Below are 252,518 nucleotides of genomic sequence, written 5' to 3'. Positions count from 1 at the left end.
TTTAGTAGACAAAAGCCTAAAGGTTTTGTTTACAGACTCTTTCACAGGAGAATAATCAAGCTCTGTAGAGAGCTGCTACTCCATTTACTTGCTAGCCTTATTTTGACAGCCTTTGCTAGTCTGCCCTACTTTGAAAAGGGTGGGTTGATGTGGAAGCCAAAAAAGTGAATCATATTTACTGTCAAAAAAATAAGTGTGTTTTAAGCTTTCATCTGCCACTAGCAAGTAATCAAAGATGGCAGTGGTAGCAGCCCTTGTAGTTAACCCAGTGCATGTTCATTAAACGGCAGGGGGTACCCAGAGTGTTTATTTCAGTAAAAACAATTAAGCATACATATATATATATATATTCCAGTGTTAATGATTCCCTGTTGACAGAGCTGAAAAGGGAGTGCTTCTTGAGTTTCCAAGAGTGATTATTAAAGAGAAATGACTGTCAGTCTTCTAATTTGGGTGAATGCCAAGCAGACCAAAGGTGACAGAATAGGAGAAAAAAAAAAGAAAAGAAAGAATATGCAGTGCTCATTATCAACATACTCTGTCTGTTTTATTTTTTTACATTGTCACAAATGAGCTTCACAGCTTTCCCTTTGTTATGAAACCGGCGGCCGTAACATGATCTATTTTCCATTACATCACAGTGCTGTTCCACGTAAGCCTGAGATGATTTCTTCCTAATTTCTTTCTTGGAATCATTCATCATTTTCTTTATAAAATATTACCTCTTATACTGCTGTTTCTCAAGCTTGTCCCCCATCTGTGGAGGATTTTGCTTGCACTCCAGCTAGCTGTTTCTGAAAAAAGATAGGAATTTTCAGGCTCTCCAAGGCTGTAGAGAAAGAAAAACTGTCATGGTGCCAGCACACCATATTCTCTGAAATCGTGGTTGTTAGGACCCAGGCTAGGAATTGGTTGCACAAAAGATGAGGGGGAAAAGACCGTGCTCTTAGCATTGTTCTATAAAGGAAAAATATGTGAATGAATAAATGCATGACCCTACAAAGGTGTGGTACAGTTACAGGTTGGCTCATCCTGTTATTCAGAGTTAGTAAATGTTCATACACCACTTTTCATATTGCTGCACACTAAGTTCTGCTGGCTCATCGTGATTGTTATCTCTACTGGAAAGCAAGCAAACCTCTCATCTGTATGAGATTTGATGTGACATTCTGCATTTTAGCCAATTCCAGCTGGCTGCTCCAAAAAGGCAGGCAATGTTTCATAGGTACCACAGCTATTTCTCCTTCTTCAACCCCCTGAAGTAGTAGCCGTGGGGCTGTACGTTAAGCTGTGAGGTAAGGAACCATAAATTCACATTCTACTATATATAGATTTTCTTACCACCTCTTTTACTGGCTTTGTAGTAATCCAACTGCAGTAGATGACCTGACTAAAAGACTCCTTCTCTCTCTGACCTCTTTTCACAGTCTCCTCTCCATATATCCCTGACTACATTGTATCAGTTCTACGGACATTATAATCTGTTTTCAAGCCTAAATTGTCAAAACCCAACCATACAAATGCCATGCCTCTCTGTCTTGTTCATTCCTATCTTAAAAACAAGTTAAAGAGAGTTTGCATATGATCATTTTAGGAAGAAATGGGAAGGCAGTGCAGGATAAAAATCCTCTGCCAGCATAAATTTCAACTGCAATCTGTTTATTTCAGTAGAAATATGGCTAAGAATGAGCTTCTTGTTAGATCATGTTCATTCAGCCCTTCAAGCAAATGTATAAGGCACAAAACTGCTACGATCAGCCTATCATGGCATAACTATGCCATACCCCTTACTAGAACCCAAAATAGATTCAGGAATATAATTTCCATTGACTCCTGTCAAAGAGGAAAGTTGGCGTAAATTTGAAGATAAATGGACATAGGCAGCTATCATGTGAAGTCACAGTATCAAAACAGATTGTTTGGTTACACACAGTCATCAGTTAAATACTAGAAGATTTAGGATTCATAATGAGTTACTGGCCCTTTTAATCATGGATGAAATGTTTTGACTGGTGTGTATCGTTTCTCATCTCTATAATTTAAAAAAGGCTGGGTTGTTCAATTCATACAGAATAAAATATATTTTATAACATGAAATGTTGTAACCTTTATATTAAACTGCTTTCTTAATTAATAAAAATCACTCATTTTTTTTTGCCATTGTCATACATTTTCTGTTGATGCTGATGTTGCCAAATCAGTTCAAGGGACGTTTGTGGTTATAGATATATATGTGAGATCATGTAGAAACAGGGGCAGCCCTGTCCTTCAAAACACCGAGTTTTGCCAGATGGTTTTAGCTGGGAATTTTGCTGTTATCTGAGTCACCAAGAGGTCAAAACTGAGGAGAGTTCAGCTTGATGTTTTTTGGATCAGGAATGACATGTCCAGCTGTTATGTAGCCGTTCTTTACTGAGGATCATAAGAATAATGAATAAACAATTCTGCCTCACTTTATCCTCCTGAAGAGCAAGTAGGCTTCTGTGAGGCTGCTGCACCCATCGGCTGGGGCAGTGCAAACAGGCGAGCCGGGCATCTCGGCAGGTTTCTTCAGCACCATCTCCTGCCATTCCCACTGTTACCTGGTGTACCTCTTCCTAAGTGAAAGCCACGGTGCCATATGGTTTTGTTTTGCCAAAAGGAAATCGGCCAAGCCTACCCCACCTTAAGATAATAATTTCCTCACTGCTAGTCATCATTTCAAGGCTGACACAACAGAGATGTGGAAAGCCATCACCCTGCTGGTGAAAACAGCCTCATTGTGTGCAAATCCCCAGCTGAGCTTGAATTGAGTCATAAAAAGGTGAGGGTCATTCTGTGAATTGGCTGAGAAAAGAATCTGCTAATGCCTTGAACCACTCTAGTAAGGCTTTCAATGCTCTAATACAGTTGTAATTCATTCCAATATTTTCAGTCTGGAAATTGAAATCCGAGTTTTTTACAACGTATTGATTCTTTGAATGCGTGCATTATAGAATGAAGTTTCCCACGCGTAAACTCTGGGCCAAATCCTAATACCACACTGATGTAAATTCATAGTAAATGTATTTATGTCACCAGTGATTTCAGAGTAACAGCTCTATTATAGTTTCTGGACTCTGTAATGATATTTTGATTTAAAAATATATATTTCCGATGTGACAAGGTCAGAAATGTGTGGTAATATTAAAATAACATGGCTGATCTAAATAAAATGTAAACAGAATTTTATTAAACTTTGAAATATACTGGATACAATAGAAACTAAGTTACTCCCATTAAAAAAATAAAAATAAAAAAAATAAAAAAATAAAGCAGAACTGCCCCTCATTGCTTTTCATTTTTACTTTAACATTCTGCATCCAGTACAAAAAATAGTGTTTCCTTGTAAAACAGTAGTGACAGATATGCTTAACAGATTCCATCTCTTTGTATTTTATCTGCTGCAGTACCTATATCCTATATATAATACAGTTTACAAATGCGCTAACTTAATTTGGTATGTAATACAATAGTAAAGAATAATTATTAACAAAGAATGGCCTTTAGCTAAAGCCAGGATTCTTTGCACTGCTGAAACAAGATATATTAAATGCTGTAAACGAGGCAGGCTTGCTCTTTACTATTATTATTTACTTAGGGCTTGGAATAAAATTCCATATACTATGAAGACAGTGGGAGGTTTTCTCTTCTTTTTGATATACTAATATTGGATATTTGATTTCCTATTTAGGATATGGGACATTAGTCATAGGTAATGACTCAGCCTGTTGCTTAATGAATACAATTTTGCCTTCTGCACTGAATGCTTTCCTGAACTGGCCTGCTCTGGGATCTAGAGCAAGTTCAGATGACGCAGCTTTGGCCCAGACTGCATCACGGCAGCCTCTTGGGATGCACCAGCGATAACAATCCCAACTGGGACCTCTGCAGCACACTGTGTTGAAGCTGTTAGTCCTCCACACAAAGCTGCCACCTATGGCTTAGGAAGCTTCTGAGGTACAGCTCTCTAAATTGAAAGAATATTAGGATGTTTTGGCTGTTCATATATTCTTCCCTAGGCATCTGCTGTAGGCTGCTGTCACTGGACACTGTGAAATTTTCATCTGACCTGGTCTGGCCGTTCCTATGTTCTTTTGTACCCTCTGCTTTTACACGAGGCTGTACCTGGCAGTCTGTTGTAGGGTCAGGGCTGTGGTGCCTCTGCAGGGCGGTAATGTCCTTCTGTGATGCTCATTCGCTGCACTCACAAGGAAGGGGGTTATTATTGACCTTATACAATGGGCCTAGGCTCCACTTACAATGTATGCCTATGCCTTCGTATGGGAACACTCTTTATTTAGTCTCGGTTTTCTTTAGAACATGTTCTCAAGTTGTCAAAGTATGTGCAGTCCAAAATGGTAATACAGGGAGTCTCTATTACCAAGGAATTGAGGCTTTGAATTTTCACAACTTTTCACATCCTCTTCAGAGGCTCACAAATGAGAGGAGAGGCATTTGCAGGATATAACCGTATTAACTTATTTATTATTGTGGTAACAAACTTTCGGGATGATAGTTTACGCTATCACATTAGTTTACACTACAACGTAGTGTTCTAGCTCTACTCTCACCTTCTACAGGCCATGTAATTAGGATTGATTTTAAGGAAATCATTTCTTAGCTCCCAGCTAGGCCATGACATTTGGTTATTAGAAAGAGACCTATCTGTAGATAACGATCTTGTGATCTAAGATGCAACTTTGCGCCAGGCCTTAAAGCACCCAGGTTGTCCTACTTCACAGACACCTTGATTTACTGAGTCTCACACTTGCCTAAGGTGTTTTTTTCCTCTTTGCCTTGTTTGGGCCTTTATTCTTTTACATTGTGTCAATCGTAGCACAGTGCCAAAACCTGACCCAAAGATTAAACAAACAGAGAAACTTAAAAATGTTTTGAGTCTGACTGTGGAGCCTCTCCTACACAGGGCTATGCTGCAGTAAGGAAATTCTTCAAAGTGTGTTCTGTTTTCACTCTCTTCTAGTGCTGAGTGTTAAACATTTCTCTTTTTTTTTCTTTTTTTTTTCTCTTTCCCTGTGCTGTATCACTAGTGCCAACTCTGATCCATGACGAGAGCAAATTTCCTACTTCTGCCTACAACGCACTTGAGAACCTTTTTACTAGAGCCAATAAGAGCACTTTTACACCTTTTACACTAAGGATTAAAAAAATGCCTTTTTTTTTTAACATAGTACTTTCATACACAAAATGCAGCGAGCCAAAGCATTATACATACCAGGAGTTACTATGGCAAGCTCCTCCCACTGTTTCCCCAAAGGTCACAGCTCAGAGTTGAAAGCTCTGCGGAACCAAATGCTTAAATGCTGCTGCTGCTTTCTGTGAAGTGGTCTTAAAAGTTGGTCCCTCTGAAGTTGGGCCATCTCTGACAATGTAAGGAATGGTTTGTTTTTTCTCTCTAAGTACTGCTGATTTCACACAAAGAGGAGGGGACATTGGCTTTGTAGATGTGCTCCTTGATTTCAGGATGCAATTCTACTAACTCTACAGCATTTTGGGGGCTCTTACAAAGTATATCCATGACATTTGCGTGCTCAAAGATTGTAGTTGGCTTCTGTCGCACAGTGGTACCTCAGCATTTTCCTTTGCATTTGCTGAGAGTAAAAGTCATCTTCTAGTTTGAAGTACTGTACTGCAGAGGGAAGGACAGGGTAGGTGGGGTCTATCTCATTTAACTTTAGGTGTCCACACCCGAGCTAGTCACTATAATCTTCCTTTAGCATCAGTGAAGGAGTAGAGGTAGTTCTGTTCTGGTTTTGCCACCCAAACCTAGTCAGACCTAACTCAACTACCTGTATAGCACTGCACTGTACAGCACCAGCTTGCCTCTTGTTGTAAAACATGCATAATGCTGCCCATCATTTCACATGTAAAGATTTTATTTTCAATTTTTGCCAAAAACATTAATTGAACTTTAATTAAATTTTCTTGGAAATTTCACCTAACATGAATTCTTCTTTCCCAAGCATGACGTGACACAGTTTCTTTGTTTTTTTCCACGTTAGATATGTCCTTATCCATGTTTCATTGTGAACCTGATGTGTTACAGAGGAGTGTAGCTTAAGTACCTTCCCAGCAACTGTGTGTTTTTTTAGCTGTCAACATCTGCTACCACTGCTGTGATGCTTAATGTTGAAACTAAGAGTAAGGTTTGTCTCTTGAGCTTATCATACCTCTGCGCATCGGGAAACTAACTCAGTGGAGGAAGGTGGTCACTTGATTATATGCAGAGGGTGAGAGACACGGATAGTTAAGAACAAAGAAAACAAAAGATGTGGGGCCAGAAGAAAAAACTCTGAGTGGGTACCGGAAACAGAAATAGGCAGATAACCAGTGGAGATTTAACAGAAAGATAGGTAGCTGAGTGCACAAGCCAGGTAAAAAATGGTCAGGAAAGAAAATAAAAGAAGGGCATGTGCATGTAGTAGACTGGGGCAGGAGGCAGAAAAGAAAGTATGGGTGGCTAGAGAGACGGGGCAGAAGCATCTCGTACCACTAGAGCTACAGAACCTGGCCGTGCCTCTGGCCACCAAGTTTCTTTACTAACAACCCTAATGCTTTTTTAAAGGATTATTCAGGTCTGCAGTAAGACCACACCTATAAATACCATTTATTTAAAACTGGTTATCCGTTGGTAACTTTTCAATCTCAGGTTAATTCTGAATATGCATTTTGCATATAAATCTATTCCCTCAGATTTCCTTTTCCTCACATGTCATTGGATATAGTAGGAGCCAGAAAGCAAAACCCCCGTCAGCACAAAGAGCACATGCAAATGGGTTTTGTCTGTGCACATAAAAACATAGCCATGAGAGAAATTCCCACACGTTAGATGGAAGAGGTGTAGAAACATGTAGAGGGAAACTGAGGTTACACTAAAAATGCAAAGCTATTGATTATTGTATACACTGAGAAGAAATATAGGAAGGTACATTATTTTTGCCTTCCATTCTTTTTGTAAAGTTCCAGTGCAACCCTTCACAAGCCTCACTTGAATGAAATATTCCAGTGAAAGCCAATTCAACTTTACTTCACTGGGCTATAATGTCTTTGAAAATTGTCTCAATCTTTCCATTACATTACCAGCAGAGCCAAATTCTTAATAATATATTGCATGACTCCAGACAATACTTACTTATGGCACAAATGTATAGTTTAGTCATGATTCTTCTCAGGTTGCCAAGACAGAGTGGATAAACACCAAAAAATGTCCATGTTATTCATGGGATAAATCCCAAGTAAATTTTCACATCTACCACTGTTGTTTGCAAATGAGTTAACTTTATGTTGAGTAGTCAGAATGAGGGCATTTGGTTTGAATGTATTCGACTTCAGGAATAAAATACTCTTTGGGTAACGGACATTTGAGTAGTACACAAATCAGATGAATTTTGGGGCAAAGTTTAAAGGGGCTGAGGAGGTGGATATTGAAAGCCTTTAGCCTATTGACCTGTCCTCTGTCCTTCAGCAGGACTTAGAGCTGACCTTTCTTTCAGCAGATAAACCAAGAAAACCAGTCTATAGCCAAATGCACGTGCACTCCAGCTTTAAACTCTAGAAGCTTACAGCTTCCTCTGCTTCTCTTGGAAGTTTTTCCTTTTTCTTAACAATCATGGAGGTGACAAAAGCTCTGCTTAATACCGCTTTTGACCAACATATATTGAGGGAAATGTATTAAGTCACAGTTCACTCTGGTCTACTGCAAGTCTTTATATATTATGACTCCATTTCCAAGCTTTTAAAATAAACTTTTTTTTTTTTAATAACCTATGAATCTTAAGATTCAGTTGGAAACTTTTGAAGCTTTGCAGGATATAAGTGGACCTGATTTATTACTCTTGCTTCTTTAGCCTACGGGTCAACAATCATTACTTTCTGTCTCTTACTCTAATCTTGCGCTGGTCTATTTAGTCTGCCAACTGTCATGTTGGTGGATTGAGGTTTCCTGTAGTTCTACATAACAGAAAGTTAGTCCAAAGGGTAAAACATTTCGGAATGAAAATGCATGATTTGTTAAGAAAGCTATTAATACAAACATTGTTATTTTCTAAATAAACGCAGCAAAGCTACTGTCCAGTCTGATGCTGGTTTCTGCCGTTCTAGCTTATGAAACCTTGAGCAGGCCTAAAATTAAAGAGCCTGATTTCTGTTGGCTTTAAGACAAAGACCAAAAAATGAAACCCATTTGCTCTCTAATCTGGTTTCAGAGATTTTTTTCAAGGTCAGAATAAATCATTAGCTTTTAACGATTAAAGTATGTGATGGTTGTAAATGTGGTCACTTGCATGAAAACATGTGATTTAGTATCTCTGGCAGTTGGAGAAATATGTTTCCCTGCTGAAGTTGTACGGCCTTTTTAGTAGGGGAAGTACTGGATTACCAGGGCAGAATGATGTTTATTGTTTTTTAATCCGCTTTTGTTGCTTGTCTTTTTGGACAACAGCTGGATGAGAAATCGGTGTGAAGTATCAGGTGTCTCTCCTGCTCTTTTTGTGTTATGTCTCCGTCCCTTTTACCCAGTGGGTGCTTTGTTGTGCTGGACAGATGGCCCGAGTCCTGTGGGCTGAAACAGAGTAGATGTCAGGTGCCTCTTAGTGTCAGGTACCTGACAGGTCTTTCTTCCAGCCCTTCCTCCATCTGTTCTCCATGTGTGCGTGCAGGCGTCTGTCACATACATACATATACCTATACTACACATACACACCACATGTGCACGTGCGTGTACACTGAATTTGTGCAAAGCTTGGAAAGCAGCACTCTAAACTGCAAGAGCAGAAAGCAGAGGGTGAAATGCCCATCCTTGAAATGTTTTGTGGCCAGTATGAGAAGTGTGGCTTCCCGGTGGGAGAGCCTCTGCTGTGCGTAGTAGAGAGGAAAGATCAGCAAAAATGAATAGGTAACTGGTGACATGAAGAGTAAGATGAGATAATCACTGAGGAGGAGTGGAAGGCAACGCGGTGTTACTTCTTAGCTTGTTCTCATTTATACTGATTTGTAAATTGCATAGCCCTGAAAGCATGCTGGGAACTTTGCAGAAAAATTTTAGAAAGTATTTGTAGATATTGCATAACCAATAAGATTTACACTGAAGGGATGATGAAGTGAGAATGTAACAGCAAGAGCATGAACCTACTCAGGCTTCTTGTGATCATCGCTCAAGCTTTTTACTCGAGGCAAAATCTTTTCAGGGACAATGCACGAAACATGGATGTTGAAAAGACAGAAGCATGTAAAAGAGGAAGTGGGGCAGAAGTAAAGGATGACCGAAAGTGTCCAGGGCATACAAAATAAGTCTGGGGATAATAAGAAGACAGGCAACTGAACTTACATGAAACCATATTCAAAAAATTTTGTCCAGACTGACAAAGAGAAAAATCTGTAACCAAACAGAGTGGTGCTGTGATGGACCATGTGGCAGAAGACCTTTTCTACAGTGGGGTTGTGTCTCTTCCCACATCTCTTAGCTATATGGGAGAATTAGACTACGTTGAATTAAAGGTCTGCCTGACTGTAGCTGTATAGATTGACTAAGCCAATTCATTCAAACTTTACTCATTTTTAAGACAAAGGAGAACTTGGTGACTGTGTGGTATGAGGTTCACAGAGAAGTGAACAAAAGGCAGGAAAGAAGAAGTTGCTAGAACTAGGAGATAAGCAGGCAGCAATTTTAAGAGCTGAAACAGGTAGTGTATGGTCGAAAGGGAAGTAAATGGGAGAAAGTTTAAAAAACTTTGAAGTAATGATTTCATTGGAAAGAATTATACATCTACTACAACCGCACATGGGGGACAAAGAAGATAGGAAAAATAAAAATACATGAATACGGAGGGGATCTGACATCACATCGCATCTGATCAGACTTGATCAAACCATAGTGGCAGCAAAATGTGAAGACTGACACTTTCAAAGAGACAGAAGTAGGTGGAAAGGGGGAGGGAGAAATGGACTTGTCTGTGATGAGAATGAAGTAAACCACCAGGGTAGGAACTCTAACTTGCTCAGACTGCTTTAAAATGTATTAACCAGTCGTATATGGGACTTCACAGCCATTACATTGTTCCTGTAATATGAAAGGATGAGAAGAAAGGCAGACCTTCCTAACAAGAAGGCTTCCCATCCGGATGAAGGTGTTTATACAAGGCTAGTTACCCCGTCTTTGCTCACTTGTTGGAGACAAAGGTGCTCGTGAATAGGAACAGCCAAAGCACAGGGCACCTGGTCTGCCCTGATTGTCCCCCAGGGATGATTTCAGCCCAGGTGCAAATTAGAGCCGCCGAAAAAAAAGGAGAGTCCCAGAGGAGCAGGTGGGCTTTGCATGTCCAGAAGGGTAAAAGAGGCTGTTAAAATGGCACATCTGGGTCTCTGTCAGGTAGAAGATGATGAGGGAGGGAAGCCCTAATCCCTTTTAAAAGGCAACCACAACCTGGCCTTCGTGAGATCTAAGCAACTCTAGGTATTCAAGTACAGAAAGTAAACAGAGAAAGATGGTATTTATCTGATGATTTGAAGGAAATAAAGCTCAAGGTAATGATGAGATGTATTCAGTTTTAGGCAAATCTCACATCCACTTGAATTACTGGGAGAGTCTTATTGCCTCGAAGGGGATTTAGAATATTAAAAAGCCTCAGTTAGATTGTGAAGACAAAAAAAAGTCACTGGTACAACTTTTTGAACATAACATGAAATGTTAATCCTGGGAATTCTGGAAAGGTTTATCTGATTTTGGTTCCAAAAAGCTGCCGGGGAACCTATCCTGAAGTTTTATTATCCAAACACTATATTTTCTAATTTTTCTGTAGTCAACAATCTCCTCTGAACAAAGGTAAAATTATTTTGCTAGAGCTTCCAGGACTGTTGTTAGATCTTTGTATCTGCCAGATCTCAACTGTGCTTTCTAAAACCACATAGCAGGTTTTTCTGGCCTTTTTTGGCATGCAAGCTCTTTTCAGTACCAATTCAACAGAAATGTGAGCTAAATGCTGTTTCAAATATAGTAGTGCACAACCGTCAGCTCAAATGTACAGTGCTCCTGTAAGAGAGTGTAAACCAAGTGAATAAATTTAAACATATTCAAACGTATTTGAACATATTTTACCCCCAGATTTTACTCCCTTACTACTTGGGGATAAGCATGGGCACCTCATCTCTACGTATTTCTTTTACCTAATCTGTTTTGACTGCTGCCTAAGTGATAGCTACGCAGTAGTGTAAAGTCCTTGAAAGAAGAAGAATGTTAAGCTATTGTTAGAGGAAACAAGTAACTGTTGTATTTCACTTTGGCAGTAACACAAATGCATTTTTAATACCCATTTGTTTCATCTAAAACCATTAAGGGAGTTTTTTTTCCTTTTCTTTTCTGTCTGTTAGAAGCACAATCTGCATTTTCCATCACGATAACAGAAATCCTACAGAAACTTTACAATTAGTGTAGCTCAGCACTGCTACCAAATCCTGCAGGAGCTGACAGTTCTGTTGCTTTGTGTTGATGGATGGCTGAGCAATTCAAAACAGTAAGGGGTTTTAGATTTAAAAATGAAACATGCAATCAACATAAAACAAGTTTAGTGCCTTAAAATATAATGTAGCAAACCCTTTAACATTTTCACAATTTTTTTTCCTGGTTTCCTGGTTTAGCAAGGGCCCGCCACCTGGCAGAAGCAGGCTGCAGAAGTTGCCATTCTCGCTTCACATTCCAGGTGCACGGGCTACAGAAAGCTCCCTTTGTTCATGCCTCAAATGTGAATGAACAGTAGCAGCTTTTATAGCTCTGACACCGAGTGTGAGCCATAACAAGAGAAAACATGAAATGCTGGTGTACTCTGAGGCAAAATTATGCCTTGCATAAAGATAAAAATTTTAAATATATATATGTAGTATCAAAACAAAGCACAGAGATTTAAACACAAAATCGCAGTGACTGGAAATTCGGATTTGCAGGGAAAAGAAGGGAAAGAAGTTCAATGATTGTGAAAGAGGAGAGATAAGATGGGATTAAAAAATAATAATAATATTAGTAATAATAAAATCCTATCTCTTTTAAAGGTTGTACAGAAACACTTTCTGTACTCTTGCATCTTTTAAAATGCTCAGCCTCTCAATTCAGCCGATCATCAGCTCCTATCTCATGCTCTAAACAAATTACCCACATTAAAAATGCAAAGCCAAACCCCATGCTCTGCTGGCTGGCATCGCTCCCCTGGCTTGGGTGGCACCGGTCCAATGGCACCATCTGAAGATCTCGCCAAGAGGCTGAGTGAAAGTGCATTCGCTTGGGGCTGGTGCTGCTGCACGGCTGCTCCCTGCCTCCGAGCCAGCACCAAGAAACATCCCCGCGCCCTGCAGCCTGGCCAGGGGCAGGAGGACAGCAGCCTGAGCTTCCTTATGACGTTCCTTCCCTTCCCTTCCCTTCCCTTCCCTTCCCTTCCCTTCCCTTCCCTTCCCTTCCCTTCCCTTCCCTTCCCTTCCCTTCCCTTCCCTTCCCTTCCCTTCCCTTCCCTTCCCTTCCCTTCCCTTCCCTTCCCTTCCCTTCCCTTCCCTTCCCTTCCCTTCCCTTCCCTTCCCTTCCCTTCCCTTCCCTTCCCTTCCCTTCCCTTCCCTTCCCTTCCCTTCCCCAATAATGATTCCATAAATTGCCCCAAATATGACTTCACAGTTACAGAGCCACCCCTGACTTCTGTGCTTAGAGCAGATCATATTTCACCACTGAGATTTTTTGAAGCAACATTGACAGCATTTACTTTTCTAAATTTCACTTTTCTTTTGAAGTAGGAGTGGATTTCTTTAATCCTTTTTTTTCTTATCAGAAGCCAATTAAACAAAGAGCGATGCTGAACCCCTACACTGAGTAAAGGGAGGGCAAGAGAGAATTGAAAAAAAAATATATAGGAAAAAGTGGATTTTCTCTCCATTGTTTGTGGAGAATCTGTGGTAAATAGTTTGTTGCAATCTCAGTTTCAATACAATCTGGCTCAAACGATAGGCTTTTTCATTATATGGCAGCCTTGCAATCAAGTGTTTATCTTTGTACCCCTATGTATTCTGTACAGATACTGAAGATGAAGCTTTGTTCTGTGCCTATCCAATATTGAATTAAGAGCTGGGGGAAGGCAGGGTGAAGATGCTTACACTCAGTATGTTTTGATGACTCATTTTACACTGAAAAGTTGCCAGATATGCATCATTTCCATTTGCTGGGAAATGCTGTTTCAGTCAACTGAAATTGTTTTTGATCTAGGGTGGGGGTCTTCAACCTACAAGCAAATGGAGGCCACATGGTAATTATCCTCATGTTGATGCCAAAGCCAAAAAGCAGTTGTTTAAAAAAAAAAAAAAAGCTGAACCAAAAGAAGAGAAGCTGTGTAGCTAAAATCTGTGTACATCTGGAGTATAATGAAAGAGATGTCGAAGACCACAAAGTAGATGTGATGAAACAAGAAAAATTAACATTCATCTTCTCTAAGTGATCAAAACCTGAGTCTATAGCACTGGAGTACCTGAACATCAGTAATGCCTTAAGTACAGTAATACAAAAAAAAAAAAAAAAAAGTTGCAAAGGTAATTTAGGTAGCTGGGAAACTGGGGCACATTCTGGTTTGGAAGGAATACATGGATTTTACATAACCTCTGTTCTTCCCACTATCTTGAAGATGAAGATTAGATACTTGTCAGATATCTGATTTCAAAGAATTTCTGAGGCATTTTTATTGCACTACTTTTTAAAGAGGTGGAGCTGCTAGTGGTTTTATAATGGAAACAGTTGCTATTTATGGGCTTTAATTTAATTGCTTAATTGCTGCTTCAAAATGCAAAGGACTAGAACTTGAGCCAAGAGTCATTTTTCTCAAAGAAAATATTTATTAAAAATGAAAGCCAACCTTCACCGTATTATGCAAGCTGGAAACTGTAGCAGAGCTGCTTGGGGAAACCGAGTCAACTGCTCAGCCACAGTGGAAAAAGAGACCAAATAAGAAGATACTTCTTTGAATTTCCCCCCGCCCCCAACAGCCGCACGTAATTTCAGTGACTTTGTAGAAAGAAATCTCAACAGTTTTCTCCCTCTTCAGGAATGTCCATTAATGCAGCCTTTAAGTTCCTTAGGGTAAACATACACTCTCCGAAGGGCTAAGAGCAGGTCAGGTAAAGGATTTACAGTGTTGCCTAAGGTACACATCTGCTTAGTGAAGTTCAGAAGGAAGTGTAAATGGGTGCCGTGCCTAACTTCTTTTGACTGGATTGTCTCGTTAGGTGGCTTGCCTATCGAATATGTATGCCTACGTACACGTGGCAATTCACCATGTGATTGCAGTAGTATTCGGATGGGCATCAGCTAACAAAAATTCATATCCATGGGGTTTTCAATGAAGGATAACCATGTCTAAGGCACAAATGGGACTGCCTGGAAAAAAGTCCTCTCTGTTCAGATGCCTGGTTTGACAGTTTACAGCTGCCTCTACGTATCAGAGATAACGAGAAAAAATAGATGTATGGAAATCAGACACATTATAGAGATAGGAGCTATCTTATTTCACAAGGCTACCTCACGAGATGATCTTTTCTTGGCTCAAAGCTCATGTGGCAGGCACGCGTGTGAGCATCCAGCAATAATGGACTCCATTTTGAATTCCTGGCATCCTCAGCTGGCATCTAGCTGAAGAACCCAGGTGATTCCAGATGGGTTGTTCTCATTGCTTCTCTTCTTTGGAGAGCTTCATTTTCAGAAACTTTCTAGTGGGGGGTTTATCTTCAAGCATGGGAAGCAGAGGTGGTATGCCTACTGATTGTTAAAGAAGTATTTAACACACCAGCACAATCCGTTATGGTAATATATTAAGGAATATCTTGTGCATCTGTGCTATAGTAGATTTTAAGAATGAACACATTGACATCTGAGGAGCCTAATGAGTCATCTAACCCATCCATGCAATATGCAGAATTAATAACTGTGAGCCCTCGGATATTATCCTGAGAGTAAGCTCAGGAACAATAAATAATTTATAGTCCATTTATAGTTGCAAGTCTTTCATTCTTACAGATACATTTGGAGCAGGAGCAGAATTTAACAGTGCAAGAAGCACAACAGGGATGGCAGCAAAAAGCTCCTCTTTGGTGTTATCTTTGGACACAATGGTCTGCGCCGAGCTCTGCATAACTCAGCCAATTCTCACCCTTGCACATTCAGGCATGAAGTTTAAATTCTCAGTAGACCATTATAAGCTCTCGTTGAAGTTGGTGTAAATCCAGAGCAGCTCCGATGAAGTCAGTGGATGAAGTTAACCTGAATTTACTGCCGTGTAACTGGGAGTGGGTTCTGAGCTCATCCACACATTTTGTTCTCTAAATTTCTAGGCCAAATCCTGATAGCCTCACAGAGGCAAAACTCCCGCTTTGTCATCAGCAGAAATTCTGACTGGGCCAACAGTCCTAGGTTTGCCCTTTAGTCTCTTCTTATTTTTGTAGTTTAGCCATGCACTCCTGACAACTCCATCTGTCAGCTCCCCACTCCTTTTGGAGACTGACAACAGGAACTGAGGGCATGGAGTCTGGAGATTACCAGAGGTATTTTCAAACTGTATGTCTACCAGAAAAGCAGAGGTGTTTGGTAGGGCGATGCCTGCTATGCCACCATCCCACCCCTCCCCTCAAGGGCTGGAAAATTTTCTGTTTGATATCTGATCCATCCCCACTTCTGAAAAATTCACCTTTCATTTCTGCTTCCTCGTTATTCTGCCTCCTCGTTCATCTCTTGAAATGTTATTCAGGCGATCTACTTTACTTCTGCTGTGGCAGAGCAATGCAAAGATTGGCAACCTAAAACTCCATTTTTCCAACAGAGCTAATCTGCCACAAGCTGACAGACCACTGCACTTCACCGTGCAGCCTGGGCATCAGGCATCAGTGAGTAGCATGTCCCTTTCCTGCATCCTCAAAGTCCTTTTCCCCTGGGAAGCAAGCTCTAAATTGCACTGCATCTGAAATGAAACTCTCTGGGCTCGTACTCTGAAGAGCTATTACAATTGTAGGTGCTGTAAAATAGATGTTTTATACAACAAAATACTGTTTTTTCATGAGAGTTTTATGTTAATTTCTTCCACTTAATTGCTATCTACAGGGGGATCTCTTTTCATTAATTTTTTAACAATAGCCTTATTACTCCATGTTTTTATTAGATCTAAAATTGGTATAAAGTGACAGATGTTTACAGTTTCACCGTACAGCAAATGGAAAGAAAGACTCGATACAAATACAAAGAAATGATATCAAATCTAGCTAATTACTAAATGCTAAACACGTAGGTTTGGGACAAGAAAGTAGCGCAGGAAATAGTGAATCATAAAGGCAGAGAATAGATATAGTATTGTGAATTGTAAGTCTCTGAGAAATAGACAAATGAAGGACACTGACAATTGTCCACAGTAAAGTGTCTTCTTAATACACTGGAACCAAAATTTTACTTAAAGAAACCGAAAATCCTTCCTAAAGATGGGCCTGCCACTCTGTTCAGACTCTGACAGTATGCTTGAATGAATTAACTGGCCGTAACCCAAACCACCGTGACTGGGAATTTATGGAAACATGGCATATTCCCTCTCTTTCCTTGCCTAAATTGTGATAATTTGGTGTTGAAAAATGCCTCTTGCTGTGTTTTGAAGCCCATTCCTGAAATGATCGACGATTGCAAAATTGCTCGTTGCGACATCTTGAATGTCTTAAGTTCAGTTTTTAAATGTCTCTGATCTCAAGGGCCAAAGAAGGTTTTCTATCGACTCCTGCACAGCCCGAGACCTGTGCTGGGGGGGTCCCAGACCTGCACCGACGCAGGTGCCCGGTGGCGAAGAAGGCCGGGCAGACGGGGGGGCAGTGCCAGCAGGCCGCGTGCACCCCGGCTGTGGGGACCACAAGGCCTTCATCAAAGGGGCTGTCACAGAAATGTTTCGGAGTGACACCACCGCTGTTCAGACACCTGTGACGACATTAGGGTCCAGCGGTGCTAATAATTTTGTACACAGGGTGGGTTGTGGCATGTCCCTACCTCACGTGCTCTGAAGCACACCTGAGGCAGCGGCAGCGCAGTGCAGGCCCCCTGCCGCCCACCTGGGCACACCAAGGGGCAGATGCCAGAGCTGCCAGCACAGCCCCAAGCATCACGGCTTATAGCGAGGACACGGCCACCCTCCGGAGTCCCAGGGATGCTCTTTTAGCATTGCTTTATCCAAAAGAAGCTATTCAGTGCTTCAGAGAAACTTTTGCCATTCTTTCTTCGCTCTTGAAACTTCAGCTGGAGATGATTTTGTTCAACTCTCTTCATCGGTTATTCAGTGATACAGAGGGCAAATGAGTCTAGAAGAGAACTGCAGAATTCTTTCTTTGTCTTCCTACCAAGGCAAGCCCTTTTCCAAAGCAATCCATAAAGGATTGCTGTGCTCTTTTAGATGGTTTTGCAATGCCAGGCCCAAGCTGGTGTCAGCAGCAAATGACAACAGCCTTGCCAAAAAACTCTCCTATTTCGTTTACAAAGTGTCCACTTCTGGAAAAAAGATCTAAGGTTTGCAGTTCAGCTACGATGTTACTTAATCTAAGTGATTTAGCTGAAGTCACAGGGGCTACATTTACATTTGCAGCTTTGAAACAATTGGCTTTTGCCAAGCAGAGATAAAGTTAATGCTCGTCTGCAAGTTTGGAGGTTTTCTCATTGTTTTGCTCATCAATTTAACTATTTTTTATTAACTTTGGATGACTGGAAAGATATAGCTGGCTTTTTAGCACCAATGCTAGAAGAATATACCTCCAGGGTGATGGTCTAATTTTATTTCTTGACATGCATTTTATTTAGGGAATGATATATATCCAGCCCACTCAGCACCTGCTGTCTTCAGACACATCAGCCATTTATGTCAATTATGTAGGGTTCCCCTCTAGACTCAGAAGAGCAGCTCTTTCACTGCAAAGCCGCCTTCTGCCCTCACTTGGTTTTTATCAGATTCTCATCTCAAACTGCTACCACAGCCAGTTGTGCTGGAGAGGTCAATCCACAAGGAAAGGGCATTTTTCGATTTTGAGGTGAGATACCTCAAAGAGCCCTAGCTCTGAAACTTAGACTCTGGAAACGTGTCATTCCTTTCCTTTCATCCCATGTTCCTATTTGCTTAATGCTGTGTTCATAGTTCAGTTTCACCAGCCCACCAACTGGCTTTACTGTACTACGCAAAGCAATGCCCGACTCACTGTAAAGATCTACACAAACCTGCAGCAGAGGCTTTGGAAGTCATGCAAAACTACTTCTGACAAGGTTGCTTAAAAAAAAAAAAAAAAAAAAAAAGACCCGTATCTTTGCTTCTTTATGGAATTTTAGGGGAAAATTCATCCCGTTATAAAATGAGAATTACACAAAATGTTTCAACTGAACAAACGAATGCAAATTTGTAGTAACTAGTATATAAATGAGAACAGCTTTTGCAAAGCACTCCGATGACACGTGGATTCATTAAGAATGACAGGAATAGGGAACGTTTCCTACTTTTCTGCCGTAACGCTCTTAGCTCCCCAATTAAGTGCACGCTAACTCTGCTGTACCACAACTACGTATATGTTTTACATGCTGCTCCTGTGGGCATGTACTTCAGGCTTGCCATTTGGGGCACCAGCGCTCACAGGGGCCTTGGTTTCTGGTTTTGCCTGACATCTTTAGCCCTAGCCCCACTGGTACACAGACAAGGTCAGTGGACAAGAGCAGCATAAATGCATACATTTGGGCACAGAAAGCAATAAACAAAGTAATAAAACAAAGCATTGGCATTGTGTCGACAAGTAATTTAAGAACATAGCTTCAATTTCTTTTTGCAGAGCAGTAAACACTGATAACTGTTTCTAAAATAAATCCTGAAAGATATACATTAATCTTCTGAAAATGTTTCATCACTGTTATTCTACTCGTAGACAAAAATGTCTGTAACCTGCCTCAGAGAAGCAGTAAGGGCAGATCTGCACTAACTGCCTCTGACTGTTGTACTCAGCAGGCATGTACAGCTGCTGGTCCTCAACTAGCTCTGGGTTCTTCTAGCATATTTTTGGATGAGCGGGACGCATAGCTTTAAAAAGAAAACATTTGCCAGACCACACATCATTTCATTTTTGCAGCCCTTATGTTTAATAAACTATTACTTCTTCCACAACACTGTAATATTTTCCACAACACTTCACTTTTCCAGAGCATTGTCCAAACCTCCTCTGGGCTCTGCAGCAGCCAGTACTCAAATTCTCACATGATTTATTTTCCCAGGCACCTTTAGTTCTCTCATGGATATTAAAAGAGCAAGAGTTTTAAATATACACACATATATAACAAAATATTTTTCGACAATTACAGAAAAGTCCTACCATTTGTATTTCTTTCTTAAGTGTGATTCGCTGTCTTTATTTTAGTATGGAGTTAATGTTCTGTGTTTCCTCCTGCAACAACATACCCTGCTTTTCCTTTGATTTGTTACTTAATCCATCCTACAACTAGTGTTTTTTTAAACAATAACAATTAAAAAATAAAAGAAAAAAAAAGCAATTGTGCTTCTTGGAAGACCTGCTGATCAAAGAATGACTGCATTGTATTTTTGTTCTTCTGCTCTGTGAGTATAAGGATACACAAAGCAAAAGTGCGAATACAGATACCAAAACTATTATGCTCTGCCAGCTTTTTGGACTGTAGAATTTCATTTTTAAATATTTCCATAAGTGTATTTTTAGGCAGGAAAAGTTAGTCCTTGTTTTCAACAAAGCATTTTAAATAACTTCAGAAGAAAAACTTAAAACCAGTGTCAAGCATGGCACTTCAAACAAAATATTTTATGACTTGAATGTCCAGAATTCACTTCAATCATTTATTTTTTTTTTAAAATCTCCATTACTAAAGTTTATGAAAACATGTATCCACCGTTCATTTCAGGTATATCTGAAATTATCCAAGTATGAGGAAACTCCACATAAATGTGGAAGAAACTGCTAGCCCTTTGTCGACAAGGTCTGAATTATCTGACTTGTGAATGTGATGTACAGCACTAATTACCTAAGACTAAAACTCATGGAGCTTGTAAACAACAACGAAAAAAATTTAAGTGGCTGTACTCAGAGATTTTTAGACTGACCTGACAGTGCGTATATTTTGAGTAATGCTGAGGAAGCAGAATCAGAGAATCATAAAAACGTTGTTTGTAAGGGACCTCTGGAGGTCATCTGGTCCTGCCTCCCGTTCAGAGCGAGAGGATCGCCAGCGAGCTGCTTCCTTCTCGATGCACACGTTTGATGGAGCTAATTCAGAACTTCCTCCCGAAAAAGGCCTAAGCCGGGACATCTGGAGCGTTGGTTGGGTTGCTACTGCACATGACGGGATAAGATCAGCACCTTTGTGCGAGTTCAGCAAGGCGTCCCAGAAAGCAGGAAACCAGATGAGGGGCCGCCGAGCTCGGCCCGGGGAGCGCACAGATTGCAGTGCTCATTTCTCAGCAAAGGCATTGGCCACAGTCCATACGTCAATAAGTCCAGTATTGTTCCAAAGTCAGGCATTCTTAATTATTTTGGACATTTTTAAAGCCAAAAGATCATCCCATAGAGAGATCAGACTCTCCCCACAGATTCTTACCATAATCTCATAATCCTTTGCTAAGCTAGGATATATTGTAGAGAACACTGTACATCCTGATTAGAAATTTCAAGTTCTGAAGACTCCATTGCACTTTAGTAAGTAGTTTCAGTGACTAATTAATCTCACTACACAAATTTTGCCTATTTTTATTCTATCTTCTTCTAGCTGTAGCTCTCCAGCGCTGCATTTTCCTAAGAATTTGTTTGCTGGAGCAATTTACCATAAAAAATTAATGTTGCTGTCCTGATGGTACCACAGAACAAGATGGTTTTTTACATGATGTATCTTCTGGTCACGGTCCTATTTAAAGCACAGATTTGTCTGATTACGATTTATTAGTATGTTATTTATCCCCTCCACTGGAAAAGTTAACACACAAGTCATACAGGCAGGCACACACACACACACATACACACAGAGGTATTTTGTTTCTCTTTAGCCCTCTTAACCTAGCTAAAATGATTTATAAGGTTCAGAGGCAGACTGCAAGGTATTTTACTATGTCAAATTCCAAGGATTTTATCATTCACAAAAAAAAAATAAAACAACACTATGAAACCATAATGGCATGCACAGCAATCACATATGAGTACTTCTGTTTGAAAAATTATCTTTACATTTTTTTGTCGCTGTGCACAATTACAGAACAGATGTCATGGTGCTGACTCAAGTAATTTTCACCTTAGCTGTCAGGTTATTATCCAAATAATTTAAAGGAATGTTTTGCTAGAGGAGGAGTCAACCAACTTGTTCAGCCCTCACTGAAGGTGCTCTGTGGAGGTGTTAATTTCACAAGCAGGAATTTTTGGTCCTTGTGGCTCTTACCTCTCCCATCATGAGCAGATCTAGTAGGGATGCGGGGAATTTAGGTGAGGAATGGGGTAGTTAACTCACCTGTTGGTATCACCTGTACAGACTATTCTCTATGTTATTGCCACTAACTCTACTTCTTTGAGCAGCCTAACTCCCAGCAGTGAATGAAGTACCACGCTGACTTCCTACTTTTTCTTTAGATGTGTGTGAATGCTAAAGAATAACTTGAATTCTGCGTCATACGCATTAACAACATATTAACTACCATAGCAACTCAACATCTTTTTGCAATGATTGCTCTTCTGAAAGGGTAAATAGCCTACGAGCTGGATCATAACTTGTAAATACTATCCCATATACATCCACAAAAGTAATAATACAAAGGTTAATCTATCCTTAATATATTTGCAGTGAGTTTTTTAAAGGAACGGGCACTTGTCATGCTTTTCACCCTCTGCAGTGTGAAGTGGGAGACTACTCTGTTCTGGGGCACTTGCCCAAGGAGGAATGCTTAAAAACTGACATTGCAAATAAAATTAAATAATCTTGTGCCTCATATATTTGACAGAATTAACTGCAATTTTGTACAGTCGGTTTATTAAATTGAAATGTTCAACTTTCAGACTGGTGATACTCATATGAAATGATATAGCTGTGAAATAAGGGTGACCTGGAACATTATCAAGTGACAATCCTCAAAATAGCAAATAATATTAATGATCTAGGATAATTTCAGTGTTTGACTCAACGTGACATTACCCTGAAGTTTTTTTAGTAATTTTGATCCATTTTAACCAAGATCTGTTTCAACACTAAGAAACAACGACACCTAACAATGAGGAAAGTTTAGTCTGCACTAGTACATATAATAAGTAAATATTTTTCCTTAAATTATAAGAGACAAACAGATTTTATAAATGGGTGAAGAACCAACGGTCAGAACAAGCCTGGCATTCTGAAGTAAGTAAGTTGTGGATTCATTTGAAGTTTGAAATATGCTCTAACACAAAGAAAGCCAAAATAAATAGCTAATGTGATTAGATATTTCAGTTCATTAAACGAATATTTTAGTATGGACAAGTAATGGATTTGTAGTAGAATATTATTGTAGTCTTCATTTAAGTTTACTTATTTTTTTTAATGATTTCAAGAGTAATGATTTGATTCTTGTCATTGTATAACCCTTTACATTAACTGCTTGGTATGATCATTTACATAAACTCAACAAGCAGATAAGAACCAGTGTCGTTCAGTTCATACAGAGATGTTTCTTAGCTAGTTTTGTTGGCTTTTTTGTCTTTATTTCATATGAATATGTAGGCTTTCTTCCATACATGGAAGTCAAATTTGAAATCGTGGCTGGACATACAAGTCTTATAATTTCTTGAGATGCTAAACCATGACGGCAGAATGGAACATTCAGTAGAAAGGTGATGGCGGGAGTTAATCATTTTAATTACATCTTATTCAGAAGTTCCATTTCTCAAACTCCACTTCCCAGTGATTAGATTTTATTACGCCTTTGTGGAAAGGTCAAAAAGCTTACACCAGCAAATAACTGCTCAGTGTGTAAATGTCTATCCATAGTCATCTTCTCTTCTAAACTTGTAAGTTTAATTCCTTGCATGAAATGAGACTTGACTCTCAGTTTTTACATCATTTTATGTGTTTTTATCTTTTTCTCATATTTCTGATTTCATCCTGAAATGCAAGTCTCCTCTCTGAATATAGCATTCTACATGCAGCGTTATGTGTATGGGCACAATCACTTTTTGGCTTGGTACCCAATTTTGTACCTCCAAGATCACAGATATCTCCTGGACAATTTCTTTCTTGCCCATGGCGCTCCTCTGAGTGGTCACTTAGAAGCAATTACCAAATAACTCCCCGTGTGACTGCTTACCAAGACAGTCTCCTGTTCTCAAACCATAACCTGAAATTCTGCTGTGTGCATTTTTTTGTATTTACTTTTATTAAAATGCATCATGTTCATTGTGACAACCTAATTAAGCCATTCAGCTTGCACAGCACAGGTAACCTTCTTCCTTATTTACTACCCTGCCAATTCCTTTGTCATCTGCACACATTATTAGCGCAGATGCTATAGCAGTGTCTAGAATGATTGCTCATCAGATGGAACCACTCTCTAGCAAACCTACCAAAAAGGGCAGATATTTTTATATATTCCTAATAATAACTCCATTTTGGATCTATATGTGACCCAGGTTTCAATTATTTCCGCATTAATTCCATGTCACGCATGCTTTTTAATTAAATCATCCGCAGTTCTAAACTGATATTGCAAGCTCAGATAAAACCTTGTCTTCTGGGAACTAAGCTTTCCCATAAATGCTGTGTAGGTGGGGACTGATGGGGATAAATACTGCCTTACTGCATCTTCCTCCTTCACTCAGTGCTGGGGAAGTCCAGGAGGACTGTCCAGGCTCAGAAACACACCAGGAGTTTCCCACATTGGTCCCTGCATGTCACAACGTTGCCCAGGCTGCAGGGAGCAATCTGAGAAAAAACGCGTTCAGAGGGCTCGCAATACCTCGTTCCTCAATGGGCCTGCTTCGGCAGTATTCAAAAGCAAGTAACTTCTTCCATTAATTTACTAGGATTTACTTCTGTGCTCTAAGATAGATACCAGTTTAAGACGTGGCTAGAAGTTTTGTATAGATACCAGTTTAAGACGTGGCTAGAAGTTTTGTATGTGTGTACGCACTGCATTTTGTTGTCTAAATGGTGAAAACAGATAAATGCTCTGGCCACAGAGCCAGGCCTAAACGTGCTGTGTGTTAATCAAACAGCAATGACAGAGTAGTCCTTGTCCAAAGGGACTGCCATTGCCCTAGAGCCCAGGTATCCATCCTTTTCGAGTGCTGTCAGCTATATGTGAAATCTCCCATTAGTAACCTTGCACTTTAATGCATCGAGGCCATTACACGTGAAACTATCAAACAAAACGCAAGACACCAGCTCTGTTTAATGTGAACACAAAGGGCCTGGTCTTCCACAGTGCCAAACCTGCTCTGGCCAGTTCTGAAAGCCTTCGAGGTACATCATTTCCAGTGTCAACTCGGGACTTCCAGCATTTCTGAAGAAGTGTTTGAATCCTGCCAGGTGGGTTTCAATAAATAGCTAGCAGTATATTAATAAAATCACCCTGACAGTGTGAAAGTTTTGGCACAGCATGAGCAAAAAAGAGCCAAATACTCACCTCAGGTAAATGGCAATATTCCCGTCATATACAGTTATGCCAATTTATACTATTTCCTGAATTTATGCATTTTCCATTGGACTTTAAAAGAGGCCCATGGCTTAGGCATACTTATATTCACACTTTTCAAAAGACTTTATTTAACTTCATAAGAGTATCTTTTCCTGTTTCCATTACACGTCTGAGTAAACTGCAGCCAAAGCAGGAAATGCCTACATCCACAGCGAGGACGGGTGTAAATCAACATTGTCCAAACAGATTCTGACAAATAATAGTCTTGCAGCCTTCTTTTAATTATTGTTTTTTACCTATGACACATCCCACTTATCTTCCCTGTATTTTTGGCTATTCACTTTTGGGGAGAGCTATTATGTTCTGCACTTTGTCTTGCTTTTTTTTTTTTTTTAAGTCGTTCATATCCTGGCTAAAAACCTGAATCCTGTTTCTTCATGCACCTTAAACCATCCTGATTTGCAAGCTAGTCATGTTTAACCTTCTCCTTACATTTCATTTTCTCTGGTCTCTTTCTCTTCCCTTCCTCTATTCCTAGGCAAATACGTCCAAAAGGCCAGATCCAAAATGCATGCTGGAATCCTGAGTTTTATATCTTTTCTTTGTTTTTCTTTTCTTTATTTTCTTTTCATAAAAAAATAAGTCTTTATTGTGGTTGGTTTTGGATTGTTTTTATACACTTAGTTATGATGATTTCTGGCCAAACCAAAGGAACTTCAGTAAATATTTTAAAAGCATTTCCAACAGTTGTGTTAGAGGCTTCTAACATTTTTTCTTCAAACTTTCCCTGCATTTGTCAGCCTGAAGTTAAATTTCCATTCTGACTTAAATGGACAATGTACACCAAGTGCCTGCCAAGAAAACCTATAGATGTATCTACCCCAAGCACCGCAGAGTCATACGAAGCTATCAAAGCCTGTCTAGTCTGGCTGCTGGCAGCAGTAGCGAAGGAATGCCTGTGAAGCAGTTGCTCTGTTTAGCCCTGTGAGAGATTCCACAGCGCACTGCACACAGCAGCACGCACACATATGCCCTTTAGCTGCTTTCAAGTCTATTACTGTGATTTCGAAGAGTTTTCAAGCAAATTTGGGAAACAGTGGCCCAAACTAGAGTTGAAGTGGCCAGTCATAATATTTTTTTTCATATAAAAATTAAGTGAACAGAGTTATACTGTCACTGAAATATTCAGAAGGCAGAAGGCCTGTCAGCTTTACAGAAACAACCCGTCCGAAGTACCTGATCACTGTCTTCTTCTTGGCCAAGTTGTAAATGGTTATAAAATGCCTAATAGTCACAGTGTGAGACAAATCGTAATAATAAAAAAAATATATTTGGCTTAAAGTCTTGAATGTCAAGAGCTTTTCCTGAGGTCCACGTCTTATTAAATGCAGTCAAACTTTGTAGATGAATTGGGAAACAATTTAGTGGAACGAATAGGGGTATCTTTCAGCAATGCCAGAGAAATCAGAAAATTTATGCTATCCTTTACCTCCAACTTGGCGCCCCAATTAGGTGACCTAAGCTACTAGGACATCTATCAAAGGTAACTGCTAAGTGATCTTTTAAAGCACACACCTGTCCAGTTAAATACAGGAACCTTTCATGCTGCGGCTAATATGGCTCTGCGATGTAGCTAGACAGAGATACTGATACCTTTAAAATTGTGCTGTTCTCTTGCTCCTTTAATGTATTTTTACACTGACCGCTCACACAGCAGAGGTGGCACTGGCAGAAACCTCAAAGCCAGTAGAATCTGCTCCAAGGGCTAATGAGGCTGGTGGAGAATCCAGGCTTCGGATGAAATTCTAGAAATGCAATACAATAAAATGTATAATGCAAGGGATTTGGTGGGTAAGGGAAATGTGATCCATGATTAATCTGACCTTCCTTTACCTTGTTGAATCAAGCTCCTTATTTGGTGCGGGCTATAATCAGTTCTGCCATCTGTGGCTCTTTGTTAAACCAGTGCTGTTTATGTTTAGTCAGCTGTGAAAAGGGACTGAGAGAATAGTTTCTCCAGTGCAAGGTGTTAATGTCATTCTCCCACCCACATCCACTTAAAAAGAGAACAGAATTTCCTGTTAGAGGCTCTTCAACTTAAAGGCGAACCATCTGAATCACAGCTCCACACACGGTAGATTTAATTTCTTTTGCCTGGCTTACACGAGGACAACCAAACTCAAATATCACTGCTATCTTTTTTTTTTCTTTTTTTTTTCCTCTTCCTTTTTATTCAAGTTTAAAAGTCATATGGAGGTTTTGTTTTAAGATTGAAGCAAGAGGCTGATTTACGTTAAAACATTTTGCTAGTTTACGTTCAACTGATACAGCTAGCAAAACTCAGATACAGATGCAGTCATTCTAGCAAAATGCATGCTCTTTACCTACACATCTTGGCTTGGAGAGCTGATTTAAATGCATTAAAACAGAACCCTTTCTATGGCACAAGGAACACCTCCAGCTACAGGGTTTGCCATTTTAATTTCATACGTGTGTCTTTTCAAGGTATAGACTAAGTTCTAGTAGCCATTAAGGCATAATGATAAAATAAACCCTAAATGGTGAATAAATCCTGAATGCGCAGGCTTTTTCGGTGGAATGTCACTTTAAACATTAATTAAATGCTATAAAAATATTTTTATTGTGTTTCCATAGACAGTTAAAAAGGGGAAAGCAATGATATAGACAGAAAAAAAAAGCAAAAGTTTAAAAGGTCAAAGTTTCAACTACTCTTAGTGCCATAACTCCACGGACTGCAGGGGATTCATAGCAATGTACACTTGTTGAAAAGCTGGCCTCACTTTAAAATGACAGAATTCATTCAATGGGGACATCATGAGAGCCAAGATGCAGCAGTGTACAGGATGAGTCAACAGAGATATGTGGGGGAGGGGTTTTTTTGTTTGTTCGGTTTGTTTGTTTGTTTGTTTTTTTCCTTTCATTAAAACCCTCCAGGAAAGAAATCTCTCTTGGTTTTACCTAAAGTGCTTAAGCAAGGCTACCCCTCATTGTAAAGTTCATTGCTGGCCTCACTGAGGTACAGTGTAGTAAAAACTGTATTTGACACTACAGGGACTTTAGAGCTGGATAGTAATTCATATTTTCTCCCCTGCTTTAAAAACACATCTTTTTGGTCGTGAAGAAACACCAGTCTCTGTCCCAGCTGAGAGCAAATCCCATAGCAAATGGGACCATTTGTTATGGCTCATGGAAATGTATATCACTCCCTAATGTGGGAAAAAAGCAATAAAAAGATGGATGAATGCCCATCCGTTTCTCTATTTGTTCAGAAATGTAGATTAGAGTGTTTTAAAAGATAAACTATTAATTGGCACATTTCTCAGTAATTTATAAAGAAGGTTAAATGCATGATAAAATGTGTCAGAGGAAGGGATTTTCTTCTTGTTTTTTTAACCTTTAAGCTACCAGGAAGGCTAATTCTCTCATAACTTTGCTTGAGGAGTCATTGGAGACCACACATGCTCGCTTTGAACTTTTCTGCCCTGAAGAAAGAGAGAGAGAGAAATTTTCTCCTGAGTGTTTTTCAATACTTGAGCTAAAATCAAAACCAAACAGTGTGAATAAAACTCACCTTCCTCTCATTACTCAGGATTTATTTGCATAGGTTTTTCTGATGTCATTATTCTCGCCTGATCTCCTTTGTCTAGAAGCCTGGAGACTGCGAGGAATTGCCCAGAAAAGGGTGATATGAGATAAATTTCTACCACAACACAAATGGGAAACTTCCTTCTCTTACTTTTCAGAGATATATACATCATCTGATCTTTATAATTAAAGAGAAGGCAAAAGAACATAAACTTAACCTTCCCCTCCTTCTTTCATAATCCATTATTAGTAACAGTACCGTTTTCTATAGGGTTCTCACATGTGTCCTTCATTATTCTGAAAGAATAGGATAAGATTAGCTTGATTTATCAGTGACATTTTTCCCTGACCTTAAAAAAAATGCTGTCTTTTAATCCTCCCCATAGAAAAAAATGCTGAATGAGTTTCTGAAAGGTGGGTGAAATAGCTGCCATGGCCTCAAGGCAGCAGCAACATAAACGCTAACAAGTTATTCTGGTTTTACATGTCTATTCACCTTTATATAGATTCTACCACCTCTGCTTCTCAGGCTACATGTGTTAATGCTTGGGAAGTTCTTTTGGGCCCTATAAACAGTCCCGTAATATACTTGAATGTAAACTGAAATAGTTTCCTCTAATTCTCTGTTGCCTATTTAATAAGCGTACTCTTGCTCTGCACAACATTTACATAGCGCCCAGTTTTGCCACCCGTACACATTCTCCTATTTTATAACCCTCTTTTTTTTTTTTAATTTAGCACAATAGCTTGGATTGTGACAATTGCTTATTCAGGTTCAGGGAAAGTAAAAAATGCAAGATCTCCTTCTGCAAGGCCAGCCCACATCTTGAATCCATCTGTTTGTGCGTGTAGGAAAGCTGGAGCTGATGCCCCCGCCGTGAGAAAAGTCAGTCAGGAAAGGGTTAGGATAGTGATAGGGAGGGCAAGGAGCGATTGCGGTTGAATCTACAGCCTTGTTCTTTGAAATGGCTGGAAGGAGGCAAAGCACAGGGGAAAGATGCTGTATGTTGTTACGACCCACGGTATAGAAGGTTTTCCTCTTTCCCTAGTCAGAACACGCCAGTTGGAATATTCTTACTGAAGGCTGAAAATTTAATTTCCAATCCAGGACAATATTTGCTTCACTACCCGTTGGAGTAAGAAACTTCCCAGAAGTAAGAAACAATTTCTGTGAGCTGAACTACATTTTTTTTTGCCAAAGCTTATGCAGATCCAGACGGGCCCTTATCAAAGTCAGAGCTACGATGTCTGCTGGTGGCCAGGCGCTTCACCCAGAAGCGAGGAGAAGACCAGCACCAGCCACGTCCCTGAGAGCCCAGCACCAGGCATCCCATCTGTGGCAGTGCTGCTGCCTCTAGCAGCTGCAGGACAATCCAACTCTAAGCGATTTCAGCATCACGATCAATGCGATGTGGTCCTTTATTTCTAATGGGGACACGCTGTTTAGGGAATAAGTATGCAAACGTCAAGGCACCGTAGGAAGAACACAGGAGCAGAAAATAGAATATTAGCAGCAACCGGGGGGGAAAGAGTAAAAAGACAAGCTGGAAGATGGCTAGGAAGTGACAAGTAAACAACAGAGCTCGCACCGTGCCGGGCAAGCTGCACACCTGCAAGCACAGGCTGGGAAGGGACGCCTCGAAAGTTTAACCAGACACTATATTTGGACAGGCAGCTGCAGCCGTGCCAAACCCAAACACCTCAGCAGGAACCCACCTGTACATGACCCTGCGCTAGATTTTAGCATGGGAAGGGGCAGGCTGCAGTTAGGACTGCTGAGCCTGGTCCCGATCTCTCTCGCACAGAGCACACGAACAGCTACGGGCCGGCAAAGGCTGGGCAGCGAGGAGTCAGCAGCGTGAGGGAGGTGGCCATTCCCAGCCCAAGTTTCACAGACGCAGGAATGAAAAATAACAGGCGAAAGAACAGGCTTCACGTTAACAGAGCGGCTGGAATTCAAGCCTGAAACATTTCAGGGTCTTTCTTTTTTTTTTCTATTTATATAAAATTTATAATACAAATACAACTGTATTTTTGTACGCGGTGCTTCTCAGCTCTATTTATAATTCGACCATCATTTTCAAACCTGCCTGATTAATACTAGGCCATTAAAACCATGCTCACATTTCTAAACAAACATTCTCCTTTTCTTATTGTTGTTGGAAGCATTGAACTCCTGCCTTTCCCTAGGACGGTTTTGCCTTTTAGCAGACTCTGAGGGCGAGGTAAAACAAATACTTTGCCATCACGTAAGAATCTCAGAAATGAGGCCTCTGAGGATATCCTGGTTTTGGCAGAGGCGCTGCTCTTGCCCCACCTCCCTTGCTCCGGCAGAGCTGGCGTGTGAATGCAGGGCGACAGGGTCACCCAAAAGTTGGGATGAAAGGGGGTCAGGGGGCCGTCTGCCCAGCCCCTGCCCAAAACCCTCGTACCCCTCTGGCTGCTGCTGCTGGGGCTCACTCCGGCCCCGGGGCAGGGCCTTGCTCCGGCCTGTGCTGGGGATGGGGAGGGTGAATGCATTATTAATACAGAAAGCATTCAGATTCGGGGGGTGCGAAGCACCAGCTCCAATGAATCATCTTATGACTACAGGATAAATTAATCAGCAACTATACGTCCTTCTTACAGAGGAAAGGAGAGTTTTTGGCTTGACTGAGCTGACGGGAAAAAAAATTAAACCCTAAATCGTAAATGTAAACAAAAATGTAAATACAAATGGAAATACTTTCAAACACCTCATTGACAAGATTTGCCCACGTCACGTTTTACTTTAACGGTAACTTTGTGTGCAGACATTTTAGGGAAAACAAAAGAAAAAAAAAAAAACTCTTTTCATGTACGCTCATGCACGTCTAGTTTTACTTTGGTAAATTCATTTATTAAACTATTTTCTTCATTTAATTTCTTTTTTGGTAGAATTAAATCTCATATATTCCCTATGTGCTATTTTTTTCTTTTTAAAAAATAAATTTTGAGATTAAATGTGCGCTGTTACGAAGCCTATGGTCATTTTACTGTGAATTGTAATAAAGCCAGCACTCCACCCCGAAACCTTCAGAAACTGCAGGAAAGTCTGTAGTGAAAAATGTGGAACCCACTGGACTTTATGTTGCTTTTCTGGTTTAAGCTCCCGCTCTTTCAGACCTGTAGAGGCTCGTGGTTTAGCAGACAAGGGCAGTTAGTGTAGAGCAAGTGAGGCCTTTTGGAATTTGGGATTGAAACTTGCTTTTCTTTTCAAACCTTACACAAAGTACAGGGGGAAAAAAAATCCAAACTCTCCAAACACTTTCTTTCTAATTTACTTTGTTAACTGTAGTCTCTCCCACTCATTGGTGTGCTTGAGCAAGGAAATTGTTCTGCCAGATACAAATAAAATGTACTGAAAGTACTTAACCGATCTGTTGATGGGTCATGTAAACACACTCTTTAAAGGGTACTAATTTTAGTGATAATTACAAGCATTTTACCTGACTACTCTTTTTGTTAACAGCATTTCTCAAGCATTAGCAACCCATTTTAGGAATAATACAATCGTGCCATGAGGTACCTATGTTCGCTGAAAAAAAAAAAAAAAAAAGTGCAAAAGTCAATTTAGAGAGGAAATAGCAAATTAGGCAACACCTGCGAGATGACCTTTTCTCTCCTGGTCATTCCTTCACGCTTTGGGAGCATCTCTAGGCAGTACATTAACCTGCAACCTACCCGTGGCTTTGTCATAAACATCTGAAATCTGCTTTGCACATTCTTTTGCAGAAAGAAATTAGGGATGAACCCTTTGGCTACTGTAAATAGGAAGAAGTGCATTGGCTTTAATGGAGCTCTGCTCTACTGCGTGACGTCTGGACGTCTCCCTTCATTTTGGGGCATTTCTGATGCAGAGGAAAATGGAGGGGGTGTACTCCTGTAGCTGGAGAAGAGGGTCTGGAGTGTCATTTGGGTATCTTTTCTCTTTGCTGCCTCTGAGCAGTCACTTCAGATTGAGACACGTTAGGAAAACAAAACAAAACAAAACAAAACACTTTGGTTTAATTACATTCATTAGGAATGTGAATTTTAATATACATAATAATATTTGTTCCTCACCCAGTCACAGGTTATTTTGCTCTCTCGTTGACGGGAAGGCATACCGCTGCAACTACCTCTACACAGCGGAGGTTTCACATAAAATGCCATCTAAAAATGAAACTAAATCTGTAATCATTCTCATATACGCAAGCCCGTCGTTCATCTTTCCCTCAGCTTACCTTTGCGGGATGAGGAGGGCATTACTTCACACGGGAGGGATGTTGGGTGATGGCAGGAACCCACTCGGGTTTGCAGTTGCTGTTCCCAGGTGCACAGAGAGCAGGCACCTGCAGGGACCTCGTGCCGACCGACAGAGAGGGGCATGCATGCAGTGGCACAGCTTTCCACGCTGGTGACCCAGGCCTTCAGGAAACTTGCCCTTTCTGATTCACTCCAGCACATCCACCAAGCTGGAGGGTTCATTCCACTATTTAATCCTCCTTGAGAGCATCCTGGTGGAAACACTTCTTTCTCCGAGGCAAATGTTTATGCGCACACCTCCACTCCTGCTCTTCTCTGTGTCTGGCAAAAAAATGGTATGATCAGCTCTACAAAAATACAGGCTGGAGTGTCTAGCTATATTTCAAGCTCTTTTTTTTTTTTTTTTTGGTCCTTTAAATAAAGTCAGCTGATGACAGTGTGAACTTTGTTTTAGAAATAAAAAGGGGAAATTGCTTTTCTGCAATTCTGTCACTACACCATCTTCTGAGAAGAAAGAAAGAAAGAAAGAAAGAAAGAAAGAAAGAAAGAAAGAAAGAAAGAAAGAAAGAAAGAAAGAAAGAAAGAAAGAAAGAAAGAAAGAAAGAAAAAGAAAGACTATAGCATAAAATTTATTTGCTACCTTCAAAATGAGAGAAAAGCTTCCAGAAATGTTTGTTCATCTGTTCCTGGGTACAGGTAGATCTGGGATTGAACACAGATTAATTCCAAGCTTTGAGCCTTGATTACTACTGAAAAGTAAAGAGTGCATGGCTGTAAACAGGTGGATGTAAATAAGGGCCTGAGTATATAACTGAACAATAGGAATCTTGCAATGCAATGGAACAGCAAAGCCTTTCTTTTTGAACTATGAGGATGCATTAAAGGGCTGTTGGCACATCGGTCCCTCTGATTTCAGCTGTACTCTTTGTGAGGGTAAAGGCTAATGCATTAGGTCCAAGGTGTGTGCTTTCAAATGAAGCCCGGATGCGTACTACGTTTGTTGATAATACATACACATAAATATTCATTTCTGGTTGTGAACCCTCAAATAATATGGAAAAAAATAAGTAATTTCATGGCTCTATTTTCGTTGGTAAATCTGATAATTACTTTGCTGTTTTACAGCAATTTTTAGACTTAGTAAAATAAGATAGCAAGCAAAGTTAGCATACACCCTACCAGAAAGGTTCAGACAATCTGTGTGGTTGCAAGCAATCAGGAAGCTTCCATTGCCGCTCATCCTTATGGAAGGCAAGCTGTTTAGATTCTCGAGGCACTGGGCAAAGGGAAGAAATAAAAAGTAATTATAGTCTGTTTAGTGACCACACTCCAGTTGCACATGTTTGCAAGGCTGTAGCTTGCAGATAAATCTTTCTAGCTGGGCTTCTCATTACTGATACAACAGTAAATATAAACATCGATGAGTGCAAATGTAGACTGTTACTGAAATTGCAGGATATCTGAAAATCTTGCAGCTGCTCTTACTCCCAGCTAAGTCCAAGTTCAACTTGAGGGACAGGGATTTGTAAAACTGAGTCTTGCAGAACTGAGACCTTAAAAAAAAAAACCCACAATTTCTTCTCTGTCTTGAGAGTTACAGAGCAATCAGCTTGAATGATAATACACTCCTATCTTCATCTTGAAGCTGATTCTGTGAACACTTAGTGCTGAAATTAGATGCCATTTTATTTGGTGTGTTTTTAACCTCATAGTATCCCTTTGTTACAAACAGTCTTTGTATTGAATATTTTTGTAAGTATTTTTACCTAGCATGACTTTAGCACCTGGCCCCTTCAAGTTCTAACGGGTAAACAAGTGACTGAACGTACAGATATACCACAGTAAGTATGTAAAGACACTGTCTCTACTCTTATTACGGAGTTCTAAACCTAAATTTGTTAACATGCAAGAATGAAAAACACTGCGATTAGTGTTACAGTAAAACAAGGAGAAAAAATATTCATTAGATTTTGATTTTCCATCTAACTTTTCTTTCAAAAGCGTTTTATTTCTGATAATATATACAATAGCTCTTTTCAATTCAAACTTTTTCTTAAAAAAAAAAAAAAGGCAAGTTTAAACACTATATACCCAAGTGTACTTTCAGTTCCACTTTTGGTATTTTTATGAAAATTCTGGGCTTACCTTGCATATCTCAGTTATGTTTCCTCAGTCTTTCATGGCTGACAGAGTCAGAGAGATAATTTATATTAGTTTGAATTAGATGGTTACCATGCTCTAAAAGAAAAAAAAAAATAGGGCTGAAGAGCTAGTTCTATTCTAAGGGTAAGTATAGAAATCATTTTATAAAGAAGAATTCTATATAAATGGTTCAAAATATTTCAAGTGGACTCACGTATTCTTCATTACAAAATTTTGATTTAATCGAAAAGTTCAAAGTCTTGAAAATAAACTAATACGAGAACTTGGTACAGAAGGTACAAAACAACGTAGTCTGTTTTGTCTTCTTAATATTTCCCCTCTTTATCAAGAAAAGAAAAAAAAAAAGTACCCTACCCAAGCCAATAGAGGAATCATAAGCGACTGCAGCTTGTGAAAATATTGCCAGTCACAAATTTAGCATGACATAATGCAGAGGAAGCTACAGTTCGAAGCCAAAGCTGTCACGTCTGATTTTGGAAGTCTCAAAATGTGTAGTTAAACTTAGCCACATCAGGCAGATATTCAAGGAGGTTGTCTAAGGGGCATACAGGAACTACCTCATTCTGCTGTCTTTCCTAACTGCTGTTCCTAACACCAACATTAAAAGAGATGCTGAAATCAGTGAGAATAAGTCAGCACTGGGGAACTCAGAGACAAACAGAGACTAGAAATAGATTTGGTACCTGAACATCTTCATTTAAATACCCAGTTTTTAAATACAGCTGGACAGAGTGTGGAATTAGGAAGCATGCTTTGAATTTTTAAATAGTCACTAATACTGCATTTCAAAGACAGTAATGCTGTCTTTAAAACATTTACTAGGCTGTATTTTAAACTTAATCATAAAAATGAACTGAGTTCCTTTCTCCCTCTCACGCATTTTTATTCATGTCCGTATAGAGCGCTGGGCCCTGTGAACAGAGGCTGTAACTGTATGAAGTCAGCTACAATCATATGAAAATTAAGACTGAAAAGCAGGTCTGACTCATTAGTCTCGATGTAGTGTGGTTCACTGCTAGAGAGAAGGTTTTTGATATATTTTTCTTTAGATGTCCTTTCTTGGTTCAAAAGTCCTTGAGAAGACTTTTTTGGGAAAAAAATGCTTCAGGAAAAAAAAACATTTGCTTTATACAAAGCTATTTGTATTAAAAATATAAAGACAGCCACTTTTCAAGGACCTGTAGGAATACTGTGTGTGCAAATTCAGAAGGCAGAATAATTTTCTCTGTTGTCGGATATGGAGCTTTAATGGAAATTTGTGTTAAATACACTTAAGGTTAAAGAGTCAGCCAACCAGAAATTCCACTTCTCAGAAGTCTGTATTTGAAGATTTTAAGGGTAGAAAATGCCATTGCCATAGTTGACTCTGAGCATAATACGGGCCATAGGTTTTCTCAGTGCCTTTTGAAACTCAGCAGCTGGGCTTGAGTTAAGATAAAAAGTAAAGAGGATCCACGCCCAGCAAAGAGGATCTATGCCAGTTGTTTCATTGGTTAACTTTACCTTCAAAAACATTGTTTGCTGCTTCGTCTTTAACTTCCAGCTCTGGATTCTCCCTACACCGGTGGGATAGACTGAAGAGTCCTCTCAGCTATTTTTCCACACACTGGTTCTTCTAGATGGCAAAGTTACTTCACCGATAAGTTAAACAGATTGCTATCTTTAAGAAGTAAAATATTTTCCGGTCCTTTAGTCATTATCAGGGCTCTTCTCTGTAGTCTCTCCAATTATCATCACCTTTCTTGAAGTGCAGATAATTGAATGGGATGACTTTAGTAGCAGTCACACCAGTGCCAAACCCAGAGACAGCGTAACCCTGCTCTCCCTCCTTGCATTTCCCGTGTTATTGGGTACCCAATAACCAAGCACAGCAGCTCTTTTGGCCATGGCACCACACGAGGCGCTCCCATTCGGTTAGTTTTCTGTCAGCATGAGCATCACTCACATCGGTTTCTTCAGAATCCTCCACCTCTCTATTCGTTGTCCCTAAAAGCAGCAGTTTGCATCCAGAAATGATGCAGCACACCTTGCGCGCTTAAGTAGCTATAGAGACTGTATAGAAAAAAAATAAAAATAAAATTTTAGACTTCTTGAACCCCAAATTTTGCATTTGGCAAGGGAAGCAATCCATACGTCTTACATTTCACAACAGTGAGTCATGCTTCATATCCTGAGTAATCCCACTGGATTAAGAGGAACCTTTACAAGTGTAAAATATTATAACATCTAATGTCAACAGAAACAGGGAACTGTCGCTGACTTCATCTACAAGAGTTTTAGTTTGACTCAGGAGCGCACTTTTGAGATGAATCTCCTGACTCCCCCCGCTTGCTTTACTTGGGCTCACGCGGCAGAGCAGTTTCTGAGCAGGAGAACTTGTTTTCCTCTGGGTGAAACGAGACCAGCCGACGCATCCCAGGAGCATGTCCAAGGTGCTCTGGCTGACGATGCTCACTCAGGCAGTCTGTGGGGCCGGGAGGTGCACCTGGAGGAACGAACAAGCCCGCAGAGTACCCGAGCAGCTCAGGGGGATGGTGCGTGGCTAGCATCTCTCACAGCCCTAACACCACCTCTGCGTAAGGCTGGCTTCCCTGCGGGAGACCTGATCCTGATAATTCTTGCAGTTTTTCACTCTCTGCAGCCAGCTCCTGCTTAGAACTGCTTTCTCTTCTCGAAACCTTTCATGGGAAGAAAAAAGGCTTGAAATCATAAGCTGTCCCACCTCCCACACATTAATTCAGCACAGCTGGGGACATGCAACACTGCATGGATGCGGGAGGGCAAGGGAAGAGACGATCACCTCTCTGTTCTGTCTGCCCCAGACTGGCAGGAGGCCAAGATGTCTCTGAGAGTAAATTAGAGCAACATAAAAAATATCTGTTCCATCTGAGGATCCTAAGGGACCCATATAGCTAGCTCAGCCCATCGTGTCAGCCCACTAAATAGATCAGAGGAGCACAGAGTACATGCATCAAAGTTTCTGATTTATTTCTCCTTAAGTAATAACAATTATACATGTCCCACATACTAAACGATATGCCCCATACAGTAAGGAAGAACGTTTCCCTAACCTATTTAGCAATTGTGCCTTGGAAGAGTCATTGAATATGTTCTTATCATCTTCTATATGGAAGCAAAAATACACTTGGCTTAGCACTTAAACAACATGCAGCACCCCTGAGCAGCGGAAGGTGCGCGCTGATCATATAATGGCACGGGCAAGGAACTATGAATAGTGCATCCCAGTGTGAGACTTCTGCAGCACAGTAATAGCATCAGAATCGCTGTCAGAAATGATTAGATTCCTATCAGGTTAGATCTAATTCCTGTCCAAAGAATTTAGATCTCCACATCTCAGAAAGGTGGATGAAAAAGTATCAGAAGAAAGTGCAGGTGTTACAAGCCACATGAAGCAAACTACGGACAGAAAAAGGGTAGGAAGAAAGGATGGGACCATCCTTTCCCTGCTGAATCAAAAAAATGTTTTGACATTTTCGACTTCCCAAAACTTTCAGACTAGGTCTCCCACTTTGCTTTTTGGTTTCTTTTCCTCTTCGGACTGGAGAAATGCAAGGATTACAGAACACTTTTGCTCATGTCCGTGAGCATTTGGTCTCACAAATAATGTTGTTCTACTCAAGAGGCCTGCTTGCGTAAGTGCTCGTCAATTAAGCAAAAGCTTTCAGTCTGGTCCAAAGATAACAATTAAGTAATATGTGAGGAAAAAAATACCAACGATGGTCTCAATTCCTGAAAATATCTTAGTCAATCAGAGTTTCCTTTTAAAATTGAAACTCTTGGTGTTAACAAACAGCTAAATGAGAAACCCTTTGATGCTGTGGCGCAGTTGCTCACGTGACTGACTCTATGAGAGCGTTTATCTGAAAAATATCAAAATATCAAAAATATCAAATACTGCAAAGGTGCTCACAAAATAGGAATCAAAGCTTGTCACTGCTGACGTGCTAAATTATATTATTATTATTATTATTAATAATAATAATAATAATAATAATAATAATAATGTGCTAAGAGTCTTTGGTTTCCCAACACAAGCTGTCTGACGGGACAACTCATAACAAGAAAGGTCAGCATAAGCGTTACAAGACTAGTGCCTGATGTGCCACCTTTCAGTTTACAGAATATCTGAATATTACAACATAAGAGTTACATATTGCAGCTGTATCCAAACAGTAAAAGCATCTATTCAAGTTAAAGCTCCAGTTCAGTTTTCACTGTCATATCAACAGTTTTTATACCAATTCTCTTAAAAACGTCACGAGTTCACATTTTTTTTACAGTTCATAACAGAAGCAAATAATTAATCTGTATTTCTGGCATTTTTGTGAGCAGAATTTTTTACCAATGCCTACATAAAAGTAGAACCACTCATTTATTGTTAAATGGTTTGTTCATTCAAGAGAACTTACTTTCATTTGTATAGTCAGAGAACGGAAAACCATGGTGTGGGGAGAAACACAGAAACAGTTAAAAACACAGTACGTCCTGACGAAGCACTAGAAAAACAACAAAGACTTTAATCTTTTAAAACGCAAAATATTTTGTCGTATGATCCCATTATCTCCACAGTAGGCCAGCACGGCTAGACCTTGACTTTGATTGTTTCAGGTTTAGGTTTCCATTTTAACGAGGGTAAGAAACCACAGCTCTGGCTTCCTTCACTCTGGGTTGCGGGAGCGCAGCACTGCTGCCCGTCACCGTGCCTGTGTCACAAGTTATGAAACAGAAAAAAAACAAGACTCTGAAAAACCTGGGGACTTCTTTTACAGCTGGCCGTTTCGGGATCTTCCCTCGCACAACAGCCAAAGTGATCGGAGCAGCTGTGGCAGTGATTCACTCTTTTATCTTTTACTATACCGTCCCTTTACAGGGTTGTGTTGTTTTTTGTTGTTGTTATTGGTTTTTGTTTTTTTTTTCATTTTAGTAGCAAAGAGCAGGTCCTTCTCACCGGCTCTGTGCTGCTCCTCTTTGCCAAGCACAGCTTGAAAAACACGGGTTCCTTCACAGACTCCATTTTAAGCTCTAGGCAAGCCTTATGTCAGGGTTTAACCTCTTCTCACTAGGGGCTAGCTGTAACCTGCCAGGCTTCCCAGGGCCGCTGCGACCATTGCTGGCACTGCTCTCGCTCGGGCACAGCGATGTAAAGGCAATTCAGACCAGCCTGGTATCGCTGCGGTGCCCGGGCGGCCTGGTGAGGCCAAGTGGCAAGGACAGGGTGAAATGGGGCGCGTGAGGGTTTCACCGTGGGCTACCACGGACACACTGAGTGTAGGAGTGGGGGCACACCCGTGTCCCTGCTGGGCCACCAAGGCCTGGGCCCGCCGGCGTGTTGGCTGGGGAGCACTGGGCGGCACGTTGGGCTCTCGTGTCACCCATGGGGGCTGGAGTGGAGACAACGTCCTTCTGTGGGGTAACGGGGCCATGCGAGAAAAGAGTTCGCCTTTCAGAAGATTAAAGCCTGTCGTTTTGCTAGTGCTCGGTCAGGGCGCGCTGCGTTTTGTTTGTTTACATCGCTGGGCGGCAAAACCCATATAAACCCGGGGGGCTTCCGCGGGCACCTCAGGGCTTTCCGTACGTGCCCGGGGCACGCAGCTCCGCGCACCCCGCTGCCTTCGGGGACGCCGGGTGTCCCAGGGGTGGCACATTCACGGCCGCTGGGCGTGCCGTGCCGTACCGGCTGGCAGCAGGGCACACCCCGGGGGCAGCGGGCCCCGAGCACGGCCCGGGCCCAGGGGCACCCCCGCGGCCCTCAGGGACCGTTGGGGGTGCGCAGCTACTCGGCGCCGGGCGGTAGCGGCGCGGCGGTGACGTCAGCGTGTTGTTGGGTCTCGGCGCGGGGTGGCCGGGCAGGCCGAAGGGAGCCCACGTGACCCGCCCGGCGGAAAGGAGCCGGCGGGGCGGGGGGGGGAGGGGAGGGGGGGGAGGGGGCAGCGGGCAGGGCCGTGCCCGAGCCCGGCCGCGTGCACGTCAGTACATACATACATACACACATACATAAATAAATATCCGCATTATGTACACATACACATATAGGTGCGTGTGTGTGCGTACGTGTGGACGCGGAGGCCGGGCCGGCCCCGCCGCTAACGGCCGCCGGCGGGCGGTTGGCGGTTAACGGGCGGCCGGTGTGTGTGTGTGTGAGGGGGGGAGGGGAGCCGGGTGGGGGAGGGGGCAGCCCGTTTAACTTAATTTAATTTAATTAATTCAATGTAATTAATTAATTTATTTCTGGTCGGGGGGCGGCAGCGGTCCCCTGAGCGCCCCCCCCCCCCGCCGGGCGGGGTATCCCCGCTGCCTGCCGGCGGGGACACGCGGACACGGTGTGCGGGGGGCGGCTGCTGCCGGCGGGGTCTGCCCGCTGCCCGCTGCCCCCGCCGGGCTCCGCCGCCGCCCCGCGCCCCGCCGGCCGCCGTTCCGCCCCCAAACTTTCCTCGCTCCCCTGCCCGCCCGCCGGGACTTCCTCGTGTGCCGGCCGTGTGCGCCGGGGCGGGGGGGAGGAGGAGGAGGAGGAGGAGGAGGAGGAGGAGGAGGCGGCGGCGGCGGCGGAGGGGGGGCAGCAGCCTCCCGGCAGGCCGGCCGGGACCCGGGAGTTGCACCATGCGCGGCAAGTGAGGGCAGCCGCCGCCCGCCCCCGGCACGCTGCCCCCGGCAGCCCTGCCCGCAGCGCCAGGTGAGTCCGCGAGGCGGGTCGGGCCCCGCGCGCCGCGCCCCCACCCCCTCCCTTTATTATTTATACACGTTTTGGCACGCCGAGGAGGTGACAAATGCCCTCCTCCTCCTCCTCCTCCTCTCCTCCCCGGGGCCCGCCGCGCCCCTCGGCCGTGCGGCGGCTCCGCGCCCCCCGCAGCCCCAGCCAACTTTGGGGACCCGGCCGCGCGGCGCGCTCCTAATTCGTTTCGTTTCTTTATTTTTATTGCGGCAAAACGTGCGAGCGTGGGGAGTGCCTCCTGCCAGGCGGGGGCTGCGGTGCGGCTCAGCCTGCCCCCCTCCCCCCCAACCCCCCCCCCCCTCCCCCCGCCGCCCAGACCCCGGCCCCGGCCGTGCGTTCACCCCCTCGCCCACCCCTCCCCGGTACGGCCCGGCCCGGCCCGGCCGGGGGGAAGAAAGGCGAAGCGCCGAAAGGGAGGAAAAACGCGAGGCTGCTCGCCGCCGAGCGTGGAGTTAGCAGAGCCCGCGTGGGGGAGGGGAGCCCATTCATCGCCAGGGCTCGGATCAGCGGCAGGCAGCGCAGCCCGGCTCCGGCGACGCGAAGTTTACTTCCAAGTAGGTAAACGAGCGGCACCCCCCCCCCTCCCCCGGGCCGGGGCTCCTGCCGCCGACGGCCCCCCCCGGGAGGGCTGCGGGGGGACCGGGGGGCAGCGCTGGGCGGAGCGGGGGCGCGGACCCGGACCTGTTGCGCGGCGCGCCAAGTGCACGGCCGAGGGGGAGAGGGGGGCTCGGGGCCGGGAGAGGGGAGCCGGGGGGGGGCCCCCCTCCGCCCTGCCCCGCCGGGGTAGCCCCGCGGCCGGCCTGCTGCCTCGGTGCTGCGCGGGGGCGGTGACCCCTGACCCGTTTAATCGCACGTTCCCGCATAGACGGCCTGCCCGGCGCTGGGGGGGGGGGGGGGAAACACACACAACGAGACACCAAACACACAGCGACGACAAAGCCACACCCCAAAAGTTAGGCTCGGTTATGAATTTCTCGAGGCGGGCGTCCGGCTGCCCTCGCGCCCTCGCCGTAACGTGCCTCCCGCGCTGCGCCACGAGGGCCCGGGGCTGTGGGAGTGCGAGGCTGGGGGCGAGCGGCCGCTCCGGTGCGCCTCAGGGCGTGTGGCACGGCAAGGGAGAGTCCCCGGGTGGTGTGCAGGGAGCCCGGCTGCTCTGGTGGAAGGAGCACCTCGCCAGGGAGAAGTGAAGTGAAACGGGAGCGCCAGGTTAAAATCTGGGGTCTGACGTTGTAGGCTGGTGGTATGGAAATAAATGTATTGTGCCGGAGGGGACTCCGACTGTAGGTAACAAATACAGGGTCTTTGCTGGTGACTGATGTGCCGCATGTTTCTTCCTTAGCGGTCCTCTAACAGGGCTTGGCTGTGTGGCGAGTACAGGATTCAGCGTAATACACCTTGCTCACCGTGTGGCTGCACGTGCTGGGCTCGGGCCTCCCGCTGTCCCGCGGTTAGCGTACCGTCCGACACGCAGGCACCCGGCGGGGTTTGGAGTGAATGCGTTCCTCCTGCCATAGCTGGTACGGTTGGCAACAGAGTGGGGTTGTCTTGGTGTGCTTTGGCGGTGTTTGTTTATGTTTTTAACAATTACAGACCATAATTGCAACGCCTCAACGACAGTAGTAGTAAAGGAGGGAAGCTTTCCCACAGAAGGTTTGGGGAGGGGGTGGGAGGATAAAAAGGAGCACTAGAGGAGGAGGATGCTCTCACCTTAAAAGTGCATTAAGCCTTTCTTGGGCTACATGCAACAACAGTAAAACAGTATGGATTTGAGCAGAACTACTGTTATTGTCCCTGTTTAACATCTTCAGTGACCTAGGGAACAACCAAGGTTGGTTTTTCACCCGTCAGCATCTGTTTTGGAAGGGAAAGGTGTTAAGAACTTTGTGTGCATGTGAACACTGGCAACTACACAACTATCCAAGTCTCATAGGATGCTCCCTCCTTCCCCCCGCAAATAAGTTGTACCTGGATACATCCTTTGCCCTCCCGCTCCTGATGAAGTAAGACAACTTCGATGTCCGATGCCTGTCATAGCACAGGCAGTGAATTGCGTGCACTGCTCACTGTTACGGTCAGTGAATTACGCCCCTTGTTCTTTTCAGCAGGTGGTGAGTATCCTCCGTGCTCAACGGGAAGAGTATCAAAGAGCAAAAGTAAATTAAATTATTGCTAGAGATGGGATCGTGTCTGCACTTAAAATCATAAGGCTTCTGCTCTGCCAGTTTTCCCAGTGTGGGCCCTCGCGTTTCCTTGCGGATAGGCCTTTCCCATTCCCACGGCAGCAGGGCTGGAAGTGGACCTGTTGGCCACTTGGCAAACGTGATGTGCCAGCCCCCCGGGAGAGCTCGCCAACTGAGTGAGACCCCTCCAGTAGCAGCAGTTATGAAAGGCCTCCGTCCTTGAGCACGGAAGGTATCGATGAGAACATCCTCGAGTGCGGACGGGCTGTCGTTTGTTGGTAGGTGCTACAAGCCTGTCGTGAGATGCGCTCAGGACTTGGTGATATTCTGAGCTGGGTTCGTCTCGGAGATCAGGCTGGGAAACCTGTCCCAGGGCTATAGCTGGCGTGCTTCGGTGTCTTCTTGCTGTTTTCTGTTGACAGCTTTTAAAGTTCAGTGCTAGAATTTGTGCTGTAGTTTGTTCTGAACTGATGTTGTTTATATTTTAGTAGTGCCAAGGGGCCCCCATTCAAGTCAGGGCCGTGCTGGGAATATCCTAGATGACAGTTGTTATGTTGGAAAGGTTGTAATTGGAGTAAGTGAGAGAGACAGAAAACCGGGAAGGTAAATGGTGGAAAAAACTGGCTCAGGGGAACAGCAGCTGATCGTGGTGCCGTATCTGCTGGACAACAGCCTAGGACCTCGTCTGGAAGGAGAGAGGAGAGTTGTTTGCACGTGGAGGCGAAGAATCAGACTGCTCCGTGCAGCCGGGCTGCGGCCACCTCTCACCTTTGCAACACGCGGGCCTGACCCTGCAGTCCCTTCACCGCTACTCTTTGGGTTCGTAGTATTAGTTCAGGTTATGTGCACCAGCCTGCCTGTAAAACCAGCAAGGTTTTGTAACTCTTGAGGGCAGATTCTTTTTCATAATCTTCATTATGAGGCAAGATGGAAGTAATTTTGTAAACTCCTTTTCAGCTGCTAAATTAAACTCCATTCCCTCTTTCCCTCCCTCCTCTTGCCTATTTTTAGTTAGGAGGAAATAGCTGACCTCTTTACAGCAAGAACCCAGACCCCCTGGGTGCCATTTATAGGTTTCTACCAAATGGCCTACTTGGACAAGTTGGTAGAAATTAAACAAAAACATTGGAACTGCAGCTCCACATAGGAATAGCAGCCTTCCTTAAACATGAAACCTGTCATTTTAACAATAGTGAAACAAATGTCCAAAGGTGAGAAACAGGTTTTAGGTTATTTTTCTTTTCTTTGTTAGACAGGGAATATTTTATTCATTTATTTGTTTATTTTTGTGGCAGTCTGGCCATCAATACTGTGGAATTTCATTTAAGAATGACTGATTGTATTTTGTTTGAAAAACAACACAAGAAGCCTCCCCCAGTTAGGACTGGGTAAAAGCTAGGTGGAATCAGAGAAGGATGTTTGATTTCGTAAGGAAAGGTCATCCTTTCTTACCAGTTTTCTTCTTGTATAGGCATCTTATCCTACACAGAGAATAATAAATTATGGCTACTAATATTTATTAATTACATAGAAATACGTAAAATATATTCTGCAAGCTTGACTGAACGCACGTTGAACTGTGGTTATACGACTTTTTGACTGTTAAGGGGCACGGGCATTTTGCACTGCTGTTCTTGTGCGTGTTTGTGTTTTGTTGAAGTGGTATCGATGACTTCAAGCATTGTGCTCCAGCAGGAAGTGACGGATTTCTTCACTTGTTGCTTAAGGAGAAAAGAGTATATGGTTGTGTGTGCAGCCCGTGTGTGACCTCGATAATGCCTTGTCCAGCTCCCAGCCACCAAACCCTTTTTTATGTTTGGTTACTGCTATGGCTGCGGTAGGAAGAGAGGCTTGGGCTTAGGCACAGCTGGTGGTTTGACTTCCATTTTTATCATTTTGTTGACTTTATACAGTAAAAGGGGCATCACAGTGTTTAACCCCATTTCTTGACTATCTCTGTTTGCCGTATAGGTGATCAATACGTGTCTGCTTGTCCTATTTAAATTGGAGAGCGTGCAGAGATTCATTAATTTGTGTAAAGTTAGTGTAGAATTTTATGCCCCAAACCCTACGGTAGCAGCGCAGTGTAAAATCACGCCGGTAGTACCGTAGTGTGAAGAAGCAATTATTTCAATTCTTAAGTGCATTGCATAGATACACTTCGGCTTGGGTGTTGAGTCTTAGTCAGTTGTTACGAGAAGTTACTCAGCACGCTGAGTACGTGGACAAAACTGCGCCTCTTGATCCTGAGGCGGTAAGACTTGTGGCTGCTTCTGAGCAAACGGGTAGCGCTAATAATGCACAGTAATTATGTATGTATGCTTATCACAATACCTTTGTCTAATTAAGTGCAGAGTTTTATTGACTGCCATTGGAGGGTGAAACGAGGCTTTTTAAAAAGCAATATTCTCTGCTGATAGTAGCAGTTAGTCTGTATGTCAGTCTGCTGCCATTCAAAACACGGCTGCATTTACTTGACCTAAATTTCATTTGATCCCCTAATTCTTGGTTACCATTAAACTTCTTACTGTTACGTACCGGGTTCAGAATGTGTCTTATCACATGAAACCATAATTTTCTTAGGTGGAAAGATGTGGTAACATCAAATGCGATTTTACTTTATTTTTTTTCCTACTGTAACACAACTTTTCCATACCTACAATAAATTATTGATACAGCAAAGAAGCAACTTTTTTTCCCTTAGGCATTAAAATACTTGGAAAATATCCTTTGACATTGTCTTTGTGAAAACAAAGAGGATTTTCTTCTGGTGGATAGATTCCCTTTGTCGTTCTGCAGAATAATGCGTTTGTTGTGCTTCTTTTTGAAGGCAGCAAACTGCACTGGGCATGCAACTCTGGCTTCTGGGGCACTTTGCTGTGCAGCACCGTTGGCTCCTCATTAATCCTGTACCGCTGAGCACAGGCTGCAGGGTGTGCTCCCCAGTTCAAGAGTGAAGCCAGCTACTTACGACTGATATTTTTGAGCAGAAAAACCACGTGCTATAGGAGCGCTAGTGGAAGGATGCTGTTGCGTTATGATTTACGTGGATACAGCTGCTAGTGTGTGTTTCATGCTTTAAAGTGTCCGCTGACGAGCCTCTGCTGATTTGACCATGGTCCAGTAGTCAACAGCAAAATCACTGGGAAGAAGTTCTTCCAAAAGAACTGGCCTTCACGCTGCGTGGTTGGCAGATGTTAAGTCAAAGAATGGAGCTTTTGCAAATCCGTACGTGTTGGTAACTTGCACTTAGGAATTGCTACGGCCATCTGATAGTTTTGGTGTTGTTCAGCAGCTACAGGTCGCTTGTTGTCTCCAGCCCAGTCGCTGCTGGCAGGGCACGAGTGCGTCCAGAGACCCGTTAGGGTTCAGGCTTGTGTTAGCGCACAGTCTCAGCTGGGATTGTTAACCGGTTTCACAAATACTAATTGTTTAACATGAACTGAACTAATTGTCCTCTCTGCGTGTGCGTGCTTACATACCCACAGCCTTAAGGTAGTCAAAAAACCCCAGCTTTAGAGAAAAAAGGAACCGTCCTGAGGCTGAAGAAGCGTGCTGTGGTGCGATGGTTGTGCTCTCAGGCCCTTAACCAGGGTGTGCTCTGGCCTCAAGGCCCAGCAGCAGCGCCTGGGGCGGTGCGGAGGCAGTGAAATGAGTGCGGGACGGGGCCAGGCTGGCCATCAGGCCTGCGGAGAAGGTGGGTGCGAGGCACGGCGGCGTGCTGTGCTCGACGTGCCCGCTGGAAGGCAGCCAGCCTGGGCACGGCCGCTGTGCTCCTGCGCCCACGGAGCCAGGGCAGGCGGGGAGGCCGCGGCTGGGGTGCCATCACGGTCATCATCTCCTCATTTCTTCCTCCTTGTTTTATTTATTTATTTGTTTTAAGCCACTATTTGGTTTTTGGCTGCTCTTAGAAGTAAAGTACAAACCCTGATCTCAACAGAGATGGAGGCAAAACTCCCCTCTTTCCTAGCATTCCTCGCAGATAGGGCTGAGCTTTGCTGACGGGGTAGGACAGGGAATCCTAGCACAGGCGGTGCCTATTCATATGGTGGGGATTAGTTTCCAAGGATATATCTATCTGGTGCTTTTTACAGTTACAAAACAAACTTAACTCTTCTGGTACCCCTTTACATGCACGTAGGAATTAGACCTCTAGGAAAGCAATGTGATTGTAGACTTGATTGGAGCACACCAAATCTCTTCGATTTTTTTTCAGAAGGTATTGGCAATCGTATGTGCACAACTCTCTTTCGTTTTGGCTTAACTTTTTTTACTTTTTGGATTGAATTTTGTTGTCCTTTTCGATCGTTTTAAAGAGCTTCTATAGTTCTGTGTAGTTAATATAGTTTACTTCATTTATTTTTACTTTTAAAATAATGTAACCTGGAAGGCACAGATAAAAGGCAGGCATGGGAATTATTCTAATGAGGAGCATATCTTCTTTCCTATCCATCCAGTTCTCAGAAATGAAAGAAAAGAACAGGAGCAGGTGAATTTTTAATAATGTTGCATGGTGTTCACAGGACACACATTTTGTCATTCTGTGTGAAAGGTATTGAAGGTCTCTTTAATTTCATTTTGATTAGTACTTCCTATTTTGGACTGCTGGTATTATGTAACTCATTAAGAATTTGTGGGAATCTGTTTTTATATTAAAAAAAAGCAAACCCTAGGCTCTGATGCTTCTGCTTGTATCAATAAGCGTCTTAAATAACCAGTTAATTTAAATGAGCCAATTAATTTGAAAGCAGAGCATGACAGTGTATCATAAAAATTCATCCAGCTTCATTCTCACAGGATTTTATGTGCTTAGAAAAAAAAATAAGGCGAGCTGAAAAAGATGGCCCTAAATACAATACTGGAGAAGAAGAAAATAGTGAATCTGAGCTCTGTATAATGCGTAGACTGGAACATTCATGTAATGATTACTTTTGCTGCTGATGAACCAAGTCAGCTTGTCTAGGGGACCGCTTCATGTATTTGCTACGTAGTCTGGTAGTGCTGGGTAGAGGTTAGGTAAAAAATAGGATGCAGTTTAGGCCATGACGGGCAGTTTACAAGGAAGGAGGAAGAAGAGTGGGAGGAGGTTACCTCAAAAGCCAGGCTCCACTGGTTTTAACTTGCTGACTGTCAAGCAGCCAACAAAAAATTTTTAGGAATGTTTTGAACTGTATTTTTTTTCTTGGCTAAGATGACACATCCTCAGAACACTTATTCCAGTGCATTTCTTCAGTGTTATGATGGTAGCATATAAACTATGTGGGTATTTTCTAACATGTCGATGTTATTTTGTGGTTACAGCACTGGCTTTTTGTGTCCGTTTTTTCTTTGTTTTTTAACGCTTTATGTGTATATATGCATATGTGATCACTGCTGTGTATATATACACATTTTTTTCATTTAAATTTTGCTTAGAGTAAGCAGTATATTGTTCATGGTGTCTATGACATTACCAGCAGCATATATTTTGGGTTAAAAAAAAGAAACTTGACACCTGGAAGGGTTCTGTGTTCTCTCATGTCTACGTGTTTAATGCCATTATACACCGTCAGCTTGATCATACTCAGTGAATGGTGGCTTTGTAGATAAGCTGTGTTGTGCCTAGCAGGTGTATATGTACATGTATATGTACACCTGCTGTACGTCATATGGCATGAAATAAATTAATTTTTCGTATTAAAAAAATGTAGCATGTCTTCTGTACTGTACATATTTTAAAATACATACTTTTGTAGTTGCTTACTACTATCTTCGTTTCACCATTGGATTATTTGGAAGTACGACATTATTCCTTGATTTATTTTATTTTTTTGTAAATTGGGATATGTATCTATTAAAAGAAAAATATGTTACTTAATATCTTTACAAGACAATTGATAGGGCACTCCTTTCTGCAGTTAGATAATTTCAGTGGAATGCGATGATTTATCTGCCTGACATCGTACAGAACTACTATGAAGATTCTATCCATGTTTTCTTAGAAATTTTAAAGATAAAAACACACTGACAATTTATTTTACAACTAGGTTATTAAGAAGTGTGAATGTCAAGTTCTGCTTACTATAGTACAATCTTACTTTCCATCAAATTATAAATAAATTAGGATAGCAAAGTATCAAAAGGAAATTATGAAAAGTTTTCTTTCTTTAGTTGAGTTCAGGGTTAGAAGTAATGATTGCTTTAATTTGTTAATCTGTAAATTATCTTCTTGGCTAGCAGAGTTGAGTTTAGGGTATTAGACTGCTGCTGAACAAACCTCTGTTGACTTTTTTCAACCTTTTTGTAACAGCTTTTAAACTTTTAAAACTTTTTTTAAACTTTTTTTCTCTTTTGTTCTTTTTTTCTCCTCTGCTAAAGACTATTGGAGTTTCCAGTGGTGTTTAAGAGATTTCATTTCACTGGAGGCTTTTAATGTTTCACAGTTTTTCTTTCTGTTAGCTCCACAATGCATGGGTATTGCCAGCAAGGAGGACCACATTGATTATACATTTGTGTTCCGAGCATGCAACAAATCCAGTTATAGATACGGCCCGAAACTGCAAAAACTTCCTTGGCAACGTGCAGAAGACTTTTAGGATCAAGCCTTACGTGATGACAGTACAGATTCTTGACTGATTAAGTCAAGGTATTTCAGTCTCTTTTAACGTGCCTAACTAATGGTGTGCGTGATTTTAGCTTTCGTACTGAAAGTCAGCATTCTGGTAATGAAATAGACAATGCAGTGTCCCTTCCTGCTCTTGTAGCCTATGTAACTAGTCTTTTTCATAGACTATAACTTCTGTTATCTATTTTGAATACCATTCTTATCTGAGTCCTCACTGTGTTCTTTGAAGTTTGTGTGGCTAACAAACATGAAGTCCAGATTCGGAGCCCAGTTTCTTTAAAACAGTCAACAGAGCTTTTGCACATCTCAGCATTTTCATAGGCGTAGTATTTTGCAGTAGAAAGTGTGAAACTTAGCAGCTTTGAGGTTCCAAGTACGTATTTTGGAAAATGTCCAACTTCGGTCAGTGATTAGAGCCCGTGGCTTTTCTCAGACAAGTGCCCGTAGTTTTTCAGGGCAGCCCACATCAAAAGGTCTCAGAAACTAGCGGCAGCCACCCATCAAGCACCTTGCGAGCCGTGGCAGGATGCTCTTGTTGTTGTCCATCCGTATCGTGTGCAGTCTCAACGCTCTTCTGCCGGCCGTGACCTGTTAAAACAGAAGCCCACCACACAGCCCAGCACCTGATGCACGTCTTTGCCTAAGTGTTACCTGCATCATACCCTCTGGGAGGACCCCAAGCCAGGCTTCCCCTCTGGCAGTAGGGCTCCCTGCATCTTTTGCATCTGCTCGGAAACAGAAGCGGTGCCTTCTGTCACCTGTGCTGCTGCCAGTCTCAGCAGCCTGGCTCTCACGGCTCTGTGCAGACTGCAGCCTGAGACGCACTGCAGCCCACTCGCCCAGGCCATCACAGCAAAGCCTTCCTGGGCTCCCAGTCCTGCCCATGGCTTGGGCAGCACCAGCCGGGCTGTGCTTGAAGGCAGAAACCTGACAGCACACAGCACCGTGCTTTGTCTGTCATGGGAGGTGGTGGCCGTAGAAATAAACGTGAAGGATTCGCTGCTCCTAAGTGAAGGCAAAAAAAAAAAAAAAGCCTAGAATGAGTATGGCAGTGTGTTGGCAATGTGGTGTGTGTGGGTTTTTTTTACTTACTGGTTTGCTCCGGGGTAGCTGCTCTATGTATGTCGACAATGGAAAACTGGGTGGAAAGAGCATTATATTCTCTAGTTTTAGAAGTAAATTTTCTGACTTAGACATTTTTGATGACTTGGGCATTCTACAAATAGTTCTTTTTTACATAAATATATAATTGTTTGCGCGTTAAGGATTGTCTTAATTGTTCTTTTTGTCTTTGGAAATACATATGGTTGCTTCTCTGGTGTCTCAAGCAGAGAGAATGTCTTGCCAGCCTATTTAACGTGCTAACGTATGTGAGAAAGCATGCCCTGTGGCCTGAAACATCATTTATGTATTTGCCAGTTGCCACAGTCTTTTAATTTGTTTGTATGCATTGCATTTGGTTAGGTTGAATTTATTATTGATTTCAACAGTTTGCAAATATTATACTGACAGACCGTTTGCTTCTGTCTCCTTTGAGCCAGCATTTCACCCTCATTAGTCTATGGATGTGTTCTTTTGAATGTTAGCCAAATGCCTTCATACAAATGGCAAAGTTAGAGAGCTGTTTGACCTATTACTGGTAAACAACATTGTCAAACTGTATTTCAGTGTTATACTCTACACCATGCTATCTATAAATAGGTGTATATTATTTTTCCCAAGTTTTCCCTTTTCATTTTCTCCAGTTTTCTGAGCTCCCCATCGTATGCAGCCATTTGCTCAGATGTTATAGTTGCCTTTTTGTATTTTTGTGCATTCTTGGTTAGTTTTTGAAGACTAAAGCTACTAGGTAAATAACAGCAGTAATATTTATCAGTTCTCTAAATCTGTAGTTTCAAACCACAGCTTACAAGCTGCTAGGGGACACAGACTTTTTTTTAAGAGATCTGTGGGGGAAAAAAAGGAAGTCTATTGTCCTTCCGTTCAAATTCACTATTCAAGGTATCTTTACAGGTCCGCAAATTTTAAGAGATTAAAAACCACTGATTTAATTATATTGTAAACTTCTTAAGGATGTGATGATATCTTATTTTTATGACTTACTATTTTGTGGGTGTATATATCATTACACAAGTAATAACCTTTGTTTTTGCAGATGGTAATTTATACCAACGTTAATTTTGGTGTCAGTTTTGTTACATCGTGTAGATTTTTTTTTGAAAATAACCCTTCTATTTTGTAGGGCTGTGATCTGTATTCTCTGACAGCACAGATCTATCTGGCTGATCTTTAGTTGCACAAAGAGTGATCAGTGACAGGAGCATTTGGATTCCTTTAGTTTGTGTTTACCAGGTCTGTCATGTAGCAACAACTGCTGCTCAACTGATTTTTCTTCTTTTCTTTCTTTTTTTTTTGTATCATGCAGCATTGTTTTTGTTTTAGTCTCGAGCCATTTGTGTGGTACCATCACACTGCAGAAAATCCAAACCCTTGCATCTCAGAATGTCAGGAATTTTGTTATTTGATGTTACCACCTTTCTGTTCTCTCCTCGGCTTGATGGCAGCTCTCGTGTTGACGTTGGGAGGTTACGTAGAGGAGGTGAGAGTGGGGGTGGGAAGTAAAGCAGGCTCTGGCTGTTTACACATTCCAGGCAACCATAGATCTGCTCTCTTTGAGGCCAGAAATATTTTCCTTTTCACTATCAGCCTTGCAGATCTGGGGTGTTTGGGCACACTGCCAATAAAAATAAATAGTAATGTGTTAATCTCTTAGGCTGAAATGTAATAAACTGTATTTTACATTTTTGAGCGTGTGCATAAGAATAAAGATTAACATCACTGTAATTAGAATGACATTTTTGGAAATACTGAGGATTATGACAATTGTTACACTTTCTTCAAGAATTGCCTGTAAAAGGACAAAGTCAAATTTGACTCCTTCCTTCTTGCTAGCTTGTTCCAAAGAGAAAGCCACATAATCAGAATATTTTTACTAATTAGATTCTCTATTTTCACCACGTTAACATTTGGCTCAGGGAGCTGACAATGAGACCCTTTTTCTGATTGCTATGTCATGTGCATGTTACGTGCATTTTTCATCTAATTTGGGGTGGGTTTAGTCTGCTTTGTAGTTTTTCATTTGGTTACTCCGGTTCCCAGCACTTACGTTTCTGAGTTCTGATGAAATCAGATACACAGTCACCCACCTGCATGCCTATTTTTTGAACATGGGAAGGTATTTCCTGCAGTCTACACTAAAATCCAGACTGAGCAGGTAGGCAGATGAATAATGATTTCTTCCAGGTTCTGCATAATGTAATGAACAGACCTTCTGTTTATTATTATTTATTATCAGTGTTTGTATACATGTGATTTCCTTCCCTGAAGCTTGCTTTCTTGGGTTTCTTAAAGCTGTATGCTACGTATGCCGTCACCGGCTTTCCCAAGTGGGGCAGTAATGCCACTTTGTCACTCCAGCAGTTGACGTGGCTCAACTTATCATTTCTGCTTCCAAAACAAGAGTTTTTGCCCTCCAGAAATACTAGTGTATAATTATGTCACAAAAAACCAAGACAGTCCCACTGAGATAACAGCCGCTACCTTCAGTCTTAAGACCTTCCTAGAACATGCAGTGCAAAAGACAGTTCAGGCCGCGTTTTTTTGTTCCAAAGGCAATTGATTGCTTAAAACTCTGCTTAGCTGTGACTGTCATCAAACCGGAGTATCAAAATACTAAACCATTTTCTGAAAAACTGTAGACAACTTTAGCTGGACCACCAGCAAGTTGGATAAGTGCATGGTAGCATCTCTTTCTTGAGAACACTTTTAGGAGCAGAGCAGGTGCTTTAACAGGCTGGCACTTTTATATATAGGTACCTAAATAGGGGGCCTGGTGTTCGGAAGCTTTGAGGGCACACAGCTCCCATTGAAATCAGGAGAATTAGTGGCTGCTTAGCACCTGAGTAAGTAATAAGTAATTACCATTGCTCAGAAGTCTAAATATAGGGGTGTATCATTAAATTCTGACAACAGGAGATCATCTCCCTCTTTTTCACTTAGTTGCATTTAAAGGTATTTTAAACATCCAAGTGATTACTGCCAGTCCGTGTATAGGTGTTCCTATCTTCATACATTTCTTAAAAGATCAAAATCTGGTCATGATCCTCGGAAGCAGCACATCACGTTTTGCCGATTTAAAATACAGGTAACACGTTGAAGGTGGTGCATGGTCTGTGTTGAAGTTAGGGGGCCTTTACAGTAGGCGGGCAACAATGTCTGTTCCCAGTATACGTTCAGTTTTATGTAATGTGTCATTCAGCTTAATGGGAGGGAGGGTGTGCTACCACTGTAATGGTGGCTTGTTTTAGTAGTTGTTACAAGTATTTTCTACCATAAAAACATGAAGACGTGTTTTGTGATTTAAGTAGTAGCAACTGGAAGTCTTGTTCTATATTAAACAAACAAAAACCCTAAAGAAACAAGAATATGAGGTAAAGCGACCTAACTCAAAAACAAACAAGCAAGCAAAACAAACAAAAAAAACCCAACAAAATCATGCTTCTCAAAATGAAACATCTGCGTGTTAGTTATGCACACAAAATATCTGAAAATGTTTAGGGTCAAATAACGAGCTTTGCTATATAAGAATTGTATGCAAATTACACAGGCTTGGAGGTGTGTTTTTTTTTCTTGCCTGAGTAGTTTAGAAATGTCAGAATGCTGGTTAAGGCCAGATAATATAAAGACCTTTACTAAAATAAATTTGATGTGAAGAACAATATGGGATGAACTGTTCCTGTCTACAGAGGACTTTGAAAATAGTAACTTTCCTCTTTATTTCTTTCTCGTTTTAAGTTGAGAATGTGGACATGTATGAGGCATATTCTAGGTGGGCTTAAGTAGCAACAATTAATTTCAAGCCACAGAAACTGAAATGAAATCGTAGATGTGCATTTAAAGTTTCGATTATCACCTTTTTTTGTTAGTAACAGCAGTCTTTTACAGCAGATCACAATATAGCTAGCTTGCGTTGTTGGCCAACCTGAAAAAAGTCTGGGATTAATTGTACAGTAGTACAGGTATTGCTAAATTACTTTAAAATTGCTAATTAGTACTCTTTTTCTAATTCACAATTTTTCCTAAGAATCTTAGTTACTAATCTGGCTGATGTAGTATAAAAAAAAAAGAAAGTAGGGCCCTGCCAAAAGGGCATGCAACCTGTAATGAAAAGAGGCCATTTTAATGGTTGATTTATTTCTCCAACCCAAGTCGATCAATGAGTAATATGGGCATTTACGTACTTATACCAGCATCTAACTGTGCATCTTCATGGGTCTATGCTCAAATTAGGGAAAAACACAAAAACGTAATGACGGTTTGTAGTATATCGGCAAGCTACTGCTTCGACAGACCTTCATGGTTAAAAATAAGCTAAAGAAAAGGAATGCAATTTGGCTCTTGCAGGAGGAACACCTCATCCAACTGACAGATTTTTGTTACTTTTTCGCAATTGCTGTTTAGAACAGGTTTCTCTCATGATTGGTTTCACAGTTTTTGAACCTGATAGTTTCAAAGCCTATTCTAGGCTGGTCTGCTTCCTGTGAAGAGTAATGCTGAGTGAGATATGACTGGATGCCACATCACACTGGTAAGAAATCAATTGTGAAGTGTTTTGGTCCTGCAGATCGTGCTTCACTTACTAGATTGTATATTCCTTTTGGGGGGGGTGCAGCTGATGGTGACATGGGGCCGTTTTACTGGGGGGAGAGGCATTTATGCCAGCTTTCCCACACATGTTGTCTTTTCAGGGCGTCCTTATCAGTGGTAGATCTCATTGAGGCTGGTGGCAACAAGGTAGCTTAAGGAGACTGTGAGCGTTTGCAGAGTGCAAGTTGTCAACCCTTAGTTGAGAGGTGGCCTTTCCAAAAGAGGAAGTTGCTTCTGCAAGTGTTAGTAAATTGCTACAAATTGTCACCACAATGAATCTTTAAAAAACAAACAAACAAATGGAAGTGGAAAAAAAAAAACAACCCTCCACATCCCTCACCAAACTGAATTCAAGCAGGTGACAGACCTGTTACTGAGCACTGGAGGTTGTCTTAGGACCTTACAATTTGAATTGATCCTCGGTTATCAACTTGGTGTGTGGGAGGTAAAGTGAACTTTTCATGAAAAACACATTCTTATAGGAACAGTTGCTATTCATGGCTAATCTGGTGCATTTTTCATGTATGTTTGGGGGGAAGGGAAATGACGTTAGTGTTTTCTAGTCTTCAAGATCAAAGAATTACCTCTTCTATTTATTTTTTTCCAAATAACACATCTTTAGATCACATCCTATTGTTTGGCTGCTGGAAAGATATACTTAATTTTTCAGTAAATACAGTTTTCTCATTTTACAAAACTGTAATTTTTCCATTATAATTTAAAGCATTTTAATTAAAATGCTGATGATAAAAATAGTATTTACATAAAGGAGTCGGTTTAGCCTGCTAATACAAGATCAAAATTAGGCCAAAATTTTGATATTCTTCATTGTGCTTGTATAGGCACGTGTATACTTTTATTCCAGTTGTTCCTGTAATAGGTTGCAGACCATTTCGGGTGCTGTATGATAGCTGGCACTGTACAGGTTGACACTGGAAAAAAAAGGGGCTGTGTTGAGAGCCAAGAGCTGATCTTTCTACCAGTTACAAAAATGTCTCTCCTCTCCTTGAGTGTACCTCAATTTAGAATTAAACTTCAAGGCCTTTCCTCCCTGCTATCTAGCTTTCCGTATTATAAGCATTAAAACCAAGGTGCTGTTAGCTTTGCTTTGATGAATATGTCTTAAGCTGAATATTCAAGTGCCTCACTTGAGAGAGAGACTTTCTTTCTAAATGTATTTATATTCTTAAAGAATATTTCTGTGAAATGTCTGTCTTTATTATAGGCCAGACATTTCCTTCATATAGCATATGGCCATAGGTATTAAATATTTATGCCTGTGCTTAATTGCACGCATAGTCATTTCAGTGAAGGGAACAGTTGTACTTGCATGCAGGAAGTTTGGTGTGTGTGTTTATGTTTAAGACTTGGGCATTAATTGCTAGTTTATAAGAATTTACTGTCTGGAGTATAAATGTTTTAAAATACGTCTTAAAGATTAAAAAAAAAAGTTATTAAAAGCTTTCAACGTGTAGAGAAAAACTAGTTGGTAGGCCTTCTGGTTAGTCTTCGTGATTCATGTTTTATCTTTCGTGCAGGTACCTTAGATCTCCTTTCAGTGAAGCCCAGGTAGAGATTTCTGCCCGCTGTCTGCAGCGCCCCGAGAACAAACGAGTCTGGGAGGCTTCTGTGTAAATAAAATGGCATCTAGTAATGAGAAAGTTAGCAACTCTGTTAATTGCTCAGGAGAAATACCTATTTAGACTTGTGCTTTGAAGGTTTTTTCCAAGTAATCTCCATATCTAGCAGTCTGAATTTTATATCCACTGGCAACGCAGACTCACTCTGCAAGTAAAAGCAAAAAATGTGTATTCTAAACATTGTCTAGTCACAGTTGATTTCCCCTGCTTTCGTCCTTAGCGAAATTAATGCTCCCCTTCTGAGATGAAGGAGGCCTGTCACCAAAGGAATGAGATAAATTATAGTGGTATTCAAGGAATAAAATGAGAAGACAAGGTGTAGATCACAGATGAAAGTTCAGTTAGATGAAGGAACCACTTGTAAATAGTCAGTCTAGCTCATAACGTAGGAAGAAGGGAACTCGGGTAGTCCACAGACAGTGCATAGATAGAGTTGATGGGCGATTTGTAAGTATTTGGGGTGCTTGTTACCTCATTACTTCATACAGCGAACACAGCCTTTCCTAGAGGCTTTCTGTCCAAGGTACGTACCGGACTTGGTTTACCAGCCTGCCTTTGGAGGCAGTGCTGATCCTTTTGCTGACCCTTTTCCTAGTGTGAGGTGCAGTCGATGCTTGCCCTGTTTTCCGGACCGTTTGTTGGACACTGCCTTGTGTGTTAGTGTGCCTGTGCCTGGCTGCAGCCTGCCCGCCCCTCTGTGAGCCGCATTGGTGAGCTGCTCGGCCTTGCAGGCCGCTTCCTGGTGTCAGCCTTGGAAATACACGTGCCTGGTGGTAGCCACGGGTCTCCTCTGGCTTAGGCGAAGCACGTGGTGGGACCTCAGTATGCTCTGGTGGAGCCTCTGTACCTCTCCCAGGTGGAAGAGCATGGCCAAGCATGTTTTCCGCAGGGGAGTTCCCTGTGGCAAAAGGGATCCGTCCGCTGATGCTGGGGAAGCCAGCGAGGTGGCCAACAGCGAGTTGGGTGGCACGGCCCCGCGGTGGCTGGAGCACCATGGCCGGGTGGCACGCTGCCGCTGCGGGCAGCGGGTGGCAGGGGCTGCGCCTCAGGGTGCCTCCGCCACGGCCTGCGTTTGATGCAATTAGCTTTTATCGACTAGGACGGCCTTAATAGGTTTCACTTACGTACCTTGGTTTTATTGCAGTATAGCCCTCTAAATACCCAGGAGGCTCCTAAAATAACAAAGATACTATTAATTAGAAGTTAAATGGCATTTAAGCTTTAGAACAGTGCTTTCTTTTCATTTTCTCATCTTATTATGTGTGTTCGTATTGATACCTTCAGTCTTGGCGTCATACAACAGCTAAACTGTTCTGACAAGTGATACCTGAGGTTACTGTAAAAAAAAGAAATCTATGTAATTCTTTTTTTTCCTCTTCCTCTTTTATTTATTTTGCATATTTGAGACACTGTTGTCACAGTCGGCTTCATTGCAGTCCTCTAAGGCCACTGTTTTTCTCATCTAGTCTGTTGGCTGTTTTACCCAATAGCAAGGGATGTTTTTTAAATAGTAAAAATAACACGCAATGTGTTTTCAAATCCATAAAAGCACACGTAAGAATTGGGACTGATTTAACCTCTCAAACTATTTTGCCTCACTTGTTTGAACAGATTTCACATTGGTGGTATCACTTAAAATGGGGGAAAAGGAAGAGAAGAAAGACTAGCAATAGTTAAATAAAAGATGTTGTAGCTAAAAGCCGTAATAGAATGCGTTTCTGCGATTTGTTCTATCAGAAACAAAAGAATAAAACCAGTGTAGTCCAATGTACATTGGACTACAAGCTAGACTCTTCTGTTGTGAGATGAAAATTTATCTGGGTTATTGTACTTTCAAAAATATATTTGTTTTCTGCTAATGAGTGCATGCCAGATGAGTTGCCATTCTAGTCCAAATCTGAATTGAAGTTGGCACAACATAAAGGAAATTTCAAGACAGCTCAATTTTGTAGTCCAGAGCTTCATTTACTGTATGTTTTCTTAGTTCAAAATTACAATAGATCAGGGAACAGGCAAATTTGGGTCACCAGCACGATGTGGTGTTCAGTTCAAATAATTCATATTTTTATGGATTCTTCCTATTTAAGCGTTGATTAAAATCAGTATTAGTGCCTTTATAAAATAAAAACCAATTGACTATTTAAAATGGAGCTGTTCAGAGTGGAATGCTAGCACAGACTTGTTTCTTGCCCGTGGGTTTGACTGTAGTATTTCCATAAAAGCTGTACACAACCAGCAGTGGAAACTGAACAACCTAAGATAAAGTCTGGAGGCCAATGACCATTACTTACCATCAGTGAGGAACTACAAATAAAGCACCGTGCTTTTTCCTCATGGGATGGCCTGATTGGCTCTGGTGGTACAAAATTTTAAGTTGTTAGGTGTTTTGCTCGGCTGACAATTAGAGCCATTTTTCTGGATCTTAATTTGAACTGCCTGACTGTAAGAGCGCGAAAAGGCTGAGAGGAAAAAGAAACCAAAATCATCAATCTGTGTGCGCTGGACATACCCTATCAAGGGCTACAGCCAGAACTGACTTCAGCCTGATTTCAGCACTTAGCAATAGACGCCACGGTTTGTGTGGTAAAAGCTAAATGTTGGGCTGGTTCAGAAACTTGCCTGGGGCAGTGCTCGTGAGCATGGGGGCTGCTCGTGAGTTGGTGTGCGTTGCATATCTTACTGGTCCCGAGGTTTTCCTAAGAGGCAACGCTTGAGTGGTTTGCATTGTCTCTGTCCATCCCTATGTCTGTTAAGCTGTATCAGCCATCACTGACAGTGTTAATGCTCTCAGAGATGCAGAATTCCTACAGGTTTTGTGAAAATCAGTGGATGAGGAGATGGAGACCAAAGCAATGCCACTCCCCCCCAGTATAGGAAGAACACAGCTCTTGGTTCATTCTCTCAGGTAGCAACCAACTTGGCGATTGAGTATGTGCGTGGCTAGACAGTGCATGGCATAAACATACGGGTTAGAGCAAACGTTTGTGAGGCAGAAGTGGGATATGAAAGTGTAAAAAACCAACCAACCAGAAAAGCAGATTTCATTACTCCTGTTCATAAAACAACATATTTATTCGTTATGTGGGCTGCAGTCTGTATAAACTTAATTCAGATGCTGTTGCAAGTGCCTGTTTGCAGAAGGGGTACGAACTTACTCTTTCTAAAGTATGCTTTTTTGACTACAGTTGTGAAACATGGATTAAAAAAAAAGTTATAAATCCATCAGTGAACTGACTATTTTAAGCCTTTCTACTCAGTTTCCAGAGATTAGATTTTTACAAATGAGATATTTTTAGATGGATGAGATGAGCATGTACCACATGCTAGAGTATGAAACAGCTTTTTAAGTTGTAAGTTTAAAGCCTTCTGTTTACAATATGATGTTTTGAAATCTAATGGTGTACAGTGTTTGTCGTGTAGCGTATCATTACAGAAATATAACGCTTTTCTAAATATGTGCAGAATAATCCATTTCTATGTTGGTTTGAAGAATCATCACATAAATTTTCTGTTTGTCAAGCAACCAGAAAATTTATAATGATAATTAACACTTCTTACATAGCTAATTTCTGTAACTGTTGCATTAAGACTTTGTTACTAAGCTATGTACGGGAACATGTATAAATTTCTTTGAGATACTGGTGTGTGATACGCAATACGCAAAGACTCACTGGTGTGTAGACCATAGTTTGATCCTAAGCCACAGAACGACTGTGGATTTGCTTTGTTTTTATTTTGTTCTCTACAATGGTGCAGCTGGCATTTCCCAATACATCCTGTATATAACAAAATGCCCACCTCCATCAGTACTTGCTATACGGTTCTCATCCGGGTTGGTCCTTTAGCTGTGGACCTCCTGTAAATTTTGTTACTAGACCTGTAGAGCTTAGTATGTCCATAGAGCAGGCTGAACATATGTCCTTTAACCATGCGAATCATAGAAGAAAAGCAAACGAAAATACTCAGGTGTTCCTTTAGACTGGGACTTAATAGAAAGTGTGCTCATAGCGTGGGGACGTGGCAGCTCAGGCATTTTGGAACATCCATGCGTGGCAGCAAAGTCGAGGAGTTTGTTACAGCCTGCTCTCGGTGTCTGTTTTTCCAAGCATAAGAAGCTTTATGGACCAGTAATGAAAACAGCCTGAAAACACTCCGTATATGTGATATCCCTGCATCACTTGCATAGATGGACTTTTTTGTTAGAGGTGCTGAGGTGTTTTTTTTTTTTTTTCTGGCTTTATTTAGTCTAAGTCTTGGTTCATTTACCTGTCCTCTAGCTGTAAGCCAGCCGGTATGAAGTGGTTTAAACAGCGTTACGTTTGGATTACGAAACATTTCTGTAGTAATTAGGTGCTTATTATTAGCTGCAATTACAGCAAATGTAATACTCATAAATACATGAGTCTCCATACGGCTCTAGAGCAGGGAAAACTGGCTTGTGAAATGACAATGTAATGGCCTATTGAGCAGCGATTTTTGCTCCATTGCAAGTTTAACAAACAGTGCATACTGAAAGCGTGCAAGTCTTTCAGCAAAAAAAAAAAAATCCGAACTTGTATTTTTGAGACAAGGTTATAATGGTAACTGGAAGAGAGCCCAAGAGAGAAATCAGTTGTGTGGTGGTAAGTTCATCTATGATGATGATTTTTCTTGGACTGCCACATCCAACGTATGACCAGGTCTTGCTTTTCTTTCGTTTCTTTTCATGTTCAGATTTAATTATCTATATTTGGAGTGAAATCCCTTAAAACAGGAAAAAAAAAAAAAACATTTACGTTACTTTCCACCCTTTTTGAAATGATGCACCCACTGCAAGTCATTTTCCCTCTTGCTGGAAAAAGCAGTGATGAAATGGCACCTTCAGTGACCATACCAAGTAGTCGGACGGGCTGTGATCCACGGATGGAATGGTTAAAACTCAAAAGCCTCCCTTCACCTGCTTTTGCTCTCTATCCATTTCTCTGAGGAATTATTAACAGGTGCCGAAGGCACAAGCGCTGCATGGCCCTGAACTCTGAATGTACAAAGAAAGATCAAACATACTTTGAAAAAAGTGTGTGTGGGGAACCACTGGAGTTGGAGTTCATTGTGTCTACGGAATAGTCTGACAATACTTACCGTGTTTGAAGTGAGAGTGAAACACAACTGTTAACAATCACATCAACTGTTGTTTTCCAATCTGTTTTTTACCTCCTACCACAGGGAGGGCACTAGCAAAACTAGGAGGGACCAGGAAACTACTTTAATCAAATGTTAAAAACTTGAGACAGGTATGACTGGGGGTGCTGCACTCTGAGGGAGATACAGACACTCTTCAAAAATAAGTAATAGTATTTTCCCCTCCCTTTTTTCCTTACATCAGTGTTTATCCCATCCTCCACATCATGTTTGTAAGGCTGAAGATTTTGGAAAGATAACATTTCCTTTCTCCCCATATCAAGATCTCAATCCCATCTGCGTTGACATTTTAGTTTTTATAGGAGAGAATGCATTATGTAAAGTTTCCATTAGCCTGCGAAATATTAAATTAAGTGTTGAAAACATGAGTTGTTTTGGTGAGTTAAGCTGAGAAAGCCGCCGAGAGGATTTTTCCTTGTCAGAAAGAGACAAAGTTTTTTTAGGCTAAGTGGAAAACTGAGCTTCCCTAACGCTCACTTTCCTTCCCCTTTCCTTACCTTTGTTCAGAGAATGAAATGCACTGAACAGAGGCCAAGTTCTTAGTAACACAAGTGAAAGCATAACTATAATTTGTAGTTGGGAATACTCTGAGTAGCATATGTGGCCGTACATTCCTTTGGCAAGATGTTATTCGCACATTCTCCTTGAACATATAATTATGTGTCATTGCTTAATAAGGAGAGAACTTCTTTATCAAACATTTCTCTGTAGTATTAAGCTTTCAAGCTGTATATTGTAATGCTATGTTTTGGAAGGTATCAGAAAATCCAACCGCTTCTTTTTTTCTGATTGGAGATAACATTACTACATCATTATCTGTAGCCTAAAATAGGTAAAAGTGTAATATGCTGTGGTGTATTTGTGCATAGTGAGTGCAGGAATATAAATGAAATCTGTCTTGACATGCACTCATGGTAACATTTTGCCTGCTTGTTTACAAAATGAAGGAATATCTGTCTCTGGTAGAAAATTCTATGTTTAAAGCAGTCTCCCACTATCCTTTGAAGTGTTAAATCCTCCTAGGTTTCATTTTTTTTGGCACAAGAGTAGTGGATGTTTAAGAAGCCAACAACATTAGCTTGCACAGGAGCATTCCTGTCTTATTTTTGTTTCTAGGTCTGTTTCCTGTGTTGGGGGAAGGGGAGTGAGAGCACAGCTGCTCCCAAAGTTCAAGATGCTTCTTTACTGTGTGTTTTAAGCCTTAGTCACAGTTTCTTACTGGAAGTCTTTAAATGAGCTTTAGTCTGATCTTCAATTGCTCCTTTATAGGCATGAAGCCTCCCTCCTTCTCCCCTCTCTTCCCTCACCCCTCATCTCAGTCCCCAGCAGCTAAACCCTCTCACTAATAAAACAAACCTCCTGATTATCTGCAAAGCAAATATCCAGGAGAACCCTCAGAAGCAGAGCATTTCAACATGCGTGTTTCTGAGATCCCTCCGGGTAATTGGTTCAGCGTCAGCTTGACAGAGTGATCGATCAATATTTGGTCTGAGATTTTTTTCCCTCTTTTTTTTTTTTCAGTTGCGATGCTTGCCAGCACAATAGATTGGTTACTTTGGATCCCAAAGCTGGTCCGTTCGAACCTTTATTTCTCAGATAAGCTGAATGTCGTAAAGAAGGGGAGATTAATTTTCTGCCTGGTTATTTATGGTACCTTCCGTAATTCAGATTGAAAAGTCTCTGCCTATTCCTTTCTCACACCTCCTTATAAATATCTTAAATGAAGTTGTTAGTCTAAATTCTGGCACGCATGTTCCCCAATCAGAAACATTTCTAGTCTTTCAAAGTTTTACGAACAAATTAAAACAGTCCCTTCTGCTTGCCAACGTAACATTTTTATTGGTCTGTGTTGCAGTCAGGTAGAAAAGGAATAGGCCAAGCCTGCAGCGGGAAGAATGTGGGTGTAGTACCATCTTCTTTTGTGCACTGGTAGGACTATCTGTTGAGGTGCCTTTGCTTATACAGAATAAAATGTTTGGGTCAGAAGGAGAAGCACTTTCTGTTGGTTGTGTGCGGTTTCCTACCTGAGAGCACGTTGAGTGTTGGCATAAGAAGGGTATGTTTTGTTTAAATTGTAGAATAATGGGAATTAAAACTGTTGCTACCTCTCCAGAGGCATGTAGCCCAGTCCAATGGATATGTAGATGGACATAGAGTTTTCAGCTTAGTTATTTTAAAACCTGCAGGTAGTTTCACCCCAGAAGAGCTGACAAAGGAGTTAATGTTAGGCTCTCAATGTTGATATTTAAAAAAAAAAAAAAAATGTGTTGGAATACCAGGAAGGTAGCAGAAAGCTGGGTGAGAGCCAGTGCTGTAGATCTGGTAAATGAGGTGGTTGTAAGCCCAGATACTGACCAGGTGAAATAATCGAATAGCAGGTTATTATTGGATTTTGTTAGGGAAGGACAGAGGAGAGTCATGGGACATAACTAGTGCTTATCAACACAAAGTTGTTAATTCTAAGTCTTGCTAAACTGCTGGTACCATTACTGTGTTTTGGAGGTGCTTATACCTGGGGTTGTTGATAAAGGAGTAGTGTGAAAGTGCATATTTAGATTTCTGTAAGGGCGCTCCTTTGGGTGCTGCTCACCGTTGTGATGAAGAAACAAGAACAATACGAGGTGCGATGGACGCTCAGTGACGGAACTAGACTTGCATGGAAGGTGATTCTGTTTGCAGTTGCATCTGAGGTCTGTGTGTACCTGTGGGTCCCACTCCTCCACACTTCAACTTTTTCTGTCTGTGCCATTGTAAACCTTGTTACCGCTCAGAAAGATTATAGATGATTCAAATATTGAGGGAGTAATAATGAACGGAGCAAATTGCTGAATGACTGTACTTGTCAAACTGGACAAAATAAGGTCATCGCTTTAACAGAGCGAAAGTAACCAAGAAACAAAGACATAGGACTTCACTTTGGAGTCATAGACTCCATCCTGTGGAAGGCATCTGTGGCCAAAGAGCTGATGTGATCTCTGGGTAGATAAGCTAGGAAGTTTGGGAAGGGAGATGATCCATCTGGCATGGAGGGGACTAAGGCTGGATTGTTCTGTCTAGTTCTAGGGTCTGTAGGTAAAGAAGGAAATAGGCAAAGGCTCAAAGAAGAGTCACGGGAATGATTATAGGGCTGGAAACAAGTCTTAGGCGAAAACATTCTTTTGAGTTTGAGGTATTGAGCTTAACAAAAAGCTGAAAGGTATTCTCTGCAAGCCTTTGTAATATATAAATCTCTGAACTTCTGATGTTTAATTTTTACTGGGAGAATAATGGAGTCCCTCTATTCTGTTTCCAGAACAGAAAAGCTGTCCTGACAGCTTTAAAAGCACTACAGATTTTATATACAATCAGGGCTTTAGACTGTTCTGTTAACTTTTGAAAATGCATCCTCTTATTTGTAATGAAAACATTATATCAACCAGTGTATATATATCTAAATATATTTATTTCTGTAGAATTTTGGTGGAAATTAAATGTTTTTTTTATTAAGCGCCATATGCTAATGTTGGAGAAAAGTTTTTTATTGTATTTTCTTACCATTAAAATATATATTAAAGAAGAAGTAACACAACACCTAAATTATCAACTATGTTGTAGATTTTGCATAAGTATTCATTATGCGCTGACTTTTCCTATTTAAGAAGTAGGAGGCAAATAATGAACTAAATAATTAATGCAGTACACAATACAGTATTTTCAAGCAAAGTGCTTATGGTTACATAAAGCCGGAAAAATAAAAATATAACTAAAACCCAGAAATGCAGAGTGGAGTGGGGGAAGGACTGGAACCAATGGGATTAGACATGTAAACTTTCAGATCTTATTTCCATGTAAGCAATTTTCATATTGGTACATAAATATATATATTTATCAAAACAGAGCTTGCCTAATCATCCCCTGTTTGAATTTTCTCAGGCATGTCTGAGTACTTGCTATCCTATGTCAAACCAATTATTTTTCAGGTATAAACTTGTCAGCAGATGTTCCAAGGATCCAGTCTGCTTCCACCCTCATGATACGATGGGGTGTGGTGCTCCAAAACTTGGCTACTCTGTGCCTGGGAAGAGTGAATCAACCTTAATTAGGTCAGTCTTTTAATGCCAAAACCCTCAAGACTTCCACTGTCCCAACAGATGCATGACAAGAAATTAAACCCACCGGCCCCAGTGCTGTGTGCATGCACATGAACTCCTGGAACTTCAGTGTTAGGGGGGTTGTAGGCCCAAGATTATTTATGGTACCAACAGATAGCAAAGGGCCTGCCTTCAGCCTCTTCTCAACTCGACAACCGAGCAAAAATGTTCCAAGCAACTTCTGAGTGGTAATAGTCTTTCAAATTACAAGAATATTGAAAACACGTGTTTGTAGAAAGTATTAGGCAGATAATCCAGTTCAGTGCTGAAGTCTGTGGGCTCAACCCTGCAGTCTGCCATAGAAGTTGTGGCTGATTAAACCTGAGCTCACTTAGTTACTGTGTCAGAATTACGCCATTGCTCGGAGCCTTTCTAACTCGTTCCAGGTGAAACAAGGCTCCCTCTTCTAGCTGGTGTTAATTCAAAAAGCAAACCCAAGTTATGAAGGTTACAGCAGTCTTGTTGACTGATGTGATCAACAGGGAAGATGACTTCTCACTCGTGTAGATGGTGGGTGCCTGGGTGCACAGGAGATCTTTAGGACTTGCCTGAATTTTGTTCTAAATGTTGTGTGTCTGTAGGTCAATGTTCGTTACTGTTGCAGATAAGATGTGGAACATGCAAATGCGTTTATAGCAGTGGTTGCACAAGTCTGTTCTAAAATGCCATATTCTGTTGCCTAATACTTCTGAATTAATGTGTTTTCTTCACTCGAGTATATTATTTCACCCGAACAATATGAGCAAAAATCGCAGGCTTTGGAATAGTGATACCAGGGAGGTTCCATATAGTTTGTGTGATTGTTTGAAAGGGAGGGGGAACCTGGAGAGGAATCTTGTTTACAAACATCTCCTCCCCCCTTCCTTTTCTAGTATTTTAAGACCACAGCAGGATTTTCTGTGTAAATGATTCATTTGACATGGCATGTGAGAAATTCTGTTTTTAAAATACATACGGACGGATTTTAATGTTGACTGTTTTGCTTCACTCCTGCTTGTGTTCAGCACCAGCCTGTTTGAGCCAGCATCCTTTTGTGAGATGTGCGCCTGGGGGAAGGGAGGGCGACGTGCCTTCTGAACTCTCCTGTGATTTATAGCAGCATATGAAGAAAATGGCAGGGCCCAATGATACTGCATCATACGTCGTCATCGTTGTCTTTGCTCTGGGTATACTTTCTCTTCCATTTTTCTTCCTACTGTTTTCTAGGTCAAAATTTAGGTGTTTGTCTGATTTTGCCCCTGTCAGCTGGCTATCCCTGTAGATGAAATGAATCCTATTTTAACTGCATTATTTTCTTGAAGAGCTTTGCCCTAAATTTCAAGGTGCTTGGAGATGGAATCATGATTTATTACACAGTGTTATCCAGTGAATTGCTTCACATTCTTACTTTTTTGGATGAGCAGTGATGGAGCCAGGGACAGTAATGCTTTCCACCCAGCCTTCATTTTAAAACTTTTTTTTAAACCAACTTCATTCAGACACTGACCACAGGGAATGCTAACATTTTCTTTAGTTTTCTTCTTTTATTATCACAAATTGAAATGAAAAGATGTTAATTTCAAATTCAACAGTAAAAATAAGACCAAAAAAATGCCTCATTTTCATGCAAGTTATCAGTCCCAATTATCAAGTTGATTACTTTGCTCGGACCATTTCTACAACATTGAGCATGTATAATATTCATTTAAAGTAAATTATTAAAAATACAGTATACTCTAATATTTATATTTTATCCTAATTTGCATTGTATCTTTAATTATTTTTGCATTTCTTCCATCAAATTTCCACAGGATATGTTCTTCCTTGGTGTGTTACAAAAATATTTATTTTCCTTTTTATTGATGGATTCATGGAAAATGCTCTTCTGTGAAAAATCCTAACCAGATGTACTTAGAATTAATTGTTTTACCAGCAAAATGATTTCTCATTCTGTGGGCACTGAATAACTACTTTGTGTTCATACCAAAAATGAAAATAAAATATTCTTGGCAAGCAGAAGGTACCACACCCTGTCCATCATTATACCTTTTCCTAAAACCCATCTGCTTTCATTGTGGACTGAGATGCCATGGAGCTTCTTGGTATGTTTACAAGTGCCGTATATAAGTTTTCACGAGGAAATAAAGCTGTTTTGTGATTTCCACGTCTCCTGCATTTTAAAGTGCACTACAGAGAAAAATAGATCGTTCTGTATTATATATGCTTAGCTTTCACACAGCTGTGGATGTTACTGCTGTAGGCAGCACTTAAAAAAGAAATCTGATTTCAAATTTTGTTTGTCTAGTCTCATACACACTATTATCTGTGCCCAGTGGATTGAACAGTGAACTGTACTACTTCTGGAAGAGGTTTTAAGCCATTCATCTCTCTGCTGGCTGTATAGGTGCAGTTCACTTGTCCGGAATCACAAGGAAAATTACTCCTGGTTATTCACAAATTTGTCTGCTTTTTCTAGCAGGTGGTCCTGTTACAGCACAGAGCTAATGTAGCAAGAGAACTTATTAAAAAATAACATTATGATGCGTTGCCATTGCCACATTAAGTGCTTGCTACAGTTTTGTCTGTCCCCTTAGTCCAAAATAAAGTCTTTCAAACATATCCTTGCTCCAGAATACATCCGTGATATACAACTGAATGTGAAGTCATATTCTGTAATGCACTGATTGCTTCCTTAGGAAGTCATTTGACATATCATAAAATCAATATGATCACAGTAACATGTAGAATTTACATAATTGGCATACAAAGCTCTTTTTTAACACTTTCAAGTTTAGGCCATCAAAGCTGAACTATTACAGAAACCTAAAGCTTCTTCTACTTCAGATCCATTCATCCCAAAAGGGAGAATGATGTGTCATGTGTGTATCTTTGTGTGGTGGTAACAATCATAGAATCATGGAATTGGTTTCGGTCAGAAGGCACCTTAAAGACCATCCAGTTCCACCCCCCGCCATGGGCAGGGACACCTCCCACCAGACCAGGCTGCCCAAAGCCCCACCCAGCCTGGCCTTGAACACCTCCAGGGATGGGGCATTCACAGCTTCTCTGGGCAGCCTGTGCCAGGGCCTCACCACCCTCTGAATGAAGGATTTCTTCCAAATGTCTAATCTAAAGCTATGTGTTTTTTTAGCTTAAAGCCATTGGACCTTGTCCTATCACTCCACTCCCCAACAGAGTCCCTCTCCTGCTTTTTTGTAGGCAGTAACAATAATGGCTCAACTGGAGGCAGTTTCAACACTACAGCATCCTCTGAGTGCTGAAGTGTCACTGATAGAACAGGTTCAAGCACTCATGAAGAACTTGATCTTTCCAATCTTGCGATTTAAGTGTAAAAGGCGACCATATGCAGTAGTCTGAAGCTACCTGGGACATCTTTCTGCAATCTTTTCACAAATGAGTTTTTGCATGAAGATGAACAACCACACCAAGAAAGCAATATGCTTATATCAAGTTGTTTTCAATCCCTGAGTGCAGAAATGAGCTGAGTAAAATGCTAAGTATGCTGAAGCATTGCGCATGGAAATCAGTCTTACCATCTTGGCGAAGTACACAGTTTTACTTTGCAGAAGCCAGCAACATTGCCATGATACATAAAGCTCCAGGCTTCAAGTGAATTTCGGCCAACTCCGCAGATGGAGCAAGAAGGGTGAAGGTGCCTCACTTTGAGCTGTTACATCCCATTTGTCTACTGACTAGAGGAAGAACAGCCAGTCTAAGCTACTGGGGAAAATGGAGTTCTCTCTTTCTCATAGGAAAAATAAGCTTCTTTGTTTCTGGTTGTTACCTCCTCAGGCCTGACGGCAGGTATAGGAGGGGAGGTAGCCTTAGACCTGTATTGTGCCTCACCTCTATCTTCCAAATCTGGAAAGAAGAAGAGGTTGGCCTTACTTCATCTGTCCTTGGCCTGAAAAAATGGGCTTGGGTAGACTTTGCTATAGCAGGAAGAGCAGACATTGTTTAAGAGGAAGAAACACATGTGAGCACAGCTAATTGCTGATCCAGGGTAGAGGCAAGCATAAGGTTGTCAAAATGGATACCTAATGAGAAGTTTGGGGAATAGCTGCAAATGATGCTGCATTGTTACGTAGCCAGGGAGTACAGCTGCAGCAGGAAGCAAGATTACTGTACTCTGTAAAATGGCAGCCGTGTAGCTGCCGTGTGTATTATACAACCTCAGGAGGAGTTCAAAAGTCAAAGAATGTTAGAAGAAAACTAAAGCGTATTCTTAACAACAACAAAAAAAGGGTTAACTTTTAAGTCAAGTGTTTCTGATTTTTAAATAGAGTTACCGTTACAAGTGAAACACTTGGGCTCATGCTTAATGGTGAACACATCTGACAGTGTTTTAACAAATCTGACCCCAAGTCTTATTTTTACATACGGTTTGTTTGCTGCTGATGAGAATTGCATTTCACTTGGGTTTAGATAGAAGAGACACTTGATCTGCTTTGGCAACATCATACTGTTAACAAACTGCTCCTACCCTTACAGTGATCAGTCAGTTAATTTTCTGATTAAGAAAATTGTAGTTTGGGTGGGGTTTTCAGCTGTAGACGAATAAAGATAGGTATGACCAAAAAAACCCACCACAAACAACTGGAAAAAGAAATAGCTAATAATATTTGTGCCTTGATCTTTGAAAATCCAGTCATAGTTGGAGACAAAGGCAAAAAAAACCATGTAATTTAAAATCTCTAGGCAGCTGGACCAGTGTTGGCTGTTTTAGCCAAATAAATTTAAATTCATACAAGCTGCTGAAATTTATAAAATCTGTCAGTCCAATAGAAAACCCTTTTTTATCCTATCCATTGGACCAAAACTATGATCCTTTGATAAGACAGATCTCTTGTTTCTTGTCCAACTTGATATTACAACATCTCTGAGCCTTCCCTTCCTCAGCTTCTCCCAGTTAAAACCTCATTGTGAAAGGTAAATAAAGTAACCTTTTGGGAGAAACCCTGTGTGCCAAACTCTAGGGGAAAAAGAAGTATCTAGGGTCTACTATATGATGACAATGAAAATCTGCATAATGATGGAAAGGATTTTCACAGCAGTCATAATACAGCAGTGGTAATTAAGCCACTTAAAAAAAGAAAACGCTTGTATGAGGATGAAGTTTTGCAACTGCTGTTGCTGTTCTGCAGTCTTAACAATTGTGCAAAGATGTGTGAAAGACTAAACCAAAAACTACTGTTGATTTTTTTTTGTTTTAAGTAAAATCAGCAAGACTTACATTCAATCAGTCATGCTTGCGAGCATTCTGATTCTGCTGTCTGTGGGCCTAGTACTGCAAATTCGTAATGTGTGCCTTTGTGCTAAATGAGATTTGTCGTGTGTGGAAACATGTCATAGGCCATGCTGGTACAACGTGTGGTGAAACTTTCACGAAGCCTTTGACGTGGCTGTCAAGAAATTCCCAAGCATGTATCTGGAATGGCAGGAACCACAGAGGTGATCTTAGAAATTACAGACTTTGTTAGAATATTATGCAAGATGTTTTGTAAATCCTACTTAAATGTTTGCAGAGGTAATTCTACGAGTTGTATTGCACAGTGCTACCACTATTAAATGCTGAACAGCACATTGCATTCACTACTAATAGTGAATGTAAAAGTCACTTAAAATAAAAAATCCTTACCACTCTGGGCTCTGGAAACCCACGCTAGCTTTAGCTTCTTCCTGTAGCTAAAATACTCAGCAACCTGTTGAATCTGGAGCTGTGTTTCATGAGGGAGGCAAGATCAAACTTTCCAGCTCCAGTAGAATTGGAGGCAAAACATGTTTCTTCTGTCTGTTGAGAAGATAGGGATCATGTTTTAATAACAAAAACAAACAAAAAAAAATAGCAGGATGATTCAGATAAACTATTTTCCTGCCTTGGGAGGCCAGTTACTCAAGTCAAGGTCTAGTTACGTGTCACTGAAGTCATCCTCTTAACTCCATTTCCCTTATTTGGATAATTTAGCAACAAGATATCTCAGTGAAAATAGGACAAAACAAACAAAAAAATCTCTTAATGAAAACAGGAATGAAGACGCTTTCCAAACACTACACAATAGTCTTAGCTATTGTCAGGACTACAAAGGATTTTTTTAATGCTCTTCTTCAATAGGAAGTGCTGTGAGACCAGGCAGTAGCTCCCTAACTGCTAATGCAGTTTTGCTTCAGCGCTCTATTCATTCTGTAAGGTTTTCCTTCTGCTCTAGTAGAACAGATTTGCAGGCATGGAGAAATAGATGGACAGTATATTTTTTTCCTTGCTACTCTAAAATTTAATGTCTCCCATAGTTAAAACTTTTCATCCAGAAAAAAAATGCCCAATCAACTTCCCAGAAGAAAATACAAAAATAGGGAAATTCTTGACTTTGAAGTGAATTCAAGAAAGTTTCTGATATGTCACTAAAATAGACTAATGATAAACAGATCCCAGAGGAGGCCTCCCTTAGCAGAAGCCTTCTGACCAAACTCAGCAATTAATTGATCTACATCTAAGCTAAAGATGTAATTAATTTTTGATGTAATTATATTGTCAAGGGTTACCAAATCAGTACTCAAGGATCTGCATGTGACTTTTTACAACTAAATCAATAGTCCCTACTCTTTTTTCAGAGATAAAGTTGAGAGTATAATTTAGTCATTAATACTGTTTTATACCAATTAGAAGATTAATTAGAGCATTTCCTTTTGTCCAGATAAAATGGTCAGGTCCGTTCCCTTGTAGGTGTTGTACCTCCTAAAAATTTTGTTACTTGTCCCTCACAAATTTGCTCTACATACCTTGTGTAAATGGTGAGGCTGTTTTTGCTGTTGGGGCGAAGGGCTACTTGTCCCCAAGGAGTGACCTGAAAAGCTCACCTACGGCAGAAGAAGCCACCTTGAACCAGGCAGTGGGAGGCACTGAGCCACAGAAGGGTTGATCCACGGTCTTGGGCTGAAGGTGTCTCTGCAAACCTATCTGCACACGCTTAGGCGTGCTGTGTAAATACAGGCAGTGTTTATGGGCTGAAGATGTGCCTCAGATTAAGTAGTTGGAGTTTGGGTAACCCAGATTGCTTTCCTGGGGCTGAGGGTTAGGTAGCTGTAATCCATTCAAATCCTGTGTTACGTGCTGTTGTGGGTCTTGTCTTTCTGCGCATTGGACGGGGGAAGGAAACCTAACGCTGGCTGGCCTGGGGAGGTGAATGGAGCAAACAGCGATAGCGATCACCACGTCTTCCTTCCGCCAGCCCTGCCCTTTGCTGTGCATCACCAGCGGCTGGTAGGCTTTGAGGTGCTCGCACGTTTTAGAAACATGACTGATTACCCTACAAGGCTGGGAAGTTGAGTGCGAGTTCCTCCCTCCTTTATCTGGGACTGTGAGGGAATTGCCATCCTTTCCGGGTCAGGAGGGGAATCGCTCGAGTCCGTTCTGCACGTGCTAATCCTCAGCCAGCTCCAAAGCACATAGCGCTTTGGCTTGGCTTTTGGAGAGGGACAAGGGGTGGTGTGTACTCGCTTTGCCACTTCACATTATGCCTAACCCCTACCCTAAAGCTGCCATCTGGATGGCTTTAGCATGCAAGTCCTGGAGACTGCGGAGAGCCTGGTTAGAGGAGTTACAACACAAGGGAGTGCAGTATGCGTGTGGCAGGGGGTAGCTTTCAGCTCACTGGGTTGATCTGCCCTGCGCTGCTCCTCGCCTCCCCTCCTTGCTCCTGGCTTGTAGCTGTGGGATCGCAAGGTCCCCTGCCAGCGCGGGACAGCCCAGCAACCAGAGGAGCACTGGGATGGCCTCAGCGGTGGCAGGCCCCTGCTCGTTCAGATGCAGAACGAAAATCGCCTGCTTTCCCGTCCTTAAACCCCACAGCCACACCTTGTCTCTATTTCCTGTGCGTTTGAGGTGGTCAGTTAACGCAGCCGAACCAGCCGTGAGGTACATACGCTGTAGAGCGTTTGTTCAGCTTCAGCTTTTGGATTTTGTAGTAGTTTGGGTTTGGGCTGCTGGCTGGAAATGCACTGTTACATTTCCAGTCTTCTCACCTGAGCAAGTCATGTTAGGTGAGGCAGCCTCGCTCCATCCTCTTCTCTCCTCTGCCTTCATCTCCATCCTAGGCCGAGGGCTTTCCCCGCGGACGGCAGGGCAGAGGGGTCAGCCCCCAGCTCTCCGGGGCAGCTCCTCAAACCCCACAGCCGCAGCTGCCCTCCTGCAGAAAGCCACGGGACCGGTGACGTGGGGCCCCCCAGTTCCACCCAGCTGCCCGCCTGGAAGGCTGGGCCGCGTGCCCAGCACCCCTCGCACATGGTGACGTTTCGGATATTTATTTTTCTGTGGTCTCTGAAGCAAAGTCTACTGTATTTGGTATACTGTGTTAGCCTGAATTTTGTCTACTAGGGAAGTTTATTATGTATTTTTTCCAAATATACTGCGAATACTTGATCTTTGCTTGTTCCTTCTGCCTTTTTTAGTGTGCTAGGGAGAGTGGGAGCACGCAGGCTTTGCTTCTACACAGTACTTTTGAGCAGCTCTTCTCTTTCCTGATCTTCAAAGTATGTATTTTTTACAGCAGAAGGATTTTATTTTTTCTGCGAGCTATTTTAACTGATTAGCCAGTGGTGTTTTCTGTACACACACACAGATGACTGTGCGGACACATGTATGTGCATACATGCATACAGACATGTACATGTAAACAAAGATATATAAAGAACCTAGACTAAACTCTTATAAATTGTGTTCTCCTCCTGTTTTACTTCCTAAAAAGTAATTGCATCAAAGGTTTTAATGCAGCTGTATCCATTTTCTGCGTTCTCATCCAACACAACATTTCCCGAAGTGCTAAGATACCAGTCTGGCCTAATTCTTCACAGAAGTATTCTTGACGCTTACAGCACTATTCTGTTTTTCATACCAGAAAAATCTGCAGCAATCTTAAACCTTTGCCAAGTCACTGTTTACCCATGTCTTTTTATCACCGTATTCACAGTGTGGTTCTCTTTTTTTTTAATATAAAATGCCAACATTTATATTGGGACAGTTCAGGTATTTGGCGAAAGTCGTGACACAGCTTAAAGAAGGGCTAGGCCTTCTGCTGAGAGTGATGTTTAATGTAATCCTTACCTGCTACCATTATGCTGGAAGTAATTTTTTGCAGCTTGTTATACTGAAAATAGTTCGTCGAAAAGAATTGATGATCATCTCTGATAAAGGGAGGAATCTCACCATGTGAAAATCTTAGCATGTGTTTTGTTTTTTCTTTTGCGACTGATAAATATTGCGATAATGATAAGTCTGATGCTCCAAACAAGAAGTTGAGGAGGGGTGTATTAACTAATATAATGCATTTGGATTTTTGTATATGCAGTAATGTGTGCAGCTTTTTTGCCTCTTAAATACTTGGTAAATAATATTTATGTTCAGTGTCACTTTAAGTCACCAGATCATATTTCAGCTAGCTATATGCAGGGAACTCCTGGATGGGTCCTCCACCTGAAGGACAGTTGAAGAAGCTGTCCAATATAGAGATACCTGCTTTGGTCTGGCAACTCACACAGATTGCGTGGTAGTGGTACGCAGAATCTCTGAGTTTGTAATACCTCATTGTTTCTGACAAAGTTGTGGTGGTGTCGAATAAGGTAGAAAATGCTGAATGTATAATCTTCATTTGTAATCACGCCGGGCTTATCACCATACATTTCTAGTTTTTTCCCTCTTTTTTTGGTATGAATTGATGGTTTTCCCCTTTTGCTGACTAATTTTTACTGCGTCTTTCTCAAATTCCCTTCTTTTCATCTCCTTTGATCATGAGACCATGTTCATCTTTGAGAGAAACTGTGTTTCAGATTCTTAATCTTTGACTTCTTCATCCTTAGGCATTAGAGGGTGTTACTGAATGACAAAGTGAGTTAGTAAATGTGATAGCCACTATGTGCTATTCTTGTGATGGCTAAGCATACTGAAAGAAAGACCTCTGAATCTGCGTAATTTGTTGGTAACTTGCTAGTCTTGTTGAATTTTGCCCTTCCAGTCACAGAGGAATAGTTTGTTACACTTCACGTTTGAAAGGGAGTGAAGAGTGGCTAGCACATGAGCTGCAGCCGCTGAAGGCGCCTTGGGAGAAGGGGTGGCCGGAGGATGGTTTGTTTCAGGGGTCCTCAGATAAAGGACAGGCGCCTTTGGCAGCCGTTAGCAGCAGCAACTTCATCTAAGACTCTCTGGCCTTGTTGCTCTCCCAAAAAGAAAGAAAGAAAGTACAACAGGCTCACAAATCATTTCATTAATAATAAATGTATATGATGCTCCTGGTTTGCTTGGCATGTCTAGTACAGAAAATACTGCCCTTATCTGACGAGGAAGGCGTACCTAATTTTGAGCTACAGGAAAGCTATATTGTCATCCCTTGCTAGCAAGTAAGCTTGTGTTCACAGCAAGTACTGCGTTTGCTAATTGCACGTTATGTAAAGTCTCCTTTGAACTTGGTATGTGTGATATTTCACAGGAACGTGGGAATATTGCTATTTTTCAGAATGCACTGTCAGGCAATGCAAATAATACCAGTTCGCAAAATCCCAGGTTATAGGAACATAGTATTTTCTGAAATACGCTATTCTAAAAACGATGATGAAGCGATGACACAAATCAATAAAGCTAGGGGATTTTCTAAGTGGAGACAAGTCTGAAACATCTCTCCTTCAGTCTTCCTGTTGTGCACTGGTGCTAGCTTCTGCTTAAGCTGTAGTTGTAGTGTCAGTTCTAATTCTTCTGAATTTATCTGTCAGATTTATCTCTGTCAACCGTAGTATTCGTGTGCCATCTCATGCTTCAGTTTCTAATGTCTGTACTTACCTGATTTGTTTCCTATCTGCCTAGTCCATCTTTTCATTTTTTTGTGAAATGGATTTATCTTGTTTTTATGATTAAATGGAAGGAGTTGCTAAGGAATCAGATCTGGATCCTTTATTGCATTTTAGCATCGTTCCTTGGAAACCTGATTATATCTTGCAAAGCAGAGTAACATCTCAAAGGTAATAAATCCTACACAGCTTGTTAAATATCCCACTTTTTTACTTCTAGGTTCTTACTGAAGCAGAATTACATTATTCCAAACTGTGCTGTGTGTGAAGTGTTCTGCTGTTGCTCTACGCGTTTGCTAGCAACTAAGCATTTGCCATGCTAGGACAGAATTACTTTGTCTCAGAGGCTGGATGTTCAGAGTATGATTTCATAACTGTCAGCTAAATGACTTTTTACTAATGATATTTAAATATTTATCACCTCTCAAAAAAACAACCTGTTGTGAAAAAGCAGGGGAAAGACTTCTGTAGACAAGGTCAAAGCCATGTCTATCAACTACATGGCCGATACTTGGTTTTTTTATTACTCAGTGGGCTATAAAATTCACTTTTGTGTCTGATGCATTGAAAATGTGCAACATAAATGTGTATTTTGGTATTGCTGATAACTGGATTGGAGTTTTGCCAGTAACAGCTTGCTTCTGAGAGTTTACGATACAGATCCATTTCCATTCATGAAATAATTTTAATTGGTGTTTCTGACTGAGAGGTGTTCCGAGTATGTACGTGTGTTTTCTGCTTCTGTCCTGGCTTCTGGATACCTTATAGCTTCATTCATGTGGGCAACCTTCATTAATAAAGAGCTCTTTTGGCGGTTGCAGTTTTAAGGAATTTCTTAACGTTTCTCTGTATTTTTCTCTGGTGAAGTTCTTGTTGCTGCTGACAGTGAGACACCGAAACGGAACCAGTGCGGAGAGCTCATAATACCAGATGCCTCTGAACACAATGCATTTTCAGTCATCTCTAGATGAAAATCTTGAAAATAAAAGTGTTGGTTTTTTTAATTAAAAAATCCCCCACGAGTTTCAGATTTTGATTTCTTATGATTGATAATGATTCAAATGAATAATCAGTTCAGGAAAATAAATATATGATGTGGTTGCCTCTGACAGCAGAACTTGAACTTGGTGACCTAAAAGGAACCAGGGAGAGTATTTCTTCAGCAAATCAAGTGTATTTCAGTAACGCTTACATCAAAATCAGGATTGTGATGAGGGCTAAAAGTTCTGGGCAGCAAGAATGATTCTCGCTGGCAAGGAAATCCAGAGGATTAACTAAGATGGCTTAGAAGTAAGACACAGAAAAGATGCGTATATAGGTAGAAAACAGAACTGAAAATAGAAGCGAGCAGAGCATGCGAGCACTGACTGAGGGAAAGACATTCCTGCAGTAGGTAGGTGGATCCAGGAGTATTTCCCAGCCAGGAGGTGGCACCGGGGTCATCTACCAGCTGCCTGCTGACCCGAGTGCGAGGGGGACCAAACCTGCCCCAGCCCTTTCACCTCGGCTTCCGCAGCAGGGAGGCTGGTGAGTGTGCTGGGGCTTTCGGGAGCGTGGTCGGCCCCCGCTGTCAGCGCCATGGGCAAGCGCCCACCTTCTGCTGCTCGCTGGCAGGGGCCTGGCGGCTCTTCGCCCTGCCCCAGGTGGTGGGCAGCGTGCTGCTGCCCGCCTGCTCGCCCTGGCTGCTGTGGGCCGCGGGCCCTGAGGCTCAGGGCTGCCGGCGGTGAGAGCCAGTGTGGGCAGAACGTCCCCAGACCGGCAAGTGCTAGCAGAGCGAAGTTCGGAGAAGTACAAAGAAGCACTGAAATGAAGAATTATTTCTGCTCTGCTGAGGGATCTAAGATAGGCTGCCCTCTGCATACAGGCAAGCTTCTAGCAGTTACTGAAGACAGATTTGACAGCAGCATTTTTTACAACTCAGCCAGAACTTCCAAGGGTAATGTAGTGAAACTGGAGTTTAAAACTGGGAGGCATCCTATTTCTTCACTTGTTGAGCTTCCTAAAAAGAAATGTGGCTTTATTTTATTTTTTAAAGGCTTATTACCTTTATTTTTAATGTAAATGTCAGTGTTTTCAATACAGATCTTCAAACCAATAGTAGTCCATAATAAGCAGCATTCTTTAAGTATTTTTTTTGTGTCTTATTTCCTCTTTAAAGTAAGTGTGGGTTGCCTAAGCTTCTTCCCTGCTGTCGACGTCTGCTTGGATAGGGGAGCAGATGCACTGCATGGAGAGGCAGGACTGCAGTCAGCAAACTCCCGTTGTGCAGTTTCTTTAGGAATCGTAACTCACAGCATGCTAAGGTTTACTCTAATTTATACCCCTAGGACACGTTTCTTAGTTAGTGCAACGCAGTGAAAGGTTCGTGGCGCGGGAGATCTCTGCCCCGGCTTCCACATACCCCTGTCTGCTGCTGGCGAATGGCCGGGCTGGGAAGGAGAAGGGTGCTTTGCCGGTTCTGCGCGGGATGAGCGGTGCTGGGCTTCAGCACGGCTGCCTCACAGCTCAGAGAGGTTTCGGCTGCCTCCTTGCTGTAGGAGTCTGTCCGTTACCTGTTACAGAAACTGTGCGCCGGGATCAGGTCATGTTCCAGTTCTGCTCTGGAGGGCTGGCAACTTTGGTATCCCTACTTTGTGCCGGCGTATCGTGTGTATACTGAAGGCTCTCACCATTCTGGAATGGTATGCTGCTGATCCACCAAGAGTTGCCAGCTAGAGGAGATCAGTGGAAGACCTCATGTGTGTATTTTAATTTCCAAGATTCCCTGAACTCTTGGCCTATAATTCATTACCCAAACAATTGAGAACCCACACTTCAAATGGGATATAATATTATACTGCTTTGTCAAGACTTACGTGAGGCAAAGAGGAAGCAAAGGATTAAATGACTGTTAGAGGAAAACTGCTCCCCTCCCCCACCAGTGCTACTTTTGCTCTATTTTTCATTTTAAGGTCAAGAAAATTACTGTTTTATAGACTTAACATCTAGCACTTCATTTAATGCCTAGTGCACAGGATGGCTAAATAGAGGAAAGCACATGCAATATTTATGTTGCTGTGAGAAAGCATTATGCTCTCAACTCGACCTGATCTGAAAATAAAACCTTTTGTGTCAGGATAGCTCTGTTGGCGAGGATCACTATTGTTTTTTTAAAGTCTGTAATCATTTTTCTGCAGCCTCTAGTATTAACAGTATTTACAAGTACATCATATTTCCATTTGGGATTAAAGTGGTCCCATGAAAACACCTACTGCGTCTGATAAACAGCGGTTCTGTAGAGCAGTGCACATTTCATATACAACGTTCAGAATGTCACTTCTTTTCCTGGGAGGTTGCCTTTTTGGGAAACTGTTGATTCATGGCCACTGACAGATTCTGCATTTTCTTTTCAAACGCGTTCCCCGGCTGTACGTCTGTGCTGAAGGGCTCAGCTCCCTGCTGCCAGACTAGGTCACTGGAGAAGCTGTGGCTGTTTGTGGGAGCGTCCTGTATAAATCTGGGCCACGGGAGGAAAAGGTGAAACCTGAAGTCAGTTCTGCAGCAGCTCTTGAGAATGATTTAGCTGACGCAGACTGTGATGCAATCCTGATAAAAATGTGTGCAGTGCTGAGCAGCAGAGACCGCGGGGAATTCTCCATTTCTGCTTGCCCTCTGAAATCTTAACCACAATACATGTAGTCTTTGAGGTGAAGAAGATCCCCTTGTTATTTTCAAGCTATACGTGCAACTGTAATGTCACAGGGTAACGCCATCACTTTGACAAGAGGATTTCTTTCTTTGGTTTGTTTTTTAGCAGGCACGGCTCGGGTCTCTGCTTGCGTGTTACACGAGTAAACCCACCCGTTCTTTCCTGCAAACAGGACAGGGTCGATGTGACTGGTAGATGGCAAATATTTTGGTACGGGTTATTTTCACAACATGCAAAAATACTGCCTGCAAAAGATAAAAGAGCTGAAGATAGAAAAACAAACTAATTTCTTCGGGAATAAATAGAATAGAAATTTTAAGCCCTTAAAACTCTGTTTTTAAGCATTTTGCTTACTTCCTCTTTTCTCTGTTTCTTTGAGAGGAGAGAACTTAGAAGACGGGAACACAAAATGGAAAAAAGATTATAAAAATTAAAACACCAAAATATTCAAATGTTTTAAATGAACTAATTTTAATGGAAAACCCGCCATTTCATTGGTAATTGCTTTTACTTCAGTAAGTTTCCCTTGAAAAATGGCAGTGTTCTCCGTATGTGGAAAGGAGTGTGCATATCCTGCAGAGAAGTATTCTGGAGTGGAATCTTTCTGTTCTTTTTTCACATTTGCCTCTCCCGATCTTAACAGGATTTATCAGAAAACAATACATTGACTTTGTTAGCAATGTAACTTTGGCTTAATATCTGACATTGGGTGTAAGTGACTTAATGCAGCGTCTAGCCAGGAGTCACAAGTGCAGGTGACATTTCAGGAAAACTAGAAATTGCTCCTATTTTTAGCTCTTCTGCATGTAAGCATCTTATATTCACCCCTGTTTTCAGGGAACCTAATGTGTGTGAAAGATGCTTTACTGTCATTTGCACTGAAGCGTAACTCTTGCAGATGGCATCGAGTGTTTTATCGTTATATTCATATTTGGGATAATTGTGATGTAGACTGCCATGAGCATGCTTGGTCATCATAAAGGCGTAGAGGTATTGAGGTAAATAAGTAGTATCTGGTGTCCTTTTTCTGTCGCTGTAACTAGACAACATTGCCCTTAGAGGCCAGCATTTTTTTGAATAGATGTTTGACCCATATTTCGTCTAACCACAAACCAAAAGCCTAATCCTGCAAACACCAAAGCAAGTGTGAAACTTGCTCAAATAAGCGTTTTTTACTGACTTGGAGATTGCTGAGGTGACTTATTTGCATGTAGTAAGAAATCCAGAAATGGAATCATCATCTCTCAGAAGTGTAAAGGTGCCCTACAGTTAGACTTTAAAACCTGTTTTATCTTTGTATAAAGAGTTACTGTAGGAGAAAGCACTCCTGTGTGACTTATTTGAAACAAAGCCTTTCAGAAGTCTTTCTTAATATGCAGAGTATGTCTCTTCACATATGTCTAAGAGGTCTTGACTGTGCCGTTTAGTCTGACATGCACTATAGGAGTGTGTTAAATAAAATATATGTAGATTAAAATTCCTGTGAAATTACATTTGTTTTTATTTTGTTCATCAGTAGGTCCTAGATGAGTAATACGAAATTATATTTAAAAATGCTCATTCTTCCACACTAATACTTTCTGCTTTTCGTTAGATTTGCCTAGTTTAATACTTTGGCTCTCGTGCACTAACCAAAAATTCTTGCACCATTTGGCTGGAACTACATCAGCAGGTATTTAGATCCAGCCAATTCATATGAGGAGTTTTATTCAGTTTCTAAGTAATGCAGATATTTCTGCTGATCTTTCAGCAAAGCCATAACTTTTTATCTCAGCATCCAACGTGGTGTGTTAAATATCAGGTGCTTTAGTCTGTGGAAACCTCCCAATACTTTCGGTATATTTCCCTATCATCAGCTGTACCGTGTCCCTGCGAGCTACATCTGCGTGGTGTGGAGATTCCGCATGGTTTGGTTTCAACCTCAGGATGTGGGCAACCTTTTCCAGACGTCATCTGTGATATTAATTTAATCGGTTATGCTGAGTATTTTCACTAGGGTGTCACAAAAGTACTAAAAAAGATGTGTGACCTAATTTATTGTCTGCTGCTCGGAGTCTGACTGTCCAACCGGTTACTCCGTGTCTAGAACTCCCGTGGGCCTGTGAGGCACGAGCAGTTTTGGAAAATCTTAATTACTTGCGCTGTTGCTTTGATGCAAAATCAAGACAATAAACCGAAGGAAGTAGTTCTGGTCTTGTGTGTTTTGCTTTTGATCTGAACGAATTTAAATTTACTGTAAATTGATCAAAGTTCAGAAACGGAAGCAAAAAGTGTCACTGAAATGACGCCCCCAGCAAACCTGGTAAAACTCCACTTGTAAAACTTTTTGAGTGGTCCTTCCGTAGTCTCTCGAGTCCTTTGTATGGCCATTAACTATACTGTATTAGTTCTGGTTTGCAGGTTATTATCCACCTGAAATTCGCAGATGCTGAGTCTTAATGCTGTGTCATACCTATAACTTCTTGCACATCATACTAATACATACATGCTGCACAAAATACAATCACTGGAAGATACTCTTCACTGTCGGGTAGAACGGAGTGTGCTGTAGGTAAATGTACATTTAGGAGCTATAGACTCCCTGAATTTGAAAGGAGTTAGGAGCTAGGCTCTTCAGCATAGGCATAGGCTCTGTCCTGCGCCAATGCTTTATTTTTTTTCTTACTCTGATGGTTTTGATAAATAAAAGATTCCAAAAATTAAAAGGCGAAGTGATGAGGTCGGTCGGAAAGAGTGAGTGGGACTTAATGACTAGGAATGGAAGTTTTTTTGATAATGACATCTGTTCAAGTGTGTTGTGATTTTAAAATCCTGTTTCTTTCATGCTAAAATCAAAAATAAACAGTGCTCAGACACAGATAATTTAGTATTCTTGAGAAATTAATTGAAAGATGAAGCACCACAAGGCAGCAACGCAAACTTCCTTAATTGAGTCTCATAACTGCGTATCATCCCTGGCCAGTAGGGGTAATTTACTGTAAATCACTTTAATTCTCAAAGTTAACCAGATAACACTGGTACTACAGTGTCAACTTGAAACACTGCCTGCTCATTTTTGCTTGCAAACTGCAGCGTTTCTTTTACCATTTATACGTACAAAGATTTTCGTATGTATTTGTATACATGCAGACTATTTGTCTTATTTGCAAATCTGTCCGGCACATGTACTTTCCAACTAGGAATGTGGGTGGCTTCTGCTGGCAGGACTTTTGCAAGAGGTACTTGCAGTTGGATTCAAGTAAAAGTCATTTTTCAAGTCTTCCTGAAGTCATGCTGGTTTTCAACGTGCAGATTCCATATTAGAAAGAGGAAATACCCTTCTGTTTTACAAGATTTATGGACTCTGATATATAAACATTGTCAGCCTAGATCCCAACTGCAAATATCAGGAGATAATTGTCCTGGTTTTCAAATTACTTGCTTTTTGTCGGAATAAGTCAAGTGTATACTCCATCAAAAGTGTGTGTATTTTATATTCCATGTATCATATATCAGAGGCCTAACCAGAATTGTGCCTGATACTTTCCTACAATTTCACTGAAGCATAACCTTTTCCATCATCCAGAAGAAAAGGGCCGAGGTGATACATTCACATCTAGTTAATGAGCCCGTGTGGCACAGAGGACAGAAAACCATCTTTACAGCCTGGGGCAAATGGCACTACTGCAGATTAATGAAATGCTGGGAGTTGCCGCAGCTTCGTATGAGACAGGGTGTCAGCAGAGTTGTCCTAACTGGCTGTAGGATGGCTTTTTTATCACTTCAGTTGTAAAGTAAAAGGCACTTAAGCCACCTTGGAGTTACTTTTTCCTGTTGCTGGGCAGTCGGCTAGCTGCTGCCCGAGAGGAATACATCCCCTGCTGGTTACCAGCTCGGCCCTGCTGACCGGCAGGAGCGTGCTAGGCCATGTCAGCTCAGTTGTTTCTGGTCCATTCCTTCAGTGGCGCATGAAAGCTCTCTGAAAACGTAACTATCTGGAAGGTATTTGTATTTCACACGTAGGAGTGATGTAGTGAGTATGTTAGCCTACAGCTGCTGAGAGGTAATGCTCAAGGCTTTGCGCAGCTCCACTCCTTCATTCTTGTGCAGCCCTGTTCGTAACACCAACTTTTACACCACTAGGTACTAGTAGAAGCCATCCCATCGGACTTAGGTATCTGTGAGCATTTTTTTACATGCCAGTGGTACGTTCATGTGTGGAAGACAGCTCATAGTACAGCCTTACCGTGAAATGTTTAAGGTATACGCGTGGTAACGGGCAAAAAGAGAGAACCCAAGTTCAAATATAACTAGGATATTTATTTTCTTAGAGGAAGCGGTTGTGTGCTGTCTGACTAGAATGCCTGCCTTATGTAAAGAAAAAGACTCCCGTGTATTAGCTCAGGGGGCAGTGCTGGCTCTGCTATAGTTGCTTGGAAGAAAAAGTATATTTTGGAATGTAACTGCAAAACATGCGTGGCATTTCTGAGGCAATTAAGAGATTCCAAGCTTTAAGGGAAATTAATTCGTGTTCTGTCTAGGCCTAGTAGCGGTCATGTTCCAGGCAAATTTTTCACAAAGATAGGGTTTGTTAGTGGGAATAAGTTGGCATTAGGAGTGTTTGATTATTATTATGAAATTAACACTATGATGTGAGCAGCTACAATACACTGCATTGTGTAGGAACCATCAAGCTCTTTCCTTGGTTACCAGGTCAGCTCATTTGTCCATCATTATTCTTTGAATTTGTGCTACTGTGTTTTTAGATATTTTTTTCTAGTTTTATTTTGACCTCTGACTTACAGTGTGATCTAAATTTCAGAATTAGAAGAGCATTGAAATTAAAGATTCAGAGTCCTGAAAACATTTTTTTCAGGAGAACGTACCGGTGTAAACACGAACTTTGGGAGAAGTGGTTATAACGGAGCAGCTTTTGCGCCAATAACTAAGAGCAAGTATGTGTAGGAGGGGGTGACCTAAAGCCTAGAGGCTTGTCTGGATGGGAACACCGCAAAAAGGCACTTGCAGTGCCAGCTGAGGGCATGAATATGACAGCGAGCAGTGATGAGCCGTGATGTCTGGCCTTCCCGGGTATGTTCTGTGTGGCTCCTCGGCAGCCTAACGCAATTACATGGTGGAGGAGAGAAGTGGCCATCTATAACTGTCCATTTAGAAATGGCTTTTGGGTGCAGGCACAAGCATTTGGCGTGAGGTAACAGGAGTACCCTTGTTACGGTGCTCTGTCAGTTCAACTGTTTGCTGCTACTGTTTGGAGGTGTATATTTAGGATTACGGATCAGAAAGTCTCAGTTGCTAATTCAGCTCTGCAGGCCCCCAGTGTCTGGTCTCAGACAGGTTGTTCTGGTCTTTATCTCGATATGCAAATATTTAAAATGAGAAGAACATCTGTTAACATCATAGGATGCTGTGTAGATGATTTAATGGTTGTAGCAGTCTTAATTAGGTAAAGTGCTGTGATAATGCCATTAATATGGCTCTAAGCCACCAGTATGATGCAGCTGTGAGAAAGGCTAATGTGCTCCTACAATGCATTAGATACAATATTTTTGTAGAGAGAGGGAGAAATGCTAATAGCATTTTACAAAGCCTTCCTGAGACCTCATTTGGAATATTGTGTCTGATGCTGGTCACTTACAGTCTGGAAAGATGGCCTTAAATTGGAACAGGTGCAAAGACAGACTACGAGGCTGATCAGAGTAATGGAGTACTTATCTTTCAAAGTGCAAATTAGAAAGCTTCTGTTGTTTAGCTTGGTCAAATGAAGACTGAGAAGGGATAAAGCTATTCTTTGTAAATAAATTTATGGATAAACATCAGGACTAAAGAACTGTTTCACCTAATGTATAACCATTTTGTCTGGTATTGATATTATCAATTGGCCTTGAATGAATTTAGACAAGAAATTATAAGAATGTTCCTAGCCATTATTTTTTTGAGACTTGGATTTAAAGTATTTGAAGTATTGAGGTCTCCAAGAGGTCTGAAGGGAGACTGAAACTGTTTATTTTCATTACACTTATTTGGCACTAACAGCATACCTCAGGGTTTCCAGTGGTTGCCTGTGGATAAGAAGTATGTTTTTTTCTGCTCTTCTCCTCCCGAACCCTTTAAAAACTTATTTTACTTGTCCTCACTTCTACCCCCCATCTTCTCACATTCACCATTGCTGATTGCAAGATCTGGGATCAGGGATGAATGGCTCCCTGTGGGGAAGTAGGCACACAATGATAATATTTTTACCCTCTTTTGTTGTGTGATGCATGGTCCACTTCTTGTGATAATTTAGGAGAAGTTGTTACTTTGCAATTAAAAAAATATATCACTGTTATTATAAAGACATAGGATATGGCCAATGACCTCGATTTCCATTTCTCCCTCTATCATATTCTGTAAGTCTATTCTTTCATATACCTACTGTGCTTTTTGTAGGGTATTAAGAAGGTTTTTGTGGTGTTTAGGGCACAAAGAACAGGTATCTGTGGAAACTTCAAGACTGAGCACTCATTGCATGGTTGCCTACAGTTGCACACTCATCCCGGAGTGCCCATCCTGTGTCTCCGAACTATGTTGGGGCGCACACTGAAATGTTGCGCTAGTGATCCAGGCAAGATGTTGCGGTCTTTCCACTACTAAAACTTTGCTTTTTTCCCCGGAGAAGTTTTTCTGTCATGATGTCTGAAGGATATATGTGTTTGGGTTGTCCTGTACCCAGGAGGAATGTTGTTAGTAAGTGATACCTTGGTGTTTGGTCATCCCCTGACGTTGCTTTTGTGGCATCCGTGAGAAAGTGAACTTCCAGGGAAATCAGCGTATCGTCAAAGACCTCAGATTGAAAGGGGAAATAAGGAAGGAGAATGAGATGTGAAATTCTTTCACAGGGTCTAACTTTGGTATTGAATTAAGTCATCAGAATGTGGGCAGGAAGTAGCAGATGATAAAGAGCAGCACTTCCATTAGGTTGTCTTGTTTTTCACAAAGCCATACAACCAGAGAGTCGCGTAGTGTTTATAACACATTCATGGCATAGCTGCTTCCTGCTAAGTGTGCAACAGGAAGAAGTGGTGTTCTTAAATTAGTAAGTTAAGGTCACAGAGAAAGCAGCTGGTAAAAGATGGAGTACAGCTTTCTAGATTTTATTCTGGACAGGATTTAAAGAGAAAGTTTCCCTTCAGTGTTTCACTGGAGGGCCAGATTGCAAAGTAAAATCTAAGTTCTTATGTTACTGTTTTTTTAGACCCAGGCCATATCGTGCCACCAAATGTTCAGCTGACTGTGAAAAGGACTCTGTGCTTTATGTGACTATTATTACCAAAAAAAAAAAAAAAGAGATTCTTGCAGGGAACAGCTATAATACTGAATATGAACAAAATACCTTGTTAGTCAGTGGAGAACTCTTAGCAAAGTAAATGGGGTAAGCAAGAGACTATAGCTGCTTTTACCAATAGCTTGCCATGTGGTTTTGTACAAATTATTTGAAAAGGAGTCAAATAATTTTGAACAGCTCATTAATTTTTCTAATTGGGGCCAGTTGAACATCGCTTTTATTTTCCCCGTAAAAAGACTGGAGCTCCACTTTAGGATGAATTCTCTTTCAATAAATGAGTTGAATTCAGAAGAGTGTACTTTAGCTTTGCTGACTAAACTTAATAGCCAGTCTCTTGAAAATTTTAGCCATAATATTTATAGTGTAGTAGACAGTTAACGTGATTTATAATTTACTTTGAGAATAAAACAAGAAAAACACACTAGGGAATAAGTTTTAATTGAACAGACATACTGTGGCAGATTTCTTTCCCCCCGTTCAACAGTTTATAGATTGTCAATCTGAATAAAAATGCACCAAGAACTTGTCTTTCATTGACAACTGTGTGACAGCAACTGTGCTGTTTATATTTAAACGATGGGATTATCTCGAATACTTTCAGATGGTCTGAAGCGGACTTCCAGCAATGCCCTTCACGATGAGTTGCTATAATTAATGGTTCCTGAAACTGCCATGCCTCCGGCACTTCCTCTCTCCCACAACTCTCTGTGAACTGTGAAGCCTAAGGATCAAAGAAATGCTAGCTATATTGCCTTTAGGCTGTACAAAGTATAAACCTGGATCACTTGTGCTGAAATGTTTGCTGAAAAGTTCTAGTGCTTGCCTGTGTGAGCAAGGTAACTACCATAAACCAGACTAAAATTGCTGTAGCCGTAACGTTAAAATCCCCTTATTCTAGTAAGGGAGACTTTTCTAGGTTAGCTGTGCTGATTTTGGCTGCAGGTTGTGAAGCTGACAACCTATTTATTACCAAAAAAAGAAGATCCCTCCTGAAGGTATGCAGTGGTGCGTTGTCCACAACCGGCAGCCATCGGCACCTGCGTCCTGCTCGTCCTGCGGCCGAAGGGCCGTGTCGCCATGAGGGGGGATTTGCAGGAGGTGAGGCGAACCTGCCTCTGTGCGTGACTGCCCTGGCCTTCCTGGCGAGGAGCAACGCGGGGCTGAGCACAGTGTCCTGCCATGTCACCTGGCAGGAGCCGGCATGTAAACGCCGTGCCTCTGCCCATCTCAGGCCTGGGAGCGTCAGCCGGGAGGAGTAAAATAGACTGAGGAGGATGGTTCCGGACTGTGTGCAGTGACATATACTGAAGCTCTCCTTGTGTCTCTAAAAAGATAAAATTCAACATCAATCTACAGTAGTTGCAGATGTTTATGTACCTGTTACCCTAATTAGCAAACAAACAGGAACATGCTGGTGAATAGGAGAGACTTAGAGGGCCTACTTTTGATAAATGTTTAGGATTACGAGTGATAATTGGCTTCTGTATGAGTTATAGCCGTTGGATTATTTAGGTTTTGAAGCCTAGTTTCAAGGTCATGACTCACAGTAACAGTCCTGCTTCCTCCACGGGATGTGCAACTGGTGGATTTGCAGGGTCAGGCCAAGCCGGTGGTGGGAGCCGGGATGACTGGGTCTCATTTTATCTTCCCCGTCAGCCAGCGGTATGCCAAGCTGCAGAACGGGGGGTGGCACAACATTAAACATATAGGTGTCACAGTTTGAGTCCTCTTCAGAAGAAATAAGGGTGAATACCATCTTACGTTATCCTGACACATACCTTTTAACATTCAGTGCTTATCAGCAAGATTCAAGTGCTTTGAGCAGTTTTGTCTCCCTGTTGCATTTAGGGGTCAAATGAGGATAACTAGATATTACTTTCAGCGTTAAGGTGTACGTAATGCAGTGGCTGAGCAAAGGAACGAGTGATATAGTTGTAATTATTGCATTCGTTGATGGTACTGCATCTTAATGTTTGTGTATCAGATACCCAGAACATTTGCTGGAAGGCTGTCTTGTCGTATACATAAATATTACCCATCATTTGTTTTTTAAATATAAGATATAACTTCAGTGTACTGTCTTTATTTCAGATAAATCAGAGTTACTTTTCTTTTGTTTCAGTGTTGAAAAAATGGAGATGTGTCTCTTTAGCAGACACCTTCTGGCATTGAATCATTTAGCTGTACTCTTAAGTATGCTGTTACTAACTCACCTCCCAGCACTGCAGTGGCTGTATAGCAGGGATATGTTTTTTTTTCACTGAACCTACATTTCAGCTGAGGGTGAGATTTTTAAATGAAGGCGATTCAGTCACATAAGTTTTATTACAGGCTGTGAGAATCCTTGAGCTTAAACCTCCTGGCTGTATTCAAAGATTTCACCCCGAAGAGAAAGGCTGCCCATCGCTGCCCCTCCTGAGCAAGCACTCGCTCTTATGCGTGCAGGCACATACGCACACAAAATCTCTGCTTAGCCTCCGGAGGATTGCGTGGCATGCCGGAGGATTCAGGAGCTGACCCCATTAGTTGTCTGGGAGGTATAGGATTTGGTAGTGCAGCAGAGCACAAGGGTAGATGAGCAACTGCGACTGCGGTTGTCATCCTGGAGGGCTGGGATTGTATTTGAGCGAAGAGGAACCCGGACCTGTTGCTGTGGCAGAGAAAGGCAGAGGAGCAATGTGACTGACTGTGGTACTGCCCTAATGAGGTGGGGAAGTCTACTGGCTCACAGGAAGCAGTGAAGAAAAGCCACGTGTCTTTTGCATTATTTTAAATGAATCCTCAGGAAAGAAACCCAAGGCTTAGGCACAGAGCGATTTAACCAGCACATGAAGCAAAATGGCATGTGCACTGCGCCATGAAAATGTGACCCTGTGTATTAGAATGAAGTGGGGGCAGAAGAGGAAAAGTAAGAAGAATTTTAAGCTCTGAGTAGCAATTAGCAACAGAGCTGCTTCTAAATCCAATGCCACCCTTCTAGATTTGTCTTTTTCCAGAACTTCTGTATTCTGGACAATCAACATGCAGGTTACAGCAAACAAGATTATAAACCTTAGGAAGCTACTTGCAAAGGTATTATGAAAGTTTATTATCAATTTTTCACTTATCTAATTTAGTATTTACATTCACCTTTCTGATATACCAGTCCTAAATTGTATTAAAGCTAAGGAAAAGCTCCTTCAGTATGTGCAGTACATGTAGGTTGTGACTCCTGAAGTACTGATTATAATGCGGAAAGGCAATTGTGTAGTAGTATAATTGTGATTATACTACTATATACATATATACTATTATACATAGTATAATTGTGATTATACTGTGCAGAAAGGCAACAAAAACTGAAATTTGGGTTGTATTTCAGTGAAGAAATGATGGGGAAGAGGAAGAAACAAACACAGGGAGATGAATGGAAGAGGAGGAGTTGCGTGAGACAAGAAAATGTTTATGAGAAAAGAAAAAATAAGATAGAAGGGCAGATTAGTGAGAGAACTGACAGGTTTAGGATATACATGTAAATTCACATTAGGAAGAATCCTACAGCTAGCTGTTAGGTTTCGTTTACACCAAGAGAGATCACTAGTCCTACTCTATATGAAAGTCTGTGTTACCTCTTCTTTTTTAAAGATGCTTTTTATAAATAGTGGTGATGTCATGAGGTAACCCAGAGAGCTATTTTTGTGTGTTCAAATGTGGGAATAATGTTCTTAATGAAATTCTCATCAGATTTGAATTTATTATATAACTGCGACTTGTTTGTGTTGATTTACTCCTAATTCTGTTGATACAAACCCTATTGTTACCAACCCAATTATTTAAACTGTTCTAAAAATAGGACTTATGCAATAAATCAGATGTCTTTTAATTTGCTTTATTATTTTACATTTTGGAGTAAATAACCTCTCATAACTGTATGAAATCATCGTAAATTCAGCCTTAACCCCCTTAAGCCTCTTCCCAGAAAAGGGGGAGCTGTTTGAGACAAAGTGGGAAGATATCTTTGGTTGGTTTGTGCTTTCTGGAAAAAGAGATGAGTGTATGCTATCATCTACTTTCTTCCAGTGGGATAAAGATAAGTGCACTTATCCTTGGTAAACAGAGCTGAGAACACCCACTGTTAATTAAAAACTACCTTCCCCCCAGTAGTTAATATATGTGACTGAATCAAGGGCTGTTCTGTGTTCAGAAAGAATGACTTCAAGAAGTGCTAGCATATTAACTGAAATGTAGAAAGAGTTTAGGTTAAGATTTACACTCAGTCTAATATTTTTTTTTTGGGGGGGTCACTGTACAAATGGAGGATAAGGAGATAAATTACTGTTTTTTTTAATTTTAAAGTTGAGACGGTGTTAATTTAACATCAAGACTGAAGTACCTGCAATCCACAAAGCCTTCATATAGCTGCCCCAACATCTAAGTATGTATAGTTGTCTCTGTTTTTCTGTAGTAAAGGATTTAAGTGCCCAAAATTCTACCTCTTCACAGACAGCGCTGCTGCTTTGGCTTGTCTCCTGGGATCCTCAAATTAAGCGTTCCTGCACATAAGCAGCTCTGGTGCAGATCTATTTAACACCCATCACTGGAAGCGACTTCAGCATGGAGCACAGCAGCCATAGCTATGGCATGCAAATCACTATGTAGGAGCCAGGAAAGGAAATAAGGGAAAGATAGTCAGCTGTTGGGAATAAATCTGAAAATAAGGTAGGGCAAGAGGGAAGTGCAGAAGGGTGAGAGGGAGAATAAAACAGTGGGAAAACCACTGGAAAGTAAAAAGCAGTGTGAAAGAGCACTCAGATCTATCGGTGGAGGGGACAGAAAGCTGAGAGATGATGCTAAGATTAAAAGGAAAGGTAGTGCCTGAGAGCTGGAAACTAATGGGAATGGGATTCTGGCTGGGGGGAGGGCAGGGAGCAATATGTCACGTAATGAAGTGGATGAGAGCAAAGCAGCTATTCTAAAGAGGCAGGAAGACAGGACTGAGATCCGATACGCAAGGCTGAGCCTGATCACAGGGAGTGGGATGCGGGTGGTGGTGATTGCCCCATGGGCTGGCGCTGGTACAGCTTGGGTGAGGAGAGGCGGCCAGGTTCTGGGGGAGAATCTGAGTGAGCAAAATGGAACTTCTCCTGCTCGGTGGCTGCTTTCCTTAACAGAGCTGGGAGTTAAACCGAGCTCAGAAAGCTGTCTTGAAGAACACTGAGCTACGAACAGCAAGCGCTGCAGAGCTGGGAAAGTGAAGAATTAAGGTTGTCTAGACCTTGGTAACTGCGCAGCCTTGGATGTTATAACGTGGTTATATGATCTCAGAATTATATGGTCTTTTTGCAGGAGCACAAGTCTATGAAGACTGTGCAGCAAAGGAGACGGGTCTTTGGAAAATTGCTTTAATTTGTTGTAGAAGCTTTGGGATAGGTAGTGAATGGGACAATGTGCGACAAGAAATGAAAGACGCATCACCTAGTTAAGGCAGATGGCTACAACTTCCGCAGAGAATTAAAAAAATGTGTAATGCTAGGTGCTCTAATAGATGACTTTTAGAAATATTTGGTTGAATGCTAAGGTTTGTAATACTCTCAACTCAAAAGTTTCATTCTTTAAGTTCCAAGTCTATGGGGATCATATGTGGTACCTCACAGGGGACTGCGGTGTGATCTGTATCATGGCAGTAGCAAAGAGAAGCTCTGTGGGAACCCAGAGCAGATAAATCATAGAGCTGTGCCATGACCATTTGTAATTCAGTTAACGTGAAGATTTTCAATACTCTGTTTTTTTCTGCCTACTCTGTTCACTGAGTGAGGTGGGGGTACTGTGGAAGGAAATTGCACCTCACCTCCTAATAAAATGACTGGATATGAACCAATTAACTAGGAATACTTAAAAAATAAAAATAAAAATTTGGACTTACATAGTGTTTGCCTTAAAAATGTTAGTTTCCACCTCATCAGACACCTTTCTTGTTTTGAGACTTACAGTTTTGAGGACTTATATATAGCTTGCTGACTTTATTTATTTATTTGTTTATTTAATGTATGCTTTCCATATACTTATCCTGGGAAAAGCTGGATGCACAATATGCAAACAAAACTTAAAAACTAGGAAGTATAGTTAGTTACAGTTGGTTTTGAGATTTCCAATGACTTCTAGTAAATTCTTCTTTGAAAGAGAGTACCTTGCTTACTTTTAGGATGATATATTTACTTGCATGATGGAGAAAATCAAAAATAATTTTCTTTTGACCTGATGTAATTTGAATTGTGCTTTAGGGAAACTAGTTCCGTGTTTGTTTTCTTTTTAATTTGGTTATGATCTGACCATGGTAAAAAGTTAGGCAGTAATTACTATTTAGAGAGAATTGCTTTGGTTGTTGTGTTATATCAAATGCATTGCTTTTCTACACTGTTATTGTTAGATGGGCTGGTCTAAATTAGATGGTCTAATTCTGGAAAATTTGAATATGTGCAGGTGGACTTTTGTGTCAGTAAAGCCCGACTTATTTAATTGGAACTCCATATGTCTGCAAAAATTGATTCCATATGGTTGAATAGCACATTTTGGAATGGTTCTTTAATCCATACTAGTGCCAGGAGAAGGTAGAATAACTTTATTTTTTGAGCTCCTCCTTAACTAAGTGACAGCACACCTGTACACAAACCTTCTTTCAGTTTTTAAAGTGGCAATTGAATATGTAGGGTTTTCTTGTCACATGTTAACAGCTTTAAGGTAGCTTAAATCTGTGGCTAACAAAGCCTTAACTGTGTTGCTTTCTGTTTGTACTCCTAAAAACAAGTGATGAAACGTACCTAAATCATGCAATCCCACCTTCTACGAGGTTGAATTTACATAAGGTTTCTCACAGAAAACTCTTTCATTTAAGGCTGTGCTAAGTCTTAAAAAAACCTGGTCAAGTAAAAAACGGTCTTTCTGCAGAGAAGAAAAAGCTCTGAGTTTCCTCCTGGTTAAACCAACTGATGGGAAATAATCCTGTTAGAAAATTTTTTAATTGCTGATAATGTTGGGTCATAAGAGTTGATATAATCAAGAGATGAACGTAAGAGGAGTTATGTAAATTCATTTTTTTTTCCCTAGGTACCTAAGGATAAAACTGGCCTGAAGGGAAAATCTGGGGGAAACTGGGGAGCTTGACTCTACTTGCACCTGAGTAAGTGAACATTTAGCTGGAAATCAGCTTTACAAAATGTTAAAACTGTTGACTGTTTTTCAGCATCTTCTCGCCTACTTGCAAAGTGTAAATTGAGACTGTACCTTAGCTTTTGAATTGAAAAATACTAGAAGTAGTAGGGCTAGCTAAATGCAATGCAGCATACAACCTTCAGTACTTTTTATTCCTACCCTTAAAGCCTCCATAAAATTAAATGTAGATTATATGCAAGATTCTGGTATTTTGCCTTTTCAGCTATTTATGTGGAGACTAAATGCTGAGTTTGAGTGACCTCTGTTTCTTAAACTCAAACTTGTGAGTTGCAATCATTGTGGGGCACTGAGGTTCAGCAGGATTGAAGTCCTAACAAGAGGCCAGGTTAAGTTTGAGGCCATCAGAGGATGAAGGCTAAGAAGAGGACCTCGCATTGGCTTAATATGGTTGTTTTGCAAGGGGTGAATTAGCTACCATTAAAATAGGACAAGGAGAGATTTTCTTCATCAGTTTTGATGGGGCATGTGACAGACCTTCCGAGGCATTGGAAGGTGGCCAGCAGCTCCAAACCCAACCTACACAGGTTTCTCAAAAGGCAGGAAAGAAAGAGTTGTAGCAGTTTCAGCTATAGCAGTTATCCGCCTCGCTTCCATTCCTGGCAATCCAAGCATTATTTTGGTTACAATAAATTATTTTACATGTCAAAAAGGTACTTTGTTTTATTATTTAATGTATTTATTTATTCATATATGTTATTATATGAAATAAATGTAATTTAATGAGTGGATAAATACAGTATAGCATGAAACTTCTTTCTACTGTTAACGTATTTTTAATAATGGGCAAGTTAATTGAGTTTTCTGAAACAATTGCCAGAGCTGAAGCCTTTCTTCCTGCTGGCATTTATCACGTTAAAAGAATTAGTTTTAGTTTCGTAAGACTTCAGTAAGTTAAATATTCTTACTGGTATTAAATTTTACAAACTATTTCTCAGCTGAGGGTCACTCAATTTAATCTGATCTTGTTATCAGTGCATTTTATTCCAAATCTGTTCTGTGGTTTAATCATGTTCTTGTGCTGAACTTATAGACTGGTATCTGTCATGTCACTGCATAAAAAGTATATTACATTTTGCCATAGTATTCAGCGTGTTTCTCTCTTTGCAGTAGAATAGAAGACCAAAAACAAGTATCCTTCATTGGTTTTGATATTAAAGAGAAATAAAAATGTACCTTAAAATGTACTAGGCTTTGTAAGCTATACACACGTAAGACTTATAATTAATTTACAATTTGGAAATGTTTCATGTCTGCATTCTGCATGATCATTCTTTGATTTGTAAGTTAGATATTGAATCACAAATAATGCCTGAGACATTATTAGAAGTAACTGGTTGCTTTCTGGTGCATTTGTTGTTCTCACCAAAGTACTGGTTCCTGCAAAAAATGCGCCTCGTCAAACTCGCACTCATTGTGCACGGTTGTAGGAACTGGGACCGTGAACTCTAGTGAACAGGTGTAAGGTTTATTAAAGGAGAGAAACTTGGTGTTCTTAAATGATAATGGCATGTTTTTAAATTGAAATTGGCTGAACAGCTCTGTTTTAAGTCCAGCAGGGACCTTTGAGAGAGCTTTTTGCCTTGCTTCTTTTAACTTTTGTACTAACGCACAGCAAATGTTTTCATTTATTTCCTGTGTTATCAGTCCTACTCTGCATATTTTAGCCTATTGCTTTTGACAGTGATGAAAGGCAGGTATTTCCTGACCTTTTGTATTTCGGGTGCTACATAAGTTCAGCTGTTCATTTCAAGAATATTTTCTTCTTCTGTCTTGTTCCTGCTTTGTCATTTTGAAGGTAGCGCTAGAAATTCCAGGTGCAATTGCAGTCCTTTTGGAATTGCAATTTAAATTTCGTGGTTGTGTATGTGAAAAAGGAACTTGCACATGCAAAAGAAAGGTGGTCATGCTGCTGCTGGGCTCGAGTATTTGTAAGGGTAGTGGCTCTTGGATGAAAAAGAGATCTTGTCAATTTTCTGTCACTTTTTACTTGGAAATTGTCCATAATTGTTGTTTGAAGAAGGCAGAATTGTCCTTAATTGTTGTTTGAGGAAGGCAGAAGTCAAGAACTATTGGACCAACAGATGGAGATAATCCAGTTAAACTGTATAGTCTATGCCTTTATGAATATGAGGTTGATCTCTACTCTAATTTAGGTGTTTTATCCAGTTTATCATTTGCCAGTTATTTGTAGCTACTGCATCACTTACATTTGTCCTCATAAAGAGTAGAAATTGAGAGCCCCAAGGCAAGATTTTCTCAGTTGAGCATGGAAATGAACTGGCCATGCTTTTGAAAGCATTTCCATGTAGCAGCCCTTGTGCCTGGTGTTCTGAAAAGATCTTCGGCTTTGTGGAAATCTGCGTCTTGGTGTGAAACAACATAAAACGTGTCAGTGACGCAAGTCTCCATGTACTGTATTGTGTTATTTTTCAGGGGTTGTTAGGTAATGTTCTGTACCTTAGTTTATGGGCTGAAGTGAAGCTGACTGATAGAGCCTGTTGATGCTGTAGGATAAAGCTCTTCAGCTTATTGAGCAGTTAACCTCAGGGAGATTGTTGTTATTTTTGTAAATCATATTGTATGTTTCTGACAGTTTTTAAAGACCTCATATGCTCTGCTGTTCCATTAGCATGAAAAATAGTCAAGAAGTCTCTGGGGGTTTAAAATGCTTTCTCTACAATATCTTTCTCACGGAGATTGATTAAGTTTTTAATTAGAGATGTATCAACTTAGAATCCACTGAAATTTAAAAAGGTTGATGTATGATGAGACAATTCTAGAAGGTTGTTTAATCTTATGAGCAATTTTTGGTTGAGGTTTTTTAATATATATAGTTTTCAGAGGGCTTCTTTGGTTGGAAAGTGGCGTTTGAGTAATGGAAAGCTTCAACAGCTGAAATTCTGTTAAAAAGAAAGCAAATTTATTTAAACAATTTTATTTATTAAATAATATGTTCTCAGACAGCTAATAGAATTGTACTTGCAACCTTCCCCCATGCTTTTCTGTCTTTGAAAGACAACTTATTTTGATCTGACCTAAAATGTTAATGAAATTATATCTCCTTGTCTTAGTTGCCTGAAGCCAAGTGTCACAGCTTTTCAGTGGTGTTTGGAAAGTTGTATATCACTGAATTTGAAAGGTACAAAAGTCCTGTGGTTGGCCTCATTATTAAAATATATAGACACTTCTGCTTTATGAGGCTGTAAACCAGATAATTCATCACTAGTGGGGATCTGGAGGTAGCCGTGGGCTTTTAAAGAACAATATGTTACATTACAAATTCCTTTGGAAGGGGAGTGGGTTTTTTTTGGGATTCCTGGAGAGTGGATGCCTATTATGAAGATATTGTGCATCTAATAAACCACGTATTTACCTTTTGTTTTTTTTTCGTTTTGTTCTGTTTTCCTAAAAGTCTAAGAGCATTCAAATCTTCTGGCATAATAACAGTAACAATTACTATTGTCTCTTCAAGCAAAGGAGGGGAGGGAAAAATGATTTATTTTTTTCTTAAATGAAATGTTCTCACTAACTGTTTAAATAAATGGTTGTGTGTCTACGGTAACACACACTTCATGTGAGCAGCAGTGCAGCTGTACTGCTGCTGTTTGCCCAAATAACGAGAAATGAGAAGGAAAGGGAGGATGACAAGGGAGATATGTATAGGAGATTGGCATTGTGGTATGAACAAATTTACGCTGTGGCTTTATGGGGAGGGGGGGCTCATTACAGGATGCTTGATGTGTTTGCTGCTTTTTGATATTATGAAAGCATCTTTAGTGATCCTTTTTGCAAACCAGCTCATGCAGTGACTGGCAAAACAGAAGCAATTAGTGGTGTAATCTCAAAGGGAATCTCAAGCTTCACTTTAAGTGCAATGATTAAATCCACTAAAATGATAACCATTGCTGCCAAGAACTCCTGTAATTGGTCACTAATGTATTTTGTTGTAGCAGTCGATAACTACTAGATTTCAGGCATGTAATTAGTAATGCGTACACGTTTGGTCAGTAAAATTGAAAATCCTAATAACCGAGGCTGGAGGGGGCAGAAGGGAACACAGAGCTGGAGAACTGAAATAGCGCTCTGTTGATAGTACCTAACTAGAACTGTATGCTTCAATAAAACAAGTGTCCTACTGTGCTGGAATACAAATGGGCTGTCTGTGGCAGGATATAGCAAAGACGTTTGGCAGAGAGGGATTTGAAAGCTTCTGGCATAATGTAATTGAATTGGCCATTTCTTTAAAGATACAGCAAATTGTTTGCTGCAGCATTCATCATCATAAGGAAGGTCAGACAGCTTGCCAAACATATGATATTCATAATAAAAAGTAAAACGGTGACGCTTATATTTAAACACAAATCATATTATCATATTTGTAAAAGCTGTGGAAATGAATGGGAATATTTTGGTGGCGCTGAGGCATTAGTAATTTAAGTAAGATTGTAATTCAAGAGGGGAAAAGCGTATAGTCAGGGAAAAGACCCCCAGGGGACTTCAGCTAGTGAGCAACATATGATCCCCCTGATTTGCGAGGATAGTGGGTCTTTTGGCAGGAGTACTGCTGACTCTTATTTCTGATCACTTAAGAGAAGACAAGCTTATGTCATCCTATTTTTTCCCCTTTTAAGAAAACAAAGGGGAAAATAACAAAGAAGAAAGAATTAAGTGTTCAAAAAGAGACAAAATCTAAACTGAAGCATTGCGGGTGTTTGTTAGAGTCGGTTATGTTGTGACAGAACAAGGTGATGCAAGACACTGTAGCATCTGAAATGCTGTATGAAATGCTCAGTATCGGTACACTGGGAAAACCCTCTCAAGTCACATCCAGAACGCTGAACATAAATTGTATGATGACAGGGGCTTTGGGCCACACAGTGATGCCTCTGCAAATGAGGAGCTGTTAGCTTTTAGGTTCTAACGCATTCAGGAGACTGGCATTTTGATTTCTTGCACCACTGCACCACTGATAGGGTTGGAAATGGGAATCAAAATAATTAGATTGGATATATAGATCCCAGCAAACCAGCCAAGAAAGCGGCAAGGGGTGGGGAGAGCCACTTTCGATTCTAAAACGTGCCTGGGCTTTTTTTATGAGAGGGTGAGGACGGAAGATGTAAACTAGAGTGCAGATGCTCACCATTTATATTCAAAGCATGTAATAAAATAATTGAATATATGCTTCCTCCCATTAAAGCCTGTTAAAATCAGTAATAAAATACATTAGGATTATATTAAAAGGCAGCTAATTTTGGGGGGCAATATATCTCAGTTACAGTACCAGAGAGGTACTGCACAGAGATAGGCAAACTGGGAACCGTTCCGATACATCACCTGAGGCATTCTGCCTTGTGGATTCAGGATTGTTTCCATCAGTACATTTGCCATTATTTTGTCCAGCAGTAGCTTTGCAATATGCCCTCTAGCAATTTTTCCACAGGCCAACAGTTGTTCTTCTCCAGAACAACTTCTTGCTAAGTCACTCACCATTTTCCCTTGTAAAAAAGACATCCTTCCCTTTATTCCTGAGTTTCCATATCTGATAGAAAATGCCCTCCTTTTTCTGCTATGCAGATTCCTCCTTCAGATATTTGTAAATTATTACCCCCCTTTCTCTTATTGTGTCATTTTTCACCCATACAAATTGTTCTTTGCAACACCTAGTCAATGCAACAGTCTAGTAAATATTGAGTACCAGTCCGAAATAGCCTAGTGGTTTGTGTGCTCATCTGTGATGAGGAGAGCCGTGGACTCAGATCCTTTGCTTTGAAACCAGGTGTCCAGATCTGTCTCTGCTAATATGATATGATAATAACACATGCTTGAGTATTTGACCACTTTTGCAGAAGGCTGTCCTGTGTCCTGTCCTGAAAACGCTAGCTGAATTTGCAAGCAAAACTTAGCAGTTCTTAGCTTGGGTTTTAATCACTGGAAAAAGCTGTGGCGAGCAGTTTCTGAGCATCCTTGTTTGGAACTAAATGCCAGCATTTTTTCTGTCTGGTCCCCTACTCCAGGTCTCCAAGCAGTTTTAAAAGTTAGTTTTCTTACTATGCTCCTCAATTCATTATTTCACGTTAGGCTACTCAGTTATAAATAAAGACAGTAATGAGGAACAGCAAAGTGATGTCTTTTCTTCCTGATCTGCAAACCCATAATATCTAAAGCTCCTTCAAAAGTTTTCACTTGTGTACCTCAAGGTACGTACACTGCATCATATTGTACAACTTGCATCTAACGCCACCATTCAGTGATTTGGTCAAAAGTAAATACGGAGTTTTGGTATATAATTGCAAGACAACAAATAAATGGTATATTTGTATTATCCATATGGAATGAATGATATGTAACTAGTATGGAAGTGCAGCAAAGGTGCAATGTGTAGGAGCAGCACTCGTACTTGACAGCTGGAATGCAGGGCATTTGGACTTACTGGGGAAAGAGTTTGAGAGCTCTGGAGGAGCTCATCTTCCTAGTAGGAAATTGGTATAATCCAATCTGTTTTGTCAAGTAGAGACTGAAATTGAGAAGTAATCATCATCTGGTAATGAGCATGTGAAGGTGTATGACATGGGAAGGGTCTTTTGTTTGGAAGATATGAAAATAAGAAGATGCATCAGAAATAAACTAACGGTAGAGTTCAAACAGGAAACAGATTCTGCTATTCCCCCAATATTCGTAGCTATTTAAGTTGGTAAATTGTTGAAATTGAGATGAGTTCATCATTAGCTGACATTTCTGCATCCCATTCAGATTAAATTCTTAAATACAGATTTCTTTCAAAGTTATTTTTAATGCAAGAATCGCATCTTTGAGTTAAAAACAAACAAACAAACAAAAAAAACCAACTTGCATTATTGAGGAAACCCAGTTAGATAATACTGGTCTCTTTTGGTCTTTGTGCTTCTGAAGGTCTTTCAGTTAGAGGTTGTCTCCATATATATGCAGATTATTTAGATTATTTAGTTAGCCATATGTTTCTGTTGGACAGTCACCACACAGTAGTCACTGTACAAAAAACCTGAAGAAATAATACAGTAATTTTCCTGCTCCTAAAGTTACCTCTGTAAGTACTGACCGATGTTCAAAGTTTCAAAGTTTACTTGAATGTTTGGCACTTGTTCGGCACTGATGTTTCACATAAAGAATTCGAAAAACTGTTGTGGTTTTTATAATTTTACCCTTGACCTTTATCTACAGTGGAATTGGCTGGCAGTATTACAGACACTCTAAATGCAACATTTTATTTACGGCAGTAATTCCGTAGAAGAATAAATCCCACAGAGATTGGAAGAAAACAGGGAATGATGTATCTTAGCTTTTTCAGATTGATAACGTGCTGAATGTGAATGAATAGCAAATGTGACTGACTTGAGCAAAGAGATCAAATGAAATACCTTGCACAGGTTCCATAATGTCGAAGAGGACTGCCACATTTGATCACCCGTGTTTTGACTACTGCCATTCAGTGAATATAACATTGTATTTTACGCTGGCAGTGATAACAAGGCAGTGCGTTACACAGGTAATGTTTTCTATACCTGCTAAAGTGTGAAATGCTATTCAGTATTTCCCTTTCCAATGTATCAATATCCTTCTGTGGTATGAATTCTGAGTAAAGGAAGCACCTTCAGCACCCCAGTATGGTGTTTGTTTCGTCAAGAGCCTTGCAGACAGCTTTAATTTTGTATTTTAAGTTATTAAAATAACATCATACAAACATCAGGATGTGCCACATACCTAACTTGATTGTACTGTAACTCAGAGCAAATCAGGCAGTTTCTTCCTTATCATGAAGACTTTTCTGTGCATTTTGTTATCTTATCCTTGGTTATTGGAACCATGCTTAGGTTATATTAGAAGAAAGCTTCTACCTTTGTCTTCAGAATTAATTATGTTCCATGAGTATCTTACCCAACTTATATCTTCAAACTTTTCATTGCCATTGCACGTGAGATGGGACTTTGTGTTTTGCTGTACAACTAATGAACCCAGCGCTTCATTACTCCATGTTGACCTTGCTTTGAAAGCTATCTGAAAATATGCAAAAGCATATGCAAATTCTTTTGCTTTTTCTGATCTCTTATGTGAATATTTAGAAACTTGGTGAATGATCTCCTCATGTGAGGTCGAGTAGAATGATGTACATTCTTAGTTCCTTTCTAAACTGGTGGAGGAATTTCATTTATACACAAACTTAGCTGTAAAGAGTTGCATAAAACTTGTTACTTAAAAACATAAATAGGATGGCTGTCTGGGACTCAATTTTACCAAAGATGTAGAAAATGCTTGTTTGTTTATTTGTTTGTTCTTGAAACAAAAACATTATGTTATCCTTGGGGAATGTGTTTTTGAAACTTGCTTTGTTATTGTAGCGGAATTTTTAGACTTTTAAAGCATTAGTTTGTTGTTAAAGGAACAAAACCCTTCTCCTGCCCATGGATTGTTTAGAAAAAATTAAGCTTGTTTAGGAAATAAAAAGTGACAGCACTAATATATTACCCTCCCTACCTGGGGAAGTGCTTCCCTTATTTTTCTTTTCTGTGCCCCTCTCCAGGAACAAAAGCAATACAAAAATGCAGATGTTGAAAGGCACAAAAATGTGTTTAAAGTATTTTCCTTCTGTCTTGGAACAATGGTTGCTGACAGCAGAAGGCTTGCTTGCTTGTTAAAATTAGATTTGAATCATCAGTGTAATAGCTGTAGGAAATTGTAGGATGGAAGGATGCCAGGAAGCCTATCTATATCTACCCTTGCAGTAAGTGTAAGGTGGTCCCTGAATGACTTTGGCTGGTTCCTCAGTTGAGTAAGCTTGCTCTTAATGATGAGTTATGGAAACTAGTTTAAGCATCCTTAAAATATTTTGTACCTGAGCAAAAGCTATTTAGGTGGGGTACCGAGAAGAGACACAAGGCTTTGTCAACAAAGCAAGATTGCTGGTACAATTTAAGCTTCCTGAGTGCATGTTCTTGGTTCTTACATCTCCCTTAAGCGGGCCCAAGCCCTTTGCCTCTCACCGTTTGCCTGCACTAGGATAAAAAAAAATAACCTGTGTTTGAGGGGTTGGTTTACTGGGCTTTAATGATCTTAAGAACACTGAGAAGTTTTCGTGAGCCAGCTGTGAGTGAAGTAGGGGACTGTGCCCTCTCAGAAGCTGCATCACAGCCAGCATCATTTTGGCTTATTCTGTTTCTCCTCAGCTGTTTTAAGGCAGTCCAGCACCCAGTTGCTTCCTTGCTATAGTTGGTATCCATTGGCTTCGCGGTAATCCAATCTGGAGAAGACAGTGACCTCTCTATGCACCTTAAAGCCATTCACAGAAATGGCTGTAATTCTGCTGATGCAGAACACAGCTGCCCATAGCTGCCCATTTAAATCTTTTTTTTTTTTTCTTTTTTCTTTTTTTTTTTTTTTTCTTGCAGAGGGTCTGGTTATATCTCTGCTGTGTACTGGCTTCTGTTTCATTCCTGATGTGGTTTTTGTACTATTTCCATAAGCAGCTTGGTTCCTGATTACTTCAGGGAGTGCTTTACGTGATATAATGGTAATTGATATCAGCTGAAGTGCTAAAGCTACCAGTCTCTAATTTAAATTAGTGCCAATTTGAGATGGGAGGACTGAAAGCAGGATTGTGCCTGGGAGAGGCCCCTGCTTAAAATTATTTAGTTGGTTCTCATACCAGAGTAAGAATTTTCTGACCTTCAGGTCGTGTGGTTATTCTTTTTCTGGGTGGTAAAACAGAATCGGAGTGGTTGTGAGGGATGATCAAGGGGGAATTTTAGTTTAAGTGTTTAATAACGTTTAGTGCGTTACAGTTCTCTTCATCAGTGCTATGAATGCAATCAGACATATTTTAAAATAAATCTACATAAATAACTGGCTTATAATAATGCAGCATTGGTTTATATCTTTTTATATCATTTGTTTATATCTACTCCATTTAACACTCTCTCTCTGTATTGTATGTATGTATGTATCCATCTGTATATATTTGGAGTTTATATATACAGTTATTTATTTTACTGAGACATAAGCAGTTCTACAGCTGGACTGTATCGTTTATAGGTATTATTTAATTGTTGGCAAATATTTGGAAGGCACAGGACCACCACAGTTTCATGAGACTGGTGTAGCAAACTTTGACAGTATACCCAAGAGAAAATTGAAAGCGTTGCCTGAGCACGTGAGGCCACCTTGAGTTGACCTGCTTGTGTGTTCAGCTTATAGATCGTAAGCTGTACTCCTGCCTGTGTACCAGCTGGAAGAGAAGCGGGTTATGTGGAAGATTGTGCTGGAAGTTACTAACGTATTTATGGTTGAAGAAATGGTTGGGGATTGCACTATTGTTTTGCCTGGAGTCCTTACAGGACGGGTAGAAAGATGTCCTGTCAGGTAGGCTTTGGGTAACCCACGTGACGGTGGTTTGCACTGTTCCACTTGCTTGTTCTGCTAAGCAAGCTTGTTCTGCTAAGTTGTTTCCAGAAACATAGCTCAAGGTGTGTTTTTTTTTTCCCTGTACATTGAGTTCATTATTTATCTTTATATCTTTGATAATTAACTCAATTGCTCGTCTTTTGTGTAATATCCTGTGTCATATTTGTGGACCGTTTTTTGCAATGTTTGTGAAGAGGAGGACAAGAGCCATTCCTTTTAATATCCTAGTTACTTGCGTTACCTAGAACTCGATCTTTTTCTTGAGTGTTTTTCCCATAGATGTTTATAAAAGTAAGTCTAACCTAGTCTATAAATGTCAGTGAAACTTAGTATATTAAGATTCTCATGGCCTTATTACTTACATTATTGTTCAACTCAGTGCATTGTAATATTGCGCATCCTCTTAATCATACTGTTAGCCAGTATCATCTTTAAACATATCCCATGTCCCCATGGTGTCTACCTACCATCTGTTACTTTATCCCATTAGATTTCCACCAGATTTCCCATTTTCTCTCCAGTGTACCACGCTGAAAAAAACTCCTTTTAGTTTCTCTCATTGATCTCTCAGTTTAGTCGTAATTACACAGCTAATCAGATTATGGTGACTTTTTCTATTTCTTACCACCTTGTACTTTCCAATTAGACCAAAAGCATACTATAGGACTGCTTTTGTTGTTGTTGTTTGGTTTTGCTCTTGTGTATCTGGAGCCTCTTCTCTTCGTTTCTACACATAGGTATTCATACGCATGCAGGATGAGGGTAAGTGGTTCTTTTAAGCACTGTTTTCTGTTCTGCTCATTTTATATGGTAGGTATAAAGACTTGCCTGGGGGTCTCGTTCTTCACAACTGCAGCATCTGTTCATGGAGGAGGGATGGCACAGCAGGGGTGAGCTGCTGCTGCCCCCGGCTCTCTGTCCTTGCACCCTCCGCTTCCTTCTGTGGGCAAAGGGGAGCCGGCTCCTTCCATGGTTGACCTCTGCCAACATAAATGCAGGCTGCTGCAAAATGGACTGTCCTGCCCTCCCCTTATCCTTGACCCCCTGCTCCTGATGTTGGCTCTATAATTGTGCTGGTGCACAACGCTGAAAAAATGATTTTATTTGCAAGATGAGCTTTCAGTCCGATCAACAGCCTGATCCAACTCGTATCCCAGCCACATGGCAATGGTAGAGTCTTAAATAAGCCTAGGCTGGCTATTAATACACAACGCTGAGTCACTGCTGAAACGCTTTAGTTTACTGTGCACCTTTTCAAAGCAGACTGCTGCTAATTCCAGCCTGAGTAGAATGTGCTATAAATTGCAGTTTTGGGCAATCTGGTGGTGAGTGGCTCAGCCGCTGGTGCCGAGAGGCAAGGTAGGCAGACAGGAGAAGTACTTTGGTGGGTGTCTGCAGCTAAGCTGTCACTGCTTGAATATCACCGCCCAAACAAAAATTGGTGGAAATTCAGTCCAGTCAGAGAAAGTGGTTTTCCGTTTTCTGTAAAACCTGTAAGAAATGTAGGATTCCTAGCAAACCTGTGAGAAATACATGTGAATGTTTGTGTTACGATGAAGATGACTGATGTCAATAAATGTTTTGTTGTTGTTGTTACTGAAATATTTTAACAGGCTGGAGCTCAGATCTGATGACAGTTCCAAACAACTGTAATAACATCGTTATTGTTAACTGAAAAATCCTCTAATGTTAGGTAGCGTTGTTTTATAGGATAGGAAGGTACTCACTCATTCCCTACTCAGGTTTTATATTGCTAGAAAAAAGCTTGCCTGCTAAAACTCCATGCTTTCATGGCTAATGAGCTCGGCCAGTCGTCGGTTTCTGTCCATGTACTACAGGAATTAAACCGTATGGAATATTCCTGTGGAATATTTAGGTTCATTTAGAAATACAAAGATTCATGTGTACAAATTAGCTTCAGTCTTAATTGATTTAGAATACTTGATTAGACAACACAGCTGAGCCAGCGCAACTCTTGCCGCTGCTGAGAGCACTGGTTCGACCCTCGCTTTTGTCTTCCCTCACTTCTGCCCATATGGTGCTTGTCTGACTCCTTGCTACACCACTGAGCTCCTTCCTGGAAGAGATCAAGCCATTCTATCTAGTGTGATGTATGAAACAGGTGCGAGGAACTGTACGCTTTCTTTCTGGAAACTGTATTTCAGCACAAGGGCTGCAGGCCTAATGAGAAAAACTCTGGTGCCAAAAGGTACAAGGTAGATCAATATGGGTTCATTCGTACTTAGAGTTTACAACAAAAAAGGAGTAGTCTAGTTTTACATGTGTCTTCCATGATATATTTTTAGATATTACCACCTGCACACAGTGTAATAGTCCTGTGGCAAAAAAAAAAAGAAAAAAAAATGGTATTTCTAGCACAGATGGCATGGTTGAGAGAGCTGTGGTTTTACATACTTCGAATTTTAGTGGAGTGAGTGGACTTTCTTCTCTTAAACTTATGATATCCTGCATTCCAAAATAAAAGATATTAAAAAATGCTGCGATGCATGTATACTTGGCACAGAAACAATGACTTATTACTTTGTCCAGCAAAAATCAATGGCCACGGAACCAAAATGTTCTTCACCAGCCGATGATGTTGAACTTGGCTGTGTTTCAGTAATTTTCGTAATTGACGATGGAATCGCATGTCTGAAATATGGGTGCTCTGCTTGTGTTTATTCTGACTGACTGGGCGTCTGCAAAACTGGGAAGCCACCTTTGGTGCGGTGCCATCCCTTACGGCAGCCTCGCTGTAAAGCAAGGCACGAAGTGACGCTGTAACGTTGGGGAACAGTTCTGCAGTTCACAGCATTAGGAGTGACTGGTTGCATACCCTCTTGGTTTAAAAACAGCCTTGGGAAGCATGACCTGAAGCGCAGATGTAAAGGTTACATGGCCAAACTCGGTTCTTGCGCTCAAGAGCTGGAGCAGGCACTCCGCACAAGAACCATCCATGTCGTTGTTGCCTGTGTGCAGCTGCTGCCCTTCCTGCCGCCAGCTGGGCCTTCCCCTGACCTGGGCACTCGTCCTGTGCCTGCTTTGCCTCCGGATGGGCAAGGGGCATCGTGTGGCCCAGAGGTGGCCATGTGGGCGCAAGTCCCCCACCAGGTGGGTGGCCTTTGGGCCTTGGGGCCCGAGCAGCGGAGCTGCATGCTGGCTGGGCACCGTCTGAAGGCACGTGGTGAAACGAGCCAGGGCTTGGTGGGTGGCAAGAGTGGAAGCAGAGGGATTTTAGCAGCTTGGTTTTAGCTGCCTCTGCTGACAAACCCAAAGTGGGATTTTTTTTTTTGTTCCCCAACAGCCTTGAGTGTGGCTGAGTCTGAACACATTTTGCATGGGACAGGGAAGGCATCTCCCTGAGCCTGGGGCTTCTCGCTGCCGAATTTCACAACACTGCTGTAAAATAGTGAGGTTTCCAAGAATGACAAGAAAGAGGATTACAATGGAAAACAGAAGTGAACTGAACTGTAGGGGCATGGCTTCTTGCTCTACATGTGAGGCCAGCCCTTTGTATTTTCAGTTGATTAGCCATTTTGAATATCCAGAGCTGTACACCTTAAAGAGTGCTCAGCAGTTTTGGCAGTCTGGTCCCCTAGCAAATTATTGGAGAGAGGTTATTTGCAGCTGTGTCACAAAAATTACATCAGGTATGTATGTGCATACAGGTGCACGTACGTGTGTGTTTCTGCCAACTGCACATTAAGATTGTTTTCTTCCCCTTCTCACACTGAGATTGAGTTGTTTTTAAAAACAAGTCTGAGGCAATGCCTTAGACCCAACGGCTCTGTAAAAGCCAATTTCTTTTTCTTTTTTTTTTTTCCTAATGGTAGTTAATTTGGGGAATGCACGCACATAAGGAAGCAGCATTATTCCAGGGATCTCCACGGTTTTGCAGGGCCGCAGGGTGAAGCCAGCAGAGAGGGCAAGGCAGAGAGCTACAGCATATCGATTTGTCTGCATCCAGGCCTCCCCAGCCTCCCCCCGGCCCCATCTGCTGCCGCGGCGTGACTCATATCAGGCAAGTGCAAAAATGGCTGTGGTCGCTACCTGTTTGTGGGTGATTGGCTGTTTTTCCCCTCCGAGTGCTGCAGGCACGGAAGAGAGCAGCAGCGTATCAAGCACTTCAATCTGGTTTGCTGAGAGTAACAGCTTAAGAGAAAATGGCTGCCTTGTTTTCCAGAGCTGTCCTAGGGATGACCACGCAAGAGAAAATGAGGATCTGAGCATGAGAAATCTCTAAGTAGTTTCCCGGGCCATTTAGCATTTCTAAATACACGATGAAGGATCCTTTTTCTCTCCAGGTAGCTGCATGACTTCAGTCCTTTCAGATTTACCATTCAGCACGGTGATTCTAGCTGGTCTGCTTGAAGGATGGCTGGCTCTGCTTACAGGCAGCAAAGGAGCTGCTCCAAACTGTCATAAATACTCCTTGGGAGCCTGCTTGATGTATGTGTCTGTGTGCGTATGTGTGTAGATATGCATACATACATGCATATATATAGAAGGTGAGATTTTAGGCTTGAAATTTGTCATCTAAGGTGTTGGTTCTGTACTCACTCACTTTTTACTGGTTATATTAATGAAGTGTTGTTTTCTAAAGTATACAGTGCTTTTCTCCCTAAAAATGGCTTTCTTCATTTTCTCACCTTTTGAGTAACACAGCATTATAAGCAGACATTATGTGACGGGAAATAGAAATGCACATAACCGTTACACTGCAGTATCTATAGGCCAAGAAGTTTTTAATATTAATGCAGAAATGATCTGCACAAAACAATTCTCTCTGAATAACCTGCTACAGAATTGTTGTCTGTTTAAGTAAGTGCATTGTGGCATTTTTAGGTTCGATAATATTTTTTTTAAACCAAATCGTGCTACTGTTTTGCAGCAGTATGTAGTTGCCTTCCATTCTTCAAAGAATTCCAAAATGCTTTAGTGAATTAATACTCTCAGCATCCCTTTGAGAAAGGCAGAAATTTTATATGGACTTCTAAATTCTAGGAGAGCTGGAAAATAACTTACTTGAAATATCATAGGAAGCCTTTCAAAAAGAGTGAGTAGGTTATCTGACATTTGGACCTTTAATGTAAGTGACCGTCTCATAGTCTGGTAGATTTAGCTATGGTGGTTTGAGATGTGGCAATTATCTGCTGTACCCATCTGCAGGGCTTAATCCTTCATCGACTGCTCTGGCAAATGTGAGCTGGCCTGTGGGCTGGAGTGAGAGCACTGGGGCCCCATGCTCATGTAGCCCCTTCTGCCTTGAAGGCAGTGTGGTGGGGCTCTCGGGCCTGAAAATGCCAGAACTCAACAGCCAGGCTTGTGACTGTCTTCGTCTCTTTAGAGTGTAATAAGGGAGACGAAAAAAAATAAAAGGGAAAAAAAAAAAGAGTCGGGTATGTAGCCTTTAAATGTGGGCTTCCCTACCAGCTTCCAAGTGGCGCTTTTAAAAGTGTTGATTTCAGGTTACTAATAGCAATATCAATATTGTGGCACTGATGTATGTAGATTTCTGCAGACTCGTTTCTTCCCTTGAGTAGGCTTTTCCTCTCCTTCCTGTCATCTCTTTAACACAATAGCGCAATAAGCCTTTTCTGCAGAACCGGTGTTGCTTTTGAGCATAATCACGTCCTGTGCAGTCCTCATCAGTTGAAAGCAGAAGGGTAGCATATCCCCTTCATTCTGTAATGGAGAGCTGTAGAGAGGGAGAGAGGTTTTGCCCCTCTTTTTCTCAAACTACCAACACTGCAAAATCTCTGCTAGAGCACCTCCAATTCTGTGAATGCTACACTGCACATCAGTTGGAAGCACTAGAGTGCAAATGTAGCTGATTCCCAAAGACTGGCTGTGCTGCTTCAGTGTCACCGCAAGCCCAGGGACCAGTTTGGAAAACTCTTTAGAGAGATCACTGCAGCTGTACTGGTATCAAACAGAAGATGTGTTTTCGTGAAACAAACACCCACTATATTTCCTTTATATTTTCTAGAGATGTGTAGATAACCTTTCTCGTAGTGGGAAAAAAGTGCTTTATCAAGGAACTACACATTCACTTTGTGTGTACATCAAAGGAATAGGAGGTAAACTAATTTGGAAGAGATACTGCGGTTTGTTTTTTTATATATTTTTCTATCACTGTCATTTCTTTTTTCTTTTCTAATTGCTACCTTTGGAAAAGGGGAGAGGAACACCTGGAGCAGAGGAGGTGAAAATGAAACTGGAAAGAAAACTGCAGTTTTTGTTCTGAAAAATCCTTTGGAAGGAATACCTGTTTCATACTGCTGTGCCAGCATGGAAGCTGGCAGTGCTGCTCCTTCCCTCTGAGCAAGGCTCCACTGCAGTGCTTTGTGGATTAGACTGGCTATGCCACTGCCTGCTTTCATTACAACCCTGGCTTTGGGTAGGTCCCGCAAGGTCTGCAACAATATGAATTCAGGCAGAGAGCGACAGTCTTGTCAGGTGATGTCAACTCTTAGAGATACCCGCTTCAAAACAAAGAACAAATTATCGTATCGAAAATGCTGGTCAATGTTTGTTCATTGGCTGTAACGGCACTGCACCGTGTGGGGTGATGTACAGAAGCACAAGTTAGCGTGGTTAGCAAAGCAGTGCAGCTTCTTCAGGGCTGTGCTTTACCTGGGCCAACTATACTTTACTACAGGAAAAATTAAACAATGCGGGACGTGTTGTGTCCTGCAGTACTCAAGCTAATAGGAGCTTCTCCTTTGCAGCGTGGCCTGGAGACATACCCATTGTTTTCTTCCTTCCATCTACCAGAATACATCCATCCTGTATTGATTTTATTCTTGGATTATAATCTGTGGGGCAAGGATTATCATGTCTCTTTTTAAATGTTTTTTTTTCTTTTTCTTTTTCTGGATTTTAATAATTTAATATTTTTATCGTACAGTCTTATATGCAAGATACAGGCAGCAGCATAATACAAATAACTCTACATTATTATTCATCAAGGCTTCCTATCCTTTGTTATATCATGTAAACAACTGTCTGGATTGGATGTTTCTGAGTTTCTTTTAACTGGTACTTCTCACTAACAGTTCACCAGTGTATAATTCTACAGAGAATAAATAATTAAGGTCAGGCTAGGAGTTTTTATTTATCTTTAAAAAAAATGTTGCTGAAATATGGTTTGAGAATTAGGCCCATCTAACTGAATTCCAAATAGATAAACAAAAGATAGAAAACTTATGAGAGAATTATATTGATGTTCTGTCTTGCCAAATAAATAAATTTTTCAGTAGGTTAATAATGTGGAGCTGATTTGGAAAGATCTTTGCTGTTATTTTTGTTACACTGTGTAGATGTTAGGCTGTGGATGTTAGACCCTGAACCTGACCTTCTGTAAATTGTTTACAATTTTGTGTTCTCTGTGTTGAAAAAATGGAGCAGCATCCATAGTCTCTTGTTCTTGTAGAAGTTCTCCTTTTTGACACAATGAAACACAGAAACCAGCCATTTGCTTTGCAGGGCTGAAATGCTTGATGCTTTATTTTTCAATTTCATCAATAAGAGGCTTTTCCCAAATTGTAATGGTGCTCCGTTGACATAATGAAGTTACTCCTTATTCACACCAAAAAATCTGGTAAAGTTTCTCCACAGATTCTAGTGGGGTTATGTAAATGAGTAAAACGATTCATATTAATAGCTTTAATTTCTCAGCTCTTTATTGTAGGTTTTCTTGAAATAGAATATTCATTTACAGCACTACTTCAGGATGTATTGAGCCTCCCCGTCTGTTATACACCCCTTTGGCTTCTGTCTTAGCTGGGCTTTGAAGCGATAGGATGCTGTGCACATTCTGGTTTCCACAGAGCGGGGACAAGAGAAAAATAAAACTTACCTTCGGGACTTTTTAACCCTCTTAAAGAATATATCTGTGTCTTCACAGTCAGGATCCGTTTGCATGCCCACCCAGATACAAAACAAGTATATTCAATATACAAGGATTTGTTGAAAAGCGAGCCCGTAAGCACAGTGTTACAGCCTCTCATCAGGGAGGAAATTTCTCTGTCCTCTCTCCTTTCTATAGCATTTGGCACAGCTTCTGGGGATCAGCAGTGGGTGTTTAAGTGAGAGAGTCCAAAGAGTCCTCAGAGGACCGAAAGTCACAAAGATGCTGACAGCTCCAACACAGAACAGAACTTTCCACACACGTAGATTTTCTTGCTAACATTACCAAGCAAATTCCATAGCAATGCTCGTGGATTCACGGTGATATACGAGGCCTAAACAGTCTGCAACTGGATTTCTTCTATTTCAGATAGCGGTTCTAGACTGAGAACCCCAGAGACAGAGCTTGCTTTCAGGCTTGAGCTCTCCTGTCTTTAAGCTGATGGAAACAACAACAACAAAATAACAAAGCACGTGTGGTTTTGTTTGTTTGTTTTCTCTCTTTCAGTCATGGGCTTTCCAGTTGCTCTTCACTTAGTGTTGCATTTCTCAGGCTAGGTTTCGAGGCCGACAGCCCATCCCCAGCAGCGTGTTGCTGCCCTGTGTTGCTGTTTGCCGTCCCCTGAAAGCGGGGTTGCCCTTTCTGACTTGGTCGGCTCCAGATGCCTCTGCTGAGGAGGAGTGGAAAGGAAAAAGGGTAAACGGGCCTCCTCTGGGCCAGAAAAATGCCAGCAGAGACTCTATCTGCCAGACTCTGGGAGCTTCTGTCATCGAAGCCAGTGCTGTTTGGGAAGACAGGGCGCCCTCGGTGATTAGATACGCTTTCTACACATAAGCATGGTATCTCTGCTAGGCCAGAAGCAGCCTTCTAATGGACACAGGTCCTCAGATCTGAAGATCTGTCTTGCTTTAGAAAGTCTGGCCACCAGAACTGAAGCTAAGGTGGATAGATTATTCTTCCTCGCCTGTCCATTTTGCCAGCGAAGTACTTTCTGGCTTTCATCCTTTGCTTTGGTGGAAGCTACTTTGCACTGCTGATAGCAGTCTGAGGCTAAAGGTTGTTTCTTAATGCCTTTCGGCCCCCGGAGCATATCGACACAAACAGTGTGTTATTTAATGCAGGTAGCAAAGGCTTTTTGACTCGGATGGCTGTGGTTTGAGAGGATTAGGCATAATTATATTGTTTGTGACATGTACAGAAAAGTTGATTTTGAAAGATGGCACAGATCTATTCTAAGTAAAAAGGGGCCACTTACATTGTAACATTGCTACTCGAGGTACTTTTTTAATGTGTAGGCTTAAGGGAGGCTTTCTTTGTTTGTTGTTACTTCTGTTAGCCCTGAAACGATGAAGAAATAAAACTGAAACTGTATTTTTTTCTGGAGCATAGAGTTTTAAACAGGTGAGCAAGTTACTGTGGGCTAACAAGTTACTTCATGTCTAGGGAAGAACACTAAGTTAATTTGCACTACTTTTTGTGTGTCTGAAATGTCTTCACAGGTACAGCACTCTGTTCCTACCAGTAGTAAGGTACAGGATGTCTACAGGACCAGTTACTAAGCCCTAAATGCTGTGCTGTCCTGGGATCAAACTTAGGGAGGCACAATGGGGTCAGCGATAATCACAAAGGTACCCATGCACAAAAGATAAAAGCTACACAATTCCCTGGTTGTGACAAAGAGCAGAGTAAAATATTTCATTGTGGGTGTTCTGAGGAAAGGTATCCACCGCACTTTTTGGTTGTAGCCTAAATTGAGAGCGTCAGCAGTTTGAAAGCTGTTCTTATCTGTAACTCGGACGAATTTGATCTGGAAGTAGCAGAACACAAAAAGCATGGAGCTCAATAATGTTGTCACTAGAATCAGCTTTCACATTAAGATTCACAGACCTGGGTTTGGACCTCAGATTCACCAGCGAAAATCTGGAGTAGCTTAATCTGTAATTTGTTTGATTCCCTCCAGACATGCTTTGCTGTAACTGAGTTCAGACTCGGCCAACGCAGTCCAAACTAAATCATTCACCTGTTTATTCACCTATGCACTCGTTCATCTACATACCCACTGACACAAATTTCCTATAAAGCCAAAAGACATGCACACATTTGAGAAAAACTTAGAAATCTTGAAATTCATAACTTTTGACAGCCATGAAAAGTAAGCAGCCATATCCATTACCAGTCCAGACAAATTAACTAGAGTTATCTGGTATCCTTTTTTTATGTAGTTTCTTATCGTATTTTTTAATCAATCTTCTTTTCACTCGTTATTTATTATTCATAGCATTAATGAGTTTGCTTCTTGGCTTTTATTTTCATTGGTGTCTCGGATGTTTCAATACAGTATAAGTGCTTGGTTTGATTCCTTGCTGTAGATGTTTTAGTGCTTTTTTCACCGTGTGTTTTCCTATTCTGTCATCTGGAAATATTATTAAAGATATTATATACCTTTTCTTTATCCAAAGTCATGGTGCATCTGTTGACCTTCAGGGCATATTGCTGGGCCATCTGGTTTTCAAGGGAAGTGGGGGTCGGGAAGGAATGGGGAAGGATTTAAGGCAGAAGGAGATATTAGGTTACGTATTTATTATTTGATTAAGGTTTTGTTTTGTCAAAGGATAAGACTGATTGGTACTTTGTTACAGCGTTTGACTTTTTGTAGTCTCTGTTTTTTCTTGTTGTTTGTTTTGTTTTGGAGTTGTGCTGGTTCCAGAAAGCTGTGTGTGCCTGTGCTTGGGTGTATCAGCATAAACAAAACGGCGTGGCCCCAAAGTGCTTTGAAGTGTTGACCAGCACTGCTCTTGTAGCCGTATCTGTTAGCACTGTGATTGCATTACATTGTTTAGAAGCTTGTTCCTAGCCTGTGTTCATCTCTCAGCTGGAGACAATGTTAGTTGCCAGTGAGGAATTAGCAGGACAAGGTACCAACCTCATTTGAACCTAGAAAAATGAATATCTAGAACATGGTTCGGTTCTGGAAAAACATTTTTACCCCAGTTTTCCAAAAAAAGAACCTGATTGTGTCCACATGTGGCAGCCCAGTTTAGATGATCCATAGCATGTGCACAGGAGATCCCATTCTGTTTCTGCTCATCTCTGCAGATTAATAGATTCTGATGTGCTTCTCTGGATCTCTGGGGGCTGGAGGCAGAAGAGGGGGTGAAGGGAGTGTTACCAGCTCTGAGGGGTCCCAGGTTTTCCAAATGGCCTATGTGGCAGTGGTTCCCTGTTTCTGATGTGGAGTTTAACATTATTTATTTAACATTAGTTAAAATCTTAAATTTCTTTTCCTTTTTTCTCTTACGCCCTTAAGAAACCATGAAATGACAATCTAGGGTATAATTTATTTTTTTATTTTGTCAATGTATGTTATATATCATGAAATACACTATAACACACAAAAAAAATCGTCAGTTTTCATTTATTAAAAGCTCGGTTAACCAAAGTCCCATGAATGAACTGAAAATATGGCACAAGCTATTTTAGAACGAGAAAGAAAAGGCCTCAAGTAAATTTGCAGGATAAAGTAATTTGTTTCAAATGAAAACAAGAAACAGCTTGGTTATAACAAAAGTTTAAACTCACATGTTAGAAATAATCTTCTCTAAAATAACAAAGAGCTAAGTTAAATTAAAGCAGAATTTCCAACATCAAATTCTTTTATTGCTCCTGAGTTAAAATCTGTTTAAAACACAGAACACATCCCAACACATCCCTGGTATGCAGGGGGGGTGCATGGGGTAATTCTAGTGAAAGTTTGGATCCCAACCCTTCTCTTCCCTGTGTAATCTCCCATAACTGATACCCTGTAAGACAAAATCTCCCCCCAGTCCAGCTTCTCCTGCCCTCTTGCACATCTGATAACCTGTAGCAAGTGAAGTGTCTAGGTTACAGTCATGAGAACATGATAATCTCATTGTACTCTCCTGTATTTAATAATGTCCACGATGATTACTAAATACTCAATTCATCGTCAGTCTTCTCAAAGGATTTATTTCTCCCTCTCAGTCACTGTATTTTAGAAGGAAATAAGCCAGCTGAACAATACGTTTTCCTTACAAATAAAGTGTCAGTGTATATGGACGGAAAAGAGTAAAAGAAGTGATATACCTCTGTAATGCTTAATCAGTTCTGCCTGAATTTGGGGAAGTTCACAGAGGGGGAAAAAGCTCTATACTTGGAAAGAGAAAATTAAACCACATTAGGAAAGTTTGCTTCACTCGTGATTTCCAGGGATATTTCATGTTTATTGTGTGTTATCAGTTGGATGTGTCTCCTGGGCCTTTTCTCCATTTTCTGTTAGACAAGCTCTACATTTCAGATTGAGGCAAGAGTTTTTAGAAGTGTGCTTTGATGTTTTCCTTGTAAGCTAATAACATCATTGCAAAGGTTTACCTAAATGAACCTCTCAGCTTATCATCCTTCTCACTTTTTTTTTTTTCTTTTTTTGGGTGGGGGAGGATGGGGTGTGAACTAATTCCAATTTTCCTAGCTATTGTGGAACAGCAGACAAGCAAAAGTTAGCAGACTATTGTCTTTGCCCTGGGATATCCGATGTCTATGATCAAAAGCCTTTCTCACAAAGCCAGGCATGGTTTTGCAAAACTTCCACCAAGGGGTCATAGCTGCTTGAGTTAAAAAGCTTTCAAGACTATGTAGCTTTTCTTAGGAAAACATGTTAAAACATAAAACATCTGTCAGAAGAGTTCTTTGTTTGGAAGGCTTCTTGAAGCACACCTTGGAATTTCCTTCCTTGGTGATCGTGGTTTTGTGTGGTAAACATGAAATAACCAGCGGTTATGTCACCTGGGTTCAGCATCTGAGGCGTATGTGGAGGTGTTAAAGAGACGGGGCTTTCAGAGTATTTCATTGTGCCGTAAAACATCGTCTCCATACACTCTGAGGTAATTGCAGTTTTTGCCTTTTTTCCACAACGGGCATTAAAACCAGACACAATAAGAACACGCAAAAGCAAGGAAGCATGTTGTGTTCAGGATAGCGTACGGTACTAAAAGTTTAACACTTAAAACTTTATTTTCAAAACTGTGTAGATTAATTTGTTCGGCTCTTTTTATTCTGTGGATCAGATCCTCGCCTTCTTTGTATTTGAATGTGCTGAGCTCCTGCATACTACGTTTTTATTCATGTGAAATGCTTATGGAATTGTAAATTAGATTCCTTTCTGGCTCAGACACCAGCTACATCATTAGCTAAAGTCTAAGAGTTGAGCCAAACCTTATCCTGGCTGCCTCCGTAACGTTAATGGAATTACAACAGGTGTGGTGGCAAAAGAATTTTACGATGAAAATCTTGATTGCTTTGGTTAGCCATAACAGAGAAAATCTGTTTGACTTTCGAGTCCAGAATGAAATTGTAGGATGTGAATCTGGAATAACCCCAGTAAGCTGAACAGATTTAGTGACAAGTCGTTGGAGTCCCTTAACGAGAGCCATTCTTCCCATTCTTTTTTGAAAATATATCTGAAGGAATAAAATGGCTTAAAATTCTCTTGAATTTAAGAAGCGACTTTTTTCCTCACTAGAATAGTATTTTTTGGTTTTCTTACCAAAGCTATGTTTTTCATGGAAAATGATCATCTTTTCTAAGGATCTAAAGAATGCGAAGGGCCTTAGTGGAGTAGCTCGAGGGATGTTTATAGGAAACGTTTTCCAAATAGAATGAGCAGCATGAAGAGAAACATAAAAGATTACAGTTTGAAAGCGTAAGCAGGCTAGGATGCAAATAAAATAAGGGAGGTTGGAGAGGGACAATGAAGGGCCTTAAAAAGATAAAAATTGCTTATATTTGAGCTGAGTGTGATTCATTGGTAAGTTCATTAGAAATGTTATGCACAAACCTTGTAATTAATAAGAGTTGCACACGTGTATTATATATATATATTAAAACAACAATAAATTTATTTATATGACACAGAGATGGAGATCTAGAAAAATACGTGGGTTAAAGATAATGTTATCAAGGGTTACAAGTCTGCGTGACAAATCAGGTGACTGTCATGTTGACAGTCTTGACAAAAGTAGCAGTTGAGTAAGAGGGGTTGCAGAGCAAGGGGAAAAAGAGTGTTCAGAATGGTTCTGCAGTTGACAGCCAAAAGTCCTGATTGCATCAGAAGAGGCTGGAGGTTCTGGTCTGTGATGAAGACAAGGCAAATCTGGAGCACAGAGTATCCATGAATAAGTGATAATTAAAATCACTTTTGCATGAGATTCCCTCATGAGCAGAGGAGAAGGGAGTCAAGGGCAGAGTTCTGTGGAATCCCCAAATGAAGTATAAAATACAATTAACAGTGATAAGGAATGTTTAAAACAAAGACGCGTTCGTCACATATTCTGAATAGCTTATTTAAGAAGAACTTTAAAAAATGAGCAGTTTCTTTTTCAATTGAGAGCGTGTTTATATGCAGCATTCATGTTTCAGTTGATGGTATTTATTTTCATTTTATTTTTTGGCAGTAGGATCAGATTTCAAAAGTAGGAAAAAATCAAGAGTATGCAAGAGTATTTTAGGATATGCTAGAAGTTGGAGGAAGAAAACCTCCAAGAGGAAGAAAAATCTTCTGATACACATTTTACATCTGCAGTTTATGTTAGTTGCGAAGGAAAAAAATGTTGTTTTACCGTTTATTGAGTTAAATAATACACTGAATTGAATTAAATTTCCATTAAACAGGAAGGAATATTGAGGAAACCAGTTTATTTACATGAGAGGTTCCATTAAACCCCATAGACAATAACAGCGAGTAAAATAAACTGTATAATGTCGTATCCAAGCGAGTAAGAGGAACATGAGAGCAGATTCATTTAGATTTTCAGGGTGATGCTATCTGACTTTTTGTTTAAAAAAAAAAGTGCAGATACAGACATGCATTTACATACATACATGAGAAAGAAAAGTAGAAGACAGTATTTCTAGCCTCTTGGCTGTATCCCTGTTACTTATTAGCATAGGGTCTTTTGGGTGGGATCATCTCACCTAACTTCTCAGGTAACAGAGACATCAAGTAACAGAGGTGTCTTCCTTCATCGTCAAGGAGAAAAAAATGGGTGCTCCCAGCACCCAGCCTCTCTCCTTCTGGGGCAGAGTCTAGCCCCCAGGCGCATCACGCTCCAGAAGTGCCCGTCTCCTGACTTGGAGAGGAGCCTCGCTCGGACACAGATGGCTGTACTGTGCCTCTCAAAAAGACGTCAGTCCAGGTACTAGCGTCTGCTGCATTCCCGTGACCTGAACGGGGGACTCCTTCGTGCTCCTTAACTACTTAGAGAGCTGAGCTTGTGTTCGTTTTGTCTGTATTTTTTTAATCAGCTGTGCCTTCTGGCCAAGGATTTTATTTATCCTAATTGATATTTGGTGTTACGACCTTTCTGAAATGAAAGTAACGTGTTACAAGGTACTTGCTTAGAGAAGAAACCGAGGTAAGTTTCAAGGCAGAGAAGACACCGAGGTAAGAACATGAGTGCGCTGTCAAAGAGATCCCACAGCAGACGGTGCTGGAAGGGCATTGAGTGAGGTCAGCATAGTCTTGGGAGGAGCTGGGTAGCTCCAGGCATGTTTATAACTAATTTTTGAAATACTACAAGTGTAGCTCACATTATAAATAACCATATGTTCATTAAATAACTGAAGAAGGGAAATCTGGGAAAAGTTTGTCCAGACATTTATAACTTTTTAAAAGGGCAGTTGATTTTTTCCATATGATTTTCAGGCTAAGAAACTATTTTCATCTCTTGAGACTGCTCATTGTTGTTGAGAGCTGCAGTAAAAGAAAAGAGCGAAGTTATCATCCAACCTTAAATGCAAAACATTTGGAATTTAAGCAGGCTCTTGGTTGCCTGTGTAACTTTTACTTTATAGCAGAAGTCTATAGCAAAGCTTCATTGAAAGCTTAATTCAGCTTGTTGGTTGCTTGGTTGGTTTTTTTTGTTTGTTTGGTTGGTTGTTTTTTCCCTAAAGTCCAAGGGGATGGTTGAATGCCTGACCGGAGAAAGAAGAGTGTGCTTTCTGCCTACCAAGCTGAAGATGAGTTGTTCGATACCTGTTATGCAATTCATCCTCATCTTGTCATAAGGAACATACAGTTTCTCTATTTTAAATTTCGTACTCAACTATAATATAGGTGTATACCAAAAACGATAAGCTTTATATGAGGAGTATACAATGAAAGTGTATTCATAAAGTACGAGCAAGAGTAGTTCACAGAGAAAAAACTGAAATAGATACAGACACTGTTATAAATGTCAAGTAGAGTTTGACAGCTGGTAGGTTGGAGACATAATTAAAAAAAAAAAATCCATACATGTACAGACTGCCTTTTAGCATGCAGAATTGGCACATGGCAAAATAAGAAGGTGAGTGGCATATGGGGATTAAGGCAACTGAGTTCTAGTGGAAACTGGAGGCAAACAAATAGGCCTTTGAGACAAAGACAAAATGGTAGTGGTAGTACTGGTGGCGTTTATTTGTTGATTCATGGCACAGCAATCTACACTAATTAAAGGAAGGTTGTCTTGTGCAGTTTCCTATCCTGGTCATAGACACTGTAAAACAGAAGAGAGAAAGGTGTCAAAGGAAAGCAAAGATGCCCCTGTAACAGGCTGGTCTGTGTGACAGCCCGTTTTGATGGAAAGGAGCAATAAGGTCTTTGCACACCAAACCACATTGTTAGAAATTGGGGTGGATTGGATTAATAAAGACATCTAGGGGCGATCCAGTTTTAAGCAAAAATTAGTATTTCTGTCAAATGTATTTAAAAAAAAAATCATTATATTTAAAAAAAAAAAGATTCTTTTGCATTTAGACAGCTTCTAAAGTATTCATAGGAAATTAAGGCTTGAAGGTGGAATATTTGTGCCCTTTATATATTATTTCCTTGTGTATTTATTTTTGGCATTGGCGCTTGGCTGTGACCCTACAGATGGAGAAATTCATTTGGTAATGTAAACTATTTTAGGAACTGAGGCTTGCATTTATTTATGCATCTTTGTCTTTACTCCCTTGCTTGGATTTCTCTGGATGTTTGCATTAAAGTTGTATTTAACCACTTCCGTTTTTTCAGACATGCTTTTTAAATCAGCGTTCTGCAAGTCTAGCAGTATTCCCCGACACACTGCATCCACTGCAGCCTGTTGCTGAAGCATGAGATTCTGCTGAATCATAAGTCAATATGAATCTATTAAAAATAGATTTTCTTTACAGATTTTCTTTACATATGAAATGCACAATCATGATCTATCATTAAATCCTGAATTTATTCTTTTGATTGATATAAGCAAAATTGTATTCAGACAGTACTTGCTGCTGCAGTTTCAGAGAAAGTCATCTACTTAGCTGTGAGTAGACTCAAATCATATACCTTTCTAAGTAGTAAACCTATAACTGGTAACTGTAGCTTTTCCAGCAGGTGTAGGGATTTTCTTCATTTCTGCATATCAATTTAGTGACTAGCTTAAAGATGAGAAACTGCCTGGCAGATTACTGGTAGGAAAGCCCCTCCTTTCTTCCAGTTAGTAGGTTAATTAGAAAACCAAGAAAGAGGGGCTGGGATGCATTGGTTTTACAGTCTTGGAGGATATGGAGACCAGAAATACTCACTTCATTTCACTAGTTATAGATTCTTCTTGTGTGTATTGAATTGGTTCAAAACGCAGAAACAACTGTTTCATTAAATGTCATGCATGTTTTGCATAAGCTTGTGCTAACTGGTAAAACATTGTTTCTAAATTGTTTCTTATTATGTTTAAACGATGGATTTTTTTTTATTTGCATTGAAGTTTAATTTCTGTTTTAAAAAATGTCCTTGTATATAAGAAAGGGTCATTCATTACTTTACAGTCAAATAGCGTGCAAAAATAGTAAATGTGAGGCTTAGCACACATTATTCCTTAGGTATGCGTGTAGCACAGCTTCACGGTAAGCAAACCGCAGTATCAAGTTGGTGTAAAGATTGTATTTCATTATACGTTAATCAGTGTGTACTGAAAAATTCTGAGAAAAATAATCAAAATATCACTGTTTTAAATGGCTTCACAACACCAGAATCTTTTTGGCCATGATCCAGTAACCACACGCAGTGTAGCTGGGTTGAAGTGGAGTGGGAGGTAGCAGCGCACCTTTTGCACCCCTCCAGGATGAGGCTCGTCTGGGCACATAGCTGCATCTCCGGGCACAGGGGTGAAGCCATGGCACTTCTGGCCAACTCTCTCCCACCTCGCTTCCCCTCCCGTCCAGAGGTGCAACATTCCCCGTGCTGGGACAGTGCCCTGTCCTCGTGTTGGGACAGAAGCCATGCCATGTCTTCTGCGTAGGAGCCTGGAGCTGGCCATCTGTAGTTGGGAGGGAGTGAAGAAACTAGAAAAGCCCAGGTGTGTTTGAAGTTGTTTTACTGTTCTTCCTGCAATTTGTAAGAATGAATGTAGAGTGTGTGCTGCATGGCATATGTTTCCTGGATCCTTTTGAGGGAGGTGCTAGCTGAAACACACTTCACAGAGCTTGAAGTAAATCTTGTTGAGACAAAAAAATGGAGATCTGTTGTAAAATAGATACCAAGCGTACAGTTTCTGTTCCAGTTACCAATAGGTCTGGGGAAAAAATAATGTTCTCTTGCAAAATTGAATTTCAACTTTGGAAAGTAATGCTTCAGAAAGTATAGTATCAAGAGTCATCAACTACTTAATAGTTGTTTTCCATTTGAAATGCTATCTATTCTTCATCAGTCAAGAGTTGTTAATTTTACACTGTGCATGGGTTAAAGTTGAATTACTATGTTTTATAAATCCCGTATCTTTAAATGTAACATATAAGAGGCAGCTCAGAATAGAAGAGTATAGAGTATGCAGAGTCTTCGCCTCCATGTTGGTGGCTTGATGGTGTCATTATTACTGTTAATTTATTTATTTAGTCATCTAGAATCGCTACTGCTTGACTTGCAATTTCATTTCTTGGCCTGGTTTTAAGTGTTTCTAAATTCATTACAGGAGAATATCATCAGAAAGGAAGATATGTTGAAGAGACCTGGAAACTGTGTCTCCATTCCTCTGTAGATCTGAGTGTAAACATGATAGCAGGGCAGCATGGGGAAAATTTAGACTCCTTCACAAGCATCTTTCATTTGTTGGGAGTCTCAGCCTAGGACTGCTCTTAATAAAGCCCTATTGATTCACTGCAGGACAAGAAAACAACAACAACAAAACACACATAAGTTCTTTAGAGTTTCTAGAAAATCTCCTAAAATTCTTGGAAACATAAGTTTTCCTAAATTTGCATTGAGCAGACTTCAGATAGTATTTATTGTATGTGGCCTTTTGTTTGTCTTTCCTTATTGCAATCACATGGTAGAAGGTTCAGAAGTAGTTTAATGCAGTAAGAAAATAGTTTTGACTAAGAAATAGTTTAATTCATTTTTTTCCTGTAAACTGAATACTTTAAATATTTTTCCACTGAGAGTTTTCTGTGATTCCCCAAACCTGCGAAGATGGGGAATTCAGAAGAAAGGAATGAGAAGTGTCTGTGGGTTGCTGTTGTAGTGTAACAAATCTCTGAGCTTAATCTGAATTCCACTGTGCATCATTGTGTGTGCTGTGTGTGTTCACAAGTGTGTGTGCACATTTGGTAGGACATGTAAAATGCAAAAAAAAAAAAAAAAAGTCTTCTGTTCTTTTCCCTCTTGCCTTATCCATTTTGCTGTGTGCAACAGTTGCCTAAGCCTAATTCCCTTTTATGTGATATTGATTAAGAGCCATGCTGTGTAGGACTGTCAGAAGGACTAAAGTGTATTTAATTATTCAACTAGAATAAAGTAGAAGGCAGTGCAGCAGCTGTAACATAAAACATGGGCACTTCATCCTAAAATGTAAGGTATGTTCAGTAATAATCCCGCGATTCTGCCCCCCTGGTTTGAAGGAAATTCATAAAATGCTGAAGACTAAATACATGGCTTGTCCTCATGAGCTCTCCCTACTTTGGGTATGTTCTTTAGGCACAGTGCCTAATCACATGAAAAGAACAGCAGTTTACCAGAGATTCAATATTCTTAAAGTGAGATTTTCAAATGGGAGGAATTGTGTAAGAACATTTCTCTGGCTAATTTCCAGGTAGGTCTGTCACTTCTACAGATCGTATTTTGCACATGTAAGTTAACATTTGATGCTGGTTGAATAGATGTTTGTGAAAATCTCCAGTTCTCTTGCATAGCTTTCACGTGAAGATTAATTGTAAAAGCATTCACATATTTGCATGGTTTTCAATCTGAGCTGTATTGCAGGTCCCAAGGAAGGAGCTGGATGCTAGAATATTTTTAAAACTTGGAATATGATGTACAAAGATGAAGGACAGAGTTATGCTCAACAAAGAGTTAAGATAGCTAAAACCAGAATCAGGTATTTGTGATTAAAATGATACCTGCTACAAATCTGAAGAAGGATTTTTTTTTTCTGTCATAAGTAGCAAGTAGCATGCATTAATGTTCCACTAAAATATGTCCTGGTGTGTCTTGTGTGATGCTGGAACCATCAGGAGGTCCCAGAGGCTGCTGGGGGCTGGGAGAGCACCACTGTGTCCTTGCTTTGTTCATACGTTCTTCTTTAGATAACTACTTCTGCCATTGTTAAAGAAGACGCTGGCTAAAGTGGATGTTTGACCTGATGTTGTAAGTCTGGTTTTTATGGTCTTTTGATTTTAAATTTGAATTTAAAAAAATATTTGTTATGAATATTATACAGAATTGTGCTTTGTGGATAGTTTTCACCAAAAAAATGTAAAATGCTTGAATAACTTAGGTAAATTGGAAAGAAATTCATTTCTTTTAATGTGAGACAGTTACATTTTATCTGGATTAAACTATAAGAAACAGTTTTATAGAAAAGGATTTCTTAAATCAGAAAATACCAGTATTCTTGTTTGGTAGTTTTTGGTTTTCTTGGTAGCATGTTTTAGTTCAGTGCTAGGAGCAGTAGCAGTCCACAACAGAACCGTATATCTCTGTCCTTAGCATCTGAGTGTTTGGATGTGATGCCATTCATTTACTTATGGGAACAGAAAACTCCAGTTGTCTGATGTTTAAAGGGGTTTGATTCAATTTACACGTGTTGATATTCAGTCTTCATCTGTTTTTTTCCTTTTCTTGCTTGTTAGGGGATGGGGTAGAAAAGAAAGGAAAAGGGAATCCAGTAGCTAGTTATCAGTTTTAGAAATTACCATTTTTATCTTGGTCTTTTAAAACACCCCCCAAACAGGCTACTCTCCCTGTTTCATGCAGCCTGTATAGTATCTGTAAAATCCTAATGTATGTATGTTTTTGGGAGGGAGAACGGGGAACTCTCGGAAAAAAATAGAAGAAAAAAAAAGTGGGTTTCCTGTGAAAAACTTTTAAGAGGTTGTGTTACCTATTGAAGTAAAACAAGACCGCAGCAGTTTCTGTTCTTCAAATTATTGAGCCAAGCGGGCTCCCTCCTGCTGTGGTGGGTGGTGTGGCCTTTCCAAATTACCGCTACCTCGTCTAAGGCCGAGATGTGTTTTAGTCAACACTTCTAACGCATCAGGACTCGTCAGAGAGGTGTAAGACAGAATGAATAGGCGTTAGTGAAATAGCTTGCTGCCTCGTCTTTCCACCCAATGAGGAGAGCTTCACATCTTTTATTCTCGGCCATGCTTGTTTTTTTGTTAAGCTGAATTTTTAGGAATTTAGTTGGAAGGCAGCTCCAAGCACCAGGGTTGAACAAGTCTTGATCCTCCACTGGGTGTTTTGTGCTACCTGCGACGGCTAGTGACGGTACAGTTTTGAGGTAAACGCCTGAGACTCGTTGTGTCACACAGCTGCTTTTTCCACCCTGTAAATGTATTTTTCTGCATGAGATAAATCTAAACCTGTTCTGTGCACGTGAAATAACACACGAAGCTCGTCTGTGGTTTTGCATGAGGCTGTGAGGTGCAGCTCTCGCACAACCCTGGGCGCTGCTGCGCACCCCTCCGCCATGAGGCACGGCCGGGCCTGCGCGGCGGGAGGCAGCCGTGTGGGAGGCAGCCACGCGGGCCTCTCGGGGGAGGCCGCCCGGTCACGAGGCACAGCAGAAAGTGGCTGAGTGCATGGGAAAAATCAAACGTTAGGGTGCAGAGTACGGATTAAAGCTGGCTCGTCACACTGTTTGTTTAAGAGGTGAACTTTGCCGTGAGTGGAGAACAGATCGCGATCCCATATAACGGTGTTGTTTTACTCATTAAACCTGGAGCGAAGAAGTAAACATAACGTGCCCAGCTAGCACAGCTCAGCCTCTGCGCACCGTCTCTTCAGAAGGAAATGAGTTAGTGCTGTTAGGAAAAGCAAATTATTTTAAATTAGTTCTTTGTTGCTTCTACAAGTAGACCTTAATTAATTGGTATGTGATCAGGATACAGGCCAGTTGGTGAATCCTAACGTGACTGGTGTCTGGCCAGTCCTTTAATACTTGTACAAATGTGAGCACAGATTTTTTTAAACTGATCCTGGACCTCCGGTCTTCGCGGTAGTTACGGTATTTCACAAGTAATGTCTGGACATACAACAAAGTATATAAATCTCCATGTTTAGTTTTTATTGTGTGTCATTTTCAGAACTATGGTTTCTCAACAATATCATTTATTTAGTAGTGTTCATTAAATGCAAAGGAAATCTTTTTTTCTGTCTATGAATTCCATGTCATGATAGGCATGAGTCTCTCAAGCTGTGCATTTTAGTTCGATTATTCTTGCATTTATTGAATGGTTGAAGTTACTCAGCCTTTTGCCTTGAGCTGTTGTAGCATGCCTCAGGTGGTAAGTAAATTGCCTACAAATGCGCTGCTTGTCATGTCTTATTGCTTAATTTATTCTTTGAAATAAGTGTAGTCTCATAATAGGCAGGCACATTATGAAGCAAAAAAGCATTAGACAGGGACAAAACAGTAGCCTTGTAAAAGTCTTCCCAAAGTTGAGTCACTTGCTTTTCATAGAAAGCAATAAGTAGCAACATTAATGGCACACGTCTGCATTAAAGAATTGTGCAGAGTGTTTGCGTATCGCAGCGGGCTGCTAAAGAATTACCCCTTTACTATCCCTGTGATGGGCATGTGTACCATCCGATTTTAATATTTGCTCCCCCATTTTCCTGGGAAGGAAGAAGTGAAGTTCCTTGGAGAGGTGTCTGCACCCAAAAAATCACCAGTGAATTAGAACATATTCATCACCTTCAAAGGTAATGACAGTCTAGGGTGCATTTTTAGAGTCATACAGTCAGTACAATACAATTTGATGGCTTGTTTTTAATGTGATATTTCTGAGAAAGTCACGCTAGTACCTCTTTTGGAACCAAGGTGTTTTTTCCATCTAAAAACACCCTTCAGTTACATAATTTTGAATAGATCAGCAGCTCAAGAAAAAATAAAGGAGAAACAACAAGAGCTTCTGCATTATAAACTTTGTTCTTCCAGAGTATGGGTTGCAATGTACAAAACAAAGAAATCATTCAAGTGTCATCCTTGGTTTGTGTTGTAATCATGTTACTTAATGATAGATGCTTTTATATATTGTTCTTCTGACATTGTTTTTTGTTGCATTACAGTATATCTTACTATTCTTTGGTACGTGACTTTAGGTTTTAGAATGAGCTATTGTTTCTGATGGCACAAAATTATTTATCAGTTGACTCTTTAATGAGATTTCATGCTATTATATCTTGCTACATTCAATAAAACTGAAATGTATTTTTAGGTCTGTATCTCTGGTAATTGCTATGGATAGTTGATTCAATCTTACTAAAACAGTTGGTTTGATTTCCGTATTCATAGAATGGTTTGGGTTGAAAAGGACCTCTAAAGACCATCTGGTTCCAACCCCCCTGCCATGGGAAGGGACACCTCCCACCAGACCAGGCTGCTCAAAGCCCCATTTTCCATATTGTGGCCGTTAGCAACCACAAATGAATTTCATCATACCACTCAAAAACATGGAAAGCTATACAGAATTTTAACCATGTGAATCATGGAATTTTAAGCTGCAAGAGGAGGCTCTAAAAATAGATTGATTAATCACTGTGTTATAACAATATAACACCTTAAATTAGACTTCTACTTTGCTGAAAAGTGTAAGATAGTGGTTTAGTATCAATATTGGAAGGCAGTAGTCTCCTCAATCAGTTCCGGCTCAGTAACGGGGTTTTCCATGCTTTAATCATTTTAGGATCATTTAGGATTGCTTTTAGAGTCATCTTGTGCTAAATTTGGTGCAATGCCTGTGCATATGCACTAAGCACATGAAACCCTAACAGGAATTTGAAGGAATTTTGTTAATTTGCTCACCTATGACAAGAAAATGAAACCTGTTTTAGCTATTTAGTAAGGAAAATTGATGTTGAGACCTTTTTCCAGACTTTCCCACAGTTTTCTTTCTACGTAGGTGGGAAAGTAGCATTCTCACAGTTTGATATGAAAGAGTTGGTTAGAGTTTCAGGGTATTACAGTACCAAGAACCACGGTATGCACCTCCTGAAATCCTGGTACTGGAGCCAATGGGCCCACAAACACATGCATGGTTCTGCAGTACAGCTTCTGACATGCAAGTTACTCCATCATCCAAGTAAATCTTGAGCCATCTTGCTATGGAAAACTGGCAACTTACTCCTTTTTCCACATTTTCTTTCTTTTTTCTTAGTTTTCTCTGTGAAGAAATAGGATGTAGGGACAAAGGCAGCACAACAGTTGGTAATTCTTTATGTAAAGTTATGTAGTATGCACACAAGCAACGTACTTAATAGAAGTGCAGTTGGAAAAATAACATTACTTATGAGCATATTTAGGGCTGAAAATTGGCTAACATAATATGTGGATATAAGCATGTTTAAAGCAGTGATAGATAAATGTAAAAGAAATGTTGTTGTGTTTCAGTTAAAATCAGATTTTGTGGAGTATGATGAGGTAGCGTCATGAAGTCTGCAAGATTTGTTCCATTTGCTGTTATGTTCAGCTCTTATGTGCTGAATTTGGTACACCGAAACAAAAAATATGAGTTCTCTAGAATAATCCAGCTTTTCATTTTATTTTGCTGCCTTGTCTAAGCAGATGAATCTGATAATTCCTTAAATGGGAAGCTTGCCAGCTGAGAGAAACCTAGAGGGCAACAAATGGGCAGCGATGACAGAATGTCTTGAATGCTGGGAATGTTGTTTTGATTCCAGCCTGTTTAAAAATATATTTGTCTAGTGGAAGGTAATGCTAGACAGACAGATAACACAGGAGATTTCCTAGGCATTACTTACACACACACACTCACACACACACACACACACACACAGTGTTTATATATTTTTTTTTCCATAGGCTTAACCCAGATGAATTAAATTGCAAAATCTTTCACTTAAAAAAAAAAAAAAAAAAGAAAAAAAAAAGGAAAGAAAATAAGTACAGGACACAGAATAATGAAATCAAAGCAACTCTGCCTTAAGACTGCAGAGATTTCCTTATTTTACCCTGCTGTGTTTAGGTATTGCAAAACGGCTCACCTTTAGGAGGAGTCTCCTCCGAACAGGGAGCTGCTACATCCCGTATGTGCCACAGTTACTCGTGGTGCAAGAACAAGGTGAAGTGAGGACACTGAGATGACTGTCTTTAAACTGTCTGCTGTTCTACTGAGGTGATGTTGGATGTGGGTGTGTGTGCTTGTTTTGGTTTTTAGCTACCATAGCCATGTACCTTGACTTTTATAAAAGTTTTAACACTGGTATTGGCGAGGTCATTGTTTTAAGGAAACTTGGAAGCCTGAGTCAGGACTAAGAATGCTGGATATTAAATATTGGCAAAAATGAACAAGTATCAGAACAAGGGCAGTCCTGTTTCCCACATTTCGTTCTGGCAGCAGCCGAATTGGCTGAGTAGGCTCTTGTCCCCAGCTGTTCACAAGGGTTCATTACTGCTCCCCCAAGGTTTAATTGATCATGTAGTCACTCCCTAACCTGATTTGTTCACTCTAGTCTGGGTTAGTTCAAACACTTTTTAACACCAACTCTCTGAACTCTTTTAATCAGAATCATTCTGACATCAGCAGTTACTCCGCAGATACTGAGGGGCAGGAATGTAAAGGAAGAGTGATTACGAGAAGCAAGGAAATAAGTCTACCCCAGTGAAGCTTCAGCCAGAACAAGAGGCGTAACTGCAGCCTGAAATTACAAACTGCAGAGGACAGAATGGGGAATATGGCTAGGCTTACTGCTGCCCTGGTAAAATTTAACTGTTAATACCTGTCCTCCAAAATTCTTAGTAGAGCTTCTCAACCTCTGAGGCTATGCCTCAGCATTTTCCTAAATAATTTCAAAGGCTAGAGCAAAAAGTGACTGCAACACCTTTCATCTCACTAAAGCGCTTCTATGCAAAGCAAACAAAATCTGTAAAATGACATGCAAAAAATTATTAATGATCCTTCTTTGTTGTTGCTATCTTTGTTGAAATTCCTCTTTTGCTTTAGTGAATCTTTTTTATTATTAGGTTCTTCTTCTCCTGCTAACGTAATACAAGAAAGCTACTCATTATAACGAAGACTGAATATTCATGCAATCCAGCTTTAGGCATCAGCATCCACATCCACATACTTAAATTGGAATCAAAGTTAAGTGGCATCCCTGACATGTTCTGTCATGAAATAAAAAGGTTCTGTTTCATCTAATACAGCATGATAAAAGCAGATATCTTTCTGTGCAAATAGTTGTTCTCACTTTTCAGAGTTTTCTCAATTTGCAGAAGGAGAGTTTAGTTTCCAAGATGAAAAGGCGGACATGTTTTCCAGAGCTGCAGGTTGTTTCCCTTTTGTTTTGAAGTCAATGGCACTTGCACTTCTCAGACCCTGGGAAAAATAACTTTTTAATGCTGACTATATGTAACATCGCCTACCGGCTGCAGAAAAATCAGTGCTATAAAATTTACATGAAGGTACGGGTTATGTTAGGGCATACACATATATATAAGAATTTAAGCAATCTGGATTGTCATTCAGATTATTGCCCTGATCTGTATGACTTTCACAGGTTCTTAATTTCTCACTTTAGCATTTGAAAAAACAGACCTAATGTTTATTGAACAGAGCTGGCAGAATGTATTAAAGTTGGTGTACAGATAAGCATTAAGCACCATGAGACACTCAGTGGTGCTGAGCGTAATAATAATCATTTTCCCCTTTCCAATCTTAAGCTCTTTGGTCCTTGGTCTTTAAAGAAATTATGTTTAGGGTAACAGAATCAGGACCTTTGTGTTTTCCTGCTGGAGTAGCAAGGCCAAGGAAGCTTCGGAAAGGCAGCCTAACTTTGCAGTTTTCTGTATTTCAAAAGTCTTTCTCTGTCCTCAATGAGTTTAACAAATTAGTTGCATTTTCACGCTTTGGGTTGTGTGGTTTTGTTTGCCTTTTATTTTTCCTTAAGTTCTGATATTTGATTAAGATTTTTCATAATGTCTTTGGAACATACTTTACAAACTTCACTCTGTCTGAACATAGCATAAGATAAAGAATATAAAATATGATAACCAATTAATAATACTAAGATCCTGACCATTCTTTATGTGTGGCGTCCCTTCAATGAAGTACAGATGGGAGAGTTGTTAAAAATCTGAGAGCTGTGTTTGCCAAAATACTTCTTAAAGTAGATGGAAAAATGAAAGAAAACACACCAAAGATGATTGGTTCGTATTGTTTATGGTATCAGAATTGCGTTGAAACATAGAAGATCACATATATTAAGAGACAGTACTTCACTCAAATTCATTGTGCGGATTTCTCCCAATCTTGCTATACAAACCAACCTTCCATATATATGCTAGTCAAAAGAGGTGAACTTGTTATCAATGAAGAGGAATAGATACCCATTAATTCCTGTAAGGAATGTGACTATGAGACAGCTAGTGTCAACCATCAGGTTACTCAGACTGACCGATCAACTGGACCACAATTTAGAGAAGTTATGTCCTGTAACATGCAGATGATAATTTTGGCATCTTTTTCCCTGGAATTTCACTTCTATTACAGACTCCTACAGTATTTTATTAAAAAGTTCCAATATGGTGAAATATTTAAGCTACCGGCCAGCTCAGAGGTTTGGCTTCCTTAGACCAAGGAGCTGCCAGACCAGTTTTCTTTACTACGGAGTCTACATGATATTTATTTGTGGTTTTTTGTTGCTTTTTTGCTTGCTTGGTTGTTTTTTTGTCTGCACGTTTTGAAATGGACAGGTTTTTCCCAGCCCTGTTTTCTGCAGATAAACTCATGTTCCTGCTCTTTATTTAATGCAGTGTATTTCTCTAGCCAGTATTCTGGGCTGCATTTTTAATACCCAGGCAGTATAACCTCTCGCTGTATGTCATGCATTTTAATTGGGGGAGGATTATAATTCACATAGTTAAACTGTGAGTAATTTAATTTAAATAGTTCTAACCACTGTGGCTCTACAAATGATTTAAGTAAAGGGAAAAGGTAAAGTTGGAAGGTAATTTGCAGCATAAGAAAAAGTTTCAGCATCTTCAGTCTTTAGTCTTTACCATAGTTATAGTTGGTTAACCAGCATAAACTTTGTATGAGCAGAATGAACATCTGTTTGATGTTTTTAAGACCTTTGGTCTTACTGAATAAAATATGTAAGTTTGTGCCCCTAGTTTTCTTATTATACTCCTTATGTTCTATGTAAATAGTACAACAGGCATATGTAATTTAATATGAATAAATTATGATCGTCAGATCATAAGATAATTGGGACTGGAAGGGACCTTGGGAGGTGCCTGGCCCAGCACCTGACTCAAAGCAGGGCCAGCTCGGGGTCAGACCGGGTTGCTCAGGGCTTGGTCCACTCGTGGCTTGAAATGTCCAGAGGTGGAGACTGCACGGAAGTCTTCTTGCAGGAAAATTCAGTCTTTCTAATGCTGAATGTACTAATTACTCGGTATAAAAATCTAATTTTCAAATAGCTTTTACTAATCAGTGTTCTCTTTGCAGATTAGGTCACTTCTGCCATGCTTTTTAGAACAGCTATTTATTTGCGCTCCTAATACTGTCTGCATTTTTGCAGTGTCGAACTGCTTAGCATGCCATGCTTTTCCAAGTGTACGCTAACTGAAGTATGACTCCAGCTGTAAGTTTTATTCTTAGATGATTCCTCTCCTCTCCTCAAACTCTTTTTTTCCGATTTAATAAATAAATAAATAAATAAAATTAGTGCAACTATTTAACTATAAAGCTTCTGCACATTTGCCCCTGGCTTAAAATAAAAGGAAGAATCTCTTTATGTAATAATTTTGCAAAGTGCTTAAAAAAGATATTATTTACCTCAAGAATTAAAGAATTGTTTCAAATGAGAAATAGTACCCAGGAAATGCAGCTTCACCGACAATATAGTAAACTTTGTCTTAAAGCACTGAAATGAAGGCAATGGTACATCCCCTGCTTTGCATAAGCTCATGACCATGATCTACTTTATTAGGAATGATTAAAAGGAGGAGAAGATTTTTCAACATTTTGTACTTGGGGAATGTTCCTTAGATCAGATCTGATGTTTGTGTTGTTTAGTGCTGCTGCCTTTTGAAGGAGTCTTCGGAAATGGGAGCGTGAAATTGTGAAATTACGCATTTCTCATGAAATGACGTTGAGTGTTGAGGTTTGTACAGTTGGGGCACACCTTGCTCGGGCTGCTCTTGTGTGAAAGTAGAAAACACAGCAAGCAGAGGAGATGGAGCTCAGAAGAAAGAGGCTGGCTTTGGCTGTGTGGAAGTCGGCTGGCTCCTGCAGCGTCGGTATCACTGGAATGAGTTTCCCAGTTTCAGGCCGGAGGGAAGGAGTGGGTGGAGAGTGCATGGGAAATCGAGATTGCTGCCGCTGGATGATACACATGAAATCTCCCAACAGCTTAGCATTTAATAACCTGCTAGGTACTTTACCAGACAGCATAAGCACCTGCAATTGTATTTTCAAAACTCAAGTGTGGTGATGTCCGAGCAGCTGCCGTCTGTTAGCCACAGCCAGAGACTGATGGTCAGTCTGTGATCCCGGGAAGAGCTGCCTGGGTCTCGTCTTTCAGCTTCCTGACTCACAAGCTAAATAAGCTTGTTTCTGATCCCTGAATAACTAACTATATTTCAACTGTATCTTTCCTTCTTACAAATTTAAGAACAGCTTTTGCAGTCACTCTTTGGAATCGAATTCATATTCATATCCGTCTTTCCAGGCAAAAGGATGAGACCGTGTGTAGGTAGGTAGAAGAAGACAGGATGGAAGGATGTGTAAACTTGAGCTTTTTGCCATGCTCAGTGTGTTGTTTCAGAGTGAGGTTGTGGTTTTTGCATGTTCTCAGTAGCCTAGCATTTCCCAAGAAATTCAGTTGGTGGTGACCTGAATTAGGTAAAATTTAAAATTTAAGCGAAGGGGGTGGTGAGGGTGGTGCTTATCTTAGTGCTTAGCTCTGAATTTAGAATCTGTATCATCTTAAGTGGTGCAAAATCCAAACCAAGGAGAGACTTCTTTCTCTCTCTCCCTATTGCATGTGAGATCTTCTTTTATAAACTTCTTTCTTTCTTCTAGAAAGTTTGTCCTTATTCAAATAATCCATGACCCATTGTTTCTCTTAACTTCAACCCGCAGTGCTAATTTTAAGAGAATTCATGAATTTTGACTGTCAGCTTTACAACAAACATATTATGTGGGCCCATGTAGAAGAAATACACGAAATTATTTCTTCTGTTTCAATTACACTGGGGTATATATGTGTTTTCCTTCACTTACACTCTTATTATATCCTGTCCCACAACATGTTTTAAAGGAAACATAAGAGTGTAACATCCTAGAGTATTTTTTAAATGCTTTAAAGAATTTAATGGGAGTTTCACATTTTTACAATGATATTTCAACAGCATGGTAGAAGATGCCTGCATTCCCCCAGAATTTCTGCCCCTGCAGAGATCCCTGTCTGAAAATAAAAGCCACAGGGATACAATGATAGGATAGTTCACGTTACAACGTTGAGAAACTGCCCAAGAAATGTATTTTGTTTTGTTTTGTTTTTCTATTTTCATGAGACTTCTTTAGCAGCTTGCAATGTGAATAGTTCTGTGGCAGCATGCTCTGTAGCATTTCGTGTCCGTTTGCATATAATTCAAGCACTTTTAAAATTTCTTTTGTCACCTATCGTTCATGAGGATGTGGAAGAAATAAATAACATGCAGAAGTATTGTCTGGGCAGCTATCGTGAGGCCATCTGCAGGAGGGATACCCCGAAAACTATCCTCTGGTCCAAACTTCTGAAAACTTTTGAATGGCTGGAAAACTGCCAATAGTTCTTCCAGTGTTTGTGCATTTCTCTATTATTTTTGGCACTGTACAGTTCCACAATATGTACGTTTCTTTCCTATTTTCTGCCTGATAGCTCCAGCATTACACTTAGTGAGCTAATCAAACAAATAACGTTGTTCAGCACTGTGAAGAGATGAGCGAGCTGTATGTCTGTTTTTTTTTCTTCCCGCTCTGAATAATGCAGTTTTTCCATTGCAGAAATTTACCAGATAAGGAATGAACCAAAACGTTGGCTTGAGAAATGTTCTTAGTCGAAGGGGTCCATAGTACTGGTGATTCAGTCATCTGTCAGCCTGATAAATGGATTAGCGTAAGAGGTGTTCCAGTGGGGAACTGCAGCCCATAGGGCTTCCAGCTAATTATATTTAAGTTGTTTAGTACTGCTGGGAAGCAGCATCCAGGCAATTACTGAAAGCTTTGATGCAGTGTGCACTATTAGAGTGTGTGTTCAGAAACTCATTACCCTTTCGTGCTTGTGTTGGATGGATTCTAGGAAGCTGACATGAAACAGAGAGCAGGAATCAATAACTGAAAAGACATTTTAGTTAGCTTCTGGTCCGTTTCCTGATTCAGCAGCTTCCAGCCTCGAGTGTTTCATACAGTTGCCGTAATACAAAGGGAAAATGGGACTTAAATATGTTAATTATCATATGTATGCATCTGGTTACGATGATACGCAGCTGAAGGTCCTCCCAAGATGAAGCTGCGAAAGGCCCTCTGCGGACAAGCCCCTCTCAGGTGCCCTGTGGCATGCCCAGCGCGCCTGCCCTGCCTGCCCCTGGGGCGGAGACTGCGGCCATTTCTCTCGCGGTGGTTATTTTTGCCTCCACAACAGCAAGATTGCGTTACTCTGGCGTCCGGCATGCCCCCTCCTCGCAAGTTCTTGGAAACTACAGCTAATCCGAAACGAAGCCAATGATACTGCCTAGGCATATTAAAGCCCTTTTAAGAAAATTGTGCTAGCTCTGTCTTTGCTGCAGGCTGCAGTTCCCGTTACTGATGCACCTCTAGAAAACTGTACACACTCTGCGTCACCCAAATGTGGAAAACAATAATTCTTACCACGTGCTGCTCATCTGTTGGGTACATCCAAGATGTGGATGCTAAAAGTAATGCAGTATTTGCACAAACGGAGGCCTATATATAGTGTGTTTTTCTTTTTAAGGACTCAGTTATTAATCAGTTAATGGTGATTGTGAGGGCAATGCTGAGGAGACTAAATTCATCTTTTCTTTTTCTTCTTCTACTTCTCCACTTTCGCCTGAGGTAGAGCTAAATAGACAAAATAGAGGATTACAGCTGACCGCTTTTTGAGGGGATAATTCTGTCCCACCTTTAATAATTAAATGCTTTTCTTTATTTCTCCATCACAACAATCCTAGCCATGCTATGCTTTGTGTTTTATGTTTCATAAAGTTAAGCAGAAATCTCATGACTTACTATCAAGAAACAAGTGGGTGGTTGTTTTTCGTTGTTGTGGTGGGATTTTATTTTTTTAATCTGGGCTTCTTTGTTAGAAAATATTCATTTTTTTGCTTGAGAGCTGCCAAGATAAATGTTGTGCTAATTGGTACATATATATCTCTCTGATATATAATATATAATAATATATAATTTAACTCTCTGATAAAAAATTCTCGTCAGGAGACCATGGCATGCTGTTGTAGGCTGCAGCACCCATGAATCCACATACCGTAAAAAATACTCTTACAATACTAAGCATTGTCAGTATCAGTACCTGCCTTGGTTACTGACAGACATGAGCTTTCCATAAATTCATTAATAGCGTAGGAAGTGCTGGCTTTCCAAATAAAGACAGATAGTTCACATATTTCCTGTCTCGAAAACTATTACGCATGATAGTGGAATATCTACCCCACTGAAATACACAGCTGAAGCAGGCAAAGGCTGAGGCTGGCAAAGCATCTGTGCAGGCAAAGCATTGACTGTGGTAAATAATTCTGAGGGTCAGTGCTCGAACTATGGCTTCGAATCTGGCTCCAAGATTGGTTGTCCTGAGTTACTGCTCAGGATGCTAATAGTGAATTTATCTCTGGATAAAGAGCCTGCATACAAAGGGCGGCAGGACAGAGCCAAATTAATGATACCACGTTTCTGCAATTCTTCGTTTCATGATGTCCACTAGCTATGACTGAGTTAAGATGAAACATGAAAAGAATTTCCCCTCACAGTGAAAGCTGTAAGTGGAAGTTTTATGTTCCCTAGAGACTCTTGCTTCAGTGTTTCAGCCCTAACTCTGTGAACTACACCTGAATGAGTGAAATATTCTGGGGAGTGGCTCTTGAGTCTTAAGTATTTTAAGATTTTCTGGAAAGACGGGGGTTATTTCTGAGGTTTCTTTGTTGCTTTGCCTCAAACTTTACCATGGGAAAACTTTTTGCACAAGTATTATAATGAATATTTATTTCAAAGTTGACTCTGATTTCTGACTGACTCATGACTTGACTTCGTTCATCTAATCTCCCTTTACCATTCATCTATGGTAGATTTAAAATATTAAAAAAAAAAAAAAAAAAAAAAAGCCTCTTCTAACTTCCTTTAGAGGAGGCGGCTGTGGGGGAAAAGATTGATAAGTATCAAGGTAGAAAAGAATTTTTATGATAGCAAGCCATTAAATAGTGTTTATTTACTCTATAAGACCTTAGGGCAAATACATTAATATGCAGGCATTGTGTGGGTGTTTCTGAGCAGAGGCTGAAGTTCCAGTGCATACATATTCTGTGGAAATACATTAGAGAAAGCCAGCACATTGTGTTGAAAACGATGGACCTGGTTTGGGCTCCACATGACTGCAGGGTTTTGTCCATGATCCTTGGACAGGTGAATTGCTGGTTATGTCCCAGAGGTGGCCACATCTGCACTGTCCCAGTGTGATTATGTATGTTAATCTTTAAAGAAACTGAAAACCCAGCACAACAGCAGAAGTTTTGCAAGTGCTGGAGTGTTTTCTTCACTGATTCGTGCACTTTTCAGGAATTGCTTTATCTGTTTTGAACGTCTTCAGAAAGGACAACTCAGTTTATTTTTTGCTGGAGGTGGCATAATTATTGATGTCCTGCTGGAATCTTCCATATATTCCTGTTTTCCTGCGAGTCTAATCCCCCAGGGATTGTTTGAAAATATTAAAGCTGTTTGTCAAGTTGAAAGAAAGCAAAATATTCATGTTGCGCACTAGGTATCCTGTACTTCTTTTACAGAGATTGATAGTGAAATCTCTCAAAAATGCTTTTGTAGTTCACTGTCTGCTGAAGATGGCTTATTTATCATTTAAATTCTCCTGTGCCTTTAAAATTTGGAAATGGGGGGGATAGTAAATTACCCACCCAATTAATGCTTTTTATTACGGAACAATGTTAGAGAAGTGTGCTGAAAGAATAACGTCACTGGTTTGGTTTCTCCTTATCTTTGTTATCTGGTAAAAGTAAATAAAATTATTTAGGTGAAGCTACATAGAAATTACATTTAAACGTGAATCATATTGGAAACATTTAAGTACCTAAATCTATTTAGAGGAATTCAATAGGTTTTACAAAAAAGTCTTCCTAACGAATGTGACCTAATACTGCAAGTCAAGAGTAAATCTACTGTACTAGTTTGGTGCTTTGACTCCTAGACACCTGTGCAGCAGGTACTTTCAAGTGCCTCCTGTAAATCTGACCCCCTGCTTCAGTTTCCAAAGCTCATGCAGGTCCCTGCAAAAGGAAGCCTACACGTAAAGCCGTAGCTAAGTGCAGTATTTTGTCTGTGGCCCACCAAGGGCCGCCCTGAGGCAAGCGTCATTTCCCTGACTTGGAGCCCTGAATGGCACCGTCCCGTGGGAGGTAAAACGTCCGTGTTCTGGTGGGCACCTTCCATACAAGCAGGGATTTTCCTCTTGGTTGCGTGCACGGGAGCCGATGCCCGCATTTGCCGTGGGTTTGCTTCACCAAGGTTGTGTCCTATGGAGTACCTGCAAGAAAAGGGGGTCAGTGGACATCTCTGCGTTGTTCGGCTGAGTTTTGTGGTTACAGAAGTAGTACAACATCCCAAGTCAAGCCACTTGTACGAGATTTGCAGTCGGTGAACAAGAATGACGTTTCGTAAGTCTTACTTTTGGTTGGTATTTAAACATGGTTAATTTATCGGGCCGTTTAGCAGCCCAGCTCATTGCAGCAAAGATAGCTACCTTGAGACTTGCAGTATCCGTCCTCACCTTTGCGTAAGAGATGAAGTTTTTTAGGTTGCCGACTCCGGCGTCACCAGCAAGCGGTTCCTCACGGAGACATGAGCGGGAAGCGCTGGGTGCCCAGCGAGCTCCCTGAGGCAGCGGCCAGCTCGGCCGTGGCTGCTGGCACCTGGGGCCCTGCGCCCGCCGGTGGGGCTGAGGCGTGGGTTTAGGGAGCCACTGCCTGCGGCCATCTCACCACAGCGCTGCAGGGCCTGGGGCGGGGAGCGCCCGCCACTGCTCAGCTTTGACCGAGCCCTTTCAGCCCCAGGAGGATAGCACTGCTGTCCTAAATTACTAGCTGGAGTATTATTCACAGCAGAGTTTAGTCCACCTGTCTCTGAAGGGCTGCTTGCCGTTCTCAAGCCCCGCGTGTAGCCTGACCGCACACGCACTCCCTCACTGGAACCAGCGGCACTGCCTGCGCGCCGCCCGTCTCCCCCAGTGCTGCAGTTACCAAGCCAGACAATGGCTGCAGATCATAAGATACTTAATTTATGACCAGCGAAGCGCAGTTACATCACCTGACTTCCCTCCTCTGTATTACAGACTTTGCCCAGCTGTCTTTGTATGTAACCCAGGAACTTGTGTGTTTGGCTGCAGGGTAACTTGTGTTTTCACATCAGTTTGTCTTCCAGAAGTCTCTCCAGACAGGCCTTGCTATCAACAAATGGAGAATCTCTGCATTCTCCTTTTGATAGCTACGCGAATGGTTAATCGTAAGTGATGATGAGCATGTGCTTTATTTCTCATTTGAACTTGGCCTCAGCTTCCAGGTAGTGTTTTGTTTTATAGATACCCTCCTGTGCTAGATTAACAAGCCAGTTGGTACTTAAGCATTTTCTTCCCATGGAAATACTTAGATGCTGTAATCAGGTCATCTGTCTTTTTTTTTCATTCTTTTGATAAACTGCGCAGGTTGAACTCTTCAAATATTTCATATTACGGTATTTTCTTCAGCCCTCTAATCACTTCTGCAGCTGTTTTCTGTGATCTCTGTTTTTTTGCAACTTCTTTCTAAACTGTGGAGATCTGAATCCACAGATAGTTATCAGATGTAACATTAGTATTGCCAATGAAAGTTTAAAAAGTGAAATTTTAAGAAACATTTTCCTTCTTTCTATGCTGTTTATTTCAAAGCTTATATATTAGCTCTTACTGCAATATGAAATTTAGTTTTAAGAAACTTTTTTTGTTGAGTAAAGACTTATGTGTAGGGGCATGTGCTAGCAAAACAGGTTATTACAACCATCTACACATGCTCTCGCCCAGTTGTAAAGGAAATCTTTAACTTTTAAATGTCACTGACACTTGTGGATAATAAAACTTAAATATATATGCAATTTCTTTTTATCTCCAAATTGTCTCTTTTCCCTTGCTTCTTTCTTGCAAATCATTAATTTACTTGACTCTAGTCTTAGTACAAAAGCCTTTTCAAGTAGAGAGCTAGCGTAAATGCTTTTACCAAAAAGTTGTCTGGCAAGGTAACCAAAACCAGTCTTAGAATAGGATTTGAGTAACTCTTCCAGCCTGTGTGACCCATGCTACCTGATACTTTCTGCTTGCCCTGTAGCAACATGGGAAGATGAACGGCCTTCAAGGGATTCCAACGCTGATAAAAGCTGCCAGGGACTGGAGCACCTCTCGTGTGAGGAGAGGCTGAGAGAGCTGGGACTGCTCAGCCTGGAGAAGGGGAGGCTCAGGGAGAGGAGGCTCAGCCGTGTCTATAAATACCTGAAGGGAGGGTGCTGAGAGGATGGAGCCAGGCTCTGCTCAGTGGTGCCCAGTGCCAGGACAAGAGCCAGTGGGCACAAGCTGGAACACAGGAGGCTCAGTCTGAACATCAGGCAGCACTTCTGTGCTGTGCGGGTGGCAGAGCGCTGGGATCTTCCTCCCTGTAGATCTTCAAAAGCCGCCTGGACGTGGGCCTGGGCAGCCTGCTCTGGGTGTCCATGCTTGAGCTGGGGATTGGACCAGATGAGCTCCAGAGCTCCCTTCCCACCCCAGCCATGCTGTGATAATGTGATCCAGTGTGTAATATTGGTGAACAAAACAAATGAAACCATAGTCCAGTTAGGACAGAAATAATTAAATATATAGCTCACATAATACATCAATTTAAATTGCTATAATATGAGCCTGTATCTGGTATTTTATGATATCCACTAAACTATATGAATCTTGCAGAAGCCTTCAGCACACGAGTCAGTTATTTCCCTGGTATTTCTCTCCAGAGCAGCCCCTATGCGTTAGCTATTGTTGCACCCCATAATGTCAGAGTATTGAATAGAGTTAATTTTAATATACTAATACTCTTAACAATTTTACCATAAGACATGGAAGTTGTAACAACAAAATCCTCTAATTATTGCTGGGATTTTCAGATTGCATATTTACACAGAGCTGTATTTTTTGAGTATGTTGTATTTTGCATAAACATGACATGCTCCACAGAAAAAATGAGGAGAACAATTCCAATGTCTTCTGAGAATTAGATAGGCAAGCATACGGGTAGCCAGACAGATGGAGATTCATACGTGTTCAACAGACAAAAGTCCAAAAACATACAGACTTCTAGCTGATGATGTATCATGAATAATTTGTGATGCTTAAATAGTCATTTCTTGTCCCTTGTATAGTCATTCAGCTTCGATTAGAATAGGTATGTGTCTTTCTCATGTGAATAGTTGTATTTGGTTAGATGGCATACTTGTCTCACAGTGGTGTATATGAGAACATGTTGTAGTACTGTAGACTGAGAATTAGAACTGGATTTATGAAAGCTTCTCCTGATGTTTTTAAATATGCTATTTATTAAATTGACTATATTATAAAGTGATCCTCAATGTATAGTTTTAAAAGCTGTTAAACATTTGTGCGGAAGAGTATAATTAGTTTAAGAAGTCTCTAAAGAATATCTCATTTCACTTCACAGCATTTAATTATTATATTACATAGAAAAAACTGAGCATAAGCCGTAAGGCTTGAGATGCAGGAGTAGGAAGATAGTTAAGATACATTGCAGCTGAATCACAGAGGAAACGTGAAATAAGGATTTACTCATCGTGTTCGATGGCAGGCATGGAAAAGTCTGCAAATAGGTTTATTATTGCAGAAGAATGCCGGACTATCTTTCATGTTTGATTTTCATAAATACTTTCTTTTAGACCTTCCCCCAAAAAGTTACAGGAAGGTGAATTCTTTGGCCTACTTATTTCTTTTTGCACAGAAATCACTTTCCACTGGCATTTTCTCAGAGATGACTTTTGTGTGCTGCTGCGAGGCAGCGAACCAGCTTTTCAGTGCTGTGTTCAACTGTGGTTCCCTAGGCTGTCAGCTAGATGAATTTCTTGCTGATGTTTGATCAAAGACGCTGAAGATTGTTGAGCCAAGTTCAGCGTGCATTAGGTTCCTGGAAAAGTGCACTTAGCTTTGCAAAGCACTTGAATGTTTTGGGTCACTGGGTCTTGCTCTTTTCTCTCTCTTTCTGTCACAGATGGTGTTTTTTTTCCTCTTAGGGTTCTGCCAAAGCTCCTAACTTGGGAGACAGAACATTGGTGAATGCCAAAAGAGCAATGGGTCAAATGCTCTTGTTTTGATGAGGCGATGCGAAGCGGCTTGACCGGTACCTCTCTCTCTCATTGCAGCCCTCTCCGCTGTCAGATGTGGTGATCTCCATGGTAACTCAAACCCCCAGACTCTTGACAGCAGCCTGCGAGGAGCAGCATTCAGCAGCTCAAGGGTCTCACGACCAGGTAAGCCAAAGTAATCGCCAGGCATGAGCCTGCCTCGGGAACACAGTCTCCTGGCCAGCTGCCTTTCAGATTTTTTCATGGTGAAACCACACATGCAGCTCAAGCTTTGCAAGTTAATTTCTATGCTTGTATCTGATGATAAAGTTTTACCATTGCTATCATTCAAGAGTACAGCAATTCAGCCCTCTCAAACAGAGACATTTGACAAAAAGTCTACATTTACTCAGAGACGACTTTTAAGCTACAGTCTGAAGAGCTGCAATGTAACAAAACAAAGTACTTTATGATTCTTTAAGTGGCGGCTGTGTTAAGTAATTGCTTTGGTTGGAAATAACCCCAAAACACATCTGCATTAAGATCTGTCTTTCTGCTGTACCTACACTGCTGTCAGTACCGATCCTTCTCTGACAGGAGGTTTGAGCCCTCTTAACCTCCTGGAATCATTTGCAGAGCCTTTTTGGGTGTTTATGTAACCTTCATTGGTACTCTGTAGCCTTTTCAAATTGTTGTTTTGCTCTTTACACACTGCTGCCTTCTAAATCCCTCGCTATGCTAATTACAGTATATGGGGTGTTCTGGTTAACATCGTGAGGAGGTACAGAATTCTTCCTTTTTTTTGGTGAATTATGGAGAAAATGTCAAGAAAAACCAAGATTCTTCCCATTTTGGGAAAATACAGGGGACTATACAGCTGTATTCACTATTCCAGTATCCCTAATGCTGTGAACAAAAATAGTATCTCTGTTCTTACATGTGTGGAGGTTTTATTAACCCTTTTTGTCATAAGGTTTCACTGGCATTTGTATTACATTGTTTCTGTGACATGAAAATTGTATTATTATTTTTTTAAGTCCCCGGTTTCTGTGCACCATTCTCTGGGTATGACCTACTTTCTTTCTTGATACATAAGTCCACGTGGCTATAATACACTTTGCCCATCCTATGAATTGATGCATACTACTCCAAGTAAACACTCTGCTACCTTTATTAACCAATTTGCCACCTTCTTTGTCATAACTGCTATCAAGAATATTTTATACTTACTTTTGTATCAGTGATTAAACTCAGCTAATGTTGAGCTACTACTGGATGATTTTATTGGGGAAATGTAGAACACTCTTCTTCAGTTATTATTTTCTGTCAACAAGTACTATTTTTTATCTGTCTCTGTCTTAATCCATTTAACTCACATTTTGGTACAACTGATAATACAGAGAACAGATTTCTTAATCTTGAATGTGTGGCTGTAAGGTACATGCCTTTCAAAAGTCTCTGTGTTTCACCTATGAAGTAACTTTTTTGACCAAAATTCGTAACTTTATCAGATTATTAAATCCCATCTTTGTGCTGTATTGACCAATTTGCTACAAAATGTTGTTGACTGGTGTTGACTGTTTATTCGTATCATTTCCCAGTGAATTTATCTTCTATCAGTTTGTCAGTTGTTTTGCCTGAGATTAATAGTGGCTTAGAGCTCTATAATTACTGATATCATACCGTTTACCAGCTTCAAATATTGGCAGAAAATGCTAGCAGTCTTACTGAATTTCTTTGGTGTTCCATAATGTATTGAAAATTAGCATCATTGAAATGATACTCTCTCAAACGCTTTTAAGACTCTAAGGCACAAATTATCTGGGTGTGCTGATTTAAAGTTGTCTTTTAACATTCATTTTGGTTACTAATGGCCTCCTCATCTGTAAAAATGTTTTTTTCTACTTACAGAGACAAAAATATTTGTCTCTTTTCTTTTTTTAAAAAGCATAGCATGTTTATATTCTGTTAAAACATAAATCAGAAGTTGGAGACTATCGGTTGATAATTTCCTATTTAAATTAATTGTCTTTGAATACTTTTTTTGTCATGTGTAATGTGCATTTCAATCTAATTATGGCCTTAATGCAGGACTAAAGTAAGCCTTTTGCCACAGGTTGCCATTTTTTTGGACTGTTTTAGTAGTGGCTTTGGTCCCCGCTGGTAGTGGGGTAGGGAGAGTCGTTCCACATTTTCATCTCTGTACTGTATCCCAAATGTATAGTTTTCCTCAGATTCACTGGGCCAACGAGCTTACATGTTTGCGATTAACCAATCTTTACATACTGAATATGTGGGTCTAGAATGGAGTTATCCTTTTGGTGTTTGAAAAAGTATTTTAGGAATAAAATTTAGGAGTGGCTGACATTTTACTACTGACTGCGTGTTATTTCTAGATGACATCTGAGATGGAAATCTTTTGTAGTTATTTTCATGTTTCACAAATACATTCTTACAGAGTAGATGGCCCAGTTTTCTGATACGGTTTGGTGGCTTGCTTTATCTCATCTTACCAACAATATATTCTCCTGAGATCTGCTAGTGTATGATCTATGTGTATTCAAGATCTTAAGCCCTTGGTTTATCAACAATTTGGGGAGATAATGGTACCATCAATGTGGTGTATCATCCTCTATTTATTTTTTCCTTGCTTTGTTTAATAACAAGTTTTCCTGAAAAGTTAAAAATTATGATTTTAATATTTTAATTGTGGAGACCTCCCCAGTAGTTTGAAGCAACAGCAACTATACATAGTATCTACTTCTAAATAAAAGTTTACAGGCTTGCTTGCTTGCTTCTCAGGCCTCTGATCCTTCACTCCACAGAGGTTGCCATATGTAAGGTTGAATTTGTACTGCATTTGTTTCTGTAACACCTCACAGTTTACTTTAGAAGCCTTTTGCCTGCCCTAGCTCATCCTTATCCGAAGACAGTAACCACATGTCACTGACATGAAGCTTACTCTGTAAATATTGCTCCTTCTCTCCATGGATATGAATTGCAGTTCCAAAGACCAGAGTCTGTCAACTCTTCACCAGAAACATAGCCAATAATTGATCCTCAGTCTTTTTACTTCTTGTTTTCTGTCACTTAGAAGATCAGGCAGATCTCCAGGACCTCTTTCACGTCTTTCTTTCTGAAATGTGCAGCTGTTCTTATTCTAGCCAGAGATGATGTAAGTTGAACTGACGATATGTGCTTTAGCACTTTTCCGTCTCATAGTAACACTGTCTCCCGAAGAGAATGGCTCTCACCAGTCTACAGTGAAGATGGAGCCAATATAGGTAGAAAATGTCATGCTTCAAAGAAAGAAGTTGCAGAAGAAATTCATGCAAATTCACGGCATCAAGTGCTGTAGAAACCCTTTCTTGGATTTTGGAGAGGTACTAGGAGCAGCTGGTGCAAATCTGCTTAGACAGTTCTGGAGCAATTTCTTATTTGAACCAGTAAGAGGAAAACCAAAAAGCTACAGGCTTTTGCATGACTAAAGCAGGTATTTCTGAGGGTCTAAGGAAACAAACAAACAAACAATAAATAAATAAATAAAACAAATTTTGCCACTGTTGTGAGAGCCACTAAGCATAAAGTTAGGTAAAATCATGTTATTTTGCTAATTCTCATCCCTACTTTAATGAAGAAGAACTTTGCATTTTGTGTCTTGTTATCTTCATAGATAATGCTTCACAGAAGCCAGCAGTGAAGAGGATCTGTACTCTCTCTCATCTGAGTAATCTTTCTTAATTCAGGGGTAAAGTTTTAGAGTCAAAAGAGAACAGCTTCTAGAGTCTCTTCCTGTTCTGCCCTTAGTGTAGTACTCTGTGCCTGTGCGCTGTACAGCTTTTTCAGCCTCCCCGGGGTCTGTTCCTGCATCTAATTTTGACTTTGGCTCCTTTGGCTATCGAGAAAATGTTGTAGTCATTTATTCCTCTGATTTGTACAGAGTTGTAATGTTCTTTAGCTATTAAGCATAAAAAGTCAATAAGATTTTGCATAGTCAGTGATCGTTTGTTAGTAGATCTACCCTTTTGCCTGGGACTGGACTACAGAAGTTTTTTCAGTCCTGTGCTTTAGTACTGCACTTGCACGAACACAGTTTTCTTGTTGAAATTCTTTGAAGTATGCATCATCTTTGTAAATGAGAATATTGTATTTCATACAAGGAAGGTTAAAGTAACTGTCGTCAAACAGTTGGCTTACAAATGTATGAGTTTTAAAAGTATTATAATACATCTATGCATACTTATTCCTTAACAACTTCTGTACATTTTTACAACTAGGGATTTTCCATACCTCGTGTTAATTTATTTAGAACTTTATCCATGGTAGTGCAGAGGCAAACTGAGAAACTTTCTTTATGGTAAAAAGGGGTACTGTTGGCAGTAGGTCCTACCAGTTCATTTCGTAGGTCACTTAGACTTGTGAACTACAACAGTCAAGCTACTTTCAAACTATATCCTTTATAATGTTTTTTTGTTTGTTTTTTGGTAAACAAACTGTATATTGGTTTTGATTTCTAAGATTGCTTTTCAGATATAGTCAACAAGTAATTCAGAGCCTGTGGGCCTACAGAAGAACTATTCGCTTTGATTGCTTGGCGTTCGTTATTCATTATTCTGAAGTTATTCTTACAAGTCACTGTTCACTGAAAAATAGTGAACTGTTGGCATAATATTTTTAAAAGTAAGCATATTTTAAAATAACATAGAAATGTAAAGGATGTTTATCATTTGTGGTTATTTCAGGTCTAAAACCATGTTATGTTTGCATATTCCCTGATACTGCCCTTACTAGTTGGTGCATCAGTTTACTGAACTCTTTATTTTAGTTCATGAAAATATTATTTGATCAGGTTTTTGCTTTTTTTTTTTGACCTTGTAGATGAGTCAGAATAAAGTATATCTTGCTAGAACATGAACATTTAGGGTCATGGTTTATTGGGTGATACTGGTGGTAGGGGGATGGTTGGACCAGATGATCTTGGAGATCTTTTCCAACCTTAATGATTCTATGAACTTGTACATAGGTAACAATTTTTATGACTTTACATTGTGCTAAAGAGGTAAGGAAGCTACTCTTCCTGTCATGGCCAACTTCTGAGATCCTTGTTTTGAGCCTTGCTTTTTCATAATAGTAGTATTTCAATCTACTGCTACTCTTTTTGATGATAGGTTTTTGATGATAGTGGAGAGTCTTGAGGATGCATTCCAAAATAAGATGATAAAATGCATTATCCTTGGATTTTTAAACTAAATTTGTGATTATTTAAGGCATAACTCAGATCTTTTAAGACTGAGGTCTGACCGTCCTGCAGTCTCTGTACCTGATGTGCAGAGCACGTTAGGATTCCATGTTCATCATGTCAATCACCTGAAAGTGCTAGTAATAAATACAAAGTCTGGACAAAGATGATTTATGTGCTAATCACTAATAAAGTGTGTATTTAGTTTACCCGGAGTTCCAGACTATGTCAAAGGTGCGTGCGTACCTCCACGAGGTATGAATGAAATCTGTTCTAGAAATCTGCCACCGCTCAGGTTGGGAGCGTGGAGCGGCCGCGCAGTGATGGTGGGGAAGGAGAGCTGTGCCTTGCAGAGACCACGCAACCAAGCCACTCTTCTCCTCCACCCGAAGCCTGCTTGACTTGTCTGGGCAGAACTGAAGGAATTCACTGCCCTCATGGATTCAGCTCAGGCTGTGGCGCTCTGGAAAACTTGGTGTGCCTGGCATGTACCAGAGGCATAATATCTTCTGTAAACTACTTGCGATGAAAAAGTATGTATGAGCAGTGAACCTGCTGCTTCCCAAATAGAGTTAGAGCAGTTTCCTTCTGAAGAAGACCAGGATTTTCTGCCTTTCAAATGTTTGTTTACTTGAAGCCTTTGCTTTAAACTAAATTCTTTTTTTTTATCACACTATTCTGTCGAAAAAGAATTATTATGAGCAGTCTAGTTGAACATACTTCTAAATATCTGAACATCTCCCAGATTCATCCCACAGAGAAAAAGGACACGTAATATACATGTTCTTTCAATAAGTTCTCTGTAAGTGAAGTATTTTAGATGCACAGGATCTGTGTTGCCATTTACTTACTTGTATGGGCTATTTCTACCTGAACTGCTTTGACTTAATGGAGAATTCATACAAATTATTGATAATCATGTTTCTGTATAGATTGCATGTGCTCAAGATTTGCGCCTGGTATACGGATTAGCATCAGTTCCTTTTATCAGCTGTAGTGAAGAATTTCAGTCTTCGGTCAGCCTGTGAGGATTTTCACATAATATTTTACTGTCCAGTCTTTACTTCAAGCGCTGCAAGTGAAAAGAAATCAAATTATTATTTTTCCTCAAAAGTTTGATTATCTGTAGTCGTGAGAGTTAAGAAGTAATTATTCAGTGTGAACTTGTGAGATTTGAGGTATAATTAATCAAAATGGTGTTGCAAGCGTGTCATTGCTGGTACAACATTTTTACTTACACACTGAGGTCACACGTTCGCACTTGACCTTGTAACGGGGTACCTTGGCCCAAGCTTTTCTTACGTAAATGTGATTACGCAGAGTTGGTAGAGCTGTTGTAGCGTTACAGCTGGAAAGGAAGTATCACCGAGAAGGCCGTGGTGGTGTAAGATACAGCAGAGCCTGCACCTGAGCCACAGGAGCAGTGCGCTCGGGCGTCCCGCACCATGTGGTGCAAAGTCGGTGTCCAGCCACTGGCGGCTGAGCTCAGCTGCAACGTGCTGGGACGACGAGGCAGCTGGGACGCTGCAGCTCCAGAGCAGGCAGGGGGAGACGAGGCAGCGTCCCGCTGTGCCGGGCGGGGAGCTCCAGCTGCCCAACAGAAGCAAACGCTGCTGCTGCTGCTCGCTCCGTGTTGCGGAGGGCAGCCGGCCCTGCAGTGCTTTGCACGGATTCGGCAGAGCCCTTCGAATAATCGACGTTGCCTGCAGACGGTCACTGGTGAGATGGATTCCCAGGACTGCATAGGATCGCTCCTTTTTCTAATATGTGGCTCCGGACGTTGGGTTTTATTATGGTTTTTACCGACTCAGAAGATGTATGAGGAATGGAAAGGGACTTCTTCAAACAATGTGTCCATTGTGATAAAACAAAGCTGTCTTGTAGTTTTCATTCCATATGAGGTGGTTAACGTTTTAGTGTTGGCTACTCTGTGAGCTACAATGTAGGTTAGCGACTATCCCAAATCTGTCTAGCATGAATTGTATTTATGGTCAACTTAAATCAGTTTAAATAATCTCAGTTCAAGTGATGCATGCACAAATTAATTTCCCATTTATCTAGCCTGCTTCCAGTCCTAATAAACAGAATAATCAATCACAGGAACCTTCTTCTATTGCATGCTTGCGCATTTCTGATCAAGGAAATGTAAAACAATTTCTCTCTAGTCTCTCTTTGGTTCCCCCAATAATCAAGGTCTCTGCATTTAATGATTCATCTTAATCACCATTCCATGCCATTATGGAAAATAGAGAAGAAAGATAAGAACATCCTTTTTTTCTTTATTCGTATATTCATATGTTTAAAGAGCGATTACATTCAACACCGTAAATCTGATTTTGTAAGTATAAAATACTCCTGGTTCCCCACAGCACAAAAAAGATGCCAGTCTAACTCAGATAATTCTTTATAAACAAAAAGGCAAAGATACAGTGTTTTAAAGTGTTTGTATTTTAGTGGTCTGTACTAATCTTTGTCATTATTAGCTGGTCTGAAGTCACTGGCAGCTTTCTTACTGATTCCACTGAGTTCAAGACTTTGGCTAGAAATTTTCTCTCTTCGTTGAAATGTAGTATAAATTGCCACGCAAAACCTGACGTTAGCCTCTAAGAAGGTACTGGAAAAGAAAACAATTAAAGCTTCTCTTCAGGTCATCGTTTGAGGGATCCTCCTTAATGAACTAGCTACATCCCCGACAGAGTTACAGTCACAGCGTGGGTGAGGCTGGCAGGGAGCTCTGGAGGTCATCCGCTCCGACCCCCTGCTCAGGCAGGGCCACCAGAGCACCCTGCACAGGATCACGTCTAGGTGGAACAGGACAGAGCCGGAACTGGCCTGCAAATGCAGTAATGTTCTTACTTTTATACTGAACTACATGTATATGAACTGTCCGTGGTATTTTAATTATATACTTACATAGTTTATTGTTTATTTAATAGCCTTTGTCTAGGTACGCTATTGCGAAAAATGTATAATATCCAAAAGATCAGCTTGCAGTTTGTTTCTAGTAGTATTTTGCAACTTCTTGGTGTATTCTTGCCTTCATAAATCAATTGCCCCACTTCCAATTGCCACAGCATTAAGGCAAACTTGTGTTCTAGCTGGTTTATCTAAAAATGTGTTCAGGATATGTCCCATTAAGTGTAGTTGACAAGATTAGGAAAACAGCAATCCATCTTAAAAAGTATTCCTACCATGCTAGTTAACGGCAATTTCTGGACTGCTGGTTCAGAAATACTTTTCTGGATCATGGTATAGCAAGGAGTTGCTTGCAAATGGTATGTAAATACATCTTGAGCAGTCTAATGCTGCTTCTGATGTTTTAGCTTGGAGGTGCTGCTGCTGTTTCTGCCTCTTCTGCTCAATGCTGATAGCACAGTAAAATTAGTTTGGGGAAATCTGGGTGTAATTCAAGTGTAGCTGTTGGCTTTTTTTTACAGGAATTGAATCGCGTCCCATATAAACTCAAAGTAGACTTGAAACATTTTGTCATGTTGCCTTATTAATAATACGTTCAATGTTAAATACTTGTTTAATATTAGAATATCTTCTTATGTCTGTAGAGAAATGAAATGCAGAAAGTATGCTTATTTGTCCTGTGAGCTTCCAAGTTACGAAATTTGTTCCAAAAAAGATTTGGCATGAATACATGAATATGCTTTGACTTTGAAAAGGGGCTTTTGCTCTATATTAAAAAGTGAGCATCATCAGGCAAAAACAATAATCCTTTTATTGGCACAAAACAAGGGTGTAGCATACCTTTTAAATAAACATTGCAATTCAGCCTTAAATGAAACAGTGTCTTCTTTTTACTTATCTGGTTCTGTTCCATGAATACAGATATTAAATAGCTTTGGTCATTTAAGGCTTAATTACTTACTTCAAAATGTTTGTTGACCTCAAATGGAAATTAATTCCATGTTTTAAAATTTCTTGATTTCTTGCTGAAGTTTTAGCACAGTAACATCTTTTTACACTTTTTTTCATGATTTCATGATTTTTTTCCAAATTCTTTCTTCTTTGAGCCAGAAGTTCAGCTGTGATAGCAAGTTTAGCCTTAGGCGTATTTTATCTGATATGCCAGCAGGTTGTTTCCAGCCATGTTTTGCCAAAACCCTGCTTTAGACCTTTCTAGATCATACATTATTATTCCCATATTCCCCCCCCCCCCCTTTTATTTTTACCAACTCTAGCTTTATGTCAAGCTGTTAATCATAGTGGGGTGGTTCTGTTCTCTGTTTTAAACAAATTGATTAATCTGTATTTAGTAGTAAACAGGAGAAACCATTCTTCCCTTTTTATGTATGCATTACATTTCTCTCTAGATACGGACATATCTTTGCAAGTTATCTGCTTAAGGGTAGACCCAAATTTTTTGAATTCATCCTGATTAGATAACATTTTGAAAATCTGGTAATAACTACAGTCTTTGTAAGCTCGAAGAATGAAAAATCTCCCCATAAGTGCATGTCTGAAACTATGCAGAGATCATTCAAAAAAGCGCGTAACTAATTCAATACTAGTTTGAAATAAAATAGCCCAAGGTCAGAGCAGCAAAAGTCAAAGACGCAAAGCTATCTGTAGTGACATCGATCTGAGGACTGTGCTCTGAGGGATGAAGAAGAGGATCAGTAGAAGCAATTAGAGCAGTGCAGTTGAGTGGAAGGGGAGAAAAAAATGGTCTGACCGAAACCCAGCTGGGAGGCTGGAGCCATGAGGTCCTACAAGTTTTTCCAGTCCGTAGATGCTTGATTAGCTACAGCAGCTGAAATCCAAAAATGAGGGAAAACTTGGTATCTATCTGAGATAGACTAAGCCTGTTGTTTTTGCTTAGTACCAATTTTGTGGTAGACATAAATAGCAGCTTACCGACTGTTTTCCCTCTTTTTCTATAAACTAACCATCTTTCTCTCCCTTCATATTAACTTTTCCATCAATATTTTGAAAATTTCCAAAATCTCATTCCATAGAATTTCGGTTTCTCTTGCAAGTGCTTATTTCGGTCATTCCCCAAAGCTTTCATTGTGCCGTGTCTCTCAGAGCTCTCTCTTCTCACTGTGTCGCCAGTCCTGTAATCGCTGTCTGCCTGCAGTGCTGTGATTAAAGAGGGTGGCAACTTTGCTGGAGGTTTTTAGAAATCCAGCCTTTTTGCAAATGTTCTCATCTTGACTCTAAAGTCACTTTTGCTTATGGATTTCACAGTAGAGAGAATATTAATAATTCATTGTTAGGTGAGTGTCACCACCATTACATAATGCTTCTGTTACTAAAATTTTCGCACACATCTATCGGAGACAGATGAGATTGCATTTGTATTGATTCAAAGCATTGTTTCCATGCAGGGGAAGAATTGTGTGTTGCTTCAAAAGAGGGAACAAAATAGGAGTAGCCTTGTTTCTGCAGGGATGGAGAAAATAAAATTTCTAGTACTATGGCATGTTCATTATTACTGAAGTTGATGTGTTGATGAATTATTTTAGGTATATGGCTTTTGCTGCAGCTTTGTCCCATTTGTTCTAGTTGACCACTAAACTCAGCCCCAGGGCTTGTTTACATAATTCTAATTTATACTTTTTTCAGTAGATTTAGAGGGAGTTTAAACAGCAGATTATATTCATCTAGGTGATTGCTTGGTGTTCTAGAAGCTTGCATAGTTCTCTTTATTGTAGTTGTTTGTCTTGAGAAGACACCAAAAGCTTGAAATATGTTTGCAGAGAATGGGGGTTTAGCTACAAAATTGTGAACGTAGCAGATCACAATCTCTCTTTCTCTCATATGAAGATGTTACCTTGGAAGGCAGATGCTAAGCTGTTTACCACAGTCAGACGTGATCACTCAGCTCTAAATTAAATCTACCCATGATGGTTAGCATGGAGCTAATCAAATCACTTGCACCATTTGAGCTGGTTCCGTCACCTTTCATTATCAAAGCTCATTTAAACTGCTCTAAACTAGGGCTGCGCTGATATAACAGATAAATTCACGTATCTGTGATCACATTTTCCTACTGTTGTGTTTTGTATTATCTGAGCCTAAAGACTGGGCATTAAAAAATCACTAAAACCAACGACAATTTATCATGTACTATGTCTCATCATGTTAATATTTATATTAATTAGCCTCTCTTAGTTTAGTTTTGTTCAATACAGAATAATGCAGAAGTGGGTTTGGGTGACACGTAGGGTTTCTAATTGATACAGCACACACAAATTTAGCATTCTGCCCTTAGAAATTGCTTCTTTCCTACTGGATCATAGACGGTAAATAAAAACTTACTTGGTCATTGCTTTAAAACAACAGCGACTTTTTCCTCCTATTGACTCCAACTTAACAGCTGAGAACAACAGTGATTTCCTTGTGGACGGTGTGTAATCTCACATAATTGTGAGGCTTTTCGTCCAGTGTGAGAATAAAAACAGTGACACACTATCTTCCCCCCCCACACACCCATTTGTATTTTACCTTCTCCACATAGTAAACATGAAGTAAACAGACTTAGGAGTGAAAACAGAGCGTGCTGTCAGTAGGATTCTTATGAAGCTTTTGCTTCCCATGCATTTTGTAAAAGCTGAAACGACAAGTTCTGGTTTGCTCATCAGCAGCATCTAATTGTGTCTAATCCTCAGGCTTGAGTTCTGCTGTCTGTATGAGTGTCGTCTGTGATACCTTCGATCTGGCAGCTAAGGAAGCGACCACTGAAGGCAAAATAGCTACTGGGACTTGAATTCTGCTTGGTTTTGCTGGCATTTTTAGTGCTTTTCCACCTAATTAGTAAACCACTACTTAAATTAGGCCCGCCAAACTGAAATGGAGGTAAAAGGATGTGGTCAAGACCTAAAAACATGATGTGGTTACTTATTGTATGCAGTGCAGATGTGACTGGATTTTGCAGAACCCTCAGGGCTTGGGAAAGTGATGACAGGGTGCATCTTTTTTTCCAAGTGAGTTTAAGCTACAGTTGAAATTATTTAGCTCTTAGGCAGGCAGAACGGTTGAATTATTTCAGAATCTGTAAAGATGTGGGAAGGGAACAATTGAAAAATGAGCTTTTGGGTACCTTGCTTAGTGATGCCCCCATTTGTAGATGTTAGGATTGGGTGATGGACCTACTGAAATGAACTGTTACTCCCTGCGTCTTTCAAGGGCATTTGATTATGTTAGAGGCTAAATTACACCTTCTAATTTGCATGCAGATTCTGCGAAGTAACTGTGTAGCTTGTGGCTCTAAATCTTTGATTTACGACTGTCTTCAGCATGTACTTGGAACTGGTGCTGTTGCTCGTAGTAACGAGGGGCTGTTGCCTGTGTTTGTGACTATTAGCCAGAGACAGCACTGATGCCAGACAGCCAGGTGTAACTTCTCCTCCCTGTTCAACAGTAGAATGGTTGAGTAATTTTCAGTCAGATACAGCTGTTCATCTCTATCTGTGGCGGTGACACTGCAAAAGAGGTATTGCACTCAAAGATCTGAGCAAAATTCACTTTAAGACGTCTTCGTATTAGTAGTGATGTGCAAGAAAAAAAACTATGCAGGTTGACTTTTGGTTCCCACTTACCGGATAGACCCAATAAAAGGCAAGTGCATTTTGCGTGGGAACAATATCACAAAAAGCAGCATGAAATCCAAAGTCCATAATGCCATTTTTCATATTGCTATGTAGCAAGGAGTGAAAAATTCATCAGCTGGACCACGGTACTGTAGTATTTCTGTTTGACTGTATCCAAGCTCCCCATAGCGGAGTTCTCCCACTAAATAAGTTGCGTGCATCCTCCTAGGATCATTTGCCACTGTCAGCTGAACCACCAAAGTTTCTCTGCTTTCGACCATCAGGTTTTCATTAAGGAAAGAAATTGAGGGCATATAAATAAAATTGTGGACTACTTTTAACTCCAGCCCTTCTAAATGCCAGCATAACTTGGCACAACTGAGTCTGAATTGTATGTTTTCTACATATAACCGTTTTCTCTTTCAATGGTAGCAGTAAAAAGTGACTGATATCAAAACAAGGCAGATGACAGTGATTACCTTTTTTTTTTTTTCTTTTTTCTCCTTTTTTTAATGTCAGTTATCTAGCCAATGCTACTTGGTATAGAGGAAGTCAGGTGTTGATTTCAGCAGATACTGTAAATGTTGCCAAATTTAGTCAACTGTGTCTTGGAAATAGAAAACTGCGAAGTTTCAGCCACCCCAGCATAAAACTAACCTCAGTTCTGAATACCTCAAACCCTGAGGGGAAATAGGGAAATTCTAAAAGTATAACAAAGAAACGATAAAAGACAAAAATAATCGGGGGAGGTAATGCAAGAAAGATAGAACTGAGAAGGTGGAGAAATCAGCTTTTCTCTCTATTTGTGTGCTAGCTCCTGCATCCCTCCTCTTCTTCCTCTGGAACTTTGCCTCCCCTAGACCTGCAAGAGATGAGCTCCTGTAAGTACACTGGAAGCACTGTCATGCCTCTGCTTTCATTGAGAGCCGTAGCGTCTCAGCCTTTACTTTAATAACCCCGACGGGTTTAGCGTAGAGCTTCAAATGCAACTTTTATGGGAAGGCAGCCTTGCCTTTACATCTTCTGTCTGAGGGACTTGCTGTGGTGTGCAGTGTTTAAAATATATCTAATACAAGTGATGAAAACAAAGGGAGAAAAAAAGGCAAGGATATGTGTTTCTGCAGTTGCTGAAAAATTGTTATACTTTCAGCGCTTCATCATTTTGAACTAAAAACTACTTCTGCTCTCATTCTGTTGCTTTTTCTGGAAGATGAACAGAGGGAATAGGAAGATAAGCGATTGTAAAGGGAGTTTTTACTTGTGTAAGTACATACACAAATTAGATTTCCCCTCCTCTGCTCCTTCTGGATATATGCCAATTAATAATTTGAATTAACAGGAAGCTGAAAGGTTGAGAGTGTGACGAAATTCAATCAACCTTGAATTCAAAGTCAGGGTCATTTTTCTATTATTGTGATGATGATGTATCTCAAAGCAAAGATATGTGGTGGTTTATATCCTTTGATAAGTTTAGCACTACCATTTTGTTTTTCATTTCATTTTTTCCTTAATTTTTGTCTAGTTAATTATCAGAAAATACTGGTGAGGTAGATTTCCTAAATGAAATATTATAAAACACTTTACAGTGGGCTGTAAGTAAAAAGATGAAGTTAATATTTCCCAAGGTTGCAGAGTTGGAACTGAGAGTCAATTATGATCTTCAGGAATCAGTCTTCAGCTTAAATGACCTAGTATATCTCATTATTTTGAATTACAAACCATACTTCAACAGGGTAATATGGAGCAAGCTTGAAATATTTTTTCTTAATTTCAGTGTTCAAATGATGGTTTTATTTACAAGTAAATTATGGTTCCAAGGAAATGCAGTAATTTTCGGTACTAAAGGCTTGTTTTTCTTCTCTGGCACAAAGACAGCTTAGGGATTATACAAGATGAAACGTCAGACTTCATAGCGAAGGATTTTCTCTCTGGATAATACTGTGTTTCTCTGTAGGTGCACATGGCTGTTACTAAATTTTGGAATAGTTCTGACTTTTTAAGGAAAGGGGTGGTTGTGTAGGATAAGAAAACAAATCTAAGTCTTTTTAATACACATTTTTATGCTAACACAAACAGACTTTAACAGTTTATAATTAATCACGGGGTTTACTATGGACTCCATTTATCATCCAACTCAATTCTAAGGGTGGTCAAAATATGTTATTTGAGTTTATAGCTAAAGAGAGAGATAAAACACTCGCAAAATTCTTTCTAAAAAGGGATTTTTCTTCTTAGTAAAGTAGAGGGAAATAATTCAGCATGTACATGGGCCCCTTTTAATATATGGCAAGAGTTAGCTCGTGCTACATCCCCATGGCGTTCAGTCATGCCGTCAAAGCCTTTCCTGTGGCAGCAGCGGGGACATGACACAAGGGGCCGTGGCTGGGGCATTTGCTGCTGCCCAGTGGCACTCGTGTCTCATCGGGCACTGGCTGGAGCCACGTTCCCTCTCACTGGCTGGAGCTGACAGAAAACTGCAGTTCAGGCATAAACCGCAACACAAATCTGTGACAGAGGCAGGCTTCAGAGCTGGCCATCCTGATTTTCATCCCCTTGCTTTTATCACTTGCTGCCGTTCCCATTAGGGTACCATCTAATGCTGAGCTCAGACTTAGCGGCTGAGGGCTGGCCCGTCCCCAGAGGCAGGGGCCCAGGGACAGCCATGGTGCCCGTGGTGAGTGCGAGTGCCAGGCCGTCAGGGCCCTGTCACGGCCCGCTACCTCAGTTAGCACCTGGGGCCCTGCTGGTGCCGCATGCCCGGGCCACCGCCGCGGCAGATTTCTGGCCACAGCAGGCAGCAGCTCGGGGCAAGGAGCGAAGCGCCAGAGCCAAGGGCATGCAAGTCAGGATTTGCCTCAAATACATATGTACCTTTTGGAGTTTCTTTCTGCCTTTAGCCACAGCTTCTGTAGCTAAGTGAACCAAACAAAGTGTGTCCGAATTTTCGGTAACAGAATATTGCCCCGTTTGCAGTCCTGATTCAGATACCCAAGGTTGGCATTTCTTGTTTTAATTTCTTCAGGGCCATTTGTTTTCCTTAGTTTTGAGGTCAGAGAGATTAACGTGTGCCTGTATTGAGTACCAGGCTTGTTTTTGAAACTAGAGTTTTGATGGCAAGGAAGTAAAAAATCAGTTGTCTGCCAAGGTGTAGACCAAGGAATTTAATACTGGAAGGTGCCATTTGACCTTCAGGCACCCAGAGCAGAGGTTACCCTTGTGGCCCTGAAGGAGCAAAAACAAAGTTTCTTGGTGACTTTTGCTATAACAACACTGTACTAAAATTACTATGTTGTTCCATGTGAGGGAGAAAAGGCATGTTGCATCCTTCACGTTGTGTGTCATGTGGCTCTAGCAGACTTTATATTTAGCAGACTTTATACTTTAGCAGACCTTATATTCACAGCTCCCTAAAATGTTCCTCATTTTAGCTCCCTAAAATGTTCCTCATCTTCTTTGTACAAACCTATTTGAAATCTATGTGCCATTCATCACCATCATTGGCAGCTTCTCCTTAAGCTGTTGTAAGTTTATGTAGTGCCCCGAACTGGAGCAGAATATGAAAATTGGTCCAGTGAGTGTCTGGAATAGTTGTCATGAAGAAGCTATTGAATGCTGTCTCAGTTGCAAGTCCAAGTCTGGAAGCCTTTTCTGTCATATGTCAATATCATCCATTGATGTGTGGTTTGGTTTCGGTTATGGCCTGGAGCTACACAATAATGAGCCAAAGAGGGCAATGGAAGCACCAGGGACACTTTTAAAATTCTTCCCCTGTAGCTAATATTCTTGTGCAGATAAACAGTCGTGTTCACTTTTGCAAAATGGGCTCCACCCTCACGCTGGTCCCCCAAGCAACAGTCACTCTTTGCTGTGCTTTAGGGTCTCAGTAGTGTGAAAAGCTGTAAGCATCCTGACCGCATCAAAATTGTTGGTTTATTGCATGGTCTAACACCATTTGTATCTGTTGTGTGTGATTTGTGTACAGGTTGTAAATTACCCATTTTGTTAAGCAGCAACATGTAAGAATAACCCATTATCCCCAGAAAGGAACGTAAGCTGTGGCATGTTTTCCGCTGGGTTTCCTAGATGTAGTTGGTTGTTTGGCCATTATTAAAACTGTGATTGAAACCTAAGTACTTGAATCTGAAAAATCCAGATACTTTTTCTTGTTAGCTCCAAGACTATGTGAAGACAGCTTCAAGGGAATCTTCTGCAAGAGTTCAGGTCATGCTTCATTGCTAGCTCTTCTAACATAGCAAGGCTGAATATCTGTAGTATCTCCAATATAATTTTGGAAATCGGTAATATTGCTGAGCATTCTCTGTCAAAATATGGGGCTGAGGTCAAAAGTACCAATCAACTCCTGAATGCAAATTGCTTGTCACATTTCCCTTTGGAAGCAGCAGACGACTGGAATGAACTGAAACTGGAGACGGTGTATTTTTCATGACACAAATTGAACTCCTGCCAATGACAAATGCCAAGGTACATTGTGAAAATAAAATGATGTAGTGCTAGCTAAAGTGCATGACATAGCTATGAATAGATGGACCCATGTGCACACCACAGCTCCTACCTTTCTTTACTTGGAGAGAAGAGTTTCACATGCACCAAGGTCGCCAGAGTGGTTGTATCCTGTGAAGCGCATGTCATGCGTGAAAGTACATAGAGACCATCTGGGAACTATAAAAATAGCCTGTCCTGACTAGATGATTTGTGTGGTGGCCAAGGATTGATATGCTCATTCAGGAAATGGCAAAACAACGTCGAGTTTGTTGGGAAATTACCAGGCTCCTTTTCATCCTTGGGAATGGCCTGATATCTCATGGAACTAAATCCACAAGGAGCCTTTGGACCACATGGCTTCTGAATGCCCTGAAGGAGTCTGTGTGAACTGAAGCATTTCTATGCAGACTGGAAATCCTAAAATATTTACAAGAACCTTAACATTTCAGGTTTTGTGGTTCTGGAACAGGCTGAGAGTGATAGCAGAACTTAACTCGCATCTGTAGAAAGAAGGTTTCAAATGAAGTAATACCAGATTTGTTGGATTAGTTACTACATTCTGCCACGTGCCAGTCAGCTTTATTCAGCCATCTTGCAAATGATCACTGTTACGATCTTGTTTGAATATGGTTTAGGAAGCACCACTGGATTTTTCTGCTTGACTTACAGGAATGCAGGACATCTGACTTAAATCCAGGTAACATGGACCTGATCTTTTTTTTTTTTAAGCCTGGTCTAAAAAGAAGGTTCCTAAACTAGCAGAAATAGCCATAAATAGTGAAACTCAATTGCAAATTTTCTATGCAGGAAAAAACTACAGATGCTGTCAAAAAGTATGCTATTAAAAGAGCCATCACAAACCACCTCCTTGATCTGTTTTTTTTGTTTGTTTGTTTTTAATACTGATCATTAATTATCATAATGCATTTGTGACTTCAAAACTGCTATTTTATACTGAAGAGAAAGTATTAGTGTGAAGGAGCTGGGTGCTTTTGTATTAAATGATTTGTGAGTCCTCAAATGGCTAATTCTGTTTCTTACTTACATTACCTGCCAGAACAGGTGCCCAGGTAAGAAAGTCTTATGTGCCACATTAATTCAGTAAAAACTAACTATATCTATGTTATCTTTCATACTTTATGTTTGAACTTGGATTGAGATCAGAGACGCAGCAGGCCCAAGCCATCGTGTCCCCAGTGCCTGTTGCCTACCCCACCCCACCCCAGTTGGTCAGCCAGTTGGCTTGCTCCAGATTCAGCTGAAATCTAAGCTAATATATGGGGGAATAGGAACAGCTGGGGAAAATCGACTTTAAAGGGGGCTTGGTATCTGAATTAACATGAGATTAGAGATGTAGTTACAGCTCCTTGGTCTCTTACGTTTGTTTATTATTATTTTATTACTAATATTATTGTATAAAGAGAAATGATACACTTCTTTCACACATGGAAGAAAAATGTAGGGGATATATATTCCATACCATGAGGAACTTTTTATATTTTTCCTGAGATACAACAGTGTTTGCTGTGTGTAGTTGTTTCACACTGATGGGCAATGAAACTCCACCACACCACTCTCTCACTCCCCCTCCTCCAAAGCACAGGGGGGGAAATGTAATGAAGAAAAGCTCGTGGGCTGATATAAGGACAGAGAGATCTCTCACCAATACCATCATGGGCATAACAGACTCAGGACGGGGAGGTTAGTATAATTTATTGCCTGTTGATAACAGTCTAGAGCAGTGAGAACTAAAAGCAAGACAAAACCACCCTCTTCTACCTCCTCCCCCCAAGCAGCGCAGGGGAACAGGGAATGGGGGCTGCGGTCAGTCCCTGACACTTCGTCTCCGCTGCTCCTTCTCGGTCCCTCCCTGCCCCTGCTCCCCGTGGGGTCCCTCCCACGGGATGCCGTCCTGCCCGAACTGAGCCTGCGGGGGCTGCCCACAGGCAGCAGCTCTTCAGGAACTGCTCCCACATGGCTCCGTACCATGGGGTCCATCCTTTTTGACACAGTTTCCCACAGCATCCTCCTGAAGAAGCTGGCTTCTCAAGGCCTGGATGGGTGTACACTTCATTGGGTTAAAAACTGGCTGGGTAGCCAGGCCCAAAGAGTTGCAGTGAATGGAGTTACACCCAGTTGGAGGCCAGTCACAAGTGGCATCCCCCAGGGCTCAGTACTGGGGACAGTTCTCTTCCATATCTTCGTCGATGATCTGGATGAGGGGATTGAATGCACCCTCAGTAAGTTTGCAGACAACACCAAGTTGGGCAGGAGTGTCGATCTGCTCAAGGGTAGGAAGGCTCTGCAGAGGGCTCTGGATAGGCTGGACCGATGGGACCAGAGCAGGGCTACGAAGCTGGTGGAGGGCCTGCAACACAAGTCCTGTGAGGAGCGGCTGAGGGAACTGGGGGTGTTTAGTCTGGAGAAGGGGAGGCTCAGGGGAGACCTCATCGCTCTCTACCATTACCTTAAAGGAGGCTATAGCGAGGTGGTGATCGGTCTCTTCTCCCAAGCACCAAGTGATAAGATGAGGGGAAATGGCCTTAAGTTGCACAAGGAGGGTCTTAGGTTGAATATTAGGAAAATTTCTTATTCAGTTATGTTACAGGTATGGTTATAGGCACAGATTCCACTCGTATGAAACCTGTTCATTAAACTGAATGAGTACAAGTTTTTTTCATGTATAGTCTTGAGAGGAGAGGGAAATTAAGTGGGCTTTCCCCCCCCCCAGTTTTTCTGAGCACCTTTGAGTGGTTTCACTGCAGGAAAGTGATGTGGATGTTGCAGGAAATTGTGAAATCCTTGGCATATAGATGGGAGGAAGAAGCAGTTGTGCAACTTTTCAGTTTTATAACCTCACCTTTAACCAAAGTAAATGATGTTTCCTAAATACCATTGGAGAGTGAAATTAAACAGCAGGAATTAAATAGGAAGCCATGTCTTTGCTCTCAGAACCATGCCTCACTTCAGCCGGCACTCCCACCTGTTACTGCTCTCCCTAGGCTGTTCCTCCTCAACCTCCAGCTCTGGTTGCTCTGTCAGCTTCCTGCTTCTTCACTGTGTCTCTGCCGTTTCATTGAAGCTTCCCTTCCACACCCCCAAAAGTTTGCACACAGTTCTACCAAGCAGCCCTCTCACCCTGCAGTTTGCTGCCAGTCCCCTGAGAAATCGATGAAGCCCTGCAGCTCAAACGCTGCTCAGAGCTTGCCACATGCAAACGTTTATGATGCCTCTCCTCTGGTTCAGCTGTCTGCTTTCATAAAGAAGCCTCTGTCCTTTGGATTACTCATTGCAGAGAGCAAGTGTAAAAGCTTAAACCCCTTAGCTTCGCTTTATAGGCATTCTTGCAAGTCAGTTTTAAATGACTGTGTGAGCACAAAATTTAAATAAAAATGTCCTTACAAGGAAAAAGGATCCTTGTGGAAAAATAAGTAAGCAGAAGTTGTGCGTTTCACTGTAGATGAACTAATTGCCCCAATTTAAAAATAAGGCAGTTGCAACAAAGGATTTATTTGAAAAAGTGATTATAGCAATTGATGTATTGAGACGTGCTATTATTCCCTCACTGGTTAGCTCCCATAAAGTAAAATAATTTTAAGGGTTTCATTTAATATCCATTGCGTCCTAGTGACTCTACATGTCTTACAGAATATTTTACAATTTTTGATAATAGAAGGAACCGGACCACATATTTAGTGATAAAATAACAAGGCTGTGCGTCCATTCAAGGGGCTGTTCGACTCACTGGAATTATTTCTAAGTCAGTGATTAGTCTGTTATTTATTTCTTCCTCCATGCTGGTAGAAATATATTTGACTTCTTGTCCTCAAGCTTTTCCTTCTTCCACCTCGTCTTGTTTTTATACTCAACAATGTGCGACTCAGCCCAGAGATCAGTCACCTGGAGACTGCCGAGCCCTCGCACCTGGCCCGGAGCATGCCAGCTCCCCTTGCAGTAGTGGTGGTGCTTTGTGGAAGTTGATCAGTGAGGATGGATGCAGCTCTACTCTCTGCTCTTCTCTGCTGCCATTGTGGCAGGGAAAATCAGGACGAACTCAAAGCCAGGTTAGAACAAGGCTGGTGGGGAAAGCAAACAGCTGACACGAGGGTGAATGTTTCTGACCTTTTTAAATATGTTCTGTCAGAAGGATTGCTCAGTCTCTTAAGAGCCATTCTTACATAGTATTATTATTGGCAGGTTATGTTGCAGTATAGCTTATTCGTATGAGGTGGAACTAGTAAGATTGTGGATAACGTTGCTTTTTGAGTATCAGTCAAAATGATTTTGTGCTCCATACTAAGAGCTGAAATGATCACAGAGGTTACAGATCTGAATTTGTGAAACATTTGCTTTGCATTTATCCCCATAACAGATGCACTGTGTTCCTTCACGTGGAAAGAGAATGGATGTGACTTATAACCAAAATGGTTAAACCATTGGTGACATGTAATAAGCGCCTGAGAAGTTCTGTGTTACACCAAAACTTGTACAGAAACATCTGAGATGTATGAGTTCACGTTTTAACAGCGCTTTGAGAACACAGAACAATAAAAAGTCATTAATGGGTGGTACCGTTAACTTCTTAGGTAGGATATACATGTCTTCTCCTTTTCTTAGGGAGAACAAAATGCTATTACATAACGGTAATGTACTAGTAAGAAAAATAAAATTGGACAAACCTTTCCCTCTCTTAGGAAATCTTTCACAAGAATTTTGATGGAAAGGGAGCTCATTTGCATCAACGTATTGAGTGGGGAAAAATGTCTTTCAGACCTGTGAGGTTGGAAGCGTTCCTAAACAACAGGTTAAGTTTTAAGGCCGCTGTCAGTAAAGGAAAGAAAGGAAGTATTTTTTGCGTCATCTGTGAAATTCTTATGAATAAATCTTTGTTTCCTTTGTAGGCAGTAGGATTTAGCATGTCCCTGTTCTCAAGCTCCAGATCAGCTCTGTACAAGTTCGCAGTGAATAAAAATTGAAGTGATGGCTCTTCGCTGATGATTTTATTTGATTGCCTTCATCCAGTTTATAGTACCAAAATATTGTTCAGTGACAGCTGAAAAGACTTAAAAACGCACTTCCTCAAAACCCAGCATTTTAAATACGTGCTAATGACAAGAAAACGTTCTGTTGCTTTTCTGTATTTAATTCCAATCCCGGGGAATGACCATGCATTAAACAGTGTGTGTTTATATGCATTTCTGATGTTCAGAGGAATTGACTAAATATTAGCAGTTCACTGAATGCTAAAAATTTCTTCAGTATTCAGATTAAATTTGACCAAAGTGAAGTACAAGTCCTTATAAGCAAACAGCTATGCTGGTTAAGTGTGTTATAAATTGACAGAAAACAAATGGGAGAGGAAAAAATAATCTATTTTCAGTTGGGAGGGAAAAAAACACAACAACTTTGTTTTCTTTTCTTTTAAAGAATTTCCCAGTCTAACTAAGACTTGTAATTGAACGCCTGGGAGGAAAATCCTTAACTCATAAAAGCAATAAAAATAAGGTTGTTAATAAATACAGCTAAAAGGCATTAAAGGCCACATAGTCAAAATGTTCAGGAGTAAACTGCTGATAAAATATAATATGAAAGAGAGCAGAGAGGTTTCAAAATCAGTATTATACCTTGGCTATAATTATTTTTCCTCTGAAGTACTTGTTGGGAAGAAAGGGTATTTTCTACTCTCTGGAGATAGGACATCAGCAGAACTGCATGCATGAGTGAAACCAGCTCAGTGATCTGTCAGCTTGTAGCCCTGATTTCTCTTTGCCTTCCACAGCCTGCTGTCCCATCCCATACCTTTGCTTCTGCATCAGGATGTATCTGTGTCCCCTTAGGTAAAAAGACTCTAAGTTCCTGTTGCCTCAGGATGCAGCAAAGTTAGTGAAATGGTAATATTTTGATAATTTAATTATTGGCTTCCAACAAACCTGTGCAGTGCACATAAAAGTAGTGTTTTCAGGGGGGTTTATTTTAGTTCAATTTATGTGGATTTTCACTGTGATGGAAAAGGCACATCGCCATCAGAGCAACCTCTCTGCCAAATGTCAAGTCCTTGCTCCAAAGTATGGAAGCACTAGAGATTCTCATTGAAACAGCTGTATAAATATCAGCAACACTGTATTTTCCCCAACTGCTCTCTGAAATGACTGAACTATTTTTGCTTATGCCTTCCAGAAAGAAATTTAGCCTGAGGCACACGCTCACCATGGAGCTTTACAGTCCAAACAGTTAAAGTGTAGTGAAATTATAAGTGACAATATAAGCTTATAACGTGTCATACTTAAATATAGGTGTTGATGTCTGCTTCTTGCATAATACTACAAAGAATCTTGAGTTTCTGTAAAGAGACCAAAATTATCTCTCCTTAATAAGGAAATGTAAAACATGTAAAACAACAGTAGTGAGGAGAGAAAAGATTAATAAAAATTGAGTAAGTGGTATGTGAATACTCATATGTAGTATGTATATTTTTTCATCGATGCTGAAAAATTAAAATGTTGATTGTTCACTATCCAGCTGCAGTATATCTGCAATAAGCAAGGAATCATTAAAAGGAGTTACTGATCTCTCTTTCCCCCATCCTTCTGGCTCATGACTCCCATGTTCTTTGCTCCTCAGAGTTTTCATTTCAACAACCTGTAACCAGGTGTGAAGTGTGCTCTCCTGGGAGCTGGAAAATGCAAGTTTGAACCTGCTAATTCTTAATGAATTCTTTAACCTTTCGTCTCTTAAATCTCTTATACCACTTCCGCTGCCACCTTTCTCCTATATTTTTTTATTTTCAAATAAAGATACTGTGTCAGTTCCCTACAGCCAAAGATACAAATTGGTGCCTAGATTTGAAAGGGAAATCTGAAGCAATGAATCCCAGCCTCAGGCAAGTGTCTAATCCACGGCTACAGGAAGGCACATAAATCTTTGAAACAGGCACATTTCTTTCCCCTCCTTATAGAGGGAACTCAATAGCTAAGTAGCATGTGAGAATTACATTACAGGAGCTGTATGGCTAAAATACTCGCTTGGTTATTGTGTCCGTAGAAGATCCAGTAAGCATGTCAGTGTTGAGTATTACCCCATTTACATCTCCGCATATCTTTTCCAGACGAAAATGATTTGTGCATATACATTAGTAAAGATGGTAATGAGTAAGACTGTTCCAATTTGGAAGAAGACTTCTACTTTCAATTACTCGGATACTGATGCTCATTTTAAAGCCCTATGTAGCTTTTGCATCTTTATAACCCTACTGTAATTTCTCTGTGTTAACCAGAAGAAACAAATAACCCTGGGCTATCTGAGCGTAAGTGTAGCCAGTCAGTCAAGGGAAGGGATGATCCCCCTCTACACGGCACTCATTATAGCACATCTAGTTTTGGACCCCGCCAAAGACAGACATGGGCAGACCGGGGGGTTTGTCTGTGGAGGGTGCCCAAGGTGGTGGGGCTGGAGCACCCACCCTGTGAAGAGAGGCTGGGTCAGCTTGGAGAAGGGACAGCTTCAGGGCACTTAACAGCCCCACATGGCCTACCGGATGTCACTGAGGAGATGGAAGTGGTCGCCTGGTCTTCTCACAGCGGTGCAGAGAGGGAGATTGAGGGAGAAGGGGCACGAGTTCACACGGGAGATCTTCAGGCTGGGTGCAAGGAAAAGCCGTTTCCCTGTGAGGTCAGCAAGGCAGTGGCACAGGTCACCCCGAGATGCTGTTCCACCTCTGTCCTTGGAGGGTTTCAGGCCTTGACTGGACCAAGCCCTGAGCAGCTTGGTCTGACCCCAGAACTGGCTTTTGTTTGGACTACAGGCCTTCCGAGGTCTCTTTGAACCTCTGATCCTCAAGCCTTTAGGCACCCAAAATCCTACTGATGTTCACTGGCTTTTAGAACATTTTTGTGATAGTAAACACACGACTGACAGCTTTGTCAACCCTTATGATCACCTCTGGCTTCCCTGGCATCCTTCTGAGAGGGAAGGCCAACGACACAGGATTATTTTCTTCTCCAAGGAAACAATTCTTGTCTAGGCATTAAAACCTTTAAAAGCTTCTCAAACCCTGTTTGTATGGATTTTAGGCTCCAGTTCTCTATGTGTTGATTTTTTAAGCATGGGAGTGCTTTTTTATTTGATCTGCTCTAACTAATAAGTGTGTCATAATAGATTAAAATCCTTCCTGAGAAGTATTCAGCTGATTTTTTTTATGAAAAACTTAGATTATGTCATGTCTGTCTCTGACTCCCCAAGGATTTTTGAGTTCATCTTAGTTTTTAGGCTGTTTAGCTTTAAAAAAGTAGGTTAAAAAGCTTCCCTTTTAATGGCGCCTTTTAATCTATAGACTTTGCTGTTTATATTAGGGCTGTATAGAACTTCACGGTAGTGCCACCAGAAATTTATCTTCATCCATCTAAAATGAAAAATAAAATGTAGTCAGGACTGGCAAATCACTGCTATAATACAATCTCAACAGATAAAAAGAAACCTTACAATGCTGCTGTTTAAGTCTTCTGCTGTCCCTAGACCAGAGGAAACAACCAAATATGATATCGAGATGTACCAAAATTGCTAAAGATTGGGAAAGGAAAAACCTTTGTACATATTGTGTGTACCTCTTTGTTCAGCCTGGAGAAGAGAAGGCTCCTGGGAGACCTTACAGCAGCCTTACAGTATCTAATGGGAGCCTATAGGAAAGCTGGAGAGGGACTCTTTGTCAGGGAGTGTAGGGATAGGACAAGGGGGAAGGGGGGGTAATGTCTTAAAACTAAAAGAGGGTAGATTTAGATTAGCTATAAGGAAGAAATTCTTTACTCCGAGGGTGGTGAGGCACTGGCACAGGCTGCCAAGAGAAGCTGTGGGTGCCCCATCCCTGGAGGTGTTCAAGGCCAGGCTGGATGGGGCTTTGAATAACCTGGTGTAGCGGGAGTTGTCCCTGCCCATGGCAGGGGGGTTGGAATTGGGTGATCTCTAATGTCCCTTCCAACCCAAACCCTTCTATGTTTCTATGGCTGGTAAAGTGTTTGCAAAAATGGGCGGACACCCTCCATCTAAGGCGGAGAAGCACTAACTGTTACACCTATGGTCTTACAGGTAAGGCAGAAAGCCGGAAAACTCCAAACAACAGAGTCTGCCTCACCCTGATCTTTAAAAACAGCATATGAAGGAAGAGGGATGGATGAAAAGACAGATAGTATGTGTGATAGTGTTGTAGAGGACTGTACTACTGGATATGTAGTGCCTGTTTTTTCTTCTCTCTTTGCAGTCTGTATATAGAGCATTCAGATGAAAAGTTAGAAGCAAACCCCCCCCCCACACACACAAAAAAAAACAAAGCAACAACAACAACAAACAGTATCTGAAATTGGCGCTTGAGGTGGTTTTCATAAGACTGAGATTGCTCAGCCTTAATTCGTCGTATTGATTTTTCTAATGGGAAGTTTCTGTATGAAATATCTAGCAATGTGAATGCAGAAAAGTAACTTAGAAGTAAGCTTTTACTTCAAGGGTTGCTTAGAAGTGTCTGCAGGCATCCTTTTAAAGCTAATTGAGTCTCTCCATCCTTCTTCCTTTGCCCTTTACCTTCCAACAAGGAAAGTAGTATTATATGTTCCATAAAAGCGGAGACATTGAATGACTCGTCTCCAGAGCTCAAACCAATGTAAACCAGAAGTCCAGTGAAACTTCGGTTAAAAAAAAGAAAAGATTTCTAGTAAGACCTAAATGTTGGAGGTATAAATACACTGCAGTGAAATATCCTGAATGTGTGTATTTATGTTTCTGTTGTTCTGTTGCATACCTTATCTAATGTTTGTCCTTACAGCATTCTCTTAAGATTATTCAAGAGAAAACATTAACTATTCATAGCCATAGTTAATATGTTTATAAATAGTTTATAGCAGGGTCCTCCACAATAAAAGTGCAAAACAGTTTCCATTGCAATTCTTTGTTTTCCTGTATTCTATAATTTACAAGATGTTTGTTTTGGGGGGTGATATTTTGCATGTTCTGAGCCTGAAAAGCATTTTTTGCCCTATAACTCAGAATATAATGCTTTCAGCTAGTTTTGAGTTACAGGCGAATGGGAAAAATACTTTTTCCCTTTGTGTAATAATAATAATAATAAAAATAAGGAAAATCCTCAGCCGTGCTTTTAACAATACTACAGGGAAAAGATGTTAAGGTTGAAATATGTGGTAAGGTCTATTGCCTTTGCTTGCTCTGAGGAAAAAATTAAAAATAAAGTTATAAATGATGGAAAAATAACATCAGACTGTTCCCAGTAACATCTGCTAAGCTTATTAGCAGAAAGTAATAAAACCCCACCCCCCGAAGGACGTCACTGCACATTCCCTCCGCCTGAGGCCATCCAGCTGTGAGCGAGCGGGGCTCCCCCTCTCACGTTGTCTCTGGACCTCTGCGGATCCCCCACAGATCTCATTCACTTGGCAGCCACATGGCCCGAGCTGGTGATGGATCATGGACATGACCACCTCTTTGCACTTGTGATGAGCAAAGCTGGTGACAACTGTCCAGTTGTCCACTAACCTACTGCTCCGCAGCCGTGTGGAGCTAGCTTGTACAGCTAAAACGCTTCAGGTTTTTTAGGCCAGCACAAACTCCTGTTGTTTTATGTCAGATTAAACTTAGAGTTTTGGTTAAGTCCAAGGGTCAGTTTTATCATTCACGTTACAGATATTGTCATGAGACAGCACCAGAATCGCTTTCATATTTCATAGAATCACAGAATGGTTTAGGTTGGAAGGGACCAAATAAAAACCATCTAAAGACCAAATCAAAGACCGTGTAATTCCAACCCCCCTGCCGTGGGCAGGGACACCTCCCACCAGATCAGGTTGCCCAAGGCCCCGTCCAGCCTGGCTTTGAATACTTCCAGGGATGGGGCTTCTCTGGGCAACCTGTTCCAGGGCCTCACCACCCTCTAAGTAAAGGATTTCTTCCTTATATCCACTCTAAATCTACCCTCATTTAGTTTAAAGCCATTCCTCCTTGTCCTGTCACTACCCTCCCTGACAGAGTCCCTCCCCAGCTTTCCTGTAGGCCCCCTTTAAGTATTGGAAGGCCTCCCCGGAGCCTTCTCTTCTCCAGGCTGAACAACCCCAACTCCCTCAGCCTGTCTTCATAGGAGAGGTGCTTCAGCCCTCTGATCATCCTCATGGACCTCCTCTGGACCTACTTAGCAGTTCCATGTCCTTCTTGTGCTGGGGGCCCCAGAGCTGGATGCAGTGCTCCAGGTGGGGTCTCATGAGAGCAGAGTAGAGGGAAAGAATCACCTTCCTCGGTCTGATGATCATGCCATTTGGTCTTTTTCTAACTGTACTTGTGACAAGCAGTCCCAAAAGATGATAAAACAACATAAAATTCAGATGTATGTGGAATTGAAACAGGTTTGACTGAATATTTGGAGCTTGTGGGAGTGACCCAAACCTGTAAGTTTCTGGACCAAGAGGAACCTCTGCATACTGTTGTTGGTGTTGCCACTGCAGTCTGCCCATGGTCCTGAGAGTATTTCCTGCATGCTGGAGGTTCGGAACAAAGAAATGAAATAAGAAGACCAAGTTCACCTGTATGAAAAAATTTCAAACCCCTTTTATGCTGCCATCGTTGTGTGTCACTTCCCTGGTCGTGCAGTGTTTATGTGACATGCCTACCGTGCCTGTCCATCAAGTGTTGAGTAGTGAAGGTCCCTATCACTGTAGCTGGCACTAACACCGTTCCAGCTGGTAAGCTGATAGCAGTCTGGTTTTTAAAACAAGGATTTGCCTTCAGGGCGTTAAAGGAAGCAGTTTATATAAGTGACATTGCGAAAAGCACACACGGATTTTTTTACCGTTATCTCTCTCTTCAAACATAAGGGCATCGAGCAAGATGCACCCTGATTCTGTAGCCCAGTAAAAATGCTCAGATGCATGGGGAAAAAACAGGATATTGGTCCATGCTCCCAGAGATGCACCATTTCAACCAGTAAAGTTGCTGGATAAAAGAAAAAAAGTGAAAAAGCCTTATTCAGCCATTCCGTCTTTCAGGCAAATCATGGCTGTCCTTTCCAGCGCATAGCTCTTGTGTTCTTTGCCTCATTTAAAAGTAAGATAAATAAAATAGACATCATGCCTGCTAATCCCAGCTGCCCATGCAGCAGGTGGCTTTGGGCCTTTGTGGAAGCTTCTTTATCTGTCCCAGCTGCATGGTGCCACCTCAAAGGCAAATGTTTTATCTACTGGTCCTTGGCCTGTCTCATCACAGTTGGGTGTCTGTTTGCATCCTTACTTAAAGGCAAGCTTGGGACTCGGATTCCTCAAATTGAAGTTCTAGTGTATCTTTTTAGGTATTAGAGAAATTCTTGGCAGCTGAAAAAGAAACTGTGCTTAATGCTAAATATTTGAGGCGACGTTCGTTCTAAAAATTCATCTGTGTTATTTTACTCTCATCTGCGGTTACAGAAAGAAAATGAAACAGGTACAACCAGTTCTGGCAGGAGATCATCCCATCATATTCCTTTTATCTCAGCGCTCTGTGAATATGAAGCACTGATGAAAAATTTAAATGCTAACATTTGTTCTTTCTTTAATTTAAGATTTTAATAAAAATCCAGATAATTTTGGTGAAAAGTTAAATTTGAGATAGTATTATTACACTACTTCTCTTGCCAAAAATCAAGAAAAGCAAATATCAGTAGAGTAATTGTGCCATCTTTTTAATGTTAGAAGTCTTCATTAACTTTTTTGAATGTGTAGCGCTACCTGTAAGATTTAAAACTTACTTCTGGTTGCATTGCATGCATGGGGAATACACATGTGCACACACAAGTAGGTGTACAATCAGATGATCATGTATTTTAGTCTAATTGACTTGACGTGAGTGAACATGTAGTTTGTCCACATTACTGTTTTGTGCTCATGTGAGGAAGAAAATCTTACTTCTGTTTCCTGGCAGCATTCCCAATTAACTTCAGTTGTTCAAGAGTGATGAGGTGTCTCGATTCTCAGACTAAATCCAATCATGTGGTTTGATTTCTTAAACCGCTTGTTCCTTCTTGAAAAATAAAAATAAAATAAAAAACCACCAAAAGTTCATTTCATTTCATTTGCAAGCTCTAGAGCTACCATCAACCTTTACTCTCCCCTCAGTCTTATTTTTGGCTTCCCTGGGCTTTCCATATAATATACTATTGTAAACATTAATTTTATTAAAAAAGAGAAAGAAATAATTGAAATTGCCTCTTCTTGGAACTAAGCTATAAAAGAGGTATAACACAATTGCACTAATTAAGAAGAGCGCTTGCTTTTGTTTGCTTTTTTTCCCCTTAGCAAAGTGCCAAAAAGGAGAGATCAATACAGGAAAACCCATTTCACTTCATAGCAAAAGGAGTTGGAAAAGATCCACTTGAACTCTTAGAACTGAAATGCTGGAGGCTGATGTAATTAAGTAAACCATCTGAGAACTGAAAAACAACCTGATCAAACTAGGAGATTATAAGTATGAAAGAGCTGATGCACAGTTCTACACCTTTTGATAGAGGAATAGAGTTTGCTGGGAATTTGGTGATGAAAGGCTTGTCTTCTGTTGACATTTATTTTGTGCTGGAAATTGTTGATTAATTGGAAAATGTTTGAAGAGCACTTAGAAATTGCTGGAATATCTCTTGTTGCCATTTTTAAAAATAAATAGATATGATTCCAAATGGCTTTTCAATTTGAAATGTAATTTATAAGTTAAAGAAAGGTTATATTAATGCTGAAATAAAATGTTCTGCAATGATGTCCATCAAAGTGTTTAACTGGCCAAGCTATTTTAGTATTTTAGTATTTAGTATTTCTATTTAGTAGATAAATACTACTTAGTAGGTAAATACTATTTAGTATTTTAGTATTTGTGTTAGGTTGGATTTTAATTTTTATTTTTTGATATTTTACTGGATCATTCCTTTACTAATTTATTTATTTTCCAGGACAGGACAAACTTTTTTGTTGTTGTTGGTTTCTTTTTTGTTTGTTTTATTGTAGATTTTTAATAGGATAAAGACAATAGGCGCAGTTAGCCTTTAATACAAGAGATTCATCTGTTCAAAAGCACGTCTTTCTAAGTACAGCATAGTAAACTGACATTTCTGAACAGTTTTTATTTTATTTTGATAGACCCTTATATTCAGATGAAAATCCTATTTTTGTCAGATTTGCCCACACACCACTTGATTCATCAAGAGTGACCTCTTCAAGGCAGAACTGCAGGTTCATTAATCATTGCCAAATGTATATAATTGTCATTTCTTCTACCTCCGCTTTTTTCAATTGGCACCAGATTTTGAACTTTGATACGGTTGAATTCAGTGAATAATTGTATGAGATATCCTAACATGTTAGGATCTGAGCTAGACCTTATTTATATCAGTACCATTTTTCCTGAAGATCTTAGACAGACGCTGTTGTTACTTCTCGTAAGGATATGGTCTTCAGGCAGCAATGTGAATGAGCTGGAGCTTCCTGGGTTTGTTTTGATTTAGTGTGGCCGTTTTAAAATCAACAGAAAGTCAATGTAAATAAATAGACTAAAAAAAAAAAAAAAAAAGAGCCAGCCTGAAAATTTGACAGTTCATGTTTTCTGGCAAGCCTGTTGCCTTTTCTTGAGGTCTCTGCCCTTACTGAGCTGCTGTAAATGCCATCGACAGAGCTGTAGGTGCAACAGCGGGTACTGCACGGAGCACTGAGCGTTCTCTGAGATGATCCTGTAGTGCAGTATATCAGGTTTTATTCCCCTGGAAGAAAAAAAAAAAAAAAAGTGTTTGTGAAGAAAACCCCAAAATACTAAATGTAAGTGACGCAAAGACATTTGTGAGCATCTGTAAAAGAGTCTGAAAGTTACACGTGCGCAAGCTGCATTTTGACCAGGGCTACCTATTATTTTGGTGACTAGCATAGGTGGAGTTTGGAAAGAATAATCCTGCGTGCTCTGGACCTTGTAATCAGAAGGAATGAAATTGTATCACTCCCATGTCAGGATGCTGGAAAGAAAAGATGTTTTACTATTTAGCTTCTTGAAATGGCAGGAGGTGCTGGGGGAGAGGGAGCAGTGTGTGCACTTTAGCTCTCCAGAAGTTCTGGTTTGGCATTTTGGGAAGGAGATATACTGGATTTCCTCCTCCAGAAGAGGCAGCTGCAGTAAAAGACGAGACTGAAGAAGGCAGTGATGTGGGCCAAACAGAGCTTGTTATCCCTTGGGGAAGAGCTGCAGCCTGATGCTTGTGTTCTGGCTCTATGGTAAGACACAGCCTAGAAGTGTGGGGCTTGAAACTTTCTGATTTTCAACAGTTTTCAACTGAAAATACCGAGATTGAGTAAGTAGGTTGCTTTGTGAGAAGTGGTTTCTGGCTTTGGGAAATGTTGTTTTTCGTTAAACTACAGAGCATATGCGAAACAGTAACCTACTGATTTGGCTGTGCGCTTAGAATGCCTTCTGAGAGCCTCTCCCAGCTCTCGTGTTCGCATGCTCTTCTCCGAGATGGCGAGGCTGCGCTGGGTCCTGAGGTGCGGCTTCACGCCCAGAGCCGTCTTGGACAAGAAAATGGGAGTGCAAGCACAAGAACTGCAGTTCCCATGCAGCAGTGCAGCAGTTTGGCAACACTGAATATTTGAACTTTCTGGAAGGTTTACATTTTTATGAAGCCTCTCGGTTTTGCCTATTTTTTTTTCCCCCAATGGAAATACACAAATTCTCTTTTTTCTTTTCCATTTTATTTTTGTTGTCATTAGAACTTCCATTGGGCAAAGACATCTTAGCCTAGCCATGTTGAATAAGTAGGTATATAGTGCAACCCCTCCAGGAGATAAATGAACATTTGTGGGTGTGTGGGAGCTATTTAACAACAATGGGAAAAAAAAATCCTCCAAGAAGCTGAAGGCCGCTCAGCATTCAGTTAAAGCAGATTGAAGCTTGCAGCTTTTCAGGGGGTAACATGAGGACCTGGCTGGCAGCCTGATGAATTTCTGTCAGGAGGGCTGGGTGCAGAAATAGGAAGCATCCAGTTTCCTATTTCAGTTTCAGGTCAAGGTTTTAGTTGAGGTGTTTTCCCTAAATGTCTGGCCTGTTTCCGTCTTCCCGAGGGGAGGATTGACTGACAGTGCTGCTACGAGTGGCAAGTGTGAGCTCCTTTCTCAAAATGGCCTCCGCGTCCCCTGGCCATGCTCTGCCCTGCCCCAGGCGAGCCCACAGGCCAGGAAACGGCCTTGCAGGGCCTGTGGTCACTCTACAAGGGCAGGAGAGGAGCTATTAGGTGGCTTCAGGTGCTATTTTCAAGATTAAAAAGGTTATTTTCCTGTGATTCTGCAGCCGGATCTGCCTTGTTTATGGCAACAGTGCTACAGTGCTCCTGGAGAAGGAAAAGCAATCGCTTGGTGTGGGTACGGGACCGTGATGCAAATACGCTGCTCCAGATGGACCTGGCTGGCGCGGGGCTGGAGCACAGCTGCTCCACAGGCCTGGCCTCCAGCCTCTGGCCCAGCCGGTGCGTTAGCAGCATTCCCGCTGCTCCAGGAAGGGCTAATCTGGGAGCAGTGGCACGCCAGCCTCAGAGCCAGGTCAGGTCCAGCGCTGAGTGCCAGGAAATGAGCTTGCCCGGCCACCCCGAGCAGCCCTAGAAGCACACCCGTAGCGTATCCAAACCCAGCTTCTTAGCTCTGCGAGCCAAGGGTCTCCGCCAGCCTACCCCTGCAGGACCGACAGCTGAGCACGTGTTTAAAGTAAAGGTGGAATTTAATTTCGCCTGCTCTTGATGACCCATGCGCTGAGGGGTTTTGAGTGTTTGGGGTCCATAACACATTGGGAAATCCGTTGTCTCGGTAGGCTCCTTGATTGAACATTCCCAAATCAGGATCATAGCCCGTGTTTTTAAGGTAAGGTTGGAGTAAGTGGAACTTTCCCTCATGTGTGACTGGGTGCAGGAAAAAAATGTTTCAAGAAAAGAAAGCTCAAGCATGCGTTTGAATGCTTTTTGTAATTCCGCTTGAGATTGTGAAGAATTAAGATGTTATTGCTGGTTTGAATGCGGAATGTCTCCAAAGGCACAGCAGTATTGTTTCTAAGCTATACTTTATTAAAAAAAAAAAAACAACAACTGTATTAATCTCGGTAATACCAGTCTCCAGTAACAAAAGAAGATTGTCAGCTAACAGAAATAATTCTATCACAATGATAACTAAGAGTTTCTGCCATTTCCTATAGAAGTTTGCATTTTTGCATTAAAAAGATGTATTGAGGGGGAGGCTAGTTGTTCACTGCTTATGAATCAGACTTAGAGATACCCAAAGGAGAATTATGTTCCTCTCCTCCCCACCGTGTTTTCTGTAATCTTTTTTGTTCGGGGTGTTTATCCATGGGGAAGAAGGAAATCAAAAAGAGCGTTAATGAAATTGAGTATGGTCTTCCAAAGCTCAGCCAAATTTCTAATGAATAGATTTCTCTGGGTCAAAGCCAAGGTCTGTGCATCATTTTGGATGGGTAAAAGCTTTGCAGTTGTGTATCTGATTGCTCCACTGGCATCTCTGGGAGGGAAGAAACCTTAAATGTATGAGTGGGGATCATCTGGTTATTTATGGCATGCTAGCAGTGTGTATAAAGATATGATCTGACACATATGTCAAAGTAATTCCTGTTGACTGACTTCAGGGAAAATGCATTGTAAATCTAGCTCCTCAGCGTGTTTGGGATTCTGCTACAAAGGTAGCTGCTGTGGAGGTTTTTCCGTGGCTGTCAAGCTATTTATTTTGCAGTCAGGCTGATTTTCTCTGGTTTTAATTCATTTAAGAAAAGTCTTGTTTAGAAAAACAAACAAAAAACGACACCCTTCCTTTCCCTTCCCTTTCCTAAAGCAACTCTCTGTATGTGGGAAATGCAATGTCAATGACTTGAGTTAGCAGGATGCATCCAGAAACAGCATTTGTAGTTTCTTGATTTTTTTAATAAAGTTCATTTTACCACAAAGTACGTCATTGCTGAAACTGAATTTTTGTAAGAGGTTTCAACTTTACCAACTTTCCTACCACCAAATATTGAAACTGCTATTTTTAAAATACTTTTTAAAATGTTATGTTGGGTGTTTTTTAAACCCACGGTTATCAAAGTTTCTTTATCTATTGTTATCATCACTGCAGCAGTCATACGGATGTATTATGTATATTCGGGGATGAAAATGATGTTAACTGTTGCACTGTATGTTTTTTGTTCTTCATTGTATGGCGATGACTGTGCAAAAAGAGGTGCAGTGAATTATTAATTATTCAGGAACAAGGATGTTTAGCTGGAAGAAGTGGTATTTAAAAGCCACCGCTTTTTATGGAGCTTATTGTGTTGGAAAGAAGTGCTCTCCTCGCTGAATATTCCTGATGTAGCGTCTCAGGTGCTGCAGGCTGGCCGCCCCGTGCTGGGCAAGGAGCGGAGGCCGTGGCTGGGTGCTGAGCCAGCTCTCCAGCCCTCCCATGGTGCTTCCTCTGCCGGCTCTTCACGCCTGTGAGCATACCGTGTTCACCACGTGCAGATGTCTTTCCGTCCTGCCTGTGAGCTAAGGCAATGCCACCTTGCAATCTAACCCCCGGCAGCCACGGGTGCTTTCAGCCTCCTGACTGCATGGCAGGGAAACGTCAGCCCCCTTTACAGAGGGGAAATTGAGGGGCAAAGACACCAAACAATTTTCCAGGGCGATGCATGGCGTTTGTGAGAGAGCTGGATGCTGGGTGCCTCTGGTGGTGTCTTCCCCAGAATCCTAACAGCAGGATTCCCAAAGTAGATGAAATTTTCCAAGCTGAGCCCGTGAGATTTTGGGTATTTTCTTTCTTCGTGTTCTCCGTGGAATGCGCACTATGATAATAAAGACTAGATTTGTTGAGGAAGGTGTCTCCCAGTTTAGTAAGGTGTGGTTGCTTATGGCAAAACAGCGTCTGAACCATTGATGAAATCTAGCAGTACAGGAGAATAAAAGGCTTAACAGGGTTCAAAAGACCTCAATTTCCATAAATATGCAGAGACATCTGTTACAGTCATGAGTGACCCGCTGGTTGAAATGATCAGCCGGGGAAACTTGTAGTTGATCGGCGTTGCCCTCAGTAGCAGGTGCTACTTTAGGCAGCAGGAATTGCTGAAGAGGTTTTCGATGAACAAAGCCCTTTCTGCTTGCCAAGAAGAGACATACGGGAAATTGAAACAAACAGCACGCGCCTACAGTGTTTCATTTATAATTCGCAACCAGCGTGTAGCATGCGCTTCTGTGTCCAAATCTTTACATTGTTAGGTATAGGTATGGTGTGCCTGACAGCTGCAAAGGTTACGTCTGAGAAGTAATTACAGCTTTGGAAACCAAACTTCTTAAATCAGATTCCCAAACAGAAATGAATCATCAAGATTTAATGGAAAATGTTCAAAACAAATTTATTTATTATGAGCGTACGTGCCCAAAATAGTAATGTAAAACTGTCATCCTAAAGGTTATGATTACTTAAGTGAATAATTCTTGCTCGCCCATAATCAGCAGAGACATTATAACGTTATAACTTTATATAATGCCAGGATATTTGTATTCCTTGTTGGCATGAGGTATATTGCATTCTCTCGCTCCTCCCTCCCACTCTCTCTCTCATGTGCACACCCCTGTAATAAAATCTGTAATTTCATCTTAAAATTAGATTTTTTTTGTATGTTATGGGAACTTTATTTATGTCCTCTGCGTAACTTGGTTTTGTAAGGAAAGAATCTGTCTGTTAAACGGGTGAACTACGGGATGGAAAACTAGATGTCAAATTTGGGGCTGCAAAGAGGTTATGATTTGGTATGTTATATGTGACCGCAATTGCCAGCAGTTCTGAAACAGCGATATTCTTACAGTAACAAGGAGTGTCCAGAGAACCTGTAGTAAAGCCGCATAAGTAAAAGAGTTAACATTTGCAAAGGCTTTCAAGATTTAAAATGCTCCCTCAGACTCTTGTATATATTAAATACTCCTCTTTAATTATAATAAAAGGTATAGTACAGCTTGAGTACTTGACTCACGGTATTTAATGGGTGTCTCACATGGGGATATACCAGCTCTAATAATGAGACCTTTAAATACCTTAACAAATCCCACCTCTATTTTGCTAACAACTTTATTAATAAATCAAGATAAAACAAAACCTATTCTTTTCTTTCCCTTTGAACAGAGCGTGGATCACACTTCTCGTAAACCTCATCATATTGAGGTTGGGCTAAGATGAGCATAACCAGTGACGAAGTGAATTTCTTGGTGTATCGCTATCTCCAGGAATCAGGTGAATTTCCTGTCTTTCATCACAACTCCAGGTCATAGATGAAATGGGGAAACTGGCTTATTGCACGGTGTTGCTTTAGGAATGTTGTGTTGAGTGTTCAAGACTGATAAACCCAGACTAAATATTTCTTGCACAAACCCATATTTCATTGAAATCATGATCCTGAACATAAGAAAAGTGCAAACATATGCAGGTACAAAGCAAACATTGCCATTAGGCAAAACAAGAAAGTAAATAACATTGTGTTAACAAATGTTTGTAGAGTTATATCATCAGAGCCAAAGTCATTTTTGGCAGCACAGGCACAAAGCACATTGATTTTGTATCTTTTTTCTTAGCTTCTTGAAATAGTCCTGTCAGATATTTATTAATAAAGGTTGATTGTATAAATTAATTTTACATTGGTCGGATGCTGAGCCCATAAATGGAAAATTGGGTGCAAATGTCTGATGTTTTATAATTTCATTAAGGTAATTATGTATGTAAAATGACCTGTGCAGGTGATCTCTCTTGTCAGTGTAGCTGTGTCTTAGTATCATTTCCACCTCTGTCTGTCTTCATCTCAGGAAAAAAAAAAAAAAGAATGCCTTTAGAAAGCCTTCCCTTTTGGAAGGAACGCTTCATCTTTCCTTCAAAAGAAATTGAAAACGAAACTTAAATTTAGGGTCTATTTTGTTTTCATAGTCTTGATTCTACTCTTTGTATCTCTATTCACAAGTGGAGAATATTCTGTTAAAGCAGAGGTGATTGGGAATGTGAGAAACACTGACAAAGCATTTATAGGCAGAACACCAGTTTACCTAGGACTGGCCCCGTGCTCTGGGTTGGTTGAAGACTTGGCCGAAAACATTTGGTGTTTCATACGCTGGAAAAAAAAAAAAAGTTTGTGAAAAGTATGAAGAATACGTGTCTTCACATCAGAAGACATGAAGCCAGCTTTGGAATAAGCCCCCTGGCCTTGGGAGATGCCTTGGATAGAGGACCAAAATCCCAGTATATTTTGATTGGATATTTTTTTTTCTGATGGGGAAAAAAAAAAGCAGCCTTTCATATTCCTCTTGATAGATTCGTAGTATATGGATCAGTGTTGTGTAGTGATTCAGAAAGAGGCTTTACAAAGCCAATCAAGAATGGTGGTATCAGCCAAATGTCAGGAAAATGTTCTTTTTGGTGACACCTCTCCCACAAGCAAACTAACTTCTGCCATTTCAGGGAGCATTTCACACACAAATCTTTAGTTTAATTGCAATTCGTACTGCTTTTAACTTCTTATGTAACAGGCCAAATGTTTTTCTTACTTAATCCACTCAAACTAAAGGCATTCAGAAAAACATTGTATTTCCACTGTTTTTATTTTTTGCATCTAACCCATATAAGAGAGTAGAAGTTGAGGTTAAATACCTGAAAAAATATTCAAATGTGGTTCAAACTGAGCATATTGAAATCTAGATGTTAGGTATTGCTTTAACGGATATACCTGACAATTTGCAAGTAATTCCATTCAGCAAATAAGAGCTGTAAGCAATGATGAATCCTCTAATCTATTTAAAGAGCTTCTCACATTCTGTTTAAATCTTCTTTCATACCCTCTTGTTTTTTCCATGGAGATTTTTATATCTTTATTTTCAGATAAAGTAGGGTAACAAGACAGAAATTGTTATATAGTATCTTGCCTTTCCACCTGCTAATAGAAATGCCAAAAGATGAGGCAGCAGATGAAAGATGTTCTGAATCAATAGCTTCCAAAATAAGGAATGATAAATTTAGAGGGCTGGTGTTTAAATACAATTTAAGTTCAAACCCCTACAGTTCAAAGAGTTTGCCAAAAATAAGGTTATTAGATTAATTATGGTAACATTAGCTGAACCCTCAGAAATTGTATTAAGCATAGCCATAAAGTTTGCTTACAAGACCATACAAATGTTCAATTTTCCTTCTTAGTTATCTGTTCTTTAATCTCATCCTGTAAAAATTCCTGTCTCTCTCCTAAATGTAGGCAAATAGTGGGAGGAAGAGAGAAATGACAAAAGGAAATATATGTGGGAGGAAAACTGTGTAAAAAGCAAACTATACCTATAATATTTCAAGTGTTTTGCAGCTGCAAGGCACAGAAGCTCTTGAGATTATTTGAAACATTATCACAGCAAAGATACTGATGGGTGCTTTACGCTTTGTTATGAAAATACTTGCTGGTCATTCCAGTAGAAATTCAGCTCTTCTGAAATTGAAGTTAAAAGTGAAAGTCAATAATTACATTTTCCTTCTTAATTCTCTGTCAGACTAGAAAACTTGCACAGGAGAGTACTAATAGAGCTGAACTGTCTAAACCATTGTTTTTAGACAAATTTTGGCATACCAAGGGGAGTTCCAGTGAATTACAAAAACAAATGTTGTGCCAGAATTTTTAAAGGGAAACAAGATGATCCAGGTAGCTAAAGGTTAAACAAAATCATTGGAAAGTTGAAACTAGATATCTCAAAAAAAAAAAAAAAAAGATATGACAACATGCCTAAAACCAACCAGCAAGTTTTTGTGGGTAATAGATCTTGTCAAACAAACTAGAGACTGCTATTTCCAAGATCAGAAATTACAACAACAAAGATAACTGTGCTGACAGTATTATACTTAGACTACTTTATGACATTTACTTAGCCTTGTTGACACGCTGTCATTAAAGGCAAAACAAAATAAAACTGTGTAAAATCTGTGTAATCCAGTGTTATCAAATGGATTAAAAACTGTCTAATAGAAACCTCTTATAAGGCGATTGGAGATGGGAAATATTCATCTCAAAGGTTGCTTCTAGTGGGAACTCACAGGAGTCTGTTCTTGCCATGATACTTCTCAATAGCTTTATCAGTGACCTGGAAGGAAATATGAAATGATTCTTGAATGCATTTGCAGATGGAATGAAATGGTGAATAGTGGCACTGTATGAGTTACGGTGACTGATCATGGGGTTTAACAGAGAAAAATACAACCAGGGAGACTGTGTGCTTTGAGTCCCCTGCTGCTGGAGAAGCAGGGCTGGATAAGATGCCTGCTCTAGCGGCAGTGGGGTGAAATCCCTTCAGTACAAGACAGGACTTGGACGAGTTAAGGCTCTAACTGCTTAGCTGTATTAAAATAAATATGTAGATCAATAAATACGTCTTGTCACATATGTGTCTATCTCAGGGCTTATCTGTGCCCAGAAAAAGAAGCAGTGCATCAGGCATAATTTTCTTGTAGGCTCTCTGGGTTGATGGCATAAAAATTCTACCACTGAGACAGCAAAGTGTTTTTACTTCCGCAGTAGGGCCGTGCATGCCCCCTTTTAGAGCAAAAAAGAAGTTGAGTGTTTGGTTTCAGTTTCAGATTGTTAATTCTTATCCAGAAGCCAAGTCCTGCAATGCTCAGTTTGGTCCTTTTTGAATGTGTGCTTTTTGGCACGCGATTTGAAATGGCCAAGTTCTTCAAAGTGCCGAGTACTTTCGAGCTTTGTTCATGTCAGGAGTCAACTTCTAGAAGTCAGGTTGCGTTTATTTGTAGGAGTTTTGATTCAGAGACCACCTCTGAGGGACAATGTTGTCCTTGGTTACTAAAACCAGGCTTGGATGATGTCTGCACTGTGAGCGTTCTACCGGTGTGGAAGTACGAGCACACAAAATACTGCCGTGGTGGACATAGGTACACCAACAGGCAGGTGTATTGACAGAAGCGAAACAAGCTATACCAATGAAGGCATGGTTCTGCTATCCAAATTACGTTGGTTCAGGTTTGCACCTCTTCAGACTCCTGAGACGCATATTCTTGCCAGCAGCCATCTTCACTGCTGACATAGTCCTTCTGTTGGTTTTCTTCAGAGTGAAGGATTGTGATTCTACATAAGCAGACCAAACTCAGAGAATTCCCGTTCTGCTTTGTCTGCCCGAAACAGAAGCAGACAGTTACTTGTCTTTTGGTATGAAGGGCAGAGCAGTACAATGGGAGTAACCTATGCACAGTAACAACCTCGAAGACAATTGAAGAGCAGGAGAATGGCAAAAACAAGTCACATCAAATCTTTTGTGTACCTTTTAATCTACAATGTGCTGCCATCTGTTGTGAGTGACAAATCCTAACATAGATTCAAATGCTACAATAAATTACCTTCCCTATCCAGCCCAACGTGCCAACTCGGTTATTAAAGCTTTTTCAAATTTAGTACTTTTGACGTATTGATTGACTGATTTAATTGTGTTCCTTTTGTAGCACTTACATGTATTTTGCAGTACAAAATCTTTATCTGAAAAACAGCTCCCCATCTGTCTGTGGCTTCCACTGCTCTCCTGTAGGACATCTATTGTAGTGGATGTCTGGCAAGCCTTGTTAGAGTTAAGGTTGCATAAGTTTCCATTTTCCCTCATTCTTTCACTGTTCAGTTTGAATTTTTCCATGTATGACATACACTTGATAAACTATTCCACAGTGTACAATCAGTACCATGTCCAAGAGAATAAAAACACTAGCTGGATGCTTGTGCTAAACACATCAGTGAAATTTGTAGCTGCTGACTTGGGACAATTTACCATTATACTTCAGAATTGTCATTTGTTTTCTTCCCAACCATATGAATTAAGGCAGCTAATAACATAGTTGTTTTCCTTCTGTAGATTCTGGATGACAGCACTGTATTGGTTTCATGTTTGACAGATTTTCCTTGTTTTTCTAGAAAATAAGATAGGCCCAAAGGGCACATACAATATGAAGTGTTTCTCTGAATCACAGCACAAAATCCTTTTAGAGTTAAGCACATGTAAACAAGCCTTTCCTTTTAGCCACATCCAGTACATCTTACTTTCATTCTGCCTTTGGAAATTACAAGTGGCATGGATATTCCGAAGCTTTGGGGATTTCAGCATTGTGATGTTGTCCAGCCAGGTAGTAATAGTTGGAAGAGCATTACATTATATTTTTTCCAGTGCCATTTACAGTTTCTTGAAAAGGAACCAACAAAATCTGAAAGAAGATGATGGAATCGTATCGTAGAATGGTTGGGGTTGGAGGGGACCTTAAAGACCTTCTAATTCCAACCCCCTTACCATGGGCCGGTACACCGCCCACTAGTCCATGTCTTGGTTGCCCAAAGCCCCATTCAACCTGGCCTCAAACACCTCCAGCGATGGGGCACCCACAGCTTTTCTGAGCAACCTGTTCCAGTGCCTCACCGCCCTCATAGGAAAGGATTTCCTCTTAACATCTAATCTAAATATCCCCCATTGTAGATTTTCTACCTTGCCCTATCACTATCCGCTCATGTAAAAAGTCACTCTGCATCCTCAATAAGCCCCGTTTAAGTACTGAAAGGCCACAGTTAGGTCTCCCCAGGGCCTTCTCTTCTCCAGGCTGAACAGTCCCAGCTCTCTCAGCCTGCCTTCGTGGGAGAGGTGCTCCAGCCCTCTGATCATCTTCGTGACCCTCCTCTGGACCCACTCTAACAGCTCCATGCCCTTCTTGCGCTGGGGGCCAAGACCTGGATGCAGTGCTTCAAGTGGGGCCTCATGGATAAACTAAATTAAAGCCAGCCTGATGTAACCCCATTTACAAGAACCCTCTGGGCCAGACCCAGCAGCCAGTTGTTTACCCGTCTTACTATGTTTTCTGACTGCATTCTGGTCATTTTGCCCAGAAGGATACTGTGAGAGACAGTATTGAAAGCTTTACTGAAATCCAGAAAATTACATCAAGTGACTTCCTTTGGTCAACTAGCTGGGTGATCTTGTTGTAGAAGGAAACTAAGTTTGTTAGACATGACCTTCCCAAGTGAACCCACGTTGGCTCTGACCAATGACTGTGTTGTCCTTTAGGTGTTTTTCAGTAAGTCGCAGAATAATCTTTTCCATAATTTTACCAGACTGAAGTGAGACCGACAGGCCTGTAATTGCCAGGATCTTTCTTGTCCTTTGTGAAAACTGGGACCACATTTGCCAGCTTCCAGTCAACTGGGACCTCTCCAGATTCTCAAGACCATTAAAAAATAATTGAGAGAGGTCCCGCAATGACATCAGCCAGCCGTCTGAGAACTCTGGGAGGCATCCCATCAGCCTCCTTATGGGGCCTGAAGATTAATACTAATCTGTTCTTTTAAATTTGTGCCTTATGCAACAATCTTTACTCACATAAGCGTATGTATTTTTTTCTCTGAAGTCAATGTCTTTTCCTGTGTGTGAAGTACGTTTACATTATTTTAAACAACTGTGTATAGCACAGAGTTCCTGAGTCACAGATGTGAAAAGCGCATGAAAATAATTCAGCTTAAGCATAGCATAAAATATTGGCATATATAGGTCAGCTAAATTTGCTTCAAAGCTGCTTCCTTTGCATAAGAAGGCTGCTGCTAGGTAGAAGGGGGAATGTTCAGTGCATGAGGTTTGCTTAAATTACTAAAATATACACCTTGAAGAATAATTCATTAGAAGAATGAGCTGCTTGGTCAATAAAGGCACTTGGACAGTATGATTGTTTAAAAAAAGCACAGTGTGCACTGTTAATAGGGTCTGTGGATAATGATTTTTCCCTTTTTTTTTTTTTCTTTTCTAGTTTGGTTTATTAGGATTGAAGGAGAGTTCAGGCTGCATGGTATCACGGGACGTCACAGAATGAGAGAACAGTTAAGGTTGGAAGGGACCTTTGGAGATCATTTAGTCCAAGTTCCCTGCTCACGTCAGGGTCAGCCAGAGCAGGTTCTCAGGGCTGCAGCCAAGTTGGGTTTTGAGTATTTCCAAAGACGGAGAGTTCACAACCTCCTTAAGCATGCTCTTCCAGTATTTGACCACCTTCATGTTTATTATGTTTAAATGGAATTTCATGTGTGCTTCAGTTCGTGCGCTTTTCTTCTTGTCCTGTCACTGGGCACCACAGAAAGCTCCATCCTCTTTGCGCTCTCTCAGGTATTTGTGCACATAGGCAAGATCCCCCTGACCTTCTGTGCTCTAGGCTGAACGGGTCCAGCTGCCTCAGCCTTCCCTGATACGTGACATGCTCCAGTTCACTGGTCATCGTTGTGGCCTTTTGCTGTCTTCTTTCCAGTGTGTCCCTGTCTCTTGTACTGAGGAGCCCAGAACTGGGGCCAACACTCAGGTGTGTCTCACCAGCACTCAGGAGAGGGCAGGGATCACGTCTCCATCAGCCTGCTGGCTACACTCCTTGTAGCACAGCTCAGGATGCTGTTGGCTTTCTTTGTTGCAAGGGCACATTGCTGGTTCAGGTTCAGCTAGGCCAGCCTCCTGCTCAAGGGTGGGAAGATTCAAAGGTCTTTGAAAGCACCTGTACATGAAGGTGCCGTTAAACGTGATAGTCACTGGAAGGCTCTTGAAGCTGTGTACATAGCTATACTCTAACGGCAAGGATGGAGAGCTTTTGTTTGCTGGGGGAAAAACACATCCTTGAAATAACATCCTGCCATCCAAAAATAAAATACATGTTGGTCTAGTAGCCATCTGTGGCTGCATTATCTTTGTCTACATATGTATGGTCACTGACTCTTGGGCCACATGTATGCTGCCTGTGATGTACAGGAACTGTAGTTCACAGGCAAAACTCAGCTGCATTGATGATATAAAGATGCTTGTGTATTTGCTTAGCTTCTGTTGCACAGGTACCCTTGTGCTAGTATAACTGGGTGCTGGACAGGTGTAACTGATTAAATAAAAGAATACACTTTTTTCGGAAATACATGAAAACTGTGTGTTTGAACCTGGCCTTGAAGTTTTTATGCCTCAATTTTCTTGTTTGAAAATGAGGTTAATACTAAGTATGGTACCTCACAGCAGATAGTAAGAGGTTACAGTTCTAAAATGTACTGAAATGCTTTGAAGATAGACTATTAAATGTGTGCATAATACAGTATTTAACAGTATTTTTCTATTACTTTAAGGTACTACTTCTGAATTTATAGGCAAATTTATGTAGGTGAATATTTATAAATAAAGTATAAACGAGATGCTAACTGTATGTTATTATTCAGGAACTGATGTTAAGACTGAGGGCAGGGATTCTTTCACCTTTTCAGCTGTATGATGGCTAGGCTTTGGAGCAGTACAAAATCCATTTTTAATTCTCATGGTTTAGCACAGATCTGATTTGTGGGCATGCAGCCCTATTTATATGATGTGTTATCCTCTTTAGGGCCAGCCTAAAATAAAATTAAAAATAAATAATTTTTTAAATAAAATTACTTAATAAAAAGTAAATAAAATTACTTAAGCTTATGATCCAAATCTCTGATCAACTGGAAGTTGGTTATAGAACCAACATTTGTGACCTTTCATGAATTACTGAGATAAGTAAGAGCCACGGTGTTATTCTAGGAGTGGAATATGTATTATAGTGACTCTTTCTGGGTAGCAGTTCTTGAGATATTTGAGAAAAGCAGTTTTGGTTTAAATAAAAGTGTTTCCTAAAAGTCACCCCAGAATTAACATTCCTATCTAATGAGAAACTGTCTGTTACTAGATGTTGCTTGAAATCTAACATAATATACATAACCACCCCAGCATAATGTGTAGGTAGTAAAAAGGAATGTACTATCAAAAGGGTATAGAGATTTTCACTAAACTGCTACTCTTTAAAAAAAAAAAAAATCTCCTCTGCTTTCTGTATTTCTTTTAAATTAAGGAGGAAATGACTGTATGATTCCAGAAACAGTGAGACTGAGTCTGAATGTGAAATGATATTTCATAGTTGGAGGATGGATGGCTGCTGAAGAGACATATCCATTTCTTGAATAAGAACTCTATTATTATGCACAGTTTCTCACTCTGCTAGTAATCATTTATTCTCTTTGCAAATACTAAGTAGAGTTTAAGAAAATGAGGATCAGCATTAGAAGACAGCCAGCTTTACTGGGTTGCAGTTCCAAAAACATGTTTTTTTAAACTTATCAAAACTATAGATCTTGAGAACGCTGAAGCTATTAGGTTAAAGGTAAATATTTTTGCCAGCTTCCTTTAAAGAAAAGCAAATTGGTTGCTAAGCTGACAGCACCTCTGTATTGTGTGAAACTATGTGCAAATCCAAACCCCATTGTGAGCTTTTTTCCACAGAACAGTGAATACAAACTAGCAGTATTTGATGGTCAGCTTCCCAAAATCCAAATTCCACAATGGAGAGGAAAAAATATTTTTTACAGCTACAGACCTTACTGTTTTTGTCATACTTTGTTCTGGTTGTATTTTCAAAAGAACGTAGTAAGCTGTATGAGGGCTATTTTTGTGTGTGTTTATATGCACAGACTTAAAGTTATGTGACCAGATAACTACTTTACAAACACACATATAAAGAATAGTTTTGAATGCTTTGTGGTACAGATCAAATGGTCCTTTTGAAAACTTCTTTCTCCATGTCTTTTACCCCTGTTGCATGACAGCAATATAAATGCCATGTAAGAAAAGCAATACTTGGTGCAGGATTTTGTAAGTTCCTGTAAGGGAAAAAAACACACTGAGTATCTTGTTCCTTTGCCATCTGCAAAACTCTGCTTACTTGGTATTTCCTTCTTGGTCGCTCAACATTTTTATAAACTTGGCTGTTTTAATTTTTCTTTGGCCTGAAAGTTGCCATACAGTGCTGGATCTCAGACATGGAGCAAACATGGTGATTTTAAGTTATGTGAACATAAACTTGTGTAAATTTATTCCATAGCACGGGCTTTCATTCTGATCAGCTGATGTCCTAGTTTTTAAAGCTTGCATAAAAGCTATAGTATGGGGTTATTAAGAAAACAGGATATTGGGGCGGAGGCAAATATCTTGCCGTGGGGGGAAGTCAAGATGGCTTTGCTTAGTAAAACCAGCAGTGTTACACATCTTGTCAATGTACTGCTTTTCCTGATGGCTGTCCAGGCCCAGTGAAAGAAGCTGTATCTGCAGCACTGCAGTTTTGCTAATAAGCTGCGTGACGGGGACTTTCAGCGCGCACAGCTATGGCAGTTATAAATCACACTTCCTCACATCTCTAACCAGCACAGCTCTATTAGGATGTGTGTAGAGGCAATGAGCAGAAACAATCCTGGAGCTGAAGTTCCTGACTGCCCACTGAGTGTCAGCCGCGGTGTCCTACTTGCCGCTGCTTACAGGTGTATATTGCAACTGATAAAAAGAGTACAGCTTACAGAAAGAAAAGACTGTGAAGTATATACGACTCTAAAGGCGTCTCATGCATGAATGTGATCCTTCCATGCACATCTCTTTGGATGGTTGGTTCCATGAACAGGGCTGAAACATAACAGCATCCCATTAATTTAGAAGGAAAAGATTTTTTTCTTGCAGTGGCCTTTGTAAGTTACTTCAAATCTTGTCCATAGTTGCATTAAAATGCTAGGTCTATATTGACATTTATTTGAAGTTGTCAGTCGACTTACACAGACTGACTGAAAAAGGGGGATTATTTCAGACCTTGTTTTCAAAAGGTTTTTTTTAAGTTCCTCTTTTCCATTGCTCGTGTTCTGTTTTCTGTCTGTATCGTATTTCTCTTTTTGTTAATTTGCAGCATTCAGAAAGACTTAAACAGTGAGTGCCAAGTATTGCTCATCAAAAGATCGTTTCCAAGTAGTATTAATCTTTTACAACATATTTTCCTTCATGAAAAAGAAAAAAAAATCTGCCAAAAACATTCTTTGGCACGTAATAAAATAATTTTGGGTAGCAACATTTACTCTGAATTCTTGGCAAAAGGTGAACAGGTCAGATATCCAAGAAAAAAGGGTGTAACGTTTAATATTAGTGAATAATCGCTTCTACAAATCTTAGGGTAACCAGGCACATTATAATTTTGGCGAATGACATAAGCTACAGCTAGGGATCCTTTCTTTGTGTTTCCCAGGGGCTGGGAAAGAGCTTGTAATACAGGACACATTTCCCAGGGCTCTGGAAATAATTTTAATCATTCAGCAATCCTAATCTTAAAACAAATGTACAGGCCCTATTGTTCAGCTGATTTTTCTAAAAATATATTTCAACTGCAGTTCTTATTTTAAATTGCTAATGTGTGTCCTTGTTAAGACCTTTATGTAATTGCGAAGGTAAGTCTTCAAAACTAAGCAGACGCTGCCAAAGCCAGAGAGGCACTCTAGGATGTATTACTGAGAAAGAAAAAGCTCAGCTAGGAGAAGAATCTCAGTCTGCTGTGAATAATAAACAAGACGTGGCGTAGGATTTTTGTCCACCTATTTTTTAACTGTTTGTAGAGTGTTACCAATGGCTGTATACACCAAACTGTTACTAACTGCAGCTGAAGGTATTTCAGAGAAACTAGTGTCCTTTCTGTGAAAGCTCTGCGTATGTACACTAGGGTTCTATGGATATATTTTTATGTCTGTGGTGGTTTCACCCTGCTGAGCAGCTGAGCTCAACCACAACCACTCTATCACTCCCCCACCTCTAAAGCACAGGGGGAGAAAATATGATGAAAAAGGTCTCAGGGGTTGACATAAGGACAGGGAGATCACTCACCAATTACCATCATGGGCAAAACAGACTCAGCATGGGGAGAGTAATATAATTTATTGCTTATCACTAGCATACTGGAGCAGTGAGAAACTAAACACACACCCAAAACACCTTCCCCCCATCTGCCCTATTCTACATCCTCCCTCCAAGCAGCTCAGGGGAACAGGGAATGGGGGCTACGGTCAGTCTCTAAATCTTTGTCTCTGCTGCTCCTTCACGGTCACTCTGCCCCTGCTCCCCGTGGGGTCCCTCCCACGGGATGCCGTCCTGCCCGAACTGAGCCTGCGGGGGCTGCCCACAGGCAGCAGCTCTTCAAGCACTGCTCCCACACGGCTCCGTACCACGGGGTCCATCCCTCCCCCAGGAGCAAACTGCTCCAGCACGGGTCCCCCACGGGCGGCAGCTCCCCCCAGACCCCCTGCTCCTGCGTGGGCTCCTCTCCACGGGCTGCAGCTCCGGCCCGGGGCCTGCTCCTGCGGGGGCTCTCCATGGGCCGCAGCCTCCTCCAGGCCACATCCACCTGCTCCACCGGGGGCTCCTCCACGGGCTGCAGCATGGAGATCTGCTCCGTGTGGGACCCGTGGGCTGCAGGGGGACAGCCTGCTCCACCAGGGGCCTCTCCACAGCCCGCAGGGGAACTGCTGCTGCGTGCCTGGAGCACCTCCTGCCCTCCTGCTGCACTCACCTTGGGGGCTGCAGGGCTGCTTCTCACTCCTCACTCTCCCAGCTGCTGTTGCGCAGCAGGTTTTTTCTCTTCCCAAAATCTGCTCTACCAGAGACTCAACCAGTGTTGCTCTCTGGCTCGGCTCTGGCCAGCAGCAGGTCCCTTCTGGAGCTGGCTGGAGCTGGCTCTGGTCTGACATGGGACAGCTGCTGGGCTCTGCTCACAGAGGCCACTCCTGCAGGCCCACCCGCTACCAAAACCTTGCCACATAAGCCCAAAACAAAATCTACATAATTACATTTAGACAGAAATATAAGGAGAAGCAAGGATAGGGATCCGTGATACGTTTGTAATTCGCACTCAGTGCATCCCATGGAAGGGGAAATCCTAGACTGCAAAATGGCAGCTGCAGTCAAGTACTGTGAAGAACATCATTGTGTTCTCTTGGGCAGTGGGCAAGAAATAACGTAAGTTACTTCAAGACCTAGACTAGTATGTGTTAGGCCCAGGATCAAGAAAATGTGATTTTTTTAAGTTAAATTGTTTGCCTCTGGTTTTGGAGCCAGAAACTGCATTCTTACATGAACATTCAGATTAAGAGCATAGTGATACATGTTCTTTGCTTCTCTACACTAGCAAATTTAGATCTTCAGAAGTCTTAATTTAGCATTAATTGTGTCGTTTGTGCATAATTAGTATGTGGAGGAAATATTTTTCTTGTCCTGTTTCACTGTTCTTCAGTAGAATTTCTTTAAACTGCAGTGGTGGTGCTGTAATTTATTACAGGTCACCATGTTGCACCATTCTTCCCTTCTTGCCTTCTTTCTGAGATGGCATTCCCAAGACCCAGATGTCAAACTTTGGAAGATCTTTTTCCACTGATTGCATCTGGTTTCCTTGGAAAGCTTTGGGGTTACTTGAGTTTGGTGTCATAGTACAGCTGTCCCCATGGAGTCCCATCTTTTCCTCCTGTGTGCAATATATTTTTGACTCATTGTACTGTGGCATGTTTCTGCTTGAAGTGTCTAAATCTCCCACAAATTTTTCATTTACACCCATTTATGGTGATAAAGATGGCTTTCCTTTACCTCCTCATAGCCGTCTTTCTTCTTCTGCAGCCTGTATATCTGTAGTCATCTCTTAGATGCATTCTGTTCTTGAATGTATTTTACATGAGTAGATGTCTCAGCAATAGTGCCAGATACAAGAGTACCTTAAGAAAACAGGCATTCATACAGTCAGAAGACTTGAGATTGCCAGTGGATCACGTCGTAGCAGTTACAGGTTGGTTCCACCAAGCTAGAAGTTTTAATCATTTGTAAAACCTTGCATACTTTCATATCCTATACCTGCCAAATACTTTATAAGAGAACAGTGTGTTACTTCAGAGATGAGAATTGGAAGAGTTAGTATTGGGAATTCCCATAAAGAAAGACAGCACAATATTAGAGAAATCAGCAAAATAGGAAGTGTTGATTATTTAACAGTGCACCTGGATGTAGTTAAAGATAGTTAAATTAGTATAGAAGAAGGGGTTGACAGATAGTTTATGCCCCCCCCCCCCTTTTTTTTTTCCTATCTATCTCTTAAGGTAATAACATCAGTAATTTAGTGATCTCAGGAAATTGAACCTAGGATTCTTGCATTTGAAAATGTCAGTCTGGTCTGCTTGAGTGAAAGAAATAAGAAAATTTATTAAAGGAAATGACACAGACCTCCATATGAAATCTCACTGGTTTCCTGGACAGAGGGCCACACCGGTCATGAGTTGTACAAAGATTTGTAAGAACGGGTTATTACTTGTACTCAGTGTTTGGATAGAGGCCATTCCTCATACAGATGTCTGAGATGTGTGTCAAAGACAATTTGACGTTCATAATTCTTTATTCTCTGTTTCATTCTACAGTAACAAATGTTTCAGTGAAGAATCACATAGTATGAATAATTAATCTGAGTAATTTGCAAATAAGTTTGAGATAAAATATTTTTTTAAAAGAAAAAAATGGAGAGTATATTAAGTGAATTTTACAAGAAAAAAATCTGTTTAGTTCACAAACAGAAGAATTGCACAGTATTCAGTAGACAGCTTAACTGTTGCCAATTATGGCCTGTCGAGTAACCAGCTAAGACTGAAATACTTGTGAAAGTGTTGCTTCTGCAGACCCTTTTTTGCCACTCTGCTTGCCTGCACAGATGCAGCAGTAAGTGCTGTAGCTATTGCACTTTAAGGTCGCAGTTTAAACAAGGCTGCTTTTTATGGTGCTAAAGGAATCAGAAAATGAAGGGAGCACTTAGGGAATGTCAGTCAGTTTGATCTATCATAGCCAGATCAAGTAGCACGGGGAATACTCAGCAGCACCCCATTTGTGTGCTTAAAAGGAGGAATCCTTAACCCTCAGACCAGGTGAGGCACATCTCTGGAGAAGGCAAGGCTTTCTCTGGGCTGCATGGTAACCCAGCTCTCTTTCCTGTGCCTGCATTTGGTAGGCATCACTGCTGTGAGCCAGGCATATTGCAAACAATCAAAATTACGTAGTCTGTAGATCAAATCAGCACACAAAGAACAGTGATACGTTTGTTAAACTAAAACTCATCCTTTTATGATCAGTGGCAAATACTGTGTTAAGAGGAGGCCATTTTTAACTGAAAAAGGAGCAGCCAAGGGAAAAAAAAACAGCTCTATCATCTCTATTTTCGCAGTTACAGCAAAATCTATCAGTGAAATTTTGTAAAACAGCCCTACATATGCATTTTTGGCACTGCCTGGGGCAAGAATTCCCAAGTGACTGTGTATGTACCACTGATAGTATATACAGACACCTCGATGTGGGAAGAGATACAGCGCAGAACCAGGATCTGTTATCACTGTCAGTACAAAAGTGCGGGAATCTCTAAATGAGGAATTTCACTTAACTTTTCAAGTCAAAAACACTTGCATAACAATTTTTATTTGGTGGGGTTCATTAAAGTCATTATTTTATGCATTCGTTATGTCCTCTGTGCTTTTATGCTCTGTAAAATCTTTCAAGACCAACTGTCCCACAGCTGATAGATCGCTTCCCTTTAAGGTGATCATACGAAGTTCTGCAGGTAACCCACTGTTCATTTGAATGTTTGTTCATGTATGATAACATTTTAAACATTGCACATAGTTCGACAGTTTGTGTTTTCCCATCTTTTCTCTAGATTGAGGCAGGAAAGACCTTGAAGCCATCCTCTCAAGTCTGCTGAATGATGACATTTAGGGTACCAGTCCCATCACTGCAGAAGTGACTCACTGGTCTCACTGGTACAAAACCAGTTCAGGATGTGGCCATGGTCCCTCCCCTTCAGCCCTTTGTGTTCACATCTTCAATCTTAAAAGCTCAGAGTCTCACAGCATATGTCCTCAAAGGATTTACGACATTAAGACTTCAGTTATTGGTGCTATTTGGGTATAAATCAATGTTTTATAGAGTGATTGTTATAATCACTGGACTGAGAGAATTTATGAGAAGTGATGCATGTGGTGGACACAGATTTGCAACTTCCTTCTTCCATTCATTTCCCTTCGACAGCAGCATTTTGAGTTTTGGTCTGCTGGAGTTGCATATCGTCCCTGTCACATCCGTCCCTAAGATTCCCGTTTGCTGAGCACGTTCTCCTGCTGTTCTTGCTCCCTGACTGCCTTGACAGCCTGCACAGTCACCGAGGGGGTGGTGTGCTGGTTTCTTGGCTTTGCGCTTCCTAATGTGGTTTCATGAACTTCAGAAGGAGGGCCAAGTTAACATTTGTAACACAAGCATTTAAATAGCTAGCATTTAAAAGAAACTTGCCTTCGTTTAATAGAAATCACCTTTTTATATGACTGAACTATAAAGAGCTGCAGCATCGCTGTATAATTCAGTGCACTCGCACACAGAGCCCCGAAGAGAACTGATGACATCTGGTAACTATAAAAGTGAAGCTCAAGTGATTTTTCAGTGTTATCAGGAACCTGACATGCGTACAGCTTCATTCAGGATTTTCTTAACTGTGTGTGACTTTTAAAATCCGTGTACTTTCATGTTGCATTATATAAATTGTATCGTTTATCAGGATACAAAAAATTGGGAGATAATTAGCTATCAGTTGTTTGGTTGAGTTATTTCTTGGTGTTTGCTTTTCTTTTAAATACCATGTTAGGATTAAATACTATGTTAGGACCATACTATGTTAGGATTTTTCCAAGAGGAGTGAGGAACACAGTGTCCAGCAGCACCCACTTAAGCAGTTTCACTCTGTTGATTTCAGTATTTGGATCTTACCAGATAAGATTTTGGGAAAATTTGTCTTAACTGCTGGAGACATGAGTGAGATTGCTATTCCGTGAGAACGTAGCCAAGAGTTTTGTGTTTTGTCATCTCATGAATGCGTTGGTAGCAGTATCTTATCATGGAGAGAAACAGTCAAATGAAAGGATTCATTTCAATAACACATCTGGGTTTTGTGCTGAGAAGTCCCTTTTCCCACACGCAGTCAGGTGAGAGGTGTTGCTCTTCAGGGATGTGGCAACTGGCCGAAGAGGTTAGCTGTATGCAACATTAACCCGTCTGCTGGCAAAGATGTGACTTGAAATTGGATGTGACAAGAGCCAGCTAAAAGCCTGCAAGATACCAAATGTCCTAATGACAGGTACAAAGTAATAGTTAAAATTAATGTTGCTGTAGATCCACAGTAATGGCTTTCCACTTTCTTACCATATGTGTGTTGTTGACCATTTTTCTGCTATCTGCCTTTTGATCAAATCAGAGACCATTTTACAAAATTCTGAGCTACCAACTCACAGATTAGCTACTGTCTCTTTTAGCAGTGAAATTCAGCGCTTCTGGACGACAGCTTAATTATTTGAGTCTTCTGCATTTTTAAGTAGATTGGCTGATTAATCCGTCATGCCTTTTAAGGTCCACTGCTTTTCAGGAAGGTATTATTACTGTTGTTGTTTAATTTAAATACACATAAATATACATTAAGCAGGATCTGTTTCCCTAATTCTGATTAGTAGCATGCCATATATTTATATATACATAGAGATCTCGGTGTTCAGCCATCAAACCCTAGGTCTCCCTGACTCAGGCTGTGTATGCTCAATGCTTCATTTCTTTCTTGTTGTGGTACCCAGCAATGTGCTTAGGTGTTCTGCAGAACAAATAACAAGGCAAAAGCACTGCCCTGCAGATCTTACAGTCTATTTTGGATGCAGCAGGAGGTCCAGCAGCTCATAAACTAGACCACAAGACATAAAGAGCAAGACAGAGTAAGAGGGGTCCAGGGATTAGATGAATGATACTGCAGTTTTTCAGGTGTTTGTTTTTGTTTTTGTTTTCTTTCTTTTTTCCCTGTGCTTTGTTTTCATGCCTTGTAATCATTTGTAAGTCTGCTCATAGGTGGACCTGACACTTTCTAAAAGGTGTCCCCAAGCATCCCAAAAAACTGGGGGAGTACTAGGAGGGGGAAGCATGGTAGGGAAAGGAAAGGACAGAGGCTGTTACATGGAAGAGAAGAAAAACAGCATCGAAATAAAAATGTGTAGGGGAAGAGAATCACGGAGAAATACGTACCTCAGTTTTCACGTGTGGGAGGCATTCTCTTTCTTTGGTTTTGCTGCCTGTGAGCGCAATTGATTTGGTTGCAAAAAGAGCCTTGAAAACAGTTTGAGAGAGGGAGAGAAAGCAATGCTGTGGAGCAAGCCCCAAATCCCGTCTGCCGGCCCACACACAATCGGACACTGCAGTGATACGGGGGAAATCCCTTAACGGACAAAACTATAAATGAAACTACTGTTGACAAGGGGAAGCGGCATAGCTATATTTAACGGAAGTATTTTCATTTGTGAGCTGCCTTCTTTTTCTTCTTCTTTTTTTTTTTTTTATCCTCTTGTCTGGTCGGTGGAGACTGCTGGGGCTCTTCCTGTTCGAGACAGTGCATGGGTGGTTTCCCCGATGCTTTTAATGTTAGATTAATGCTCTGGAGACAGCGTGGTGATAAATGGGTTCCTACAGTTATATCTACATCCTGTTCTCCCTTCCCCCCGCATCGCCTGCGCGCGGTCCGTCTGCGGCGCCTGCCTTCGGACGCTCAGGCTGGTCCTCGCAGCGATGACGGTGCAGCTCCCGAAAATTGGTCCACTTCAAGACCGATTACTTCTAGGCCAACAACAAAAATGAAATGGCGAAGAGAAAGAATTATGGTTGAAGGGAGGGCCGCCGAATTGGGCCGTCATCTGCTGTTTGACAGATCCCGATTAATTATGTTTGCTGTTACTGTTCACTTTCAGAAAACGGGTTTGCGGGAGAGGCCTTTCTGTTGCTGCGTGTTTTAATGGCAGCGCTGTGCATGTCGTGTTAGCAATAAATGTGGTGACCAGAGGATTTGAAACCTCTTCCCTTGCACAAGAGAGAGGCTCCCCTGTGTGAGCTGTGTCAGGGCCCTGATTTCGTACAGCCTGCGCGCTGACAGGGGTTTGAGTCTTTAGCTTCAGGAAGCACCGATACGAAAACGTAGAAAGGAAGATGAAGATCCGAGTCGTTTTTATTATTAGCTGGCCTTGCCCTTGCGGTGACTCATATTTTTTCATGTTTGTGTTTTGGTTTTCAGTCAGCCGGCTCTCCTCTCCTCCATGTGCGTTGCCATTTCCATGTGACGCCGCCTGCCCACGAGACGAGGCGTGCGGGGAGGGGGACAGGCGGTGGCGGCGGCGGGGGCACCAGGATGGCTCTCGTTAACCTCCGCGGTCGCCTGCAGCCCGCCCGCCTTCCCCCATTTATGCTGCAGCGTCTTTCTGATCTTGAGGCAGGATTATTTTTAGACCGTGAAGGTGTATCTGGCTGGTGCGTTCAGATTTCATGTCATGGCTTCCTTTTCCTGCTCTCAGGTTTCTCCCACTCGGCCTTCACGTTCGGTATCGAGAGCCACATCAGTCAGTCCAACATCAACGGAACACTAGTGCCACCTGCTGCACTCATCTCCATCCTCCAGAAGGGGCTCCAGTATGTGGAGGCTGAGATCAGCATCAACGAAGTAAGTATAAGTACCCCCACTGCTGCCACAGCCCCACACACCCATGCCTGGGGACCGCCGGTGTGGCCAACCAGCACACTGGAGCTCGCCCAGCGATGTCTCTCGACAGCCAAATGCACCAGCCACCCATCCTCAGTTTCTGTTGATTCGGTGCCCTTTTTTTACCTCAACCCTGTTCTGCCCCACCGCCGGCAGACTCTGAGACACATTACACAGTTTTCCGCTGTGGCATTGAGGCCCCCATTGCGTTGCTTAAACGGGTTTTGTGGTGTTCCAACTACCTAAGTCAGCAAGCCAGGGGTGTGCAGATTCCTGCAGCAAACAGGAAAATGTGTCTGCGTTTACAGCCTTGTGTTTTCTAGGTGACAGCAGAATTTGACAGGAAAAGCCCGCAGTGTTGCTTAAAACTTCAGTCCCTGACACCTATTAGAAGACAGTGCTGCTTGCATGCCGTGAGGAGCCTGACTAAAAATCCACTGGAGTCACTGGACATTTCTGATTTCAGTGACTTTGGCTCGGATCATACAAAGACCAGGCAGCACCCCGCAACGGACATGCCAAAACAATAGTGTGCAAATTCTAACCCTGCCTGGGTCACTGGTTGTCTGTGTGGATTGTACGAGCAGCCGCAGAGTGTCCTGTTCGCACTGAACTGCAAGGGGAAGCAAAGGGGGCATGTAGGAGAAGCCAGGTTTTTTGTCCTGACAACCTTAAAGGCACAATGCTTCAAGAGGGAGTGGAGCATGACAGATAAGCAAGTGCTGCCTTAGGAAATATTTACCACAGGTATTTGTCAGAGATCTGTAATAAATATTAATACATAAAAATACATGAAAAGCTATTGTTTTTTCCTCTATAGCTGAATGTAGAATGCAAACGACATGGGTGAGAACAAAGGAATGTAAAATAGAGAAAAAGCAGTGTTTATAATGTGTGGTTTGGAAACTCGTTTGTTTTTATCACTAACATTCTGTATAGTTTTCTTTTTATGACTCGATACCATGTTTAAGAGTTGTGTATGTATTGTTTTTAATTGGGGCAGTGACATTTGACATTCGTGCCAAGCTGCACTTTGATGCAGTTGTAATAACAAACCAGTGTGAGGAATCTGTCTCAATTTGCTACTACTTAACATTTTGCCCTGTGCCTGATATTAGAGCTGCACAGTTAGAAACTCTCACCAGGAAAAGCACCTATTAGTTCAGGTTGTACAAAAGGTATAAGGCCTTGCTCCTGTGAATTCAGCTTCAGAACTGGCCTCAGTTGAGAGAATGATTTAAAAATACATGTGTTGTCACACTTAATATTTATTTTGCTTTCGTAGGGGTTTGATTCTGTTCAAATTCATAGTTATAAGTACCGTACGGCAAAACAAAAGCCATTCTTTCTACAGTCTGCATGCCAATTAAGGCTACAAATCTACTTCTATGTGTATATTCCTTAAGAGTGGCGAGTAATCAGTGAGTTTATAAATTATGTGTACAAAATTGAAGTATTGTTTGTGATTTGTGAAAGGACAGTTATGGAAATATTCCAGTGAGCAATTTTACAGTTAAAAATGTAAGATGCCAAAATTCATTGGCAAACATTTTTTTTCTCATAGTGTAGCAAGGACTTGAGCCAGGATTCAAATAAATGGCTATAGAGACATTTGCATAAAAAATGTTGAGGAGAAAGAGAACTTACATTTGTCTTCTCTAATGACTCTTTCCTCTTTTTTCCTCCCCACAAGGAAACAAATATGTATTATTTTAACAATCTAATTGTAAGGGATAATTCAATGAGTAGTCCAACAGAAGCAGACTACTAAGCCAAACTGTTATTTTTTCTTATTAGTTATTGGTATCTTTTGAAAATGATATTGCTTCCCAGCTGCCTCATCTGTCCATATCCAAACCTTACATGCTGTTCCTAAAACCCAAATCTTTCACGGCTGAGTCTTGTTTATTTCAAACCATTAGATGGAGTTTGCAGAAGGTCAGTAAAATTCTGCAGTATAGAGCCTTCTAAAACATTTTTCCCATAATTATGGTGACAGGAAAGTGAAAGCGAAGGAAATCTAAGTAGATATAGTAGTTGTTAACCTGAGCCTGCATTACGTCTTTAAAAGTAACCCTTAAACGTTAACTCAATTGGTTGTTAAACCTGAAGCCTAATTTACAGAAATCAAAATGAGAGTTGTAACTGTTGTTAATGAAACTGGGGAAAACCAGGAAAAATGATGGCAAATAAGCCCTGTACAGTCATCTACAACTGGTGGTACTGGGCTGGTGAATGTGATGTAAGAAACCAGTGAATTTGCACATACTCTTGTTTCGTCTGAGACTTGTTATTCATCTACTGCTTCCAGTCATATGCCCCCTGCTAGTGCAGGAAGACAAACGGTGAACCAAGGCCTGTCTGGCTTTGTCATGGCTTTAGCCATTGCTCTTTTTGTTAAAATACTAAAGAAAGAGACACTTTCTGTCATTCAGACATTTTATTTTCATAGCATAATATTTTTGCTTCTGTAAAGAGTTCAGATGCCAGATTCTTCTATAAAATTCCAATGAATTATCCCTTCACAGAGCAGATCTCTAAGTACCACCATTGTGGATCTGAGAGAGGGCTGCTCTGTAGTGGTGTGGCGCAGTTGGTTAGGTCAAAACGCAGCGTCTTCTCACAGCCTAGTTTTGTTCCTTTATAGCACTGCCTCTTTGCCAGCCTCAGTGGTGAAGGTCCTAAACCTGCAATTTGACTTTGGCTCGTTTTCCCTGCAGGATGGTACAGTATTTGACGGCAGGCCAATAGAATCACTGTCTCTGATAGACGCGGTGATGCCTGATGTTGTACAGACCCGGCAGCAAGCATTCAGAGAGAAACTAGCTCAGCAACAAGCCAGTGCAGCGGCAGCAGCGGCAGCAACGGCAGCAACAGCGGGAGCGACGACGACTGCTGTTTCCCAGCAGAACACACCAAAGAACGGAGAAGCCACTGTGAATGGAGAGGAGAATGGGGCACATGCAATAAGTAAGGCAACCCCTGCAGCTGCTTTCCTCTGCTGGGGTAGATTTGATTTTGAATAACCCTCTTGTACTTAGTTGGTGTCTGTAAGGCGGTGAAACTCAGGGGAATTACTTCAGGAGGATGGGTTTTTTCTAGAAAGACTTCTGAGTGAACACCACGTTTCCTGTCACAATGCTGTGTTTTGCTGGTGCACTCTCGGAATCCAAAATCCTCAGATACCTTCAGAATTGCAAGTTGAATCCAGTGTCATCAAATGGAGCTGTATGCAGTTTCCTAGAAGCAGGCTACCTGGACTTTGTTAATATTAGCAGCTTTTCAGGTGCTTTTAGACATATGATAAGAGTTGGGACAAGCTGTAGCCACAGTTGATCGTTTTGGCCAAGCTAGAGAGAGGTGGTTGAGAGTCTGGGACCTACAATCCATATTTGTATAAATAAAGCAAGGCCAAAGCACAGCCTTGAGCACTAACTACCCTGTAATGATCCATAGCATTACTGGCATGGTCTTTGGCACAGATTAGCCTATCCTTTCTTGTACAGCATGGCCAAAAACAGGGTAGAGGCTTCTATGAGCCAAGGACCACTCCCAGCAGACAGTTTGGAAGCAGCCAACTTGCTTTTAAGGCACAGAGGAGAGACTTCCTTGCCTTTTTATTTCACAGCACATGCTTAGTCATCCGGTCTACTGCAGGAATCTAAGTGAAGGTCCTACCTTCCCTGGGCTTCCTTAGTCTATGGGAACAGTCAGTCCTCAAGAGCTCTGAATTCACCCTTGTTTTACTGGTGACAGACTGAGCTCATGTCCTAGATGTCTAGCATTAGGCGTATAAAACAAGGAGTGCACGTAGCTGTGGGTGTAGCTAAATCTCGATGGCTGTGCTAACATTGCGGAGCAGATGTGATTCATGGTTCTGGTTTCTGTGTGAAAGCCGTATTAGGGCACTGGGTAACATCTGAAATGAAACCTCCATGCATGATTTCCTTCAGAAAAAATTCTAGAGGAACGTGCCTGGCAGGTTTTGTAGGAAACCCCAAGAGTTCTTTGGCTTAGACAAATAACAGGTCAAGACTGCTGTCACGTAACAGATTTTCTTTGTTGTGCAGTGTAGATGCCTTTATCAGTCTCTGTCTTCTCTTCGACCTGAATAGATTCCTCTACGGGTCAGTGAGAAAAATGCTTTCAAACCAGGTTTTTCTTCAGAGAATTCCAGTTAGACAGGATGGTTTTCCCCAATAACACTGAAAGGATTTAAATTACATTTGGTTTTGAGAAAACATTTTTTTTAAAGTTCTGAAAAATTCCAAAATGCTACCTGTTTTTAGACTGAAATGTTAATGTTTTACTTGCAGCTGATCCTTTGTTTTGAAATTGAACTTATTTCGTATACAAAGGGGTACAAACAGAAATGAAAGTACTTTTAAATGTATGAAGTGCTGAAATCTGTTTTTGTTGACCCTTTCCTTCAGCCCACTGGTAAAAAATTTCGGGGAACGTTTTCCTGTCTCAGGACAGAAAACAAATTCTGAAGGCAGAAAACCAATTATCAGATCATCACAAATGCAGAACCTCTCAGACTTACTTCCTCTGATCTGAAGAAGCACACATGGTATTGGGTTAAAAAAAGGGGAGCCTTGCGGATCAGTTCAGATGTGTGACCGCACTGTAAACCTCAGTCTCTCAGATCTGCCATGTTATTATTAGAAATAATCATTCTCGCAGTGGTTTTTAATAGGAGTTTCACACACATTTGCAGACCTTTCTTGGAGTAACGAGGAGGAGAAGTCCCATATGACTTCGTGTCATCTAAGAGCTCTGTCTGGAGCAAGATGCAAGAGCATGACGTGGGTGTTGTCCAGCAGTTTCACAGAGGCAGGATCCATGTCAGCCAATGAGACCGGCCACCCGACTGCAAATTTCAAAGCACCGATGTGGCTAAGGAGCCTGCCTGGCAGACAAGTTAACAGAGCAGTGGCAGTGGGAAGACGAAAGGCCCTTGAGAAGTATCTGGCCAGGTGGCATGTCTTGTTGGCAGCTGCTGTTGTGCCACCTGGTCATCGTGGGCAAAGAGGTGAGGTCTGCAGTTTATGGAGAAGGAGGCTTTGGAGAGAAGCTGCTGAGAAATCCAGGGACAGCTGACTCTCTGATCTGCGTCTCCCTTGCCTTGGGAGGACCGTAACCTTTCTGTCTGAGTCATTCAGAGGATGTCAGCGAGGTGGTGTAGCACAGCTGCAGACTGAGGATTATGCATGGGAGATGCGTACAGAGCTGCACAACTGACGTTCTCACCTTTGAGCAGACCTGTGCAAATAAACTGCAAGAGATCTTCCTCAGTGATGATCAGAAACCACTAGAAATAAGGACTAACAGATCTAGCTGGCATAGATCTGTTTATTGCATAGGTCTGATTAGTGATCTTACAGTTATATTTCCTTCTTTTATGGTAAAGTTAAAAAAATATAATTATGTTAATGATTTAACAAAGAGGTAATGCCCTTCCGTTTTGTTGCTTATGCATGGCAAACTGTATATCCAGCCTTACCTTATCCTTTATCACTGTGTTTAGGAAGTCTGTTCAGTTTCAGATGTACTAAGATGAAAGATCTGGCAAGAGCTTAGGACAAAAGGTTTAGGATAGGTTCAGAAGAAGTTTAAGATGGGACATAAGACGGGTAAGGTGAAAGCTGGGAAGGTGGGAGACCTACTGGGTAGGAAAGACTGCTGATATGAAAGATGTGAGAGTCTTCCCAAACCTTAATTTCCACTGTTGCTGGATTCTGCAGAACTGGTATATACTGGGATGGGCCTGGGGAGTGTGCTGGTCCTTAGGCATAGTCTGGAAGTCACCCACGTCAACCTGTCATAAAAAGGTGGGGTCAGGGAGCAGGTGGAGGAGCTGTCTGGGAGGTTATCTTGTTTGCATTTATTCTGACATGGAGTTCTCCTTGACACTGCAAGTCTTCCAAAAAAAGCTTTAATATATTTAATATAATATATTTTTATGTATTATAAGTAATACGATAGGTTCGTTTGATTTAAGAAAGGGAGAGACAGGAAAAATCTTATACTAACAACACTTTGAGATGCAGATTTTTTTAAAAAAAGAAAAAAATAGATAAAATTGCTACCCTCTTATGCTGCTTCCTGAATAATGTTTTCAGTTTTGAGTCACTTTAAAAATTAGTTTAAAAAAAAAAAAAGGCATGTAGAAATGGAGCCAAACTTTGGATTGTTTTCCAACTCAAATATTTCTTACTGTCGTTTGTTTCATTATATTTGCAAGGATTGGCTTGGGTTTAAGAAAAATAAAGCTGTGGAAAAAAGATTGAACCCAGTTCCTTTATTGTAACTACAGCCATAAAGAACAACATCAGTGAATGGCCTGTCAAAGATTTAAGTCAAAAAACATTTCCTGAGAAAAGTCAGGGTTAGCCCTGGTAGGATCTTAAAAATACATATTATTTTTTTCATTTGCTGGAAAAAAGAGTTGGAATCACTCATTGGTGTGTTAAAATTACATTTAAAGAAAAAAATCATAACTTGGGGGGGGGTGTAACTTTTAATTTCCAGTGGTTTTATATTTTTAATATGTTTGAGGAAAAGCATGAAAATATAATGAAGTCTCAACCAAAGATCCTCTGGCCTTTAGAAAATAGTCTGTATTAACATTTAAGCACAGTTCTGCAATATGTGACCCACAGGCTATGCTTTTCACCTGTGAAGATCCGTTGCACTCGGTACAACTTCATCATATCAGTTTTGTATTGCCAGTGTCTATAAAAATCTGAAAAGAGCCTGAAGCAGTATTCCAGAAATAAGAAGCATCCTGTTTATTCAGTGGGGTATTTTAAGTGTTGTGCTTAAGACTAACCCTGTAAATATAAATGTTACTTAACATCAGTATTTAATTACTGATGAAAACAGGAAGTAATTGCAAACAATTACTGAAAGACTCCTCATTTTTCCCTCTTTCTCCTGATCCATTAAAGCTATGGTGTCAAAATCGGTAGTAGAAAATAATATGAAATAATTGTGCAGGTATTTCATTGCTCCCTAAGGCCAGTCAGTCTTGCATGTACTAATGCAGGTATCAGCTGATCAAGGATCGAGGTTTCTTTTCCATAGCACAACTTTGTTGGTTTTTTTGGTTTTTTTTTTCACCGTAATTAATGACATTCAAAGTGTCTGTGTAGGTTCCTCCATCTGGCCATGTACAAACAGAAAATACTTCTAAGTATCAGATGGCCTTGCTCTGATAGCACCTCATAGCTCTAGGACCTTGGAGTAACGCTGCTTCCAAGCCGTCATTTGGTTTTGTTCAAGAGTGAAAAGCAGATCTTCCTTTAGAGACAGGCAGGTAACAGGAGGATCGTATGTGGTAAGAGTAGCGTCTCATTTAAATTTTTCAAATTAAAACACTTGGAAGATCTTACTTCTTGATTTAGCCTGAGCTTCCAACTCACACTGTGAAGACACAGATGAATACATAATAGTTACCATGCTGCTGTTTCTCTCATCAAAGTGTGCTTTAAACCTGGTGATTTTTCATTGCGGTGAGACACAGAGGAGGAGTTCTAGGCTCGTATCTTCTGGTCGGCTTGAAGAGTGCTTTGCTCTTTACTGCCCTGATTATTCAGAACATCATCAGAGTTCCCAGCTGCAAATGTCAGGCTAGATCTCGAGTACTAGTATATCCTGACAGTATTAATTTTAATACAGGGAGTTATCAAGGACAATGCTTAATGCAGGGACTCAGCATAGGTGTAGGTTTTGTGAATAGGCATTTGTAATTTAATTTGTAATTTTGTAATAGCATTTGTGAATGTGCATTATGTTTAGTTTTATGCAACAAGTCCATAGGTAATAAATGTCGTTGTAAGTACAGGTATGTTGAAGTAGGAATGTGAACTGTGAAACTACTGTTGTTTTCTGATTTTAATACTCAGTGCTATGAAACTCATTGAGTTATTTGTGAATCTGTGGCATAGCTATGGCACAGACACGGTTAATAGGGTACCTACCCAAATACGCAGTGGTACATATACGAGTCAGCATAAGTTAGAGCAAATCAGGGTATTCGAAAGCATGGGTAAGGGTAGAAATCTGGAGATCTTCCTTCTGATGGCAGTTGTGTAGCATCACAGTCTGTTTTGCCAGTCAGTGGGCAATAGCTCAACAGAGCATGAGTATCAGGACAGATGGCTGATTCTAAATGCCATAAACATGTGGCAATAAAGGAGCATAATTATTCTACTTGTGAACCTATGGATCTCCATATGTGATTAAAGAATGACTAACGAAAAGACTTAACCCGGAATGAGAACTTGGATTTTGATCAATCAGAGCAGATCAGCTGGCCGAGGCATCGATTAGATAACACGAGGCTGCCTCTCTGACAGCCTGCCAGCCGTCTGCTCTTGGATGTGCTTTCTGTGAAATGGGCTGCACTTCTGTACGTAACATCTGCCCGTTGTTCCGCTGCCTTATCTGCCCTTGACTGGTGTCTCGTTCACGAGGACAGTAATCTTGTGTTGCTTCCAGGAGGCGTCGTTTGAGCTGAGTGATGAACATTTATACTGAAGCAATGAAAATCTGGAGTGACAACATTGTTTACGATGCGAATTGGAATGAAATGTTGCCACTAAGAGAAATTCATCGTTTAAAATTCACTTCTTTTTTCCTTAAGGAAACAAAAGAGCTTTATAGAAACAAAGTTGCTTATACCGTAGTCTAAACAACCCCAGAATTACAGCATGCACGTTACGTATATCTGTGCATCAGTTGGTCCCCTACATTTGGTCCCCTTCTTAAGGAGATCACTGACCGTTTCCCTGCTGTGCTCAGGGCATGAGACCCTTACTTGATAAATCCTTCATCTGTGATTAGCCCCACATACTTCTAACTGGACACTGTCTAAGAAAAAGAATATATTGCATGCTGCTTTTTTAGAAGAACAGCATAAAGCTTTTCTCAACTGTATCAATCTCAAGCTTTAATAAATCTATCAGCTGATTTTAATGAAGCCAGCTTCAAGAAGAACTATACGGAAATAAATGCTACCTATTTAAAGCTACATTCATTTATACAGAATATCTTCAAAAGCTCTAGATTTTGATAAAATATCATAACTTTGAATCACCTTAGGGAAGAAAATAGAGTAATAGGGTCAGTGACACGACACAGAACATTATTTGTAGCGTATATGTTGCTTTAAGTTCTAGGCCACAGGTAGCCAGCTGTTTTTAATGCAGACCTAACAGCATCTTGCGAATTCTGATATATCTGATCTGATATATTCTGATATATCTCCTTACAGATAATCATTCAAAGCCAATGGAAATTGACGGGGATGTTGAAATTCCTCCTAACAAAGCAACAGTCCTTCGGGGCCATGAATCAGAGGTGTTCATCTGTGCCTGGAACCCTGTCAGTGACCTGCTAGCATCTGGGTAAGACCATGACTGAAACCAGCTGCTGCAATTAGAGTCTATTTAGAGATGCAAGAACTTGAGAGCATATAGTAGAGGTTAATCAGTAATCTCTCTGCTGTTTTCCCAGCCTGCAACTGTTTTTTTCAGCAGTACTGTACCTATGTAGGAGTTAAGTAATTATAAGGTGACGCAGAATATGAAGCATTTGCACATTTAAGACGTGTGCTCTGTGGCTCTGAATACACATTAACAAATTTTAAAGGTTTTTAAAATAACTGGATAATTCTCAGAGTATTAGAAGTTCATGCAATCTGCTCCTGCTCTTCTGAGTTAATGGTGCGCATTGGGGTCTCAGAAAGCCTTTGCCATCCAAATTCTCTTTTAGAAAGTATAGAGACTAAAGCAGAGTTCTCCTTTGCTGTGTCTGCATTAGCATGGTACAGCACAAATTAGAGTAGGTCTGGAAAGCAGGACTATTGCGTGAGGGCCTTATGTCACCACTGTTTGTATTGGAGTGGGGTGCTTCAGATTGGACCTGGTTATGTCTGATAAACTAATCATTAAGAAATGGTTTGAGGGCATATTTTGGCTCAATTTCATTGAAAAATAGTCTTATTTGTGTTCTCTGGTGCTGCTCAGCCATGACAACCAAAGCGTGCTAAGTAGGACAATCAGCAGACTGACTTAGAAAAAACGCTTTCGATCCAAACTTAAATGCTAATGTAAACATAGTCTGAGAGCTGTGCTCAGTGTTGGAACCTGTGTTTGTCCATACTTAAAATTAAAACCTTAAAATGAAGGCAAAATTTAAATGGTCTAACTGAGAACATGTAGGAAAGCTGATACAAGTTAGAGGAAAGGAATGGGTCTTCATCATTCAAAGTTATCACAACACATTTCTTACAAGGAAAGGGAAAGTCTTTTTTTTTTCCCCTTTTTCCAAGATCATTTTTGCAAGTCTTATGATATCTTCGTCCACTTAATGCATGAAACTAAAAAATTAGAATGCAAACGGGAATTCAAGGCTCCAGCCTTGAAATACATAGAGAAAAAGCATAATGCACAAAAAACATAATGCACAAAAAGCATAATGAATTAGCAGAAATAAATATATTGGAGAAATAGCACAAGGTCTCTAACAGAATTTCCAAAGAATGATTTCAGATGACAAACAGGATTTTTCAAAAACAGAAACTTTCTGAATATAATTTTATTTCTGGAATGTCCAGGCCTAATATAACTTTTTAACATTTGTAATACTAGGTATCTTCATGTATTCATTTTAAGTGGGCACAGAAGCAGAATTTGCAAAAAGTGTATGTAGGGGTTTTGGGTGAACTACGTGGGTTTTCAGCTCTTTTTTTTCCATAGGCTTGGTGAGTCTTCTGATCTGTTATAGTCTGTGGGTGATACCATGATACAGACGAGAGCAGTAATAGCAGCCATGCTCCTGTGCCATGCACTTGCTGTATTTTCTGCTAACCTTATTCTTCTACCCACTCAATCTTCTAGTATCTCAAGCAGTATTATTAGGCAGTATTACTTATACCTAGCAAAGATCCAAGCTGAAGTATTATTATTATTATTAACAAGGGAACTTCTGATCATTAAGATCACTCTTCTACTAAAACAGGTCAGCATAAAACAGTTACTTCACACAGATCGTCCTCTTCCCAGCATATAGTTGAATGAGCCATAAAATTAGATTTATGTCATGTATAAATAAATAAAAATCAGGATTGATGAATGTGGTAGAACTGCAGCATATTCCATAATTGTTCTGGCCCAAATCTGAGAGGTTGTTTTCAAGGGAAAAAAATGAATTAGGGGAAGGCAAAGAATCTGTGATGCTCATGAAATGTTAGGTCCTGTGTAATGACTTGTAAATAGTAAGTGATGCTGAATACTCTAACTTTAATACTCTAACTTTTCAATACATGTATGCCCAAATGCTTTAATTACCCATAGATAATGCTAAATCTTGACCTAATAGTGAAGGAAACATCAAAAATGAAGATGCAATTATTTACATAACCCCATTAAATTGTTTTCATGGTTCGTTCTTATTAAACATGAAAATCTAGAGAAGTTTCATAGAATCTAGGAGAGATTTTCAGTAGCAGGGGCAAACTTAGAAGTTTCATGGGCCATCCTGAGGGCTGTTGTCCTTCTTAGTACTTTATTTAGGATCATTCAAATGGAGGCACTGTATTTGTTGATACAATAGATCTCCTTTAGCCAAGTCATCCTAAACAACATGCCTTATAATAGTAAACATATCCATTGTGGTATTTATTTGAATTTTATGGAAAACAGCCTTCAGATGATCCATTAGCACAACCACATTATCTAAGGAAAAATCCATGGGGAGAAAGAATACCATACAGAATTATTCTTTAGGGACACCTGGTGGCGCCTGAGATGAAGTGAAGAATGCTGCTTTATTCTGGAGAATACCTGCGCAGCTGGAGTTAGGCATCTACTCAAGTGCTCTGTTCCTCTGCAGGTACCTACATCTCTCAACTCATTATATAGGGAGTTAAGACTCCTCAGCATAGGTGCTCAGACCTCATCTGTTGGCTTTGGCATTGGTAACTACTTCCTGGTATCCAGCTCACTGTCTTTGCAAGTGCTTGCCATGCTGCATTGACAGGGTCTGTAGTTCATGGTCCTTGTATGCAAAGTTTAAACTGGGACTGAGGAACCAGTGGGTGATGAATTCTGCTGCAGAGTGCTAAGCACTAGTAGATGGATAAAGAGACGAGCACGGTGCAGTGATGTCTTACACAGTTTACCATAAAGCTGGAGGACAATAATCAGCACCATTAGTTATATTTTTAAGATAACGTCTCACTATCCCTTCAGTTAGGCTTTGCCATTCAGAGTAGTAGGTCTTTATTAATAAGCTTTGCTATTGATATTGGAAGCATATAAGTGCATGCATGGGCTGAAAGCACAGCCAGGTACTGTATCTCAAGCAGACTAATGGCAGTGCAATGAAAATGCAAATGACTTAGATTCATGTGCATCTTGATCAGATTTTAGCCTGCTCCTAAGAAACAAAGTGAATTCAGTTAGCCTTCAAATAATGCAGCGATGAGTGAGTGCCTTATGAAGCTTACACGACTGAAATAGCATGGATCGCACAGCAAAAAATGAAACTGAAGGAAGGGATTGGATTGATGATGCCATTGCACAAAGAAGTATTTGAGATGTCTGGTGTAATAGTAGTGCAGGTTATCATCTACAGGTAAACTATGTATTATGGCATCGGGTAAACAAGGGGGGAGAAATTCCCTAAGGTATACAGTATGCTGCAGTTCTGTTTGTCCTTTACAAAGTAATGCTTCAAAAAATACAACTGCAGTTAGTCTGATGTGCAAAAAATGAATTGTTAGATTCTATAATATCCATATTGTGCTGCCCAGTCCTTAGTTTTCTTCTGTTTTCCCATCTGCCTGATTGTACCCATCTGTTGTCTCCTTAAAAAAACACATATAAAACCCTAACTATTAAATAAGTGAAATAACGCATTTGTTCTGTTTATATACCGCCTAGCGCAATTGAATCTCAATTTGTGGCAAAGTATTTTCTTCAAGCCCTGTTATGCAAGTAATAAATCTAACAATTCGTGCCAGTTTAGAAAGCAACCTGATGTAATCTTCAAAGCACTAAAAGAATAATGCAGGTTCACGACCTAATCTGAAGCAAGCTGTGTTAAGTGGATTTGTTTGCAGAACAAATTATCCAAAATTAGAGCGTCGGTTTCCAGAGTTAGTGAGTACCCCACTGACAGAAAGGGAGTTGTATATTTGATGTTCCATCTACTCAATCACAATGACTTTTAAGGGTGTGAAGGGTAGCACAGGGATGTATATTTTCTGGACTTTGCAAAAGGCTATTTAAAAAATATATGTGGATACAGGAATTTCTCTGATCACAGTCAGAAAAATGTATTCTGCAACTGCTCTTCATCTTCCACCGCACCCATAACCCTTGAAGTGGAAGATGGAGGAGACTAGAGATACCAGTGAAGGCTATCAAAAGCATGGCTGTCACCAGATGCTTATGAGAAGAATGCTTAGATGTTACAAAGGGAAGCATTGTAATAGTGCAGTAAAGTACATACACGCAGTTTTTGTAAAAAGACTAATTACACCTTATGAAGGTAATCAACATTCTGAAATGAGTAATTGCATATAATGTTTTTGACTAGTTAAATATATATATATATGTGTATATAATCTTGAGATATGGCCATTCCCATCCATAATTCCAATTTTGCTCTTAAAATCCAGGTGTCCTCCTCTTCAAAGACTGACCTCTTCCACGAAATATCTTTCAATTTCTATTTTGTAATCGAACGACACGCACACGTTATTACAGATCGTTGTGTTCTGTGGGTGTTGCAGAAACTCATTACAGCTACGTCCACATTAGCAAACTAAACATGCCTGGGAATATTCCGAGGCACGGAGGCCAGCTGGCACGCAGCGGCCAGTGTCTGTGCTAGCAAACCGTCCTGGCTGCCAAACGGGGCGGCTGCCCACGGGCCGCATGCTGGGGCTGTCTCTGGTCTGTTCCCTACGGCCAGGAGTTACTCAGGGATGGGCAGGGCCCCGAGCGCAGCGATGCGCCCTGACGGCCCCGGCAGAGAGAGCCAACTCAAACAGGCCACGCTCTGGCCAGGGAGCAATCTGCCAGCCTGCTCGCATAGGTGATCATGGTCCAGTGACCCAGAATGTTCCTGAACATGTTTGGATTTCCCAGTATTGAAGTAGACTGTGAATGTCAAGGTTGCTGGAGCCTTGAATTTCAAAAGCTTTTCTAGTTGGATTTAAGATACTTCTGTCTGGACATTGAGGCAGTTTCCAAGATCACGCTCTGTTCTCTTGCATCCACCCATGCCCTTGCAGTAATTCTCGTGGCTGTGAAGCAGAAGAACCTGGCCTCATTCCCAAAACCCAGCAGTAGGTTTCTTGGCTTATCTTTGCTGACCTACACTGGCCTCTTTCAGACAGGGGAACTTTGTATCTTGCAGAGCTCTGCGTGCATCTTCTCTCTCCTTAGTCAGCATAAGAACTAGCCATAAAAGCTGTTGTCCATAAGATCTTTCGAGTAAGGCCGTATATGGCAGAAGCAGGAAAAGATGTTGCTGGGACATTTTCTGCCTTCATCTTGGGGTTTTACATAATGCTTTGAGTTACTGTATTCCTCACATCAGCTGTTTAGGACCTGTTGTGAACTACCTCCTGAATAATCCTTTTGAATTACCAGTTTGAAGGAGTTGATTTCACACACACACACACACACACACACACACAGACAGTGCCAGGTGTTAATTCTGCTACCGTAAGTGCTTGTTCATTAGCAGATGACTTTACTGGGGCCAATTTCTTTGTTGTATCAAATCCGTTAATGCAGATGGGTCAGCCATTAGGTGAGCTCTGTTTGAACAACCTGTTGCAGGGAGCAGTATCGCAGAATCAGCGGGACAGACGGTACGTCTTCCGATAAGGCTTAGGCACTTAACTTCTCCCTCTGGGTACCTCTGAGGCACTTCCCTCTACTGACTCATTAGGAAACATAAGCACTTACTTTAAGAGACCTGTTTTATTAAGGAAACGTTAGGTGTATAAATGAGGAGGAGTTTCCTTCCCTTTATGCTTTTAATAATCTCTTTTAAAGCAAAATAAAAAATCCAACCTGTTTTAGCCAGAAGTGTTAAATACGTGTTAGCAATACTGGCTATCAAAATTATTGTAATTATAAGACTGCACCTGAAGATTTGAAATACCAAGCTTCAACAATCATCTTTAAAATTTCTTTATACACTGCAGCTGTTTTAACCTCTCTGCTGGCTATTATGGAATAGGGATTTTATATGCCACAAATAAAATTCCGCAAGCATTCTTTCACCTTGATTCATGATTATACAAGGGCTGAAGGGCATGAAATAAAATTCCTTCAGAAGTAAGCCTTCCTAAAATTTGGCAGTACTCTTCCGTAGTGCAGAACAGTATACCTATTACTCAAGTGTTCATGACTCGCATGTTGGAATGAGCTGCTTTATCATGCAGATAGAAATGCTTCTGTGAGCTAAGGAGATTAAATATCTTTCTGAATTGTGCTTGAACTATGGTTCTCTAATAAGGCAGGGTTCACTGAATCATTCAACAGAAATCAGAATACTTTCCAGAATAGAGAATACTCTTTTTTTTTCCCCGGCAACAAAGGGGAAGACACACAAATACCCCTGCCACACACTGGTAGGCTTATAAAGCCTCTCTGCAGGGACACATAATAGTTTATGTAGCCTTAGGAAGAAGAAAATGGAAAAACAAAATTAAAATACTGGAAAATAAGATTGCCCAAGCATAGCCAGAAAACTGACTAAATAAAACTGTTGAAAAACAAAGCATAACCCTTTTAGAACTAGCAATAGGATATTGTGTTTGATAGCCAAGTGGCTGAGTATTTTATTCAGAGGGTCCAATAACAAACTGGATTATTACAGTAAGGGCAGAACTGGCCCAGAGTCTTAGTAGTGGAGAAGCCAGCACTGAAGCAATTTCCTACTTAGCATGTTAACCAGTAACCCCAGTCTATGAAAGACTTATGTTCCCACTATTGTGAATTACCACAACTGAAAATGTTCCTTATTTTCTGAGCCTTATGATTAACTTCACTGATTTTCTAGCCAGTAAGTGCGAAATTGGTGTTCAGTTTTCTAAACCTTTGAAGAAGTTGTGTTACAATCCTAGCTCTGTATGATGACAAAAATTGCATCGATTCAAATTGTTTCTTAATCACTAATGGGAAAGATGTGTGCCAACAATTAAAGAGTGGCTGTATAGCAGAAGCTTGTGGGTAGCCTGCCAAAGCCCTGGCCAGCCATCACATCTCAGCTTGACACAGAGGGTTCAGAGGAGAGAGGGGGCACATTCCCCAGGTGTGCCATGACCCAACAGACCTCAGAGCCACCGATACAGGCAGAGAAGTTTTTTCTTTTATAGTTGAACTATTGATCATGTAAAACATGGCTAAATTATTGATACAATAATGCACAAAGATCAGTCCAATTGGATGCTCTGTTGGTCAATATTTGCACTTGAAAAGTATGAAGTGTTTAAAATTTGCTTGGTACTTCTAGTATAAATAATTAAAATGTTTTATTAGTAGACCAGAAGAAAATTTAAAATTCTCTTGCGATAGATTTCTTTTTCAGTAATACACGAGTTATCAAAGCAAAAATGGATCTCATGTTTTTAGTTTTCAAGGAAATACTTTTTCTCTTTGCTCATCTTTGGGAAAGGAAGTTTTAGTCGTTACTTGAAAAAAAAGGAAAAGCTAACACATCAGATGTATCAACAATAAAATTTAATGTTGGCTGTATGAATTGTAGGAAATAGAGATCCCAGTGCTGCTCCAAGCTTCTGCTTGCTGAATGTAAATGAAAATTACATTCTGGACAAAACAAGCAATCTATCTTACTTGATTGTTTTGGTTGTTGTTGTTGTTATCGATTGTTTAAAAAGAGAGGGGCAGGGAGAAGCAAGAGACAAATCCCAGTAAACTAGAAAACAATATCTTCCACCTTGCTGTAAATTGATTTCTGACCTCAGAGACATTTTTCATTGGAAGAAAGATTTATGCAAAGTGAAAACAAATATATAATTTATAAGCAGATTATGAGAAGCTTCTCACTTCCTCTTCACATTTTCTAGACAAAATCGGGGTTTCAGTCTTCCTAGAAAATAGTCTGTGTATGAAGCAGGTTAAAATCCTCCGTCAGGACCAGGGGGCAGGCACTGCAGCACCTCTGTCACACTGCTTGTGGTCCCCTTCCCCATGACGGCTGCTGGGTGACGCTCTGCGCCTGTGCGGGTGGTGATGCTGCAGGTCCCATCGCGCTGTCCTCAGAGCACTCTGCCACCCTGGGGAACAGCAGGGGCTCTGCGAGCTATTAGGAGTTCACGTGTCTGTGCACCCCTCTCGTGGGAGGCATGTGGACACAGCCTTTGTGTTTCTGTCTTAATGTTCATTAAGTTCCCCAAGACCATCTCGGTCATGGCAATGTGTATGAAGTGCAAAACGTAGGGAGCAGGCAAACGTACGACTTTTTTGAATAAAGCAAATTATGTTATGTTGTGGATTCGGATGATAGGTGTAACTTAATTATGTTTTAGCCTTTAAAAATTTTTCTTGCAGGTATGGGGAGTGCAGGAAGGTCAGAATTGGAGAGGAAAGTTGCATTTGAAATTCTTTGACGTTATCTCAGATAAAAACAGAAACAGAGGTTTTTACTTTGTTTGCTGGGTCGCCACCAGGAGAAGTTTTCATCTCTGCATGATTGCTTTTATAGATCTGGAGACTCAACGGCCAGAATATGGAATCTCAATGAGAACAGCAACAGTGGTTCCACTCAACTAGTTTTGAGGCACTGCATAAGAGAAGGAGGACATGATGTCCCCAGCAATAAGGATGTGACTTCATTGGACTGGAATGTAAGCTAGCTTCTAAGACTGTGCATGTTTTTTAACTGTCTAAATTTAATTCAGAGGCAATTACAGCTGCTGCTCCATATCTTTTATATCTGAGATGACCGGAACCTCTGTCCTAACCTACTGACCTCTTGTTTCAGATACCCATAATAGACTGAACTTTCCCCTACATGCTGTCATTTTCCAGTACTGCTGGCATCTTCAAGCTTAACGATGATGTATTTATATATCTATTTTTAGGAGCATGGGTAAAAATAAACTTAGCTGACTTTAAGAATGAAGATTAAATAAGCAATCTGTGTAGTAATGAAAGCTGATTAATAATGTATTTGCATCTCGTAGCTACTTTATTTTGGCATGCAAGGACTTATAAGCACCAGTGAAGCTTTTTCTGAGATTGGACTGTCAAGATCCTCTCCCATTTGAATTATGTTGTGCATAACAAAATGTGCTCACATTATAGTCTGTCTTGGATGGAGCATGTGTAGTCATTCTCTTTTACCTGTCCACTTTCCAGGTGGAGCTCTCTTGCCTGATCCCTTGCTAACTTTCATCCGGCAAAATCTTTTATCTATCTTAGATAATACAGTCTTGCACAGGGATGACTGTGCAGAGGAGTGAGAGAAGTGAGCAGAGGAGACAAATATTGTTAATCCCCAATGTCTGGGCAGCGTCTTTGGGCAGCGTTAAGACTGCTTAATGTCTCCATTCTGTCACTGAACAGTGTAAAAGGAACTTAAAAAAACCTTGCAGAAACCTTAATTAATTTTGAGATCACTTTCATTCTGTCCATTTTGTTGATACTAGCACAGACAGAGTGATCACATTATTGTGGTTTCTTAGGAAAGCAGATTAAAAATTAAGTACCAGAAAAGATTCTCATCAGTTTCAGTTGCTGGACAGAGACCAAGATTTGATTAATCTTTACTGCAATATCATTGTCCTTCAGGTGAGCTAGGTGCTTCACAAAAGTGAAAGATAAGGCCACTGCACAAATCAGCTTCCCATATATATTGTTTATTTGACACAATGAAACAAGTTGATAAATAGTACAGAAAACACGGTAAGTTAACAAAGCAAATAAAAATAAGGCCCAAGAATGTTTACTACTTGTTTCCTGTGTACATCACTGTGAAGAAAAATTGTCAGGAAGAAACGAATAGACTAGGAAGAGGGAAGATGAAAGACAAAGACAAGCAAAGGTGCAGAACAGTTAGGAGAAAAGTCAAAAAGGTATACTTTCTCTAGTAGTTCTATACCTTAACAATCTTCAGTGATCACTGATATTTTACTGCTATTGTGCTAGTACTTAACGTAGGGAAATGTTCCTAATTTAAACCATTCAAGTGCTTCCAACTTGCTTTGAGTTTTCCAAAAAATGTGAATTACCACCTAGGACTTCGGATAAACCATATGACTAGTCCCTGAGCTTTCCTGCCTTTTTCCCTTTTGCTGTCACCTTTGTCCTTATCAGTGGTCCATGTAAGTGTATAGCACAGTGAAGTTGGCTTGGGTTTTGATATTCTTCCCCCTACATCATTATACCTTTGACTTAAATCTACAGTTGTGCTAACTCGCTGTTTATGGAGGGTTGAAGTGCACATAACGTTTTAAAGGATTATTTTATGCTTTAGCCTATTTTTCTACTCATGGTGCTGGAAATGAAGGTCTCAATGAAGGTCTCCCTCCAGCAGAATACATATAATTTGCTGATTATGATTACTGGGCTTCTTTCCTCGTAATTGGGACCTGAGTTCAACTTTTCTGAGGCTGCCCACGATGGTACTGTGCCTCTGAGCATGTGTGGGAGTCTTTATTTAGACAACTTGGAAGCAGTTTCTTTGTGTTAGGTAGCATTCAAGGTGTTGATGGTGAGTGTAGGTGGCTTAGGTTTTTAGGTCCTACTTTCAAGTATGGATATCTGAAATTCACTTAACTGGGATTTAGTAAGGATTTACATGATCTGTTGATGATTTATAGGCTCTATATGTCTAAGATGTAGTAGTATCTGTGTTATCTGGAACAATCCTAAAGAATTTGTTGTATCTTCTTTTCCTTGTCTAATCCTTTTGAATATTATCTGATGGTGTAGCCCAGTTTTTCAGAGGATGTTCAAGGGTTTTATTTCCGCTTTGTATTCGCAGTACTAACCTTTACTTTAGGTCATACAATAATGATACTATCTATTCTCAGTATGTAGCCTCAGATTTCCCATAAACCGTAATGCACAAACCTTAAAGTTTGGCTGAAATAGATTTCATCTGGTATTGACCTTTGATGTTTATGTGTATCCCAACAGAGTGATGGAACACTATTGGCTACAGGCTCATATGATGGTTTTGCAAGAATATGGACAGAAGACGGTAAGTCAAACAACAGTTATCGTTCTTAAGCAATTAACAGCAGTCAACTATAAGTTGGGTAATGTGTAAACAAATTGTAATACTAACCTTTCCTTTATTCCAGGTAACCTTGCAAGCACCTTAGGTCAACATAAAGGTCCGATATTTGCCCTGAAGTGGAACAAAAAGGGGAATTATATTCTAAGTGCTGGTGTTGATAAAGTGAGTTTTAAAAATACGTAATTCTAACATTTAAATGTGCTGACTCAGTGAGTGCTGTTGAATTCCATAAGGTTATTTTCTTCTGCTCCAGGAGTCCTGGGGAGTGTACCTTTCTTTAATTTGTTCTAGTGGGTGTTGGATTAATCACTTAATCCTTGGATGAAGTGATTGATTACATTTTTGAGGCTATGTGTACATTTTAAGTGTAAAAGTTTTTTAAAAAACAAACTCCATTTGCCCCGTGTAAGATTACATCTTAAATGTTCCTGTTAAAGAAATAACTGCTTCCACTACTTATGTTTATAGTTTTATCAACTGTAACTATTTCCAGGAGGGAAGTTATCTTAGAGGTACTGCAGTTTTTAGCTCATCTAATTATTGAAACTGTTGTATTTGAATAAAATATATATGGTTTCCTATGCAAACATGCAAAATATGGTGGTTCTGAACTCAAAATCAAGCCAAACATGGTAGTTTCAGCTGAGTGCATATTAGAGATTGAAATGACAGATGATTGCTGATGATGAGCAGAAATCCATTAAAACTGAAACTGAAAAATAAACACAGCGTTCATCTTATCTTACTTTTGATGTCTGAAAAATTAGATGCATATGTCATCCTTGGCTTCCTTTATAAAATATGGAGAGAAAAATGGCATTTCCAAGTGATGAGTTGCATGGCCTGTGTTACAGTGAGATACACAGACAGTGCTCCTCTCCTGCATTTGACAGAGGCAGTCTAGGGAAATTCGCTCAGATCTGTACGTTTGATTTGTGGGATAGATGAATCCCTATATTTTCACATACTTGTGAAAATGGAGTTCTATTCCTTTTAATACTAGCTCATATCCAGCTATGTTTGTCTCCCAGTAGTAGTTCCCCATAGCAGCAGTGATTCTTAAGATGGTCTGTTAACACCAAGGGGAGGAACCCTGAATTTATTTTCTGAAAGTATGTACTCCCAGTTCACCCAAAAGGTAGGACTGGGTTGGGGAATTGCTTATGTGTGATGCAAGTATGGTTTAAACCTGTAGTAGGCAAATTACACTTCTGTCTGTCCCACCCCACCGCAGTGGCAAGAAGTGATTTGTACTTTGCTGTTAAACATTTTGCTTGGTGATTTAATTATTAGAAATGTAGTATCACTTAGTTTTGCAATAGAATTCAACTTGCATCTTACTAAAAAGGAAAAGTCTTACTTGAAGAAGATAATTGAGACAGCTGTAACAAAATGCTTATTAAAATGTTGAGGTACTGTTCTCTAGCGTTATTCAAAGAGAAAATGCCCATTCTTTGCCGTTACATTACTTCCTCTGTAGGGGTGATACTTCTGTATCTACACTTATATAATTATTCTGTAATATTTGGAAGTTATTTCTGTTCATTCAGCTGTGCAGCACACAAGGCTCTCTGCAGTCAATAATTTTATCAGTCCATCTTTTACAATTGCTCCTTAGTGAGTGCTCTCTCTCTTTGTTTTCTCTGAGCTGAACAGTCACTAACTCTTTTCTTCCCTCCTTCCTCCCGATGCAGACAACAATAATTTGGGATGCTCACACAGGAGAAGCTAAACAACAGTTTCCTTTCCATTCAGGTAATTCCTGCAGAATTCAAATTAGTAAAATGAAATACACGTTTTAATTTTGCCAGTCTAACTCATCCTTTTGTAAGAACCTGTCTGCCAGAGGAAAGCAAATTGTGAACCAGGATTTTTGTGCCTTTGCTATCCTGAGTAGCACGGTTTGTGGGTTTGTCCCTTTTTCAGAAGGATGGGTTTCTGTGAGAATCAGTTTTGAAAGTCAAAGTGAACTCTACAAGAGGACTTATATGACAGCTGTGCCTGCCCAGCTGAACGTTTGTACCGTTATCTGTGTGCTTAAATAGTATCGAGATTAAAATGGTGACTGCAGAAAGAAGCAAATGTGGATCTCCCAGCAGCTTGTCTTCACCCCTGCGAGCATGAAGGTCCTCAGGAATTTCTCAACTTTTAATTTTGACTTGAAATTCTTCAGTATTGCATTGTCTAATTATCAGAAGTCAACTGCCAACATTGAGTTCCTAAACCTTACTTGGACAGTCATTTGTGCATCTTGTGCATCTTCTTTTCAAGAAGACAGGAGATATCACAGATACTGAGTAATCTGGAGTAACAGGCAGTCATTGATGTAATCTTAAATTCACCTGAGACCAGACTTTTAAGAGGATGACTGAATTCATGATCCAAACCTGATAAGTTGTCACAGTTAAATATTTTTGAATGGGCATAGTCAAACTGAGCTAAAATCACCAAAAACATTCCAGATTCTGACGCTAGAAATGTTCAACACACTGTGTGTTGGCTGTAAAAAATCCATTTTTCATACAGCAGACTTACAAGGTGCTTAATGGTGTTTAAAAACATATATTTATCTTGTGATTTTAAGATGTTAATTGGCACATTTTTCAACTCAGTTTCTACTTGGTCTCATTCACAAATTTTCACAGATGTTACTAATACGCAGTAGCAATAGCAATGGTTATTCAACAGAAAACAAAACATATGTCCGTGCACACAGCATATCCATACTGGGCATTTTTGTCACTCATCTTCTCGTTGATGTATCTATCATAACTGTTCCACTACAGCAAACTTCGCACTGTGTAGTGACGTAGGTAATGCAATTCCTAGGCCTACTACTTCCTAACTATTGATCTAAGTGGCTGGAGACTCAGAGCTGGGTTACCCCTTCAGAATCATGTTCACTGAAGTGTGGTTGTCTTAGCAATGATGTGCATCAGGGACATGTTGCTCCAGTCTCCTTTTAGCAAGTTGAAAACGTGCCTCAATCTTCCAGTGCAATATGTCGATGTCCACCTACATTAATAGACTTCAAGAAAAATTGTTACTACGTGTGTCGTCTGTCTTTGGACCATGAGACACAACTGAAGTGGGAATGTGGAGAGGCTATTTTTTTCTTCTATTATTTCAAATATGTTTTAATAGGGAAGTAAAGCAGTTAGTTATTAAGACAATTGTTGATAGGCAAAAAGCATATGACCAAAAATAAGCCCTATAAAATCAGCAGGAGTCTTCATTCCCGCATAATTTTAAAGACACGAAGACTTCATCTTGATCTGCTTGTATCACCTGTTCACCAGAACAAACTTAACAGAAAATTACTCACTCTATTTGGCATCTGAAAACCTTGTTTATAACCTCACAAAGCTAATTTCCTTAAAATGGAGTGAAATAATCCAAATTTTGTATCTTCTGATAGATGTGGATGGACGTCTATGCATGCAGGAGCAAATTGGTTAAGCGATTTGATAAGAAGTTCTTGTGCAACCCAGTTTTAGACAACTAAGTGCTCTGAATCACTCCCTGCAGACATTTAACTCTCTACACTTTTGAGCGTCTAATCCTAAATCACGCCAAAATTTGATGAGAAAAGGCCTAAATTAACTGATAATTATTATAACACTTTAATCACTGGCATTTATTTTAGCTGTGCTTCTTAAAGGCTTCTTGCCCTTGCTTCTACTAGATGACATTCTAAATGTTTTTAAGCAATTGGCCAGTATCCTGTGCTTTTGGAGACACTTTGGCTGTTCAATTACTTGCGTCAAAACCTACATTTGGTGTTTTTTTCCACAACATTTTATGTAGTTATTTATCCAGTAAACATATGATTAAATACACCAATAAATTAATCAGTATTAATTACCAACACTATATGATTCAAATTATTCTGTAATGAAAATCCATTCCTTTAGTTGCCAGTGGCTCTCAGAAAATTACTTTTCAACTCATATGTATCATACTAGATATTAGCCCTGAAGGCATACAGCTTTCAATGAAGACAGACTTTTTGTTTGCTCTGAAACAATAACACAAAGCTTGCAGCAGGAGAAACAAAATCCTTTGCTGTTTCCTGATGCTCATTCATGTTCATTGGAAATCTCAGAAGTAATCTGCCTTCCTCACACAAATTTCCTTTGTAGTTCTGCAATGCAGAAATTCCTTAACTGTCACGGAGGTTTATTGAGCTTTTTCATTAGTATTCTAAAAAATATTTGTATTTGATACAATTTCAGCCCTCAGTTCTCATTTAAAGAGCTATCTGATGATTCAGAAGGTGATGTGGTTCTATCTCACTTTGCAGTTCATGAAAATCAGAACAGGAAAAAGCATTTAAATATAATAGGCTTGGCAGAACAGGTATCTTTTTACTTCTGTATTATGAAAGTTTTTCTCTGAACATCTTAGAGTAAGGCATTTCTTGGTTTCGTTTTAATGATAAACTTCCATTATGCTGTTGCCAGGAAGAGATTCAACTTTGCTGTCTAAATGGTGGTCTCATTCTGACACATCTGCTTTTCACCAGAGTGTGCAGAAAATGAAAATTTCTATATTTCAGCATGTCTTATATTATCCTCTGGAGGGCAGCTAAACTCTTTCTTGTGGGGTGAAAAAAAAAAGCACAAGCAAACTGTGTGTGAGGAGTCCCCACCCGCTCTTGTGCATGCTTTCAGTCTGCAGTGAAGTGCTGTAAAAGTTTGTGTTTTTTTTACACTTTCGTAAAGTGTGTGTGTTGCACACGGGTACTAGTTACATGTCCAGGTGCTACCCGCGTACAAAGTTTCATTAGTTAAATCTTCATTAATGCCAAACCCACTATGGAAACTCAGCCTCTGATTTCAGATGGTCTTGCCCAATGTACCTATTTTAAATCAATTCCCAGCCAAATGAAACTGAATGTAGATATTACTGATCCGTGTGTGTCTGCACAGAACAACAGGTTTGCACTGACTGTTGCATAAATACAGTATAAAGGAAGATGGCCACGTGCTGCTTCTCCCTCCTGTGTGTTGTGTCTGGAATTCATAGGACCATTTTATGTGCTGATTCATCTCTGCCCCATCTGAAATCATCCCCTTTTTTCAGAATTAGTTTTCTTCCAGCTGCTTTGTAGAACTGGCTTACAGAGGAATGAATGGCACAAGAGGGGTGTGCAGCCAGGAGCAAGGAGGGTGGAAGTGGGCACAGGATGGTTTTGCCCACTCTTACCCGAAAGATTCACAAATAGATGTACAAATCAACCAGATTACCCACTGCAAGAGAAAAAATGGTGCCTTTCAGGCACTTCCTGTCATCCCTGTAACTAGCTGCAGGTAACAGGCCAAGAACTAGCTTTTAGTCCCTGTGATCCAGATGGGTGACAGAAGGAAAATGATTTGGGATGACTGTTTCTTTGCTGTGTTCCCTAATGTTCCTTCTGTTGTTTGTACTTCACAGCTCCTGCTCTGGATGTAGACTGGCAGAACAACACTACTTTTGCCTCCTGCAGCACTGACATGTGCATTCACGTATGCAGACTTAGCTGTGATCGTCCCGTTAAAACCTTTCAAGGACACACAGTAAGTTTAAGAAGTCCAAACTGTTAGCGATTAAGTCATAGCCGCATGTAACAATGATGGCAGCTGATGTGTTTGCAGGGTGCATTCTAGCACTGGAGGTGTTATATCCCATTGCTTTCCTAAAAACGTATTCTTCAGGAGTGAGTCACTGCCTGTGAGAAGGGATAAACTGTTCTAAATCGTCGTAGGAGGCAAAACCTGCAGCTTAAACAATGAGACTATTTATATGTAGCACGAGCTGCAGACTGAAGGCACATAAATAAATAAGGTTCTGTTTTCCACTGGTGTATTTTCCTTTAGTAAATGAGAACTATGAATAACGAGAGAGCAGTTCACCTCCAGTCGTTGTTCAGTTTTAGAATCTATTACATCTAATATCTATTTAAGCTGTATTTTGTGCCTCTTTTCTTTAGTATTTAATGGTTGTCAAAGGCTGTTTTTTCTTTCTTTCATTCGTGAGAAAACTGATGTCAGATGCTGACCTGTAATCTAGATATTAACGTCCAGAACTTGCTGCCTCCCCACAGAGGAAAAATCGTGCATTTTGAGACCTTTAGCTTTTCTGTGGTTAAAATGATAATACACTGATATTTTGTGACAGGTTGTATGTTCCTACCAACAGAATGCTGTTTTTTATGATTATATGAAATGCACCATTTTGCACATGGACCAAAATTTGACTTCAAATATCTGTACAGTTCCTTTTAATGATAATTGAAATAAGTAAAGTGGATCAAGCAAAATTAACATATCTTCCAGGATTGTTTTCACTGAGACCCTGAGCCAATTTATGCTTTTTTAAAAAACATCATTTTCCCTTTTTGTGGAATGTTTTTTTTCCACTGTTACTATGTATGTATGACCCTGAAAAATAGCACAAAAAACTTCCTGATAACCAAGAGGACACATTAGGCTTACTTAATTACAAAGTGCTAGAAAAATTGATCTGGAAAGAGTCATAAAATATTCAGTATTCCCTGCTGGATTTCATTTACACATACAGCTCTTTTTATAGAGACCTGTATTGCTGTATTGCAGCAATACTAAGAATAATAAACTCCACAAAACTTTATGCCCCACCAATATTTTCTATTGTAAATTGCATCTCTTAGATCTACAGAGTATTAACCTAAGACATACCTCAGTTTAAAAACAGGTTAATGATGTCTTCAATCTCTCTGGTTTGAGGGTTTATTTAAATCATAGCATTTGAGAAGCATGAAAGACTTTGTACTAGAAAACATATGAGAAGACTGTTTGTGTGTATTGTCCACAAACACAAAGTGGTTACAGTTCCTAAATGATGTTTAAATAGCGTATTATGGAAGCAGCACTTCTTTGTTCACTGGTAGAGCAGCAACGAGGGCTGTAGTTTGTGTTTTAACTTGCTGTAGACATAAACCACGAGTGCCCTCTGCTGGGTGCCCAGTACAACGCAGGTAACCTGAATATTCGCTTAATAAAATCGCTCTTTATTTCAGAATGAGGTTAATGCTATCAAGTGGGACCCATCTGGCATGCTACTAGCATCTTGCTCCGATGATATGACATTAAAGGTAATATAATTTCCATTCCTGCTGTTGAAAAAGTAAAGACAAAGGTTATTTCTATTTTTTAGCTTTTCTGGAATGATATACTGTATGATTTAGAAAACTCTTTGTGAACAATAATTTAACTTTATGCTGTATTTCTTAAAGCCAATGTGAAAGATTAAACATAGAGAAGCAGTCACTGGGAAAACTGAAACATCCTATCCAGATAAGTGTCAAGCGACTGATATGTCACTGTCAGAATATTCACAGCTTAAATATACACATAGATATAGATATATACATACGTATCTATACATATATATAGATATATACAGCTACTTGCCTGTCAGCAGAAGCCCACTCCCTACACCAAAAAGCAGTCTACTGGTTAATCTTTGAAAAGAATATAAAAATAAACACGTTTCCCTTTGGAGTCTTTTTGTCTGAAAGTAATTTCATTGGAGCCATCTGATTATTTGTTTTTTGTAAAGCCTTGGACTAATCAGTGGGACATACATATTCAGAGCCCAGCAAAAATCTGAAGAGCTCTCTGAAGATGCCTATCCTTATCCGTTACCTGTATAGGAAGCCTAAGGCAGCTACACTGCGGATTTACGTGCCTCTGTTAGGTGCCCGAAGGTAGATGGGATCCGTCTGGCTGGGAGATAGCACAGGTTGCTCTACCAGCACAACTGGGCCATTGCACTGTGCCAGCAAAGTATTGCTAACGCAGGGAGAGTCTGGGCTTGCCGAAATGCTTTTCACACTAGAGCTCTTCAGCCCAAACCCCTCTCGGTCTCATTCCCTTCCCAGATGCATTAAATGAAGGCTGTGTTCCTATATAGGAACACATACGAAATAGACATAGGAATATCTATATTCCTATATAGAAATTGCTGTATATTGTAGCAGCAAAGCCCTCCAGATGGACTTCAGAGCTAGGCCAACACTGCTGTTGATTTATGCTGTTCCCTCTGAGTAAAGCAAACATCCCAGGCAAGATACAGTTCTGCGAATAGAATTGTACTAGTAATACAGATTTCTCATAGCATGGTTGTGTTAATTAAGGCTCATATCTCTTTCCGCTGCTGATTGGCACAGGTAAAGCAAGAGGCATTTCTAGTACACACACAGCTTGTGTGTAAGAGTGGAAACAGAGCAGCAAAACTTGCAAATGTAGATAAGAGCTAGGTCAACACCATGCAGGCTATTCAGAGAACTGGAAATTTACAGAAAGTAGGGCTAGGGAAGACGTAAAGAGAGTACCTCGTCTGTTATTCTACCACAAAGCAGTATTGTAGTGACCGATAATATCGTGCTTAAACATTCTGACCCAGTGGTAGCACATATTTTGGTGCCCATTTCCACACAGGATGTGTTTCAAAAAACTCTGTGACTTGGTACCAGTTCAAATTTGTGGCCTCTGAATTTGGCACCAGAGTTAATGGTTTGCTGTCACTGGCCTAGCTGAAGGCCTCTGTCACCTTGCAGTAATGGAGACTGCTGCAAGTCTTCAGGCAATTCTTCTTCCTTTTCCTCTGTAAATTAGTCTTCTCTGGCTTCTTTCTTTTCTCTTTTTTGGAGTGTTTGATACTTTTCTACAACTTCTTGGAACATATTGCGTGTTAGCCATAGAATATGCCTAAGCTTTGTGTAATGTTTCCAAAAGCAGACTTGGGTACGCCGCTGAAAATTCAGCAATAGAGCACATCATTTCCCTCATAGTGCAGATTTATAACAAGTGAGTTAGATTTTTCCTACGTTTTCGGTATCTTTCTGAAACTGCCTGACCAATTCTGAGTTATTTTGCCTGCTGTGAATTCGCTTGTTCTTGTTTCCTCAATTTTCTGAGATTTACTAAATTACCTGTCTTCTCTATTGGGCATATTCTTTGTCTCATACCACTTTGCCAAGTATTTGGCCATGTAATACTGCATATGTAGCTGATCTCGTTCCATCATCCAAGCTGTTAAAAACACCAGGAAAACAAACAGAGTTCAGGAGAAAGAGGAAAATCTGACCTGGCTGTTGACTGACATAAGAGAAAATTGCTAGGTTCTAAGCAGTTATAAACTGCTTTATTCTCAGTCTTTAAGGTGAATGCTATTGTAATTGGTGACTTAAATTGCAAGTTAAACTTCTCTAAATAGAATAACTTCAGCTTCTGTATGAAAATACCAGTATAGGCTATGGACAGTACAGTGACTATTCAGTTCTTCTGATCTATTGAGTAAGTACTATTAGATGCGTAGCACTTGCCCCAAATGGGGTTATTCTAATGTCTGCATTGTAGGTGCCAAACTGCTATATTAATAAATTCAAATTAGGTTATGTTTATGTGTATACATGTGTGTCAAGATATTAAATAAAAAATGGCAAGAAAAACATGGAGTGAACTGAAATAATTCAGCTGAGATTAACATTGCTATTTTTCCCCCTTCGTAATTACTCTGACTTAGATTTGGAGTATGAAGCAAGATACCTGTGTACATGACCTTCAGGCTCACAGCAAAGAGATTTATACTATCAAATGGAGTCCTACAGGACCAGGCACCAGCAACCCAAACTCCAACATCATGTTAGCAAGGTAAAAATAAATCTTATTCTGTTTCTTACCTAAAAGAATTGTCTTTTTGATGTGTAACTCCACCATTGCCTTGCTGTCAGTCTTCCTGTCTGCAATTCTAGGAAACCATCTGCTGATAACATTAAAAATGTTTGTAAATCAGGGGAGGATACAAAGGGAGAAAAAACATATTTGAAAAAGAGGAAAAAAAAGGAGAATTGAGTCATATGATACTTAATTTTTTAGCTGTCTTGATAAAAAAGATTGTAAATCTAGCATCATACCTTCACATCCAGCATCCGGTTGTTACGAATGACTGTATTTAATGAGACAGATGGCAGCCCACTAAGCCAGTTGGAATATGTTCTAACAAGAGTCCTGCAAAGCACCTGAGCAGATACTGACAATTTTTACAGTCTTGTTAACTAATCGAGAAAAGCTTGAATAAAAATTCCACTTTAAAATCTGTTCATAATTCTTTGAGTTTAGGAAATACGTTTGCTCGTAGAATGCCAACTGATGGTAGTACCATGGGTTTATGAATTAAGAATTGTGTTGTATCACAGAATCACAGAACTGAAGGGGTTGGAAGGAACCTCAAGAGATCATCGGGTCCAACCCCCCTGCCAAAGCAGGTTCCCTAGAGCAGGCTGCCCAGGTAGGCGTCCAGACGGGCCTTGAATATCTCCAGAGAAGGAGACTCCACAGCCTCCCTGTGCAGCCTGTTCCAGTGCTCCGTCACCCTCACTGTGAAGAAAAATTTCTTTCTCATGTTGGTGCGGAACTTCTTGTGCTCCATCTTGTGGCCATTGCCCCTTGTCCTGTCCCCACAAACCACTGAAAAGAGGTTGGCCAAATCCCTCTGTCTCCCACACCTCAGGTATTTGTAAACATTGATAAAATCCCCTCTCAGTCTTCTCCAGGCTGAACAGACCCAGGTCTCTCAGTCTTTCCTCACAGGGGAGATGCTCCAGGCCCCGTATCATCTTTGTGGCCTTCTGCTGGACTCTTTCCAGGAGATCCCTGTGTTTTTTGTACGGGGGAGCCCAGAACTGGACACAGTACTCCAAAGTTTTGGAATTTTATTTATTTTACTCCTCAGTCTGAGAGTAGACAGGGAAGAACTTGAATTTCTTGGAGTTGTTCTTCTAATATCATTTTCAATACCAATTATTTCCCTAGCTTTTCTCTAAGCCCACAGCTTGGGATTTAAATAGATTGTATGGAAAAAAAATGCACTGAACCAAAATGAAAAGAACCACAGTTCTAGAACATTGTGGAATTATAATTTATTAAATAGTAAAATCCTTAAGAACTGAGATTTCTGTAGAACAGTTTATACTATTAATGACAATGTGTATTTTACCTTCCTGAATAATAGCAGATAGAATCTCAAAAAGAGGAGCATGACCCTCTTTGGGCTTGTGATCTGATCCCCCGTACAATAAATACCCCTAGTTAAAGGGTTCACACGTAAGAATTGAGTTCTGTAAATAACAGTTCTTGTCGTTAAGAACGGAAAGTCTACAGTGTTTTGCTTTTCTGCTTGAAACATTTTGTGCTTAGCCAAAAAAAACTTGTGGTGTTCTCTTCAAATGTTTACAGCATCTAACTACAAAGGGATTAACACCCAAATTAAAACATGTTTTGTGTTCAATGCTTCTTGCAGTGCTTCATTTGATTCCACTGTTCGGCTGTGGGACGTTGACCGAGGAGTCTGCATCCATACGCTAACAAAACATCAAGAGCCTGTCTACAGTGTAGCTTTTAGTCCTGATGGAAAATATCTAGCCAGTGGGTCCTTTGACAAATGTGTCCATATATGGAATACTCAGGTACTGTTTTGAGTCATACGAAGCACATCTGTTTTAGCTGACACATCAGTAGCAAAATCTCAAATGGAAAATATGTGTACCTGGGCAGTGCGTGACCTGCCAGCCTGGGTGAGCCTGATTGTACTGACCGATAACAATTGCAGCACAGCAGCTGAGTCACTCAGGCAGAGGGAGGTGACAGTGCAGAACGTTTCTGCTAAAGCTTCTTTGTATGCCAAAGCAACAGCATACAAGAAAATAGCTACATCACGCCATGCTACCAGTTTTGTGGAGCAAAGATCGGGGTTGATTTGTACAAATTCGTGATTCTTACATTTAGTAACAGATGTGAGTCTGATGCACCTGGCTTATACTTTGTGGCAGTGAGGTAAAGGATATACAGCCCGGGCACTGGGGATACTCTGGAGGAGAGTGGGGCAGTTGGAGTTTTTTCTTCCTAACCCCAGAAAGTAATTTCCACTCATGTATGTAGTAGATCCTAAGCACTGGGAGCAAGCCAAAAGAACTGAGCTCTGCTTTCCTGCACACAGTTGTTTTCTCCTGAAAGTGCTCTCTATGTGATCTGCACATGCTTAGAAACTGGAAATTCTCCTGCTGAGTTGGTTTTATGCGTGGAGATGGAGATTGCATGAAGAACTTAGGGAAGCCCCAGTCTCTCTCACAGTGATACCAGAACTGCCTTATGCTTCCACAGACTTAATTTAGGATATCAATGCCTAACAGCTGAATTAAGCAATAAACTTCAGAGAAGAACACCTCAGCTTAACTCCTACAGCTAACACTCTCAGCTTTACTGCTACAGAGTTGACAAAAGCAGATGTTTAAGAGTCATACTGTAAATTGCTTTCTGGAGGAGCCTGTTTCTCTCCAGTATCAAAGACCTGTTTCCTAACTTGAACATCTTACCAAGATGACTATAGTTAGGTAGTTAGGTGATGTGAGTAGCTCCCACGTGCCACCACTGTCATTTCTTTGATGTAGTGCCACACTACAGAGAAAAAGGGGAACTTCCATGCTGAATGTTTGCACGCTGTTTTGCTTTGTAGAGTGGAACTCTAGTACATAGCTACCGAGGCACCGGAGGCATCTTTGAAGTCTGCTGGAATGCTAGAGGAGACAAAGTGGGAGCAAGCGCATCAGATGGATCGGTAAGAAGCTTTACACACTGTAAATGTTGGGTGAAGGTTGCTCTTTTGGAGAGTGCCAAAAAAAAGCACATACCATATTGCCTTCTCTGGACAGTGCTCAAGGTGTAGACAGCTCAATACAGAAATAAGTAGTTCGTAGGAATATATTAAAAATGCTCCTGCTTTGAAAGGCTTTGAATACTGGGAGGTGGTACTTTTATTGGAAATGAAGAGTGCTCGTGGAATTGGTGAATATTGCTGAAGATGGGAATAAATTTAAATACATATTTGATAAGAACAGCAACAGTGTTGTTTCTATCATTACTTTCCTCATCTGTCAGTTCTTACTGAAGGTCACACCAGGCAACTTTCAAATTATCAGTTGTCTTGGGACTTTCTAGTCCTACCCCACAGAAGAAATACACCCTTGAGTAGTACCTGAAGGAAGAAGTTTGCAGCATGATGTCCAAAGATTTCATCCTGTGGTAGAGCAGAAGTATTGCTGTAAAGATAAATATTATTCCCTACTATTTCTTCTGTTAGTTACTTGATAAGAATTTCAGTTACAGCATGATCAGCCTGTGAAGGACACATGTTATAACACACTATACAGCTTTCAAAATAACTCTTCTACATGTCTGGCTGGCATAACTCTAGAGCAATATTTTTCAACTGTTTTTAATGAAGGGTACACCTACAACATGGTTCAGTTGTTTGAGTTGTGCCGTCTGAAAGGGTGCCATGCCTGGTTTCCAGCAGCTGCTCCAAATGGGCACGTGCCTGCCATAGGTCCTGGGTCACACCTGCCAGGCCTGTGCATACTCTTTGGAAATACTTCAAAAAGTGAAGTGTTTAGGCAACTAAATAAAGCCCATGGTCCTATCTGGGATGCGCCACCAGAATGCTTGTTTGTAATCTAAGGAAAGCCCAGCGAGGTGTTTAATGTACATTTTTCAGTTCTGTTTTCTCCCGTGTTGGCTTGTTCTCTTGCTTGTGTGCATGTAAACAGGTACTGAGACAGGCTGATGTGGAGCTTGGGATAGCTTAGCATACAGCTGGCTGATCAGCTGGTGGGCTGGGCCGTATATAAATAGGAATTGCAACTAACCTGCAGAAATGGTTCTTAATCCTGAGTCTTTTCTCTCTAGGTTTGTGTTCTAGATCTGCGGAAGTAAAAGTGAAATGTTTTAGAAGAAATTTCAAATGGACCAGCAGTGAATGTGTGGGGAGAAGCACTCTTCAAAACTATTCTTAACAGCTCCAGAACTGTACGAACTTGAACAAAGTTAGAGTGTACTGTGAAACCAACTCTCCCTGGCCACAGGTGTCTAGTATTTTGTCCGTAACCTTCATCAAGGAGTAAAAACACAGTCACTTCAGAGGGGGAGGGAATGGTTTCCACCTGGAACATTCAGCCTTGGAAGCATGAAGCCACCAGCTAGGCATTGCACTGTTTGGTTTGCGTCTGAGAACTTGCTCTGATGGCTGGGAAAAAAAGCTGTGCCAAAAAAAAAATTAATAAAAAAAAGAAAAATGCTGTGATAAACCAAAAGGGAAAAAAAAATCCTCCTCCATGCGGTGTCGTATTTTTTCCTTCCAATTTGGACACTACAGTTGCTCTCCCAAAGGACGTTCAAAGACCAGTTTGTACTGATGAAATGCTCAACTTTGTAATCACAACACTTTCTATTTTCTAGACTACTTTTTTTGTTCAGTGTTTTTTCTATCAGCTGGAATATTACAGCCTGGAGGATCCCAGGCCTAGGATGAAACTTTTGTTTTCCTTTTATTTCTCCCTTCCACTCCCAACTTCTCCTTCCTTTTTTTCTCCTCTTTCTTCTTGCCCTTTTTTTCTTTTTTCCCTGTATGCCCATAGTAGATGCAGCCAGGTGGACATGACAATGAAAATTTTTGACAGACTGCTTCTCCTCTCCTCTCTTTCTTTTCTTTTCTTTCTCTCCGTTTAAAAGAAAAAAAAAATCCTCCATGCTTCAGATCTTAGCGTCTCAAGGGCACTTTCAGCAAATTGTGTAATAAGTGCTTTATATAAGAATGCAGTGCTGGGGAAGATTTTTACAGGAGAAAGATGACTTTTAACAGAAAGAACCCAGTGTATTTTTGGAAAAAAAATATTTTTTATGTTAAACACAGTTTTAAAAGCCGAAAATGGCCACCAAATGTAGACCAGTTGTGTAATTCAAGCAAAAAGAATGACACAGAGTCCAAGGAGCATGAAAGATGCAGTATCCTTTTTCTCCTCTCTCTCAGAAAGTGCTGTGGGACAGAACGCTATTTGATACAATAAATGCCCGTCATTTACTAAGAGACCTCTTCCAGCAGCCAGACGTTTATATGGTCTCATTCCATTTTTGTGGCTGTTTGATGCTGTACGCTTACTAAAAGGAATCCATAAGTTTGAGACCATAAATATAGCATTCATTTTCTCGAGTGCGTATTTGTGTTTATCCTCGGTGACCAGGGGAAAACAATTGTGCATCTTCTTTCCTCAAGAGACGGTTCAGGTTTCGCACAGAACATGCGTTAGGCGAGCAGTGCTGTGCTCCACTGCTCACCCACGCAGCTGTTTCTGTTCCAGTAAGTCCGTGGGGTTCCACCAGGGACATGATGGGACCAGTCGGACCAAGACGCGCTGACTGTGCCTGTCGCTGTTGAAGAATGGACTCTTGCCAAGCTCACGGCCATCTCTGGTCAGCGCACACCTAAAACAGCCCTGCTGTCGCAGACCTCGTGCTGCTGTCACCCTCAGCCCTGCGTGTTCCCCGCGTGATGAGGAAAGCTCTGGGTCTGCCTGTGGAGGTAGGCTTAGCTTTGAGCGTGGGTCAAAGCACCCTCAGTGGGGTGCTCAGAAGGCGTCGTGGAGCTCTCCACTAGGCGAGGACACGATTTATAGCCTATTTCTCAACATATAAACCACTGTGTAGTTACAGTGGGTGAAACGATCGGAATGGCAACCAAGACTTCCAAAGCACCGCCTGTCAGCTGGGACGTGATTTCCTTAGTGCGAGCCAGACATCCGTGGTGATGCCTACCGAAGATTTCTTTACTCCAAGAGCAAACAATGGATCCAGAGAAGCCACAGGAAAGCCAAAGGCAGAGTTTACTGAAGTTGGTGGAAACTCTCAGGCAGCCTTGGGGTGGTGTTGGCCATTATTCAGACAAATCCTCAGACTGGTGTCTTCTCTAGCCTGCAGGCTAGGATTTGTAGGATGGAGAAAAGGAAACAAGAGAGCCCCCTTGAAATCACAGCACATTCCCACCCAGTCGCCACTTCTGTCACACAGAATCTTCCCTTTGGTCTGACCACAGCTGCTGAAGTGGTGATTTGATCTGAGCAAAACCAAAACCAGAGCCCTAATGCAGAACTGGTGGTGCGAGACCCGCCAAGCATCACGGCATCAGGGAAGTTGTATGTCCATTTTTTCTCCTGTGTTTTCCTCTCTTTACACTTAATATCTTTACAGTATCTTAGTCCTTTCAGTGGAACTCGCTACTGCCAGCTTCAGCTGCTTTTCTTAGAGATGCACATTCAGAAAGGAGAAAATAATGAAAATAAGTAACAGCTAACAGGGTTACTTAGTCCTGCGGGGAAAACAGTCACACAGGATTTTAGTTCTTAATTACAGTTAGGCTTGTTTGTAATTTATATCAAAGGATCGACACTGAAAGGTACCCAGGGTTATTTTTGGTGTTAAGTGTGTCTATGTGTTGTTTTCAGTCTTCTGCTCCAGGAGCATGGCTGTGGATGATCACGTCACAGTTTTGCACTGGTTTCTAATAGCCAGCACACCTACTAATTTAACGTCACTACTTAAAAAAGGAGTACTTACTAGGGGAGAGGCTTGACTCTGAATACAAAGGCTTAATGTGGCTGTCTAAAGCGCGGTTGGGTTGATGATTTGAGTAGAATCGTTGCGCGCCCGTGGCTGGCTTCCTAAGCTGCCTCTGAGCGGCGTTTCTGAGAGCAACACGCAGAAGCTCCCGGCCCACAGACCGCGGGGAGGCGTGGGGAGGGCCCGGGGCTGGACTCTCCCTTGCGCAGCGCCTGACGAGGCCAGGCCTCGGGGTTCAAGGAGATCAGCTTGCTCAGTCCCAGCTCGGCTCTGCCGCACGGCCGCCTCCGCGCACGGCCCCTGTTGGGTCTTGTTCCATGAGAGCTGCTGCAGGTAACGCACGGGGCGTCAGCGCGCGTGCTTCTTTTTTCTTTGTCCTTTTTCCAAGCTGTCGGTGAGGGCATCATCTTTCCCCTGCCAGTCTGCATGGAGGTCAGAAGCCAAGAGAAGCCAAGTTTCAAAATCGGTTGATTTGCAAAGCCTAGGCGTGAGGGAGGCTGCCCTCCTGGGAGGTCTCTGGACAGGCCGTCAGATAGGAAAGCAGCATATGGGAAAACTAACAAAATTCACCTCTCATCCCGTCCACGAGACCCTAAAGTCTGGGGAAATCATCAAAGATGTAGTAGTAGATAGTTTTCAGGCGCAATGAGGGCAGCTATTGAGATTAAGGAAGGCTGAAGACGTCGTGAAGTCTAATCCTAGCCGAGTGGGCTGGTTTCTTTGGGACGTGGGCAATGGGGAGAGCGAGGTTTCGCCAGGCTTCAGGTGGAGATCGAAACCTAGAGCTGCCCTCAGGGAGCTCTCGCTTTCCTCCGTTGCTGCAGCAGCATCCCCAGGCTGACGCTGCCCCTGGAACAGAGCGGCGTGAGGCGGCAGGCGGGTGGGCCTCAGCAGTGCTTTCACCCCCTGCTTTTTGATCATTTTGTTCCTAGTTCTTTATAATGGAAGAGAAACTGAAGAAAAAACCAACGAAGTGACCAAACAGGATTGTGAAACATCAAGAGGCTTACTGGATTTTTGTCATTGCTGGCTGCCTGGAACTGGCCTTGAAGTGAAAAAAAAAACAGTTTCTGAAAAACCACTCAACTCTGTGGGCTAGAAGGATACTGGATCTTTTATGTAGAAAACACTGGGTCCCTTATGGGGCACTAACGGGCCTGACTTACAGGGTTATACACACATTAACCCCATGCTACATCTTAGAAATTTCCTTTTAATTTGTTAAAAAAAGAGAAAAATAGCTAATTTTAGAGCCAAGTGAAGTGCACTTTGTCAAATGTAAGGGTCTGCTTTGTTTTTGGGTTTCTTTTTTTCTTTTTCCCTTTTTAATTTTTCCTCCTTTTTTCCTCCTTTTGCCTTTTTAAAAGATGTGGTTCTTTGTCAATTGCAGAAATGTTCTTTCAGCCACTCACTGAAATTCTGAATTCTGGCTTCTGCAGTTTTTATTGTCTGTGTCAGACTTGCAGCCAGACTTGGTTCTCATTTCAGCATTTCCCAGGTTCTGTTGAAACAACATCAACCCTTATTTTGTTTCTCCCCCACCCACACTTTCTTCGAATTCACCTTGTGTATTGTAGCTCATTTGTTTTAAGGAGAGAATCAACAGATCATATTCAGTGTCTTGAATAAATTGCTATATTTTGATATTAGAGAATTCTGTGCGTGTTGTTCCTTATTCTTTCCTGGCTGGTTTGCATCCCGTGTTTAAGAGCTGGGGTCGGGTGAGAAAATTGTAACGGGGTCATTGGCCAATTTCATTTTCCCCCAATTATGCATTTTTGGAAGTTCCTTGTTTTAAAAGGAGCAAAAAAAATAGTGCAGTACTAGGCATTGAGCAGCGCAGATGGTAAGGAACCAATTTGAGTAAGACTGAATTGAGGTACTGGGGAAAAAAAAAAAAAGTTTCCTCACAAGGAAATTTCTCCAGATAAAATAAATTGGACTCATGGTTGAGCTAAACAAATTGTTAATCTTTTCTTCACTCTGTCAAGGCCTTAAATTCAGCCTTGCTTGGGCAGTTGGAGGTTTTTGAAGGACTCTGGAATATTCCAGCTCATGCAGTGGGGCTTCAGCTCCTTGCTCAGCCATAATCACAGGAGTCTAGAAGAGGGAAGAGGGATCCCTTGTCCTCCAACAGGCACCAGCCCCAGGATAGTGGGATTCCTGCAGTCGGCCCCTCCGACAGCTCTGTCTGATGGCAGCTCACAGTGCTAGCGGCTCACAGACACGGTGGGGTTTCTTAGCTCCAACAGGATGAGTGTTGTGTGATTTTAGCTGGGTTGTATTCCACAAAAACGGGACCCACAGTACCTGTGGAATTTCTGCTTTGTGACCGTGTACTGCACTGACCATTTGCCTAAGCTAAGGCTTAAAGATTGTCAAGAGTCTGCAAAGGGAATTAATGTTCAGATCAAACACAGGCTTATGTGTCACGTCATCTAATATTTGGGTATTTAAGGACCTAAAGCCTTAAGTTAGAATTGATATGCAGTATTTGGGAAGAGTCAAGTGCTAGAAAAAACAGTATGCTGATGATCCTAAGAGACACAGAATGGTTTGGGTTGGAAGGGACCTTAAAGACCATCCAGTTCCACCCCCCTGCCATGGGCAGGGACACCTCCCACCAGGCCAGGCTGCCCAAAGCCCCATCCAGCCTGGCCTTGAACACCTCCAGGAATGGGGCACCCACAGCTTCTCTGGGCAGCCTGTGCCAGGGCCTCACCACCCTCTGAGTGAAGAATTTCCTCCTTATATCTAACATAAACCTACCCTGTTTTAGTTTAAAGCCATTCCCCCTTGTCCTATCCCTACACTCCCTGACCAAGAGTCCCTCCCCAGCTTTCCTGCAGGCCCCCTTTAGGTTCAGGAAGGCTGCTAAAAGGTCTCCCCAGAGCCTTCTCTTCTCCAGGCTCTTCTTTAGGCATGATCATCATGTTACCACATTATCAAATACTTGAAGAAGAGAAAATAATGCTGTTTTTGTCTCAGTTCGTGCCCTGAGATCTGTACAGCATTAATATACAATTAATTCCCTGTAACTGTCTGAGTTGAATGCAATAGGGCAAATAAGTTCAGCTCTCATGTGGCCACAAACCACCTTTGTAACCGTTTCTCAAAGAGCATGAGAGCTACGGAGAAGAGTGAACCACTGCGGGTCTACAGCTTTAACACATAGCAATATATAAAAGCTTTACCTGCTTCTTAACAAATGCTATGTTGTAGTCCTACTTTTAGTCACATCATTTCCAGGCATGTTTCAAGAAAATGCACTGCTGTCAAAGTAAAACTAAAGCGAAAACTGGTTTTCCTTTATTTATCCTACAAATATTTACTTAGCCTGTAAACTGTTTGGCAAGTAACACTTGAAGCACTGAGCAGTCCTAAGCACCTGCTTCTCGCTCTTGTCAGGGTGCAACACAATAAAAGGGTATTTGTTAAACCTGCTCAGGGAAGGTGTAATACCACAGCATCGCACTCAAAACCACTTATTCCCCTGCCATCTTTCTGCGTATCATTTCCAGTAAAGGGAAAGATCAATGTCATCCATTAAAAGCCCACATAAATTCATATCTAAGCTTCATGCTCTGGAAAGCAATTTTTAAAGCATTGAAGTCTCTCAAATGAAGAAATGACTCACTTGGCAAGAAATGTATCATCCGTGCTGACTTTTTCCAACAGGAAGGAAGATCTTTGCTTCCTTAGAGATAGTTTTTTTTCTACTTCCTTTTGAATATTCACAAAACCAAAAGAATACAAAACCTAATAACTGCAGGAAAACAGCTACAGCCTCTTTTCCTGCTGCAACGGCCAACTTCTCCTACCTTCAAAGAAGCAGCCTTGACTTCACCTTGTGAACCATTGGTATCTATGGCAATACAATAGGTCGAGGACAGATTCTGCTCATCGCTTTCCAAATCCTTTCCATTACAAACCGGGACAAAACTGGCGTCCCAGTCCTTCAGGAGAGTGATTCATCACAGTAAGAAGTGCACAACAAACGAGAAAGGCTTCGGCTGAGAAGCACTGATGTCCTGCAGTTCAAAAACTCAGGCTCACTTCTCTGGGCTTCTAAAAGTCGATGGGCGTCAGGAGAGAACTGCATCCCTGCACACTGTTGCAGTTGCTGAAAATCTCTCAGCACTTTCTTGGAGGTAAAGGCAGAAAGGTTGAACCCTTAGAAGGGTTTTTGAGACTTTCTGCAATCCCTGCAGCTGCGGTGTCCTGCCGGAGGGACTGGCAGAGGTGTCAAGTCGGTGCAGAGAACACCTTCAGTTACTACCCTTATGGTGGTGGCATCTCAGGCTCCTGAGAATAACAGAAGTCTGATGGAAAAAGTCTGCAGAGTGACTTTTAAGTCCTGGACAACGGCTGCTTGTCAGCTTCTTTCCCACAGGCTGGTCTGGGGAGAAGCTTGAGCAGTTACAGTCCAGTAACGTGGCCGTGTCCGACCATCCTCCCACTCGCCTTCCTCCACGGAGGAGGACACAGGCAGGCAGCCTGAGGCTCGCTCAGCCCACACCCACACAGACACCCGCTGTGTTTTATAGCCACATTAAAGGTCCGGGCCTCATGACTTGGTCAGGGAATACAGATCAAAGCAATTACTTATCAAACCTTCCTAATCCACCAGCTTTTCAAATGGCATTCCTACTTGGGCCTGTTTCAGCACGGAGACGTTTCCAGATTGGTGTAAGATCTACAGAAATCCTCACAGACAGCAAAGATCAGCCTGTGACACAGAAAATCCGAGATCTCATAAAGATTTTTTTTAAAATTTTCCTGGTACAAATAAATGGACTCTGTGCTTGCAAAATTTCTACAGATTCAGTTGTATTTTTCCAAGAAAATGGAAGAGTTGGTATGGGAATAGCCACCATTTCTCACCTCTGCAGAAGCTCCAAGAGCCCTCCTGAGGCTGGTGAAGGTTAGCAGCATGCATCACTGAAGACCCCTTACCAATAAAAGTCATCCTTACCAAAACAAAACAGCAACTTTCTGCCTGCTTTTTCCTTCCATAGCGCCAGTAAAGTGAGCAGAAAGGCAGCTCAGGTGGGGAGAGAGGAGCCAGCCTATGTGCAGCCCCGAGTGGAGAACCTGTCCCACAGCTTCCCCAGGAGACAGCACATATTTACATAACATTTACTTTAAAGGACAAAATAAACAACAACAAAACCAACAAAAAATAAACCACCCAGATCTATTTCTACAGCCAAATCTATTCCAGTAGGAACTGAACTCACAGCAGCACCTCTAGCAGAACAGAAAAAAAAATCGTCTCATTACACACCACCACTGCACCACTCCTTTCCACCCTCCGAACCACGAAAGGCTTGAGGCTCATTGCTCCTGAGCGTGGCCTTCAGCGGAAAGATGAGCTGACCAGTTCCCAAAATGAAATTAATTTAGGAGAAAGAACATCTTGCTTCCTGCTCTCCTATTCGACCTAACTTCTTAATGCTGTCGTTCTCCTTGCTATGCCCTGTATGCCTTGGGCTGGGGAAGATATAATTGTATGGAAAGAACAGTTTGCCTGGATTCTTTCCTAAGATGGAGTTCTCCTTTGGACTTGCTTTTCCTGACCAAATTTCCTACAGTAGCCCCTTGAAGGCCGATCTAAGAATTATTGCCTGGGTTGGTTGAAAAAACAGCAACAACAAAAAAACACCACCACACACACAAAAACAAACAAACAAACAAACACCCCAGCTGTCATTGGATAATGGCCCTGAAAAAATGCTGAGGAGACAAAGCAACGTCAACTTAATGAGAAAATGTTGCTGTATTTTTATGGTGTTTTTGAAGGACATTTGGGAGAGTGTTAGAAAATTTTATTTTAATGAAAATTTAAGTTATGGTAAACAGAAACTTATCATTCCACTTGTGCCTTCTGTTTGTTCTTTTTTCAGTAAAAGTTATTAATATTTGGGTGAGAACCTCAAAAAAGTTCTACCAACAAATGTAACTTATATTTCACCCAACATCAGAAATTATGATGTTATAATGCTAAAAGTTAAGGAGTATTTAGGCATGTGTGTATGTGTGTGTGAGAGAGTGTTGCAGAAATATGTGTTGTTTGTGTAACACGCCTGAATATTTCTCATTTTCTTTCGCAAGTCTCTGCAGGACCGGGACAACGGGCAATCCCACAATTTTGGAGGTATGACTGGCATCTCACCCGGAATAAAACGAATGCAGTAAATGTGTATCTATTTTGTGATATCCTAATAAAATAAGCTAAAGCAACACATAGCATTTTTGTCAGTCAGTATTGCAACAAGATGCACAAAATCAAAAATAGCTCCTTTTCTTTAGCTAAAACACCAGAACAACGACAGCAAATTAGAGAGCGTACTGAAATGTAACTATGATGGCACTGCTGCGCTAAAGCAGCACTTTGAATTAAACCCTTTTGCTACACCATGAATAAATATTCTTTCACCTGTGCCTTGTTGCATTTAGGTAGTGTTGTATGGCTGTGAAATATCCATGTGGTTAGGCTGGATCAAGGTCACAGGTGAATGAGAGTGCAGGGGCCACGAGCCTATGTGTATACACTGTACTTCTTCAGACAGTCAGAGTCACGCCTAGACTGTCCTGGGTTACTTACTGCTCAGGTATTTCTGGTCTCCTTGCAATATAAGGGTTGTCTCTTTGCTTACATCATGAAGACTGAAGTCTGTATTTAGTGTAGCTGATACTGGAAGAAGAAGCTACACAACAGCTTCACATAACAAGGAGGTCAGACAGGCTATGTGTGGGAGAAAATGAAATATTTTACAATTTCAACTTTTTTCCCCCATTCTCTACCAACAAAACTAATACCTCTCAGGTGTGTCATGAAAAAAAAAAAAAAAAAAAAGTCAGGTTTTACAGCCACACAGCCAACAGCCTTAATTTCAGGCAGCACCTGGGATGTATCTCGCAGTCCAGGCAGGAGTCCTAAGCATAGGGCCACCCCTGCGCTGAGCGGCCAAGCGCTCCCCAGGCTTCCTCCATAAAAAACAACAGTGCCCAGCTGGAGCAAGGGGTCTCCTACTGCCAGCCTGGAAGGTCAGCATCACTTTTTCTCCCCTCCTTTTGGCCCAGTGAAGATTTAATTCTGAGTGCAACAGAGGCACGCCAAGAGGAAGGAGAGGGACTGGCGTGGCGGCAGAAGCAGCAGTTTTGTTTGTGCATCCCGCTGCCGCCGGCCCTACGGGAAGATGAGTGCCTCTAGAACAGGGAAACAACTTGCACATCCTCGTGGCTGTCTTTGTCTTCAGCTCACCCGCTCTTGCCTTTCACAGTTTTCCAGTTACTCAACATCAGCCTCTTTGCCATTTGAGCCATATAGCTCGCTCGAGAGGTGGATCTCAACTGTGCTAGCGTCAGAACCTAGCAAACAAAAGAGAAAGGGCTCTATTACATTTAAACGTACTTATTACAGTCTCTTGTCTCTATCAAAGAGTATTTTGCCAACGTAGGCCTCATTTCACTTAAAATTAAAGCATTATATGAAAGAATCTGGGGATACCAGCTCTTAGACAATAAAATCCCTGTAGAAGGCCCCCTTATCTGGCCTCTGCCCCGCTGCTCTCGGTGTGACTGCGTTCGCCGGGGGCACCGACTGCCACGTACACCCGGTGGGCAGCACGGGGCTGTTGGTGGGGTCGTGCAGCAGGGCTGTGGGAACGTCCCCGCTCACGGGCACACTGCGCCTGCTGCCTCCAGCACGCGGCTTTGAGGAGGAGGCCGTGCCGACCATCACATGGAGGCGCGTGACTAGGGGCAGGCTGGGAGAGAGCTCTTTCATCGCCACATAAAATGCGGTACGTCCTTGAGTGCTTTAGCCTAAGGAGAGAGCTGTGGGTTTTTGTTCCATTTTTGCTTTCTTTTTTCTTTTTCTTTTTCTTTTTTCTTTTTTTTTTTTCCTCAAGGAAATTCACTCAGGACCTGCTGTTGCAGGCAAAACCCAAGCAGAGCCTCTGAAGTGGGAGGACACTGCAAGGACAGCCCAACCAACACAGCTGTTTCCTCGTGTTGTGCAAAAATACCCACTGCACTGTTTTAAACATGTCTTTAAAACCTAGCTTTTTTAGTAATCACCTTAGAAAAGGTCTTGTTTGGCCTTACCCATTTCTAAGGTTTTTGAGGAGGGTCTCGGCTGCATGACTGGGTGCGCACCTCGCAGGAGCTGCAGGAGCTCCTGGGCTCTGAGGCCTCCTGGAGCCCCTGTGTCCCCCCTGCTCTGCCACGTAAAAGTGCTCAATGGTTCATGACAGGCAGAGGAAAGCCGGTGAAAAGCCAGATTAGGGCAAGGCTTGGTCAGCCGAGGTTGTCTGTATTTCCAGACACACCGCGGTCCTGCTCTCCAGAGGGAGGGAACCCATTTCAAGCTACCGCAACTGTTTCCCAGCCCTTAGGCCCCGGTGTCCTCACCACAGAAGCGATGGCAGCGGCATCCTGAACCTCATCCCAACAGGATGGCGGGGCACGAGAGGGGACCGCTGCTCAGGGTGGGTCACCACAGCAGGCCGGGCCACAGGCTGTGTGAGCCACTGCCACACCAGCCTCCCCAGGCCGTGGCCCTGTCCTTGTAAAGAGACAGATTTCCCCTACAGACAAGCCTGAAAGCTTAAAAGGCTTCCTGGCACCCCAAAACATGGCCAGCCCCCGCATCCAAGAGATGGAGGAGCAGCAGAAACCCTTGATATCACTGGATGGTTTCCACCATGTGCTTGTGCCCACTCCCCTGCCACCGGGGCTGGGAATGCAGCACTGGGGCCATGAACCCAGGCAAAGTAACGAGGCCTGGTGAGAAGTGTGAGGTAGGAGCCCCACTTCTGCTGCTACAGGGAGAAGCAGTGTCTTGAAAGCTCTCTCCGGTTTATCTTAGCTGTAGATCTTCTCATTCATTAACGGATGATAAAGAGTCCTTTCATACAGCATGCCTCTTTTACAGGGAAAGCGTAGGTAGATTTCACTGATGTCTTTCTACTGCATTCAGGCGACACAGCTTACTTGGTGGACTGTTTGGCTTATTGACATTTTCAACTGACTGGTTATCATTTCACAAATTGACTGCTATTTCTATATAAATATTATTTTTACCTTAGAGAAAGAAAAGAACATTTTTTTTTTCATACAGGCTTCAAAGGGCAAATTTTCCTGTTGTCAGTTTTCATTCAGATTAAGGCCATACCATACTTAAATTCCTAGATATAAATAACAGAATGATTTTCATTCAGAGGTCTTACAGAGAGAGACACGCTAACATGCACACTTGTTACAACTAATAGTTTCTAACCAGAGCAGACCCCTGTTTCCAGCAGGGATTCCCTTCCTTTCCCGAGATGACAGCCATCACACGAGGCACAAAACAACCTGCTCTCCTATTTTCCTAAGCGAATTCAGAGACCTAATGGGGTGAGAGCCCATATCACAGGTGGCTTTGAATCACAAGACTGGCTGAGGTTGGAGGGGACTTCTGGAGATCATCTGGTGAGCCCCGGCTCCAGCCCAGAACCATGGTGTGTGATCTGGAGATCCACTTCTTGCCTCTGAGGAAAGGACGAGGAAAGGTGGCCACAGGACAGCTCCTGAGCTCTGGGACCTGGGTGAAGACTGCGGACTGTTTGCAGGGAAGCCAAAGCAGTGTTACCTGATGACAAGGGCTTTCAGATCCCCACTAAAGTAGAACTAGATTCATACCAGAACGACAAGAACTGAGGCTCTTCCTAACCCACAGCTGCCTTTTAAAACAGAGCATTTCCCTAGCCTAGCCACCAGAATTTTAATCTGTTTGACCAAACAAAATGGAAATGTGAATTCAAAACAGCCCTGTACAGTTCCCTGTGTAAAAGCTGCCTTCTTTCCTCAGAAGGTTTTCTGTAAGAAAGTATAAGGAGAAACTCACAGCTGGGTGGAGAGCTAGTACCTGCTGGGGGAGAAGAGCTATCACTTAGACTGTTACTCAATGTCTGCTAAGTAGCTGCAAAAAAATACTATCAGCCAAGCTCTTTAGCAGCACTAGATCACATCATGCTTGACAGCGACTGAAATAACTTGTAGTGAACATTCTGACTAAAGGAGCCCTCACAGCTTTTTGTGGCTGAGACTTTCTGTCGGCAAAACCCTAATCTTGTCTGGATGTTACCCAGAATACATCACTTATTCAACATCATAGGGTATTTTCATTTCAGTGGGGTTGCTCATTTCACTGTAATCAGATGCTAACTCAGTCTGGAGGGAGGAAAGGGAAAGTTAGGACACTTTCACTCTGAAGTGCTTGTTTCCTCACGATGCACAGGTAACTCCCTGCCTGGGAATTCTCCCTCATTATCCTCAGTCCATATTTACTTCAAAAAACATGCTCTGTGTAAACACCCACACAAACCGGCATTCCTATTTGCTCCACATTTATGCTACTCTCAGTGCATCATTCACTACAGTGCCTGGCTTTCACCAAGCCAAACTCCAGTTCCAACACCACAGACTGGTTTTATGTTGCTCCAGTTTTCCAGATACATGATAGCTTTTTCTACAACTGAGGTTGTGATAGTCATTTGGGCATAAATGGCCCCTACTGTAATACAGATAACTAACAGATACCTTTTTCTAGGAGCTCTTTAACATAATTTTGCATTTTTACCTCTCATTCTGCTTGTAAAAGGTACTTGAAAGAAAAAAATGAGATAAATGTAGGCTCAGCCATGCAGACCTGGAGAAGAAAATATAGCTAACAACATATTAGAGTCACCAAGTAATCCCATTAATTAATGCCCTAATAAATATAATTGGCCTGAACATGCCTTATCCCATAACAACTTGTGAAAACACACTTGATGTATAAGGTATTGAAAGAGTCCATCAAATTTGCTTAGTTTTGTCATCAACTAACCACAAAAAAAAAACACTATTGCAAAATACGGAGAAGCCTGAACTAATTCCCAGGGCTCTAAACACTCCCTAATTCTGGAGATGTTCAAATTGAGAATTATTGCTGATCTTTCTACCTCCGAGACATAAATCTTTCTATGTCGATTAGAAACACGGGCTTTTCTATGTGTGGTTGCCACCTTCGGGTCTCATGGACATTTCAGTTGTGTTGTGCTTGACTGAATTCAGATGGCCCCATGGGCTGGGGTGAGCTCCAGTGAGGGCTGCCCATCCCCTCTGCCTTTCAACCCTCTCTCTAACAATGCCATCAACTGCAAAACATCTTCTCAGGGCTTCCAGTTACACAGCACACAGGAAAACATCCTAGCGCCTGCTGGTCCTTTCTGTGATTAAATGTGTGAGACTGGCAGGTCGCATACAGGCCCATGCGTCCCCTTCCACCAACAGAGGAACTCCAGGCGTGTTTAAGAGAATATTGCAGGATCTGAGAGGACGCTTTTCCTGGAAGCTTGCATCTTATCTTTGAAGGGTTTAAAAGTAAGTTTTGGTCAATACAGAGGACACTTACTGTGTATGGTTGGATTTGATAAGCTAGTTGGGAGGTGAGGAGAGTGTTAAATAGAGCGAATTCATCTGCACTGAATGCCCTGTAGGCACACATATCCTCTTTATGAGATTCCACTACAGCAATTTTATTTCAGTTCACAGATTCAACTTTTTTTTTTAATTTTGTTTTTCTCCCTTCAATAAATTCAGGAGGGCTTTGTTGTGCTCAGATATATCCAAAATATAATAAAGCTAAAACTGACCATTGCTGTACTCCCAAAACATAGTGCTTCAGCTACACACATTTTATTAGACGGTATATTATCTCATTTCCCATTTACTTCTCCTCTGAGTCACTCTTTGCTGCTCCAGAGAGACATCTCAATATTCCTGCTCAAGAAGTGATGTCCTGTGCTAAGGGAACTGCTCCCACAATCCGTGTCCAATGAAGACCATAGACTCTGACTGCATCTATTGACTTCTGTCTTGACAAGATCATTCCCCCATTAATCCAAGTCATGTTTGAATCTCACCTTAGAAGGCAAATAGTCACGCCAGAGACAAGCACTTCCCACAGGCACCAGAAACAGCCTGCCGGTATGCTCCTAAAATAAGCATCTTTGAAGCAACACTTTGTTCCATGATAGGCTTGGAATTCAGATGCAGAGGTAACACAATATGATGACTATGCAGATACAGATCATCATCTAAAGGAGAACCAGGATATTTTTCTATGTGTGGTTAACCACAAGGCTCCTATCAGCAGAGGTTACATTTCATAAGGTAGTGTTTGGGGTGGTGTTCCAGCTACACTGTACAGGACACGATGTCTATAGTGTGCCCTCCCTGACCCTTGGAGCAGGCACTTTGTTTCACCCAAAAGCAAATATGGGAGGCTGGTCCAGGGTATGCATGAAGCAAGCACTGCTGGGGGTTTACCTCGAAAGCAGACTCCAGACGGAAAGAGCCAGGCACACCTGTAAGGCTTGGAGAAGGCAATGCTTTTCTTGAGTTGTTATACCATGCGGCAAGAATAAGATCTGTGCAGGCTGAAATCATGTGGTCATGGTGGTAAACGAGCAGAAGTGATCATCACCCTGTGTTAAGCTGTGGAGGAATGCACACCTCATGTACATCCACCAGAGGCTAGCAGGAACAGGTAGGAAAACTCAACACCCACTTCTTTCGTAAGTTAAAAAATGCCATGGGTTTGCTCTGCTGTGCCCCATATCAAGATCTCGGTGCACCAGACTTAGCTTAGTTGTCTGTCTTCAGCGCTGGAATGAGCCCTAATCTTTCACAGTGACACCCTACTGGATTGCTGATACATAAAAATACCGCACGCATCTCAAGGACAGCCTTGAAAGGCTGAGAAACGGCTGGGAGCAAAGCACTGCCCGGGGGCTGCCACATGGGTGGGTGCCATGTCTCTCTGCGTCCCACATACGCCCTGCAGCAGCAAAAGGAGGGAGCTGAAAGAGCAAGCTTAGCTGTCCAGTCCTCTGGCGGAGCCTCTTGCTACAGCCCGTCACCTCCCAAGTGCTTCTGTGCCACAGGATTATTCCCATGAAGCCAGAGGCTGTTTGTCTGGTTTTAGGGTTTGGTAGCTTGGCCCACACCCTTGCATCTGAAAAGGCTTACCAACAATTCCACTGCCGCCTTTTTCCTGCTCTTTTGAACCATTCTGCGATGAGTAGCGCACAGAAAACGTGTCTCTGTTTCTTAAGGATCAATATGATCTGCTCCCCAAGTCCCCGTGCTTTCTCTTCATATGTAGCCAGAAAATAAATCACTGTAAAGGCAGAGGACCAGAATTTCTAGGGAAAATACTGATTCTTAAAAATAAAGCTTTGGTCATCTGCCAGTATTTCCAACAACCAGAATAGGAATGCAAAGCTTTAAAACCACAAAGGTTTCCACAGGGCACAATTTAAAAGATTTGCTACAAACCAACACAGCTCTGTAATGACCTGCCTAAACAATTGCCAGTTCGTTGTTTAACACCTTCCCATCAAATGATTAATTCAATAAGACATTTCTTTAAAATAGCAAATCAATATTTTACTGTATAGGTTCTGCCGAGCCAACTTCTCTAACCATCCTGGG

The 252,518-nt window shown here is 41.0% G+C and overlaps 1 protein-coding gene and 1 long non-coding RNA gene across 13 annotated transcripts; one reads left to right on the top strand and one right to left on the bottom strand.

Moving 5' to 3' along the window:
* Positions 1-24,159: 24,159 nt before the first annotated feature.
* On the bottom strand, positions 24,160-38,582 carry LOC310894881. 6 transcript variants are annotated; one of them, XR_014580257.1, is made up of 5 exons: positions 36,249-38,582; positions 34,728-34,820; positions 33,762-33,858; positions 33,223-33,284; positions 24,160-32,903 (listed from the first exon to the last, which is right to left on the bottom strand). It is a non-coding gene; the product is annotated as an uncharacterized lncRNA (long non-coding RNA). The 6 variants fall into 6 exon arrangements; XR_014580254.1 differs by having other exon boundaries at positions 24,160-32,489; positions 32,561-33,858; XR_014580255.1 differs by having other exon boundaries at positions 33,223-33,858.
* A 2,500-nt stretch (positions 38,583-41,082) lies between these two features.
* Positions 41,083-240,642, top strand: TBL1X (transducin beta like 1 X-linked). 7 transcript variants are annotated; one of them, XM_083825241.1, is made up of 18 exons: positions 41,281-41,436; positions 95,839-95,911; positions 110,294-110,416; positions 145,508-145,615; positions 182,902-183,009; positions 202,034-202,179; positions 204,939-205,188; positions 211,499-211,631; positions 219,979-220,120; positions 222,417-222,480; positions 222,584-222,681; positions 224,214-224,274; positions 227,956-228,077; positions 229,559-229,633; positions 232,069-232,196; positions 233,845-234,010; positions 235,057-235,158; positions 236,286-240,642. In XM_083825241.1, exons 5-18 carry the CDS (start codon positions 182,952-182,954, stop codon positions 236,310-236,312), a joined length of 1,572 nt encoding a protein of 523 aa, XP_083681367.1. In that variant the 5' UTR covers positions 41,281-41,436; positions 95,839-95,911; positions 110,294-110,416; positions 145,508-145,615; positions 182,902-182,951; the 3' UTR covers positions 236,313-240,642. The 7 variants fall into 7 exon arrangements, with proteins under 7 accessions (XP_083681365.1, XP_083681367.1, XP_083681370.1 ...); XM_083825242.1 differs by lacking the exon at positions 41,281-41,436 and adding an exon at positions 41,892-42,029; XM_083825239.1 differs by lacking the exon at positions 110,294-110,416 and having other exon boundaries at positions 41,083-41,436.
* The last annotated feature ends 11,876 nt before the right edge of the window (positions 240,643-252,518 follow it).

This window comes from Anser anser (genome assembly GCF_964211835.1).
Source record: "Anser anser genome assembly, chromosome: 1".
Classification (NCBI taxonomy): Eukaryota; Metazoa; Chordata; class Aves; order Anseriformes; family Anatidae; genus Anser; species Anser anser.
The sequence above is the reverse complement of the archived record's forward strand: the minus strand, read 5'-3'. Positions and strand labels throughout refer to the sequence as shown.

Bases quoted from the DNA above. Each gene is read 5' to 3' on its own strand.
- TBL1X (XM_083825239.1), top strand. From the start codon at position 182,952: ATGAGCATAACCAGTGACGAAGTGAATTTCTTGGTGTATCGCTATCTC. The intron at 220,121-222,416 runs GTAAGCTAGCTT...GTATCCCAACAG, and splicing joins TGACTTCATTGGACTGGAAT to AGTGATGGAACACTATTGGC. The intron at 235,159-236,285 runs GTAAGAAGCTTT...TTTTCTCTCTAG, and splicing joins CAAGCGCATCAGATGGATCG to GTTTGTGTTCTAGATCTGCG.